The 264767-nt window shown below is 37.7% G+C and overlaps 1 protein-coding gene across 1 annotated transcript; it reads left to right on the plus strand.

The window, feature by feature from the left end:
• Window positions 1–82965: 82965 nt before the first annotated feature.
• LOC150109770 (uncharacterized) lies at window positions 82966–232536 on the plus strand. Its single transcript, XM_090409124.1, has 5 exons — window positions 82966–83085; window positions 166121–166256; window positions 184330–184475; window positions 199882–200017; window positions 230125–232536. The coding sequence occupies exons 1-5, from the start codon at window positions 83058–83060 to the stop codon at window positions 230360–230362; spliced, it is 684 nt and encodes a 227-aa protein (XP_090265250.1). The 5' UTR covers window positions 82966–83057; the 3' UTR covers window positions 230363–232536.
• The last annotated feature ends 32231 nt before the right edge of the window (window positions 232537–264767 follow it).

The raw sequence follows: 264767 nt of genomic DNA on the forward strand, positions 1-264767 counted from the left end.
AATACACACCCGCATGGAATGCATTAAGAGGCTGTTTTGAGTTGCTACGTCATACTCTAATTGGACTGAACGTATTTGCGAAAAACATTGGAAAAATTCGAAATTATTATTATTATTATTTTATTTTTTTGAGAAGGCGTACAAATCTCTCTCTCTCTCTCTCTCTCTCTCTCTCTGATCCGTTATTTCACTTACGTAGAAACGCACGTTTCTTACTTAATTTCAAGTAAGCAATGAAGTACTAAACTCTGGGAAGAGAAAGCAGCTTTATTTTTCAAACGCCTAATTATTTTCGAGAAGGTGCAATCTTCTTTTGTATACGCGGATGTCTGTGGTAGTCCTTATGGGTGTGGTTTCGAAGATGAGCACATCGATGTCCTTCATCACTTTTCAGGTTAAGTGGTTTACGGCAGAGTTTGGGCTTTAGAGACGACAGCTTCTTGTTATCACGTAACACTGTCGACCAATTCTGTTTCGATCCAGCTGTCCTCGATATCACTCGGCAATCGATCGATTTCACGAAGACTGCTTAATGATCACTTAATAACCGCCACTTGAAGAAGCGTCTTGAATTTATGTAAGGGCAACGGTGGTCCCAAAGGGATGTTGAAATGCATGTGCACGAGTGTCCATAGTATCAGAAATAAAGGAGGAGTTTTTAGCAGTGGCGAGCTCAACTTTGCAAACAAAATACTGGCGTCGTAAGGTCGCTTGTAGAGAATGATGTAGTTAGAAGGGAAGAATGTAATGGATGTTGTATTTTCAGAGAAGATAGAAGAAATAAGACAGGAGGGATAGCTGAAGAATTTCAACCAACAAAATAGAAGTTAAAGAAATATTGTAGATCTGATTCATCTGACGCTGTCTGGTGCGAGATAGAGGCCAATAGGACTAAAATATATTGTTGGTTGCTGTTATAGACCAGAAGAAATTGTGGACGACATGCATCAGCAGATTAACACGATGAGTTCAGGCCAAGCAATTATTGGGTGAATATGGATTGGTAGGAGGAAAGGGCACATTGCAAAAGGGAAATGGAATTTATTCAGTCACCAAAGGATAATTACTTAAAAGAGCACCTGATGGAAGGGGCCAAGGATTTGAGAGTGTTGGTAGCAACTTTATCTCCGATCGGGGAAAGTTCCTTTGCAGTTTTGTCCTGGGAGGTTGCTCAACATGTGGAAATTTCAATCGAGAAAGGGTTTATGTGAAACTACGAAGATGGCGATTGTAACATATTTAGGAGGCGACTTGGAGCAGTGCTATGGCATAAGATGCTACATGGAATGAATGTCATTAGTGTATGGGAAGCGGTCAAGGATTGTTTCAGCGAGGCAGTATCAGAGTGTATACCCAGGGTCAGGAGGATAAACCGACTAGGGATTAAGTGGATGACTAACAACATAACTCAGGAGCTGAAAAGCACAAGCAAGAAGGGCAACTAGTATGGTAAGGAAGGCTAAATCAGATTTCGAGAGAAAATTAGCTAAGCAGACCAAAGTAAATCCAAAAGAGTTTTTTCACTACGTAGCAAGTACGAGAAACAGTGATTATGGAAAGATAACTTTACTCAGTGCTGATGGTGGGAAGTGACAGAAGCAGAAGAAATGGGTTAGTCACTAAGTGATCACTTTGCAAGGGTGTATCATCCAGGTGATAAATTTGCAGTTACTGAGGTGACAGAGACTGATGTGGGCATTGAGGTGGATGAACTGAAGGTACTCAGCATATTGAAAAATATCACTGTGAATACAGCAGTGGGCCTCGTCGGTATTTCAGCTTGTGTGCTAGGAGAATGTGCAAGTGAACTGACAGTGCCTTAGATGAAGTTCTCTAATCTAAGTGTCAGCTCTAGCAAGGTTCCAAGGGAGTGGAAAGAGGGTGAAATAGCAAATTATAGACTAATTAGTATCTCGGGAGTGGTGGTTAAAGTATTGTAAAAGTAGTTTAAAAGTAAACTTTAGGAATGGTGGATAGGAATATGATACTTCATAGGGGACATCATGGTTTTGTAAAAGGTAGGTCCTGCCTGAGTAATTTATTCATATTTTATAATAAGGTGACAGCAGAATTGAATAGAGGAAATGGCTACACCATGATACTGTTGTGACTTTGAAAAGACATTTGACAGAATACCGAATGGAAAACTGTTACAAAATCTGGAGCAAATGGGAATGGATATGAAGTTGGTGGCATGGATAGGGGGCTAGTGGCTGATAGACAGACATCAGAGGGTGGAGCAGAATCAAGGCGAATCAAGGTTGAGAGTAGAGTGTCCCAGGGATCTGTACTAAAACCATTACTCTTTAATTTGTACACTATCTACCAATAATTGTCCGGACACATTAGCAATTTACAATTGATGCCAGCAGGCGAACCCTAATGTCGGGTATGTCTCCCTTTGGCTTTGACAACCTCCTGCACCCTTTGAGGGAGGCTTTCCACCAATATTCGGCAGGCATGAGGTGGAATTTGTCTCCATTCCTCCATCAAAGCAGCACTGAGTTCAGCGAGAGATGGAGAACGTGCTGCTCGAGAGCTCAATCGATGCTCCAATTCGTCTCACAGAAGTTCAATGGGGTTGAGGTCAGGACTCTGCGCAGGCCAGGGCAGTCATTTAACACCGATCTCTCAAACCATTTCATCACAGCTGCAGCTTTGTTGCATGGAGAACTGTCGTCTCGATAGTAACACAGATCCTTTCCACAAAAACTCCACGGTGTAGGCGGCACCAGATTATCAAGGTATTCTGGATAATCGCTGTCTTCATGGAACCATGGACAACGACCAATGGTCCCACTCTAAACCAGCTGAATGCCTGCCTCCACACACATTACTCCTCAGCCACCAAACTTTACTGTGGATTAAACACACTGTGGTAACAAACTGCCACGATGAAATACTGCTTCCTAGAGGCGTAGCTAGCGGGGGAGGGCGGTCCTCCCCGGGGCGGCACTTTGAACCTTTTTGAACTTTTGCAGTTAATTCTAAAATACAGCCTCGAAAACTCATTTCCAAATATTGTACTACTACTGCGAATTTTCCTCACAATTGCTGTAAGTGTTGCTAGTTGTGAGAGGAGTTTTTCTAAAGAAAATTGATTTAGAATTACCGACATTACTATGAAATAGACTTCGCCAATGTCATCGACGATTTTGCTAACAGAAAAGCAAGAAAAATAACATTTTAAACTGTTGAAATGAAAGTTTTACTTCAAAAATAAACAGTTTTAATTTATTTCCCTACACGTCGTTTTAACTTTTTCTAATAGTTTTGGTGTGTATTGAGAGGGGCGGCAAAAGCTCTAATTACACCGCTGCTGCTTCCTACTCATGCACACCGGTTTTTGTGTTATTAACAAACCTGGAATGTTCCATAACTTCAAGTAACAAGGTGCAGGACAATTAAAGTGGAGTGCCCATATAGATAATAATGATAATAATAATTCTTAGAAAACTCGGCGATAACGACATTAGCAGCAAAATGATATTAAATCCCGCTTCGTATTTAAATACAAAATACGATTTGCTAACTAAACGTCATAATCTGCACATTGCAGAAAGCACTTAATGCGGAGGTGGGTGACATCCAAACGATGTTTTTACGGGGATCGTATTAAGCGCAGGTTTCGTAATCATCGGAACGTTAAATGGTTGATCACATAGTCGTGTTACTAAAACTTTAATTAAATTAATTCCTTCGTTATAATAAATTATGGACACAACTGCCGTGTTAGGGTAATAACTTTAATGTGATATGAAGGAAAATAATTACTCCACGTTTCCACCTTCGTATCGCGGTCATCTGGAGCGTTTCCATATATACAAAGAAATAAGCGGCACTACAATCCATATGTTTAAAATAAAAAAATAATAAAATAAAATAAAAAAATAAAAAAACACGTCAAAGCCAGTCCTGTTATCGATTTGGTGAGAGACTACTGAGAGATAAATTAAATCAAAACATTGACCGACAAATGAAATAAGAGCTAAAATGATTACTTAGACTCATGAAGTGATGAATTGCTGGAGAACTTGCAGCAATTATTGGGCGGAATGAGTGCCATCAATATTTTTGGGATTTTTAGGCCATCGTTATTATTTAGATTTGAATAGATGATCAAAATTCCACAGTTTATCTTAAATTTACCTTTATACCAAGTTTTAGCACATTCCTTCCCATCATTTTCATGAAAAGAGCTTGATCAGAGAGGCTACATTTAATAAAATTGTTAAATTACACACACACACACACACACACACACACACACACACACACACACACACACACACACACACACACACACACACACACACACACACACACACACACACACACCAGGGACTCATCGAGGAAGGCCACATACTACACACATATCATACTTATTCTTGAATTCATTCACACTGCTTGCACTCACAACATCCAATGGCAATCCATTCCAATCACGCACCGCCCTCTGAGAGAAAAATCTGGCCCTTACACCCTTCTTGGCAGCATTTATTCTCAGCTTCCAGGGATGCCCTCTTGTCCTTTCCCCACCCCCAATAAATTGAAAAATTTCATGAGTTGAAATCCTGTATGCCCCTTTCAGAAGTTCCTAAGTCTCAATCATATCTTCCCTCTTTCTCCTGCTTGCTAGTGTCTGCAGTCTACAAATTCCTAGTCTGTCTTCATAATCAGTATTCCACAATCCTGATATCGTTTTTACCACTCTCCTTTGCACTCTGTCCAGAATATCAGAATCACAACGGAAGACAGGAGACAAGAACTGCACAAAATAGTCCAAGTGAGGTCTTGTCAAGGCCATGTAAAGAGGCAAAATGACATCCTTATCTTTACATGTCGAGATTTCAACGTTGCAATTACTTTTTGTGTTGCATTTTCAAAGTTTGCTGCATAGTTCTCAAACTTCACTTACTGTCTACTAACATTCCAAGATCCCTAGCCTCATCAGTTTCTTCTAGCCTAATCCCACCAATATAATACGACATTGGATATCTAATCATCACGCTGAAGTATTGTATTTGTAATACATTTGTATTACTAATACAAAGCTGTTAGTAGGTACGTGAAAATTAGCTTTATTATCTCCTATGAGTGGCATTTTAAAAAAATCCACTTAGTAATCAGACGATAAATTATTGGGGTAGGGATATCCTTTGTGGCGTGAATTCACTGGAGAGGAAATATTGGGATATCCTTTATGCGCGCTCATGCTCACCCAATCACTCATATCTGACTTTCCAGAAGGAAACAAATAAATCCGAACAAAGTCAATTCCAACCGATTTGAAATTCTTCCCTGTGAAATCTGCTTGTAATATTTTGCGATCCTAACTTCAAAATTCCAAGTCAAATCTAGGGGACCCATTTTCTTTATTCGTGAAACCTTCGCCCTCACTTGTAACTTCGTTATGTATTTCACTAGCAAATGCAATCATTTTAGAACAAACTAAACGGTTTGCAGAATAAAACGGATCTTTTTCTATGAAAATTCTTTTATCTCCGAAATCTTCTCAATCAACAATTCTATCACCGTCTGTCTTAGAACAAGTCGCTGCAGATCAGACACCTCAGATTATTGCCACAATCGAAATTTCATTCTGTTTGCTTTTCCTCTCCAGTGAATTCACGCCATCTTCTGTTCTTGCCAAACGGCGATGGGAATCGAACCGTGCACGTGCAATGACGTTACTAACGTGTCTGGGGACGGACTTTCTTGGCGGCACTGGAAACCGGAATGGTTTGGTAGTTCCCCCAGGGACAGCAGATCCTGGAGGAGAGGGAGGTGAATGACTGGCGAAAGCATTTCGAGACCCCTCGTAGCCCACACGTGATTTGAATGTATCGCAAACGCAGACGTGAATTTGGTGGCATCCGACCTTGATCCTTTCACCTGAACCTTGGATGCTTCGAAGGTCATCAGCGAATTCATCTACTGCAGTGACGTGCTGGTCGCAAGGTTTAGTTCTCTTCGGATTACACGTCTTCTCCAATCCAAGTGCGCCGTTCTGGTTCCAGTGGTGTTGACTGCATGAAGCAGCAGACAGGATTTATTTTTCTCCCATTTCGTTGCAGAAAGGAAGGTCAGAAGGGAGTAGCAGTGTGAGAAAGATGGGTTTACTGTTAAAACGTAATGAACTTAAATGAATAAAAATCATCGCGGATTCTTCGGGGCACTGAACAAGAGAGCTTAAATGTTTGCAAATTCAAAAGAGCATCAATGACGACAAAAAAAAGTTCAAAAGGCACTTGACTCCGTCGATCACGCCGTATTATTAAGAAAACTGCATGCTGTGTGAATTAGGGGATTACCGCAACCTTTGGTTCCGATCACATTTAGAAAATAGGCAGCACACGTTGAGCGAATCGGAACACACCAAAACTATTGAGGTCAACAAGTAATAAATCGCACAACAACATTCAGTTGGGCGAATTATCTTAATTCTAATCCTCATAAATGGATCTCCTCTGAAAAGGAACCCAATGAGCCATGCTGATTAATGATTAGGTAAAACCATCATCAGAATGAACATTCAGAAAACTGAAATCTTCGAGCTAAACAGTCCACATTTTTCAGATTTGCCCGTTGAATGCTATTCTATTAAAATTCGAACCTTTCTTCTGCTTTTATTAATTTTTTTTTATTTTCAGTTATTTTTCGCGTAGTCCTGAACTGTCGCCTAATAACGAACTTTTTCAAATCACTAAAGGGTCTTCAATCAGCAAGGAGGTGGTCTCACATCAAACGAAGAAATCCAACTTTCACCTGAGCCAGTCAGAAACATCCCCGTCCATGGGTTCTAATCGCTGACCTAATCGCTAGGCCAATCAGACCAGCAGGAAATCATGAAACCTCCTGACGGGTTATCATCAGGTGCTGTCTGATGACGGCAGTTCTCCCGAAACGTTTTACAAAATTTTCTGCCTTCGAATGAAGGGTGGGCATCTCGATAGTGTGAAGATATCACTTGCACTGCATCGGCCACCGAACGCATGAAATCAGACAAGCACGAAGCTGAACCGGACACCGATTTACGCATGCGTCGAATTTACTATCTCTAGATGCAAAAGGCATCAAACTAAAGATTTCTGAACACTTTTTTAAGGCACTGCGCATGCAACAAGTGACCTGAAACAGCTCATAATATCACAGAACTCAGTTGGGCATTGTCGTGGCAACGAACCTCGTCGTATGAGGGTGAAGAGATAGGTCGTTTGCATATTCGTTCCCGTGTGTGTGTGTGTCTGTGCATACGTGCGTGTTTATGCAAACGACCTATCTCTTCACCCTCATACGACGAGGTTCGTTGCCACGACAATGCCCAACTGAATTTTGTGATATTATGAGCTGCAGGAAAGTCGCGCGACAAAAGAGGTGACGATCTTTGCCGAAACAAAATTCTTAATTAATCAAAAACACGCGCGAGCAGTGGTGACAAGTGATAATTTCCGGTCTGAAATGGAAAACCATCTTCCGTTTTATGGTTTCTCATTTGCATAAGAGTGTTGTTCTTGTCTCTGAACTCGTGTGGCCTCCATTAGTCACCAGATCGCATCACCGAGTACGTGAGCAATTAAAAGAAGCTCTCGAGACGATGCAGCACACCAAATTAACTGCGGCTCGGTGGAGGACTTCGGTCGGGTGTTATCAGCATCCCTCTTGAACGATGATTACCTTTAAGGGCATTCCATCGCCACAGACGAAGTAAGTGTGTGTGTGGGGGGGGGGGGGATGAACGAGTTAATCAATACCGAAGACTGCTGAAAGCAGACGAGAAATCCACGTGACATAACCGTTAGGCTTAATCACCATTTCTCCTTCTTCTTCCTTTCACGCATTAAGCCCAGCGGTCTGTTACAGAATTATCCTTAGCTCTTCTAAGCCATATCTGTCCCGAGGATAAGGTAGCTCGTTCTATGCCTTCCGGTGTATCCTATGTCTGCCAAAGCGTGTGTTCACTGGTCCGGTTTGCCTGCTTGCGGGAGGAAAAACACCAGCTAAACTAGGGAGAAAAACCCTGCTGTCCACGCCCAAGACGGGCTAACTTGGCTATGGCTGAGAAAGATCCTTAAGCTCCTCACGTCGGCGACGGGAATCGAATCCAGGACACTCCTTTCCCAGGCATATGGTTGCGGAGTGCATAGCCACTCGGCTAACATCGCGGACTAATCACCATTTGTGTGACGAAATTATAAAAAAAAAAGATAAATTAAGAAAATAAACTGCTTTCTTCGTGTGCCAAGAAGAGATTTTTATTCACTTAAGATGGTGGTGGCTCTTAAAGGCCTTTTCTATTAAATGCTGTTTCGTCTGTTAGAAATTCAAACTGAAGTTCCGTCTGTAATCAGATACCAGTCAGTCCTTTACTGCATAATGATGGCTACATTGATGTCCTGAGTGGGGGGAGGCTTATGCGCGTGCGCGCGTGAGAGAGAGAGAAAGAGAGAGATAACTGATGACATGCCCATAAAAGTACAATGGTCGTGGTTCGATGCTATTTAACTTCGTTGTAACTCATTCGGAGTTGGATTTGCCTCGTTATGAAAAACCTAAGAAGACAAGGCGAGCATTTCTGATCATCACTTCAGCTTTTTTTAAAGTTCTCTCTCTCTCTCTCTCTCTCATTCACTTCTCAAGTGGAGGGAGTAAACGTTGCCACTATATATGACCGAAGTTTGTAAGGAATGTGATGATGGGGAGGATCCATTTCGGATGCAGCACGGTATGTCACTCGTTTCTGCGCTTGTAGAGTTAGCTGTAAGTGTGCAGTCGAGCCAAAGTGAAAGAAAAAGAAAGTATTTTCAGGAACTATTGGGATTGTTAGTCGATGGCATAATCAGAGTGCATGAGCACACATTATCAGATGCACTCTCGGTGCTCCCAGGAAAGTTCACGTAACTACGGCAACCTTCCGCAGTGCACTTCGTACTCTGTTATTTTATTCCATCCCTCATGCATCACCGTATGGGCGGCATCTTCCTTTTCGCGAGTCCTTGACGTGATCCCCACTTTGTAGTTCGTCTGCATTTTCGTGTCCACACGTAATTACCGATCAGGGAGCCATCAACCCCTTTTTTCCACGTGTCGTCGCATTAATTAGCGGGAGGGCGATATCGCACTAATTGGTTCTTCATAACGAGCTAATTATCCCTCTGAATGGAACAAACAATCGGTCCGTTGCATCTCATCTTTTCGCCGAAGATGCGGAGGCTGAAACGATCCTCAATGTAACCCAAGTTGCATTTCTGATCACGTAAAGGAGACATTTGAGATTCCGAAGAAACAAATTCTCTCTTCGGAAAAAGGTTACGAGGCCAAGAAATACATAAACGCAACAAGAAATGACACGCGCCAAATTACGCGGCTTAATCCTGCCGATTGTCCAGCAGATGTGACTTCAGGGACCCCCAAAAACGTTTGCGATAGCAGCATACAATAGACTACGTAATGAGCAGTGATTTACAGAGTTGCCATGGCAACGGAGTTGTATTTGCAGAAACAACGCAATGCACATTAGAAAGGTAGGATCGAATTGCTCATTCTTATGCAGTCGCTTCTTTTTCCCTACTGTCTGTCGGACGAACAGAAAAATAAAATAAAAAAATAAAAACTGGTTGTCATAACGACTGCAGTAATGAATGCAGATCACCGTTAAAGGTTTTCATTGTTTGTCATTTTCTTATTGCTCAGACACTGCAACACGTGTCCATCCCCTCTTTGCAGCTGCGCATCCTTTTAAAAACAGAACAGCACCCTTCTCTGCTTGGGCTACGTCAATTGATCTCCTCATTCTCAGTTTCTCGTATAAAACATAAAGATTCTGCTTTTTTATGTACCGAAAACTGGTTGAGATTTATTTCTTCAGAAATACAGAAAAGATTCCGGAACTTTCCGTTTCCTGACATAAAATTTCCTGACGAAGAATTTCATCCCCTAGCCTATGTTTATATCGAAGACATTCAGTTGCTCCAGGGGAGAATCCTTAAATTGTTATGTAAATTTCCTCCACATCTTTGAATAAGTGGACTCAACCTGCAACAAAGTGCAGTTTCTCATAATCACCACAAGAAATTATGACAGAAGAAAATGTAATGCTTGTAAGATTGAGGGTATCACCTTCCTCTGCGATTTTCGTCTTTAAGTGTTGACTTACAGTTCCGCTAATATCGTAGGTTTTCCAGTCAGTCATCAGCAAACAAACGTTGGTTTGAAAAATGAATTAACGAAAGGAGAAGAGACGGGCTCGCTCTTGTTGCGTCTTCTTTACAGCCTGATTGCAACCAAGCATTTCTAGGGATGCCACTGTGGGGCTGCAAGGTTGTTGAACTGTTATAATTTTGTTTCACCTTTGAGCTTAAAGTAAATGACAAATCGCCATTTTCCTAACTAAAAACGAGGTTCAGCATTTCTTCGAGTGTACAGAATAAGCTCCTGACTTGAATCGTGGTAGCTTATGGATGACTCTAAACCGAAGTAGAAGATTGCAAAATGAACCATCTACACACAGAATTATAATATAGAAAGAGTGGTTTACGATGGACATTTCTTATCTCTGCACTTTGCAAATACAATCGGTGGCCCCTCTCAATCCGTGGCTTGCACTCAATACTAGTCAGTACGTCTGCTTCTGTTAGCCAGTCTCACTAATTCCTACAACATATTAACCAAGGCAAAAAACTCTACTCCTTTGTCTCTGACACTCCTAGCATTCGTGTACAGACATAATAATCTACCTGCACGCTCTTTTGAATACACTTGTCTGTGGTCTGCATGACACGGTTTGACAACTTGCAGATCTCCATCCTTCTCTAATGCCTTACACATGTAGACATCGTTACACAAGCTCGATAGTTCCGAACTGGATGAACACAGAATCGTTCTCGCTTCATAATCATTTCCATAATAATAACCATCCCCGTCATCAACACAGTTACCTAACATTGCCACTCTTACACACTCCTCTTACATTCTTAATTTTCGCTGCAGGAAAACTCGAAGCTATAACCTGCTCATCAACGGCATGTCTTATGATAGAGTCGCCGTACCAAACAACGCCCTTCTTTTTTATAATCAACTTTAATTTCTAGATTTTTGTTACTACGCACTAACCTAGATGATTCCGTGCTTTGTTTTCCATTTCGCTGAATTTTTTCTTCTCCCTGCGTTCCTCTAAACGTCGATCGACTTTCTGTAGTTCCCTCGTCGTCTGTTTAATAATCTGTTTTGGCCTAGCGATCTCGGAGGTTAAATTATTTTCAACATCCTCTTTAATATCGTTCTCAGTGGAGAACATCTTCTTGTTCACTACGTCGCTGTCCTTGTTAGCATTTCTTTTATCTGAGTTTTTGGCGCCACTTTATAGCTCTATTGTTATATTAAACTGTTACAACACGGATATCATTATAAAAACACAAACATTATCTAAATTTCTAAGTAAAGCACACAATAAAACTGATAGAAATCGCCAATTTTACAAGAGCGCTAAATTTCACCGACCACTCACAACAACGTCGAACCAGACAAGACTAACAGCACTTAATCATGGCCCTCACTTCATATGCACGACCTTTACCCCAAAATAACCGTAACCGATACTCAAAGTTTTGGAGATAAAAACTTGCCACCTCCGTGTGAGACCGGCTAACTCGCTTTCAGTTGAATTAACAAACATAAAGATTTCTCTTGTCACGACGAGAATCGAACTCGGGCCTTTTCCAGTCGAAGAGCACAGCATACCGTCATTCTTCAAAGGAGGCTATATTTGAGATACGTGAAGCATGAATTGCAAACATGCTACACCATTTCTTAATAAACGTGGGATAATAAATTTGTTCTAAGAAGTTTTCTTGCAAGCTAATGTTAACGCAGCAATTTGTCCTAAAATAGAAATCGCGAACAACAGTCCTGGGAAGAAGGTTAATGCATGTTTGCGTGTGCTGGTGTGAACGTGCTTGCCTTCGTGTGTGTGTGTGTGATTTGACTTTATATAAACAGATATTTTTAAACCAATCGATACATTCTCGATAGCCAGATGAAAATAACACGAGACTTATTAACCAGGAATTCAACTAAAATGTAACTCAGAACATAAATTAGAATAATTTAAAGCAGGAGTTTTACACAGCGCAACTCTAGCGACGCACTCCAAATGCTCATTCTCTCCTTCGTCAGAGGCAAGCAGCAGAATACAACAGGCGCGCCGAAATCACTGCGAGACATTTTTCCACACGAAACACAAAAGACGAGCTCAACTCAGAACAATGCCAACGTACTTCGTTATGATCTTCGCAAACGGGAGGGAAAAGTACACTTCCTACTCTTTAAATCAGACGCTGCCACCACACTTCTGTGTATACTCCGTATCGGGTGTATGACGTAATACTACTCGAGGGGATAATTTCTAACGCAAAATCATGCACATTATTTAGCCCCAAATCAGACTCGTTATTGAACATTAAAAATAATAAAGAAATTCACAGTTTGTATCGTTCTGCCCTTAGAAACTGTTCCAACGAAACCTAAACGAAACGACGCGATAAAAAAAAAAATATATGACGGAGGTTCACCCATTTTGAGAAACGCACGTGGAAACACTTTCTAAACCTGAAATGAACTGCGGTTATTGTGTTTTTATTCGAGGGATACTCGTAGCCCTAAATTAGTTGCCCCTTCGTAGTTCGAACTGAATCAAACCAAATTACAACTTGATCCACAAGAACGACAACCGAACTACATGAAGATAAACTGCACTCATTGTGACCTGTTCTGTGTGTCAAATATTATGTTATACTGTATTTGTAGAAATAAATAATAAATAAAATATATATATATTGTATTTTATTCTCATTTTAGGTCTTTTTATTATTATTTTTTATTTATTTCTTCCTTACATCCATTTCCTTACATTGATTTACAGTCATTTGAGTGCAGCTTCACAAACTAACTGTGACGTCATTGTTAGACATAGATGGCGCGCTTGTGCACTTGATGAATACTACTGAAACGCCGTTCTTTTCAGTGGACTATTATAAACTGAACTGGACCCAGAAGGAAACAAAACTGTATTATGATGGCGGTACAGGTGTGTGCGCCCCTGGAAATGTCATCGCTTACGAATGCGCAGCAGAATAGCGGTGGCGACAAACACACACACACATTACGGAAATATTTAATGCCGGTTCAGAATTTCCAAGAAGTATTCGTTGTTGCTTTTGTAAACAGTCGGAATGGACTCCGTTACCGTGGACGGCATTTATCCGCTAGTTCGTAGGAGCATTTCAATAGCATTTGCGATGTTCGGCTTCTTCCTTTTCCCTCGAGATTGCTTCCCTAAGTGAAAAACGCTATTCGGTGTTGGATCGATGCCGCAGTCATCTTAAAAGCCCTCCGCTTGTTTCTGGCGTTTATTCTGTTTGTGTGTCCGATCCCAGAATGTTCCTTTTATTGAAAGAAATATCTCGGCGCCAAAGCGGCAAAGTTCATGAATTTTCAAGCACATCAATATGGTCACGCTGCTGCTCCCCCACCCCACTCCACGCACCCCCCCTGTCCAAAAGGCTCCGAGTGAATCAGATGCTGACTTCGCCATCCACAAATGGAAACAGCGAAATGAGATCTCGACAGCGATTTTGTTCTTCCTGCAAACGAACTCGCGAGCGTGAATATCTTATTGGCTTCCTTTCTTTTGCTTCTCTAACAAGAAAACGAATTTTGCATGAAAGAGTGTTCCGCTTATCCACGCACTTTTTGCTGATTCGAATGCAGGACTGGAAAGTAAAGTTCAATTTCACAAGAAACAAATAATTTGAACAGAATAAATCGTTAATTTTTAACATCGGCGAGAGGTTGTGAACCCCCCAGTACAGAACATTAGACAAGTACCCTTGGTCGGCTAAAGAATTTTTTAATAATGTTTATATCTCTCACGTAACATTTGCAAAGACTGCTCTAGAGACCAAAATTGAAACCTGAAGTGAACCGAAAACCCCTCCAGTGGTTCCCAGTGATGAAATTCACCTCCCACCAAAGAACGGCCACAACCGCAGCGGAGTCGCTAATTATTTGGCCAACCAAACGCAGTTAACTGGCAAACAGTTAATTGCGACTAGGATTACAGCCTCGACATAAATTATATCGACCTTTCACTAGAAATATCAAACATAAAGCTCATTGACAGTAATAGATTTAAGAATTATAATTATAAATACTATTAAGAATTATTTACCAGCTTTGACATCATCATTATTGCCTCGGGATTGGACAACTGAATGCACGGTCTTTGAAGTGTGTGTTTATGCACTTTCATGCACGGCTAACGCACATTCATGGCTGGAATACCACGTGCCACTCATGGCGTCATGGCTACTCCTGCATAACATTGCAGTCTCGCGCCCTGCTAATTCTTAGGTCATCGTTAATCATTAACAGTGGAATCGATAACATGAAATTCACCGTAAACTGATATTAATATCGATGGCAATAGGAGCGGAGAAGCGAACTCCTGCGTCTTCGGTTCGCCTTACCGTACACCGCTTATGATTACGAGATGAGAATTTGCTTTTGAATGGCATATTCCTTTCTGCGAATCTCTCTGACAGCAGTTTTCTATAAGGTGGTTTGTTTGCGCGAGAAAAAAAAAAGAAAAAAAGTCAGTGCTCCTCACGAGCTATTTCGTCGGCGTTACTGCGTCGACATCGATGCAGTCAACCACGGCTGATTTGCAGGTTGTAAAAAGCGGCTTCAATAAATTCGTGTCCCTCCCCGGTTCTGCTTCAAATAATGGAAATCTTTGCGATACCTGCAGGGCCCGCAGACTGTTGCCACGGACTTCATAACACCCTTAGAGACACCGCGCGTGCCAAACCTATCGATTGCAGGCGATGCGTCCGTCATCCCAAATGGGATTCTTCAGTTCATCTCCACTAACTCTTTAGCGTTTCTATTGACCCACGCGATCGAAAGCGAATGAACCTTTGGTGACACCGAAGCTGTTCTCCCCCCCCCCCCAGTCCTCCCCTCAGACATACAGGTTGCGAATGTGCTTCAGTAATGGAATCCAACAACAGCAACAAATAACAGAATAAACAAAACAAATCAACCGTATTCGCATCAACGCTACTTCGCCGAGATGTATCCTCGAATGCAAATCTGCAGAAGCGCTCAATGAATGTTTTCTCGTCTTTTTTATTTTTTTATTATTTTTTTAAGCTCCGACAGTATCGTAAGGTTACATTCCCGGAGGGAAACAAATATGCAAGTTTGGATAAAAGACGACACGCATTTCCCCCCTAACTTGCAATCGACTTCTATTTGAACACGTGACCATTCTATTTCCTTATATCCAGACGGTGGAGTACAAAAGCTTATTTAAAATTTTTGCATCTCCGGAGGAGTACCACGAGGCGTCAGAGCTTCCGTAACTTAGGCGGTATCGACTAGGCCTTTGGTGCGAACGATTTGCACAAAAAGAAAATTTATCGCGAATTTGAATTAAATGCGAATGAAAAAGTCTCAGACGGAGGTGGAAAGAGTTTTATTCTAAGTAAACCTCCCAGACAAGCGCGCTCTATTAACAGATTTCTTAGCCCGGGAGGCAAAGCGGGAGAGAAAGAAATATTCGCAGCCTATTACTCAAAAAAAGTTTACTTTTATAAGTAAGCAGTTAATTTTCATGAAAAACTGCTCTGATTTTTGTATTTAATGTGATACGAGTCTAATGCAACGCTGACCTCTCGCTGCAGAATTCTCGTGCTCTTTGATGGTCTCATATACTCTCAGTAAAAGTACGAACCACAAGAACTTACAATCGTTTGAAGCTATCCTCTGACGCAGAATTTTTGGAAGAAAAAAAATTTAGCATTTTTCTCCGAACAGTTGTATTAGCTATCGTAGCTCCATCGGTTTCAACTATGACCCTTCGTTGGTTTCAAAACTAAATTACTCCAAATATTAATACACTTCTTCCGACCGAATCTCTCGAAAATTTTAATACCTCAACTATGAGAATGGAAACTTTTTTTTTATTTTCTCCGCTTTAAAAATGTTGAAGTGGAGAAAATTTAATGCAGAGAATTTTTTATTTTTTTATTATCATAAAATTCTAATATCAAGTTAAAACAAAGAAAATCCGGTTGAATACCTTAAACGGTAATTTTATATAAAAGATTTAAGAATAACAATAAGGATGGATAATTAAAACTATATTTTAATTAAAAAAAAAGAAAAGAAACAGTCACCGTTGACAAGTAGATCTAAAAAAGAGGCAAATTACATTTATTTTAAAAACGTAAGATCTTATTTAGAAACCTCCCTGATTAAAAGCCACAAATGAATAAAAAATATAAAAAGTATGTGAATTGCATAATCTTAAAATTCATAAATAGCTTATCTCATTTCTTTTTCTTTCGGAATCTGTTGCTGCCAATACTCAAATCCCGCTGGTTTTACATGAGGATCCAACGATTCATTGTTTCCGTCGATCCATGCACATCAGCAGAGCGGCCATTCAGAGTGAAGTTAGCAATTTCCAGATTCATACTGCAAGTCATGTGGAATCGTAAAACAAGCAGAATGATTACTCACTTGAAGCTGGAGATTAACGAAAAAAAAAAAAAACTATTTGTTTTAATAGTGCTGCGAAACACTGGAAACTGCTACATCAAAGAAAAACAGATTTTACCATCCGAAAACATTTCTGACTCCGCAAAGAAAATGGCTTTTAATGACAGTTTCGCTTCGTTTCCTTTATCTTACCAGGTGATCGATCTGAAGAAAATGCGCCGATCTTGATCTGCAGTTAGGATGGTGTGAAAAAGGAAATTTTGCAGACTCCAATAATAATAATAGTAATAATAATAATAATAATAATAATAATAATATTAATAAAGATATGATTTTCTAGAACTTAATTTACCAAACAATAATGATTCGCTTTTTCTTTTCTTTTCTTTTCTTTTCATTTCTTTCTTCTTTTTTTTTTTAGGATTACTTACAACTTAGTCTTCCTTGTTCGATGAATTTGGATTAGAAGAATTTACAAAAAAAAAATAATAATAATAATAATAAAGAGAAAAATGCACTTTCAAATGACTAGATGTACTTAATCTATCGTTACTGCTGTGCAAAGTATTAATCCTTAAAGATTATCGAATTAATTGCATGTAAAACATTTTAAATTTCAAAACGAGCCATTTCTGGTCCGCTGTTTTGCAAAACTACCAGCAGGTTTATGTGGTGATGATTGCAATGCGAGTTGTTACCTTCGTGTCACGAGAAGCGTTCTTAATGGCTGAAAATACAATTAAGTAGAGTCCATGACATGGGAAAAAAAAAAAAAAAAAAAACGCGCTGCGCGTGACTATATCATACGGTTATTAATTAGAAATGAAATGCGCGCTTCGTCCGCTATGAATTCTTTCTTTCCAGCAAAGCAATTATTTCGAAATAAAACACGAAAACATTTGTTAATATATTGCGGTGGGAGTGCCTCGTGCTGTTTAATTAAGCAAAATGACTTTTCATTAAAAACCGGTGAGAGAAATACGAATTAAATCTTTGGAGATACTGTAATTTCACTTAATCAGATCATCAGCAAAGCTATTAATAAAACAAATCGAGATTTTTTTGTTTCCTTTCCCTTTCTTCTCTATCCCCCCCCCCCAAAAAAAAACCGTAGAAGCTTGTAAATGTCTGATTGTAAAGACCACGATAAGGGAATTATTACTTCGTCTAGAGAGAGTTGCTTCTTGAACAAATAAACTCTATTTGTGTGTGTGGGAGGGCTGAATCTATAGACAAATTAGGTGCGATGCTTTCCACTGAACTGTAGTTCTCTCATTCATTCATAGTTAGCATGAATCAAATTGCCTTCGCCCAAATGGAGAAGTCTGTGCTTATTTTTTTCCCCTCGAAAGATGGGAGACAAAGCGAATGACGTCACTATCTTCAGAGCAATAAGTCTTTTTAGTAAGCTGTTTCGAAGCATAAACTGAGTAAAAAAAAAATAACAAATAAGTGAATAATCCATAGATCTGATCATAGACGGTTGCCAAAAGTTGAATTCGCCCCTCATTGGTCCTTTAATTATGGCCCTCAGAATAGTTTTTTTTTTTTTCCCAGTCCGGTTGGTCAGGGAAAGTGGGAGAAATTCTTTACTCCCCCTACCCCGCTTTAGCCACGCAGATTTTTAAAACTGCGCTCGCAGTGAAACTCGTTTTTTCTTTATTTCCCAATTAATTATTCGTAAATGTTGTTCGCTAGTGTGTTCGGGAATGTTCAGCATTAAAATTGTAAAAAGGCTTAACGAAAATTAATCTTTTACGTCCTCATCAGAAATAAAAGCTTTCGCCTGCGTGTAAAACTACTTTTCCGCAGCGCACTCAAAGCGCATGCGATTGTTCAAAGGCGATTAAAACACTTATAATCCAAATGTATATGCTCTAAATATCGAGAAATACATTTGCGAAGGGAATTACTGCTGAGGGAAAAACAATCAAAATCATTAGCATGTCAACTGTGCTTATTATTACTTCTATTTTTCGTGAATATTTTAGCTATTTAAGAAGGATAAATACAATATTCATCCTTCTCTAAGTACAGAAAATGATTAAGAAAATAAAGTGCTTTTGCTACATGCGCACACAGAGGAGAGCATGTGTGCGCATGCGCGCGCGAAACTACCGGCGTGAGTTGTCCAAAGAACACAATCTTGGAACAAATCGCTTTGCTCAAGTACTGCACTGTCGTTATTCTAGGTGTCGCTAGTGACAACAGTTTTCAGCGCACCTTGATTTTGTCTCCTGTTTTTCGTGTCAATTTTACAAGGGAATTTGAAGTTAAAAACTGGAACTTTTAGTACGTCTCTACCTCATCGTTTCCGTCACTTCCGAAAATTCAATATTTGGAATAAAACTTTGACAGCGAACATGAAGCATTTACAGTATGCAGCAAAAAAATCTAAACAGGATAAAGACTATAAATATCTCTGGATCAAGGACAGTTATGAGAAAAGATGACACGTCGCATATATGCAGGATAAAGTGTGAAGACTTCCCAAAACTTTTAAAACAACGAAGGCATCCCTGATTACTTTATAATGAGATAATCTGGATAATGGGAACATGGATATTAGTGTAACTGCTTTCGAAAATTGTATAATTTGCAAAGACACAACACAATTAGAAGATTTTTACATTTCAGCGATGAGCCCTCTCGAAAAGTATTGCATTTAAACCTCAGAAGTAAAAGAGATAAAACGGAACATCAAGACTTAATATTAAATGACCTACATTATGATATTAGATATTTTAATATTAAAAGAAATACGGATAAAGAAGCATGAAGATAATCTTTACTATTTAGAAGGGTTTTAAAAAAATATTATCGCTGTAGGGATTATAGCAGATCTGGGGGATTAATGCGCTTTGCTCGAAGGCATTGAACTGTTATTAGCAGTACAAACATGGGAATAGCCGAGAATGTGAACATTTACTCAGAGAACTACAATTACTACATAATCGCTATTTACAGATCTCACTCTTTTACGCCTTTACACAAGAGCTGGACAGCATTCTGCATGACATCGATTATGATAATATTGTCATGATTGGTGACATAAATAGAAGTTTGCTAAGCGATAGCCGTCTTTCTTTCGAGTTCGTCGATTTATTAGCCATGTAAGGCTTTGAGCAACATGTAAATATCTCGACGAGGGATTTCGATGGCTGTGCTTCGTGCTTGGATCACGTGTTTGTAAGAACACAAAGTCCGACTAAAATCAAGACAGCAGTCTTGATTGCAGTCGGAACAGCGCGTCCCAAACTGTGCGCCGCGGTCCCCTTGGGGGGTGGGCGTAGGTTTTGTTGAGGGGGTCCCTGAAATAATGAAAACAAATTGAAAATGTTTTAAGACTAAGTAGATTTTTTTATCTATTTTAAAGAAATAATTTTTATTATTTCTTTTTTGTTATTTTTTATATTTTAATGGAAAATAAAATCACACATTGGTGCGGGTTCACAAATTTTGCTTAATGCGTATTTCGGCGCTTAATTAATATATTATTAAATCTATGCTTATTCATATAAGTTTCATTTCAAAGCAGAAATCTAAGAATGAATTGCAGTTTCAAATATTTCCCCTGATATTGACTTTTTGTGTAGCAGTATCGAAACACATCCACCACATTAAATTGTTATTAAACTTCTTTTATGTTTTAATTCTTTCTTTATTACTAATCGTTTTACGTCATGTGCTTGCACTGCAAATGTACAATAACAAGATATCTATCTATATAAAAATATGAGATAATGTGCCATGTCAAACGTGTATGTAAGATGCTAAAAATGTAATATTTGCATTTGATTTTTGCAAAATTCGCTGTGTATGTTTTGTATTGAATATAAATACAATAAATATTATAATAATATATGTCTATATTACGATTTTTTTTCGAGGGGTCCGTGAGATATTTTAATTTTTCCAAAGGGGGGTCCTGACATCCAGAAGTTTGGGAAGCACTGTCCTAGAATAAACCATAGTTTGCTAAAATATAAATTAAGCACTATACCCTGTAAACAAATACAATCTGAGACCAATGTTGACGATGCATGCTGCAAATTCATTAACATATTACATACTGAAATACAACACGCCTCTGTCATACTCCAAATCCACAAAAGTTATAACAATTTCGTTCAGGTAAAATGTGGTGTTCCCCAAGGTTCTGAGCTTGGGCCAGTACTATTTATAATTTACATCGACGACTTCTGCGACCTACAATTAGCAGGTAAAGTAAACACCTTTGCAGATGATACCGCATTGATTTTCACTGCAGATTCTGTTCATGAAATGCGAAACATGGTGAACACAGATTCGCAACTAGTGACAAATTGGTTTCATGTGAACGAACTCACTCTCAATGCTGGAGAAACAAACTTTATAATTTTTTAACTCAAAAACACACCTAATAGTAAAACCAATTTTTCCATCCATATATTCCTACATGATGGGAACTGCAAAAGTAACCAAAATTGTAACTGTATAGAAAACGTGAATTCTATAACCTACTTAGAATTAAAAATAGACAGCCACTTAAGCTGGAAATCGCACATTAGAGAAAGGATACAAACTGTTACACATTATGGAATACTAAACTGGGGGAGGTACATATCACACCACACTACTGCCACCATTAACCGCTTTACAAAGTAAATTAATACGCATTTTAACCCACATTAAATATAGAGAAGACACTACAGTGAACCCTAAATATACCGTATTAAATATCCTACCACCTCGACAAGTATATATTTAAGGATGCTACTTTTCCTGAAGACTGATAACCAGTGAGTAAGTATTAGAAAAGATGCTTCTGCAGAAAAGCGGGCTTAAAATATTTTATCCAAAAAACCACAAAAAGAAATAATCCACAAACACTAAATCTATTTGGCTATAAAAACCTTTAACGGCTTACCGCTCTTAGTACGAAAGGAAAACAACATGAACAGAAATCTGATTCGATAGCATCTGAATTTTTATAAGAATACTGAAAACTTGTTTAGAATAATTTTATAAAAAGTAATTAACCGATTTATACCAAGAAAAAATAAGCGACATAAAATATTCAAGTAATTACTGAACGGGATTGTTCTTTTTCCATGTGTGCGCGTGTGTGTGCGTGTGTGTGTGTGTGTACTATTATCATTTATTTGAATTACTGAACGGCATTGTTCTTATTCCGTTCTATCTGTACACACACACACACAAATTATTCTCTAAATATATTATTCTCTAATTATTCAATTAATATATTATTCAATTATTCTCTAAATATATTATCAATATTTTGTGTACTGTTTATGCTGTGCAATTGTTCCACTTCTTGTAACCCGGATGAGCTCATGCTCTTCGGTTATAGACAGGATGTCATTGTTCTTCAATTTTCTCATTCTGAAAGAAAATTTAAATGAATAAGGTGTAATATAATGATATGCAAATCATAATGTAACATAATAATGTAATGATAACTCATTAATGTAGATGTAAAAGTGACATAAAAGCAAGAATTGCGACGGGAGGAGATGCCTTTAATGGAAAATGGAATTTATTCAGAAGTAAAATGGATAGAAACCTAAAGAAAAGACTAATAAAATGTTATGTGTGGAGTGTTGCCCTCTATGCAGCTGAAACTTGGACATTGAAGAAAGAAGAAATTAAGATTTTGGAAAGCTTTGAGATGTGGATTTGGAGAAGGATGGAAAAAAATCAAATAGACAAATAAAATAACTAATGAAGAGGTCTGAAGAAAATAGAAGAAGAAAGAAGTCTTTTAAAGAGGATAAAAGAAGAAAGGGAAACTGGATCGGACATATTCTGAGAGGGAATGAAATCATCAAAGGAAAGCCATCGAACGAAAAATAGACGGAAAAAGACCCAGAGGAAGAGTAAGGAAAACAGTGCTGCTAGATGACATGCTCAATGGAGACACAACCTTGAAAGAGAAGGCTCAGAACAGAAGAGAGCGGAAGGAAAGTTTCTGCTACTAAAAGAAGAACCTGCTCAATTGCAGAATATTCAGGAAGAAGAACTCAAAAACGCATAAATGAAATAAAAATAGATTTTGCTTATTTACGCGCGTAATATCGCCAACTTCTAAGATACCGATAAATAGTTAGCTATCACCTCCGTAAAAGCTGGTCATGCGAAGACCACGTTAGATTACAGATAAGCTTACGGGATATGCACTTCACTTGCTCTGGCTGTTAGGGTCCACTTGGAGGGGTCAAAGTTCAACACCCGTTACAACAGCGATGAAGCGTTGGTAGGAGTAAAATTGTATTGACCCAAAAAACAGACACAAAGAAAGAAATTAGTCGTTCAGAATACTTAAATGAACGAATAAATGGCGAGTTCGATTTGAACATAAGATACGTCAAAAACCTAACTGCGAAACTGGTAAAGAATTTCACGAATTAAAAAAATTTTTTTTTCAAAAAACGTAATGAATATGAAGATTTTTTTTATTCACACGACGCCATAGCATTGGAGGAAATTCTTGAGACTACTGCGGGCAAAAAAGAGCAACTATAATAAACAGACTAATCTTGCCAAAGAAAGTGAATAATTTAGCTTACTTAAAATAATTTAAAATTTAAACAAGCAATAAAAGAAAGTAAAAATTAAACTGCAATCTGCAGACGGACGATAAAAACGATGGAAACACCGCGTAACAAATGAAAGATTTCGATTTATGCAATAATAATAATAATCGTTAGCCTAACTAACGATTATTATTGATTTCATTCAGATTCATCTGCCTGACAGTAAATTTAAAGCCCTCCAATTACAGAAGTCATTATTTTTGAAACGTCATTCGAAGGCAGACGCGTAACTTTTGACTTCTATAAAAATCATCGGCTTAAATAGAAGGCCAAACTGTTAATCAAAAATTGTACTACGCACTTGGAAATTCTTAAAAGTGGACATTTGTTAATAGAAAATTTCCCTATGGCAACCGATTCCAATATGTTAAAAATTTATAACTTACTTTAAAATAATAATAATAATAATAATAATAATAATAATAATAATAATAATAAAACTCATTTAAAACTCAGTATTTTACATTGCTTTACGACGAGGAAAAAGCTTTTAGCGATGTTGCAAACCACTGGAGGGCGCTTTCAACAGTAACAAGAATGCTGTAATGAGAACGGACATGTACGAGAATAGTTTCATGATCACGCACGGGCGTTAATGTGCTGATGTTCTGCAACTACTCTCGCGTGGGATTGATATTAAAAAAAGACAAACAAAAATATGGTCGAAGCAACACCAGTCCAGTGTTTTATGTCTGTTGAATGAGTTAATTTTGCGGATCAAAAAAAAAAAAAAAAAACCTAAATATTTCGCATCCGTACAGTACTTCTAAATATTACCTGGAACACTTTAAAAAAAAAAAAACCGTGATTTTTTTGTGTATGTCGAAATTAAATAAAAATATTCGAAGTGACATAAAATGACATCTTACAGATGACAATCAACTCTCCCCTTACCTTTCTTCTGTACAATCACTTAAGAAATTCTAAATATATCCACCGCACTGAAATAAGAACTCCGCCTCATCCACATCGAAAAGGAATTCGAGTAGAAATTGTGTCTCCATGGAAACGAAATAATCATGTTACTATTTTTTTCTCCTTCAGAGCAGGCAACAGTGACATCCGCGTTGGTTTTTTGCCCCCCTTTTCTTCTGCAAGACACGCTTCATTATGCAAACAGACAACGGAATGCGCGCATAATAAGATGGGTCTTCGGAAGACGACAAAAGTCACGTGCGACGTATTAAGTGCACTTTGGTGCCGCACTCGATTCGACCGAGGGAGCTGTGGATCGCGAATGTCATAACGGTCGTCGTTGTTTGATTTTCAAACTTTGATTAGTATATCCAACCCCCCCCTTTTTTTTTTAACGTTTCACTTATTCGCCTGGAAGACGGAGTCGCAAAGGTAATGTTCCTGTCAACCTCCTTTGGAAATGATGAGTGGCCTTTTTCTTCTTCTTGTGTGTATTCAGTCACCACCCAGCTGAGAAGGAGGAAATTTAGAAAAAAAAAAGTATTGAAAGTCAGATGAGGCGAAAGAGAACGAAAAGGATAATTAGCTTGTGTGTGTGTGTGTGCGTGCGTGAAAAGCAACTTTTGAATTTTATTTGGATCTCCTGAGAGAAATCAGGCCGACACCCTCCGCTGCTAGTTTTGTTGAATTAGTTTCAGCGCAGCCAAGATTTCGCTGACAAGGAAATGATGTCAAGGAATTCCAAGATTATAAAAATAAAGCGCGACTTCGCCTTACGACATCCTGGTTGCTGTTCGGAGATACTGTTACCGGGGGAAGATTTTCCGTGCTCTTAAGGAAAAGTTCGTAGCCAGAGGATACTATTTTCGGTGCAAAAACACAATTACGGACTCTGTGCGCACAGAACCGCTGCAGAGCTGAACACACCAACCGACACATGCGAGAACAAATTCGCCGATCCACTTTTATGTTTTTGTCGCTGGAAGCTGTTGTTTTCTCCCTTGGTATTTACACACCCGTTCGGGCTCTCCTTCGCAGCCATGATTTTTGTGTACGAGCTGTCAAAGCACTCGAGAATTTCCACGATCACTCAGGGCGTTTGATGCCCTTTCCTTCTCTGTCTTTGTGACCCCCAACATTTAAGATTTAGTTGCTTTTTCTTCCCATTTTTGATTCGTTATACGATCTTTTAAGTGAGGGTGAGCAAATGCCTGAAATTCCCCATTTATTCGAATGGAACCGAAGGTCAAACCTATAACAGGATACTCGCTAGAGGTCGTTCATGTAGTGCAAACTATATTCATCATTTTAGAATGCAATGCAGTGAATGTTGCCCAAATTAACTCCTTTTCCAGATGATGTAGGAGTTTTTAACGTTTGCCTCTTTGATAACTAAGAATATCTTCTTTCCATTCAACAGACTGTGGTGATCGCAGTGAGCATGGAAATTTCGTGAAAGTTGGAAATAATTTTCATCGACTGGTGTGAGACTACCCCCCCCCCCCGCCCACCCCTAAACTTATTGGAGACGTGAAGCGGCTTGGAAAAGTTCCATGTACTCGTATGGTCTCAATGACTATGTTTTCAAATTGTCTGGGAAAATAGCAATAAAAAAACCAGTACCGTCGACAGGGTGTAGCATAGAGGCAGCCTGCCTCACAGCGAGGCTTAATAAGTGCGCTCGTTCAGCCATATTGTGGTAGGCGCCGTCGCTACGCTAACAATTCCTCTTAGCGTAGCAGGTGAGAAAAGAAGTTTTTCGAAGCTTAAACCGATTAAAAATTATTTGCGAACAGCAGTGACCCAAGAAAGATTGGTTGGTCGAGCAACTATATCGATGGAGGCGGACAAAGTTTATAATTTTAAATTTAAAAGAGCTTAAAAACAGTTTCATTGTGCAGTATCCCCATAGAGCAAACATTTAATTAATATTATTATGTAATCGTTTTGCATTAAGGTTTCTTCTTGTAATAAAAACAAAATAGCGATTGGAGATTTTCTTATGTTTTTGTCTTATAATCCATCAGGGGCGATATTTAACTGTTTGCCTCAGGGCGCGATGTAATCTGGCGACGGACGGCCCTGAAAAAAACTCTTCGTCTATCAAGAGGATACTGTAATAGGTTTCGGTTCAAAACATTTCCGGAATGAAAGACATATTGGTGACGTCACGAATAAAACTTTATATTACGAAATCGTCGAAATAAAAATGGAGAGAGAATAAAACGAATAGCGAAGGAAGGTTTATTAATATCTGAGCAGATAAGCGTTCCTTATCTCAGAAGAGTACGAATTCTGACGTTTCTGTGATGTGACGAGCGGCATTCTGTGCGCTGCTGATCCTCGAGCGGGTGCCGTTGACTCTTTTAATTGAGTTTTGTTCGGAGAGAAGTGGGTCATTTGCCCAATTAATGTTTCATTAGCATTAATAAACCGCGCTGCCGACTTGTAATACAAATGCCGTTCGAGCGAATTTGGAGTCCCCTGATGAGTTAATTCAATTTGTCGCCAAAAGCTCTCTCGTGACCAAAATAGCAAACGCTGTTTCTCTTTTCGCCGTAACGCATGCTTAGCGGTGTCGACGACAGCAAATACAAACCTCTTTCGACCGCTCATAACCGAGCAAGCAAAACTGTTATCTAAAAAAAAAAATTTTTTTTTTTTTTTTTCCCAGATGAGACAAAAACGAAGGATGTCAACGCTGGAGAATCATATTGGGTAGGACAAGAATTTCGTTTTCTTTTGCGACACGACACCGCGATGTCGGGGTCACCTCGGTTTCATAAAACAGATGAACAATCTGAAAACAATTTTGAATGTGACTTCTCTGCGGCATTCCAAATGACATTCGCTTGTTGCGTCGGTGAAACAGTTCAACTTTGGACGATGGCTCCGTTATTGGGAACGAGCAAAAATGCGTTCAAGGCACGCAGCATTACGCGAAACCACACATTGTAAGGCGGTTGGACGTATTGACACATCCTTGCGGTCAGGAGCAACAACGATCATTTGACAACATACACAGGAGTGCGTAGGTGCAGTTACGGAAGGTCTGATTTGGTCCGTTTGGTCATACGATATGTACTTACCAGACGATTAACACCCTGTTCTGAGAACTTACTCCGCTCTTTCCTCAGCATCCGATTAGAAGCGCCTCTTCCTGCGCACTTATATTAGAAGCCCACATAAGAGGTACGCGAAGATGATGAGCAAAAAAGTATCACTAAAATAGCAAAATGTTACGGGGAGTGCGTAAAACGAAATGAGTTAACCCTTGCTCCTCTTGCAAGAGGAGCCACGCATGATAAAGGTGACCCGAAAACAAATATTCCAGACGCATGGAGTAATCTCTTTGAAATGTTGTCAGATGAGGTATGCAGCGACATACGAGTGATAGAAAGTATTCAAAAGGAACGCAATCAGCAATGCATATCAATAGTTTAAGGGACAGTATAGTATCCTTAGCTCAGTCGGTCGGTCTCCTCGAAGCCCTTTTGGTTGGAAAATATGGGTCTCAGACATCGTTGAAAGGAAATTTGAATAACCCCATTCTAAAATTATGATTACGAAACCCAGTCCAGGTTACTTTTGTTGTTACTTTTTTAGATTTGTTTTTGTTATTGTTACTTTATTGTTATTGTTTTGTTGTTGTTGTTGTTATTTTCTTTTATAGATGGACTTGATGCAGCGCAGTTATTGTGAAACTTGAAGGTGTAAAAGTTTCACAATAACTGCGCTGCATCAAGTCCATCTATAAAAGAAAAATAAAAACTGAATGTGAAAATTCACTCAAGTAACACTCAAGTAAGGAGGAATTTCCTTACTTGAGTGTTCCAGGAAAGACTTATGTAAACATGCTCGAGAACAGGTTAAGAGAAATGGTGGAAAGATGAATTGGGTCCATGCATACGTAAGTTGTCTTGACCGTTTATCTTCCGCTTTAAGACAAATAATGGGAATATAAACATCTCTATTTAAGTTTCGCAGATTTGGAAAAAAGCATATTCCATGAAGAAAGCCGTTCAAAATTAAAATGTGCAATTATTCTACAATTATATTAATTATTCTACAGTGTTTAATCAAATGATTTAAATGGGACATAAGCGGTACATTTAAATGGTACCATACTCATTTGGTACCGACGAGCCCTTTGGTTGAAAAGATCCACATTCATTCGAATCTCGTCTACAACGTGGAGAAACTTTATCAGGCCTTTTCAATCAAATGGTGACCTAGCAGGTCTCGTTACGGAGGTAGAGGACTTTTTTTTTATCCTGGAAACTCTGGTCTTTCGCCCCTCACCGGCCCCATGAACACACAGTTCTGCACACGTAGACTACTTATCACACGTTTCTCAAAGTGTGGTACGCGTACCCCCGCGGGTACGTGAAAGGTCTTCAGAGGGTACGTGGCAATTTTCGGCTATGCATCATTAACGCATGGAATCATTATTAAGAACAAAAGAATTAATTTAAACGTATATACTTCTCAATAAATTGTATGAATCCTCCTACTCAAATTGAAATAACTGCTTCATTTGAATAGTTTGCAAATTCGAGGGCGATCACTCGTGAATCTTCTTTCAGCTTTGTATATGAACGTACATTGCAAGCCTGCATTTCCCTGAATTGAACATTAATATTGAGTGGATAAGATACCCTTTCAATATCCACAAATCTATGGCAAAGGGTCTATCGCCAATAGAAGAACTTTTAGAACTAGCTTCTGATAGTTTCCTAAAAATAAATACAACGAGAACACGTTATTTTGGCTAAAAATACAGAAAGAATTTCCCGAGTTAACAGATGAAGCTCTAAGGTTCATTTTTCTATTTCCAAGTTTATATCCGTGCAAAGTTGGATTTTCCGCCTTCGTAGATATGAAGGCTAAGAAGTGGAACCGCGTTATAGATGTCGAACCGCATCTGAGATTGAAATGAACAATTATAGAGTTCAATTTTTGCTGAAATTTTATTTCACTCCTCTCATTGATGATAAATTATTTAAATTAAGTAAAAATTTACAGTATCTTTATAAATTTTGTTCTATTAAAAATAAATCATATTTTTTTGTTTACATACATCTACCTTCAAATAGGCATTTAAAATGAGATATTTATCTATTTATTATTATTTTGATCTTGGTAATAATGAAAATTTAAGAAGGGGGTATGCAGATATCTGAAGTTTGAGAAACACTGCAGTGTAGAGGAATGGCAAGTTGGCTGCAATAAACTACCTAAAGTCCCTAATCGGGGTACTCAATCCTTCTTGGACGGATGAAATGGATGGAAATGTAGCATTCTAATACAGCTTATATGGACAATATTTAAGTTGTAATTCAACAATTACAACCGAAGCGTGTCAAGCGGAGATAGTTCAATAAGATTCAGGCGCAAGAAAAAAGAAGAGAACACAATCTCACTCTTAATCATCATCATCATCGTGGATCGCATTATGAAGGAAAGTGGCAATGAATTTGATGAATTTTTTTGGACACATTCAACTCAGCTCTCTTCTTTCTATTATTATAGCCCTAAACAAATCACTTATAAGCGTTCAGGACTCTTCAACTGAGTAAGCACTGAAATCGGTTTTGTTTCAAAATCATCTGATATCAGTAAAAGACATGAAAATAAGTAGGAAACACATCAGCTGCATCTGGAATGCGGAACCTCTATAAGAAGGAAAATATTTCGGCTATACGAATAAACTTATATAGAATTAAAAAGAAATGAGTCAAACACGAATCTAGCTGTATGCAAGACTGTTTAAGTCAGTTTTAACATCGGAGAGATGAAAGAACAAAATAGATTAATCAGACTAGAGATAAATAACAGATATCAGAAAATTTGAATGGACATCAACGGTATTTATAATCGCATTAAAATGTAGCTGTTAAGGAAGAACATGAAATTGTTAGCAACAGTATGAACAGAGAGCTAAGCTAAGGGTTTAGTCGCTTATACAGAATTGGAAGGGGAAAATAAAACAGATGGCTGACGGCAGGGAAAAAGACCCATAGTGGAGTGCTGCAGTTAGAAAGACCCTGTAACACAGGAACACAAAATCTGATACTAATTTGTAGCAAAAAGTTTGACAGAATATCATAATTGGAAACCTAATGAGTTAGTGCCAGGAGTATCGTGTGCATCCCTTGAGTGTATAATATCAGGATTTTTATGATGATTATGATGAAAGGCGTGTCACCTCTTTAATCTATTTAGTGAAAGACCTTATTTTTATGTCATTTCCTGACGTAGGAAACGTCGGACATGTAGGCCAAGTATTGAAAATCCCAAGAACCCCATCGTAGCCAAGGGTGGCATTTTTCAGAACCCCGGTATGGAAGGTATAACATCGACTAATGAAAACCTCGCATGATAACTTTCTGTTTGGATTCAAACATTGATTCGAATCCACTAGTTTTCATGTCAGAGGTTTAATGGATGAAACACACTAGGAAAGGATTGCACTAGTGAAAGACGAAATAGTCTTCCACCATTTCGTATCAATTACTGAGACATCGTCAGGGAGTACAATCCGAGACTTGTAACACAAAACCAAGTGAAACATGTGGAAGAAAGATTAGAGTCCTAAATAGTGGATCGCCGTCTATGGGCACTGTCTGTGACCAAGGATGTAAATTAGGATCTCGAAGTATTAGTTTCTCATATTTCGGGAAGTTTAATGGAACCATTTTATTTAAATTAGGCTGATTTTTAAGGGAAGGGAGGCATCGGATTCTAAAAACAGTCTCTCTTTTCTAAATTTATTGTAATGGAGCAAAGTGGTTTCTCCAATCAGAAGCATGGTCTGTAAGGCTAGATTGACCATACTCACGACTGCAGATGTATTTTTTATGTTCTTCCATGCAGATTTTGGCTGATCTTCCTGTCTGTCCATAGTAGGTCAACTTACAGGAATAAGGAACTCTCTGAGCACCTGGAACTGAGAAGGGAGGGTTTGATCTTTAGCAGAGCTGATAAAGGTGGATGGGATCAAGTGGGACTTGAAAACCATGGAGCGATTGTATTTCTTTAAGATTCTGGCTATATTTCTGGTGTACCTCAGACATAGGGAACGGTGATAGCATTATTAAAATCATTCTGAAGTCAAAGTAAAAGATTGAAGTAAGAATTGATTATTTTTTGATAGTATGGAAAGTGTAATCATCGGATAAAAAGTGCGATGCACGTGATTGAACTCTGCTGCAAGGAAGATCTCATTGCAAGAACGATTTCGGCTCTATGGGTTAATGTTTTAACGAAACCATATTGTTGTCTTCTTCTTCCATGTCAGGAAGAAGAAGATATTGTTTAGGGGATGATGGAAAAGTTTGTTAATGCCTGTGTGAGCGGGTTTCCTGTAGAAAACCCACTCACACAGGAAAGAACAGGTTACCCTAAGGTAGGCGCCTGGCCAAATTGTCTTGAACGGCTGTATTATTATTAGTTTCCTTTTTCATTGTAAATTGGATTCTGGGATGAAGAGTATTGAGGTGACAAAGGAAAGAGTCTAATGTGCCGGCCATGAGACCAAATGGAAAACACATCGTAACCAGACAGACGGTTTGAGAAGGGCTGAGTCAAGAACTTGTTTTTCGAACTATTACATACAAAATTAGCAAAGAGAGCAGGGATACTCCATAGAATGACCCTCTATCTATCTGTTAATAATTTGTTTTTCCAAGAGAAATAACCGGAATGGATAACAAAGGAAAATAGATCAATGATATCAAGGGAAAAAAACTTATTTTAAACAGTAATAAGATGCCATTTAAGGGAATGTCAGCGAACAATGAGGTCATGGTAAAACTTACCAGAATATTTGTGCTGTTAACTGTTAGATTTTCGATAGAAAACTTTTAAAATAGCAAGAGTTTTTTTTTTTTTTTTAATGTATGAGGTGGTATGACCAGTAAAGGGTAGGGCAAGAGATTGTGCTAACTGTTTGGATAATTTGCAGTAGGGAGAATCAGCGATGTCCACTGTGGGTCTTAGGGGGAATTGGGTTTACGAATTTCAGGTAAGCTGTATATCCGGGAAGTACGGGCAACCGAAGGGTTTCAATGAGTTTTTTTTTGTGCCAGGAAGAAACTTTTTTGAGTAGGCTTTTTAATTTCTTGATCTGCGATTTTGTTTGACCAAAATCAAAATGTCTGCAGGTAGAGCTGTCTCTAAGAACGACATTCATTTTGAATTCACCGGCATTAAGGTAGCACTTCTCTTGTCAACCCTGCTGATGACTGTACTGTTTTCTTTGCTGAGCTGGCGGGAAGATAGATTTCTTCTAGGAGGCGAATATGTAGAAAGAACTGGCGATGCCAAGCCTAATCTTGTTAGCTCTCTCTCTCTCTCTCTCTCTCTCTCTCTCTCTAAGTTACGGATATCGGATTCGATGGTGGTCTAGTGCTGGTATTTGTTGCGGTGCAACGCAAAATTGTGACCTACGCTAACGGCAGCTTCGTTAACTTTTTTTGACGATAGGTTTCCTACTGTTACACCCTGATAATTTAAGAATGTGAAATTTTCAGTTATCATGATGTAACAAGAGAAGAAATAAAATCCCTGTATAGAAAACTAAGTAAGGAAGCTTGTTCCTAAGCAGATATCGTTAAGAATTTGAAAGTAACGAATACAAAAAAAAAAAAAATAAAAAGAAAGAAAAACATACTTGCATCCAAGTGAAAAATATAACTGAAATTGTTTGTTGAACTAAATAATAAAAAAAAAAAAAAGACGGGAAATTTATTACAGTTGTGATATGATAAAATAAGGTTAAGTAAAGCAAAACAGATTAGTCATAGGATTTTGTATGTGAGAGGCTAGTTTTTACACTTGAAATAAGAGATTAAAGATTCGTGTTAATTCTTAGAAAATTTTGGAAAGGGGATTAATTTAGTATAGATGACATAGAGGTTAGTTTAAACAAAAACTAAAGATCAAAGTCATAATTCCCGAATTGAGACTTCGTCACGTGTCAGTCGCATCCACACGGACCGCATGATGTTTTGGCAGAAAAACGCCACTCTAATTGGTCAGTTAAATCGACTCCAGTAAGGGGAGGAAGAAAAGAAATTGAATTAGGTGCCGGTAGGGATCATGGTATAAAAGGGTTGGGGAAACCCCCCCCCCAAGGCTTTTTTCCTCAGAGTTTTCTTCACGAGTCTTCGGATAGGTCTCACGCGGTTTCCCTGAGTGACGGGTTAGGAGTTTTCTCCATCGGACACAATAAGGAAACAAAGTGTGAGGGATTTCGATTCCGTCTTCCTATTGTAAGAAACGAGGGACGTCGTTTAGTTAAAAGGAGAGAAGATAATGCAAGTGTGTTTCATCATCCAGTGATCGTAACGAGAGAAAGAAAATTCTATAAAGGAGTCAGTACCCACGTGGTGAATTTCACAGCCATAGAATAGATGATCCTATGTATGTCCTTGATTGAAGAATGTAAGGTAAAGATTGTGAAAGCCCATCTTGGTGCCAAAAGAACTTAGGAGTGATAAGTTATAGAAGAGTTCATCCTAGGAAGGTAAAATATCGGAAAGAGGTAGAGACCAGTGTAGAAGACCTAAGTCAAAAGGTACTGTAGAATCTCCTGTCAATTCAAATCATATGTAACTGTAGTCATTGTTCAATTCTGAACAGTTGAAAGGATAAATGAGGATTATACTAGGACTTTAGTACATGTCAAACTGGAATAATAATGAGCTTGTTACTATTAATTAATGCGTATTCATGTGCCTAGAGATTTATGCATGTACATTGTATTTTAATTAAGAGAGTTTTAAAGGTCAAAAGTGTGTATTAGCTCAGCAAAAGGATAATTTTAATCCATATTGTCTCAGTGTTAGAGTAACTGATTAGATATGTCCTAGAAAATACAGAATTATAGTGTGATCAAACCAGTAAGGGGTTAGACAAAGGATCAACTAGTTCTAGGATTATACTTGTTTGTATGTAAAGAATCTGTTATGGCGATATGATCACAATTCTCTTGCAGGATCTTAACCTAATACTTGTGTTCAGCTAGTGAAAATTTGTATTATGTATTCTTAGTATTGAGTTGAGTTTTATTTGATAAGGAATGAATTGTACCATGTTTAAGAGTTCAATAAACTTTTGTTCAATGAAAATACAGTTGTCTGAGATTGCTGCTCAATGCACCACTTGTAACAACGTACAAACCTAATCACGCTGGGGAGGGATTTGTTAAGTTATGAGATAAAGGTCACGACTGCATATTAGTTTCATACTCAGACATATCTTGGTAATTGCTCCTTGTTTTTGAATTTTATATCTTAAACTAAATGCCCTGAAAGGTGCAGTATAAAATAAATATTTAGAGACACTAAGGGGAGAAGAAGCTTGAATATTCGTATTTGGGTGATATCTCGTATATAAATAAAATTTGGACAAAGACAAGTAGAGTTTCACATGTAAGGATCGTTGAAAGCCTAATAATCGTAAATTGGGACACAACACTACTGTATGGAGAGATTGAAGGGATTTAGAATCCATTAATGATATGTTTATTTTTGACTTTCAGTTTCCTTTTTTAATTAAAAGCAATTGAAATGAATAAGGAATTAAATTTTTAAAATCCTTTTCCAGTGCTGTCACTCCATTAAACTTCTAACGTGAGCTTCTCCCAGCACTTAACACACAAATCCACAAAGTCCCATCTAAGCTGAATCGCTTACCCGCCGCCCCTTGAAAGCACTTTTTGTGGTAATTCCGTTTCTGCTTACAAAGACTTTTGCTTTCTTGTATGTCACCCTGGGCTGGTTCCTCTTCCGAGTAAAAGAGTAACTTTCCCATTTAACCTTTGAACTCTATCAACATTCTCATCAATTTCATACGAATTCTATGGTTTCTTTTTAAAATCTTTTGCTTTTTACTTCTCTCTCTCTCTCTCTCTCTCTCTCTCTCTCTCTTCTCAAGGAGGTTACCACATTTACTCTTCGGTCGGAAAGATCTGGATTGGCATCATGTCAGTGGAATAATTTTAAGGATTTTTTATTTCCAGGAGAGTTAGCGTGTCTAATATGTTGGTGGCTGGTTTGTCCTCCACAGCCCGGATAGCAGGGCTAGTGAACATGCGCAACTGTAGAGAGACACAATATATTCACTGACTCCGAGACTCTATTTGCCTTCAGGTAATCATTTACAGCAAGAAAGTGAAAATAAAATTGATCTACGATTTTTTTTTCATTATCTTTCGAAACAACTTCGACTTTGCGCCTAAGAACTTCCTTCTTTCAATGGATAATCACATGGTCGATCCTGTGTTTTTCTTAAGGGATAAAACAGTCGCGAAGTTCAAATTCCAGTCAACTCAAGTGTCAACCTGAGGATTCATAAATGTGTTTTCTCTGACTCAAGAATGCATTGCCGATGGTTGCCTTACGTAAGAGGACTTCTGAAACCAATTAAGTTCTATGGCCTGCTCACCAGGGGAAAATGATTTCTACATTTTATAAGCGTACTTAATAGATCATTGCTCTTTCATGGTTGCTTGGCAACCGCTAACTATAGTTAGTGTACAGTAGCACACGTGAAAAAAAAAAGGGAAAATAAAATTGATCCACGATTTTTTTCATTATCTTTCTGATGCCTCGAAACAGTACGCTCTGATTATGATGAAATATCCTTTTTTGTTATTGTCAGTGAGGTCAGTGAAAATGTAGTCCACAGGGTGGTGGTGGATGTAAGAACTAGGGGAATGATGAAATAAGGGAATGATGTTAGCAGTTAGGTATGACCGTGGTCCTTGAACACACACACAGGCACGAGATTGCTCCATACAAGTTTTGCTCAGGGGGTTTGGGTTCCTTAGTTCTTTACGCAGATAAAGAAGTGTGACTAGTAACAGAGGACGATGGTGTGGAATATGTATTCGGATCACGGTCACCAGCTGATGTGGTAAACAAAGACAACTGGCAGGGCGGCCGATTTTTAGTTTTGGAGCTGTTGTGTTGTGTTGGAAACCTACAGAGAGCTATCTCCGTTAAAATACGTCGCATTTTCTGAGTGGGTGAAGATTTCTCTCATTCTAATTCACTCCATTAAAGCAGAACATCTCGATAAAACTGAGCTTTAATTACACGCGCCGAAATCTTTCTATCACAATTTTCTTCTTCAAAAGCGCACGTTGATTTACAGGCCGTCTCTCTCTCTCTCTCTCTCTCTCCCCCTCATTCTTCTCCGTCATCACGTTCTTATCTTTCTACTTCGACGCGCACTCAAGACAAAAACGCAATTCTCTTTCCTGATAAGTCTGCTACAGAGAGAGAGAGAGAGAGAGAGAGAGAGAGAGAGAGAGAAATGATGAGATGCACTCGCAACACAATCTCGAATTAATACAACCGCAGAAACATTTCCCGCTGATGCAGAAGGGGATCTTCTTTCCCATCAAAAAGTGACTGGATCCAACGCAACTACCCCGATTGCTCGCGTCGTATTTAAGACGCGACTGTGCGTGTGTGTGAGCGCGCGCCCGCGCCTTGATTTGTCTTATCAGAAACGAACATTTTGCTTCTTTTTTTTTTAAATGGGAACTTTCCAACCAATTACCGATCCTATCTGGACGAGATCACTTCCTTATTTGTTTTCCATTCAAATCGTCAAAGAGACGGCAAATTGGCACACAAAATCATTGCACCCTTCCAGGAAAAGAGAGCGCATAAGACACCAAGTGTTCTCCACCCCTCCCCCACTCCCGTCGAACTCTTCCATCAGTTGTAATGTCTCGACTGTGCTATTTGCATACCCAATAAAAGCTTCTCATGAATATTTTATTACGCCGATCACGTGCGCCGATTCATCCCCGTTCCTTGATGGAAACAACGAAGCCAAGAATGTAACAAGCATGCGCCAATCGCCAGAGGACGTGTCGCACATCGGACCACAAATTAGACTGGGGGTTTCTGAATTCCCGTCGGTGTGTCCTTAAAGGATTGTGTTGCTTTCTTCGCATCGATTCCCCCTTCGCTCGTCCGCCCCCACAGTACGCCGATATCCCATAGACAGTGGGGTTGATCTCGGCCCTGGGCTAGAGCGCAGCGATGACTGCTGATCACCAATCAAGAAAGACCTGCGACATCAGATGAGAAATGAAGTGCGACGGGATTTCCCTTGAACGATCTGCTTAAGCTGCAATTTCTAAAGATGATGATTTGCCATGTTAACAACTTGAGAGGGATCAGCGCCACCGTAAGCTCTGCTGCGGACATCTTTAATTAAGCCAAGAAAGCAAGCTTAATCTATCACAGGAGAAGCACACAAACAATGGGTGTCTCGGGGGTTTATTAACTGGACCCGTTTCCAGTTTAATGAAGTACAAATCCCTTAATGAATATGCTTCTGTCGCTACCAAACACCAGCCCGTTTTCATTCTGTCCACAGGGCTCGAGAATTCTGTGTGGAGCGAATGACGAAGAATTAACGACAGAAGCAACTCGTAGAAATCCTTTGCGTTGCAAGTGACCTGAAAAATAAATTAAATTTTTTAAAAAAGATCCTGCATTTCGAAGATAATTAATGGCAGATTTGAGAGATGTCATAAACCAGACAAACGATCCCAAATTACCAGAAAGCACCTCAGAACATCTTCAATATATTTTTTAATGATTTGCTTTTATTCGGGAGAAGAATATCAGACGAGAAATGCGAAGATGCCTCCGATATTCAATAGTCCTACTGGAGTTGTCTTTTTCGAGCAGTTGTCAGCTGAAGAAATAATAATTAAAAGAACGTTAAGTGGGATTTAAAAGCAAGCGTAATTACAATAAGAAGTTTGGGTCTGAAGAAATGAATTGCTGTTACGAAGTTTTACTGAATAGTACAATTAAAATTCGATGACCGAGATGTCAGATACATGGCAATCGGGTGTTCGTTTTTTTTCCCACGATTTTCTTTGATCCTTTTGCCGTTTAGAGAAATAAAGGAAGATTTCTTCAAGACAACAAGAAGAAATTCTTTTAACATTTTTTATTTGAAATTTCAGAATGTAAAAATTTCGGCTAACCGTTTACTGCTATTCTGTTGCCAAAGCGCATGTAAACAAGACAACCCTCCAGTTAAACAGCGAGGAAAATCCTCACGTGCATCTTATTCTGCATTTCTTCATCAAAACAAAACAACAAAAAATGTTTGCCGCGGATGGGAACGAAATCAGAAGTTCGACGGATGTCGCGTGTGGGTGGGCATTCGACAACTGAGCACAATCCGTGGGTGTTGTGTGTGTGGGAATGCACGCGGGCTCCCATCTTTCGTAGATCGACTCGAAGAGCAGATTTTTTTTTTTTTTTAACCGCTTTTCGCACGCCCGACGTTCTTCACGAATAAAAAAAGCGCCGTAAATACAAAGCGCTGCTCTTACTGGCCCAGTTTTTGTAAATTCCGACAAAAAAAAAAAAAAAAAAACTTTGTGGCGCGTGTGTGTGTGAGAACGAGGGAAGGGGTAGGAAGAGTGGAAATGAGCGAGAGGATGACGACGATAACCTGGTGCTCCGCTGTCAAATAAAAGAAATAACCGACTGGAGTTCCGGGCCACAAACTGCACTGTAGAAGGCGCCAAGCGGACTGTTTTGGACCACGTGAACTCGAGGCTATTACTGGTAATGCGAATCGCCACATCGCTTAGCCTCCAACCGCTCCGTAATGCGTCTATCACTCCTTTCGCTCAGTCAAGGACATTCGAACCACATTAACCGCTGGCCAGTTGCCATGACGACCACATTCAAATACTTCCAACGAAGAAAGGTTTTTGATTTCACGGCCGAAAAAACTCCGAACGACTCTTTTAGAGGTCATTAGAAGGGTTTCGAATTTCCCTTCGATGTGTGTGTCGTTATTGTAATGCGGCTTGAACATTAGATTCGGGCAGAGGGGGGGATGGAATGGAGGTGCACGCTGATCTAGCATCCACTTCCGTTCTCCCAGCTGTCCAGAAGTGAGTGATGATGGAAGAAGAAAAGATTTCTAAATCTGACTACTTGCCAGTAACCGGAAAGTAATGCACAGCCTCCCGCCACTGGCTATTAGCATTGCTATGGCTGTTACGATTGTTGGAGCTCCTCCCTCAGATCGAAGTTGAAAGGAATTTAGTGAGAGTCGAAGATAGAAGATATTTCGAGGAAAAAAAAATCAATAATAATAATAAAATGGCTGGGCAGTTTCACGCAGGATTTGTCTGGAAAGCCGCAAAGAAAATAACACGGTATCTGATCAGAGTAATGAAATATTCGCTACATGACGGTTTATTTATATATATGTTTTTTTTTTCCCTCTCGCGACTACGACACGCGTTTATGAAGGATTGTGACGCAGCTGACAACACAAAAGTGGGAGATTCAAATCCCACCGGAGGAGACGGTGCGTGGCAAATTGCAACAGAGTTCCGCAGATCTCCGCAATTAGCTGGAAACCATGAGGGGGAGGGGGACTAATTATTGCGAGTCGGTCTGCAGATGTCTAGGGGTTGTTTTACAGTCGACTCCATTAGAGTTCTGAGGTCATTTCCGTCCCTTAGTTGTCTGCCTTGTTCGGTCTCTGGTTCAGCGATGCCGCCTGAGACTTCGCACTCTCTTTCACGAGGGAGGAGGGAATGATTTCGACCGACACTCTTCACTGGAGTGCAGCTGCCGCATAAAGGTCATGGACATCGCAGTTTGCGAGTAATCAGTCGAATCGAATGGGAAAGTGTCCTCGTGATTTCGAAAGGTAAGGCTGAAGCTGTTGAGTCAATGTTGCCAGAAACATTTAAAAAAAAAAGGGTTAAATTTAGAAAAGCGTGGTGGTCCCCGATACACGAGAATCTTGGACTACAGTTTTCTGGTTGGCAGACCGGAAAATCAGCAATGGTTAAGTGGATTTCGGAAAGGAAAAATAATATTGTGAATATCTGCTAACGACGAAACGAAGATCTGTTTTTTATCACAATCATACTGTACGCCCACAGATGTGGACCCTTCGACGCTTCTGCGCATGTCAGAAGAAGGAGAATCCATTCCGATAATAGGGTAATCAATCCCTCTTGTGGGATGAGTTGTTTATTATTACACGTCGGAAAATTAATTTTTCTTTTATGATCAATTTAGGTTTTAAAGTGGTAACTATTTTGCTTGTATAACGGTTGGAAAATTTTATCTACTACAAAGCACGTGATTTCCCTTGTTGGTGACCAATTCGTACATCGCCTTATTTCTTTCTCCCCTTCAACACGAAATGACTCTTCTTGGCACCCAGCCAACTGAGGTTCTCGTATCTGTGGTCGAACAGTAAAGGAAATTGAATTTTAAATGAATACGTTGCCGGCCAGGTTGGTCGACAGGATAGCTTCTCATCTTGATGGGGAGGAGTGGAGAGGATCCAGAGGCGAGTGACTAAGATGATAGCAGGCCTATGGAATGAACCATATGAGAACAGGTTGAAGATTTGTGGGTTGCAGAAACTGGTTGATAGGCCGAGGAGGGGAGATATGATTGAGACATTCAAATTGCTAAAAGGATTCTATAGGATTAATTCAGAGGATATTTTTGAGATCAGGACTGGTGGTGGGAGAACTAGGGGACATCTATGGAAGTTGGGCAAGAGTGTGGTTAGCAGGGATGTTAGAGCTGGGTTCTTTACTTTTAGAGTGGTAAATGAGTGGAATAAGCTGCCTGAGTGTGTTGTGGGTGCTATGACAGTGAGCGAGTTCAAGGCAAGGTATGATAGATACTGTGAGAATGTCGTATAGTTGTGTGGACATGATGTTTAGGGCCTCCCTCGATGAGTCCAAGGACTCCCTGGAGTAGCCCGAAAATAATAATAATAATAATAATCTGTCCGACCAACAGGCGGTGGTGAATCCCGGTATAGACATGCTTGTTTACGAATGTTTAAATCAGTGGTTCTTAACTGGTGTTCCTCGACACTTGCGTTCCGCGAACTATTACAAGTGTTCCACCGGTGAAAGAAGTCACACGACCTGGTTCTGAGTGTAATTAATACATCGAGTTGTGAATTTTCGTTACAAGAAGAAGAACAATTAGTTTCCTTGTCAACGGATCGTACTCTAAAAATGAAATTCCTTGAAAGAACTCTTGAGGAATTTTGGATTTTTTTGTCCAAGCCGAACACCCCCCCCCCCCAAGGGCACTGAAAACTTTGTTACAGTTTTCAACATCATATTTGTGTGAGTTAGTAGTTTCTCACTACTAACCAGTCTGATCTGATCCTGTGGTTTCTTCTCTTTGAGAGGGTTGCAGATTAACCAATATAAAAAACGTGAAAGATTTACTAATATAGACAAAGAGATGAGGATGCTACATCACATATTAGACCTGATATTGCTGAAATCTTCGAAAGCCGACAAACTCAAGTATCGCATTAAAATAAGTTCCGAACTTTATATAGTTTCTATATTCGGCATGAAACTCTTTAAGTTTCTTATTCGGCTATGAAACAATGTGGGATGTAATATCCCTTAACTGAAATAAGTTTATATCGCCGAATTGAAGCCTTTGGCTCTTCATATAATTAGTAATTTATTAGGACACCTCTAGGCAATTCTCATAGAAGGGATGTAAGTTCTGTTCGCTACAAACTTGGTATTAACTTCTCCAAGTGGAGATTGGAAGTCAATCCCCTGAAAAGCTCAGCGGTTCTCTTCTCAAAAAGGCCAATGTCTCCTGCTGGAGATGTGTTACTATTCAATACTAAAATTCCCTGGCAGAAAGAAACAAATTACCTGGGTGTGATTCTCGACAAAAAGCTATCTTTCAACCAACATATCAAGTCTGCATGTGCAAAAGCATCTAAAGCCATAGCTCAGATCTACCCGCTAATTAATAGAAATAGCAAACTCAGCAACAGAATCAAATTGCAGCTATACCAGATGTCGATTCGTCCTATAATCACCTATGCCTCTCCAGCCTGGAGCCACACCTCTAATACTAACATTATTAAGATACAGCGAGTGCAGAACAAGTGCTTGAGAATGATTTTGAACGCCCCGTGGTATGTTAGAAACAGCCAACTCCACAGAGACACAAATATTCCCTATATTCTCTCTTATCTACAATCCTTAGCTTCCAAATTTTTTCTAAAGACGTCCACACATCCCAACGATTTGGTTCAACAAGCTGCAGCATACGAGCCAACGGACATATTTAAATATAGAAGACCAAAAACTATATTAGCCTCCTATAGCGTTACATAATCTCCATGCCCATTCAGGGCGAGCAAACTGCTCGTAAATTTTACCCTCACTGTAACCCGGACAGATAGCGGGGAATATGAAAAGCATCTTGCTTCACCCCTAAAGACATAGATGTCAATTGTCATTGGTATTAACTAGGTCTACCTACTCACTGATGGGACCCCAATGAGGGTGGAAACCGGTGGGGGTCGGATCTGGCTTTGAGAGGCCCCACTTGGAGGTAGGTTTTTGCCTGTCTCTGAGGGGGGCTACCGCTGAGATTATGGCTCTGCTCGGTGGTGGGGCGAGCCTGCTACTGGGTAGAGCCAATGCTGAGAAGTTCTTCTCGGTGACGGGGTGAGCCTGTCATCGAGTGGAACAACGCTGAGTTGGGCGATCTTTCGGGATCGTCTTATTTTTAGAGCCCGCTTCACCTATACATAAGGTTGAAACCGGTCTGGGTAGTGACCTTCTCTCGTAATGTAGAACAGCAATACAGCTCCTAGGAGCTAAGTTCACATTATGGGTAAATATCAAGAATAGTGATCGGAGCTTGCTCCACCCTAACTATGAGTTGCCTCAGTTTGCACTACCAAATGGGTCATTGCTGCACTATCCAGGTATTTGCTTACGCTTGGAATCGCCGAACTTTATATACTTTCTATATTCGGCACGAAACTCTTTGAGTTTCTTATTCGGCTAAGAAACAATATAGGATGTAATATCCCTTAACTTAAATAAGTTCATGTCGCCGAATTGAATCCTTTGGCTCTTCATATAATTAGTAACTAACTAATTTCCGTTTTATAAAAGGCAAGTTCATGCATATGTTTATTGTTAGTTTTATGACCCGAATGCTTTTGGTGCTCCCAAATTTTTCTTATAATCAGAAATAGCCGAGCCATGACGCTGATGTGAAACCGCCATCTTGTCCATTGATGATCTGAGTTGGTTTGAGAAAGTTCCGTATTCTGGCCCTAGAGCAGGGGACCCTGATTATCTGACTTTAGCAGCCTAAAAGTGCAACTGGCTTAGAATCTTTCATGGGTTGGATAAACATTGATGAAAAAAAATTAACCTTTTTTTGTCAATGTGAATTCCACCAGAAAATTAAAATGAAATAATTTTTGAAAGAAGAACGTAAAAAAAATCTGCGTTTATCCACGACTATGACTTCCCCAAATGAATGCGATACGCCATACGCCAGTTAATATCTTTAACTCCACATTTAAGGGAACGATAAGTCTTCTCCAAAATGCAATCTGAAAAAGACCTCGAACTAATGCCTCCAACTTAATAAAGATAAACCTTCTGTGTCCATACTCCATATGGAAACTCCATACAAACCTCCTGTGTCTATATGGAGTACTCCTTATACTTCGCAAAGTGTGCCTAACGAATACTTATTAACCAAGCACAGTTCCACCCTCAGTTTGACGCAACAATTAAATCATCTGTTACGTGGTTTTCCATGTTTTTACAACCAATCCAAATTGTTGTGTGCGCTTCCTGCTGCAACAAACCAAAAGAATTTCATATTTCACTGAGCACATCAAAGATTGTCGAATGCAAAATGGTAACCCACGTTCGCTTTATGTCTCATTTGATAAATGAGTTTGGGGTTGGGGGAAAGGGGGGCGTCAGATAATAAACGAGGTCGTTTGCTGTGCAAACGGGTTGATTATTAAAAGAAGTTGATAAATAGGACGAATCGTTAAGTTGTCGGGGTGTCAGTGTGAGATAAGGGAGATGCAAATGACGGAGTGTGGCGTAATGGTGTCCCCGTGCAAGGGGAACGGGGAGGGGTGCAGGATAAGTGGATGGCACGCAATCAGCGTTTGTGTACCGACGATTGCATCTCTCCTTTTTCCCATTTTAGTAGCTCGGTGCAGGGAGTCGATGGTTGATTAGCCTCCGCGAAAGCCAATTAAAATATGCGAATAACCGACCTAATTAGAGGACTCTTTTATCATATGGAAGCCCCCGAGGGGTTTCGCGAGTTGTGAGAAACCTCTGTTATTACTAATTACTGCAAAAACAGATCGATGTGTGTCTTCTGAGTAAGCCGTTCAACTTCGGTTGGTAGCAACGATGCAGTAGCCCTTCAGTGATGCCCCCCCGCCTTTCTCAACAAGGCATTGGGCAATACATGAAATTTATTTTCACTATAAATGCACACGAACATGACATGCGCGCAGTAATATCTGCTCAAATCCATGACGCTAAACAGTATTGGTTACGTATGGAAAATGCGCCAAACTGAAAAATATTCTGTAGAAACACTCTGGATTGATGGGCATATTTTATTCACCAGTTGTAATTTGTCTCCAAGTTAACTGCAAACAGTAAACAAGATGCAGCATTACGTAACGGCCCACCTTTCCGTTGTTCAGTTGGTATAGACGAAGCCCTTTGGTCGGAGAGACCTGGGTTCGATTCCCGTCGGTGACATGAGGAACCTTCATCTGGTCTCACACGGAGGTAGGGGTCTTTTCGCCTGGAAACTCGGGTTTTTCGTCCCCCAGAACACGCAAACCGGCCCCATGAACACATGGATTACAGTCATGAATACGTCCCAGCCATATGCCGGTCCCGAGCCGGATAAAATTGGGGGTGGGGGGGAAGCAATGGTGAACTATCCTGTAAAAATCTCACCAGGGATCCTTTGTGGGCAATGCCTACAAAGTCACCTACGGTCGGAAACGACTGAAAGGTCACCTCTCCGTCGGCATCAACATATTCTTAGATGTTCTCTCCGCCACACTGACCTCGTTACTTAAGTTCTGGAAGAGTCCTTTACAGCAAGGATATCGAGATGTCGCGGATGTTCGTATTATTAGCAGCGCGTGCTGGAGAAGACCCGCAAAAACTGATCCCTGTAGCCACGAGACGAAGCCAATTCAGTGAGTGAAGCCCACGGAATATCTTCTCGGTAATCTCCGATGAAGTAAACGCACAATTTTAATGCTTAATGCGTCTTCCGGTGCGTTTATTATGTCCATTACGATCTTTCCTGTAGAGAACAGAATCTGTACTCAAATTTATTGAGCAATTTCGATTTACGTTATCCGATATAATGCTGTCGCACATGTAGGGTGAAATTCCATTCACCTCTTTCCATTGTTGCCAGACTCGTAATTAAATCAGTCTAGTTACTTCATTGTCAGGCCTCGTACACAATTGGAGAAGTTTTAGGGTAACTTTAAGACGGTTTTTTCTCCACAGCAAAGCGATGAAGTCAGTTGTTGCTAATTCTCAGATAAGCAATGGTTTTAAGATAATCTTTGCTTCCACTTGCGAGCACAGTTTGGTTGCTGCTGGCGACATAAAAATGTGTCCCCAGAATTGCGCTCTGGTGGAGTGTCGCTAGCAGAAACTGCTCGACACACTGAACAAGCGCTCACGAATGTCACTAGGATACGACACTCACAGATGCGAAAGGACAGCGTCGTTCTCAGCCCTGTACATCGGCGCTTGTTTTGTAAGGTGCACGTGCTACGCTGATACACCGGATTAATTCTATATATCAGCAATGAATTTCTTTTAGGGGGTACGGTTTTCTTCTTCGCACTGCAAAAAAAACGAAAATTCCTTAAAAGAAAAAAAAAAAGTGTTTTAACTGGACTCAACTCGTTTGATTTTTTAGTTCGCTTTTTATTTTTTTCTTTAATATTATTTTTTCAAGTCTGTTTTTTAATGACTGATCGCGTTACCAACTGAAATATAATCCTGCTTTGTTAAGTCTCTCATTACTGGCTGTAATTGAAGGCGTTCTGAGAGATTCTGCCTTTTCGCCTAAGAAATGCATAAACTTAAAAATAGTATACAACCGAATTTAGGGGGAAAAAAACATTTCTGATCAGATCGATTCAAAACGAGAGCCTCATAAGAGAACCCACGTGGCTGAAAGGCAATAAGGGCTTCGTTAACGGACTGCTCGTGCAATCCCGCTGTTTTTACCCATTAAAAGAAGCAAAATTCATTGGAAAAGATGTTGCGCAGTGTCCTCAGAAGGGATATCGGATATCCGTTTGCTTTTCAAAATAGTACGAACGTATAATATTATTATTACTGATTCTTATAACATTACCACACCAAAACTGCCATCGGAACACACACAATTTCATTCGCTGTTGTTTTCGTGATATGATTTATATTATATTTATAAATGAGACAAACCTCCGCGATATTTCTTCCTAATATTTATTTGCCTGATCCCATTCAGCATCTCAAATCAGGTGCCGTTTCTGTTTCTATTTTTTTTATTCGCATTTAACTCCATAAAAGCCCGACTTCGATAATCCGATTTGTATTCGCTCTCTGTTGGTTCCTGGTGAGAGAAACGGATTGTTTTTCAGCAAATTAATTGTTAAATAATATTACGAATATATTAAATAATATAGTCGTCATACAAATCATCTAATGGTAGGACTAATCACGTGGTCTAAAATTTCTTCAAACCAGCCTTGGATTTCACAGGTGTCGACTGAGATGTTTAAAGCAAAAAATATGTGAAGATGGCAACCCGTTGTTTTTTATGGAGTTTTTAAATATCGGTTGCTTCTCCCATGCAAATGACCCCTTCCTGAGCACTTAAAAATCAATTTTTGTGCATTATTGATCCACATTGATTACCAAATAATATTTAAAGTGCGTCGCAGATCCTGTTCCCCCCCTTACGATAAACGTGCGAAACTTTTTCATATCAAAATATTAAATATCACAGAGATGGAAGTAAGTGGTATCGAGAATGCACGAATGAAGCGGCACAGAACCCGAGGAAACATTAAGAATATTATAAAGAACACATCTTCTATTTAAATACATAAAAATGAACAATTTAGAATTTCTTTTTCCTTTTTCTTTTAATGTCTATAAATATATAAATCTATAAATAATACATTAATTACGTAGACAGAGTAGTGAATATTTTTTTATTATATTTTTATTTAACTTTTTAAAACAATTTTATTTTCAACGCACTCCGAAATTCCCCAAACCTGGAACTTTGTTTTTATTCACTCCTCCGATAAGAAATAAATTGAGACCATCCCATGAAAAGGACGAGGTGGTTACAACCTGTCTTAGCCTGGGCGATGGAATTCATCTCTCAATTGAAGACAAAACTTTTATTCCTGCAGAAGATTTGAAGCCGCATCTTGTTGGAGGTCGTGCGTGTTAAAGTAATGCAGGAAACAATCCTAAAAGAAAAATAGCAGATCGCAATAATTTGAAGTTCATCGCTTTCATTTGTGCTGATCTTTCGACAAACTGTCGTCAGGAGAGGGAGAAGAAATGAAAGTGTGTTTATGTGCGTAGCACAACGTTATTTCTTCTGTAAGTATCAAGTTCGCTTTACTGATCTGCTTTTATTATATTTCAAACCTTTTGAGGTTTGTGTAATATGGTACGAGAGCTTCGTTTTAGATTAAGCTTTATTCAGTTAGCAGCACCATAAACAAAATGTTCACAATGTCCTGAATGACAACCATTATTTAAATATTCGTTTTAAAAATTCACACATATAGCAAAGTAATTAAATTTTAATAATATGTAGATATTTTGTCTTAAGTATCTTAAGACATCATCAGTACAATTGCTACAAACAATACAAGGAATTACATTCAAAGGAACTGTTTGTGCGCGAACTGTCTTAAGATACTTAAGACGAAATATCTACATCTTCTTCTGCAGCTTTTCCCACTTAAGTAGGGTCGCTGTTTGTGGTGAGTCTCCTCCACCACCTCCTTGTCTTGGGCTGTCACCACATCCAAGTTCTTCATCCTCAAATCCTCCTCCACCATCTCCCTCCATCTCTTCTTTGACCGCCCGCGCTTCCTCCTTCCCTTCACACCCATCTACATGACCTTTCTTCCTACATACTCTTCCTCCCTCCTCATCACATGACCAAACCATCTCAACCTTGCCTCCTGTATTTTTGCTCCTAAGTTCATAACTTTCACTGTTCCCCTGACATCTCAGACGATCCTTTCTGGTCACACCGCACATCAACCTAAGCATTCTCATCTCTGCTACCTCCATCCTGCTGATGTTATTTTTACCTCAGGGCCACAGTTTCCATAGCATATGTCATAACTGGTCTCACTACTGTCCTGTAGATTTTGCCTTTAAGATTGATCGGCACCCTCTTATCGCATAGCACTCCAGCCATCTCTCTCTCCAGTTCCTCCATGCTGCTTGTATCCTGCATTCCACTTCCTTTTCAGCCTCACCATCCTCTTTCATTGTTGAACCTAAGTATCTAAAGTCACTGACCTTCCTGATGATATTTCCTTCCGTCTCCTGGCTGCCATCCACTTTGCAACACATACTCTGTCTTACCTCTGCTCATTGTCATATCTCTCTCTTTCAGTACTTTCCCCCATCTTTCCAGTTTAGCTGCCACTTCTCTTGAATCTGCACGGAGCACGATGTCATCTGCATACAACATAGTCTAAGGCGCGTCTTCTCTCACCTCACCACCTCCATCACCATATTAAACAGGAAAATATATACATATTATTAAATAATTACTGTGGATTTTAATTAATTACGTTTAATTATATTTAATTACGCGTGTAATTAAATATAATTAATTAATTATATTTAATTAATTAATTTAATTTAAACGCGTGAATTTTTAGCCATGAATACTCCACAGATTTCACTACATAAAAATCACCACAGATTTCACTACATAATAGAAAACCATCACTTAGTTAATCCACCCGAAAGCAAAACAAAATTAGTGATCTTCTGACTGACCGCTTATACCTTTCTTATATTCAGTGGACGTAAATATAAATCGAATTTCGGCAAATTATAGCATTCCTACCCACTCGTGCATCGATGATTTAGGAAAACCATCCTGAATCACAGAAAAAAATGCTTTGTTCCTGGTAGATCTTCTTTCTCTTGAATTGTGCCTCGAATTCTTAATTTCAAAACTAACCTCGTGCTTTATAAATCGTGGAAGGCATCTCATGTCCTCTCTGTTTCTAACGATCTTTCGTTGTCCCTTCATCCACGGTTTTGCTGGCGATATTCCTCTTGTTCATTGCACCAACCTTTTCGTGCACGACATTCAAAGTTCCAACAATATTTCAAACACTTGCATTAAATACTCATCACGGACATCCTCCAAGAGCAAGAGGAGGAGAAAATAATTTAGGCAACTCCTGTACAGCGAAAACAGAGTTCTGTCATGTTTCTTAAAACAGAACATCGGAGATGATAACCTTCTTTGCTCCAATTAGCAATTACTTACAATCTAATCCAACGTCTCACCTAATTAGCGTCTCTCTCTCTCTTTTTCTCTATGTTTTTTTCCCTCGCTTTCCTTCCTCCCCTCTGCTGTTTTCAGTCAGTTCGTTGGAACCACCAACCATTTTAAAATTTTCCCGAAGATCTCAGCTTTCAAGATTTGCATTAATCTTTCTTTTTCTCGGTTAAACTTTCGAGGGACGCATGCCGCTAATACAATGAAGGTTTTCGTCAGCGGCACAACCGAAACGGTGGGTCAAATGCTAACAACAACAACAATAATTTTTCGTTGCTATTATCGGATAATTCTCACTGAACTTTCCTGTTTCCTCCTCTTCCCCTCCAGTGGGAATTCCGTAGCCTTACATTACGCTCTATCTATCTTAGGCTTGCCAGACGTCCCGTATTTTACGTCAAATTTTGCTGTCTCGTATTGTACTTATAGGGACAGTCTAATGTCCCGTATTTTAATGAAAAGATAAAATTATGTTAAGCAATTATAATTTTCAATGTTCTTTTCGAATAATCCAATTGAAACCGATTTGAAAGCCATAAAAACTGACCATTCCAGGAAATTAATTGCGTTTACAGTTTACGGCGGCGGGGGTCCCTTTCATTGGTCGCTTTTTATTTAGTACAAGTATTTTATTTATAATTCTGTACAGATGTATTGCATTTGCTTATTTTCAAACAGTTCTTATTTGAACATTGTGCGGTGCGATATCGGTACGTGCATATTATTTCAATAATTATTAAAAAATAATATCTCACCTTTTTCGAATGCGATATTTAGTTAATACATGTATAATTAAAGGTAAATTAATTTTCTTTATTAATTATACAAAGGTAAATTAACTTTTGTTTCTTTCCTTAAGTCAGTGTTTCCCAACGTGGGATGAAACCCCCCCCACAAGGGGGACAATTTGAATATTTTTTGGGAAATTAGAAAATGATGTTGCATTCGTTACCTCATCACCGATATACTCAAAAAACTGACCATTGTCGGCGATAAATTGTCGATGTTGCAACCCTGACTTTCCGTGAAAAAAAGCTGACATCACTAGTACAGCAGTCACCATAAATACAGTATCAAGCTTTCTGACGAGACAGAAACGAAATACCGAAATTCAACCAGTTTTGCAAAAAAAAAAAAATACTGTTGCCCTTCCCGTCGTCATATTTAGTTGAATGTGGCTTTAGTGCTGTAAATGACTTGCTACTGAAAAAAAAACCATCTGGATATCACAAACCATGGGGAATTGAGATTGAAAATGACTAAATTAGTACCTCAAATAAAAACTCTTTGCAGCAAACATCAAGCTCAAAGATCGCATTAACTTGGATTTTATTTTCCCGAGTTCAGTTCGATTTATTTAATAATATAAAATTTATATTCATTGAAGAAAGTCAAATTAAAAACTGTTTTACCTACGCTCCTTTTTTTATTTAAAGTACATATTTATATTATACATTTCCAGAACTTGGCTGACTATTATGCTAGAGGGAGGGGCATCAAAATCTTTCAGGCGTTGAGGTGGGGCATGATCCAAAAAACGTTGGGAAACACTGCCTTAAGTCCTTAACAATGCCAAAACGTTATGTTTTCAAAACAAAAATTTTGAAAACATAACGACGAAGTTGAATTGCAAAATCTGCAGTCGAACGTTTAGTATTGCACATGGGGGACGATCGGATATTGCACAACACATTAACACAAATTGAGCATTTCGAGTTCCAGTTCCAAAAGTATTGATACTTATTTTGTAAAACCAAATACCAGCAATGAAAGAAAGTTATTGCTGCCGAAATAACTACGGCATTTCATGGCATAAAGCATCACCATTCTTCGGGTTACCCATGTTCCGTATTTTTTTTCCAAAATCTTGCAGCCCTAATCTCTTTCTCTATCTTTCTTTCTTTTTTTTTTCCTGTATTGTTTTGAGCGTTTCTTGTTGTCTTCCAAGGTCTCACTCTGATGTGCTAATGCCATCATCGCACAGGCTTAAAAGATGAGCGGCATCGGTTTTGTTTACTATTTCGTTGACGTGCTACTGCGTCCTTTTTACTCGACCTTTCACCCCGTGATAATAACCTGGATAGAAATTTGCTGCTTAAAGTTCAGAAGTGTTTTCAAGTAAAGAAATTTTCTCGGAAATGTTACAACACCCACTTCATACAAGCAATGGCCTGCACCAGCAATTGACCTCTCATCCTTTCGTCACGTCACCGTCTTAGCCGAAACACACGAGTTCTTCGGATGAAAGCTAGTTTATGAAATCACACGAGGACGACTTCATCCGCTGAGATAAACGAATAAGGGCTGTAAATTTTTTTAGGACTTCTGTCACGCCTTTTATTAGTTTTACTTAATTAAATTTGGAGTACTTTTTCTTAAGAATGATAAAAAAATGTTTTCATGCCGCTAGTTCGCATTACTGACGAATGTGCCGATCCACAGCACGTGGCAGAGATGAGACAGTTCTTCTTGTTACTTCTTTTTAAGTCCAGTTCCTCATTAATAAAGTTCTCTTCCCACTCCCTTGTGTAAAAATATTATGCCAGAGAAACTGAAGGAAAAAGTTTAGTCGTAATTGCCCAACTCGCCTATGAAACATTGAGAGAGAGAGAGAGAGAGAGAGAGAGAGAGAGAGAGAGAGAGAGAGAAATGTTACTATTTTTAGACTATAAAACACCTCAATTCAAATACAGACTTCCGGCTTGATTTTTAAAGACTTGATGGTGACGCTCTTCTAGTTGGGTTGATCACTTAGCGCGTGTGTGTGTTTTTTTTTATGTTCTGATTCATAACAAGTTAAGCTGAAGAACTTACAGTTTCGGTTTCTATTTTTTGCAGCTCCGCAACTCCTGTAATAATTCGGTCTGTGCGCCATAAACAAATGATCACGATTCTACATATCAATAAAAAAAAAGAAAGAAACAAGAAAAAGGAAGAAAGAAAGAAAGAAAGAAAGATAGAAATAAAAGCCTTTTTTTAGAAATCACATATTTTTTAAATGGATTACGCGTGTGTGTGTTGGGGGGGGGAACTCGTGTACGTCATCAGTGCAAAAATCATTCGTAGAATAGTCGTTAAGAACGGAGTTAATTTCTTATAAAACTTGGAAGAAGTATTCAGTAAGTTTACCCACTGGACGAAGTGCTGCGCTATCCGACAAAATTAACTCTTATAAAAAAATAATAAAAACAGCATTTTGATCGTTGCCTTTTATTTCCCTGCTGTTTCTTATATATCCTGAAACAGAGTATTTTCTCCCTCCTATGGGTTTTAGTTTCAATGGAAAAAAGCGATACATTGAATGCGCATATACTTTTTTATTTTTATTTTATTTTTGACCGTCTGTATTTCTCAATTGGAAGCGAAGATTTCCGTACCATTTCACCCATTGCACGAAGAAGAGCAGAATAGAACAGCAGAAGTGTACATTCACTCAGGAATACGCCTGTAAGTAGAGCAGTCCAGAGGGGATGTTGCTTCTTGGCTGGAAAGATGGAGGTTCAATTCAGTGTAGAATACGAAAAATATTTCATAAAAATCTTTTCACTTAAAGATAATCACTCAGCGTTGAATGGAAGTCACGGCATTTGAAACGCAGGATTTTCACCTCGCAAACTGGCCAGAAGAACTCGCGCAGAAAGTCACGTCTTAAACGAAGAATGACCTCTCTCCCTATTATTAGTGGCTTCACACTTTTACTGAGGTTTTGGTTCGTTGCAGCGTGCGAGGTCACTCACGGAAAGTTGAGTGAGGGTCAAAACTTGATAACCAGGAATTGACCTCCGCAGTAAGCCTGTAAGGAAAGCAGAGAACCGATCAGAACTTCTTATCCAACATTCAATCCTCAATCTTTACTCCTCAATAAGATAAATCCTTCGCTTTGCTTGTCTCTCCCTTCTCTCCGCCAATGAATTGTTCGATGAACTGCTTCATCGGTTTGCTCTTGTTCGATTAATGGTTTGTTTCGTGAATCTCTTTCTGCGAACTGTTTTAGGTAAATTTCCCTTTTGTAATGCCATCAATACAAGATGGTGAATAGCAGCTATAAGTTATTCGTCATCTTGTATGGATCACGTTAAGAAGTAAGTGAAAATTAACCTGATATCAAAGCTAGAGATGTGAATATAATCTGTCTACTTTATGAAGATGCTGTTATAATCCTTGATAAGTCTAGCAGATTGGGAATTTGTAACTAAATTGAAAAATTGTCGTAACAAATTTAATTGAAACCACAACAAAAAAAAACGAGAATAGATTTTTCATACAAAAATGTCATTTTCATCATCAAATGAAGAATAAGTGATAGTAGTAGTAGTGCCAGTTGAATAAAATATGTATGGAATAAGAGAGAAATTATCATACCACCAAACCACATATACAAGGTATACAAGGCAGTACTCAAACCAGTTTTAACTTATAGATCTCAGAGCTGGTTTGGAAATACTCGTAAAACACTTACTTGATCAAAAACTAGAGGCCACAAGAGTCCCGAGAAAGATTACGGGATTGAACAGATGGTATCAATGGCAATATCGTATAAAAAATGAAGAACGTGTGAGCATAGTCAGCCTCAGTTGGTATGGGCTCTTATAGAGAATGGTAGAAGAAAGTCAGCAAAACAAATACTTGGTTGGGGATGAGGAAAACCAACATCTAGATAAATTGATGCACTTAGAAGAGCTGATTTCAAAATATTGGAAATCTGACGTACAACAGATTAATTTGAAAGAAAATCGACGAAGTTGGTTATAATGTCTGGTATTATACGTACTTCTTGAGGTCACTTGCCAAGGACGGTGATTCGCTGTGTAACGTGAAACCAACGCACTGCACGTTGCTTGTTAAGCAGCAAACGCGATTGCCGACCTAATCCACCGACTTTTTGTCCGGGTAGATCTTAAATGGCGAGTGTTTTCGTAGAGTTCAAGAAGGCATCTGAGAGAATCATCGGATTCAAAACAAACTCATCTTCAAATTTTGAAATATGTGCAGGTTGACAAGATTTTTTTAGACTTCCGTCCGGGACTAAACAACTTTGACAACTTAAAAAAAAAGAAAAAAAAAGAAATTTTCCCGCATAACACGTTTTATTTCGAACGATTAACGATTCTTATTCCATCAAACTTTTCATAATAAAAGATAATAAAATAATCAGCTACTCAACAAAAACCATTCCAAGATTTTACCTAATAATTATCCGCCGCCTGTATTTTCTTTAAGAATTTCCCTTTATCGACTGATTGAACTCTTCGCACGATTCAGCAATATTTGCATTTTGTGATTATCGTAGCCTTCAGAGTGTCGACCTTTAGTTAGTTTTTTTTTTTCTTCTAGGTATCCACGTATTCTTTATTACGGAAAATACGCCCTCTGTTGCTGCATTTGTTCCCGGTAAGCACAGACAGAATTCAATTATTAATTTTAAAGATTTGAAAGAAACGCGATTACTTTGAAAATGGGAAAAAATCTCGGCCCATTTCGCGTTTTATTCTCAAACCACTTTTGAATTTTTTTCAGCTGCTACAACTCTTTTATTATTATTATTCCTGATTTAACGCGATATTTCATCGAATAATTCGTTATCGCATAACGCTTCTTCGTCGAAATATTTTCTTGCAAAAATTAACCTTTTCTTCACGTCCTTCCACGTTTTCCAACGCGATCCATTCAAAATTCTGCAGCTGATTGAATTGCGTTGTCCATTTTCCCGAGTACGAAACGCAGCTGGAATAGAAACCCCAAAATTCTTTCACAAACGATTATTCTTGTGGACCACCATTACAAGAAGGTTTATTTATGAAAGATTCTGCAATGGGAGGAACAAACTCACTTTCTTGGTACATAAAAATTAAATCATCAGTTTCTTCTGAAATTTCCATTACTGTCCCTCGAGCCTTTGTATTGCTGGAAAGAATATTGGCCACTGGTTATGAGAAAGAAGCAGCCAAAGTTCAGCTTGTTCAGAAGAATTAAAAAAAAGAAAAGAAAAAAAAAGACATTTTTCGCAAGAAAGAAAATATGTCTTCCGTGTAACAAATAATTTCTTTCGAAATTATTTGTTGGCAGTAATGCAACCCCCTATCTCTTCCAACACCCAGTAGTCGATGATACTGAATTCCGGCATCTTGTTGCTTAGTGAATATTACCTGAATAAGGGAATCCCCGGACCAGGAACATTTTTCTCTTTTGTGACTTTTCTCCCTTTACGGTGATTCAGCCTAACGCGAAACAGACAGCAAAGGCAGGTTATTAAAACGTGCATATGATTGGTGCGGTATTAACAAAAGATCACGCAACCGAAAGATAAAAGCATAGCTGACAATTGAGTTGAAATGCTAACTCTCTTCAACCGAATTTCATATGTGAAACTATTATAACATTCATTATATATATATGTAGAAAGTATTTTTAACTTGGGTATAATTATGTTAAAGATACCAAGTAATTTTAAACTTGGTTTTACTCCATTTTTCCCAAGTGAGCAAACAGACATAATGTCAAGTTTGCGCCTGCAATTGATGCAAGACTAGCTGATCTCACAGGTAGTGCAAGACCAAGGCAACTCGTGGTAAAGGTAGGGCAACTGGTCTTGCATCAATTGCAGGCGCAAACTTGACATTATGTCTGTTTGCTCACTTGGGAAAAATGGAGTAAAACCAAGTTTAAAATTACTTGGTATCTTTAACATAATTATACCCAAGTTAAAAATACTTTCTACATTTAGATCTCCTCCTGAGATTTTTATTTAATAAGGTTAAAACACCTTATGGTAACTTGTTTTGGTAAAATACTGACAAGATCTGAATTACTAAATCTTGGTATTTCTAGCCTAGCTCCCACTGATGAGACCTCGGTAAAGGTCGAAACCGGTCTGGGTAGTGGCCCCTTGCCTTTAAATACAAAACATCATACATCCCCTTCTTGGAGATGTGTTTTGGCATTAAGGGTAAATATTAAGATTAGTGATCAGAGCTTGCTCCACCTTTACCACAAGTTGCCTTGGTCTTGCACTACCTGTGGGATCAGCTAGTCTTGCATCAATTGCAGGCGCAAACTTGACATTATGTCTGTTTGCTCACTTGGAAAAAATGGAGTAAAAACCAAGTTTAAAATTACTTGGTATCTTTAACATATATATATATATATATATATATATATATATATATATATATATATATATATATATATATATATTACTTAGTTATAACACTTTTTTTAATAAAAGTACTTGTTTTTATTGCCTCTGCACTATAGTGGCTGTTAGGGAGGGGTGTTGTTTACCACTGCAAGCCAGTTACTATCTCCCCACATGAACTTGTTTAAGCTTTTTTTCATGTGTGAAGTATATGCGAAACTTTTATTGGTAACAGAAAACAAAGCTCAGATGACAGTGAAAATATAAAATGAGTTTTGAAATGTATATAAAGTCAATATCAACAGTCCCTGATTAGGAACGCGTGATGAAAGGGACAGGAAGAATTGGAGCTTCTCTGGAGAGCATTCGAAGTAAATACAATTAACGACTGCTTTGAAATGAAACATATGAATAAGCAATATTTACTAATATTCATTAAGCGCCGAAATACGCAGGAAGCAAAGTTTGTGAACCAACACCAATGTGTGAATTTTTCCATTAAAATATAAAAAATAACAAAAAAGAAATAATAAATAATAAAAGTTAAATACGTTTCTTTTAAAATAAGAAAAATCTACGTAGTCTTAAACCATTTTAAATTTGTTCTCATTATTTCACGGCCCCTCTCAACAAAACCTGCGGCCCCCAAGGGGGCCTCGGCCCACAGTTTGGGAAGCGCTGATTTAGAGAACCCGGGATATTTTCCGGGCCATATACTGTAGCAGTTCACGGACGTCTGATTACCCGGATTTGCAATATGCTAAGTCGTTATCAATCTGTAAAACTTGCAAATGTTATAATGAGAAGAATGTGTCCCGGAAAACATCCCGGATTCTGTAAATAGTCTCGGATTTTGTAAATAGTCGACGTGAATTTTGATGGTGGCAACCATCAAAATGGTAGCTAATGGTAGCCACCCTCATGAATTTGGATTGTGGATACGGTAGATAAAAAATGGAAACAAACAGAAAAAAAATCAAGCCAATGTCTGATAATCATTATTTTATCAGATAATTTTGGTGGTTTTTAAATTTTGTAAAGATTAATCAGTTTTTACAAGAAAGGAACCATTCACTGTATTTACTCGAATATAACTCGCACTTTTTTTTTTTCAAATTAAAGTTAAAAAATCGTCGTGTGAGATATATGTGGAAATTTTTGGAAACTAAAGTTTTCAGGAAAAAATGAAAACTATTCGCTATCGCTACTTCCGGCCTCTAGGGCGGTTTCCTTATTTGGGGATACAACATAAGGTTTTGCTTGAGTCTATGCAGCATAGTTTCTGTGGGAGGGGGGCATGTGCTTGATTAATTAGTGCCGTTTTTATCCCAGTTGTCTCTAATTGCACTATTTGTTGAGAAATATGTTACACCTGCAGATGTCTCCGCACCTTATTCAGTGATACAATAAAGCTACTTGTTTTTCTTGTGTCTTCAGTATAGTGACGCTGTTGGGGAGGGCGTGTTGTTGACCGCTGCGAGCGAGTTACTATCGCCCCGACGTGAACGTGTTTAAACTTTTTTTCGTGTGCGAGATATATGGAAACTTTTTAATTTCTCTTTTCGTAAAGTAAAATCAGGGGTGCGAGTTATATTCGAGTATATTCGTAAAGCTGAGCATTTCTTTTTAAGATTTAGAAGACATTTTAAGAAAAGGACAAGATTTTAACCTTTCGACTGGGCGATGGGATCGTACAAATCAAGGACTTGGTGAATTTCGGGTTTCACAATTCAGATGTGGACAGTGGTCAACAACGACAGAGGAACCAAGGATGTCACAAATGTTAACAGGTAGCAACTTAAGGAAATAAGAAGGGGGGGGGCAAAAGGATCTACCGTCCAAAGGAAATTTCACAGCAGGCAGAAAATTATTATTATTATTATTTGACACCTCCAGAGAGTGCAAAGTCTCATCGAGGGAGGGCGCCTGCTATACAACTCTGTCTCCACCACTCAATCTACTAACTATGTCAACGCCATCTACCGCCGACCACCACTAGTATTTCCACAGACAACAGAAACATCCATGCCCATGGCACGATTCGAACCCGCTACATTTTGGCTGGAGAGCGGATATGCTAACCACTCGGCCAGTCAGGCTGGCAAATGCCTTTGAAATATGCTGTACATGCTGTTATCTTCGCGTGGCAGTAAGTTCCATACAAAACGTGAAGAATGGAAATGTCTCGATGGCAAGGAGAACGAGGAAGTACTTAACCATGAAATAAGAAAAACTCTCAGAAAACGAATGGCATTACGGGATTCTGAGATACTTTATACTCAAACATTAAACTCATATCGAAAAACATTTACAAGAAAGCTATAAAAAACAAAATGCGTACACAAACAAGCCCAAAACTTGGGTAACACAAAACATAAGTTTAGATGTATGAAGAAAGGATACTTTGTGGAAATAACTAAAGCTATAAGCAAGTAATTCAGCTTTAGAAGCAGAATACAAAACAACCTTACAAAACTGGATATCTAATTAAAGAGATGCGCAGATTGTAGTCCCAATGCCTTCGAAACACTAAAAAAAAAAAAAAAAAAAAACAGCTTTCTGAAAGAAACCTTTCCAACAGTAAGCAAACGACTTCGACCTGTACTTTGTAGGCTCATCCTTGAACTTACTTCAAGAAAAGATCCCCTTTCATAAAAACGGGACCTGCTATTGTTGTTTCCAACCATAGTAAACATATTCTGATCTGATCCTGTGGCTTCCTCTATTTGAGAGGGTTGCAGCTGATTACTAGGGAGATAGTGACGCAAGGTGGTTTCCCGTTGCCTTCCTTGCCATATTTCTATGACTGTAGCCTGTGTGTTCACGGGTTCGGTTTGCCTGCTTGCGGGATGAAAAACCCCAGATAAACTAGCGGAAAAACCCTGCTGTCCGGCTAATTTTTCTATGGCTGAGGAAGATCCTTCAGCTCCTCGCGTCTGCGACGGGAATCGAACCTAGGACACTCCTTCCCCAGGCATATGGTTGCGAAGCGCAAAGCCACTAGTCTAACCTCGCGGACAGTAAACACATTAAGTTACGATATTAATCAACAACAAGTCAAGTGGCGTAGCAACACCGGCTGCTGTGCGCAGACTTTAAAATAAGATCAAAGATCTTCCAAAGAACCTTTGGAAGCCATGAGAGGAAGACAATTAAGTGATTTCGCTTAAAAGAAGAGAGTGAGGAACCGTTTTAGGGAGAAGGTGTTAGAGAGTATTTCGGATGGACTAGAAAGTGTATAAGATCGGTGGAGACATAATTCAAAAGAAATTCTAAGCTGTACAATCGTGGTGCTTGGTGAGACATCTGCAAAGATTAGAGAGCAGAAGGAGGGTTGGTGGTGGAATGATAATGTACAAGAAGCAGTGACGGCTAAGAGGAAGGCAAAGCACAAGTGGGACGAGTCAAGAGTGGAAGAGGACAGAGAGGAGTACAGAGAGAAAAAGAGAGAGAAGCCAAAGAATTGTTGCACAGGCGAAGGCCATGGCATGTCAAGACCTTCATAATCAATTAGAAACAAAGGAAGGACAGAGAAAGATTTTTCGATTGGCAAAATGTAGAAATAAGGCATCAAACGACATCGTGCATGTGAGGCAGATCAAAGACTCTGGTGGAAAGGTATTAAAGGGGAATGTGGATATAAGAAACAGATGGAAAATTTATTTTGAAGGGCTTTTGAATGAAGAAAGTGCAAGGACTCACAGAGAAGATGGGGAGCGTTATGAGGGGATGGTGCAGAACATTAGTAGAGTGGAAGTGAAGGAGGCCATAAAGAGGATGAAGAATGGAAAATCGGTGGGCCCTGACAGGATCCCAGTGGAGCATGGAAGGCACTGTGTGGAAGAGGGAATTGACCTGCTGTGGGACCTGTTAATAAAAGTTTGTCAACAGGAAAATATACCCGAGGAATGGAGGGAAAGTACTTTTGTCCCCATTTAAGAGTAAAGGGGATGCACAAGACTGCAAGAATTACAGAGGAATAAAGTTGATGTCGCACACAATGAAAATCCTAGAGAGGATTCTTGATGGAAGACCGAGGAAGGAGGTTGAGATTGCAAAGGAGCAATTCGGCTTCATGCCTGGTCGATCGACAACAGATGCTATCTTTGGGTTACGGTAGGTGATGGAAAAGTTTCGAGAGAAGCAATGAGAGCTACATCTGGTTTTTATTGATCTGGAGAAAGCGTATGATAGAGTGCCAGCCAAGGCAAGACGTCTAGAGGTGTCTGAGGGAGAAGAAGGTATCGGAGAAATATATCAGGCTGGTGTAGGAGACGTACAGAAATGTGAAGACAAGAGTTCGAACCTGCCTGGGAGAGACAGAATGTTTTCCAGTGACAGTTGGCTTGCATCAAGGGTCAGCATTAAGTCCGTTCCTGTTTAATATTGTGATGGAGGTGGTGAGGTGAGAGAGAGAGAAAGAGAGAGAAAAGAGGTGCCTTGGACTATGTTTATGCAGATGATATCGTGCTGTGTGCAGAATCAAAAGAAGAAGTGGCAGCTAAACTGGAAAGTTGGAGGAAAGTACTGGAAGAGAGAGGTATGAGACTGAGCAGAAGTAAGACAGAGTATATGTGTTGCAAAGGGGAAGGCAGTCAGGAGACAGATCTGGAGCTGGAAGGAAATGTCATTAGGAAGGTCAGTGACTTTAGATACTTAGGTTCAACAAAAAGAGGATGGAGGAACTGGAGAAAGAGAGAGAGAGAAAGAGAGAGAGAGACAGAGAGAGAGAGAGAGAGAGAGAGAGAGAGTGGAGGAGGATGGAGTGCTATGCGATAAGAGGGTGCCGATCAATCTAAAGGCAAAATCTATAGGACAGTAGTGAGACCAGCTATGACGTATGCTATGGAAACTGTGGCCCTGAGGAAAAATAACATCAGCAGGATGGAGGTAGCGGAGATGAGAATGCTTAGGTGGATGTGCGGTGTGACCAGAAAGGATCGTCTGAGAAATGATTATGGAAGGGGAAAGGAGAAAGTTACGAACTTAGGAGCAAATATACAGGAGGCACGGTTGAGATGGTTTGGTCATGTGATGAAGAGGGAGGAAGAGTATGTGGGAAGAAAGGTCATGCAGATGGAAGATAGGTCATGCAGCTACCCTACGTAAGTGGGAAAAGCTGTAGAAGAAGAAGAAGAAGAAGAAGAAGAAGAAGAAGATTAAACAACAACAAGCTGTTAGTTTAGGTTCGATCATAGTAAAATTCATAAATAAAAGTTTTGAAAGTGAACAAATATCCAACATTAAAGACGTCAGCAATCGCACCCACATACAAACAAGAAGAAAGAAATCCATTCAGCAACTACTGACGCACTGCCACACTACCAGTTACCCACCAAATTATGGAGCGGATCGATTTTAACAAAGTTGCTGCAGATGCAGAAAAATTTGGTTTCATTCCTAAAACGCAGTGAAGTTTCTGGAAGCGTAAAGAAAACTTGTCTTCGAAGATTTCACAGATCTAATCAACGCTTAGATAAACACAAAATTGTCATGATTATCTTTATCAAACTGTTTATAGAATTTAATACTGAAAAAAATTAAACATTTATGGAAAAGCTATGTTGGAATAGGCGAGCTTCTGTACAGGTGGTTTCAGATTTAGGAAACAACAAATCGCACTCATGGGATCATTTCGCAGAAAGAACAGCTGCAGGAGTGCCACAGAGAGCTATTCTTTCTCCTTTCCTCATCAATATCCAAGCAGAAGCACTACGCAAGCAAACGACATCAATCTGTTTACCAGATGGCTCACCATAAACTTCATCCACCTAAACTCTGACAAGGAAAAGAAAAAATATCAAAACATCAGTCCAGCGGACCACTTGACAGCATGCACAGTACATAACAATCCAACATCCACCCTCCTACACACGAGACCAATTCATAGTTAAAATAACCATCACACAGGTTAAAACAATACGATTCCTTGGAATTTACCTTGAACTCAACAGTTGAAATGAACTCAACAGCCACATGAAACACCTACAAAGTAAACTCCGGGTAATAGACAAGCACACTATATAGACTGAAAATGTTTCTTGTACATACATAAAAGCATTTACGTACAAGACATAATGCGAAAAAGTGTTAAGATATACTTTAAAAACGTATGCCTATTGTGCAGACTATAGACAGATTAATATCATTACAGTATGAAATGATGAAGCTGATCTTTGAGAGCAGAGAGAGAGAGAGAGAGAGATGATGCCAACTTTATCTGCAGCGCAGTGACAGCACATATATATATAAGAGCTTTAAGAGGCTTTAAGATTACACCGTGAAAGTGAAATGCTCACAGCACATAACCAACCCTAGCTCAGGCTTCCAGCTCAGCGATGCATCATCAAATTCCTGTTTTTTTGTTGTTGTTTTTGTTGTTGTTGTTGTTGTTGTTGTTGTGTGTGGTCTTCAAGCTGAATACAGAGTTGCAGAAATATATATGCGAATTACTGACAGCAACAAATTAACACGCAATAACTAATCAATATCATCCCCAGATAAGCTTACATGCTTCATGTTCCATGCAACATTATACGTCATCCAGAAAATGAAACAAAGATATCACCCATTGTAAATAAATCATTCTAAATACGTAACATGCAAAATCTTACTACTACTACTACTAATAATAATAATCTCCCAAAGAATACGGCCTTCTCGTGGGAGGGCGGGCTTGCGCGCTTCAGTGATGTTGAGAGATATGCTGACGGTAGCATAGCTACCAGCAGGGCCACCTTAGTCAGATAGGTCTCAAGTGAGGAGCCAGACTAGACTAACAGTGTTCATATCCCCCATCTTAATGGTGAAAAGTAAGAAGAGATCCATACCGTATCAGTCGACGCCCGGGTCATCAAGGACTGCGTCAGATGTTGGGGATCCTGGTCATCAGTCGACAAGTGGGCTACAGCAGCGCTTCCCAAACTGTGTGCCGCGGCCCCCTTGGGGGCCGTAGGTTTTGTTCAGGGGGCCGTGAAATAATGAAAACAAATTTAGAATGTTTTAAGACTAAGTAGATTTTTTTTATTTTAAAAGAAACGTATTTAACTTTTATTATTTATTATTTCTTTTTTATTATTTTTTATATTTTAATGGAAAAATTCGCACATTGGTGTTGGTTCACAAACTTTGCTTCCTGCGTATTTCGGCGCTTAATGAATATTAGTAAATATTGCTTATTCATATGTTTAATTTCAAAGCAGTGGTTAATTGTGTTTACTTCGAATGCTCTCCAGGAAAGCTTCAAATCTCGCTGACCCTTTCATCACGCGTTCGTAATCAGGGACTGTTGATATTGACTTTATATACATTTCAAAACTCGTTTTATATTATCACTGTCATCCGAACTTTGTTTTCTGTTACCAATAAAAGTTTCGCATATACTTCACACATGAAAAAAAGCTTAAACAAGTTCATGTGGGGAGACAGTAACTCACTTCCAGTGGTAAACAACACCCCCTCCCTCACAGCCACTATACTGCAGAGGCAATAAAAACAAGTACTTTTATTATGCCAGTGAATAAGGTATGAGGAGTCTGTGTAATGTATTTCTCAACAAATAGTGCAATTACAGACAACTGGGATAAAAACCCACGAATTAATTAATCACATTTCAGCTCTTACAGAAACTATGCTGTATAGACTGAAACAAAACCATATGTTGCATGGGCAAACACGGTATCTAACTAAAAACTATTGTTATTAATTACATGTGTGTGAGCTCGATTTCCCAACGCAGCAATAAAATTCAACCGAACGTGTTAAAATTCGTAACAGTGTTAAAACTAAGTAATATATATATATATATATATATATATATATATAGTTAGCATTTCAACTCAATTGTCAGCTATGCATTTATCTTTCGGTTGGGCGATCTTTAGTTAATACCGCACCAATCATATGCACGTTTTAATAACCTGCCTTTGCTGTCTGTTTCGCGTTAGGTTTAATTACCGTAAAGGGAGAAAAGTCACAAAAGAGAAAAATGTTCCTGGTCCGGGGATTCCTTTATTCAGGTAATATTCACTAATTTCCTGTTATCAGTCTGTGGTGTGCCAGTATCGGTAATTGGTGATATTATTTGACCTGTTCTACGTTAAAAAATTTAACCCCAAGATGGAGAAGTGGCTGATAAAAAATAAAAAAAAAATTCTCGCGAACAATCAGAAGAAGCAGAAATAGACTCAAAAAAAAAAAAAAAGGACAGTATTTCATATTTTACCAGAACAGCCCGCATCATCTTCAGAACCAAACGGTAAGAGTCAAAAAATAATACATGCATTTGATTTTTGCAATATTCGCTGTGTATGTTTTGTATTGAATATAAATACAATAAATATTATAATAATATATCTCTCTATTACGATTTTTTTTCGAGGGGGGTCGTGAAATATTTTAATTTTTGTAAAGGGGGGCCCTGACATCCAGAAGTTTGGGAAGCACTGGGCTACAGGACCAGCTCTCCTTGCTGAACAACCAGGGCCGGAAGCTGAAAATCTACTGAAAGAAAGAAACGTAAAAAATGGACCGTAGAAGAAAACAGAGAAGTTATGAAATGTTTTTGCAGATCAACACCGGAAATACGGGGATTTAGAAAGCTATGCATTTAATTTGGAAACAAAAATTCCCAATATCTGCAATAACAGATTTATGTACCAAAAATTTTATATTCTGAAACAAAATCTTTACTGAACGTGAGCTGCAGGAGTTAGGAAATAAACCAACAACTCCAGTAACAACAAGTCACCAGAAGGTAGCGTATTCAACGTCGAAATTCAACTCAGTGAGCATCAAGCTGACAACTGTTGTTACTGGAGATAGGTATTTATTACATAACTCTTGCAGCTCAAGTTAAGTAAATATTTCGTTGCAGAAAAGAAAACTTTTGGAACATAAATCTTTGTTCTGTTATTGCAGATTCTGGGAATTTTTGTTTCCAAATCTTGTGCAGACGGCTTCTAAAACCCCATCATTCTGGTGTTCATCTGCGAAAACATTTTATAACTGCCCTGTTTACAAAGTTAAAATTGTTCCTCTTAGAAGCAAAAGCTGTGGTAAAGAAAATAGCAAGTAAAATAAAGTAAAACTCCGGTGCAAACCGCAAAAGAATATGAAGCAATTTGCGCTATGGAAAATCCATTTGGAACGTAAAGTCAATAAAGTTTGAGATGATCAGAACAACTTAAAGAGTTTTAAAGAAGGACGGCTGAAAAATAACAGAATCAAAAACAAACTCATAAATATGCATTTAATTTTACCAACAAAACGATTGCTGAATTTACCGAAGAGCTAAAACAAAGAATTACAGCGACTGCACAGAAAATTAAAAGATATGAAGCAAGAAAAAACCAATATGTGCAAACTATGAAATTTCGACAGAACCAACTTCTTTCAGTCTCTCCAGAGAAATCCAAATCCAAACAATCATTCATCAGAAAAACAAGAAAAACACTCGAATTTTGGAAGTCAGTCTGTGATAATTCTATTGAACACAATAAAGATGCCTCATGGATTAAGGAAACAGAATCAGAAATGAAACAAAAACAAATGCAGAACAAATGTCATTATCACTAAAGAAATAGTCAGCGCACAAGCTAGAAATTAAAAAAAAAAACTGGAGGGCACCCATTTTTTGGTTAAAGCATCTAACCAGTCTACATGATCGAATGGCAGAACAATTTAATTATTTGTTGCAGTCAGGCTAAGTGGAAGACTGGATGATATCTGGGCGCACTTTTCTCTCCATGAAAGATAAGGATAAGGGTGCAGACCCAAGTAACTCTCGTCCAACTATGCTTAAGCTGTTCACTGCGATCACAGCAGTTTCCGTATGCCACTGCTTATTAGATAATTGGATTTATCCGATTGAACAAAAAGACAATTAAAAAAAAATAATACAGAGGAACAAAAGACCAGATCCTTATTAATAAAATGATTCTCAGAAATTCAAAAAGATGAAAATCTAATTTAAACATGGCATGGATAGTTTACAAGAAAGCATTCGATTCCCTCCCACACTCCTGGATCCTAAAATCACTACAAATATTTGGAATTAGCAAAAACATACGTTCGTTTCTAGCTGCTGCTATGAAATCACAGAAAACAACTTTAATAGTGAATAATGAAAGATTCGGAGATATTAGGCATTTAAGGTGAAATTTTCGAAGGTGATTTCTTGTTACCACTACTCTTCAACCTTTCTTTGATACCTTTGTTTATGATTTTGAAGAAAACAAAATTTGATATGAAATTCCTAAATGTAATATTAAAATTTCCCACCTGTTGTATATGGAAAAAGTTGAAGTTATATGGAAAATGGGCCCAGCGAATAGACTCTTTACTGAACACAGTTCGTATTTTCAGTCAGGACATCAAAATGGAATTTGGTTTAGATAAATGTGCAATTCTATCTATTAAACGAGGAAAAATTAATGACACTAGCAATTTTAATTTTGATCAAGAGAAATATATAAAAGCAATTTCTGCTGACGAGCACTATAACTATCTAAGAATATTAGAAGCCAATGATATTCTCCACTCAAAAGTTAAACAACGGCAGCAGCAGAATACACCAAAAGAGTTAGAAATATTCTGAAAACAAAACTAAATGGATTAAACACAATTAGAGCAATGAATTCTTGGACTATACCAGTGATCCGATACGCAGCTGATGTAACAGATTGGACAAAAGAAGACCTGGAAAAACTGGACCTCAAAACTAGAAAATTATTGACTGTGCAACATGCATTACATCCACGAAGTGATGTTGACCGGTTGTACCTACTAAGAAGAATAAATGGAAGGGGTCTGTTGCAAGTGAGACAGATTGTGGAAGAAGAAGAAATTAGCTTTAAAAGTTACATAGACAATAGTTCTTAGCAAATGCTTCAAGCAGTTACACAACAGGGTCTTTTGAAAGCAAAAGGAAACAAATGCAATTACAAAAAGGAACAACAAAATAACCGATATGTGCGCTGGAAAAATAAATCTTTGCGTGGCCAATTTCTTAGAGATAGTGAGGACAAAATTGACGTGAACAAGACGTGGCAATAGCTACAATATGGATATAGTAAAAAATAAACAGAAGGATTTATTCTAGCAGCTCAAGAACAGGCATTACAAACTAATGCAATCAAAGCAAAAATTTTGAACATCAATAATAACAGCTAATGCAGATTATGCGATCAGAAAGATGAGACTGTAGATCATCTAATCGGTGCCTGCAGCAAGATAGTTCAAAATGAGTATAAATACCGCCATCATTAATTAGCCAAATATTTTATTGGCGTGTAAAAATATGGCTTTCCTACTTCTGATAACTGATGGCAGCATAAAATAGAGACAATATTGGAAAACGAAACAGCAAAAATTCTCTGTGACTTTCGAATATAAACTGATCGGCATTTGGAACACAATAGACCTGACATCACAATTATCAAACATCGACAGGTTTGGATTATCGATATCGCAGTACCCAGTGATAACAACATCAACAACAAAGAACTGGGAAAAATTACTAAATGGCGAGATCTGGCAATCGAAGTTGGCCGACTGTGGCTTAAACACACCAAAGTCATCCCAATAGTTATCGGTGCACTTGGCGCAATTTCAAAGAAGCTATCCAACTATATACGGGAATTAAAAACCAACGAAGTGACCCCGTATGACCTACAAAAAAAAAAAAAAAAAAAAAAAAAAACAGCATTACTTGGAACAGTCGATATTTTACGACGCTACCCGACATTTTTGGGTAGAATTGCTCTGTATCAAATTGTTGTTTAAATGATATCTTGTGTTGACTGTGTATCAATTTTGTGAATAAATAAATAAATAAATAATAACAACAATACGACTTACTGTTTACTTATCAAGAATGACTTAATATTTTGTACTGAATTGTTAGAACTAAGACAAATTTCAGAGTTCAACTCTTCATTCAAAAATCTACATCCATAAGAAAATATTTTTATGAGAACTGCAGCCTGTACGTCATTAGTTGGTCGCCGTAAGTAATTGCTGTCGTACAAACATACACGAATCATATTTTTAAATCTTGCATTAATTATAAATGTGTAGCGAAGAAAATGCGGTGTCGCTCATTTCATTTTATTACTCTTTTACATAACCAAATCCTGGCATTCAACCGTACTGAATTACGTAATTATTATTCAGAAACTTTCACTCAACCGACCCTAATCTCGACAGTTAGCTGATTCTGCCGTAACATTGCGCAAATGCTCTGCTTCTTTTACTCGTATTTTTCAACGGCAAAAAAATGAACTTCGTCAAAATAGTCTGGCGCAGAAAACTCCTGCTTATCTCTCTATCTTTCTATCGGATGGTTGTACTGATGGATTAGTTGTTTCGCAGGAGACGGTTTCAATCATTCTGAAGGTCACTTTTTTTTTCCCAAAGCGTTTCTCCTGGCTGTTCCTTTCGTTTTATCCCCTCCCCCTCCGATGTGGAACATTTCATCATTGTTGTCATGCGCAAATGGAATCGCTTCCGCATAATCAGTTTAATCTTCGCCGTCTCACAGAAGCCTTGACCTTCCTTCAAGGACATCGCGAGGACGAAACTCTTTCGCAGGATCTTTATTCTTATCGACATTTCCTTACCTTACTCTTCGTTCTACCTGCAGGCATTCGCGCACCTTCTCCTGCCTCGCGCTGCGATGACAAAACGCAGTCGTACATCATTTCGACTGCCAACATCTTCCTCCTCCTCCTCCTCCTCCGCGAAGTAAAAATTGCCGCTCGACCGGAAATCATTATGGGCTGCACCTGATGCGCAAAACAGTCGGCGTGCGAGGGATAAACGAAGTCTTTTGATGTTGCAAGACCGCCTGGAAGCTCCTGCGATATCCAGTAAGCTTCCATCTTGCATCGCAGTTTTCTGGGATTATGAAATTTATGAGTTTCAAATCCTTCTACGAACGTCTGCCGTTTCTGCTCTTCGTCCGTCCCCATTTGTCATTTAAGCCCATTAATTCCTCTTCCTGTGCGGCCTTTGGTGTCTGCCGTTTTCCAATCAGGACAAAATCGTGTCCTTACCGCGAAATCATAATTCAAACTCCTCGCATTACAAAGAAGGAAATGTGGGATTCATTAGTGGTTTCCCCTTTGTAAGAACATGATCATCAGTATTAATTAAAATTAACATTTTCTCAATCAATTATTATCATTTAAAATAAACATTTGTTATTTACTTTATCGTCGGCAGCAAAATCAATATTTCTACGTTGAAATGGCCGCATGATATAAGGCGGCACGAACAAAAATCCCTTCTTAAATCCATTATGAAGACAGCCTCCAAATATAAACAGATGCTTTTCAGACGAAAGGAGAAAAATATTTCCTCCGGAAAGATGGGTGAGTGGAGAGTGACGAACATCATCGAAACACGAAGTGATCCGATGATGTTCATTTCGCCCATTTCGTAAATAATGTGATACGAAAACCTCATCACTCAGAGCTGTCAACGATCCGTATGATCAGTGGAGGTGATATTCAGTGTAGTGATATTCAGTTCCGCTGTAGACATCGCTACATAGCGATGTCTACAGCGGAACCGTCGAAAGGTTTCGCACATTTTGTCTTTCAAATCTGCCAGGCGAAGAATGTTGTCCCGAAGCACACCATGCTTTTCAGGGGATTCTCTGTAGCCCCGGTTTTGAGTGTTTACATGAAAATACGTTTCACCACTCCACTGGGTGTTCCGAAACCAATCCCCTTCCACCTCCACGGGCCAGAAATATCAATGAAACGTTTCTCATTGCATGGTCTAAGCAAAGTTCTCCATAACGTTGTGTGTGGTAAATCTACTCGTTTTGCTACGGTACGTGCACTATGTGAATCTACATTATTCTTATTTGGTTGCTCAACAACAACGGTTGCAACATCTTCAGTCATTTACGGAATTTCAGATTTACGCCCCCCTCTTCCTGGTTGGCCTCTTCAGATTGACAAAACCACTCGTCGCACTGCATTTGGTGCCTTTTGGCGAAGTTTTAGGCTTCTGTACTCGAAAGGTGCTGCTGCAGCATTTTCCCCATTCCTACAGAAACAATTCACAAGCATGGCACGTTCAGGCCAAGCGAGACCCATCGCTAAGTCGAATCTGCCTCGCTCCTTACAAATTACAGTTCACGGTTTGCAAAATTCACTATCTTTGTTCGCTCACAGCGCCATATTTCTCTTTGAACTATTATTATTATTATTATTATTATTATTATTATTATTATTATTATTATTACTGTCAACATTTCTGCCTCAGCTGGTTAAGGTACTTGTCAAGTTTCAAGGTATTTCGTGTAATGGTTCTCTCATATTGAGACTCACGACAGACTGCTCTGAATAAAACTCTCCAATAAATTAACCGGACAGACGAGTACAGTAAAATGGTAATACAACATATTTTTAAAAGGTCTTTCGTACAGATCATAATTAACATCATCATAATTGCTATAATTAATGTATTTGAAATAATAATAATAATAATAATAATAATAATAATAATAATAATAATAATAATAATAATATGAAAATGTTGTTATTGAGGCTAGGTAGCGGTAATAAATGTTGCTTTTTGCTGACATCTTTTTCACTAATTGGCATTGTGGTTGCTATGCCAACCAGGTCTTTCCACATATGTTGGGCTATACAGAAACTTGATTTTCTGCGCAACCTTAATAACAAAAGAAAATAAAAATAATAATTACGATGAATGTTCCGATTCGATTCATTTCAAAAATTTACCTCATGAGGAAGTATTTTACGAATTCTTTCTTGTTTTGTAGGGAATTTGAGAAACCGTAAGGAGAGGCTTGTCGAATTATTTATGAGTTAATAACGCCACCTGGCCTAGAAATTTCGTTGCGACGACCAAGACAGACCGGTTTCTTCATGCCGTGCGTTGGCAATACCGAAAGGTGGTGACCTAAATATCGCTACTCGTGTGTTGCCGGGAAACGTGCGATTGGAGTCTTGCGTATTTGCAGTGGGTCAGTGAACCTCGATTACGGGAGTGACCGAGCGAACCTGGCAGGGTCTGAAATCAGCGGAGTGTGACAGACACTCCGGAAGTTCAGCCATAGTTAAGAAGAGTGATCGGCCACGTCAGATGGACGCCTCACGAGCTGCCGATAACCCGGAAGGCCGCAGCATTAGAAGATGCGAACACTGGGGTTCACAATTGCGTCATCTGGGCATTATAAGGTTACCGGCTTTGCCCCCTCTTTCCTCTAAGGCAGGCGTACCAAACTCAATTGGACCGCGGGCCATTTACTATAAAAGTGTATCTCAAGTGGGCCGCAAAAAATTTCGACCAAAAAAACCTTCACTAATTAGAATCGAAGGGAAGTGAAAGAATGAGTATAAATAAATTGGAAAATTAATAACAAAAATTTTATTTATTCTAAGTCATTACAAGACATATAAAATAATAGTATAATGATTATGAGAACTAAAAAAAAAGAAAGAATATTTTTATTATATTTATATTACGGGAATAAAGGGTGTTTAGCTGAATTTTTTTTTGTATTAATATTTACAATAGATGGCATTTAAACCAAATTAATTTTATTGTTGTTTTGCGTTTGAGTTAGTGGGTGCACTCACACACATCTATCTAAAAGCAATAGTTTTTAGTTAGATACTGTGTTTGCCGGTGCAACATATGGTTTTGCTTGAGTCTAAACAGCATGATTAATGTGGGATCAGACATGTGATTCATTAGTTAGTGCCGTGTTTTTCCCAGTTGTCTCTAATTGCACTAAAAAATATATTACACAGACAGCAAATAGTGGTACAATAAAACTTGTTTTCCTTGCACCTGCAATATAGTGGCAGTTGGGGAGGACATGTTGTTTACTGCGGGAAGCGAGTTACCGCCCCGACTTGAAAGTGTTTAAACTTTATTTTCGTGTGAGATGTATCTGCAAAACTTAAAAAAAATTTTTTTTTTCGTTAAGTAAAATCAGGGGTGTGCAAGTGATACGCGGGGGCGAGTTATATTCGAGTAAATACGGTATTCCTGTTTTTTTATGAAACGCAACCATCCTTTTATTCATCTTTCCTTGAGGCGTCGTGGGCCGCAAGAAATTGCTTTGGGGGCCGCATGTGGCCCTCGGGCCGCCAGTTTGACTACCCTGCTCTAAGGGGTGGCCGCTTGATAAAATGTCGTGTATATTAATGCTGAAGCGCGTATAATAGTGAGAGAACAGTTTCTTCTGGGTTTCGCATAGTTATTCCCCCCCTTGTTTGTATAAAGGTGTGATTAGCGAGGTATTTAAAAATTTCTGGTATATGGTCATCTTCAAAATTATATTTATTAAGTCTCGTATAATCAGGCCATTGTTATCTGGACGTTCAAAAACTACAGAAAACATTTCCCCTTTTCCGATATTGTTGGGGGTCAGAGGCAGTTCCAAAAGCAATGGCTTTAGAAGGTTAATCTAGCATCTCACTAATGATATGTCAGGTTTCTTTTACATCATTTTGTGCAGCGATCTTTAGAGTAGTTTCTCTTTTGTACTGTAAGGAGGTTCCTTGTTCTTTCGCATTCAGCTTCTAAAACCGCATTATTTGGATAATCCCTGCTTCGGTATCCCATTCTTCCTTCGTTATCTCAACTTATGCTTTGTGTTCTCGAATGACCATCTGCGTGCGTATTTTGAATACTTCTTTGTTGCTTTCTTATGTATTTTCTCCAGTGTATTTAATGTTTGAGTATAAAATATCTACGAAATTCGGTCGTGCTAGCTATGTGTTTCCATTTTCTCCGTCTGTATTTTTTCGGTTTTCTTTCATATTCAGGGCATTCGAAGGATTCTGTTCTTTGGTGCAGCCATAGATCGGTGAAGTAATGACCTATGAGTTCTGTGTTTTTTGTTTGCTGTCGCAAAGCTATTTGGTTGGTCCGTATGTTATATGATCTATGCAAGACATCTTAACAAGACTTACGACTATTTCTTTTCCAGTTTATGTGATGCCAAGTTATTCGTGGTTTATACTGGATAATAGGGTTAAGTATTGTTACGATTTATTTTTGAAATTATTAGATGATCTAAGCGAAAGAAACAAACAAGTTAAGGTCGTATTGAAAACAATGGTTAGCCGCATCAAAATAAAAAATTAACTAAGGCTGACTTCGTCCTGATTAATAATACGAAAATAGCAAATTCTGTTTTAGTCATAGCGATGCACAAAGTATAGAAGGTGCTTTATTTGATAATAAATTACTATTTAACTTATTACTATTATTACTATATCGTAGGGGAAAAATATTAAATTTTTTCCCTACGAAAAAGGAAATGAAAAATAATACGAATGTGATAACAGATGTTAAGAGAAATTAACATTTAGATACGCGAAAGAAAGTATTACAAAGGACACTGCACAGCAAAAAAAAAAAGCAGCAAATATTTACGAGAGGTAAATGCAAATAGGTAACATAACGAAACAGGTTGTCTATAACTCAGGGGAAAAAAACGTACAGGAAAAAGCATCAAAAATCGGAACGAACATATAGGAGAGTAATAAAAGAGAAAAAAAGTGGAACATTCAGAAAATGTTTACCTCCCGATACAACAGAAAAGAAATTAAATTATAAGCAAAAGAATGAAGCTAAAAGGAAAATTGGAACTTACATTGAGATAACCGAATTACGTAACCGCAAGAAACCAGGTTATACAGAACACATTTCTTGAGTTTTTCCTTAACGTAGTGGTTGGTAAAGTAGCAATGCTACTTTACTAGGAATTAATATTAATATTATTATTATTATTATTATAAGATCAATTATTTATCATCATTTATTATTATTATCATTATTATTATTATTATTATTATAAGATCAATAAAAAAAAGGAAAACAAAATCCAAATGCATATATGACATTTAAGTGCTGTAGTTACAGCGCGTAAATATACTAAAAAAAAAATAAAAACAGAATTAAACCTGTTGTAAATATGTAATCACAATATATAATCATAATTTTAATAATAAAAAAAGGATCGAATTTTTTTAAAAGAAAAACATGTAATCAAGTATATATCATATGTAATAATAATAATAAAAATAAAAATTATTATTATTATTATTATTATTATTCGATACCTTGGAATTTACCTCGATGCAGATATTAACTGGAATAGCCACACAAACCATCTACACAACAAACTTCGAACAATAAAGTGGCAAATTCTACAGGTTAAAAGACATAGTTTCCATACGCCTAAAAACACTAATATACAAAGCACTATGCCAAAATATACTAAGATACGCTATAACAACGTATGCTTTCTGTGCACCCTACAAATTAAATTGATTAATGTCGCTACAGTACGAAATGACAAAACTGATCTTTTGGGAACAAAGAGAAAATAACGACCTTATATACACTGCAATATCAGAACACAAAATACTGACAGCAAAACATTTATGTCACTATGCAGCTTTGCTAAAACATTATTTCGATGCCAACTACAGGACAGTTAGAAATACATACCGTATAACAAGACCTCAGACTACTAATTATATCACATATAAATACAATAATCACTACGGAAAGGCCACGCGAAACTTTTACATCCCAGACATGATAAACAAATTACCTTTTGAATACAGAAACCTTACAAACTACAACAGCCTGAAAAGAGCTCTAAGGAGATACTACGAACAAGAAACACGCACCCAAAATACCATACAAACTCAATGAAACAATATATTCGCTCAGGCTTCCAGTTCAGCGACGCATCAATACATTCCAAGTTATCGTGTGTGTGTGTGTGTGTGTGTGTGTGTGTGTGTGTGTGTGTGTGTGTGTGTGTGTGTGTGTGTGTGTGTGTGTGTGTGTGTGTGTGTGTGTGTGTGTGTGTGTGTATGACGTGCGCGAACTTCACAATCAACGGCTGCAGTGGAAATCAAACCTATTAAACTTACGTTTGATTTCGTAACTTCCCAACACAGCAAACAAACCAATAAATAATAACCAACTGGTGTCATCCTCAGATAAGCTTACAAATAAGCTTCGAGGATGAAAGCTGAGAAATTACATCTCATCCAAGATTTAAATTTAAAAAATAAATAAATAAATAAATAAATCAAAATTGTAAATATATATATAACTCATTGTTAAATGAATAAATGCTGTATTATTATTATTTTTTTATTTATTAATACATTATATAGGGAAAAAAAGAAAAGAAAGAAAAAATCTATCAATTTCATTGTTACAAAAAAAAAAACCCAGAATTAAACCTGTTGTAAATAGGTAATCTTATATTGAAACTACGGGATGCCTTAGTTTACAATATAAAAACGCCATATATAATGGCCGAAAAATCCCTACTGCCAGCGCCCAAGACTGGCTAACTTGGTTATGCCTGAGGAAGATCCTCAAATTCCTCACGTCTTCGATGGAAATCGAACCTGTGACATTCTTTCGCCAGACGTATGGCTGCGAAGCGCACAGCCACTATGCTAACCGCGCGGACGTACAAATACTAAGACATAACTTTAAAACTGCGTCTCTTACATTGTTCTCTGTTGGTGTGGTTTCAGAAATGTCGTTTATGATAAGATATTCTTTACATTTGTTGCTGATTTGAAAGATGAAATGCAGTTTAAGACTGAAACTGTTCAGAGCTTTCTTCAGAGTGGGATGTCTATCAGCACGCTCATATCAATTTTAATATCTCTCATTGTTTGTAAAGCTTCTTCCACTGCAATATTATTGCATTCAATAAGCTCTCCTCTTATCCGTTCTTACTTTTATTAGTTTTTGGTGATTTGTTCGTTGAAGAGTAAAATAACCAAACATTTAAGCAGTCGTTTATCTTTTGTAGTCTTCATTTTCGACCGATGATATAAAAGAATTCGAAGTAGGGCTTCCTGCGTTTTTATGTTCCCGTTACTCTTCTAGTTTTTCTTCGGGCCGCACTTTGTATGTTTAATAAGAAACTGTAGCTTGCCATAAGGATGGATGGCTTTTATTTTTCGACTTTTTCCGTTAATGTCCAAATGTTGCGTTCTTTCATAAGGGAACAAGCTATTAGACAATATAACAGTTCGTTGCCATAGTTGTATTCCAGAAAAACAGCGTTTTTTATATCCCAAGAGTCTGTTCAAGGTCGCCGCATGTTCAGTCGCGTGGACTTGGACTGAACCGCCTGCGTTAAACCAATCGCTTTCCGCTGCTAATTAGGAATGGTGTAACCGTCTGGAAACCTCACCTGCCTTCGATTTTTACGGCAGCAGTGGAAATTGTTTCCGGGCTGCTTTTTCGCGTGCATGCAAAGTGAAATATTTGCAGGGGTTTCTGTGCCGAGAAATGAATTGCTGCGGGTGAGCTGCAGAAATGATAAAATACCCTTTCGGCGTATTTGCAAGCAAGACGAAGAAGAAAACGTATTTTTCTTCCGCAAAGGACAGGGATCTGAAACACCCCCAGGCTAGACGTATTTTCCCTTCCACAAAAGAAAAATAGGGCTAGCCTGGGGGTGTTTCAGATCCCTGTCCTTAATCGCGCCGAAATCCTCTGAACAAATTCAATCACACTTTTATCAACTGCTTAAAAGTGTTTCCTGCTTCCCAATAAAGACTATCAAATAATCCGATATCGCGATGATAAATTATTTATTTATTTTTGAGTTAGCAGCGAGGAGACCGAAATGAAATAAACTAATTCAAATTTCATTTTAAAATTAAGTAACCAACAAATTTTCAAATAAAATGCAGCGTTTCATCTTTATTTTATGTTGCTTAGGATTACGTGGAATTACATTAGTCTCCGTCTACGAGACTAATGCGTGGGATGCGTGTTCATCGTTGGGTGTCCTTATGGCCGGTTTTCTAAGATGAAAAAAACAAAAAGAGAAAAAGGAAAGAAGCATTGCCAGGTCCTTAGAAGACTGACTAAATAACCTGTCGAAAATAATAATAATGAAAAGTGATGAAGGTTCTTCGAGTCCTAAAGTAGATCCGAATCCGACTCTTTCCAATCAAAGGGTATCGCCGATACCGATGGAGACTTACTTTGCGAAATGAAAGAAAGAACTTCTTCAGATTTAATCACGCTAATTTACTGTTTAAATTAAGGGGATAAAAATCCCTTATTATTTTACAGCCAGTTTCGCATACTGGCTGTAAAATAATAAGGGATTTTTATCCCGTTAATTTAATTAACTTCGCCAGAAAAAATAGCCGTTTGACTTTTTATCTTAGTTAAAATTTACTGTTTTTCATAATTCCACAGTAATTCTTTCTTTTAGCTCGCGATGGTTGGCTGCTTTTAGATGGCGACAAAAAAAGTCACGAGGCAAGTGCCGCTACATGTCCGAAAACCGGCTGTGTTTTAAGGCCAATTTGCGCGTTATGCAGGAGGGGACATTCAGCTTACGGACACTTTCTTTTAGTTGAAAAGCCCTTATAACAGTTCCCTTCTTACTACAACAAAAATGGAAGAATCGACTGCCCTGCGCAGTAGCAAGGGGGTTGCCGAGCCAGAAAGGACATTTTAATTTTTGTTTTGTGTACTTCTCAATAGTTCTAAAGATAATTTTGCGTGTGTACAAAGATGGATGCTCTTTCTTGATTCATAACGTTATTCCCCCCCCCCCCCCTTTGGTGAGACACCACCCGATTGAGAATCCCTTATAAACTATTAACCATTGCAGGTTTAGAACCGATATTCAAAACAGCATCCCAATCTCATCGGCATTTAAAATTAAAAATAATAATAAGTAAATCATCGTCATCATCAAATTCCTGTCATGTACCCTCAAGGGGTGTATAGGATATAATAGTACTACATGAAAAAAATCCTATCTACAATTTTCCTCCAAATCAATCTGTTACCTGTCAAGACTCCACCATTATCAGATCTTATATTTCTATCGTCTAAGGCACTTTGTACCGTATCAATCCACCTATATCTTGGTCTTCCTCTGGGTCGTTTTGCTGCCAACCTGGCAGAGAACACTTGTTTTGCTAATCTTTCCTCGCCCATTCTATTTAAGTGACCATACCACCTGAGATTAGCTCTGCTAACGCATTCCTGGATGCTGACAATGTCAAGTTCTTTCCTAATATCCTCATTTTTAATATGATATTGCCATTGATGCCATCTGTTCACGCCTATAATCTTTCTCAGGACTCTCATATTTGTGGTCTCTAGTCTTTGGTCAAGTGTTTTACTTCTGACCCAGCTCTCATATCCATAAGTTAAAACTGGTTTGAACACTGTCTTGTATACAGCTAATTTAGTGTTCCGACTAATTTCTCTCTTATTCCATATGAATTTATTCAATTGACTTCCTACCATACCAGCTTTGCTGATTCTGTTGTCTATTTCTATATTTAATTTACCATCTTCAGTAAAAATCGTGCCTAAGTAGCTGAAATGTTTTACTTGTTCCACAGGTCCTCCGTTCAAACCTCAGTTGACATTTTCAACAATTCTGCCTATTTTCATTGTTTTTGTCTTTTTATTGCTGACCTTCATACCATATCCATTACAACAGTTATCCAATTTAATCAGGGAATCTTGCAAACTTGTAGCGGATTTATTTAGAAATATAACATCGTCCGCATAAAAAGCAAAGAGCTGAGATAAATGCTGTCTTTAATTCATATTCGCGGTCAAAATTCTTACATTCTCTCTCTCTCTCTCTCTATCTTTCTCTATTCATAGCGACATCCTCAACACAGCGATGGGTCGAATTACTTATGTTATCCATCACGTTGCCGACATCACCGCTATGAAAGATGTGATCGAGTGTGTTTATAAGCAGTGGGAGCTGCTTTTAATTATCCGTCGGTCAGAAGACCTGACACTTACATTGTGGAACCTCTTTATTACTCGTCTCAGACAGTTTGTTGTGGGCAGCTGTGGTAAGAAACATGTACGAAACATACAGTGTTGTCATGGAAACCGTTTTTCATAGCAAAGCTAATGAAACTATGTCGTGCACAGCAGTAAAGGTACGCGCGAAGTGAAGCTGCATTTCAGAACAATACAAAGTTGTGTTTCTTTTTTTTTTTAACTTCCTTTCTGTCCCTCTATAAAGTATCGTCAAGGATGACGTAAGAGCAAATTAAAGCCAACGAAGCTTTCTAATTATGTAATGGAAGTGATCGCTACTGAAGCTATAATCAAACAGGATTGACTGTTCAGGAGGGGCAAGGGGGTTTAATCACTCGTATATTCAACTTTGCGGAACAGTTCCTTAGAAGAATAGGCCTCCGTTAAAGCGAATCGGGACTGTCGCAGTCGCAGAGTCAACTTTGTGGCCGCCCATTCAAGCCGGAGGCTTGTTCTCCGCATCTTTGGTTACGGTCCAACAGATGCGGTAATTTGCATAACGGAGTGGAACCCTCTTCTGGCATTTCGCCAAATCACGTGACGGTATCTCTTTGTCAGATGATTTGTGTGGCAAAAAACATTTCTGTGGACGGCTTTCAGAGTTGCGAACCGTGTAGAAATATGTCTTCGTCTTTAGGTGGCGCTGCTGCATCAGAATCGAAATTTATCAGAAGAAAACGAGCTCTTAATGTTTCATTAGCCTGAAGTGGTCGAGCCTTCAGGCTAATCCAACCTTTAACCTTTTGTTGGCTTCTTACCATGAATAAAAGATAATAAAAATAAAAAGAACCTTGGAACGAAGGCTTCACCTACTTACTGACTATACATATGCAGCTGTTCGACCAAGGGTTAAAAAAAAAAAAAAACATCTATGGGGCAACCCTGTGTGCATTTCATATCCCGCATGATCAAAACATCTGGATTTCTTTCCGAGGGTTTATGATGTGTCAACGGGTGTTGCCCTGAATCCGCTAATGCTGGGCAAACACAAATCGTGTCATCGAAGACCTCTCCCTTCAAGGAGCATTTCGTAATGTGCTAGCAGAAAAGCATTGCGAAGTTCTTCCTCAACACCTGTGAAGCAGCAGACAGAAAGGGTTTGTCATGATGGAAGGCGCATTCTGAGTAAAATGCATCGAATTTTGCAGTTTTCTTATATAAATTTTATTAAATATCTGCACTATATATGTATGTATTTATTTATTTATTTTTACGTTATGTTTTGTGATCTACACGTAAAAATTTCCTATCAAAATATAAAAAATTAAAAAAAAAAGTGTATCTTTAGCAATCCAGCTATATTTCATTCTTGAAATGAAAAGAAACCCGCTGGTATTTTCACATGAGCTGTTCTCTTTCATTTTGCGATTATGTTTCCCCGTTGGTCATCTGACATAACCTTAGTCGGTTATGTTCGGCGCATGTTAAAGTTTTTATCTCGATTCGAGCGGATGTGATTTGTACGCGTCGGGTTATTTGGAGGTTTGTTCCTGCTTTCATTTCTTCTTTGTTTTCCCGATATTAGTAATTACGAGCGGTGATAGTGTCCTCTGAATCTGCTTCACCCTATGACGCACGAGGACATCCGCCTGGGATTTTACGCCTTCACCTTATGTCGAAAGATCATTTCTATTTATTAGATTTTATGCATTTTATCGTATAACTGATTTTTTTGTCGTACTTTCCTAATCGGAAAGTGAGCCTTCTAATTAACTATTGTAGTCATCAAAAATTTTAATTTTTTGGCCGTTTCGATGAGAAGCCTCCAAAACGCATTAAGATTTTTTTCTATATTTAAGAAATGCTTTTTCTCAAAGCAACTTCAAGAAACTGTTAACTGTGCTTTGAAGGAGACTCCTAGATTCTGTCAAATTGTTCGCGTAAACGATCAAAACTTACTGGAATCTCAAATATTCCTCCATTTTGTGCTCTCTCTCTCTCTCTCTCTCTCTAGAAGGATCTACATTAAATTCACAAGGTGATTGTGGAGATGCATATTCTATTACATATATGCATAAAATACACAAAGGAAATAGAATATGCATCTCCACAGTCACCTTGCTCTTTATTTTATTTTTAAAAAAATTTTTCAGAAAATTAAAAACGGCTGATTTTAAGCGCTAAAAAGATACGAACGAACCAATCAAATAAAAATGTGATTGTGGTGAGAGGTACTTTTGATGGGTTGCCTATAAAGCAAAATTGGTTCCATTCTGTTATTTCGATCGGTTTAGATTGGACAGCCTTTTGAAGATTAAGAAATCCTTATTTTTTGTTGCATATTTGAGCGTCGAGTATATCCGCTTATCAAACCGATCTGCTTTAAATTTCCAGAGGGATGTGAAGTAAGGAAATTACACGTGGAGAGGAGAGTTTTTACACGCCACCAGTTACTATTAGTGTAAAAGTAGAATGAAACACAATTTTTTGTTTAGTTTCACACGAGTAATTTAGCAATGCAGGCAGTGTAATTTTGTATCGCTTGTGTTTGCGAAGAACAGGCGCACTGAAGTGCTTAGAAAATTTAATTTTGTACCCAATTTTACTTCGCTAGGTAATAAAATTAACTTACTCGCTGCTTAAATGTAATTTATTTTTCTAAAAGATGTGATCTGTTAATTTTAATAGCAACTCTATAGTGAGTCAGTTTTAATTTTAATGGTTACCGTCGTAAATACACCAGACATGAATAATCATTCATACTGGCCATCACTAAAATAATATTTTCATTTATTTATTTCACAAAATGGTTTATCAATCACTGCAAACAGATGTTTGTGCATTTACTCAACGAAATGGCTGCGCTGTCTTGCATCACAAAACAGTAATTTTCTGGAAATCCCCTAAATTTATGCAAAATCTTTTAAGTGTATAGTTTTTAAGACATTCGTTCATTTATTTTTACTTTTCTATTTGCTATTGTCACATGACAAACCTGTTATGATCATAAAAAACAAAACTGTCTTAATAAGTGGATGAAGGACATCTCCGTAAATGCGATCTTCATTTTCAAAAGGCCGTGCGAAATCTCCGTGAGAAACGACGTCATAATTACATCACTCACATTCTGAAGAGGCGTTACAAAACAAAGGCTTTGGATTTATGAATGCGAAACTTCCGCGTGCATTCAGAAAATACTCTACAAGCCACCTGTCAGTTGTACGCTCATCACAGTCAGTTATTTATAACTGGGTCAGTCACAGGAGGCTCATTTAAATGCTTTCAAACTCTGCGGTGAAAACGAGTCGCGAATATACCACTGACCGAGTTACCCATAACGTCCCTCGTTCCACTTATCGGACAGCCTCACATCGCGGAGTTTTCTAAAAATAACTGGAACTCGCCGTAGGCGGCGCTGCAACCTGAGAAAGTCCAGCTTCTACGCTGGCTGTTCTTACCTATCTTACTTTATACGCTGCTGACGGAGGTTTAGATCACATACGTCGTGGAACTCGGTGCCTTCGGTCTGACCCCGTTTTGTGTGCCGTGCGGACATATTGGAGTTAGTGTTTATCTATCATGAAGTTGGAAATTGTAACTCTGCTAGGTGAGTCTGTTGACTTGAAATATTGAACGTTTTTGCGTGTCGTCATAAACACATCCGTTTTTGCTTCGGCTTCGAGCAGCTTAAGCTTCTGCTAGTCAAGCTCGCGAATCTTTAAGGTTGAGTTTATTTCGCGTGATATTTCAATATCCGAAGGGAAAAAAAAAAGTGGTTTTAAATAATTGCAAAGCTTACGTTGTTTGGTTCCTTGAACGTAAGAAAGCTTGCGAGCTCATTAGTTTTGTAATCAGTTGTTTTCGGTGACGAGTCTCGTTTTAAGAATACTCGCTACGAAAATGAATTAAACTAATTGCTGTCATTTTAAACCACCAACTTTTAATTTAGAAAAAAATATATAGGAATATTAAGCTTGGTTTTATTTGTAATAAAACCAGGTTATTCGCGACAGGAAAACTGCAATGTACTGTGGCGATAACTTTTCGTTTATTTTTTGGGAAAATAAACAAAACCAGTTTTCCGTCATCATGAATGCGCCCTCTTTAATTTCGTCTCGAATGATTTTGCTTGTCCAAATATGCTATTGCGAAAGCATTAAATCAGTTATTTGCAGAAATGTATTGATGTGAGCATCGTTTCATTTAAACACGCTATCAATAACTAATGAGTTTGTTTTGAAAAATGAGATTAATTGTGAATTCCAGCAATATTGTAATAGTTCAATTTTGAACATATTCGTCGTTTATTAATTACCGGGAAAAGGTTTTGTTCACAACGAACATTTTCAGCTGATTTTACATTCATTCAAAATTTTATGTAGTAGAACCTCATTTTTCCAGGTAATGAAGAAAACGTATGCTATTTATTGGTAAATAATTTAGTTCAAATTGTCTGGAGCCCTTTTTAAAGAAAATACAGAATAGATTTCAATCATTAACATATGCAGGATAAATGTGAGAGAGAGAACGAGAACATTCTTTTATGCTTTTCTGATGAAAACGAAAATGCCATTTGAAATCGGGTCCCACAGATGTAAAAATGCCTGCTGTATTTTCTTTTCCCAAATTTTTACGCTTTCCGCATCGAATTATTTTCTAATGTAATTATTATGAGTTGGACATAGAAAATATTACATACGTACACACTTTGCCTCTGGATAACCACATGTGAACCAACGTTAAAATCCCTCCTAAGACCGCTTGCGGAGGCTTTTCATCCAAGGCCGAGTTAGCTCGTCTCATTCGGATTTTTCTGGTGGAAACTCTGGTTTTTCATCTCGCAAACAGGGCAGAAGCACGGAGTTAACAGATGGGCATACGTTGATCTCACTTTAGCCGGGATTATTCAAAACAAACCGACCCAAACGCTGTTCTCAGCAACGCATTTTAAAGATAGGTGCGTCTCCGATGTTGTATATCGTTGCCCTGGCCTAATCATGGCCAGGGCCACGATTTTTTACAAGATTAGCTGGCCGTTCGTATGTCTAACGGAGTAACAGCGTCTTTGAGAAATGTTATGATAATAAGATGTCATTTTTTGGGGGAAAAACAAAATCTGTATCTGCGTTTGAACACATGTTAAGCCTTCTCAAATTCTCAACAAAGAATATTCATCGTTGTTTGGAAAATGTCAGGGCACACAATCTGGATCTTGGAGCAATGGAATTTTTTTTACAGACACACAGGATGTCTTTGTCATCCTAACTTTGTTAGGATTTTCAATTCGCAGCAATATGAAGCTGTACTGTCAGTTAGATTCAAACCCTCAACTCCACTCAACATTATTCATATTCTAAGTTGTGCCTTCCAATACGATAACGCTTCGTTTGCTGAAGCATGATAAACAAGAGAACATCATCGGAAGATTGTGGTCTGTCTGCACAGAACTCCGACCTGATTCCAACAGAACAACAGCATGGCCACCACAATTCTCTTTGTTAGTGAAACGATTTTTCTATGATATACTGAAGCAGTTATTATCGCGAAAGGCGTTTTAATAGCGCCTTACTAATTTCTGTCAATGGAACGTTTTGTGTTCGATTTTTCACCCTGCCATCTGAGGATTCCAGAAGCAGAAGTTCTGGCGGAAATCGTTGACCACCTTGATACTTTCATATGTGTCAAGGCGGTCAACGTCACCGTCACGTGCACAGAGGAGAGAAACAGAATTGGGACATCATGTTACCTTGAGATTTGAACCCAAGACAGGGCAGGTTGGAGTGTGCAAGACCCTATCCACAGGGCCAGCCACGATATATCTGCTCGTTTGGATCTGTTTGTTTTGAATCAAAGCTCACGTGATTAAAAAAAATTCAATAAATGCTTTCAGTTATTTATTCATTAGCTCAGAGCTAGTTAGCCAAGTCGTTTCAAAAGGGATTTGTGGAAACTGAAATGAAAACATTTATGAAATTTTTTGTTTCTTTTCCCGATTTTATTTCAGAGGAATGTTTCATCCAGGCGTTTCCGTTCAGTCACAGAAAGTTACGTAACAGTAAGAAAAAAAAAAGAGCATATTACCTGATTAAAAAAAAGAAAGTGAATCAGGTAACTTTTCTAATTCAAGGAAGTGAAACCAGCGCAGACTGCCGCGCCCTCTGAAGTTTTGCTGCTAATGCAAACGATCGTACGTTTTTTGGATGGCGGTCAAGTCGCATGTCCGCAGACAAAAAAATGCGCTTTTTTGTGTCACCGTCACGTGCACAGAGGAGAGAAACAGAATTGGGACATTATTTATGTGCTTAAATTTTACAATTACGGGAAGGATGGAGACAACACCCTTCCTCGAAGTTCTGTTGACCACTTTCTGAACCAATTAAAGTGTCAATATGATAAATGATCGAGTTTTTTATTTTAATGTCACCTAAATGTGCCACAAACTCGCTTTCTGCCATTTAGGTCTCAGACTTCTGGGATCTGTCCAAAGGATTTAAGTTAACTTTTAAGGCTCTAGACAATCTTACTAACTTCTATGTATAATTTAAGTGATCGTCAAGTATTTTTCCCATGGAACTTGAGAGATGAAACTTGGTTCACACCCGAAATATGCAAGTTAATGCAGCGCCAAGAAATGGGTTGTAATGCAGTTAAAATAAATAAACGCTTTATTGGTCGTAAAGAGTTAATACTACTAGTCACCTACTAGTTCTGCCACTTAAAACTAGTAGCGTCATCTGGGTTTTGATGAGAATATACAACACAACAAGCGTTAATTTTCATCAATGAATTACGAAAAATACCGAATGTGTAGGAACCGTTATATAAGTACAACCGAAAAACGTGGAGCGTGGATACTGGCACCAGAGGCGTAGCTGGATCCCCGGGCGACAATTTGAACTTTTACAGTTAATTCTTCAATACAGCCTCGAGAACTCAGTTCCAAATATTAATACTACTGCGAATTTTCCTCATGATTGCTGTAAGTGTTGCTAGTTGTGAGAGGATTTTTTCTAAATAAAATTGATTAAGAATTACCTAGGTTATTATGAAGTAGACTTCGCCAATGTCATCGACGATTTTGCTAACAGAAAAGCAAGAAAAATAACATTTTAGAATGCTGAAATTAAAGTTTTATTCCAAAAATAAAGTGTTTTAATTTGTTTCCCTATACGTCGTTTTAACTTCTTGTAATATTTTTGGTGTGTATTGAGAGGGGGTGGCAAAAGCTCTAGTTACACTACTGGCTGGCACATGGTCAGTCATTATTAAGCGGGTGCGTCGAAATGGATTGCAGTTCAGAAGGAAACTACCCTTCAGTCCCAGGATATTTAGTTTAAAGCATTGAAAGCCAAGGAGAATGTACAAACCGTAGAATTAATTTCACGTTGAATTTCAAAGACGGATAGCGTGTATATTTTAGTTTAAGAAGGCGTAATAGATGCAGTTCCACATAAATACACGGTTGTGTTGTACTCTTATTAGATGCTCACTAAACAAAGCGGTTGTGATTTCTGTGAAATCCTTGAACATCATAGTACTGAAGGTTTGATACAGTAAAGCAAAGTAGCAACCTACTTCGCATTTAAACTGCGTCTGATTCGGTTTAAAATCCTTGTTGCATCGGCTTTTTCTTGTATTTTTTTTAAGATTTTGGTGGATGCGAAAAAATGTACCCTTTATTTCCACATACGTCTTATGAGGAAAAGATTATCCCTTCTGTATATTGCTTATCGAGTAAGTTTCACTGTACACGATAATCGCCAAGGACACCCTTTGATGGGTACCTTTGGAGCAACTGATATCTCCATAGGGCAATCACGAGAACGTCACGACATTTGTCTTAACTTGACACTTTCTCCCTGTCTGCTTTTTGCTCACAGATGCTAGTGCGTTATCGTCTTTCATCATCTCGTGCATGGGATTGATTATGTATTAAAATTTTTGGTTTCGGCAAACACCGTTCACATATGAAAATACACGTGTATTTTGATTAGCGAAACGTCCGACAAAAAGCTGATGTCTTTGAATGAATAAAACTGGCTGAATAAAACACTAGAAACAATAAAATGCGCGGATAATAGAAGTGGACTTCTGGCAGTAGCGCGTGATCACTCAGAGAAGTAACAGCAAAGATCTCCAGCAGATAGAAGGAAAGATTAATAAGAATGATAAAAGTAAAATACAGTTGTGTATCAAAGTAAAGATGAGATCAGAAATAAACTGCTGACAAGAATCGCCAGACGGTCTTCAAAGTAATCAATTATATCATCCGAAAGTTCATATTTTTAACATCATCCGGGACCCGAAACGATCTGGAATATGAAAGGATTATCTTTTGAAATAACCTTTAAAGAATGATCAATATCCCAGATCATGAAATATTGTATTTAGGCCAAGTAAAAGACTTTTTTTTTTTCAGTTGTAAGGAGTTATTTGTGAGTTTTGAAAGATATTATGGGCTATTGGAAAGCAAGGAGGGAGGAACTGGTGCTGTGCACTCAACAACCTACATTTCACGCTGCGCCGATCATTTTCATGTGATCCTGCAGCTGAAGGCTTATATACGTGCGGAAAAATAATCTTATTTTTCGTAGTTGTTACTTGCCATCTTTACGATTTTTCTTTCGGAGATTGTTAAATCTTTCTAAATTTGCCGTTATAGTGATTCTACTGCGTCGCCATTGCGGTTTCCTTTTGGGGTTTAATTCTCATTTTGTTGGTGGCATGTAGAGCGCTAAGATCTATTTCGTTCTCATTGTCCTCCCTCCCAAAATTAAAAAGAATATTCGTTATAACTTAGGTTAGATTAGGAACATTGGGATTAAAAAGCTGTAGTACGCGTATCTCATCTCCGAAATTGTGGTTGCCATAGTAGTTGAATGTTCATTGCATCGAACGCAAGATTTATTTATTTGTTTATTATATAGACATGTTGAATTTCATAACATTCTGTAATGAAGTTATTTTTTACTTACTATAACTATACATATCTGCATTTACGAGAAATGACTGCCACTATTCGGGTGGGTGTTGTGGTCGTTGTCTCGGAATGCATTTTGTTGATAGTATAATGGATTTGTGCAGTCAGAAGAATTAACACAAGTATTTGTATATTCTCAATGCAGACAAACTGAATACATCTTGCATTCATCTATAAAAAAAGGTGTATTAACTTGTGTAATATTTATATATACAGCGAGTGCGTCCTGATCGAAATTGATGTCAGGGCTTTGAAATGTTTGACAAGAGAAATGCAAGTCCATAATACATGCATCGAATGCGACGAAAACAACCTGTTTAGGGTTCTATGTGCCGAAATGGTTATGCATCTACTCTGATCGTGTGAGAGTGGATGCTTATTTGTATTGTTCAGGACAGGTAACACCTCCGTGTCTCTTAGGCGCTGTACTTCGGGAAATGATCGGTTGTCATAGTAACGCAAGAAAAGTAAGATCGAATTACTTTGTCAGATGTTCACCGTGTCTTACGAAAAAAACCAAAGTGAAAACATGCAAACGAGCGAACCACAGTCTACAATTTTGATTGAATTTTCGCAATAGGGATCGTCAATTGAATTTTTCACCACTCTCAATATGTCGCCTTAAATTCACTGTGCGTTTGAATATTTAAATTGAAGCCGCGAGTGACAAGAGTTGCATAGTTGTAGGCCCACTGGGAACGTTGACAGATGGCTTGTGAGATTGGAAGGCGGGGGTTAGGGTGCTTTTGTGTGTCTGTCTGTGCGCTTTGTGACAGCCTACATTTTACGCTGCAGTGGATGTTTTAAAATAACCTCATTTGCAGTGACAAACCTGAAACTTCGCGAACCGGAACCAAGGTGATCTGTCACGAGACCACTTCCGTCTCGTGGGAGACGCGTGCTTAAAACAATGGCGCGAAACGGTTGAGAGATTCAAGTAAAAGCCCCCCCCCCCCCCTCCGAGACTCCACAACTGCCATGTTCATACAGCAGAACTCTGTAGGAAAAGAGCTCGGAATGGACTATTATGATGCGTTTTAGCAAGTCAGAAATTCGCATTTGTTTCGCTAAATGCGCCAAGGAGAAAGATTTTTATTTTTCTAAGAACCCCCTCCTCCCAGAATTATGACGGCAGCTTTCCTCCTTTGCGTTGGAATTTTTATGGAAAAATGTAATCCTGCGGAATAGCAGAATCCTTGATCCTTTGCGATAGGATTGAATTATCTACCGATGATGTTATCTAAAGATGTTTTCGGTAGCTGATAAAACACTCCTCTTCAGAAACTAAACTCAAAAGTCCTTAAATATATATTTCATGCGATTAATTATATTAAGCAACGCTAGTAGTTTTTTACACAGTTTAATAAATCAATTTTACGCATGCCATCTTGTTTGTCCAATAAGGAACAGGATAAGTTAAATTTACTTAGGCCAGTACTGAGTGTTATCTACCATCAATTAGGAGTGACCCAGCAAAAATTTCCACATTGACTTGATTTCCTCATGTCGTCAGTATCAGAACTGCTGACAATTTCAACATTTCGAAGAAAAAATCATGAGGCGACGCTATGAAATAAATCTAATATCAGCCGTTAGTTGCTTTACACATGAAATATCAAGACAAAAATGCGTGGTCAGGATACAGATGTTTTATCGCATCCTTTCTCTTAATCCATGAGACAAGGTTCCGGCCTGCAGTATAACTTCCCTGGAACTCATTAATCCGCTAATACGATGGAACACGATTATGCTAAGTCTTAAAGGCATGCATAAATTGAAAGAATCTGGTTCGAAGAGAAAGCGTGGCTTAGGTTGCTCGACATTGGCGAGTTCGGGAAGCGAAAAGTTACCCAAGTTTCCGAAAAGATTTTTTCTTTCTCCTCTTGCATGCAGTGAAGGGACGTCGCTGTTTCATCTGCTTGATGAAAATTTTGAAATGCTTTACTCCCTCTGTCTCTTTCTCTCGAACTATACCTCGTATATTATCTATGAACAATCACCACCACTACCCTCCCATCGATAATGAATTAACCTCGATCCCCTTTGGTACCTTTTAGGTTTAAAAAAATTCAAGGCAGAGTAGGGAAAAAAAAAACTTCTTGCAAAAAAGGCATCCGTTTGGGAGGGCACCCCCTAATGAAGGACATAACTTGTTTCCAACCAAGGAGATAAGAACCTATCATTTGTAAATAAATGAGACGATGAACTGCATTATAACAGCTTGAGGTGCTCCATCTTCTTCCGCGTTTGTCTCTTCTTCGAAATCGCATCGTGCTAATTATTCTCAAAAAATCTTCGTCGACGAAAACATGTTTGTTGGTTCGAGACTGAACTCCCTCCTCTTTGTTTACAGTTCCGTACTACCAAGAATATTAAAAAAAAAAAAAAAAAAAGAGAGTCGTCTTATCTTTCAAGATCGCTCTGGGACAACAGAAGACACATCAAAGCAAGTTTATGCTTTCGTAGCCGGAAATTCACAGGAATTGGATTTTCAGGAACATTCATTCAACCGAGACGCGTCTGAATTAACTTTGTGTAAATGCATCACTCAGGCTGAAAATGTAACGCAGCGCTGAGAGAAGAACGAGAACAAATAGTAAACCAGAAAATTGAACTTGCTCAGTGCTTATTTACCCGTGCAATTTTGAATAGTGACGTAATGCGCATTTTGCTTCTTTTATTTTATTTTTTATTTCGGTATTTTTCATTAGTGGAAGTCTTAATCCAGATTATTTCAAGAAGAACAATGAGCGTACTTCTGATTAACAAAAGCACTGTGCTGGTTTCAGATTAAATAGGAATAGAGTTTTACTTTAAGACAAATGAGTATAACAAGCATCTATATTTAAGTTTTGTAAATACGGAAAGGGCATATGACACGGCCAAGAGGAAACCGGTTCGAAATCCTACAGTTAAAGTGCGTAAATGGGACTTTGTATATAAAAGTATATACAAATGATATCACTCGAACTGAGCAATTGAAATTGATGCACAGGCAAGATGGTTCGATGCACATCAGGTGTAAGACACTTTGCTCTTCCTCAATTCAAATTTTTCATCTGAATGGAGCACATTACGAAGAGAAGTGGCATCAAACCAGATGTCAAAATTTTAGAAAATAAAGTTGGGTGCTTGCTTAAGCATATCATGTTATACTACTAAATAATAAATCCATTTATATTTCATTAGGAATCCTTAACTAAACTTAATAGTTTAGTCATGAACTATTCAGCACATTAATGACATTCGAAAAGATATGAAGTGACATACATTTATTTGCTGATGATGATGCAAAGACAGGTAGGGTAATCAGGGATGCTGCTGATATGCAGTACTTGCAGAATGATTTGAATAGGCTGGGAGTTGTGGGCATGGGAAAATGGGAATCAGTTCAATGTGAGTAAATGTAAAGTCATTCACTTCGGCGTGATTAGATATCCAATGTCGTATTATATTGGTGGGATTAAGCTAGAAGAAACTGATGAGGCTAGGGATCTTGGAGTGTTAGTAGATAGCAAGTTCTGAGGCCGTAGAGCAAAGATTGCAATGCTGAAACGAACTTCGCATGTAAAGATAAGGATGTTATTTTGCCTCTTTACAAGGCCTTGATAAGCCCTCACTTGGACTATTGTGCGCAAGTCTGGTCTCCGTTGTGATTCTGATATATTGGAGAGAGTACAAAGGAGAGTGTTAAAAATTATATCAGGATTGTGGAATATGGATTATGAAGACAGATTGGGAATTTGTAGACTGCAGACGCTAGCAAATAAGAAAAAAAAAAGGGGGGGGTGATATCATTGAGACTTACAAACTTCTGAAAAGGTCATACAGTATTTCAGTTCATGGAATTTTTCAATTTATGGAAGGTGGGGGAAGGACAAGAGGGCATCCTTGAAAGCTGAGAATGAAGGCCGCCAAGAAGTTTGAGGGCTAGATTTTTCTCTCATAGGATGGTGCGTGATTGGAATGGATTGCCATTAGATGTTGTGAGTGCAAGCAGTGTGAATGAATTCAAGAATAAGTATGATAGCTGGTGTGTGTAGTATGTGGCCTCCCTCGATGAGGCCCTGACTCCCTAGAAGTCTTTCTTAATAATAATGATGGTGATGATTATAATAACTATTCAGTTAGAAATCCCGTGACAGTACGAAATGAAAAGGAGTAACGATAAAATAAATTTCAACTTAATCTGACAACTCGGTTTGAAATAAGCCCTTGATCGAAAACTAGACCCCACAGATCTGAGAGTTTGGGTAAAAATGGATTGAACAGTAGTAGTATTAATGGCAGAATCGTATGAATGTCTAAGCAAAGCTTATCTCAATTGGTATGGTCACTTAAACGATGGGAGAGGAATGATTAGCAAAATAAGAAGACTACCCAGGGAACGGCCAAGGTCCATGATGCAGTTTAGGAGTGCAAAGACCGAAATGGTGAATGTGACCGTAATTGAAAACCTGACAAATAACCGACTAATTGCCAGTCTGGTTGGCCGAATGGTTAGCATATCCGCTCTCCAGCCAAAAGGCTGCGGGTTCTAATCCCTCCGTGGGCATAGATGTTTGTAATTGTCTGTGAAAATACTAGTGGTGGCGCTGGGCGGTAGATGACGTTGGTGCAGTTGGTGGATTTATGAGTAGTGGAGACAGCTGTTGTAGAGTAGGTGCCCTCCCTCGATGAGTCTTTGGACTCCCTGAAGGCGTCAGTAATAATAAGAATTTGGAGCAGAATTGTAGATCGGAAACTAAAGTGTGGGCTTCATTATCTAGTGTTATATTATATTCCGAGAATGCACATTAAGAAACGAATTTTCAACTATCGAAGGGAGACCTGATATGAACTTAAATTCGTGCATCGATTTTCAGCAAATATTCGTCCGCAGTGCGCTCTTGAATACAAGGTGTTCAAATTGAATGGAAAACTCGTTCAAGTGATTGAAAGCTGATCGGTTTTTTTTTTTGTAAATTCTCAACTTTCTAGTCATATGTTATGTTTGGCTTTCCTGATCCATACTTTTCCCCCTTATGGATAAATATAAGAAATCCCATCCCTCCTGCGAAATATCACCGAAATCATGAAAAGAAAGCAATTTGGCTTAGAGCAATGACAGCAAAAGGACGATCTGTGACAAACGGGTTTCCGACTTCATTAATGTGCCGAGTCAATAAAGAAAAACTCTTTTGACCAAATATTCAAAATGACGAGTTTGGACCAAGATTTTGATATCTCACAACTTCATTCGTCTTAATATGCGACCTCTAACTTTATTTCGATGAGTAAGACAGAAATACTTTTCGCATTTGGATCGATTTTCAGTTAAAGATAATGAGATTCAGGAACACCGGGTTCGATTTTCGGATTTCCTTTAAAAAAGAAAACCCGTTTGATTTGGTGAGTTCTGCTGAAACACTGCGGAAACTCACGTGATTTACTCGCGCATTGACGAATAGTAATTCCTGTCACACCCGTCCTAACAAGGTCCAAGTTTTTTGTTCGGTTTCCTGTTTACCTGAAGAGCAGATGCGTAGCGTAGTTGTGACCACTGCGGGGTTATCAAGACACTTAACGCTGACTTACAGATTGCTCAGTCATTCGTGTCAGCTGGCGGACAAAGCGGAAAATAAAATGCTATTATGAAATTCCTCGCTGGCGTTTGCCAAGACGCAAACACTACGTTTAGAATGTACTCTCAGAGTAAGAAATCCATTTGTTACACTCCTGGGACTTCTCTAACAGTGTTCACATTAGCGGAAATAGTCGGTACTGTCGGAAAGGGTTTTAACGTAATCCGTTGTAGTCGGGCTGCTGGATAAGTAGGGCAGAGTCGATGGTAACAGCGGTAGAGTTTCACCCACGGATGAAGGAGGTAGTTCTGTCATGCACCTATGTTACTATTTTTTTAATAATCAATCCTCTCATTTCTGTAATAAAAAATCAAGAAATCCTGTTTTAAATACGCTTTCTTAGCAATTTGGAAGACATGGCCTGACATGTCCCCTTCGACCCAAAAAGATGCGAGTTGGATTCTCTTTGTAAAGAGAGGAAACTTGAGCCTTTTTTTAATTTAAGGTGATTTAGCTGATCATAGGAAAGCAGAAGAGTTTTTCATCCCCCCTACAGGAAAATCGACCAGAGAACGCACACAAAGTAAAAAAAAAGTACCATTGGTGGTCAGAAGGTGGAAATCTATGTAGATAACGGATAGTGCCGCTGTTTTTAAATGGAGTCAAGTAGTTGATACGGTGAAATTCAGTGCCCTACCACGATGAGTTTTTGCATTTCTTGGATAATAGTATGAGCAGCTCTCTGACCATATCTCTGTTCATATTTTTAAGATTCCGTTTCTCTGGTTCGGATTTTCAGCAATCCTGCAATAATTATACCAATGATAATGGAAAAATCGTCATCACTGAAAAAATATTTCTCATAGTTCTTCTTCATAAGAACTAACTTCTATGTATCGGTAATTTGTTCGTATCGTAAGAGGTCAGTGATCGATTCTGAACAGCAGAAAGTTGTTCATTCGATTCCACCAAATACGACATTAAAATATTTTATTTCTCGGTTGTGTGCAGTGATTTCGCTCATTCAGCAACCTGCTGGTGAATCTCTATCGTCTAGTTTCTGTGGCCCAGCATCGTACAGCGAAATAGGGCTTAATGTGTGTGTGTGTGTGTGTACATCTTTCCTGGCACCATAAGGAGTACCAGTTCAAGACAGTGATCATCCCCACAGCTTAATACTGGCACAATATTTAATAGACGAGACGTTCTTGCTCGATAATATTCTCGTGGCAGCTGCCATACCTAAACGCATTAATCTGCTTCGAAGAGTGCACGAGATGCATGACTTACAAAGCAGAGCAGCTCTTCCACGGAGTTCAGCACATCATGTTCTATTTTGGCACAAACCTGCTCTGATCTGCCCTAAACTTCTGGTTAGGAGAATCCACTGATGCATGATGGGAGAGAAGCAGCCTTTTCGTTACTCTCCTGTTCGTTTTGAATAGCTCTCTACTTTGCTATTTCGAGCCTTTTTTCCCTAGCTATCATACTCATTTTTTTTTTAAATAAAGTCTGCTGCAATTAACCTTGAATGTTGTTATTATGTAGCAATTGCCCAGTGATTACTTTGGCAGCCTATGATACCATCAAGAAATCAACTGTAAACCATGTACGATTTCTGGTATTGTGGTCAAATGAAATTGGTCCATCTACGGTACTAAAAAGTCGCATAAAAAAGTACTGTGCACTCCCTTTTCTACATGATTTGCCACTGGTGCTCAGTTATTAACACTAAGGATGTTCTCAATAATGTGTGCAAACATTAAAAGAATCGCACGTAAGTTGTAAGAATTAAGGAAAGAAGAGTTTGCAATTATTGCCAATTATCAGTGACTACATTGGCATAATTTGCGCATGCGTTCAATGATATACTAATTTGCGGTTTTAAAATCACAATGCGTCCTCACATTATGACGACAAATATGTTTGTCAATATAAAGAGGGAAATATTGACTGAAAAGTTTTCATTTTGTGTATTCTTTAAATTCGAGTTCAGATGGCATTGTCTTACCTTTTAAGTCTGTTGCTTTCAGAGCCTTATAATCCGTCACAAGTTTCATAGCATGTATTATTGACAGCATAATATTGATTTAAGATACATGTTACCGCATCGTAATGACGTTAATGTTGATACATGAATCGATCTGAGGTTGCGCCAATCTCAACTTTTGCATGGATATGAAAGCTCAACTTTAGCCTTTTATTCAGTGCTCTCTCGCTCCGTCTCTCTCTCTCTCTCTCTGTGTGTGTTCGCAGTCAATTTAGCTGCAACCATCGTCCAAATGGGGTCTCCACTATATATAACAGACCTGTTCCTATGCGTACTCTCTTGTTTACTACATTTTCACTTTAACCTAATTTCAATTGCCTCGGGCAGAGCAATTCTATTTTACTAACGTCTGACGTTTGAATAACTTGTAGTCAGCACCAACTTGGCTGCGGGACTATTTTCCTTATTAGCACTCGGCGAGAGCTTATTACATTTAGGTCGAAGTTTCGCCTGTTCACAGATTTCCCTAATTACTTGCTTTTCCTTATCTGTCTGATTTTCCTGCACACAGATGACTTAAAGAAACCACCCTTGAAATTCTCCCTACTAAGAATTTTATTGTAATATTCCTAAGTAGTAACATCGGAACAGAAAAGGTCTAAATCCAGTTACTGGGTCATTGAAAATGTGTGCGTGCGTGGGCGCGTACGCACACAGTGTCTCATTGGTTACCGTGTATTTTCATTAATCGTCCTGTTTATTCAAATTAGAAAATCCTATTTGAATATAACAGAAAAATATATCATGACATAAATTTGTTCGAATTATTGTATGCAACCTAGACAACATTTTTTTCTTTTATTTTCTTTGAATCATTTGTTTATAACTTTTCATCACTCAAAAAAATCATTTTATCCTTTTTAATCATTATACCGTCATCAGCCATTGTCAATCCACTTCTGGACGAAGGCCTTTTCAAGATGGCTCCAAAAGTGTCTCTCAATGCCTTTTTCTTCCCCTGCAAATCTGATAATTTCATCAATCCAGTGTGATTTCGGTCTGCATCGTGGTCGTTGATCCTCCTGTAGAATCGAATCCATTATTTCTTTTGACCATCGCTGATCCTGTGTTCGTGCAGTAGACTCAGCTCTGCTGCTTCAGATGTTCCCTCTTTCTATGATACCAGAGACTTCGGTTTGATTTCTTATCCACGTATTCCTTTTGTGATTCAGTCTTGTGATACCAATCATACTTTTTTCCATAATAATTGTCTCGGTCTTGATTTTTGAATTTCTTTTGCATTTAGTGTGTGTGTGTGAGTGATTTGGAACGCTATAATTTGCATTCTTATTTACCAAAGAAAACATCTTGTTTAATACTAACGCATTTATTATTTCTTTTATATATTATTATTATTATCTGAGACCTCCAGGGAGTCAAGGACTCATCAAGGGAGGTTATAAATCACCCAAACCAGCTGTCATACCTTCCCTTAAATTTATTCATACTAGATGCACTCACTACCCCAAAGGGCAAATTATTCCACTCACTCACTGCTCTCTGGGAAAAAAAAATAACCTAGCTCTTACCCCTTTCTTGACAGCAAATAAATTTAACTTCGATGGATGCCGCCGTGTTCTCTCCCCACCTATTAAATAACGAAAACGTTCACCAGACGCTGTTCTATAATACTTATTCAAAGGTTTATAGATCTACATCATATCATCCCACTTTCTCCTGTTAACCATAGTCTGTAATCCACATACTTGCAATCTGTCCTCATAATCTAAATCTCTTAATCCGAATATAATCTTTATCTCTTCTTTGCATCCTTTGCACAGCTTCTTTATCCCCTTGGAACTCGGGAGACCAAATATTCGCACAATAATCCAAGTGTGGCCTTATCAAGGCCTTATAAAGAGGCAAAACGACTTCCTTATCCTTACATGTCAAGGTTTGCTTCAACATACCAATTATCCATTGAATTGTATTTGAAACGTTTGCTATGTGACCTTTGAACTTCAAACTCCTATCTACCAATACGTCTTGATCCTTAGCCACATCAGTTTCTTGTAGCATAACCCCGCTAATATAATATGCCGCTGGAACTCTAATCATGCCAAAGTGCATAAATTTACACTTACTAACATTAAACTGGTGGCCATTTTCTTTTACCCAAATTTCCAGCCTATTCAAATCATTTTGTAAATGCTGTATTTCGGTAGCGTCCCTGCCTATTTTCACATTATCGGCAAACAACTGCACAACTCCTGTTTAGACTTTTTCTAATGTCATCATTAATGTATAGATTGAACAACAATGATCCAAGGACTGAACCCTGAGGTACACCTCTGGTCACCTTAAATATGGCAGATTCCCACCGTATAAGTGGTCATTCCACTTTTCAAGCGGAATGACCACTTATACGGTGATTTGATTAGATCATCTCTGGTACTACTGCACAAATTTCTAGGAAAGGAACGTTCAGAGGAAGAGGAAAGCTGTATCGGGTTAGTGATGACAGATTGTGGGAATGCAAATTCCAAATTTGGTAAATAAACAGACGAAGGGATGATTTTATTGTGGCATATAAATTAAGAGGAGCTACAAAAGACTGAGGGAGGAAAAGGTATAGGAACAAGAAGTCATTCTCGATAGTTATGGTGCCACGGAGTGAGGAACTGCTTTATTATGGAGAGAAAGTGGAATGCGAAACGCAGTAAGTGAACAAACATTGAATCAATTTAAAATGAATTATGCTAGATATTATCTCCGTTAGATTCCATTTTACTATTGCTTTCTTCGATAAGGCAAGACTGCAGGAACTAATGTATATCATAGTAATATTTCTACAATTTGAATTTGAATTCAGTTTGAGTTTTGTCCTGCAATAATTGTTCATTGCATTCACAAGTTAAAAATTACTTTTAAAAGATCCGCAAACTTGGGTTTTAAATCTCGCAATGCAAGAAAATCGACCGCATTAGAACTCACTATTTCAGGCAATAATATATAAAGTTAAGGACCACTAGGTGGCAGCAGTTCTCTCTCTTCAGGATGCGAAACAAAATCATTGATAGTCTTGTGACAACTATTGTAACTTGTTAAGGGTCGAGTTGACGTTCACAATTTTCAAAAGTTACTTAGGGCTAAATACCCTCCCCATCTTTGGGGAATAAAAGGCATTAGCAGATTTCTTTTTTATTTTAATATAATCACTTATTAAAAATGCAAACTTATTTAATACTGACCATTTACAAACATCTTGCATTCAATTACAGAAATCAGGGTACCATCCTAAACAGTTCGTGGAAAAACCTGATCCTCTCTCTAAATCCATCTGAACTACAGCTAGCCAGTAACATTACACGTTTACAACAAACACGCATGCGTAATAATGAATAAGAACAATAAGTCCTTTCAGTCTGTCACGCGAACGTGTAACCTTAGCTACTAGTTTGTTTACAACGTTTTTGTTCCTTTCAATTTGCATTTACTAGTATTTTTGTCTTTCCGTAAATGCCTTGAAAAAGCCAGACAGTTTTTGCTGGCGAAACTGGTAGGCTATAATGTAAGTTTGTAAATTGGTCAGTATTAAATAAAATTGTATTTTAATTATCAAACGACCAAATATGTTTAATTTAAACAGCATAATCATTTATCCTGAATTGCATTTTGCCTATTGTATCCGAAGAGAAAATTTAGGATTTTGGCATCTTCAAAAGCGTCTTTCGTTTTATTTTCAGATTGCATAGAGAGATATTTGTATAATAAAATTTTACAGCAGATCCCTGTGCACATCATGATATAATATTTACTATTATTATTATTAACACCTCCACAAAGTCTGTAGACTCATCACTAGAGGTTCGCTAACATTCCTGAAACTAAATAATAATCATCGTTTACACAATACCTGTCATGGTTTGCCCTTAACCGATTCACCGACTGAGCCCTCACAAATCACTGTCAACTCATTTACCACTTTCCAACAACAACAAAAAAGTCCCACGCCCTTGCTAACTAAACTTTTCTTAATGTTAAAGAATGGCCCCTAGTTCTCAAACTAGTCGTGTACCGAAAAATTGTACCAACCATACAAGAACCTTCAAGTAACATGTCTTTATCATATTCCACCTGTTCCTCCTATCAGCCAATTTCCGTTCCTCACAAATCTTCAATCCATCCTCACAAGAAGCATCACGCAGACCTACCAAACTCTCATTTGGTATCCTTTCTGTCTCTTCAGCATTTCCAAGGAACCCAGAGGAGACCAGATCTGTGCAAAATGGTCAAAAGACTGTATTGAGGCTTTATAAAGAGATATGTGATCTCTTTGCTTGCCGGTGTGTTTTCTTTAATAACCTAGTAATGCTATGAGATATCTTTAGGCACTTTTGCAACATGGCTTCTGAACTTTAACCCAGAGTCTGCTAGTACCCCCACGGCCCTAGTCTTCGTAATTAATCGCAGTTCAGTTCCACCAATGCAGTATACAGTTAGTAATATTTTCATCTCAATATTCATAACTTACATTTTGCCAGATTCAATTGATTATGCCATATAAGTACTGCTTAATCTTCAAATCATTCATATTAACTATTGCCCTCCCTAGATCATTAATCTATAAGTTAAATAACAGTAGCCAGAGTGCATAACTCATGACACACCTCTGGTCACACTCCTTCTCCTGGACTCAACTCCTCCCTAAACTATTATCTGATGTCTGTTCATCGCCCACCCTTTTTATCCACCTCTCCAGTTTCACATCTAAGCCCATTTTCTCCAATTTATATAAGAGTTCGGTGCAGCACCCTGTCAGATGCTTTTGCAAAATCTAGCAGTATCCTCTTGTAACCATTTTCCTTATCTAACTCGCCTGTTACATTATTGTTAAAAAAAAAAAAAGTGAGCTGATTACTGAAGGATGACTACACATCGCAAAACCATGCTTCTCGCATACAATATCCAATTCCTATCCACTCATTCCTGTTTGCCTTTAACCAACTTCTCCAATACCTTGACCACTACTCTTGAGATGCTGATCGGTCGATAAGGTGATACTTCTGTACTGGAGCCTCCTTTATGCAACGGAACTATTGTCCTCTCTTTCTACTTCCTTGGGACTCTACCAGAGCTGAAACTCAAATTAGGTATAATCTGGTGAAAGGCATCATCAGCTTTCTAGCACGTTCTCGTAATATGCGAGCTGATATCCTATCTACTCCCATAGCGTCATTCTCATCACGATTCTTTAATATTGTATACGCCTTACTCACAATTTCTGCAATATCTCCACCTGAATGATGCAGCTTTGCAAAGCGATCGCTCAGTAATTGAACTATTTCTTCTGCTTCACTCACTTCCCTGCCATCATCAAAATTACTCTACCGCAGTTCATTCTTCCTTTTTCTTGCAACATACTGGCAAGTCTCCAAAAGCTTTATAGAGTTAGTTTGCCTACTCCCAATAAGGGGATAAAAGATGTTTGCTGATTTATTTGGTTGCAGGTAGTTTGTCGACAGTTATCTTTGACAATTAATTTATTTAGAAACCTCTATTTTGTTTTCTGGAATATCCTTGGCATTTTAGGAATTCATTTCTGCAGTATTAATTTTTATTTATTTGTTACATTTCCACAGTACTAAACTGTGTTTCATAATATTGACTTATTTTTTTAGCGTTTTTGTACTCTTTCTCTAATTCTTGTACGGTGTGCTATCATTTCTGCAATTCATGGCTTATCTGATTTTCGATTGTGTTTTTTAATTGAATTACTTTAATAAATTTATAGAAGGGTTATCATTTTTCTAAGAGACAGCTTAAGTTATATTTCAATAATATGCAATCAGTTGTTGGCTAGATTCTTTTTTCTCTCTACTTTTTTTGGGTTTCATTTGCAAATTGGAAAGTGATCCTCGAATCGTTTCACAGAACTACTTGAATTTTGTTTCTACTTGAAGTGCTAGCCAATGCATGATCGTGACACAATACACTACCATCCAGTTCTCTTAGCAAGACGCTATTATTTTTTTGAGGCCATGCATTACCAAGGAAATCCAGATAATCTTGACAGAAGCAACTCATCCTCAAGGTTTATATTCACATTTCCCGGTATGAATTCAAATTCGTATTTTCAGGTTTTTTTTATGTTACTAACCTAATATTACTCCACATTTGCTATCTCTTCACTGATATTTTTCAAATTCGCTTATAGGCTGCAGATAAACATTCTCATTAACCGATATTTCAGTTAATATTAAGATATTCAGTTGATAGCTTAAATTGCCAGAATAATTTTATGCGTTCCATCTCATCTTGAATAATTCTTTTATTTATAGACTAATTACAATGGAAAGTACAACAAAATAAATAAATAAATAAAATAAAAATATTGAAAAAAAACTGAAATGTCCTCTTTGTTCCAGAAATATTTGCAACGTACAAGCAGCAAATGCTTTAGATTTCCAGATGCTCATATTTTTGTAATGAAATGGGCTCATGGAGAGCACCAACAATTTTCAGGTTTTAATTTATTTGCCTTATTTATCATAATCCATAGTTTCTGAAGTAAGTTCACTATGCAGCTTCGAATTTAGCTCTCTCGTTCAATATCTTCGAATTTCAGTTCCTCCATTTTTTCTGCCAGGCCAGCAATCTATTTTTGTTCGAAGTATCTTTACCGAACCATGTTTTTTCTTTTTTTTCTTGTTGTTCTTTCTGTTCCTTTATTATGCCATTAAATCTGAAATACAGATATTGTGTGTATTACAGATCTCTGGAATGCAAGATATTATCATCTAAGGAGAAAATCATGTCCGGAGACAAAATGATCAGGGGAGTACTTAACGTAAGTGTGATAAAATCGTGTTTCCCGGGAGCAAAATTTCACGACATTAGCCACGCCATCCGGATACAAATAGGTAAGTGGAAGAAAATGATTGCCTGGGTTGGTACAAATGATTTGAGAGTCGAGAAGGATTTTATGAGGGAGGATATAAAGGAGTTATTAGAAGAGGCAAAACTGAAAAGCAACAAGGTGAATATTGTAAGTCTCCTACCAAGCTATGATAGAGGCGAACTGAGGAGGATGGCATTGATAACCAACGAATCTATACTTAGATTGTGCAAAAGGAATGATGTACAATGCAGATGGACTACATCTAAATGGTTTTGGTTTTAGGTGTCTTGAAGGAGCTTTGTTTACTGAGCATGTTGAAGCGGAAATTCAGTGAAACTTGAGCAATTAGGGTGGAAGCAGGTGAGTCTGTGTAAAAGTGAAGGTACCCATGAAGCGAGTGAGTGCGAGTATGACTTGGCTAACGCAGATAATGTAGTTACAGGGACTAAATGTGAAGGGTTCAGTATTTGCAGGGAATATAGGATGGGGAGGGGTACTGACAAGGATAGCGGATGAATTGTAGTCAAGAAGAATAGGAGACAGGAAGAAGGGCGGCTGTTCATTCGAAGCAGTCTGGTGTGCGATTAAGGCCAATAAGACAATATACAGTTGGTTGTTGCTGTGGGCCAGGGAGTTCCACAGATGATCTGGAAGACATGCATTGGCAAATTAGTACGATGAGTACAGATCAGGTGATTATTATGGGAGGCTTTAACTATGAAGATAAAGACTGGAAGGAAGAAAGATCACACTGAAGAAAAAAATAGAATTGATACGCCTGCTGAGAGATAATCGTTTAAGGCAGCATGTGATGGAGGGGACTAGGGGTGGGAGAGTATTGGACCTGGTCATAGGATCAGAATAGCTATCCATAACCAAAGTGACAACATTGGCTCCAATTGGTGAAAGTGACCAATTGGAGACAATGAAAGCGGTTTTAACTTGGGAAATTGTAAAACATGAGGGATATTCTGCAAGAAGGGGTATTTATGGAACTACAAGGCAAGACATTATGACAAGCTTAGGAAGAAGCTTAAATCTGTACCATGGCATAATACACTGCAGGGTAAGGATGTTAGTAGTGCATGGAATTATAGTTAAGAGTCATCTAGAGCAGGATTTCCCAAACTGTGTTCCCCGGAAAGTGAATAAGTGTTCCAAGAAAAATTATCAAAATTAATATGAGCCTGGGATGGTTTTAAATGCTGTGACAAGTTCAAACATGTTTGAAAATCAGGCGGTCCTCATTTTGCGTGTGGACTGTGTTATTAAGGCCAGCGCGCGCTGGCTGACAGCTGCCCGCAGTTGTCGACACCTCCAAGCGCGAGTGAAGTACTGAGGTATCTATTCTAGGAAACTTGCGGTCACAAGCAAGGTCAATACGATGCGATGTCGCCCGGCACGCCTGTAGTGTGCGCTGTCACATTTTTGCAATGCGATACAGCCTGCTTCAGCGATAGCGTGCGCTCAGATTCTCATTGAATACGAGACCGATGATACTCGACTCTAACCAAGGTGTTCCGTTAAAATTTCAGGATTTGTGAAGTGTTCCGTGGTAGGAAAAATTTGGGGAAACACTGATCTAGAGAAAGCAATATTAAATTGTATATACCTAAGATAAGGAGGGCTAATCAGATAAGAGTTAAATGGATGAGTAACATCATTTAATACAAGCTGCAGAAGAAGAAAATTCTGTGGAAGGGTGTATAAAGAGAAAGATGACCAGTAAACTTATGAACAGTAAACGGTTCATCCAAGAAAGATGGCAAGGAAGGCAAAATCAGATTATGAGAAGAATCTAGCTAAGCAGGCCAAAGGAAATCCCAAAGAGTTCTTTCGTTATGTGGCAAGTAAGAGGAAGAATGACTATGGAAGATTAACTTTAATGTGTGATGATGGTCACGAGGAGACAGAAGCGGATAAACTAGTTGAGTTACTGGACCACTTGGCAAGGGTATATCATCCTAGTGAGGTTGGTTACTTTTTTATATACACGAGAGGTTGGTAGATCAACCTATGGTACATTAGTACCGTGGGTCGGGAAAGAAGATGCTTGTTCACATTGGATTTGAATGACTATATTGTAATCCTTAGGGAACACATCAAGGGGAAGACTGTTCCATAGTATAGCAGTTGCAGAGATGAAGGAGAGAAACTTGTTCTGTGGGTTTCAAGGTGCACCGTTTAGGGATGTTGAGCAGCAGCTGCACGTGTTTCAACGAACTTAGTACCAAGTGGGGGAATTGATTCTATTTCGGATGAACATTTGCCATGGAAATATTTGTAGAAAACACACATTGCAGAGACCGATCGCCTGTGCGAAAGTGGGGGGGGAGTGAGTTGGCAAGAGATGGGTCATTAATAAGTCTGATTGCTCTCCTTTGTATTGAGTCAAGCATTTTGAGGGAGCTTTTGGGATCCCACCCCATATGTGAGAACAGTATTCAATAGTTGGGCGGATATGTGATTTGTATAAGGTTAAAAACTGTTCAGGCGTGAACTAATAACGTCTTGAGCGAAAAAGAACTAGTTTTTCAGAAGTTGAGGATGCAATGGTTGTGACGTGTTTATGCCAGGAGAGGCTTGACGTCAGGGTAATTCCAAGAAGAGAAATCTCAGATTGTCTGGAAATGTGGGCGTTGTCAAAAATAGTACTGGGAGAAAATGGTTTTTTTATGAGAAAAGAAAGGGAGTAGTAAAATGTGCTGTCGTCTGCAAAACTGTGTATTGGGTTGGAGGTAAGAAGTAGGTCATTGATATATAGTAGAAAGAGGGTTGGTGAGAGGACAGAAACTTGAGGAACCCCGGCATTAGATGAATGGCGAGAGGTTAAGCAGCCACCCACCACCGCACATTGTGTGTCCAGACAGAAAGCTGGCAATCCAACTACAGAGGTTTTGAGATAGACCAGACTATGTCAGCTTGCTTAGTAAGCCCTTGTACCAGACCCGATCAAACGCCTTGGAGATATCAAGTCCCACTGCTCGGGATTCGCCAAACATCTCCATGGCATTTGTCCAGAGATGAGTGACATGTGAGCAGATCTCCTGTTGATCGGCAGTGACAGAATCCATACTGGCGGTCGTTTATTAGACGAGTAGCTTTAAGGTAGTGTAGGAGTTGGGAATTGATTAATGTTTTCATTACTTTAGACAGGACTGAGGTTGAGCGAGATGGGGCAGTAGTTGAATGGCAGTGACTTGTCGCCCTTCTTGAAATGGGTTCAACATAGGCCAATTTCCAGACTGTGGGATAGATACCAGTGGAGTAAGACTGTGTATATATGTGTATATACACACAAGCAACATAGGACAGGAGACAGTTCTGGTGCACAAACCTTCAGGACAGTTGGAGGAATGCCATCCGGGCCTCGAGACGTTTTTGTGAATAATTTGGACAGCATTTTGCTTATCTCTTTCTGGCAAAAGGATATGGTGGGTATTGTATGTTGGGCATCTGAAATGGTTGGGGGATATTTGCCATTGTCAATTATGCATGCATTGGAAGCAAAGTGCGAGGTCAGGAGACTGGCCTTTTCTGAGGTGATGATGCGATGGAACCATCTGGATATGATATGGGTGGGAACAGTGTTGGGCAGAAGTTACGACGGATTGCTTTGGCGAGAGACCAAAAGACTCGGCTGCCATTTGGACAGGATGCTGATTTCCTGCTTTTTGCTCTATCGAACTCTGTTTCAGAAGCATTAATTTTTTTTTTCATTTCTTTCGGCCTTGGGTATAAGCTCTAAAGAAGGACGGGGTTCTTGATTTAAGCCAGCAATGACATGTTTTGTTTTTAATTTGTACAGCCTTGGAGCATCTTTTGGAAAACCAGGGTTTAGTTAGGGAATGGCAGGTCAGAGCACTGTGGGAACGTATGATTCCATGCTAGTGAGGATTACTTTGGTTATGAGTTTGGTGCATGTGTTTGGGTTGGAAGGTCGGAAGCAATAGTCTAACCATGGGAATGAGGCACGGAAGTTGTGGAGGCTGTCCCACTTGATACTGTTATAATGCCAAACTACTTTTATATATATGGAAGTGGCTGTGTAAGCGTTGTATGGGGAGGAAATAAGCATTAGGTTGTGGTTAGAATTGCCTGGCGGGTTCTTTACATTCACTGTGTATATGGAAGGGTCTGGGGTATTTGGAGAGTGGTTTGAGTTATCAGATATTCTGGTTGGCATCTTAACTATTTGTGTAAGGTCATTAGTGATGGCGAATGTTTCGGCATCTCTGCCTCCAAGATCTGTACATACAGCTGGAAGAGGAAAGCCAGTTGGTGTTGTGGACATTAAAATCTCGTAGGAGAATGAGTTCGCTGTTGGGAAAGTGGGACTGGAGAAAGTAGATTTTTAAAGAGAAATTCCTGCTTTAACATATGTGACAGACACTAATGTGGGAACAGAGGTGATGAATTGGAAGTGCTTAGGATATTGCAGTATCTCAAAGTAAATACTCCTGTGAAATTAGATGGGATATCAGCTAGGATTTTGAGAGAATGTGCAAGGGAACTGTCAATGTCTTTTGACTATTTCTGTTTAATATTAATTTCAGCTCTGTTAGAGTCCCAAGGGAGTGGAAGAATGGCAAAATGATTCTTTGCATAAAGAATTGTGGAAAAAAGCGGTATATGGAGAGTCAGAATCAAGGTGATGATTCTGACTCTCCAATCAACTGGTGATGCGAAATTAGGTAGAGTAATAGTTAATCAAAGCGATGTTGGAGGGTTTGCAGGACGATTTAAATAGGCTGTCAGTATGAGCAAAGGATAATTATCAGTCTAAATGTGAAGAAATGTAAAGTTATGAATTATGAGATAAATAGATTACAACCTGTGTTCTACATTGCTGGAACTGTTCCCCAGGTAATAGATGAAGTTGGAGATTTAGAGTGGAAGGGGATGGAAGACCGAGAGCTAAAGTTTAGTGGATATATCGCTAAGGTTGCTAAAGTAGCCCATAAGATTACACGGCTATTGATGAACACATTAAGTAGTGAACACATCCCCTTTATAAGGCCTTCATACTCCCGCATCTCGATTACTGTGCTCAAGTCTGGTCACCTTGGTGTCTTGGGGATCAGGAAGCAGTGAAGAGGATTCAGAGGCGAGTGACCAAGATGGTGAGTGGCCTGTAAAATGTTACGTATGAGGACAGAATGAAAGTGTGTGGATTACAGAAGTTGGTTGTTTGGAGAAAAGAGGGACTATGATAGAAACATTTAAGTTGCTTAAAGGGTTTTATAGGATTCATGCAGAGGAAATATTTCATTATTTGGCTAAAGGGACTAAAACAAGGGGTTATAACTCGAAGTTGAGTAAAGGTGGGATTAGTAGGGGTGTGAGGACTTTTTTTGTTTGGAAAGTTGTGAATGAGTGGAATGGGTTGCCAAAGTCAGTAGGGAGTTCTTTAGATTCAAAGAGAGGGATGATAGTTTGGATCTTTCGTGATGAATCCTCGAACTGCATGGAGTTTCCCGTATTATAAATAATAATAATATATCCTGGGGGAAGTTGCTTGACACTATTTCAGTGCTGACTAACGATTGCATAGAAATAGGACAATGATTGGGTCTTTGTTTCTAGGCAAATTTACATGGAGTGCCTTTCCAATTTCGCATTGAGAGTTTCAAAACTGGCTTTCAGTCACCTGCACGATACAAATAACTGCTTTCATATTTATCAGAACACTTTATAACAGATCTAATATCATATCTTTATACATATCTTCCTATATTTTTACCGTGTACCACTATTTTATTAGACGGAGCTTAGGGCTAAAGCCAATCCTCTTTTCAAATACTCGCTGTGTTTACTGGTTCGATCGTTGTCGAGCAAAAGACAAGTTCGTTAGGCTGTTTTCCCATTTGATTTCTTCTTATTTCTCATGCATCAGAGGTTGCAGAACTTATAAATGTTAGATGTAAGAAGGAATTATGAAAGAAGGAATCGGTTCTCTTTGAAGAACTGGAGGTTGTAGTCTTTGGGAAAATACTTCTTAGGAAGGCTGTTGCTTAGAACAGACAGAAATAGGTTAAGTAGGTTAAGAATTGAAATGTAATAGATACTGGGCAAATGTCGTCATATTTTGTGGTAGAAAAGGGATACTGTTTCCAGTTCTGTTTGAATACAGCCATGGAAGTATCTAGAAAATGTGTAATGGGGAAGCAATCCTTTGCTAGGACAGAAACTGGAGGGAGTCTGCATCTCAAATGTGAGAGCAGTATTCTAAGAGTAGGAGCAGAAGTATTTAAGATTTGTAACAGCTAGATGATGGACATAACGTCTTTAGAGAAAAAAAGTCACATTTTTGGAGGCTAAATCTGCTGCAGAAGTTATTTATTCATGTCTGAGGTGAACATGGAATATCTGCATTACAGAAGTTCGGTATTGACTATTGAAATGCAAGTGATTCAAAAGCACTGCAAGGTTTGTCATATGAATAGGAAGAATGCCAAGTGCTGTCTTTAGCCAAACTATGGATAGGATTAGAAGATCGATGACAAAAAGTTATTCATGTATATGAGGAAGAATATTCATGTATATGAGGAAGAAGATAAATGCTCTAAGAGTCTTGTAAAACATCTAAATTAGTACGGAAATGTGAAGGAATAACACTGTCCGCCATTACACCCAGTGAACGACTCGAGAGAAAATTGGTGACTCAGTTGCAGAAGGCAGAGCGTAAGGCGGCATTTTGCTGAGATGTTCTCTGTGCTAGACTCTATCAAATTCCTTGGAAATATACAGGGTGGCCATACAGTAACTTTCCCTCTTTGGAGGCATCTGTAGCTAAAACCAATAAACGGAATGAGACCAAATTTTATTTTGAGACTTTTGAAGGCATGAAGAGATGATCTCCGCGAAAAAAAAAGATTTAGTTCCAAAAATCGCCGATAGGGAAAATTTTGGCACTGGCAAAGCCACAAACAAGCAGATAATTACATTAAAGGCAGATAAAATGGAATAATACCATCTCGACGGTGTAAGCGACAGCAGCGTCACTCATTCCAGCTGGATATGTGGTGCGTTACAATGATAATAATAATTAAACTAAAACAACTTGCGAGAGACAGACATTGATGTAGTGATTGAACTCGCAGGAAATGTTTTATTCATCAGAATCAGGGTCCCCTGGACCACATAATCGATTTTCAATGTGCTGACCTTTCTTGTGTACAACAAATTGCACCCAGTGTGCGACATGCTCTACAACTGATCGTAAGGAGTCGGATTGGATGTTCATAACAGCCCACATATCCAACTGGAATGAGTGACACGGCTGTCGCTTACACCGTCGAAATGTTATTCCACTTGATCTGCCTTGAATGTAATTATCCGCTTGTTTTGGGCTCTGCCAGTGCCAAAATTTCCCCCATCGGCGACTTTTGGTACTAAATCTTTTTTTCGCGGACATCTTCACATGCCTTCAAAAGTCTCTATATAAAATTTGGTCTCGTTCCGTTTATTGGTTTTAGCTACAGATGCCTCCATAGAGGGAAAGCTATTTTATGGCCACCCTGTAGATCTCAACAAGAAAGAACTTTGTAAATCTTTCCATGACTCGCGCTTAACGAGTATGAAGCTGCTCTCAGAGCATCAACACATCATCTTTAAGGGGATTGATGAATAATATTTCGTAATTAATGTAAACTATTTTTGGCAGAATTTAACTATTAAAAAGAATCACATCCATTTAAAATTAATTCATATCGAAGCCAGTAAAGATAATATGCATATATTTCAAAATAATCGGCTGTGCAATGTACTTAATATTCATCTCAACTGGTAATTTCTCTCTCTCAGAATATTTAAATACAGGCTCTTATATATTTATATAAGAGGATCAAAAAGATTTTTGCTCGATTTACTGTTCTACAATAGACATACCCGTTTCCTTTGTTTCTCGAACCCATTTATTTTTGCCATGATTTAGCAAGCACTGTCGATCGAAGATCGTTGCGTGTATCAGTTTGTTTATAAAGTACAGTATTTATATTTTTATGGGTTTATGTAAGAAGTTGGCCAATAGCATACAAATATTGCTCGTGACCATGACAACGAAGTCATAATATGCCGATCGTATTTCGCATCGTTTTGTGAAAATCTTTTTTCAAAGGTTTCCGAGATATTCTGAAGAATAAAGCAGAAATACACAACAGATTTGATTTGATTGAATTATTTGATTAATTTATCAAGGCGGCAAAGAAAATGATTGTTGGCAGTATTAAAAGAGGTGTTTTTCATTTTTGCCGAAAAAATGAACTTAATGGTCGAATTTTTATTTTTTTATTTCGAATATAATAATAGTAATAGTATGTTTGTGTACAAATAAAGTTATAATTTAAATTTGAAATATTGAACTAGTGTTCATTATTAGGTAACATAAACGAAATTCAATTATTTTTATAATAAATACTGAAATTACATTCATATCTCTAAAGTCGGACTTGGACATAAAGCAGTAGCTAACATTTTCAGTGTCGCTACTAAAACTGGAACCTGCTGTTGCCATGGTAGCATTACATCACTTCCTTCTGCTTGCTTAAATAAAACAGTCCAATACAGTAATGTTAAATTTTGCAATGATGAACACCGAAGTTAAGTGTTCGAGAATTGCATACAGAACGAATTTTATTGAATTATAAACTTTAATTTCATTTTATTCTCAACTGCACGACTTAAAATGCTTTCTTGTTTGATTTTTCATGTTATATGCTATTTTTATAAGGTGTTCATTAATATTTCAGCGACGTCGAATGCTGAAGATTTCATAATGTCACTCTAGACTGCTCCGACCTCCACATAGAATGGAGCTTGCGTAAAAGCTGGGTTTGAGGGAGGTGCGGTCAATTTGCAGCAGTGAACCTTTAGAGATTTCGGAAGAGCATGAAGTTCGAAATATTAGCATTCCACGGTATCAGGATTAAGTGAAACATAAACAACTGAAACTTAAAAACACAATAAAATAACGATAGATGACATTATCACAGCAAAATTTGGGACGCATCAGAATTTGGATGAAAGCATTCACGAAGGTTAGCTGCCATTTAGATTAAAGTTGGTCCCGCTCGGTACTAGAAATGTAATTAAAATGTTTTTTTTTTTTTAATACCATAACTAATGTCCATATACTTCTGTCACAGCAGAGTCTGTATATAGATATTCGATGGAATGAGGAAAATTCAAAAAAAAAAAAATAAAATAAAATAAATATGTATTAGGAATTTGACTTTTTTTTTTCTCCTTGGCATTTAAGCGAAGTTTTCACATTAAAGATATTTGTAATGTCTTTGTAAAGTAAAAATTTCTGTTGATAAATTGAAAACATATCCGAATTAAAATTATATTATCTGTGTAGTCTCTATTAAAATATCCTTTGTTAGCACTGCAATCGAACATTGCATTTGTACGTGGCGTGCTGTGTTTTATCAATATCAACCATGTCGTTAATATACTTGCATAGTTTTGGTGAGGGGGTTGGAGAGACGCATCAAAATATTGACCGAAAAACCTTTAACTGCCAGATAGTAATATTTATAGAAAGGTTTTTAAATATTTCTTTCTTCCCCCCCCCCTCAAGTCCAAGGTGTTAAATTGTTTTTAACACGTTCATTGCCGATCACGCGTTATCGCGTGGACGTCGCTAACAAAAAAAAAATTTGGCCGCCACACGAAATTCCAATTTTGTACCGAAGGGTGTACTTGCATAAGTTCCGTGGTCATTTTCGAAACTTTATATCGATATTTTTGGCTTTAAAAAACAAAGTCAATTATTAACATTTGAAATACTATTTTCTAGACATGTCAAGTGTTTATATGCAAATGGAAGGATATTGAACTGTTCGTGCGTGTAATAACATGGACTCCTGCGTGTTTATAGCTTGTGTCGTGTTTAAAGCTTTGAACATTAACCTAAAATTAATGTCTAAAGCTCGAGCTTTTGACATGAACTATCCTGAATAATTACCATGGTAATATTAAAGAAAAACATAATGGTAAGCATGTATTATTAAGGCAATCGCATTCGTCTCCATTTACTGTAATAAAATATTTTTAAAATTTATAGGAAATCCCTTATTATGCAATAGTTCTGCTTTGGGTTAAGTACTCGTACATCGGAAAAATACAAGTTACGATATGATTTGGCTAAAAACACTTTAGCATGTTTTAGTTGTATAAATTATTTTACGGATAATTTTTTTTTTTTTGCGACTGTAGCTAAACGTGATAATAAATCAGTATAATTTGTTATATAATTATTTTTAGTTAAATAACATAAATTAAACTGCCATATACGAAACTGATTTCATATTTCCCAGTTTCATTTTTTTATTATTTGTAAATGTTACACAATAAAATTTTATTGAAATTCTGGTCCGAGAGTATATTTTTAGTGACCAGCCGTTCCTCGATGGATTTATCTTAAGATTGCATTTGCCAATAGTGCTAAATCTTAATTCAAATTAGCTGCTGCCTTTTATTAATCTTAAATTTCGTCCTTTAGTGCTGTAATGGAATATAACATCGTACTTTTCAGTATTTGCATTCCGCATTTAAAAGAATGACTTGGTTTAATGGTCGTTTGAATGTGCATTAGACAATAAAGGTTGGCGTTAAAAATAACTTAACGGTATTACATCGCAAAAGTGCCGCGTGAGGGCATTGCTGTTGAACTGTTTAATTTTCGATTGTAATAATTTATCGCACCAATTTGGTTTAAGAATCTCTTTATTAGAGAATTATATTTCAAATGGCCGGTAAGTTTTCTCTGCGTAAGCGAAGTTTATAAAATTACTTTCTAATTTTCTTTAGTCATTCAATAAACATAAGATTTATAAAATAGATTTCGTTTCCTCTTTTGTTCTGTACTGTGAAATGAAATTTTGAACAACGTACGTTAAAGTTCATAAGCTGTTGATGTAATGTTTCTCGATCAATAGCTGCACGCGATATCGCTATTGGCAGGCAAATGAATTATGTTCTTCATGAAATATTTCGCCAATTATTCTTGCCATCATTTCTTGGCATTCTGGAAACTACATCATTAATATAAATGCATTATTTGCATACGGTAATATGAACTTAAAATGGCTGCATGCGTAAATAAACTAATTTCACGCTACCTAAGGAAAATTTATTTTACAGTTATCTCAACTTTGTTTAGAAATATAATCTCTCTCTCTCTCACACACACACACAGTTATTCAAATTGCATATATTATACGGCTTTTTAAATTTGTGCAAATATGCCTGGAGAAAATGCAGTTGAATGGAAATGTTTCTCCATTCAACTGCATTTAAAAAATTTAGCAATTAAAAAAACCTCTTGGATTTTCTTCAGCATAACAAATAGTTGTTATGCTGAAGAATCAAGTTTTATTATTACTATTACATTAACTCAATAACACAGCATAGCACATCCATAGAACTGAAAGGCGAGACTAGATCAATTATCTAGGAGAGTAAAGGGGAAACACAAGCACATATACACCTAAACACCGACAGTAAATAAACAATAATTCCATTGTTTCACAAAGCTCAATCTAGCTTCGATGACTGTGGGATTATAATGGCAAGTAAAATCCTCTTACCACAATTAATTTATATAACACAACACATTGCCTTAATCGAAATCATATCATCTATAGAACATCACCGTTCCTGTACTTGTCCCTTAAAAATTTATTCTTATTTTCCTGGAGAGAGAGAGAGGTTCATACCATTAAATATAAGAAGTATACATATATTCAGAGTTACGGAGAACCTCGCCTGCCTGCAACTTATCTATCATACTGAAGCTTAAACTCACACTCTTAGCATTCACAACACACTGAGGCACTACATTCCACTCACCCGCCACTCTCCACGTAATCAAAATCTATTTTTTTTCCCTATAAATAATATCCTCGAATTACTTTTAAAAATGAGGGTATCATTCCAGTATTTTTAGAGTGGTGTTTAATTCTCTCTTGATTCAAAGAATCTGGCAGACTTCTAAATAGTTTAAAGAAAAACGATCTACTGGACGATGATTTTGATTTCGAGAAAAAGGTAAAAAGTGCCATAATTCCTAGATATCCATGGTACGTTTTACCACTGGAGACCTAATTGCACAATAGGTATCTATCGATCAGTAGGGAAACAATGAAAACGTTAACATTGACCTAGTGCGACGGTTGTCGAAGGCCGGATCAATAGGGATCGACTGTTGCACGGAGCATTCGTAGGGATCCACAGTTGCCTAGAGATGTGCTTTGACATTGTCGTCACAATTGATATTTATTGCATCTACCTTCTTTCCATTGCTTACTTCCTTAATAGTATGAAAGTAAAATTTTCGATGAAGTTGTCTGATAACCAATATTGCCGCAATTGGGAGTGGAATCTGTTGCAGTTCAGAATGAGTTGGTAATGGTTGTCAAAATGGATTCCCATTAAAACGAATTTTAAGCGTCCTTTTCATCCATATGCTGTGTGAAATCAGGTTTTAAATGCCGCATCACAATCTTCGTGTTATTCGAACTGCATTATTCTAGCAATGCGTACATCACCCCCCCCCCCCCTCTTTTTCTATGGCTGCTGTTATGGAGAAGCGAGTTTCATTGATTGAAGTTATTGTGCAACCTAAATAATTTCCGTACATCGAATAAATGATCTTTTTTCTGTTTCGTATCCAAACTGGAGCATTCACGGATTGCCCGAGCTTTACAATTGCGTGAATTCACGGAAAGTGTTTTTTTGCTGCAAGGCGAAGTCCGATTTCTGCTTCTCTATGGAAGGCTGATTATTTCCTTCTTGGTGGCAGATTGACAGCAGCAAGGGAGGACAACGAGCCCAGGTCTTCCGCTCTAAATCAATCGCGAGAGAAGTCGTTAGCCTGACCTCTGAACGTGTCCACTGGCGTAGAAGAGGAGTCCTAATAGGCTGCACGCTACCTGCCGTGCATCGACAATTTGACACCACGCAGAGAATCGTGAGTGACGCATCAATTGTAACCGGCTTTCGGAGCACGTGTGAATGCAGCGTTCTAGTTTGTTTATTTATTTTGTTTGCTTTCTAACTTTTCAAATGAAGAGAAATGGCGAATTATAAACAGGAAATGACTTTTCCATCGACATATATCGCAGGCGGTAGTTTTGTGCATCACTCTGCTTTCTCACACCTTGGAAAACCGATTCTTTCTGCTAACATGTCCTGGATTTCCTGTCAGGCGTGCTTTTTCATTTTCGTGCGTTCATCACTTCACATCCTCGAAGTTGTAATTTCCGCTAGGAGACGCTGTTGTCACGATATAGTAATACTGTTATGTACGAAGAAGACAATTAATCAGTGCCTTGTTATCGCAGAGAAGCATCTCTTATTAGGGCGGAGCTGATTTGGCTTAGAGAGATATGAGCAATAGAGAATGAATGCCATCAGTTCTTTACAAGAGATGAGGAGGACCGTGAGTTAGATGAATGCAGTGGCAGTTTTTTCCTCTTCTAATTTCTAAGCATTTTATAATTGGAAATACTGGCTGTTTTAACTAATTGCCGAAAGGAGCATCCTACGAGATTATACAGCATACTTTAGATTCTAGGGGTTAAAATAGGGATAAACGGTTGGAGGTTTAAGTATTTTCTTATTAATTTCTGTGTCTATGATGTTGCTTTAACGGATCGTTACAACATCCCCATAATCGAGTTAGGAAATTTCTATTGATAGTGCTTCTGTTCGGTATTCTCTTTGCAGTCACGTAAACGGAGTGAGCAGGGTTTCGTTACGTGGTTGCCTCATTCGGCCTACCTACCATAAGGCCTACCATAAGGAGGAATGTAAACAGCGAATGCAGTCGCTTGATGCTAAAAGTGATTGGCTCATTCTGATTCAGAGAATGGACACTGCAGAGGAGTCACTCTAAGTGACTCTTGACCTCTTCCTCTGTAAGCCAAGAGGGACTGTAAGCAACTATAAGTGGTCGTAAGATCGACTAAGCCGAGCACCAGAGAGAGAGAGAGAGATTAAGAATCATTAGAAGAATCTTTAGGACTGCAATTTGACCTGATGTAATTGCGGTTCTGAATTGAATCTGCCAGTTTTATTGGATAGAATTCAACAACACACGGCTCTCTTTCTTCTTCTGTTTCTCTGCAAATTTCTACAAGTCACATCGTCCAATTAATATTTTGTAATATCCTGTAATATTTTTGTTTCTTGATCAGCTCCTATTTTTATGATCACGGGATTGTTTTAAGGTACACTATATTATTACCGACAGTTGATGAGAAAGAAGAAACTGTTATTCCAAAAGTAAGCAGTGCAAATAATGAAGACTATTTCGTTCATTGAATGTTGAAAAGCTTCTACATTGCTTTCAACAGATTTAATATAAGCGTTTTGTGTGTATGGTGGTGGTGGGGGGATTATCTTTGCCAGTTCCGATGTACAGTGACTATGAAAGCATTTCTACAAAATTCAAGCTGCAAAAATGAACATCCGTGTGCATGGAGTGAAAGAGAGATAATTAATTAGCCTGATTATTCTCTTTTGTTGAATCAAGGTAGCAGGGAACAACGCTTAGTGGAACCACTTCAGACTGACGCCAGTATTTAGTGATTAAATGAATTTGTGATTTGCATGATTGAGTTGTTCAGCGGTAATGTAATGCATGTAATATTAGTCCCTGAAGGTCCCATGATGAATTCAGGCTAATGTGACTAAATAAAGGTGGTGGTACGTGCTCCGCAGACACTTCTTGCAGGTTTGCTGGCTTTCAACTGAGTTCTTGAACCAAATTTGGAGTATAGTTTTTTGTTTGTTTGCTTCATACATTTTTAATGCGAGATCACTTTTTTAAAACTTGTGTATGAACGTTTCGAATGCAGTGCTGAAAAGAAATATGTAATTAGCATAAACACTAAAGTTGTTAGTAAAACAAATAAGAACTTTAATAAGCAAACAACCGCTTAAACTCCTTCGAAAGTGAGGTGTCTACTCATTCACAATTAAAATTGGCTAGCAATCTCCAAAATGATAATACGAAGATCTCCCTGCACACTTTCACAGTCGTGTTCAGGATCATCTGGAGATTGACTGCCTGTGCAAGTAAAAACAAGTCCGAATGTCTGAGATGTTCTTATTCTTTCTTATCGCTAACGTTGAAGTATTATTAATTTCTATGCCCATGATATTGCACTTCATCACGCCTCCTTTAAATTATTAGCACAGTAGATGACAATACCGGAACTCCTCAGTGTGTTCCAAGAGGCAGCACTGAAAAATCAGGGGATCGTCATGCTTGTCACACCGAAGCTATTGACCCCCTTTGTCAGCAAGTTGACGCTCAACTAAATTTGAACGGAATACAAGAAAAAGTTGCTCACTTTATGTGTTGTTCCATATATTTGCTTTATTTTGTATGCGATGGTCACGAGAAGGTTCTCATCACATCTAAGCCACTGTTATTCGTTTGTTAACATGAACTAATTCTCCAAACACAAGCTCAGGCGACTTGTAGTCGAGCCTTAAACAACATACATTAGAATCCCTGAATCGATTCTCCTTTCTTACGAATTCATTCTTCATTCTTATTGTTTCATAGGAAACTTAAGTAATAACCTTGGATCCATCTCAAACATTTCACAGAAAATAAGCTATACTACAAAAAAGGGGCGGAAAGTCCATTGCACGGTTCTGAGACTGACTTTTACTAAGTTTATCACAATTCTTAAATCTTCGTCCCTTTTTGTGCAAAGTCCATCTTCTCTCTCTCTCTTGCTGAAACCTATGTCAGAAGTTGTAAATAAAATTCAGGCTTCAAGTTAAGTCTGGTGTACTACACAAAGGTAGAATGCATAATTATCATATTGAAGAAAATGTTTGGAGATTGGAAAGCAGTTCCATTTACAGCATAACGTACATTGCATTTTCATTATTTAGTGCATAATATTTAAGTGGAAAATTGGAAAGAAGCCACAAACATCTTTTCCTGTTTCATTCGGGTTTTAATATAAAAGGTTGGACAGCACATACGAACGCGGTGGAACTCGGTAGTTGTCCTAATGACTGTGGGTGTTATAACAGTAAGGGAGGGAGTCCAGTTTTAATGTCACTTAAGATCACCAGTGGGGTTACAGAGTTGTTTGCTTTAGGAAAACACCGTTAATGACCATACGCTGCAGGCTCTTGAGTGCCCATTACTGTTGGTAGATGGTGCATTAGTGCTTATTGCCGGTAATTTCTCCTGACAGCGAACATGAAAGATTAAAATAGATATCCATCGTCTTCTCACTTTTGTGTGTGTTGTCGGTGAACTTGCATTATTTCGCCAAAAGATCATTGTGTACAGTTCCTCCGAGTAGACAGGTTTGCAACAATACTGACGTTCCCATCCCCTAAAAGCAGGCTTTAACACTGTCCTGCCCACCGGGTTAAAGCCTTGATTCGTTATTTTTAGTAACTGGGCTATACCGTACGCTTTCCTAAACTGGATCATTTATAATTCATATTGAGTTTGATCATCTTAATATCTTGTATCAGAGAAATTCCAGGAGGGGGACACGTTTTCTGATTTTAAAATCAGATTGCGCTTGGGAGAAAAGATTTTTTTCTCTCTTAAGGATGAATCTGGAATACTCTACATGACGAGGAACAAAATCTTACAATTTCAATTCTTACAGTTTAAATTCATTTGAAAATCTTTCATAAGATCCTAGCGTACTGAGACAGGGATTTAACACAGGTCTTTTCGTAAGGAGGGAGTGTCATTTTCTCGCTACTGAGTCTCCAGAGATATGCTTTTAATGTTTACTTTTTTGAAACTGTTTGTTTAGTTGTGGTCCAAGCAAATAAATTTTCTGCAATTGGATGTTTGAGAGAACGTGCAATGTTAGTTCAGGCATTTATCCAAGGTTTATACGTTTTTATCGTCATTAAATAATGGATACTGTTGAAATTTCGAGAGAAGCAACCCTCTCATACAAACACCTAGACATAATTTTTGTTTGTTTGTGGTCTCTCCGAGAAGGACCAACTATTTATTCAAAGCGATTTGATTTAGACAGTCCAGCTTCACAAAATCATTTATATAATTTTGTTTATTGTAATTTGAAATTTCGAATTGCAATTTGAAAATTGCATTCGAAAATTGCCTACGAAGTAATTATACTGCAAACAAACGTTCTTATTGAATTCTCCCTTTCAAAATACCTTTGGTCAGTAAGTAACACTCTTCTTCCAATAGCGCTGCTGTTATTATTCTTAAGCATTTCAATTAACTTTCTCCAAATTGGGTTGAAGATTGGCATAATTTTTAATGCCTGGAAAGAGTCACGAATCATAGAGAACATGGTGCTGGGATTAAATAATACCCCCCCCCCCTTAACAAAACTGTCTACTTAGAGTTATTTTAAACCTTTTTTCTTTTTGTGCCACTCATGAACGTGGTTCGTGACATCAGATTTTAACATTTCAGATCATAGACAATTTTTTTTCAACTAATCAATGACCTTTCGTCTGCAATCTTTTGGTGCTAAGCTGGCCTTTGCACCAAAAGGCTGCAAACGAAAGATCTTTGATTTAAACACACTTACGAACCATCACCCAGTAACAGCTAATTTTTAATAAACTAATTACACAAACTGCGTAATTAATTTACTAAAGTTGGAATTTTTTGTAGGAAAAAAGTTTTTTAAGGAAACAGCGGAAATGTGTACAAATTATTGTACTCGAGGCGTCCCTATTGTTGCTATGCAAAAGTGGAAGTGACCAAACGTTAATCCGCCTTTGACGTTTTACTGTGTAAGTCACTGAAATGGCGACAGTGTTACTTGTGACAGATCTATCGTCTAATACTACTCTTCATGCTACAATTACGCCTCGATTCCGAAACATCTTACAGCAGATGAATTGCTCATTAAAATCTGCGACTTCTCATATATTCGTTCAACTGCTTGAATAAACAGGAATTAAACTTAATCCAATTAAAATTAAAGAAGAAATTTTAAAAAAGTTTTACGCGTTAAGTGTTCTCTTTGAGACTGAAGATCTAAGATCAGGTTCTCAAAGCTCCGTAGGGAAAAAAATAAACATTTTGTAGCAGTATCGGCAAGGGAATTATTGAGTCAAGTCAAAGTTTGGTTTTCAGGTGAATGACAGATTATTTGCAGCGAGTTTTCTTTGGCATCTTGAGTTGCCATCGCACAACGATGAAATTGTTCTTTGGGTAACTTTCTAGTTGTCCCACGAGACTTCAGGATTAAGGTTCTTATTTTTAAACAAAAAACACAATCTCTAAGTCGTCATATCGAACCCACAAACGGTTGGATTTGGTTATACCATATCACTAAATATATTATTATGCAGTGGGGGGGGGTAGACTCCACTTCACAAACAACAGTAAGTATGCGAGACGACTGGGAAAGAAAAAATCTATTTTTTTCTTGACAGGATGGAGATTGTAGATGTCGGGAACGATTTTTGAGAAAGGCTGTTGCAGAAGGCCTAGCTAAAAGAGGAGGAGAAACTTTAAAGTTTGCAGACAGGTTAACTCTGGAATTCAATTGAGTATAACTGTGTAGATACTGTCGGAAGCAGAAAACTCTTCATATCCAGATTATTTAACATTCTATCGATGTCCTTTTGCCGAATGATGGAAGGAGGCATGCGGTGCACGCTTTCTTTACTACGTTCATCTGTGTAAGAGTTGAAGAAGAGTGTGCCAGGAGGCCAGTTGTTTTCTTTAGGTGTTATAACAGTGGTGCCATCTGGACAAAACGTGTGTAGGTGGAAGCAATGGACCAGAATGTACCACAGCCATTTGGATAGGAGACAAGTTTTCTGTTTCGGCCCTTCCAATGTCAATTTTGGATTTTTCAATGGTTATTTTATATTTGTTGCGTGCTTCAGTATAAGTATAAAATCGAAGTTTTCTTTATATGCTTAGTACATCTGTTGTATAATATTACTAAGAACGTGGGCAGGAATATCGAATGCGTTGTGGAATCAATTATTTGATGCTTCGGTTGAAATGTACTTTCAATTGAAGGTTAGTTAGGCCAGTCTTAAACAGAAAGAGGGAGGATTTTTCATACTACTTGGGTGTGTCATTCAGCGTAACAGGTAAACCGGCTAAAAGAAAGACGCAATGAACAGACAACACGCTGGTCTCGTAGTACCTCTCAGTTGGTTCTGCTGTAATATAGACCAAACCAAACTTCATGCCAGCGAGAATAACTTTCATAACTTGCCCAAAGAACGTATTTGCATCAGGAGAGCTAATACAGCAGTCCGACCATGGAAACAGAGTAGAAGTCCTGGAAATCGTTCCTTCTTTGTATCTATACAAAGCTATAGGTTGAAACTAATTGAAGAAAGGACTGTCAATGGAGAGGAAACTTTCCCAACATTATAGTCTGGGTTATCGAGAGGAGAGGCGACAATATGCCTGGAGGGAGAAGGTTAAGAAAAGATCGAATGTATTCGCAGGGTCGAAAGTGTTCATCGTATTAGGGTCGATATTTGGACAATTTACATTAATGATTGCTTATAGCAAACTTTCGCATCTCTTCCAATATGATCTGTGAAATCGGAACAGGTAAGCCAGTTGAACTAGGTGAACATTGTGGTCATCCAGATAGATGTCTGTATAAATGATTTACGTGATTACTTAAGTGAATTACTACTGCATTATAACGCATTTCAGCATATTTAACTGTTTAATCCGATTTATTTCAAAAACCTGCTTAAAAGAAGTTTATTTACTTAATGATGCTAAGATTCTTTGACATTAAAAATTGTTTTCCTCGACCTAAATCAGGACCGAAGAATCCAAGATTAGCGAAGAACCATTTAGTGGGGGTGGAGGGAAGAATTATTTCTTTATTTTTACAATCTTTAGTAAACATGCCCTAGATCCTTCTCATGGTATTTCTTCAAGTTACTCTAGCCTTTCATTAAGCGGGGAGATACTCTGACACCTTAGGATGAATCTCTCACCCAAAAAAACATTCACAAACATCCATATCTACGGATTAATTTCTGTAAGTTGTGAGGATCTGGCGTCAACTATCTTGAAATAATTGGTGTGGTGCAGACAAACTCTTCCTCCCAGATTTCGCTGTCATATTCAGAGAGAGAGAAAGCACAATTTGACTAATAGATGATCTACTGACTCGTTCATTTTATCCACATCAGTCCTATGTATGTTTGGTCTTTTATATTAGGCATTACTGATCAGCAATCAATCGTTATCTGCATAAAGCTTGACCTGAAACTCGTTGACAAGATTTCTTCCTTTTATTTATTTTTTTACTTTCTGGAACAGACCTCGCTTTATTTTTCAAGGATTCTAACCTCCAGTTGTAAAAGACTCTTCTATAGCACTGCGTGTGATTTTTAATGCATTAAATATCTCTTGTGATTGCTTGAAAAACGTAAGCAACTTGACAAAGCCTGAAATGCTTTGTCAAGTTGGTCTCGTATATCTCGAGATCATTTGTTTCAATTAGTGTTCGTTCCGTCGGTATCGCTATCCACAAATACTCTGTTGCTATGACTACCTCGTGTAATATAACGAAAGAGTTTCGATAAGCGGAAATGTGTCCACTAATCGAAATGAATTGGCAGGGCAATTGGTATCAAACGAGACCCATTGTCGACTACTGATCATGCTGACATATCAAATGGGGGGGGGGGGGAGAGCGAAGAGAGAATCGTTGCTCTAACTCAGCGATACGAAGATGATGTTACACATTTCGTTTCACGCAGCCAGACAGAATGGGGAGGGTTCAGTGCGCAAGGAGAGGAAACTGCTTGAAAGATGATTCGGTTTTCTGGCCTTTTTTCGATCTTTTATTTCCTCTGAATATTTGAAGATGTCACTCGTACTCTGGACCTATTTGTTATTTTCCTGCAACCATTTAGACGGATCTCTTCCTTTAAGTTATGAAAAATGCACGCCACTGCTACACCCGTACTTTTCGAACTGCATCCAAAGGTTCCGCATCAATAATTCGATAGTTCCTTCCTTTTCTTGGAGAGTTTTCTATCCATATCCTTTTAACTCGTTCAACCTCACGTACACACGATTCCGTCAGCCGTAACAGCACATCCACTCTCCCATATCCCCTTTAGCACTATGCCAGAAACTTGTGACGCAAACTCTCGTTTTACCTTTAGGTGCGCGACTAGCAATTAGTTTGTGCGTACAGTGGAGTTGCACAGACAAAGCACCTCTGATGACTTGGTTGCGTTGTATTGTTTCAGAGCTATTTCTATAGCTACAGTGCACTGTTGTTGTTGTTGTTAACGATATTGCAGTTACGTCGCGTTTGCTAGGCCAGATGCTGCTCACGATGCATTTCTGTCTTCCACTTCTTCATTCTTGTAAGGTAATCCAGCGTCATAACGTCGCTGTGATAAATATTATCGGAGGTCGTTCTGTGCGACCTATCGATCGCAAGCGAGAGAAAGAGACGCCTCGTAATTCAGGGCGGATGTTTTGTGTGACCAAAGAAGGTCATGCGTACGAAAACTTCCCCCCCCTTCGTGCATTATAAATGAATGTCACCAGAGGGCTGTCGTCGCTTGCAACTGCCTGTAATGCAAAGAAACGAAAGCACAAAGCCGAACAGGTGATCGATGTTGGGCAAAAGGACATTCTCGGAGCACCACTTCAACATTCGCAACTGTCTGCGGGAACCTTTCGCGCTGCCAGACATAATTCTGCTTTGTTGGCCTTGATTTATGTTTGGGGCTCTGTCTGTGATCCTAGAGGAGACAAATGTGGAATTATTTGTTGGGATGCATAATACCTGGAATGTCCAGAAGATACCTTCATTTATTCCGGGGTGAGATTGCTGAGGTTTTTATTTTCTTTTCCACGAAGTTTAAATTTTATCGATTTTGGAAACAGCTCCTCAAATTCATCTGTAAGATGAATACTTGCATCACAGACGACAGAGGTCAGCACTGTTGCCGTACTTAGATGACGCCCTTCCCACATTCCGGATATTTTATTTGTCAAAATAAATTTTACAGTCAAGTTGAAGGAACCGCAATGTGAAGTCCACTCTGTCTCACTTGCTAACTTCTATTCAGAACATTGAGAAGAGATCCTTTTCTCATCCATACGCTCAGCCTTCATTTTGGGTTCGCTATATAGTTGACGATGTTTGCTATCTGGCTCCGTAATGAAGACACATTACCCACTTTTTTTAATCTAAGATAAATAATCTACATCCACGAATTAAATTTTAGTGTGGAAATGGAAAAAGACAAATTGTCCTTTTTGGATATTCTACTCCTTCATACAACATCAGGTGAATTAATAAGTTCCGTTTATTGGAAGCTAACTTTCACTGGATGCTGCATTCAAGAATGGCTCACCATCCATCACAAAAGTCCGGAATTATAAAAACTTTATTGCGATGTGCTCATACTATTTGTTCTACACCTCATCTGTTACAGCTGAAACTCATAAGCATCAAATAATATATGAAAGTCAAAGGCTTCTCAGAAAGGACAGTTTTTGTTTTAATTCCTATGCTCTTAGCTCGTATAAAAGGGAAACAGTACATCGAGTTCCGATCCTATGCAATTGTGGCATCTCAGAACCCATTTCCATAGTTCTTAAGAAATACAATTTAGTGGCTCCTTTTCTTCCTGCCAACAAATTATCAGGATGGTTTCCATCTTCCAAAGATAAACACTCTCCTCTGGCTCTTCCTGGTGTTTATAAGGTACCTTGTGACTGTCATCGTTCTTACTTTGGACATTCTGTGCATTTAAAGACTGTGTTCTTATATTCTCTTTTCCACAGAAAAAAGAATGTAAGAACTGAAATATCTGGTCAGCACGGAATAGGTACAGACCACAACATTTTACGATCTGAAACACGCTTTCTTTATCGATGTCGGTATGAATTTTAAAGTTTGTTCAAAGAAAGTGCTGAGCTACTGCCTATCTATCTAAGATCTTTCTCTATTCTGTCTGTGTAAGAAAGTCTCTCATTCTCATCACACATCAATATTTTTTTAATAGCTAATGAATCATCAATATTGTAACATTTCCTCGTTTATACCATTGCGTTGTTTTACGTGTAGCATCGCACGGCTATTATTTTTTTAGAATCGTCTATTGTTCGTGTTCTGCTTTGTAATTTTATTTTCGCCACTTGCAGATGGCCAGTAATATTCAAGCTGAAAATGGCTTTAAATAAATAGTATTACTTATGCCTTGTGTTTTTCGTGGAAATTTAAGGAAACTTCTCATGCCACAAGTATCTCTTAAACAACACTTTCTATAACATGCTTTTTTTTAAAGCCAATATTCGTTTCATAGTCTTTGACCAATACCCACGTTCCACAAGACTGTTTCCGGCAGTCTCAGCTTTATGGGAAGGCTCACTAATTCACTTGTCCATTGCCTGTTAGGATACTTTCGCTTTTGTTATTCGAGATCGTATCTCCTTTTTAGTGTTTCAAGTTGCATCTTAAGTACATAAAGTTTCTAGCCTGTTCCGGGTCATGTCTGTTGATCTCTATTTGCTTTTTCATCCTCTTCTCTCTGAATGTCATTGTATTAGGTTTTTTTTTTTTCAATGTTCATTTTCAACCCATACTTCACTTCAGCACTCTTCCTTCTAGTTCCTCTTTATCTTCATAATGACTGTGCTATCTGCAAATCGTAAATTATTTATTTTTGTACCCTTATATTATCTTTTGTGACATCCACTGTTCTTTCCAAAACAAAATAAAAATTCGTGGGTATATTAGATCACTTTGTCTCGTGCTGCTTCTTGTCCGAAACGGTCGACAGTTTCTCACGACAACTTCTGCATTGTCACTGATGTTCTGCAATAGACGCATCAAATTTCTGTCCGTCTTCATAAAATTAGAGTGCAGCTCACTTCACTTTCTGATCTCTGCTGTCGAATGCTTTCTGAAAATCAACAAAGCATAAACATTTTCATACTTACGCGCAACTTTCTATGTAACATAATATTAATGTTAATAATAACATTAATTATATATTAATGTTAACATTAATATTTGATGTAAAGTATTTCTGTCTCTTCTAAATCTACTTGCTCATCTTCCAGATTTTTTTCCATTAGTTCCCTTAAGCACTTTTTTCTCGTCCGACTCGTCAGAGTTCTGTGGATTGCAGTCCATTTTGCTTCCTTTTTTTGTGAAGGAGTATTAGAATTGATCTTGTCCATCTGTCTCGTGCAATGCAACACAATAGGTATGATCACCTATTCGTCTATGATCACCTCACCAATGTTTCAGTATCTGCCCAGTGATCTCGTCATTCTCGGTGGTTTATGGTTCTTCAGTTGTATTACTGCCTTTGCAAATGCATCCCTCAGTATATTTGTTTATCTGTATGTACTCGGTGATATTCTCCTGAATTCGCCAATGAATCTCTTTTAGACTTCATCTCCCTGCGTCTTAAATAACTCTGAGCAGTATCTTGTCCATCTCTTTCCTATTTCTTCTGAGTTAATCAAGATGTCATCTTTTATAGTTCATTTCTTTGGGTTCTATTTCTTGATGATGTTTCTGATCATCTTGCATATATGCTTCTGTTTTTTTTTTTTACTTGCTTTTTTTTGTATTCGCCATCTCTCTCCAAACGATTTATGGCACTTAGTTGATTTTTTATTTGTCCGCTAATGCTTTTTAATAAGGTATTTTCTTCAGCATTAATGTTAGGTTTTGAAATAACTCGTGAAGAGATTCAGAAGAAAATTTTCTCTTTGATTTGTGTGATGATGAAAAGTGTCACTTAAATAGGCCATCTCTCATGTCCACCTCAGATGAATGTGCCATATTCTTTAATATTCATATTAAAGAAAATATTAATTCATTCATACGTGATGTCCATGAATGAAATGCAGGGATGTTCCTTCATGCTGGCAGTATATCTGTGTCCAGGTGTTACACTACACCTTTTACAGAAAAGCGATGCTGGAAATCATTTTTCAGATTGTCAAAAGCTGGGCGTTTTCGTTTCAAGAGTCATATAAATTGTGCCTTAGTCGGTGAAAAAAATGTTGTGACATGGGTTCAGATGATTGAATATGGTTGTATACTCCATTAATGGGCAACATGTTCCAGACAATCGTGCGCAGATCACACGCAGTCGGACAGAAATTCTTCGGGCAATAACAGGTGGATCGCATGGTGCTATTTGAATGTTTCCCTCCGCATTCAGGTTGTTCGGCAGTCAACGGAAATAAGGCGCTTACCTTGGAGTGTTCTAAATATTATGAACACTCATAGATAAGTGATATTTACACCGATCGATTCGGATTCGTGTTGGAAATAGCCTCCAGTAATCCTTCAACGGTTATTACCTAACATTCACACACGAACTGCAGATCTGTGCATTCTTGACTGAAATATGTTCACACCCACTTTCATTAATGATGCAAACGTTTGATATTCTAAAACGAATGAGTGACTTGCCTGCCAGTTTTATTAGTGGCATCGAGCAGCAACATCGTTTGATGTTGCTGCTCCAAATTTCAAAGCTTGCTTCCTCGATCCTGGATTTAAGTGTTCACATTTTATTTAACGAATATAAAGATTTTTTATATGAAACAGCTTAAAAAACAATAGATTTATTAAACATTGCTATCTCCAGTGTGGCTTTTTTGATGGGAAAACTTCCTACCCTTTTGATATACTGCTGTACAAACTGAGACTGTTTCTGGTAACAGTTCAGCACTGAGCCTGATACGAGTCGCTTAAGACTTCGCTAAATTTAAGCGGTCTCTTCGGAATAATGTCTTAGGCACAAAGGAACATCAAAAGATGTCACTGGGCTTATTATAATCCTGCCGTGGAATAGGTGAATGGAATAGTATAACATCATCAGGTGTTCATAGATTTCTTCTTTTTTTCCTAAGAAGGCTAGTGATGGATCGATATACATCTTTCGCCATCTTGGTGTCATCTTATCTGTCCACAGATAAATCTCACTATGAGGGAATGGTACAGATCAGGTGACACAACTACATTTCCTGAAACGTTATGTCATGCTACGCTTTGTTTTTCGAAAATCCCTTACTCTACCCTCCCACATAATGTCAGACCAAATTATTATTTTTACCTTTAAAATTTTCAGAAATTTATTTAGCTTCAGCAATTGTGAAGTTAATCTTCCCTAATTTTCTTTATAATTAGCAATTGTTTTTTTAATTGTTCTGAATAAGATAAATATATCGTATTTGTGACGTCTGTATTAGAACTGCTTTTATACCACGAATCCACTATTTTTGCTCAGAACCCACTAAGTAAGGTCTGATGCAGTCCATAGTAACTAGTAGTTGGTACGTTTTACGGTAAATCTTGTTTTTTTTCTTCTTAATTAAAGTTGTCCCGTAATATTCTCTTGGAGGTTCACTTAATTATGCATGATAATTATAATTACTTTTATTTAGAAGGCGAATGAATATTGCAATAGCTAAAAAAAAGTATACGTATGTGGAGCTGATATGGTGGATCTATTTTTAATTGCAACAAAGCTATGAGCCCATTGTTGTTATGCAAATTTTCTGTGTACGTTCTCGCCAGTTTAAAAAAATGTTCACTAAAAGAGAACACGCCATTTGCCTGTTTTGAATGCAAGATATCCTCTGTTATATAATGTGTGTTGGAAGTATTCAATTCTCTTCTTTGCCGTCATCTTAATCTTTATTTGTGAAAATATACAATCCACATATTTTGCCAAACAGGAGAAAAGTTCTGATGTCACCTAATAGTGCCGTGTTGTATGGAATATAGACAACACGGCACATCAAGTTACCTACCCGATAAGTTGATGTGATATCAGTATCCGGATGTTTTGCAAATTAAGTCATTTAGTGACTTCAAATTAAAAAAAAAAGAGTATTATGCATCTTTTATTCTCTCTCGCTCTTTCGTTTTTTCCCACTGTACCCTCGGTGGGGAAGAAGCGAGTCTCGTTTTTCTGCTTGAAATCGAGGCAGCTATTGAAACACATCCAGAATGATGTTTATGGAAATGTCCTCGTGTCTCGTTCTATGCATATCATGGCTTTCAAGTATCAGCTTTGATCTGTTTTAACCTCACAACTTACTTTGGTATAGCTTCACTCTTACAAAGTTTTTTTTTCCGTCATTCATGGGTGTAATCATAAAACTATTCTTGACTTATCGATGTTCAGTGTCTTATACCTGGGTGTTAGAAGGATGGTAAGTGATAATATCCTTGCATTCTTCCATAAATTATTTCTTTCACCATCCTTGAACACCACTACGGTTTTTTTTTTCGTTCCAAGCAGGGATTACTGTCATGCTCAACTGATTTCGATCATTCTGTTCACAATAGTTCGAAAAATGGTTCTTACGAATAGCATTCTTCGCAATGTTATTGTTGAAATCTGATCTCCCCCCCCCCCCATGCTCCATGTAAATTTAAGAAAGCCGTCCACGCAAGGTGCTCCTGCCTTAACCTTCTACGATGGTTTTCTTTGTAGATTCACTCTTTTTATAAAGAAACGCAGCCGTCTACTTCAGGAGTCGCGTCAAGCAGAACTTTTAAGTTATTTGACATCTAATGACACCCTATTATTACCCAGCTTCGGCACGCTGAACGACCTATCGATCAGTTAAGAAAAAATTAGCTAACCCTTCGCAAATTATCGTTAAGGACCTCTGGCGGAGGACTTCCCTTTCGTTATTATCGACGCAAAAGTGGCCGCGGAAGTTGTGATTTATCCGCGCCAAGTTCGAAGATTGGTTGACCCAGAAGAAAAAGAATAATTACTTCTTGTATGAAGTCAACCTAAACGAATTTTCTCTTGTCTCTTTTTTTTTTTTTGCTTCCAATCCATTCCTCCATCTCATGGTTGATTAGTTTCCTATAGTTGGTCAATAAATCCGTTTTGAAGTTACTTTCCCAGCAGCTGTCTTTTAATTATTATCTGCACCACTTCATTTCCCTGATTCCGGGTGTTAGGGGTTCCCAGATAAATGTCTTTCCCTGCCCGAATGACCGAGTGGATAGCGTCTCCGCTCTCTCACAACAGACTGTAGATTCGAATCCCGCCATGGACACAGGTGTTCGAATGTCTTTTGGCAGTTAATGATTTTCGTTACCGGTGGAGGATCGCTGTCCTGCTTTTCCTCCTCATGCCACTGTACGAGTAATTCAACTTGTACAGCGGAGGATATCTCATAATAAGCTCCGCTGATAGTATTACTCTGCGTATGACTGCTTTAGTCACGAGTCTTTAACTGGGAAACGAGAGGCTACTGTAGAGTAGCCTCAGTTGGAAATTGCTTGTTAGCCAAGCGCGTTTAGATGGCTTTGGAAGACATGGAAATTACCAAGTGCAAGGACAGGATAATGCAGCGGGTGGCTTAAACTGCGACACGCTGCCAACCGTAGATGCCAGTGTTTACGGAGCTACAGGTAGGAGTCCTTCATTGAGCCAAACGATTTCTTTACTCGGCAATCCCAGGTAGTTTATGATGAATTGCCTGCCATAAGTGATCTAGTGCTTACAGCATTCGCGCTTCCCCAGTACAAACTCTAACAAGCACATTTCTATGATTCCAACTCGCTGTTCACAGTGTGCTGCTGCAGGGGATGAAGCTCGAGCGACATGTGATGCCATAAACCGAAATGAAAAGCGTCCATGATGTGGCAATATCTATCAACCCTCGCTGTGAAACATTTCGAAGCATGGGAATGATGAATGTTTCCACATCACGGAAGCTTTTTTTACGGTTTATGGCATCACAACATGTCGCTCGAGTTTCATCCGTTGTAACGACACGCTGTGAACTTGAACACCTTCCGTCGTGATGGCGCAGGAAACGAGGTTTTCGAATATTTGGGTTGTCTGTTAATCATCACACAAACTTTTCCGTAGTCATGGTGGTTGTGAATGATGCTGCGCACACTCACCGAGACGTTAAGTTCTTATGACATGACTTTACTGCATTTCTGCTCCGATGAAGGTTTTGCGCCACAGACATTGCAGTAGACGTGCTTAGCATCGGATCGCTGTTCTTTTATGCGTGTATCCTGCAAGTCAGCAAAGGCATTACGTCAGGCACAAATCCATTTTCTTACATGGGATTTGCTCTGTACACTAAATGTAAATCGCATAAATTGCGATGATATTCTGCAGGTCTTGATGGAAATATCAGATATGGGCTGCTATTTTCATCAAGGCCAGTTTCAATTGTTCTGTTATCATGCAAATTATGATGCGACTGTGGGAATTCCAAGTTATGCCATCTTGTGGTTCTTTATTTATTTTTTTTAAATGAACGATTGGGAGTAGTGGTATGGGTGAGTTAGATCTTCTGAAAACTAGAGAACAAACAGCGCACTTTTTTCAAGTCATTTAAGGGCTCGTGAACCGAGTGAAGAAAGTCATTGTTAGCTCAAGGAGTTCAATAACGTCCATGGTTGGATTCGAACCCAAACCTAGAGGTTGGAAAAACGGCGACCCGAAAAAACTGCTCAATCCACTTCGCTGAACATCCTCGTATAATACAGTGGATACGACGCCGATTGACCTCCCCATAATCTACGGTAAGACCAAGAACCCTTAATGGAGTTTATACACGTGAACCTACCTAGATAAATAATAAATGAAATGATTGCACTTTGATCGCTAATTAACCGAAATGCTTTTAATCTACGGAACTACTAAACTATAAACAAATAAAAACTGAGAAATAAATAATGGCTGATTTCATCTGTTTCACAGTAATTTCTGAGAGATAGAATATCTTACGAACAAACAAAACAAAAGTAGCATTTTGCGAAGACTTTAGCATGCTTTGATTCGGTGGCAAACAACACTATTTTTCGATTCACATTACAGTATATATTAATGCAAAAAAAAATCACATGAGATTGGCAAGACTAAGCTTAGGATTGCACAGGACCTTAATCTTATACAAAAGCCAAAATAAAAATAAATAAATGTGATCTTGGAAATATGACTCTTTTCAATGTCATCCGTCGAAGTAACGCAACCTTTTCCGTGTTACGCAGAGGTAGATGTCAGCACGATAGCCACGAATCGCTGGTTTCATACAAAAAAGTGATGGAATTTTTGACTCTCCATGAATAAAATGACGCGAAGAGAGAAATCTTATCAGAAGTTGCGGAGAACAGGGTTATTTTTTGTCCAGGTGAAATTTCACAACGAAAGAAAATCGTAAATCTTCTATTATGAATCCATAGCAGATTTTCTTTCTTTCTTCCCCACGATTTGGTTTTTTAGGCCCGAGATTTACTTTTACTACGGAGTCTTAATAAATCTTTAGTTTGTTCAAGTACTTAATGAAATCCATTTTGTAATTCATTTGTAGAAATTTAGGGGATGTGAGAACTCGACTCCCTACCCCCAGTGGTTTGCAATTCCTCATTATGAAGAAGTAACTGCTTTTCTTTCTAAATAATTGGCCTGAAGTTCGATTCTCGTAGCGAGAGGAGGAATCTTTGAGTTTTCTTCACCTGAAGTTGAGTTAACCGATCCCATGCGAAGGGAGCAGGGGCTCCCCCCCCCTGGAAACTCGATTTTTCATCCCGCATACAAGTAAATCTGTCAAAAGAGCACAAAAGTACCAGTGATACGATACTGTTGATATGATTGGTAGTGATGTGGTTGAGCGTTACGTAGGGAAGACTGTGAATTGAGTGTAGCCAATAGAGGGCCCTTCCACGATGAGTCCTTAGACTCGTTGGCGGTCTCGCGTAAAAGTAGCAATAAAATATTGTTATTTTATCACCGTTCTTTTTTCAGATATTTCTCCAGAATCCGCTCATTGTGATTTGGCCCAACAATAATGATTCAAACTTTCGTCTTTTTACTTATTAATTATATTTTTATTATTTAAGTCAGGGCTGATTTCGCTCGTGAAAATAAAATAATTTGAATCGAATGCGTATTAGATATTTTAATTCTATCACTAATCGATAATCTCGATGTTGGTAATTTTATTTGGTGTTTTTACATCATTATATACCCACGTGTTTTTCAAATATTAGATGTGTCAAAGAAGAGTTCTTACACCGTTTTGTTCCAATGCACATACTCCGGGTACTCACGAGGAAGAACGTGAGCGCGCGATTAGTGTTTTGTCGAGGTTGTGTCGCTTCTGCTCATCAAATTACTAGATACGCATTGTGATGCGACCTCGGATAATTTTTTTTCTAATGCGGCCCTCAGATTACCTAAGGTTGGATAGCTCTGATTTAAGTATACATATGGCGAAAATAAGTATTATTGTTTGAATACTTTATATTGTCTTTGAACTTGCTCTTTTTGTAATCTTTTATAGAAAGAGATAAGCAAAGCTTTTGTTTTCTTCCACATGCGACTTCATCTAGTTAAGGGATTTCATCTTTCCTCATGTTTTTTTTGTTTTTCTTTCAACGTATTTGCATTCCTTTCCTATCCTTTACAATTTTCATTCTAATTTTAAATCTTTTAATATTTTCATTTCTAAATTTTACAAGTTTTATCACACCGCATCATTTATTCACGAATGTATTCTTATCTTTTAATTCAGTATCCTATCTTACTATTTTGCCCATCACTCTCATCATATTCGTTCATCACCATCTGCAATTTCCACTCCAAAATTTCAAAAATATGTTATTGCCAAAAGTACAACGAAAACAACTGCGTACTTTACACTGCCGTATATGATCACATTAATTTTTTTTAATTAACAAATGGAGTTGCATTCACAATACACATTCTGATCTAGGGTGTTCCATAATATAAAAGTTTTGCTTTTTTTTTAATGTTGCCCCACCCACGAAAGCTATTTGTAAACCTACAGTACATTTTGTACCGTGGGTGGACTAAGAATATTTTTCTATCTTTTAATCAATTTTATACAATTTTTCGTACTTTTAATTTATTTTTAAATAGTCTGGAAACCCTGCTCTAGAGACCAAAGATAGAACTTTCTTCAAACCATTTAAGACGTGCAATAAGCGGGGTTATTGCAGGTCTTACCCCTGTTGATCACATTCATCTTCCACCTAAGGCAATCGCAAAGATCCATTCAAGTCCACAGCCTGTTGGTTGAAGAGCGGATAAGCTAACCACTCGACCAACCAGGCCGACAATCTCTGTATTATTAATATTACAGTAGCCCTCCTTATCCGCGGGGGGGTACGTTCCAAGACACTCCGCGAATAGTTCCGAACCCTCTATATACTACGTATTTTCCTATACATACATATCTATAATAAACTTTAATTTATAAATTAGGCACAGTAAAAGATTAACAATAATAATAAAATATAACAATTACCGCAATAAAAGTTATCCAAATGGAATCTTTGCAACCTCAGCATGCGTTTTTTTTTAAAATTATTTTATGAAGTCGTGAACTTTCACCTTTTCACTAAAAAGAAAGCACTTTATGGCTTCTCTTTGACATATCCGAATTGTCAGCATCACTACTTTAGCGCTTTGGGGCCATTATTAAGGGTTATTTGAACACAAGCACTACGATACCGTGACAGTCGATCTGATAACCGCGAACCCTTCAGAACGGCGCGCAATTTAAAACGGGAATTGTTGATTTCTGGAATTTTCCATTTAATATTTTCGGACCGGGGTTGACCGCGGATAAGGGGTAGGGACTACGGTAATCTTTTTATATTATTGCATAAATTTTTGAGAGCTGTTTTAATCTCATTTAGAATGAGAGTCAGCACAAATGAAATGCGATTACGACGATGATACTTTGGAATTCCCGAACCGCCCAGTAGATTAATTTCGGCGCGTGCAGTGTAAAATTTCCCTCAGTCTTACGTACGCATACGAATAGTGCTAACTTTGTATATATTTAAAAATAACTAATTTACAGTGAAGATATAATATTTCATTGTGAGCATTCTCACATCGGTAGAAAACATTTCTTCTTTTTTTCTCTCTCTCTCTCTTACAATAAATTTTGAACCCTTTTATGATAACTAAAATATTACCTGTAAATGCGGGATCCTGCCGGACGTCTTAGGCGATCACCTAGCTCGTCTACCTTTTACACTAACTCTGGGCACGCGCGCACACACGGTCTGGAATTGATTCGGATGTAGACTAGTCAGTTCCTCATCCGAATAGGTTGGAGAGCACCGATTTAGCGCATAAGGGAACTTAATTCTCCGCATGCAGTCTGTGAGTATTTCCTGAGTGGGAGGAGCGTCGACAAGTTCTTCACTCTGTAGATTTTCTCAACATTTGACTACCATTAAAGTTATCATAACGAATCAGTCACTACTGTTAAAATATAATCTTCCATAAAAACTAAGAGGCAGTTCAAAACATATGCAATAAAAGTTGCATTTGATATTTTTTTGAAATGTCTGTTTATAACTAGCAAAACAAAATTCCATGTACAATTTCCATACGAAAATTGCACGTAAAAAATTTTCACGCCACTTTATTCTGGGTGCGAGATGAATTTTAACGCTCGGTGTGAGTTTACTTCCCCGCTTATTGGAAGCCTAAAATTTTTAGAAAAAGTTTCTGGTTTGGTCTTTGGAGCAGGGTTTCCGGACGAGATAAAAAATAATAGAAAATACAAAAATTATAAAACTAATTAAAACAAAATAGAATAATACTTAGTCAGTTTGTGGCACTAATGTACCATAGCTTACAACGTTTGGTGGGTGGCAGTCATATAAATAAAAAAATCCAGTGTTTTAATACTAACATTACTGAAGTGCGCACACTGTTATTTATAGACATCCAAATATTCATCAACGAACCTCCACTAGCATCCTACATGGCTACGGCCTTAAACTTTCCAAAGTACATCAAGAAGGCTGCACTTTAGTAATAAGAGCATATTCGTTTCTAATATCCGATGCGAAAGGTTATCAGACCTACAATCTCCTTTACATGATATGTTTTGATTCTACACATGCTAATCACTGAAGCTTTTATTTAATACCGTGTTGAGCCTCCTTTAGCCCAAATTACAGCACACTGTAGCTTGGCATAGATTTCACAAGGTGCTGGAATGCATCTACATCAATAACATACCAGAGAGTCGCCATACAGTCATTTAACTGGCTCAGATTTCAATGAAGAGGGCTTTGCTCCAGGATCTGCTTTTCTAACATGCCCCATACATTTTCGATGAGAGATCCAATCCGGGCTTTGTGGTTGCCAGGGAAGATGATAGAAGTTGCTGTCACGCTCTCTGAACCACTGCTGAACACTTTGTTCGATGGAACAAGAATTGTTCAGCAGTGCTCCATGAAACAACCGTCACCCGCTGGATAAAAACATTGCAGGATGGACTTATCGGCAACAATGTTCAGCTATTCCTGGGGGGGGGGGGGAGACACCCTATCTTGCAGCAAATATCGCGGGACTCGTTCCGTACCAACAGAAGATGCCCCACACTGACACCACCTCCAGAACCTTGTTCTGTTTACAAGGCCATCCAGATTCATTGCTTCATGGGGCTCCTACCAAAGTCTCTTCCCACCGTCGGTACAGAACAAGATGTACCGTGACTCATCGGACCACATGATTGTTTTTCTTCAGTTTTCCAGTGTTGGTCACGGTGTTCAGGACACCACTTCAGACGAATTTTCTTGTAGAAATCAATAATTTCCATAGAGGCATGCGACTGCCAGTACCGATCCTCTTCAGTTCCCTGCGCATAGTTGGGTGAGATATGGGTCGAAAACAGCCCTCGCTAAATGCATCGGTCAATTGCTCCACATGAAGCTGTTTGTCCGTAAAACTTCTCCGACGAGGCGCACTCTTTCCTGACAGACTATCTTAGGAAGACAGTTACGCCTCTTAGACAAGCAATGTGGGTTATTTTTCCACTGCTTTAACACCCGTGATATCTCACCTTTTGAGAAACCAGTCAACTTTGCTATTTTCAAAATGGTAGCTTCAGCCATACGCGCACCCACAATAAGACTTTATCGAACTCCGTAAGATTCTTCGTGTTTCCCATTGAGATCAACACTGCTGACGATTACTGACCAGCAGCATTCTTAAATATTTGTCTAGAACATGCGGTGACGCACGAGACCAAGTATTTTTCTTAATACGTTCAGAGATTTTCTTTCGTTCACCAACCTACCTGCGTAAGGGACGTTTAAGTACATCTGCATAAAGGTTTCTAATTCAGTGGCTGGTATGTGTAGATTTTTTTGTTTCATTCTGTTGCGTGAAAGCAACAATTTATTTACTACCTTTACATTTCTCCGCTCTGACCTATTTTCCTGTTATATCTGAACGTTGATCATATAGAGTCCAGTTAGTCATAGTGAAATAATTTTCTTTGGAGATTTCTGTCCATAATTTACACCGCATTCCCGCTTTCCTGGTGTCAGTGACGAAGCTGCAAGAGAAACAAAACTGCTTGCTATTAGTAATGATCTAACAAGTCGTTCACCAACCTACCACATAATCCTCATCATTCTCCACAATGGACATCCGAAACTTTTTTTTTTTTTTTTAACTGGCTCAACCTCCAGATAACACCGTTGATATTAGCTCTCTTCTTAGTAGCCGAAGCATAAACTTGTCCATGTTTCTTTTTCTTCAGATCGTGCTCTTCCATTTAGTCTCACCCTTATATTTCAATACACTACATCGCCAACTGGGATAACCTTTGGGATTTCTGCACTTCTTTTTCATGGTCTGATCATTGTTTCTACTTTCCTGATCCAAGTACTTGCCTCAATCAGATAAATAAAATTACTGGAAAATGAGCACCTTTATTCGTCATTCCGCTCAACACCTCGACTCATATCCAATATCAGCTCACCAAATGTCCAAATTCGAAACAAAAATTCAACTAATCCAAATCAGACTTTATATTGGCTAAATGAACTTAAGGGACGCGCATCTGAAACGGCAGTCAAGCGTTCTGATTTCTCTCGAAGGCTGTTGAGGAAAACGTCTGCTTTCCACATTTCCACTCATTCCTCTCTCCCTGATGGGAAAAATGACATCTTCGAAACATAAGTTTGGCGCCCGTCTTTTCTTCTACAACTCTTGTTAACATGATCAAGACAAATCTTCTCGCACCATTCCCGCAACTGCTCCTTCTCTTTCTTCCTATCATGAAAGAACCGGAGCAGCCACTGGACAAAGATCTGCACAGTCCAAATCAAAGCATTTCGAAGCAGCTTCCCATCTTTCATTCTGTCCACTTTTGTTCTTTGGTACAACCTTTTCCCGATGGTTACAATCCCTGGATTTTCAAGATATTTGTTAACAGACCTTTTCCTTAACCAATTGCCTACACATTGTATTATTGATCTTCACATCTCTCGTCGTGGGGTTAACATATTAAAAATTCTTTTTCGGTGTCTAAAATTTGGTTTTTAATTATTTATTTTTCACAACAGGTCTTTTTTCGTGTTACCATAAAATGAGTAACCAGATGAGCTCCGATGGCTGCTTAACTATTCTTTAGTTCACGGTCCCAAGCGTGCGACGGTTCAGAGATCCAAGTTCAGATTCTCCCCTCGTTAAGAGAAGGAAATCCGAAGGCGTCGGAGTGGGTTAATTAGGCTCGTTCTGCATGTAAGTGCTTCGTGCTACTGCTCTTAATTACTTCACATGCAGTTTTTCAGAATTGCTAGAAACAGTCTCATCTTCACGTTTCCAGGTCTTCTGTCTTTCATGTTTCTTTTTCATCTTTGGATGACTTAATCGAGTCTTCGAGACGAAAGAAGTTTGGAGCTGCTCTTGAAAGTTGCAAATAGCTTGTGAGGAATGTGAAGGATCGTAATCGTCTCATGGTAAAGCTTTCGCTTAGTTTACTGGTTCTTCACAAGCCTAAACGTATCTTGACATACCAGGAAACAAAGCAAATCTGAACTTTTTTCAATCATACTTTATTCACTCAAAGTTCTTTGTTTTTACTCTGTCCGTGCCAATAATACGTCTGGCTACGTGGGTAGATTATAGCAAATCATAACCAGTCGTAACACCTAATATTGCGTCCACTCCCTGCATGTATCTGCACCGTCCGTTATCAAAGCGATCTTTCAACTAGAAGATTAGTGTGCGGCATCCAGAGAATGAAAGGCACACACACACACGCGAAGATTAATTGCAGCTTTAGAATTTTGTCCACTTACTCTCAAGTGATAGATTGCATCTGCGCATTTCTTTTTTCTTTCTTTCTTTCTTTCATCCTTTTTTTTTATTATGATGCGAACTGCTCGAACAAAGTGTTCTTTAGCAAACTATTTCTTTCTATGGAATGCCACATCATCGCGGGATTAAACACCAATAACCACGCTTTCTATTCGTCGTGGTGTGTGTGGGTTTGGGATAATAGAATTCTCGGCGTTCTGTTTGTTCATAATTTCATCAGTTTTTCCCTCCTTCCCTTTTACACGGGGGATCATCTGTGGACGATCGTTGCAGAGCGTGAAGGAATGGTCCGCTGCTCTATAAAAATAGGTTATTTGCTGCCTCATAACAATCCTGTGCAGCATAAAGCACGCGATGTTCTCTGAGTATAACGCACTTGCCATGATGCACATTGTATTAGAGGAGCAGTTTCGATCATGTACTGTTCATGCCCTATTTCTTCAATATTGTTTGTAGTTTCTTCAGTCTATTTCTCCTTTAAATATTTGTTATTCGATTTGTGGATTGTTTTCCTTTAAGTGTTTTAGTTCCATGCGGTTTATGTTGTTCAATTCATTTCTTTCTAGATTACCATTAGATGGCAGTCACTGTCCTACTTATAACAGCCATAATATCGAGTGAGTTTTTTCTTAATTGTTTTTTATCGTCTTTTATATAGCTTATTTTATAGCGATTGATGTGTGGCGTCTATCGGGAATTCAGGTCCAACATCAGATGCTTACACTTTTTATTTCTGCATCAATGTGGGCTATTGTGAATGCAGGTTTGAACGTAATTTCATTTCTAAGCTGTCTACTTCAGTTTTTCACCCGTCCTGAATATAATTAATCCTCTTTGGTCACTATATTTTTACTTGAAGATTTTTTGAAGTTGATGATGATATCATTTTCTAAAGTGCTTTATAATGTGTAAAACTGGTCTCCAAATTGTTAATTAAGAAAAAAGTGAATTAAACAATTTATTTTCAACTTTTTTCATGTAACTCCCACTCACGAAATATCGTAAACATACTACATTAGAACAGTGGTTGGGCTAAGGATTATTATTTTTTTTTCTAAATTAATGTTTGTATTTTTATTCATTTTTTACCTGGTTCGGACACCCTGCTGTAGAGACTAAATATGGAACTGTAACAGTGGCATCTACCACCTAAACTAACCACATTTTGTTTCTTTAATTGATATGCACGAGCCTTTAGTCCAGCCCACAGTTCAGTATTTCTTACTGACTTTTATTTTCATAAATCAACAAATGCACTTGCAGCTTTTATGTATTGGACATTTTTAGTAACAGTTCCCATTACCTTGGCTATAAAGAAATTTTATGGGCTGTCATAAACTCTTTCATTATTGTTACGAAGAAGACCCCGTTCTTCGCACCTAGGGAACTAACACGCTCTTTACGAAATTGTTTTAATAAATGCATTCATCGAACGTATAGGAGGAGGAGAAAACTATTAGCTTACTGTTACTAGAAATGATTTAAAAACACTGATGTCAAATTAACAGCTTGCTTGAATTATGTTACGCTTTCCACGATCACATATTCAGCGAGAAAACAGTTTCAGGCATGAAAGAAATGCTGTTAATTTACGCACCATGTATGGAAAAAATGTTTGAAGAACGGAACATTCATTTGATGGGTATGGGCTGGTTTCATACGTGAAAAGTTTCAGTAATTAGTAACAACCATGTACAAAGAGGATCCTTCGTCCTTAAAAAGTCTCAACGAACAACACTTTGTTTAAACAGACGACCTAGATTCGAATCTGGTCTAAGCACATCGAAGATTTCGAAGTATTTTAAGCAGAACGAGTTATTCGGTCTTATATAATGAGGAGATCAGATTTTTCTCTCCGAAATCGGTAATTTTAACCCAGCGAAACTTGATTGATTGGCTAGAGAACCATGCAACTGACAGACATAATAATGGCCGAGTAGCTCCTTCCTAATTGCTGTTTAGCAGTATTAAGCACTTGTAGATAGACTCTACGGACACGTGTGATGGACTATGACGAAAGAGGATGAAAAAAAAACACACTTTGAAATGTTACAGAAGGGTATTGAAAATGTATTTCTACGATGTGAGAAAGAGTATTATTATGATGTAAGGTACAAGTGAAAATATAATTGAATAAGAAAACAGATGTGATTAACGGTGACATCTCACGACGAGAGCTGCGATAATTTCTTTGACAGATGCTTGGAAGTCGTGGTAGAATCGGAGGAAGAACAGGAGTTGGTTGAAATGTCTAAATAATTAGAATACGACATATTTCGAAATGTATGACGACAGAAACTGGTCGCAAGTGTCATCCGTGCGCTTCTCCCTCTCTTATAAAAGACTGGGAAAAATAAGAATAAACACAATTACATCTCCAGTTGCAGTATAAATAAACCGAGCTGAAGAACACTCACGTAATTGACAATGTTACATCGCTTCGATGTAATCGTAAGAATACGAATAACCACCTAAAAACGGTGGTTAATCATATTCTTACGATTTTTTTATTTTTTCTTTCTTTTGTATTAGAAAATACAAGCAAATATCACATTTTTAATTTGGAAGGGTAGTAAATTAATACGGTGTGTAATCCAAACCTTTTGGGAATTTGCAAATAGTCTTACACTAGGAAGTGTTCCACAAATTCAAATCCCTGACTCTCGACTGTTCATGCAGAAAATTCGCTGTCGAAAGTACGAAAACATTACTAGAATTCTGATTCATGAACACCTACCAGTCAGTTTTTCACGGATCTTCATCTTCTTGCTTTTCAAAAAAAAAACAAAAAAAACTTTTCAACATAAATGACATTTTCGGGAAACGTCTGTGCTATTCCAGACTAATAAAATTACGTGCAAGACTGACTGTTCAGATGCCTTGTAATAAGGAACAAACTAGTTGTCGCTGTGCCATTTATGTGGTGTCCTCATTCCAAATTACGTAGCAACCGTTTTAAAACGTGCATTTCGTTTGAAAATTGAAGACAAAATAACCGAAATCAGTTTCTTAATTCTCCTTCCCTAAGTTTCCTGCTAATCTAGGACATCCCATTCGACTGATGATTATTTTCGCTATTAACAACGGACGCCAGTCTTTCATCGGAACAGGTAGCCCTCTAGGGTAGGCTCCAAAACTAGTTTCTGGAGCTCACTTTCAGTTGCATCCTAGGAAACAAATGATAAATGTTTAAGTAGAGCTCATCAACGTTTCGGCTTTAATCTTGCATATAAAAAAAGACGGTTTGGTAAAAGTTGTATAACGGAAGAATGACTTGCAAGAGCCAAGACTGAGTGGTGTGGAAAGATCAGATAGGGAGGCGAGATTTACGACTGAGTTCAGGTTTTCTCAGGTGTAAACTTTATTCAAGCCTTCAGTCGGTACTTTTTTTTGGGGGGGGGGGAAGAAATCATTTCCACTATTAGTGGTTTTCATTATTCATGTCTGAGATTCTGCGATGGATACTTACAAGCATAGATTGTAGCAGAAACAAACTCGTTTTCTTACTGCAGCTTTTCACATAATTACAATGCGCTTATTTTTCCTAGCTGTGAGTTTGACAGTATTTTACGTCATCGCGGGTCGTAAAATGCAGCGCCAAAGCGATGAGCACTTTTTCGTTTCCATTTAATGGATATAAAGGGAGAATTTCTGGATTAAGTGTCACACGCTTTTTTCAATCTTTCTTGCTTTGTCTTCCGTCTCGCGTTTCTCACCTTCCTCTTATTGCACATCACTCTTGATTGACGAGAATCCAGGCCATTTGGTGTGCTTAACCGACTCGTTCTCGAAACAGTTTCTATGGTAACTGATGCCAGTCTTAAAGGATGGTCGAGACTCCAAAAGGCCAGCGTCTCGTTCTCCACCTTGTTTGTGCTTGTTTGCTCCACCGAGCTCTGTTTTCTTGTTTTCCGGATGTCCACTCGTTCCGCTGTCACTCTCTTTAATGGGTTCAATTAGTCGAACAGACTCCGTGTTTACAGTGGGGCGGAAGGCTCTACTCCTCAGCAGAGCCGTGATGATCCACCGATTCTTTTTTAGTGTTGCGAGCTTTCGAACTTCTCGCGCAATCCCAAAAATGAAAACAGCTGACGTGCTCGCGGCGATCGCAATTAATTACTAAGTATATATTAATTGCTTAAAGTTTTAAGAAATGTTTTAGTTACGAGAAATGGCGTTGATTAACTAATTGCTGAAACAAATTCCTTTCAGAGGTGCCAAGCAGATGAGTCACGATGCTGAACTGCGGAGAAGGACATCATATATATTTCATTGTATATCAAAAACTCCACAATTTCATGCTCCTTGGTTAGAAGAATGCATCTATTAAATTAGAAAAAATAATATTAAAACTTTAGGCCTTGATGGTACGAGCCAGTTGTGCTCAACGATTCAAGTTTTTCACCTAAGAAAAGTTTGCTAGCCTACAGCACATTAGTATTAATACTGGGTATGGGCAAAAAAGGATAGATATATCTAGAAATCACGCTCTGAACATCGGAAATTTTTAATTCACTACAAGCCTAGGATGGTAATCTCATACAGGATGACGAAATTCATCTATAGACTGAAGACGCTTACAACCACTTCATAACCAACAGCCTGTGGGTATATATCCACAGGCTCTTGGTTATGAAGCAGACACTTCACCATGCAGTTAATTCAGTTACTTCCACCTCATGGAAGTAAGTCTATAGTCATCCCCTTTCCGGAAGAGAAAAACATCCGTGGATTCATTATCCTCTCCTTTTTAAAATAGAAGAAATTCGTTACCACTTTGACTTTGGAGTCTCTTTTTAAGTAAACAGCAACTACTATAAAATTGATTGCATATCCTACCTCTGGACATTGGGCCTTGGAACGGTTTGTAGAAATTTCCGTATTTCGGTCTGAATCCAGCAAAACGCATATTCAGCAAAATTCATTCTGCCGACTTCTGCAATGGGCTTACTACACTCGTGTCCAAAATCTAAGGAAGAACAATATTTATGAAGTTTGTAGAAATTTGCATTGCTGACGATTTCGATTAGAAAGCAAGTCATTCAAATGTTCGAATGTGCCCAAAGGGATCACGTGGTAGCACCTAACAGGATAAAAGGCAAAAGGCTGCTCTAAGCGAACTTTGTTTGTAGGAAGCTCGTTTTGTGAAGCAATAAAGTTGCAAATTATACATGATAAAGAATTATTGGCAAGTTAAAGAAGGCCGCAGAATTACTGATATTGTCAGAGTTTTTGAACCTCGCATAGCGTTGTGGCGTTGAGATCGCCTAAGAGATCGCCCTCGATCTTCCATTTATCATAAAGACAAATGTTTGATTAAAAATCAAAACGTAATCGATGCACCACGGCAGGTGAGTTTGCAAGTCCGCTCTAGTCAAGCACAGGCATAAGGATGTGTCAACAAACTGTAGCAAGACGTCCGTGACAAATATGCCTGAAGAGCTGTAGTCTGCGTCCATTTATCCACAGCTTATTATAGAGCGTGTTTTCAGTGGTGTGGTATCCAATGGGCTAATGTACTCTTTACAGATGAGAATTGTTTCGCTCTTTCTCCCATTCTAGATGACACTTGATCTGGCATGAAAGTGGTACTGCTTACCACCACAAGAATGTTCTCAAAAGGGATGATTGTAGAGCCTCTGCTACTAATGGCTCACGCAAAAAGTTATGGGTTTTTTACCGAACCGGTTACCAGTTGGAAGGGATCAATCGTTCGATGCTCTTGGCACACACTCTCTCTCTCTCGACGAGTCTTTGGACTCCCTGGAGGTGTCACGTAATAATAATATGGTGGTACTAGGGTCATCGTGTGGAGATATTATGCTTAATGGCTGTAAGTGTTGGAAAAAGGGAATATGACTGGTAAACGATATTACAACGTCTTCAATGTTATGTTCGATTGTTCCGTGGTGCTGTAGATGAATTCATTTTTATGGAAGACAATGCTGCTCCACATCGCACACAAACAGTGGAGATACTCCTGGAGACTGAGGATATTAATTGAATAAAGAGGCCAGCACACTCTCCAGATCTCAATCCCATGGAACATGTTTGAGATGCAACAGGGAGACGCATTGCTGCTCAAAATTTCCCTCCAGGAAACAAATAAGCCCTTATCCTGATTCATATGGTTCTAAGCATCGAACAAAGTTGTGAGAGCTGCATCGCTGTTCGGGGTGGACATGTCCCATACTACAATGTCTCTCCGCATAGTTTTCTACAAGCACTACATTAATTCCTTAAATGCATTCTTAGAAAATTTGTAGCTTTTGCAAAAAATGTATTGCAATTTAATTTATACGAAATTTATAACACATGCTTGGTGTAATATAATTTATTAGTATACTGGCAATGAATTTATGTCCACATTTGGCTATAATCATGAAAATGTTTTCATATACGGATAAAAATGTTTCTTTTGTTTTTGGACACCAGTGTAGTTTCTCTGGATGTTCATTGCCTAACAGAGTGGACACTTTTTTCCTTCTCTCATTAGGTTTCCCGACCAATGGAGTGCATCCTCAGGATCTTTTCTTTCAGATGTCCCTCTCTCTTCGAGTGGCCTTCAAATTCTTTCTATAGTTTAGTTGATGACACAGCACTTTATTTTTGCACATTTCACAACGCGTTAGTACGATTTCATTCCAGATTTCAAGAATTAATACCTAAAAGCCAATCTTCAGGGTAGTGAAGGCAATCTTGCCAAAACGCGATCCTCTTCTTTTCCAAGATTATTTTCACTTAATTATTTTTTTATATTCGAATTTTCATTTTCGAATTACAACTTCAAAATGTTCAAACATATCTGCTATAACTTTCAGCAACGCTCATTCATATTACAAAATTAAATGAGTAAACTGTGCAGACCCACCACATAAACAGAGCAAACAACACACATTGCAGGATCTTTTTTGAAGTCTTAATCCAGGAAAAGCTCGATAAGCATGAGATAAAATATATTCCACTAAAATGTGCATCGAACAAGAGCCTGCTCGTAATCTAATTCGTCACAATGGAATCAGTTTTAATTTATATCCTTATTCTGTGAGAACTATCAATGCTATTAACCCGCTCATGCATTAGAGCCTCATATGAGGACACATAACATAAAAATGATGTCCTCAGATGAGGACATCATTTTTAACATATACAGGGCACAAATTTAGCAAAATTAATGAATTCATGGTAATAATGTAAGATTAAATGGTACTGTATCATCATAATTTTTTTTATAAATGAATATAAAAATTCATGCATGAGAGGGTTAAGGAAGTTAACGTACTGGCCACGTTTATAGAAGGCTTTGCTTCTTAGCTTATAGCCTACCTCCATTATTAATACAGGAAGGCTATTAAAGATTTTTTTTTTGAATAAATGTTTGTATTATTATTTTGTGCTTTGGATATTAAATATTTCACGATAACTTTTCTGCAGAAGTCTTTCTGTTTACATACTGATTATCAGATTTATTATTGCCATCACAGATTTCTGTTTTATGTTTTCGTAAAATTTTTTCAAACGGATTTTGAAAACTACTAGAAAACGACCGGTGACTGCTTAATTCGGCACTCTGCTATATGAATTTTAATTGCACTTTGCTCTAACGAAGGAGAGATTCCAACCCGATGCACAGCATTAAATTCTCTCTTTAGGATATTTACGTATTGCACAGGGCAAAGCATCGCAACGCCAATATAATCTTGAGAATAACGGCTCTCTCAATGCAAATCAATATTTATGTCGCCAATTAAGATAACATTATCACAATTGATGTCATGCAAAATGCTGTCCAGTTCTTGTGTGTAGTCGAGAAGGATATGAGTGTGAGGCCTATAAGTAGTCATTATATAGCAACTGCAATTCTCTAAGTAAATGTTAATTCGCGGCTGTTTTTAACTTTGTGCTGATAAATATCTAGCAAAGGGCATTAATTGTCCTGCCGTGACATCCTTTTAAATCTAAATTGTTCTAAATGATAAACTAAGCTGTTTCTGTAATTCATGTTTAGTTAAAATTAATTCATGTTATGTTAAAATATCGACATTATAATAGAAGTTTATCAATATCAGCAGTGTGTTTCCCTTTTGCTTCTATCTCATACGGAAGTGGTAGAGATTTTCTTTCTCGAAAGTCGAGTTATTATTTTTAATTTAATTCTTTTTAAACAATAAAATACCAACAGTTAACAGACAATAATACCCCATAACTGTTTCGGCACTAATTCTGGGAAAGAACTATTTTATTTTATTTCATTAATTTTATTTTTTTGGTTTAAATACAACACTTTTAAACCAGACAAATTACTGGAAAGCATAAAAACATTTTTTACTTCTGATTAGCCTTGGTAATTATACAATTACCAAGAGAAATTTCACAAAATTGCTGTTCTTAGTATCATTCATTACGCAGCCAAGATTCCTTACAAAATTTCGAGCTATTCCCAGTTTATCCACACGTGTGCGAATCGTGTATTTCTGTCTCCTAAACAATTAGTAGTCTTTTGTACGTCCCACTACGCGTACAACCATCCCTGTGCAATGCTTGAATCAGCGCTACCTTTGAATGCTGTTCTCGTTTAAGTCGATGCACTAATAAGATCGTCCCTAAAAATTCCTCTCCTTCATGTGGAGGGCACCTGTTCGTGGTGGAGGGTACCTCCTAGTGATGGCACTGGCCCTTTTCATTATTCCTGTTTTTCTTTGCTTTTCTTCCCGTATTCTTTACTCTACTTCTGAGTTTGTTTCGCTATCCTTTCTTCCAGACCACCATCCCTAGGATCCAAGGCAGTGTTTGCCGTGCGGTGCAATCCGTGGACATTCGGAAAGGGGGAGGGGATCCTAGTAGTTTTGCAAGATCCATCCAGGATCGCCCGCCTTGCCGAAGCAAGACGGGCTGTCCTGGATATCCCAGCCAGGATCAGTCGGCTAGTGGGCTTGCCTGCAAAGATCAACGGTGTTGCAGTAAATCTCTCACCCCATGGTCCGAGGTCGGGATCCTAGGCTTGTTGTAGTACCGGTATAGCGTCCGGGGTAGCCCTGGCATTCCACTCTTGAGCGCAGACATTGCTTGCCAGGCAGTGGGCGTCCATGTGTGGCTTCATAGTGGGTGGGGAGCTCTGACGCCGAACCAAAAACTTCTTGAGCATGAATCCTTCATCCTCAAATGTTTTAGGGACCCTAACAAACTCCGAACCAAGTACTGATATCATAGATACAGCATATGGAAACAGAAATAAGAAACAAAAGAGAGATGATGCTAACATAAGTGTACCAACATTTTTAATCATTCATGCTACAAGTGAAAAACCAATAGGGAAAATGTCACCCTTTATTCAAAAAGGTTTAGAAGGACTGATAGGACCTCCCAAAACTGTTAAAAAAATGCGTTCTGATGATGTCCTTGTGGAAACATTCCGAGAAACTGAGAGCAGCAACAACAATGGATGGAATACAAATCACAGTAACACCTCATAAAACACTTAACACCTATAGAGGAGTGATATCAGAATGGGATCTCCTCGCTGTTCCTGATGAGATATGTTCAGAACTTAAAGATCAAGGAGTGACAGGTGTGAGAAGCATCCTGATACGTAGGGATGGTCGCCTAGTTCCAAGAACATCATCCTTACTTTTGATAACCTAAGTCTCCAACATCCGTAAAAGCAGGGTATCTTAGCTGTCCTGTTAGAATGTACATCCCTAACTCGCTGATATTCTTTAAATGTCAAAGATATGGACATGCCCAAACTGTCTGTCGTGGTTCTACTACCTGTGCTCGATGTGGTAGTAAAGAGCATGATAACAAATCTTGCTGTGCAAAAAAAGCTAAATGTGTCAACTCTCAGGGAGATCATCCAGCGTACTTTCGTGCATGTCAAAAATGGAAAGATGAAAAAGAAATACAAAGCATGAAAATAGAGCAAAACATAACATACCAGGATGCAAAAGAAAGCTAACCACTATCACACCTGCTCTGAGATCCAATTATGCTGAGAAGGTAACATTAAGAAAGTGATAGTAGCAACTGAAGCTTGTATGTCTGTTCTACCCTGATAATTTCACCATACCTGCACCTTATGATTACAAGTACTTCTCTGTTGAGCACATCAATCACATGACCTATGGCCTTACTTCAGAGCAACTCCAAAAATTATCCTACTCGATGGAAACCCAAGTCAAAAAAATTATATCACTTAAAGATAAACTTAAAGATATCACTTAAAGATAAACCACCAGATACTCCCACAGAAAAAAAATGCATACTTCAGTACCCAGTGAAAGTAAACGAAACTTACCAACTGACCTTAACACATCAGACGTTTTGAATACTCCACCAGAGGAAGAGATGGACACTGGCCGTCCATACTTCCCCAAAACAATTGATTAAATATAAATATGATAAAGGTAAGCCCTTAACCTCCCGAAAACCAGACAAGTCTATAGGAAATTTGTACAATGGAACTGTCGTGGATTTTGCCAGAATATTGACGATATCAAGATTTTGTTACCGAAACACAAACCTTTTTGTTTCTGTCTACAGGAAACTTACTTAAGACCCAGTGAGGACCGTACCTATAGGAATTTCACTGTTGTACGCAAGGATAGAGCTGGAGGTGGTCCTGATCATGGAGGAGGAGCTATTCTAATGGCAGTTATTCCTTTCCATCAGGTCCTACTTAATACTTCTCTGGAAGCAGTAGCGATTAGCTTCTCCTTGGGATTTCTTATTACAGTATGTTCAATTTATTTACCACCAAGTGCAGAGTTAAATGAAATTGATCGAGATAACCTTATCTCGCAACTACCTGAACCCATAGGATGACTTTAATGGTCACAATACTCTATGGGGTAATGCCAACTAATAAACGAGATCGAATCATTGAAAGAATTCTTCATAATAATAACCTTTCCCTTTTAAATAATAAAGTTAATACTTTCTTTCATATGCCTACCCGTTCATATTCTGCAATTGATCTTATAATCTGCTCCTCTTCCACTGCTCAAGTGGGACGTTGAAGAGAACATAGATGGAAGTGATCACTTTCCTGTTCTTTGTACAATGTCTTCACAGGAACCATGTTCACCCACAAGGATACCTATATGGAAAATTGACTAGGCTGACTGGAACACTTTCTCTCATCTTTCAAATTTTAATGCTGATGCTATCAGTCAAACACCTATCAATGAAGCGGTAAAATATGAGTGCATTGTCCAGGCAGCAACAACTCCCATCCCCAAAACATCTCGGTTTCCACTCTATCCAAAGCCTTGGTAGAACACAGATAGCCAAAAAAATATCAACACAGTGCATGGGATATATTTCGTGGATATTCCACCACATCAAACCTTATAGCAGGGGTTTCCAACCCTATGCCCGCCGGCACCATGGCGCCCGTCGACCAATTTGTGTGTGCCCACCGCTGTTCGACCGTGTGCCGTATAGTTTGAAATAATCACGCAACAATTCATGGCATGCTGTATGACGCATGCGTTAATGACACATGACGAGTATTAAACGCATACAATGTAAAGTAGACGCGCATTCGAAGTTGTTCATTCCAGTTTAAGAACTTGAATATCATCATATTCTCCTAATTATGAAGCACTAGCCAATGAAATGCAATGCTAAAGATCACACTAACTTACATATATATTTAAATTTTTATATAATGTAAACTTTTAAGTAATAAAACATTTGATTATAATGTAAACTTTATGTATTCATTTAACAAACGAATTCAAAAAAATTGCTTAAAAAAGTAGATGGTGCCCGTTGCCCTATCGGTATTTTAGAATGTGCTCTAGGAAACAAAGGTTGGGAACCCCTGCCTTATAGCTTTCAAGCGTGCTCGAGCCAAAGCACAATATGTGAGGCGTCAGAGTCATAAACAATCATGGATCCAATTTACTACACCAATTAATCAAATGACTAGTCCAAAAATTGTATGGGATAAAATCCGGAAAATGAAAGGCAGATATAGAACACATTATTTGTCTACCTTAGACCATAATGGAAGTGTTATTGCTGATCTCAAAGCAGACACTCTGGGAGAAACTTTTGCCAGAGTCTCAGCAATAGCTTCATATCCTCCTGAATTTTTAATTTTGAAAGAACAGCAAGAGAAACAAAGGCTAAATGTTTCTACCAATGTTCTTGAGCCATACAATCAACCATTTATTAAGGAGGAACTAAAATGAGCTCTCCTACAATCTCACCCTGGTGCAGTAGGACCTGATGACATCCATTATGAAATGATAAAACATCCACCATCATCTTCTATGGATCTCCTTCTCTTACTATACAATAGAATACTTGCAGAGGAAGAGTTTTCAAATTCTTGGCATAAGTCATTGTCATTTCGGATAGCAATTGTCATTGCTATCCGAAAACCAGGAAAAGATCCAACACAAGCAAATAATTATCGACCCATTGCTCTGACCAGCTGTCTTTGTATTTAGAAAATACAAAGAAAGCTGTCTGGTATTTAGAAAGCAATAATCTCTCCAATACACAATGTAGGTTCCGTAGACATCGTTCAACTTTAGACCATTTGGTTAGTTTAGAAACTTGTATAAAAGATTCATTTCTGAAGCAACACCTTATTTCAGTTTTTTTTTACATGGAAAAAGCTTATGACACAGTCTGGAGATATGGCATATTAAAAGACCTCTGTAACCTGGGTCTTAAAGGACACTTTCCTGTATTTATTAAAAACTTTCTTTCCAGACGAATTTTCCAAGTCAGAGCGGAAAGTACGCTATCTCGATCATATCAATAACAGGGTGTTCCCCAAGGCTCTGTCTTAAGTGTGACACCTTTCGCTGTTAAAATTAACTCAATCACCGAACTGTTTCTTCCCACTGTAAACAATACTCTATATCTTGATTACTTCACAATTTACCGCCATTCCCGTAATGTCTTTCAATTGACAGCTTCAGCAAGCAATTGATCATGTTTCTCTGTGGGCTCTTAGTAATCGGTTTAAGGTTTTCAATAGAAAAAAGTGTCTGTGTACACTTCTGTCGAAAACGCACTCTTCACCCAGATCCCGAATTAAGAATGGGACGCACTGTTATTCCAGTAGCTACAGAAGCCAAATTCTTGGGACTGATCTTTGACAGTAAACTTACATTTCTAGTACACATTTGTCAACTAACAGAAAAGTACAAGAGAGCGTTGAACCTTCGCACTGTATCACTACTGAGTGGGGTGCTGATCAAGCTTCATTGCTCCATCTTTATCGTGCACTTATACTTTCAAAGCTGGATTATGGGGCTCAAGTCTATGGTTCTGCGATGGTTGGATTCCATCCATCATCAGGGTATACGGATAGCTACTGGTGCCTTTCGCACATCACCCACTCACAGTCTTTATGTTGAAGCAAATGAACCTGCTCTATTACTTCGACGGAAACAGTTCTCTTAATTATGCCCGAAAGAGTCTCTCCCAGATCATCCTACATGGACTGGTCTCTTTTCTCTGCACTGGGAAGCTCAATACCACACACTTCAAACTGCCATACGTCCTTTTGGTATGCGTATTAAAGAGACTATGCAAGCTCTTGGTATAAATGTTGACAACATTGCCTACGCTAAACATAACAGCATCCCTCCATGGCAGGTTTGCACACCTCATGCAACCTCTCACTTTGTCAGCTACAAAAATCTTATACGCCATCATCTGTCTACCTCCAATTGTTTAATGCATACAGAGCAGCACACTCTGATTTCTTGCCCATCTATACTGATGGTTCAAGAACTAATACCTCTGTTGGCTGTGCTACTGTGTTTACTGACATTATCTCCAACCAGTTCCCACCTGATTGCAGTAATTATACAGGAGCGTTACATGCCATTCAGCTTGCACTTTTTCATATAAAAGCAAACTGCTTTCAAAAGTGTATAATTTATACACACTCGTTGAGCTCTTCACAGACTATCTCCTCCTATTCATAATCCACCTCCAGTACTTTATGAGGTGTTACGCCTGTTTCACAAAATAAATCCTTAATTTTAATGTTCAGTTGTGCTGGATTCCCAGCCACATTGGAATTAAGGGAAATGAGGCTGCAGATGCAGCTGTATAAATCAGCTCAAACGTTCTGCACGCACTATTTGACAGTACCATATACAGACAGTTCATACAATCAAAGCTAATTGCTTTGATTGTATAAACTGTAAATCATAGCAGGAAGTATTAACAAACAAATTTTATGACATTAAACCTGAAATTAAGTATTGGAATTCTAGTCAACGAATAAAGAGAAGAGAGGAAGTTGTTCTCACCTAGGCTCCGCATAGGTCACAGTCATCTTACACATTCTTATTTACTGAGAGCTAATGACTCTCCCATGTGTGAAAAATGCAATACACACCTCAGTATTTATCATATACTAGTAGAGTGTCAGCACTTTACACGAGAGAGGAATGAAACTTTTGCCTACCTGGCCAGACCATATACACTCAGGCAGATGCTGACAGACTTGGGCAGATTGCATGATGTTTTTAATTATTTACGAAGAATTAATTTATAAAACACATTTGACTGTAATTTTGTTTATATGTAAATACTGTACTGCTTCACTTAACTTTTGTACGTATATATTACAAAATATGTAAAGTTTTGTGATGTATAGGTGCAGGAGTTCAGTACTAATGTAAATATTATTCATTAGGTTAATTTCTGACCAATCATGTATTTCTGTAGCCTTGTGTTACCTTGTTGTAATTTTGTTAATAGGTAAATACAACACTGCTAAACTTCATTTTTATGCATACATATTGTATAATAATTCCTCTTTAGCTCTATGTATTGCTGTAATAACATTTGTTGTAATCTTATTGTAGCAATCTCATATGTAGATACTGCATTCCTTGGCTTGGTGTTGTACATGCGTTTTGTTTATTAACTTGTATTGTTGTCTAATTATGTACTGCCTTAAATGCTCCAGTTATTTTGTTTATATGTAGATACTGCATTGCCCAGCTTAACTTTTGTGCATACATATTATTTACTGATTTTTTTGACTAAATATGTATTGCTATAGGACACCTTGGTTACTAGTGTAACCTTCTTGTAATTTTGTTTATATGTAGATAAAATATTGCCAAATTTTATTTATATGCATGCATGTTGTATAATAATCCCTTTTTGCCTATTTATGTATGTCTGTAAATACATCTGTAATTTCTACTATATGATATTGCACTCCTTGGCTTGTACACGCATTTTGTTTATTTAACTTGTATTATTGACAATTTTTATACTACTACTATAACCTTTAACCTTGTCTGTTGCTGTACCTTCTTCAGCAATTCTGTTTCTAAGTAGATGCTGCTTTGTGGAACCTAATTTTTGTAGAGGCATATTGTTTACAATTTTCTTTAACTGCTTATGTATAGTGGTAACCTTAGTATGGCACAGTATGACATTTGTAGTTTTTGTGCCAAATAAACTATAAACCAAACCTAAAAATTCATAATGCCGTTCAGAATTTTTAATCTCCTCGTCAATGAGCGAGCTTAAGAATAACAATGTTCACTCGCAGAATTACATAATTTCCAAACTAGCACATTAACAACAATAGACGGAAGCTTGCGTCAGTTGCTAGGCAACAACTTCAGCACGAGTAGCGCAGTAACTGTTGATTTGTTTATGCTAACAGAACTTAGAAATGCAAGAAATGCATTTTTATGAATGCTATTAAACATAAAATTTACGACAAATGTACTATCTGCAACAAAATTCAATGCAAGATTATATTTTTGTAAGACTTCGGAACACTAAATGGTTTAAGAGATGAAAGAGGCACAACAACGTTGTTTGGTTTGCAAGATATTCAGCTACTACTCATCTGAAAAAGTAAACCACGATAATGTTTGCATGTTTGTCTTTTGAGAATATAACGAGGTTATTTAAATAATGCAAGTTGTTCTTAAAGTATTTTAAACTTTGCTCTTCTGTGTCCTGCGTCACGAAACCATCTCTCGAAATATTTATAATTAAATTTCTCGGGAAGGGTCTCAGTTCAGTTCTTAATATTTTGTTTGTCCGATGCTCGAGCCTCATTTGAAATTCTTTTTGAAGTGTCCACTTTACCGTTAAAGCTTTGTTTGCATCGATACAAACTAAGTAAAAAATTTATTCAAACGTTTTGTTATAACCGAGTTTTAGCTGAAACTCTGAAAACTTCGGGTAAAATTAGATTCAACAGCATTTGTTTATGTCGTTTCAGATATTTGTTCACCCTTTTTTTGTTTGTGAAGTGAATGGCACTACATTATGCAAATCGTTACTAAATATTTCAGTGAGTCGAGTGTTATTTTGTTTTTGAAATTACCCGTGAACAATTTTTGCATATTCTTTTCTTGATAAAGGGAAAAAAATGCGACGTCTGAAATGATAAAACTGGTCGGTGAGCACCTTGATATTTTAAGGATTTTTTTCAGTTTTAAGAAATCTAATTGTGGCGAAGTTTTGAAATCGGAAGATACTAATTTGGCTGCAAATGATTAAAGCTAAAAAACAAATTTGCGATGAGAAAAAGTGCGCTATGAAATGATGTTTATCTTTCCATTCGAAGAAGTGCCCATCGTTTTTGGCTGCGTTTAGAACCACACCACATTCTATCTTGGAAGGAGGGGCGGGAAGAGTTTGTATTGGATTCGATTAGTTTTCTGCCTTTTTATTTTTAGTCTCGTGGATATTCAGATTTAGTTTAGTTTCTACGTGAGTGGATCATTAATTGCCAACGTGGTTGTCCAAATGGACGGCATAATCCTCCACGTGACAATCCATTCTCATTCCACTGGACATGCAAGTTTTGTCATTAGGAAGCAGACTAATATCGCCATGAGTAAGACCACACAACTGTTTATTGAAAATCTGAGGAATTTCGTGAAAGGTCCCAGTCTGCTAGTACACTGACTTCAGTCTTGCATGAGTTTACCTAAAAAAAAAAAAAAAAGTAGATTTATCATATTATCTTGCAAACCCTGCGATTCATCAGATCCTGTTACTGTTCTTTCCCTGATCATCTGCACAGGTGCATAAGTCCAGTCCACACAAAATTGTTTATCATATCGCAGTAATTGAGCAGGTAATAACAGAACCCGACTGGCGAATGGCCTCAAATAAAAAAGAGAATGATACAATGATAAACGAAGCTGTAAACCCACACGAGAGGGTAAATTTGGCTGAATGCGAAGGAATTTGTTGGATCGCATGCGAGGTTTGCGTATTAGGTGAAAATGACTTCATTTCCCCACAAAATCATCTACGGTCACGCAGTGTCCAACTTCACTCGAGCAAGGAATGTTAAAGCGAATATCAGTCGACGTTCAAAGTTCTGCAGGCGCAATTCCTTCAGCGTTATCTGAAATGGGTAGAAATGCAGAATCTTCCATAGAATTTTCCAGAGACAATTGAATAAGGCGCATTCAGGCGTCTTGATGCAGCACGTACACTGCAGGAACCAAAGCTGTAATTCGTGGCCTGCTCAACAACGGCAGTAGCAACTTATTTTGCTTGTTTTGAACTGATTGCTTTTCGACCTCTGCCAGGACTAAGTCTCAACGATTCCGTTTCTTCAAAACGACTAATCATTCGTCGCAGAGCACACGGAGATAGTGGACTTCGTCGACATTTGTTCAGGCAAAGAAATTCTTGGTGTTCAGCAACAGATGAATGGACAAATCCCGGGCCCATCTTTTTAAATCCTCGTGGTATCAGCGGGGTTGCGTGATATGTAAATGCCATTAATTATTATTAAGAGACCTCCAGGGAGTCGGACTCATCGAGGGGAGGCCACATATTACACACACCAGCTATCATACTTATTCTTGAATTCATTCACACTGCTTCCACTCACAACATCGAATGGCAATCCATTCCACTCACATACCACCCTATGAGAGAAAAATCTAGCCCTCACTCCCTTCTTAGCGGCATTAATTCTTAGCTTCCAAGGATGCCCTCTTGTTCTTTCCTCACCCGCCATCCCCTTCCAAAAGTTTGTAAGTCTCAATCATATCTTCCCTCTTTTTCCTGTTTCCTGGTGTCTGCAGTGTACAAATTCTCAATCTGTCTTCATACTCAGTATTCCACAATCCTGATAAAATTTTTAACACTTTCCTTTGTACTCTCTCCAATATACCAGAATAACAACGGAGACCAGACCTCACTTGGACAGTCCAAGTGAGGTCTTATCAAGGCCTTTTAAAGAGGGAAAATAACATCCTTTACATGTGAACTTCGTTTCAGCATTGTAATTATCTTTTGAGTTGTATTTGCAATCTTTACAATCGTACCACAGTTAGAAATTTAGTTTTTTGGTTGAAATTGATATACGATAAAAATTCCAGATTTTTAACATGTTGTCTCTATAATTCAAGACTAGTTCAAGCTATCAATCTGACGTTTGTTTTAAAGAAAATGGAAGTCGAATCATGGTTCGAGATTTTAGTTTTTAAAAGAATTCTTATTTTAATCATAAATTGCTCTTAATAATTTTGATTAAAATTTATTAATTTACAGATAAAAATAGTATTGGTGCCTGTTGATGGTTATAATGCGGTTGTGTGTGGATAGATAATTTAATTTTTTTTTCAATATTCACACATAATATTTATTTTGCACACTTATCTGCATACAGGTGTATAAACTTACTGCTAACATTTTTTAAAGTAATAATAATTTTTTGCATACAAGTATATGCCCATATACATTTACAATACATATGCATTGTATGCAAAAATATTGTTATATTAATTAAATTATTATTAAAATATATTTCTGTACAGTGCAAAGAGTACAAAGATTCAGTACAAAATACAGAATACTTGTATATTTGCATTCATAAAAATTTATTTTTAAACTAGATAAATATTTATCCAATCGTATTTACATATCGTTTGCCACAAATATGCGTACAATTCACTGCAATACTCATTTCAATAGTAGTAGTGGTAATAATGGAATAATTTTATATAAATATACATAATTTTTCTGCATTTTGTTATTTGAATTTTCTTTCAATATTTTTATGCATTCTATATTTAATACAGTTAGTTTTAATAATTTTTATTATTATTTTATTTCTCTGCAAAAATTCAGCATAAAAGTTATTGAGTATTTTCTTTTTTGATATACTTGTTGGTTTGTTTGGATGACATTTCTATAGTTCAGGCGTTTACTATTCTGTCTTCCTCATAGCTTCTGCAGAGGTTATCTGAAAAAGATAATAGATGGTGGTGGTTTCGGGGTTTTGTTTCAGTACTCGTCGCGAGTCAGGTGTAGATTTAACTGTTTATATGTATGTGCTTGGAAGCGTGTGTATGTATATAAACGCTTTTTTTCCGGTCAACGTGTAAGGCATCCTACTCAAGATGCCCATGGACTACAACTGCATGAGCACAGTTAACCTTTTCGAGGGAGGTTGGAATTGGATATGGCTCGTTTGTATTCTTCAAATGGCGTTATGAGTGTGCGTGTAATTTCTCTCTAATTTTCAGTGTCGCTGTAATATTTATATAGCGCCTCGTCGAATGGACTATTGTTCCACCAGGAATGTGTGGCAGTATTGAAAAATTCAGGATAAGTTGAATTTCTATGCCTTGTTTCTTCCCGGTTTTAATTAATTTTTAAGATTCTCATAGTTTCTATTTCCAGTAACTTTCAACGTGTGAAGATCGGAGATTATCGTTCCTCAGCTAATAACATAACTATAGAGAATAAACCATGTTTGCTGTACAGATCTTCGGAGATATCGTCGTGAGAGTTTTGGGGATGTGGATAAAGACGTGAAAAGTTAAAGTCGCAGCAAACGCAGTTAATTATTTTCTCATAAAGAACTTTGCAGAAAGGGGGGTTAACTTTGGGATTATCAGTGTAACAGAATCAGCGTTATAAGAGAACCAATGCGTTGGAATTAACGCAGGATTACAATGTTAATCTTGCGTTAATCTCAGCTCAGGATCAACCTTAATCGCACCATTGTGACTAGTCAGATTATCGACAGAAATGAAAATAGTTTGTTTATAATACACGAGTCTTTCTTTTTTTTTTGCAGGAGATGTTAGTAAAATGGCAGTAAAGATTTTATTTCATTTTTTTTTTTCTGATAGAAACATGTAAGGCTTAGTTTGCTTGTTGACACAACTCACAACAGTTATCAATAGTTATCGTTTTTTCAATAAAGTAGTAATTTTTTGATATTCCTTGAGTTTCCTGATAGTTTATGATGACAGCAGTGTCTACTAATCCCATTAATGAGAGCTACCTGCAAAATTATAGAAAACTGCAATTATATCAAACGATCACGCAAATAATTCATCAAGTCTTTGCTAGCCTCCCCCACTGGGTGTTGAAGGAAATCGAAGAAAGATGCTGGCGTCCTAGCAGTTCATGAAATGATAGCAATGAAGCGTAAAGCGTATAAACGTTTGTGTTTGCACTTTTTTCCCATTAACATTTGATTATATTTCCATTAACTAATCCACGTTAATGGAATGTGCACTTAATTCTAGAGAAATATTCCGAGAAGTATTGAAAATGGTACATTCTTAGTCTCAGCGGTTGCCCTATTGGTCGGATATTCACAGCAGTAATTTGCCTGCATTCTCCGATTCGACCTTCCAAAGTCAGCGGTTAGTTGATGGGGGACGAAGATAAACATTTGAGTGAAGGGATGAGCACGAATGAAAAAGTGTTTTTGCTCCTACTCAAGACTCCAACATTGCATCGTAACCATAAGAAAAGAATGGCTACATAATGTGCAGGTTACAGGATTCTTTGGCTATCATGTTATACACGCAACCGCTAAATGAAGAGGAGGAGGAAGGTAAAGAAAGCTAATTTAACCACTCGATGTTCTTCTGTTATTCCGCAAAGAAAATCCCACGGGACTCTTGCCATCACCAGAAGCGTTTTATTTTCTTTCCTTTCTATCAGCTTGTTATTCTATTCTCCCTCGGACTAGTCTGCGGTAGCTAGCATCCGACACCACACCTGCGTATACTTCATTTTGGCGTCCTTCGCATGTTACGGCATTTCTTCCCTGATAAACCGGAAAACTCACTGGACTTTAAGTGAACAAAATAAACAATTATGATTATTTAACTAAAATCAGTTTTCTCTTACAACTGAATCGCTCTCATCCAAGACAGTCGTATTTTCCATTCCATAAAGACGACCTCTTGCCATCTCCTTAACCCGACCTTGAAAATGCGAACTGAATTCAACTGCGCATGCAATTTAAAAGTTACTACTTGACCCGTCTCATCGCTGAAATGTTCAAGAACCGTTTGCACCGTACCTCAGCGTAAATACTTAAATAGATCACCAAATAAATAAATGAAACACTACTCGGATTTCTTCCGTTCTTGCATCTCTAAGAAAGCTTCTCGGAAAAAAGATCTCCATTCCAAGAATTATTACTTACTGTCTTGGTGAGCTTACTGGGAAGTGATAATTAATCCTTCCATCTCTCCGTAAATATAACGGTTCTTATTCTGAGAATTTTTTTCTTTGATACTAAAGACATTTTTAGAAAACAAATTTTTCAGCGAAGACTGCACTTAGCTTAGTACACACACACACACACACGAAACTAAGTAGACTTGCTTTCTGGAGTTTGAAGATGTTCTAGTAGTTAATCTTCTGTTGGCGAGATATTGCAACTATCGTGTTTTCCTCAGCATACGTGTCTTTTTGTTGTTTATATTTGTCAAAGATCTTGAAGGCATGGAATCTTCCAATCATTGAAATCATTAATTATATAATTATGTTTGAAAGCGGTTTCAATCTACCGAGATAATTCCTCTTAGAGAAGAAGCTCATTCCGTGAAAAGCCTTTTTCTTCGTATATGAAATTAACTATGGCGCATTGCAGGTGATGTATAAGTGAGCATTTTAAACTTGGATTTAACCGCACAAAAGAATTTTTTCAGCAAAAGGCGGACCAACATGCAAAGAGTCGATGACAGTCCACAACATTCTTTGCTGCGAATGTTTTTTTTTCTAATATCATCCTCCACTAAAGGTTCCAAAACCTATAGAAGAAGATCCGTGCGTGACGAAGTGGAGAAGAAAGGAACCTATCGATGTGCTTCTTGACTAAAAGGTCATAATCCTTGCAAAAAAAAAAAAAAAAAGCGTACAAGGAAAGAGGCTCTTCTGAAGAACATAAAAAAAAGCGGATGAGAATTTGGTTCACAAGATAGACATTTTTTTAATGGAAACGAGATGTGAAGGATCTCTGATCGAAACCATTCGTATTAGTTATTCTTCTTGACGCGGAGCCTTGGCAAAGTTGCTTCCGCTGAGCTATTTTATTTGCTTGCCAGCTATATTTCTTGCTTTCGACATCGATTTGAACAATGAATCCATTACGAGTCGTCTCTACTTGGCTATAAAGATCCCGATCACATTATAATAAGACCTTTTTGAAATATGCCTGACACCTGTTTAAAATATCGCGTTTGCATTTAAATATGTAACAGTAATTTTCTTTGAACATTATAATGTTCGACGTAACCTTTTTAATGCCTGCATTTTTGCATAATTTATATTTCGAATTACTCCATGTCTGATATGGAGACGGAGGCTAAGCAAGCGAAATTACCGAGTTAAAGTACCTTTCTAAGATCGCATTTTCTGAGAATTATATACTCTCATTAATATTTAGCAGTATCTTGGCAAACGCTTAAAACCAATTATGTAAATTATTGGTACGATGATATAAAATGCAAGACTGTTTCTCTTTTATTAATACGTAAGCGATTTAATTAATCGAAATATCCAAATGAATAAAATGTCAGTGAAATCATGAATTATCAATGAATGAGTGGAGTAAAGGAGTAAGTTTTCATTTGAAAAAAGTGTAGGAATTTTAAATATATTGGAGAATGTATTCAGCATTCAACTCCTCTCTGCGACGTTTCACCAGTCACATTTCTGTCCTTAGCATACAACGGATGATACGAATATAGTATTACCAGTAATGCGATCAACTCTTTTTCCACCCAGTTGCCCCCGTCGTACAGCGAGTGCGATTCGATTTAACTAATCGAGGCTTTTTTTATCATCTGCATGTGAGTGGAAACAGAACAAAGATGGACAAAAGCCACGTGTTTTTGTCTGTTCAGAAACGTCACTGCAGGTTTCTAAGACAGAAAGCATCCTAAGTGCCCTTTGATCTGCACACGCACACACTCGTTAGACACCTTGACATCGTCTAGAACAGGGATAACCGTCGTTGTTGAGAAAGCTCATTCGTGCATGGTGCTAATCCGGCTCTTGTGGAGGAACCTTATTAAAGCCCGAACTAATGCGCATCAGGGCGTGTGCGTGGCCTAATGAACACTGATAAAGAGCAATGCCTTCATCCATCAGGCGCGAGGGAGCGTCCTCCAACTGCGCAACGAGCCAATTAATGGTGGTCACGTGGTACAGACGTTCGTGCGAGACACACACGAAACCGCCTCGCTGTCAAATATCACATTTCACACTGTCGTTAAGCTGTCGACATTCAGAAACATTTTTCGACTGTCTACGAGCACATTAGGGAAATTTTCTGAATATTGTCAGAAAACAAAACTGTTTCCCTTTAAAAGTTGTAAAGTGGCGACATCTAGCGTAGTGTCGTTTTACTTTTTTATACTGCCCCCCCCCCCCTAAAAAAATCTCCACAGTAGTATTTTGGAAGAAAGGACCCTCCGTTTCTTATCTTTACTAATACATGTATATTTAAAATAAATACCGCACTGTCTTAGTTAATTTATCCAATAGTAAAATTGCTTCAAATCAGCAAAAATAAGTAATAAAAATAAATAACTCATGACAGTAGATAATCCGTCAAGTTTAACGATGGCGTCATTTGGATGCGCTAACAAAGTCCAACTGTTTATCAGATCCACCGATTTCTTTCCCGGCTTCTAACATTGATAGGTAATTCATGTGGCACTGCAAGTCCGAATTTTGCACTTTGTACTTTAAAAAGGCTTTGAACAAAACTGAAGCCAAATTAGCTCCTTTCATTTGGAGATGAAGCAATGTTTACCTCCCGAAAACGGACATTTCTCACACGCAAAACAGGAAAACTAGCTACGAACTTGGTAGGATACGAGGCTAGGGCGTTGTCTTAGTGGCTTTAAATGTAATTCCAAACAACCCAACCCATAACAAAATGAAAGATAAGCCCAGTGCTGTTTCAGGTGATCTCGAATATACTTTCAAGTTTACCTTTTGAGATCATTTCATTTTTTAATTATCCAAAGAAGATATTCTTACTTAGTTTAGACTCTGCAGTTTAAATTCGAAATGAACAAGCATCGAAGAAAAATAGAGAGAGAGCAGCAGTATAACGTACATTGCTGAGGAAAAGGGTATCCAAGTAGGAGACAGAAATTTAATAGTTTTACTGATGCTAATTTTTTGGAAAAATTTCGAACTTTGTTTTCCATACTTGAGAGTAAGTAGGAAAATTTTTATTCGTTTTTAAAATCCATGTATATAATATATATCTGTTTAATACAATATATAACTGCTGTATTTTATGTGGGTATATACAATCAATTATCAAGAGTATTTTCCATTGCTGAAAGTCTATTTTCCCCTTCTTTTTCGTCGATTTTGTGCTTCACGAATAGCTGTAATATCGTCGTTTTTTTTTTTTTTTTTTAATTGTGTAATCGAATTCCAGTGCAGCACGGAATGAATGGCCTGTGTGTGTGTGTGTGTGTGTTAGGAAGTTGAGGTTATCTGCTGTGTTGATACACGGACAGTCGTTAGCCTCTCTGGCAGAATGAAGTAGTGACCAGTTGTTTCTTAAATATCTGAAGATAAAGAAATTAAGAAAGAGATGACGCATGTGATTCATTTCTGTTAAGTGCCTTTTAATTCCTCACAAGCCCAAACAGCACTGTTCGATTCACGTGGAGTTTTCACTAAGACGGGCGAGTTAATCCACGGGTGGAAATCGGATTGTTTCATGATTGGGAGATGGTTTCTGCAGTCGATTATTTCGGTGAGTATTCCAGGATTATTCCCCCCCCCCGCACACTTAAGTATCGCGGAACGATTGGAGTTCCCGTTTTCCTCTCTTCGGGTTATCAGATCTTCCAAACTTGATAATTAGCCGTTCGAGTAATTTCTCCTCCTACTTAAGGAGATCGGAAATTTTCACTCGCTCACCGATGCGTCGACAAACCGAATCGATATTTGTGGTGAAGGAATGCCGCCAGGTGAGCAAGATTAATTCAGTTACGACGACGTCGTCTTATTGCATCAAAACGATGTTTGTCTCGTGCATCCACTCCAAAAATAGCGTGCGTGCTAGACGCTGTCATCGTACAAGAAAACGCACTTCGCAACAAACATGCAGATTCCGACAGAACTCGACAACATCAAGAAGTTATTTTTCTGATGCGACGTGCACGTTCGATGCGATGAATTCGCTTTGCCGTTGAATGGACACACACAGATTTCGCTGTTCCCTAATTTTTTTTCTCACCATCTTTCTCCATTAATTTGGCTGATGAAATATACACGGAATAGCCATTTATTAGGTCAACGGGTTCGATACCTCTTAGTAGGACAAACAATATGCTTGTGGCCGGTTTCAGGAAAAGGCTTTCCACTGCTTTACTTTACCTGTTGTGTGCATCGAAAAAAGAAAAGAACGTTTCGTTCAGCAATAAAATAGCATCCACTGTATCACACGATTTCATATCTAAGTTTGAGAAGTGCGATTCGATGAATCGGCACACCCTCAGTTCTTGCAATCTGCACCGCATCAGCCTTACTTTTGTATTTCTGACAGCAGGAGTGCGCTGCAATCAGGATCTTCTCCACAATCTATTCTGTCGTAAGCTTCTTTACATGATCGGATAGAAAGTTTGTGTATTTGAGCGCATGGTTGCTTTGTCTTAATTTTGTGGTTGCTCCTGTGTTGAGTTTGTCGCAGTTTTACTTCATTTACAGGGAGGACGAAGTCCTAATAGAATGGCCAACCACTTTTCATAAACGGCAAAACCGTTCGTTATGGTATTTATTCGTTCTTTTCAGCCATGGTGTGCGTCGTCTATGGGCAGCAGTGTCAGCAGGAGGAACTGCAGAAATGCATGAACGATCTACAAGTGCTCACGAAGAAGGAAGATTTAGCATTTGCTCACACCGAAGAAGAACTGAATCGAGTGTGCAAGTAAGTGTTTGACGAATTTTCTTCATCTTTCTGAACGATTAAATAGCTCTTCAACCTGCACATTCCTGTTTGCGAAAGATTACTTTTTAATTTTCCTTTCCTAATTATTCATTAAAAAGTATGCGGATCCAAATTGTTTATCTCAAGAAAATATGTCAAATCAATGTTCTCTCCCTTTTCTTATTTTTACTTATTTTACCTTTCCTTCGTTTATTTTTATTTAATATTATTTTTTTTTTTGGCTGTACTAATGACGCGTTCCAGTCAGAAGAGAGACCGGGTTCAGACCTTTCCTCCACCTGAAGGGTGAGAGGAACTTTAGGCTTCTCTCTTGAACTACTGGTTTTAAATTGGTAGAATTTTTCTTATCACGAAACAATCCGGATTCAGTTCATGTGAGCTGCCCCACAGCTTTACATCACTATTTAAACGGTATTAACGTTAGAAGAACGGCAGACATGAAATATATAAATCCATACAGAACAAAAGAAAAAAAATATTATTTTCTCAGACTTTTTCAAAAATATTCGTTCTCTCGCTTCTAAAAGCATTTGTGGGGAACTCGTTACTACTTTGCAGCCACAAATTCATCGCCTGTCACATCAAATTTGATTAAAACAAAAATAAAACTTAAACGAATTCAAATAATCCAAACATATTTGCTGCATAACAGAATGATATTCCAAACTACCCTATTTCCACCATAAAGTTAGTACTTTCTCAAATATTTCCTGACTTGATAGCGCCTGTTAGAATTTCTTAGTTCTTGTGAAAGAGAACACGCGATTTTTTCATGGAAATGAGACTCGTTGAGACCAGTTTAGAAGATATATTCATGGGAATATATCTTCTAAACTGGTTTCCACTCGTCCTTTGACGGGTGGAAACCAAACACATTTAAATACTTCGGTTAGATCGGTGGAACTTTTAGAAGAAAACACTAAAATAAAACCAAAATGCGATCTTTCTTGATTGTATCTTTTGCAGCGTCCAATCTGGAAACTACACATAACTAGTGTGGTGCATTAACTTTCAAATGAACACCGCGGCAACCTCGCACTTTTCTAGTGCAAATGCTTATTTCCTTTTCCTGCTTGTGGAAGTCATCTAAACGTTGAGTTTCTCATTCCAGAGAAACGGCGTTTTACCCTCTTGGTCAGAGAACCAAAGAAGTAAACCGGCGATCGAAGCGTTGAACTAGATCATCCGTGTGTGTGTGTGCACACGTGCGCGTGGCCGCACTTATCACCAACTAGGAGCATTTCCAATTGCAGCAAACGTATGTTTTCGATGGAGCACGCAAATTTTACTACAAGTGCAACAGGATTTGATACAGTACGAGACCTGACCCGACCGCTCTGCATGACTGACTTTTGTCGTCCATGTTTGAACTGCTCGATCACCAACTGATCGTCACGAAAAGTTTTCCACATCTACACCAGAGCCTGCTAATAAATGTTACTCCCCCCAACCCAAAAAACTAAACAGTATGTTTGCAACGAGTGTGTTTATGTTTTTTTTGTTGAAAAACAAATATCCTCAACGATGCGATGAACAAGTGGTGCACTGACTATTTCTATTTACTAAAAATATGAATTTCGTATTAATTTTTTCTGATTTATGAGAAAGATGAATGTGAGCGAGTCGAGTCAGCCATCAGTTTGATTAAGAGAATATTAGAAGGTGCAGTGCTAGAATCAACTGAGTCTGTAACAACAGAAGCCTGAGGCAAGGAAGTAGGACTATTGTTTGCCGACGAACAAGTGAAAATTGCTCAAGATCAGGATGACATTGATTTTATGAAGAGGAACTTGTTGATGTTTACAGCAAGGGCGGTTTGAAAGTTAATTTCACTAAGACAAAATATTCAGTGGTTAATAGGAAGGTAGATATTTAGATGTTCTAGTCGGTAAAGTCAAGCCAGTATATCATTATAGACTACTTAGGATCTGTTATTCTCAATTCGGGAATATGTCAGAAAGATGTAGATGATCGTGTCAACCAAGTGCGTAGTGATATTAAGCAACTGAATGGTGTGTTGTGGAGTCGATACATTCGACAGGAAACCAAGAAGATGACACGCAACATGATAGTAGAGTGTTCTAATATGAGGGGAGGGGTGGACATCGAATATGAGGGCCATAGAGATGGATGGCTTACGATGAAGTTAGTGTGTATCTTGTCTTCAGAGAGTTCGGAATGAGACCATGATGGAGAGATCGAGCTTTTTTTATTTTGGCACGTTCAACGGAAGAGAGACGGCCTCGACTTACGTGGAGAAGAGCTGTGGATGCAATGCGAGCGAGAGAGTAGAAAGAAAGCTTTTTTGGGATGACCATTCGAAATGGAGAAGAGGATTACAAGGCACCGACATACAGTGGAAACACCTTTTAAAAGTGAAATGATTGCAATACAAGTTTTAAGTTCAAATCCTCTGTAGCAATAATCTTCTTGATTCGGAAAGGCTCATTTAGAACACAAAAACCATTTATAAGGACTAGGATTCTCTTTCTTACAAAATACTCGCTCACTCACACACAATCTGACAACTTTAGAGTTGGAATTAATCATCTGGCAGTAGTTAAGTTTATGGGAGCTAAGGTTTTAGCTGTTCAAGAGTGTGGGGTGTAATTCATAAAAAAAATTATTTTGCAACATAATTAGAAACTAAACTTAGTTGTCATCAAAGAAAGATTTTAAACAATAGCTCTTCGTTCATTCTTTTATTTCCCCTTTCTCTTTCCCTCTTCGCACATCCCACAAGAGTTTAAGATCGTCTTGAAAGTAGTTCTAAACGAAATGAAGGATGACCTGTCCCATGTGCTGTGGTCCGTAATTAAACATGCAGTAAATGAAGCTTATCTTGAAAGGTTTAGAAATCGCACGTGGCTGCTCGTCTTGAGTAATAGTTACAGAAGACAAGATATCAGGTGTGTGCCTATCTTCTATACGTTATAAATTACTTTTCTCAGCTCGCTTCACAACGCGAATAGTGAGCCAGGCACAAACCTAATCAGCGAAAGGTATTATTCTCTCCTTTTCACATTGCAGATTGGCTTAATCAATTCCCATCTTAGCATGTCGACTATACCACAGAGACACATTTACAGGGGCATGATTTCCATTGCCACGAAGTGTGCTTCTGTACATTAAAAAAAAAGGAAATAAGGTTTAGTTCTTAGAGCTGCCTCCCAATAATTTTTGGTATTTACACTCAACTAATTTAAAACATTCTCTCTTTTGATTTTCACAACTGCAAATTGTTTTTCTTTCTTTCTTTTTTTTTTAGTTTTCGATAATTAAAGTTCTATAAAATGGTTGCAGATGACGGAATGGTTTGGATTTTTTTTTTTTGTAAGTTTCTTTCTTGTGTTAGGAGGAAGGCACATCTGTAAATTGTTTGTTTCTCCAGGGCATCGGATATTATTTCCTCTCTCTCGGCTGCTGTTATTGCTATCATCATTCTGAACTTGCTCGTGTTCAAAGAGCCGCCTGTAATGCACTTTTAATTTTTTTTTTTTATGATAATCGCACACTCGAAAGATTGCGATCAATAAGAAATAAAACAAGATTAATAAAACAAAGTCTTTGATTATTGTGATAATAATAATGGAACTTTTGGTATCTGCGAAATCTTTTGGTGGATCGGTTTTTCTGGAAGATAAACTCGTTTCTTTAAATGAGCGATTCGTTCCGTTCAGCAGATTTCTTTTTCTTTTTAGTAGTGCGCCTTTATTTTTATTGATCGTTAACGCCATTCGTACTTTTTGTACTTTTTTCTATTCTCCCTTGTAATGAAGCCCTTCATTGCTTCTTGTTTTCGTTCTGCTGATCTCGGTTGCCTCATTTAAACTTCATATTTGAGATTTAGATAAGAAAACATTATGATTTCAGCTAGCAGCAAGTCGCTCCTCTTGTCTGGCTTTATGACCGACCACTTCAGCTAATATCCATATATTTGAATTTAGACTGCGTACGAACCCATTGGAGTGGGATACAACCATTTTCCCAGCACCTCTCCCACTATTTTATCATGCCAAAACGAGCTTGCTGCTAACAGATGTGCGGAGGTCATCTGTGGTCCAATCGTAGAGAATAGGAGGCCGATTACGAACGACTAAGGCTGCTGGTATATAAAACAAATTGTGGTTTCCTGCCCAACTGAACGTTGTGAATATCAAGAAAGGAAAGTACAAACAGCGCTCTGTGTATTTGCATTTCGTTTTAAAAAGATGTAATCTCTATGGAAATTACTCTGATATCAAACTTAAGTTTGGGAAAAACAAGTCATTTCCAAACTCTAACGGGACTGGACTACCATCTTGATAGCAGAGGTAAGAGGAAAGGTTTGTATTTAGATTCGTATTGTGAGTGAAGTTAAATCCACTTCTGTTTGAGTATGTTTTGTATGCAAAATTTCCACACACATACACACGGTAATCTTTCTACTTTGTGTTCTGCATACTAAATGATGTTACTTTCTTTACTTCACTTTACTTATTCCGAGGTAGTTATAATATAATACATGTTATAATATATATTAAAAATAGGTTAATCTTAACGCTCTATTTCATGGAGATAACTGGTCAAATTTTAAATTAACTGTATTCAGTAAAATGCAACTTTAGAGAACTTCTTCACGATGGTCTCCTCTCATTTCGCAAACCTTTATGCCTCTTTCCCAGCTAGTTAAAAGCTTATTTCTGTAATGGAAAGCACATAAGCTGGTTAATTTAAATACAATTGTTTTTTCCCAGAAAAGTAAGGAATTATTTATCTTTCTTTCTATTTAAGACAATGCATTGATAACGATATTCACACATGAAGAGATAAACTAGTAACGCCTGTAGTTGCCTCAGCATCCAAGAGCTGTTTTGCTCTCTCTGTCCTGAATAATTGTTCATTCTGTTCAAGTGCTTCTAATTTGCTTTAATAACAGACTGCACAAAACAAGCAAAACCTTTGGAGATAAACGAGTTTCGTGAGCAGTTGATTTCCCCAAATCATAACAAAAGTGATTTTAATCTCCAATTAAAATAAATAAATAAAACACGAACCATTTATGAATTAATTGGTTTAATGTATTGTATCATTCGTTCTTTTTTATCATTTTAAGATGTACTAATATGTACGAATGATTAATAAATCACTATCCTATTAACAAAACTTGATTTATAATTAATGACCGATTAATACCAAATCTGCATTTTGTGTTTACTTAATTTATATACTAATAAACGTTTTCAATTATTAAAATTAAAGGCGATAATTTTAATAAAGAATATTATAAACTTGCATCTTAAATACCCCACTCCCCGCAAGTTTATATATTTTTTAAAAAACCAAATTCTTCTGGTTTTGCTCTTCAGAAATATTAAAAGTGTGCTTGGATGTTTCTCTGGTCTACGAAAAGTATAAGAATCTTATTTCATTTCTTTGCTGGGTTAGAACTGTGCAAGTCACGTTTTGGGGTAATGTTTTCATCATTCATCAAACACTTTTTCCCTCGTTGTATTCAAATAACGATATATCGCTGTTAATTATTAGAAATAATTTTGTTTGCAAATAAAACATTCCCACAGTACACATTTCTTTTTTCTAATCAAGGCAAAATCAGAGATAAAAAGAAGAAAAAGTAGTATTGCACTTACTTCCTCACTGGAGTTCATAGAAATATCATCTCCTATGCCACAGATTCTCCCCGATCTACCTGTGTATTAGCGTCCAACACAATCTATAATTACAATCTTTTTGAATCCCACCCTGACACGAGTGTTTCTGAATTCCTTTAAGAGGTACTAGGTTTTCATCGAGTACCTCTTAAAGGTACTTGATACGAGAAAGTACTCGGTGAGAGGATCATCCTGCATATATTAGAGGTTAAAATGACTTACAAAACTTCCTTTTTGTCTAGAGCAGGATTCCGGATCATTTAAAACCACTGACCTCAGTGAGGTTTTACAACCTTCTGAATGGGATGCACGTAAAAAAAAAACTATCGGTCCTATTTTCCTCACCATTTGAAGTACACCTATTACCAATCCTTTTTAAAATGCTTTTATTTTATTTATTTTTTTTGACATTCATCAAGTTATTTGCTGCTTCGGTTAAAAAAGGCGTGTGTAGTAATGAAAAAGAACACCAATTTGCAGTTGCCAGAATCCAGGCGAGGTTCTCTTATTAACATTCTTATTAATATCCCCTTATTTTATATTTTTTCTTTCCCGTCTCATAATTAATTGTTGTCTACAATCACAATCTTTTTGAATCCCACCGTGGCATAGGTGTTTCTGAATACCTTTAAGAGGTACTCAGAAACTTTTCATCGAGTACCTCTTAAAGGTATTCGATGAGAGAAGGTATATTTATAAATGCAACAAAGATGCTGATGTAATGCACATACCTTCGGAAAATTTGGAATAGAATCTGCTTTATTGAGTCACATTTCGAATGCGATCTGTTCTTGAAGTCAGCTTTTATCTAAAGTCTGCACACGTTTCTTGTGCTTCTGGGATTGCTTATTCATTTCAGAACTTCCATTCAGAATCTTATACTTCTTCCCCCAGAAAGGGGAAAATAATAGTCGCAAATACAGAACTTCTCCAATTCCTGTGCTGCGTCCGCTATGCATGCTTATTCTCTTGTTGTGTTCACAAAGGGTTTTACGGTTCAGTTAATTAAATTTTCCGCATCGCATCCGGTGATGAACGTCTGCCTTTGCCCGAACTCTGAAGTCTGTTCCTCTTACAAATTGCTGGCCGTCAATCTAACCCTTTGGGAACTAGAATACTAGAAGTTTCAAAATTGAAGGACTGCTTGTCTGAATATCATAAATATCCAGCATACAGTGTTCGTTAGGGAATGCCATCTGTAACGTGCTCTTCACTAACATTCTGTGGTGGAATGCGAAGTCCGTAGTTTGGGGCTGCAGGAAACATCGAGTATGCACCTGGAGGTATACATGCCGTCAGGCGACACAGAGGTGAGTAGTTCCCGCTACTGGTGGTCAGCCGAGATTTCATTCCCCTCCTCTTCCCTACACAATTCTACATACTCGATTTCCAGCTGTGCTCATATTTTTAGAATTGAATTCGCCCAAACTGATCACATTAGTGTTACTTATAGCCATGATAACGGTTTAGTTAGTTGCGTAAATACCTGTAACCATGACAACGGTTGCACAACCTCCTATTCTAAGAACATGGAAAGTATTGATTTTTTTTTTTTTTTGCATCTCTTCGAAAGTTTTAAGATAAACATCAACTGAAGACCGAAATGGTTGTTCCATTTTTGTCTTCAGTTATTTTTTAACTGCAGTTTGGAGAATACCCCGACGTAATCTTTCCTGATTTGAAAAGCATGAAAAGAGCACTCGAGGAGTAATTTGTATGCTGCAGGAAGAAAAGAATTCGCAAAATATTTTGAACGTGTTTCGCGATTTTAAGTGCTTAATGTTTTGCATAATTGTATGCCATGAATGCAGACAGACAAGAGGAATTTAACCCACAAGAGCAGGTCTTCCAATTTCTTTTTTTTTTTTTTTTTTTCAAGGCAACCCTTGAGGATATCAACAAAGGAAGCTTAATCCAGTAAGCTTGAATATAACGAAGTTTGCAAGCTAAGAAGAAGAACCTAATATTCAGAATATATGCTAATTATTTTCGTCTTCTGCATAACCTGCGTAGAATTTGGGGAGATAGCAATCACTATCTGAATCAGAACAGTGAGGAAAATTAGTCAAACGGAATATATGGCAGCTTTATAATCACGGAAACAAAAACATTTCCACCAAAACACTGATAGTAATTTGATATCAGAGAGCGTACAGTTATTTATTTCTATACTTGAAATGCGTACAAGAAACTAAACTCTTGTACGAGTTGAGTTTCCTTGGACCAAACAAAGTAAAAACAAACTTATTAGATAATTTCTGGCCTACCAAACACAAAATTTCAGAAAAAGCCTGCTTTTTAATCAATAACTCTGAACTTTTCTATTCTCTGTCAATGAAATTCTATTTATTTTGGCCCGTCTGCCTGATTGAAATTATTTAATCATACGGGGGAATATGAAATTAGACGATTTTTTCCTAGCGTTGAATTAAATTTTTACTAAGACTCTGCATGTTTACGTTCATGCGATTAATGTCGCAATCATGTTTCTTTCAATTCGACAATAAATTGCATTTGAGTTATTCCCATTGTCGTATTTAATAACAAATTATTACAATCGCTTCGAGGTTTTGTTAGCGCTAGTGTCGCTGCGGGGAAATTCAAAGTTACAACTCCGTGATAACGACTTATGTCTACGAAAGAGAACGAATCGTATTACACCACGTTGGCCATGCCTTGACTAGTTTTGGCGGCAGTGTAGTGGTTGGTTGTAGCTGGAGCAATACATTACATAACTGTTATCATAACGTGCGTTATTGAGTTTTTCATCATTATTTTTTTGTAATTAACATTGTCAATCTCGACACAATGAGCTTAAGTAAAAAGCGTAAAAAAGATTCGGAACATCGAGCATTTAACTCTGAGTGGACAAACAAATATTTTTGTACGTTGTTTAAAGACAAAATTGTGTGCATTGTTTGCCCGGAATCTATCGCTGTGCCGAAAGAGTACAATCTGAGACGTCATTTTCAATCGAAACATCCTAACCTTGGCAAGTTGGATGCAAGTGAAAAGCAAATAAAAGCAGTAAAGTTATTGAAAGTCCTTAGCGGTGAGCAACAAGCCTTAAAAAAAAGTAACATCTGCAAATGAATTTGCCACAAAGGTAAGTTTAAAATATCGCAAGAAATAGTTTGTGCTGGCAAGTCATTTACTGAGGGAGAGTTCATAAAATAAAAATAAAAAAGTGTCTGATTGCCGTTTCCGAATTGTGTTCTGATAAGAAAATTAAATTTGAAAATATTAGTTTGTCCCGTATGACTGTTCAGCGCAGCGTGGCTGATATTGCCGAGTATTCTCCCTTGATGAGTCTTTGGACTCCCTGGAGGTGTCACATAATAATAATAACCTATTATTATTATTTTTCTGAAAGTTTGTTTGTCACAAAAATCGGCTAGTGAATTTGTCTATTATTCTCTTGCTATGGATGAAAGTACTGACGTGCAAGGTACTGCACAGCTTTTAATAAATGTAAGAGGCGTTAATAAGAATTTTGAGGTGAGAGAGGAGCTTGCTGGTTTGTGTTCAATGAAAGGAACAACAACAGGAAAGGAGATCTCAGAAAATGTAACGATGTGTGTAACCGAAAAACTATCACTAAATTTCAAGAATTTAGTAGCAGTTTGCACTGATGGTGCCCCATCTATGTGGGAAAAAATGTTGGTGCTTTAACATTTATTGAACAGTATGCAGGTAAACCATTGACAAAATTTCACTGCCTAATTCATGCAGGTGTTTTGTGCAACACCTTCATAGGTTTGCAGTTTGATCATGTGATTAAAGTAGTATTTGCTCTGATCAACTATATTCGAGCTCGGGGTTTGAAACACAGAATGTTTCAGGCAGTTTGTAGATAAATGATACCCAGTACGGGGATCTACCATACCACACTGAATGTACGTTGGTTGAGCCGCGGTAGTTTTTTTTCACGCTTTGTGGCTCTAAAAAATGAACTAGTTGAATTTTTGGAATCACAAGAAGATATGGAAAAATTCCCAGAAATAATGGATGAAGAATGGAATCAAGATTTATTTTTCTTGTGTGACATTTTGGGTCACTTGAATGACCTTAACTTACAGCTTCAAGGAAAAATAAGTTTGTTTTACAGTTATTGTCTCTTATTCAAATATAGAAAATCTTATAGAAAAGCATTCAAAATGAAATCAAGTTTGTTTGAAAATCAACTTGTTGAGGGGGATATGTCACATTTCTTAACTTGTCGACAGAATATTCCATCAGAATATCATTCAATGGTGGGTGGAAAATATAAGAAGCACATATCACTTCTAAGTGAGGAGTTTCAGAAAGGAATGCCATTGAGTAATGAAGACGAAGTCCGCATAAAAGTGATTGGGGATCCATTTTCTGTCGAAGCAGGAAATCTACCTGTCGAACTCCGGATGGAAGTTATTGATCTCCGGTGTTCTGAAAACTATCGGGTCAAGCATAGAGAGAATACTTTACAAGAGTTTTATTCTATTCTGGATCAAGATAAATTTAAAAGTTTGTTGGATACTGTCTACCAGGTATTTTGTATGTTTGGAAGCACATATACTTTGTGAACAAACATTTTCGGTCATGAACAAAACTAAACGGCGTTCATCTTTAAGTGATATCAATTTAGAGGCCATATTAAGAATGGCCACTTCAAACATGACACTTTGATAAAATAGTGGCAAAAAGAAATGCAATGTGTCACATTGTGACATTCAGAATGTCGCAGTGTGACATTCAGTCACTGATATTTCACTGGGAACAAGTGTGATATTCTCAGTGAAATTACTAGTCAACTTTATGTTTATGTTTAAGTGGTTTTTATTGAGAAATTTTGCAGCTATATGTTTGTAAATAATTTTGATTATAATTTTAATTGTAACTCTCAAAAAATTTAAATATGCATATTAATTAGTATTTACTGTAGACCTAACAAATTTACTTAAGTTTAGCTGCAGTGAACTAGTCTAAGCTTCAAGGTCCGAAGTGATCTGGCCCTTGGTCAGGTAGTCCAAGTTGAGTTTGGCCCTCAAAGACAATAAAGTTATGCAGGTCTGATATAGATGATGAATAAGAGAAAAGATAATGTACATCCTTGTCTTACTCCTAATTTAATCATCAAATCATCTTGTATTCCCGTCAATTCTAACTGTTTACTTACAACTTAAATACAGACTATGGATTGCTTTGTATAATTTTCCATTCACCACATAAAACTGTAATGTTTTAAGGCTTTTCTAAGGGCACCTTATCGTTTGCCTTTTCCAGATACTAGTTATATTCTCATGATTTCTCAACTATTTATTGTAAAGTGAAAATCTGATTTCGGCTATTTGGCTTGAATACAGCATGTTCTTCTCCAAGTTTCTCTTTTGCAATTTTGCTCGCCTCTTTTCCAATATGCTATTAGCAGGAAAAAGATCCAAAGTAAGACCAAGATATAGGTGGATTGATACCTTAAAAGTGCCTTAGAAGATAGAAATATAAGATCTGAGAATGTTGCAGTCTTGAGGCATAAATCTTAGCTGAAACACTCAGTAGAGAAATACCTCAGTTTTTGATTTCAATATTCATTCATTTTTTTTCTTTTGTTTTGCCTCATTAACTAAGTCTGTTCATAGTGTACTTTTGCAATCCTTACCGATCATGTTACCTTCCTTGCTTGTTCTTTGTGCTCCTCATGCAGCTGATCATACCAATGATCTTATGCTATCTTTGTAATGCTTTTTTCCAGATTGCATGCTTGACCTCTTCATTCATCCATTTCATATCTGCCTTATTTAACCTTCTCTTGGAATGCATTTGGGCACTGATTTTGCTAGATACTTCATGAATATCCAACTTCAATTTCTTAAATACCACATATTGGACCCCCAAGAAATCATTCCTTGGTCACTCTATGCCAGAAGGAAATTTAGCAGATAATAGTCATTTTCTGAGATGACCAATTCTAAGATCCTTGAATCCACATATTCCCTACCTTCCTAAGATATCTGTCCATCCAAATCTTCAGAAATTTCTTCTTTTAACTCAAGGATGATATTTTTTTTTTTTTTGTTCCAATCTATATTACTATAATTAAATCACTCCTAATCATTGTCCTTCTCTTGTTTGCTCAGCTAATTTATTTACACATTGCACTGTCACTGCTCTACACATTACCAAGTCTATAGCAACATCTAACTAAATATCCAACATCCAATTACCTCAACCAAACTGCCTGAAACCACTGTCATTATTCTCTCTTGAATTGGTATAACTCATTTGCTGTTATCAATAGCACTCCACCTCCCTTTTTGCCTTTTGTGTCTTGATCAAAAAAAAAAAGGATGCTCCTCGATCTCATTGATAGAGTTGGATAAAGATGACATTCTGTCAGGATTCATCTTCATCCAATTATGTCTCTTATTCCAACAATTTTTGAGTGAATGAACTCAGTAAATGCAAAAATTTCATTCTCCTAATTTCTGATATTCTGTCATTTGTAAATATAATAGCATTTCTGGATTTATAACAAATCCTGTCACAACTTCTCAGATGTGACTCCTCCACACTTCTCCCCACAGCCATTCTTCTCACTCTCATTACTATCTCGCAACTGTCTACAGACCCAAATGCTCACTTTCTATTTCTCAAGACATCCCACTTCTTTCCTGTCTGCTGTTTCCAGCATCTACCCTTTTCACGATGTGCCTCTCTATCCATCTTCTCTTCTTATACATTGTTTTCCTGTCTGTCTTCCCTCTTACACACACTGACTCTTCTCCCATTTCCTGTCTTGCGTTCCTGTTCTCTTATTCTTCTTACTTATTCTACTCATCTTACCTGTTCTAATAAAATATTCTAAAGCAGAATCTCAAATCAAAAGGAAGAATTTGTTTTAAGTAGGAATTTTTAAATATCTTATGTCTTTTGTTTGTTGTTTCCTGCCCATAAAAGGTTGTTAAGGACTATTTTTTCCAAATCAAAGTTCACCAGCTGCATATGGTTTACAAGGATTGAGGTAGTTTTGGTTTTTATTGTTTGTCATAAAAGACAAAAATTCATGGTACATAGATTTTTCAGACATATCAATACAGCTATTTATTTACTTTTATTTAATTCTATTTAATCTTATATTCTGTATATATTGTAATTCTCGTGGAAAGGCTTAGACGTTGGTTATACATTTTTTACTAAATGATTTAAGGAAATTACAACATCAACTAGGATATACATTAAAATAAATTTTAATATACTTCAATATTTCGGCAACGTCACGTTGCCATTTTCAAGAACCTTAACAACAAGACACGTGCACGCAGGCACAACAAACAGTAAGTGAGGAAGAAGCAGGGAGCTATTATTTCTCCTAAAGTCCTAATGGTGCCCCCTAGAGGGCAATGTTGGTATTCTTGGGCGATTGCGCTGAAGGTCTTCTGATGTAGGTTTCCCAAATTTGAGGAAGTCTCATGCAGCCAAATTTGTTGAGGTTTGGATTGTTTCTCATTATTTTCTTATTGAGGCTGATTTAATGAAAAGCCTTTCATATTTGTATTTACTATGGTGTATTATCTTGGCTTTCTTCCACCGTATTCTATGGCAGCTATCCAGTGCATGATCAGCAAGACCAGAGGGGCAGTATTGGTGAAACCGGATGTAGTCCTTGTGTTCTGAGATTCTGATATTGGCTGTCCTGCCTGTTTGGCCAAAGTAAGACAGCTTACAGCTGCAAGGGACCTGGTATACACCAGGTAGGTTTGGGGGGGGGGGAAGAGGTTCATCCTTGGTAGAGCGGATAAGGTATGCCAATTTTATATGGTCTGTAACAAGAAGTTAAGTCATGTTTTTTTTTAGGATTTTGTAATTTTTTCCAAGGTGCCTTGAATATAGGGTATGGTGATGGATTTAGAGTAATCCTTTGTGAAGGGGGGGTTGTGGTTTACTGGTTTCAATATTTTTTTTTTTGGGGGGGGGGTAGCCATTGGCTGAGAAAGTGTTGAGAATGTGGTTTAGTTCTGTGGTTAGGAAATTGTCATTTGAACAGATAAGTTTGGCCCTGTTCTGTAGTATCTTAATGACTCCATATTGTTGCTAGGAGGGATGGTGGGATTGTTGGTGAATGTATCTGCCTGTATGGGTGGGTTTTCTATAGACTGAGAAAACCAAGGTTCCATCAGGCTGGCGGGTGACTAGTGTGTCTAAGAAAGGAAGGCAGTTGTTTTTTTCTTCTTCCAGGGTGAGTTTAATTCTGGGGTGTTGGTTGTTTAAGTGTGTTAGGAAGGAGAGGAGTGCATCGGAGCCATGTGGCCAAATAGCGAATACATCATCTACATAGCGAAGCCAAACGGTTGGTTTTTGTGGGGCAGAGTTTAAGGCTTTCTCTTCAAAAGTCTCCATATAAAAGTTGGCCATGGGTGAGGAGAGTGGAGAACCCGTGGCTGTCCCCTCTATTTGTTTGTAGAATTTTCCTTTCCAAACAAAATAACCTGAGTTCATTGTGAACTGAAATAGGACTGTAATATCGGGAGGAAATTTAGCTTGGATTAACTCTAAAGATTCTTTGAGTATGACATTTGTAAATAAGGAGGAGACATCAAAACTGACCATTATGTCAATCTGTTTGAGTGTAAGGTTTTCTATGCTGGCTTTGAAGTGGGCTGAATTTTTTATGTGTGAAGATGTGTTGCCAGTATAGTGTGAGAAAGCTTTGGCCAAATATTTAGCTAGTTTGCATGTGGGGGAATCAATGCCATCCACTATGGGACGTAATGTCACATTTTCCTTATGTATTTTTGGGAGTCCATAAATACAGGGGGGGGGTTATAGAGTTAAATGGTTTTATTTTGTTAGTGATTTCCACAGTCCAAGAAGTGACCTTAAGGAGCCTGTGAAGTTTCCTAATTTGTGAGTTGGTGGGATTGTACTCGATAGGGAGGTAAGTAGCCCTATCTAACAATAGAGCTTTCAGCTTAGGTGATTATTATTTTCTTGTTTTTCTTTAATTCCAGTAGATATTTTATTTCCTTACTGGACATGTTGGCTTTTGGTGGTTTAGCTTTGGTCAGAACACAAGCTACATCCAGTCGAATATCGTTGGCGACGTCGTTTGGAAGGTGTCGTATCCCACGTTCAATTCTTATCATAATATCTTCAACAGGTATTCCTCTGGGCGCAATGGCGAAGTTGTGGCCACGTGCGAGGGCGTCGAGTGCTTCAGGTTTTACACTAAATGACGAAAGGTTGACTAGCGTTTCGGTAGGAAGTTGTGGTTCCGAGTTCTTTTTCAAATTTTTTGATGTGTCGATCTCGTACTTTTTTAAATTCTTCCTCCACTGAAGTGCACGAGATGTCGTATAGAATAGACCAAATTTCGTGGCTTAAGGTGCTTGAAAGTGGCTTGAAAGGTCATTTTCGAGTGCCTGTATAGCTAAGTTAGCATCATTCAGGAACCGGCGAGTAGTGGCAATTTGTTCTCTGAGTAAGGCTTGGCTGGCACCGTTATAAATACGAAGCCTTTTGCGAAGAAAAACGGTGCTTGAATTTCACACAGTTAGGAATTACCTGGTTATCCCGGCAGCGTTTTAGGAAGGCGAGACGATTCGTTTGTCTTGATAGCTTTAACTTCGTTTTACCGTAATGGCGTGCTTTACGTGCGATATCATCTCCGTTGATTATCGTAATTCTCGTGGAAAGGTTTACACGTTGGTTATGCATTTTTTACTAAATGATTTAAAGAAATTACAACGTCAACTAGGATATACATTAAAAAATTCAAGCACCGTTTCTCTTCGCAAAAGGCTCTTCGTATTTATAACCGTGCCATCTAAGCCTTACTCAAAGAACAAATTGCTACCACTCGCCAGTTCCTGAATGATGCTAACTTTGCTATACAGGCACTCGAAGATGACCTTTCAAGCATCTTAAGCCACGAAATTTGGTCTATTTTATACGATATCTCGTGCACTGCAGCGGAGAAAGAATTTAAAAAAGTACGAGATCGACACATCAAAAAATTTAAAAAAGAACTCGGAACCACAACTTCTTCCTACCGAAATGCTAGTCAACCTTTCGTCATTTAGTGTAAAACCTGAAGCACTCGACGCCCTCGCACGTGGCCACGACTTCGCCATTGCGCCCAGAAGAATACCCGTTGAAGATATAAGAATTGGACGTGGGATACGACACCTTCCAAACGACGTCGCCAACGATATTCGACTGGATGTAGCTTGTGTTCTGACCAAAGCTAAACCACCAAAAGCCAACATGTCCAGTAAGGAAATAAAATATCTACTGGAATTAAAGAAAAACAAGAAAATAATAATCACCAAAGCTGATAAAGGGAACGCCATCGTATTGCTTAACCAAAAGGATTACACAGGTAAGCTGAAAGCTCTATTGTTAGATAGGGCTACTTACCTCCCTATCGAGTACAATCCCACCAACTCACAAATTAGGAAACTTCACAGGCTCCTTAAGGTCACTTCTTGGACTGTGGAAATCACTAACAAAATAAAACCATTTAACTCTATAACCCCCCCCCCCCTGTATTTATGGACAACCAAAAATACATACGGAAAATGTGACATTACGTCCCATAGTGGATGACATTGATTCCCCCACATGCAAACTAGCTAAACATTTGGCCAAAGCTCTCTCACTATACTGGCACCACACCTTCACATATTTAAAAAAAAAAAAAAAAAAAAAAAACTCAACCCACTTCAAAGCCAGCATAGAAAACCTTACACTCAAACACACTGACATAATGGTCAGTTTTGATGTCTTCTCCTTATTTACAAATGTCCCACTCAAAGAACTTTGGAGGTAATCCAAGCTAAATTTCCTCCTGCTATTACAGCCCCATTTCAGTTCACAATGACCTCAGGTTATTTTGTTTGGCAAGGAAAATTCTACAAACAAATAGGGGACAGCCATGGGTTTGCCACTCCCCACCCTTGGCCAACTTCAATATGGAGACTTTTGAAGAGAAAGCCTTAAACTCTGCCCCACAAAAACTAACCATTTGGCTTTGCTATTTGGCCACATGGCTCCGATGCACTTTTCTCCTTCCTAAGACACTTAAACAACCAACACCCCCAGAATCAAATTCACCCTGGAAGAAGAAAAAAAAAACTGCCTTCTTTTCTTAGACACTCTAGTCACCCACCAGCCTGATGCAACCTTGGTTTTCTCAGTCTATAGAAAACCCACCCCTACAGGCAGATACATTCACCAACAATCCCACCATCCCTCCTCGCAACAATATGGAGTCATTAAGATACTACAGAACAGGGCCAAATTTATCTGTTCAAATGACAATTCCCTAACCACATTCTCAACACTTTCTCAGCCAATGGCTACCCCCCAAAATAATATTGAAACCAGTAAACCAACCCCCCCTTCACAAAGGATTACTCTAAATCCATCACCATACCCTATATTCAAGGCACCTTGGAAAAAATTACAAAAATCCTTAAAAAAAAACATGACTTAACTTCTTGTTACAGACCATATAAAATTGGCATACCTTATCCACTCTACTAAGGATGAACCTCCGCCCCCCCCCAGACCTACCTGGTGTATACCAGGTCCCTTGCAGCTGTAAGCTGTCTTACTTTGGCCAAACAGGGAGGACAGCCAATATCAGAATCTCAGAACACAAGGACTACATCTGGTTTCGCCAATACAGGCACTCTTGTCTTGCTGACCATGCGCTGGATACCTGCCATAGAATATGGTGGAAGAAAACCAAGATAATACACCATAGTAAATACTAATATGAAAGGCTTTTCATGGAATCAGCCTCAGCCCTAAGAAACAATCCAAACCTCAACAAATTTGGCTGCATGAGACTTGCTCAAATTTGGGAAAACTACATCAGAAGACCTTCAGTGCAATCGCCCAAGAATACCAACATTGCCTGCTAGGGGGCACCATTAGGACTTTAGGAGAAATAATAGCTCCCTGCTTCTTCCTCACTTACTGCTTGTTGTGCCTGCATGCACGTGTCTTGTTAAGGTTCTTGAAAATGGCAATGTGACGTTGCCGAAATATTGAAGTATATTAAAATTTATTTTAATGTACATCCTAGTTGATGTTATAATTTCCTTAAATCATTTAGTAAAAAAAAATAAAATAAAAATGTAAAAAATGTATATATTGTAATACATACAGAATAGCAAATAATATTGTTCCTCCCATGTGGGTTCCAAGGGAAACTTCCCGCTGCTCCCTTTTACTGGACCACTTATTGTTAACTATTCTTATTGCTTTACTTAGAGGCTGTGCTTTTTTAAAATATCAGTCTGCTATTTGTCTGTTTGCATTTAATATATTTCCTTGCATGGAATTTACCTTTGGTTTTTATTCTTAAAATCAGAACTCAGGAGGAGCAATGGTAGCTAATCTATATTGTTCTTTTTCAGTCACCTTCAGATAGCAATGTCATGTGTTAATAATTATACCAGGAGATGTTTTGATAAACCCAAGCAAGAAGCCTATAACATTCTCACTAGTGGAGCTCAAGAACTTTTGAAGGATCTCTGCAGACATGGTTCAGAATTCAGGGAACGTAAGTTAGATCAATTGCAGTTATCTTCTCATACTTATAAATAAAATTTTTTATTTAAAATGTTTATTTTATTCATAATGTTTATTTAAAATTGTTTCCTCCTCAGTGTAACTATTTATTTCAAAAGACCTAGCTGAAATTATATAAAAAGGATGAGAGGAAAAAAAAAATTATTTATTATTATTATCTGAAACCTTCAGGCAGTGTTGCCTTTTAGACCATGGCAAGTGAGCCATCTGCTATGGCCCCTCATATCACAAACAAAAAAATATTCAATAAGAGGCATTAAAAATGAAATATTCAGAATCAATCTTATTGGTAATAAGTATTATGCAATAAATATAATCATTTATGAATTATCTATGTCTATTTTATTACTCATTCAAACATCATTGGCCCATCAAGAGAATGCTCATACATCCCTAATAATAATTAAATTAGTCATCTTTGATATTTTGCTGACTTGCAGTCATATGAAAACAAGGAGTTTACACATTTTTCAATTTTTGCTGTTTTGAAGATATGAGGGCCGAACATATTTTATTTAACAGTTCACTACCTTGATTTGTAACTGAAATATTTAGACATGTGGCATATGTTTGGATGAGAGCCTCTGTGGCTCAGTTGGTATAGGTGAAGCACTTTGGTCAGAAAGACCTGGGTTTGATTCCAGTCTATGATGTGAGGAACCTTCAGCTGCTGTCTTTCGACTAAAGGTGAGTTAGCCAAAATCATACTGTGTGGAGCGGGTTTTTTCACCCAGAAACTCGCATTTTTCATCCCTCAGAACAGGCAAACCAACTCTGTGAACACACACGGATTACAGTCATGAATACTTATGACAATATGTGGAAGAGATAGGGTCCTCGCTACATGTCGTTATGCCAGTAGTTAATCATGAGTCATATCATGGTAGTCAACCTCCTAGATAGATGACCCATGAATGGAATATGTTTAGATCAGTGACATCGCATGTGAAACTGCAATGGCTGGATGTTGATATAGTATGGGAAGTGGTAAAGGAGTGTTTGAGGGAAATAATGGCAAACTGCATACCTAGAGTCAGGAGAATAAATCAGGTGGGAGTTAAATGGATGGATATCATCAAGCTGGAGATGAAAAAAAAAAGCGAAGGGAATGCTTCAAGGAGAAAGCTGACCAGTAACCAGTATGATAAGAAAGGCAAAAAACAGAGTATGAAAGGAAGTTAGCAATATAGGCTAAAGATAATCCCAAACAGTTCTTTGATATGATCTAAATAAAAGAATGTTTATGGCAGAATGATTTTAGTGAATGCCGATGGTAGGGAGGTAACTGAATCAGTCAAAATAGAGTAGAATTACCAAGTGAACACTTTGCAAGAGTAGATCATCCAGGTAGAGATATTTCAGTAACAAGAGAGGCAAAGTGTTATATGGGCACTGAGGTAAATGAATGGAGGTGCCTTGGGTATTACAGAACCTTGATATGAATACAGCTGTGGGACTAGATGGTATACTAGCTTGAGTTTTACATGAAGCTGCTGGGGCATTGTAAGTTCCTTTGACCATATTGTTTAATCTAAGTCTCAGCTGTGGGTTAGTCCTAAGGGAGTGGAAAGAGGAGAAAATAGTTACATTGCATAAGGAGGCTCCAAGACTAATGTTAACAAATTACCGACTGATCAGCATATCAGGAGTTATTGTCCAAGGATTGGAGAGGTTGGTCAAGAGCAAAATACAGGAATGGATAGATGGAAATTGGATACTGTATTGGAGGCAATATGGTTTTGTGAAGGGTAGATCATTCCTCAGTAACTTGCTCACATTTATAATACAGTAACAATTGAGTTGGATAAAGGTAATGGGTTTACTGTGATACTGCTGGACTTTGCAAAAGCTTTTGACAGGATACCACATGGAATTCTAATCAGTAAATTGTAGGTCATGGAGATGGATATAGGGTTGGTGAGGTAGATAAGAGGGTAGTTGATGGAGAGATATCAGGGAGTAGTTTATTCAGGAGTAGAGTCCAAAAGAAGGCCTGTGACTGGTGGCAGGGTTCTGGTCTAGGACTACTACTGTTTAATTTGTACATTAATAATATAGGAAAGGATCTGAGAGTAACTGCTTAGTAGTTTGTCAATGATGCAAAATTTTGTAAAGCAATAGTTAATACAAATGATGTTAAAATTTTGCAGGATGATTTTGATAGACTGGCAGTCTGGGCAAAGGAGAATGGATGTCAGTTTAATGTGGCAAAGTGCAAGGTTATGCTTTTTGGAGTGAAAAGATTACCAACTGTATATCACATTGGTGGAACTGTACTCCAAGAAATTGAAGCCAGAGATTTAGGAGTGTGAGTGGATAGGGAGTTAAAGTTGGTCACTTAGCAAAAGTGGCTGAAACAGCTCATCAGATCACTTGGTTACTGAAGAATACTTTGACGAACAGAGAAAATCAGGTTATTTTTTCTTTTTATAGAGCTGTGATAAGACCCCATCTTGACTACTGCATGTAGATCTGGACACCAGGGTTTCTTGGTGATAAGGAAGAGGTGGAGAGGATCCAGAGATGAATGATCAAAATGGCTGTAGGTCTATGGAATAAACTTCCTATGAGAACAGGGTGAAGATTTGTGGGTTACAGCAACTGGTTGATAAGAGGAAAAGGGGTGATATGATTGAGATCTACAAATTACTGAAGGATTTTTGCAAGATTAATTCAGATGAAATTTTCAGAACAGATCTGTTGGTGGGAAAACTAAGGGTAATCCTTAGAAACTAAGTAAGAGTGTAGTTAGCAAGGATGTTAGAAATAGTGTTTGCTTGGAGAGTGGTGAATGAGTGGAATAGGTTGCCAGCATCTGTTGTGGGTGCCATGACTGTGAATGAGTTCAAAGAAACTATGATAGATACTGCACAAATGTTGGGTAGTGTTGATATGATGTTTAGGGTCATCCTTGATGAGTCTACAGACTCCTTGGAGTAGCCCATAACAATAAAATGGGCATCCATTCATCCACTTTCCCCAGGCCCTATGAATGGTAGGAGAGGGCCTGCTTCTATTGACTCAATCGCCCAAGCCAAGAATATATTATTATTATCTACAAGGTCACCAGGGTGCCAAGGATGTATTAAGGGAGGCTATACATCATCCAAACCAGCTGTCGTTCTCTTAAACTTATATTAGATGTAAGCACCACTTCATGAGGCAAACTGTTCCATTTACTCACTGCTCTAAGAGAGAAAAATCTAGCTTGTATCCCTTTCTTAACTCAAATGAAACTAACTTCCATGGATGTCCCTGTGTTCTCTCCCTACCATCCATATAATGAAAAATTTCATCAGACAATATCCTATACCACCCATTCATAAGTTTATAGATTTCTATAATATCATCCTTTTTTCTTCTGTTAACCAGTCCTTATAATCTACATTCCATAATCCCAGTAACTTTTTTACACCCTTTTGTGCACTGTAGTGCACAAGTTTGGCTTTGTAAAGAGGCAAAATGACATCCTTATCTTTACATGTCAAGGTTCATTTCAGCATCACAATTCTACTATGAGTATTTGTAATTTTTGCTATATGACCTGTGAACTTCAAATTCCTATCCACCATAATGCCAGATTCTTACTGTCCTGTGTCTTGTAGCATTACCCCGCTAATATAATATGCTGTTGGAAATCTCACCATGCCAAAGTGCATAATGTTACACTTGTTTTTGATCAAGTCAAGAGTTTATATTCCAAACTCATATTCTGCAGTTTATGCAACAGCCTTTCATTTGATATCCAATCAAACAGCTTAGCAAAATCCACAGCATCATTGTGTATCCATTCCCTTTATTTAGTTCAGCCATAATATTGTTATGCTCTTTACTGAATATAGCTTGTCTATCAACCTACTTCTGTATGCAGGTTTTTATAAACTTCTCTAAAATCTTCACCATCGCTCCAGAGATATTGATAGGTCAATAGTTAGACATCAGGTTTTGCACCATTATTGTGCAATGGAACTACCTTACATTCTTTCCATTTCTGTGGTACCTTCCCGAGTTGAGGCTCAGTTATACACACTTATCCATGTGAATAACTGACACACACACAGTGTGTGTGTATATATTCCAAACTCATATTCTGCAGTTTATGCAGGCATAAACTACAGAATATGAGTTTGATATGACAAGGGAAATGAAACGGGAATTGCAGGAGGTAAATAGATTATGGAAGACATATAAAGAGAGATGGAGAACAGTTGAATTGCATAAGAAATATAGGGATCAGGCTAGGCAAGTGACTAGTATTGTAAGGAGAGAGAAATTAGAATATGAGAAGAGACTGGCACTGCAATCCAAGGAGTTTTTTTGCTGTGTGTTGAGTAGGAGGAAAATTGATGGTGGACAGTTTTTTTTTTTGAATGGAGATGGGAATCAGGTGACCAAAGCAGATGACATAGTTGAGCTATTTAATGAATAATTTAATTATTATAGTGTTTCATCTTGGCACACAGGCTTTATTCTTAGAAGAATAATGAGTGATAAATTTCCCTCAAGAATTCCATTCCCTTACTTGGAAAGTTTTCTCTTCCTAATTCATACTTTTGTAGTTAAAATCTTCAAAAAGGTCTTTTTTTTTTTTTGTTTTGCACTTGCCATGCTCAACTGTCTAAACATCTGCTTCCTGGCTTATAGCAACAACCCCCACTAAATATCCTGTCCTGCTCCTCCTCTTACACACATCATCTGCTCTCAAAACCATTAGTGCCATTGTGTTTCATATCCTCCATGCCAAGAGGACACAACTCATCACTTACCATAAGCAATACTCCATCACCACCACCACGTTTTGCTCTTCCTATCCTACTGAAGAATGCTATATCCTACTACTTCTATTCCTGTCAGTATATGATCTTCCATCAACCATGTCTCACTGATCCCCAAAACGACCTTTGATCAGGCTGATGCTATGAGTGCCACTAGTTCATCTCCTTTATTCTGGTTACTCCTGGCATTAGTATAAAGAAACATCAGTGCATTGTCAGTGTTTCTATACCTATCATTATTACCTCCAGACTCCACTAGATTCTGAATTGCACTTGTGTTTTCCCATCTCCAAGTGACTATTCTCACAAGAAGCCATCTCTGTGACATCCATCCTGAAAATTTTAGTTTCCCAGCATCAGCACTCTTACATTGTTAAGAGAACAATGTTATCTCCAGATGCCTACGTCCTTCCTCATTCAAATGCAAGCATTCTCTTGCATACAGTTCTTTTTTGTTCTTGAATGCACTCTAAGCATCTATATAATCCAAGTATCTCTTGCAACACATTCTGGCTATCATATCATTCATCATTGATTCTTCTCTCCTCAGCTAGCTGAGTATCACACCCACCATCCTCCCCATCTGTCTTCTGTCAAACAACCTCAAGCATGAATCTCATATCTGTTGCCACTTAATTCACACTGCCTCTCAAGTCATTCATACCCACCATCACAATCATCTCTTTCTCTCCTCCCCTATAACATCTCTCCTTGTTTTCCCAATTACTTGCCTTCCTATTGTCTCTCCACCCCTGTTTCCTGCACTGTCATGCTTTCTTTTAGTTCCCTATGTTCCCCTGGTTTTCCTATTCTCTCTGTTTCTATCATTCCCATAACTCACTCCAAATCTCAATTGCATCACATTCCTTCTTTCCAGTTTCCTAATCTCTTCTTTCATACTTCTTAACTCATTTCCCATAATTCCATTTCTTTTTTTGGTGCATCTCTCTCTAAGCTACATTTCTCACTCAACATTCATCCTCCCAATCAACACTCACAACATCATCTTCCAAATCTACTACACTACCTAATTTTATATTCTTATTCACATGCTGATCATCTTCCTCACCGTTGATCATGCTACTTATCTGTCTCATTTAACATTCATTTGTTCCCAACATAATGCTCCTGATGTCCATTATGCTAATTTCTATATTACCAAGTTCTTTTAGGCAGACGAGCATTTTCTAGTCTCTCTCACCTGACACATTCCTATATGCCAGGATGTGAACATGCCACAAGCACTGCATATCACAAAATCCTGTAGTATGCTGTGTATGATACATCCTCTGCAGTGATTATCCTACTACCATTTTCACCAACCAATATCATCCTTCCATAAGAATGATTCTCATAACACACATGAGCTGATTACCAAGCTGAAGATGTGGCTGGGTTCACATTAAGATTCTGAAATATTTTAAGCAGCTGCAATTCATCCACTTCTAATGTGGACAACTTTGTTAGGTGCTGAGTAATCAGAACTTGATAAAGTTATCCTTCCCATTATTCTTGGGATTTCCTTTGGTATATATTCAGCTAATTTCATCTCATAATATGATTTTGTCTTACTAACCTTAATGGTCCTCCTTGCTTATACTTTGTACTGCTCATGAGATTACTGATGAACATTTTTATATATCCTCCAACATTATCTGTTTCTGAAACTCCTACTTAACGATGCTATTCATGCATCTAACACCTGCCTAATTCATATACCTGACAGTAGGTATACGGTCTGTGATAATTTTCTTGAAACACTCTTTGACCATCTCTTGTGTGCTATCATCATCCTTTCTTGAAGTTTTTATTATTATTATTATTATTGGTAACTTTCATGGAGTCAACAAACTCATTGTAGGAGGCCCACTCAACCAGAAACATTACTATCGCAACACACTCCAACAAGGCACTCCACTCACCGACAGCTCTCCATGTAAAAAAAAAAAAAAAAAAAAAAAAAAAAAAAAAAATCTGCTCCTTACACTCTTCTTCACCACATATTTATACAACTTCCATGGATGGCTTCTTATTCTTCTCATCTTAACATCCACTCTTTTTATAATTTTCGTGATACAACATTGGTTCAAATTGTTTATTAAGCTTGTCCCAAGCACCTCCTCTATAGTTCCACACATACTTCCTTTCATAACTGAAATTTCCATATGTGTGTGTTTCAATCTTCCATATAAGAACTGCACTTCTGGTGCTCTTACTAGATCTGGTCCTCTCGAAACCCTAGCCCTCTTCTTCACATGTCTTAGGTGATATATAAATTTCATTCCTGCCAGTATCTCCATAGTTCATTGTCAAATTCTGATATGTACCCTAGAGGTGGTGCATAGGATACTATGATAGTACTATGATTATATTTACATTACTGCAAACATACTGTTAACATTTTTCCTCTAAATTAGCAATTTTTCAGTACTCCAATACTGTCAGATCTTTTTAGTCTTACAACATACTTCTAAATCCACTTAGATTATGATCTTCCTCTGAATAATTTTTCTGTCATTCTGGCATTAAATCTGTTTAGCTAACATTTCTTCTCCCTTGGTTAGAAAATAAATTATGCTTGCCAAGAAAATTTATTCTTTATTCTTTTTTAATGACTTTCTGCAACTATATCTGATCCAGAGTATTTTAATAATAAGATAATACTTTTTGTTACTTCTATATAAGAAATAGATGACTTCTGTATTAATTCAACCATTGATATCTTCCTGGGTCTGCTTTGTATTATGGGATGCTAAGGTAATTGATGTGAAGTCATCAGCCTCTATATTCAAGTAATCCACTTGTAAAGCTCATTCATGTGCAAACTTTGTTTGCTTATACTTGGATAGAGTATTAAACAAGAATATAAGTATAATTTACCATATTTTTCTGTGTATAAGATGATACTTTTTTCTAAAATTTTTAAACCAAAAACTGGGGGTCGTCTTATACATGGGGGTAACCAGTTGAGAGCCCCGCTTTCGCTGTGGTGAAACTCTGGTACCTTGTCTCTGCAAACAGGCTTCCAATAACTAGCCTTCGTTAACTTTGTCGATTAAGTCATGAACAGCTGATTCTGAATAAACCAATCGGAACTCTGAAAGCATTCATATATCTGCAACTCATTGGCAGGGTAAGTTAATGCATTAACAATATTTTGAGCACTAACCCATAAAAATGTCTGAAAATAAAAAAAAAAATGATTGTCATATTCTTCAAAATTCAAGTTAAAAGTCATCAGTTACATAAAAGATCATGGAAATAAGGCTTCAGAGAGACATTTTGGACTTCCTTCCATTGAGTATATGATTAGACAGTGGAGAAAACAGGAAGAACAACTACTCAAGATGCCAAAAAAAGAAGAGGCCTTAAGAGGAAAACCAGCAAAATTGTCAAACTTGGCAGAGGCTTAAGACTTGGATTATGGAGCAGCACCAGAGTGGGATATGTGTGTCAGCCAAGCTTATTCAATATGCCGCAGAAAAGTTTGCAAGAGAAATGAACATTGTTGATTTCACAGGAAAGGCAAAATGGTGCTTCAACTTCATGAGGAGAGAAGGGTTGACCATGAGAACACAAACCAAGTTAACCCAGAAGATGCCACCAGTTTATGAGGATAAAATACAACAGCTTTACTCCTTTGTCATAAAACTTTGGAAAAAATATATTTTTGAACCAAGTCAGATTGCAAACATAGATGAGGTGCCTCTCAATTTTCATGTGCTTTCCAGTACAACTGTTGATATGAAAGGGGGCAAAACAGTGGCAATCAAAACAAGTGGTCATGAAAAGACACACTATACTGCTGTCCATTTATGCTGTGCAGATGGTACAAAGCTCCTATGGTCATTTGTAAGAGGAAAACGTATCCTAAAGAGAGCATACCGCCTAGCGTTCTTGTCCAAGTTCATGAGAATGTCTGGACGAATGAAGAGATCATGGCTATTCGGTTTGCAAAGATTTGGTCCAGAAGACCTGGAGGGCTCTCAAAGAGGCCAGCTCTGCTCATGTTTGATCAGTTCTGAGCACATTTAACAGAAAAGACAAAAAAAAAAAGGGTTGCAGTGGATTTGCAAACACAGCTAGCAGTAATTCCTGGTGGACTTACAGGTCAGCTACAGCCAATAGATATTTCTATCAACAAGCCCTTCAAAGCTCTGCTGGAAGAAGAATGGAATAAATGGATGCAAAAAGCAGGTAATAACTTGACACTGACAGGAAGAGTGAAAAAAACAACTGTTACTGAGGTATGCAAATTGTACTAAACTCATGGAATGGAGTCAAGCAAAAGTGGTAAGAAATGTGGAATCAGCAATGCACTGATGGAAATGAGGATGATCTCATATATATACAGGGTGTCCCAAAATTCACGCAAGATTTAAATTTGGCATCATTTGTGCGGCAAAGTGTTGCCAATGAGAAAAAAAAGACAGCGTGACAGCTGACAGTTCAGGATTATTAAAAATGGAGCGCTACACGAAAGTACAATACATTTTCATTGTTGAGCAATATTTTAAAAATAATGAAGGTTTGACAGCTAGAGTTCGTAGTTTTCGTACAAAATATGGTCGGAATAGTGATTTAACTTCATCAACTGCGAAAAGATTAATTAAAAAATTCAACGAAACTGGATCAATTAGTGATCGTATACACTCTGGCCGTCCTTCAACAAGTCGGTCAACAGAAAACATTGAAGCAGTTCGTGAGAGCGTTGCTGAGAGTCCAGGAACATCAATTTGGCACCGTGGTCTTGAATTGGGCATTTTGAAGCTCTCTACAGCATATTCTCATGAAAGATTTGCATCTTTATGCTTACAAAGTTCAACTGACTCAAGAACTGAAGCCTACTGACCACACACAGCAAAAAGAGTTCGTTGAATGGATTATGGAACAACAAGTGGATGCCTATTTTTCGAACAAAATCATCTTCAGCGATGAGGCTCATTTTCATCTTGATGGCTTCGTTAATCGACAAAATTGTCGCATTTGGGGTTCAGAAAATCCATGAGTGATTGTTGAGAAACAAATGTATCCACAACATGTCACTGTTTGGTGCGGATTTTGGGCTGGAGGCATCATCAGTCCATTCTTCTTCGAAAATGCAGCTGGTAAGGCAATAACAGTTAATGGTGCTCGCTATTGCGACATGATCCAGTTTTTTGTGCCTCAATTGCATTTGGAATTGGATTTGGATGACGTGGTTTCAACAAGACGGTGCCACATACCATTCAGTCCAAGAAACAATTCAATTACTGCATGAGTCATTTCCTGGTCGTGTAATTTCCTGTTTTGGTGATCAGAATTGGCCGCCCAGATCATGTGACTTAACGGCGTTGGACTTTTTTCTTTGGGGTTTTTTGAAGTCTAAAGTTTATGCCAACAAGCCCACGACCATCCACACCTTGAAGGAGGAAATTGAGCTCTGTATCAATGAAATTCAGCCACATTTATGCAAAACGGTCATGGAAAATTTCGACAAAAGGGTGTGTATGTGCCAGCAAAGCCGTGGAGGCCATTTACCTGATAGGTTATTCTATGAATAACCCTATACTGTATGCTTTATGAATCAATAAGAAATTACAATTTTTAATTAAAAACCTGTGTTTTCTATCAAAATTACTTCTTGCGTGAATATTGGGACACCCTGTGTGTGTGTGTGTGTGTACGTATATACGTACGTATGTATATATGGAAATGCTTTAATGACTGTTACCGAGAGATAAAAATGGCTAAGGATTTTTTTTTCTGTTTTTATTCATTTTTGTATTTTTCATTCATTTATCTGATCTGAAAACTTTCTTCTAGATACCAAACACAGAACTTTTTTTAAGGCATTTAGACGTTTGACGAAATCGTACCAGCCGGGTGCGAACATAAAGGACGTCAGCGAATCTATTCGAGTGCAAAAACAGAGGGTGAAAGAGATGATAATGGTGGCAGAAACAAATGATTTGAAAGAAGACAAAATGGAAATGATAGAGGATGTGAGGGAATTACTTGAGGTAGCAAAAGAGAAGAGTGAGGGAGTTAGGATGGTGAGTATTTTACCACGGTATGACAGTGAAGTGTTTAGAAGGAGGGGGGCCATAATTGCCAATGACTTTATGCGTGGGTTATGCATGGAGAGTGGTGTGGAATTTGTGGATGTGTGGAGTGAGTTTAATGGGTGAAAGGATTTATATAAAATGGATAGGTTACAATTGAATGGAGTTGGTGTATGGAGACTTGAAAAAGTGTTCATGAAGGATGTGGAAGTGGATGTACAGACTCAGGAAACTAGATTGATCAAGGGGGTGGAGTAGATATGCAGACTTTAGGGAGGCAGTTGAGTGTATGAATGAGTATAATATGCCCGAGCGAGTATGAAGGACAACAAATCAGAATGGGATAGTCAGTATAAGGCATCAAAGTAGGGATGAGACTAATGGGCTTCTGCAATTCATGAACACTAATGCCAGGAGTATTAGGAACAAGAAGGAAGAGTTTTTAGCCTTGGTGGGCACTTCCAGGCCACAGGTTGTTGGTATTAGTGAAACATGGCTGACAGAAGACGATAAAGCTAGTGGGATTGAATGCGACGGAATAAAAAGGGGGGGGGAGTGTTACTACTGATAGCTGAGTTGCAGCCAAGGAGTATAGAAGTTGAACTGCAGGATAGAGAAAAGAGCACATTTGAAGCTGTTTGGTGTGAGATAGAATCTAGCAGAACAAAATATACAATTGGGTGCTGCTATAGACCAGGTGATGGAATAGATGGTGGGGGATAGTATGCATAGACAAATAGAAGAAATGAGTGGAAGGAGGGTAATTATTATGGGTGATTTCAATTATGGTAACATTGACTGGAAAGAGGAGAGGGCACATGGGAGGAAGGAATTGGATTTTATGCGGTTTGCGGCAGCATGTAGTGTAAAATACCATGGGGAAGAGAGTGCTTGACCTAGTAATTGCATCTGAGAATGTGGCTGTAACGAACATGACCATGTTGCCACCAATTGGTGAGAGTGACCAAAAAGTCATGACTTGGGAGGTGGCTAAAGGAGTGGAATTTACAATTAAGACAGGGTACACGTGGAATTACCGGGCTGGTAAGTATGACAAACTTAGGTGTGTGCTTGGCTCAGTGCCATGGCATGTAAAACTGCAAGGGCTGGATGTTGATAGTGCATGGGAGGTGGTTAAGGAGTGTTTGCAGAAGGCAATGGTTGACTGTATACCAAGAGTCCGAATAATAAATCAAGTAGGGGTTAAATGGATGAATAACACTATTAAGCTTGAGCTGCAAAAAAAGAAACAATTGTGGAGGGAATTTAAGGAGAAAGGTGACCAGCAGGTGCAGGAACAGTATAAAGCTCATGCCAGGATGGTAACAAGGGTGGTAAGAAAAGCAAAAGCAGATTATGATAGAAAATTGGCCATGCGAGCTAAAGAGAATCCCAAACAGTTTTTTCAATATGTTGCAAGTAAAAGGAAAAATGTTCATGGCAGAATGATCTTAAAAAATGCTGAGGGTAGGGAGGTAACCGAATCAGTCGATATAGTGGAATTACTGAGTGAACACTTTGCAAGAGTATATCATCCAGGTAGTGACATTGCAGGAATGGAAGAACCAACAGCTTATACTGGAATTGTGTTGAATGAAGTAGAGGTAACTAGTCTATTACAGAACCTCAATATCAATACATCTGTGGGATTGGATGGTATACCAGCTCGTGTCGTACGTGAAGCAGCTAAAGAATTGTCAGTGCCCTTAACCATTTTGTTTAATTTGAGCCTCGGGTCTGGGTCAGTCCCAAGGGGGTGGAAAGAGGGGGAAATAGTTCCGTTGCATAAAGGTGGTTCCAAGGCTGCTGTTAAAAATTACCAGCCAATCAGCATAACAGGAATCATTATCAAGATCTTGGAGAAAATAGTAAAGAGGAAAATACAAGATTGGATAGAAGAAAATGGGATACTGTATCGGGGACAGCATGGTTTTGTGAAGGGTAGGTCATGCCTCAGTAACTTGCTCACGTATTATAACACAGTGACGGCTGAATTGGATAAGGGTAATGGGTTTACAGTGATTCTACTGGACCTTGCTAAGGCCTTTGACAGGATACCACATGGAATTCTAATCAGTAAATTGCAGCATATGGGGATGGATATAGGGTTGGTGAGATGGATAGGAGGGTGGTTCACAGAGAGATATCAGAGAGTGGTTTATTTAGGAGTAGAGTCCACAAGACGGCATGTGACTAGTGGTGTGCCACAAGGATCTGTTCTTGAACCACTGCTGTTTAATTTGTTCATTAATGATATAGGAAAGGATCTGAGAGGAACAGTTCATTTGTTTGATGATGATGCAAAGTTGGGTAGGGCAATAGTGAATGCAGATGATGTCAAAATTTTGCAAGATGATTTGGATAGATTGGAGGTCTGGGCTAAGGAGAATGGATGTCAATTCAATGTGGCAAAATGTAAGGTTATACATTTTGGGGTGAAAAGATTAGCAGCAGTTTACTATGTTGGTGGAACTGTACTCTAGGAAATTGAGTCATGAGATTTAGGAATGTTGGTGGATAAGGAGTTGAAGTTTAGGGGGAACATTGCAAAATTGGCCAAATCAGCTCATCATATCACTTGGTTGCTGAAGAATACGTTGACAAGCAGAGACAAGCAGGTTATTGTTCCTCTGTATCAAGCCTTGATAATACCCCATCTCGACTACTGTGCCCAGATTTGGTCACCTAGATTTCTTCTTGATGGGAAGGAGGTTGAGAGGATCCAGAGGTGAGTGACCAAGATGATGGCAGGTCTGTGGAATGAACCTTATGAGAACAGGTTAAAGATTTGTGGGTTGCGAAAATTGGTTGATAGGCGGAGGAGGGGAGATATGATTGAGACATTCCAATTACTGAAGGGTTTCTGTAAAATTAATTCAGAAGATGTTTTTGAGAACAGGGCTGGTTGTAGGAGGACTAGGGGCCATCCATGGAAACTGGCAAAAGTGTGGTTAATAAAGGTGTTAGAGCTGGGTTCTTTACTTTTAGAGTGGTGAATGAGTGGAATGGGCTGCCAGAGTCTGTGGTGGATGCTGTGACAGTGAATGAGTTTAAGGCAAGGTATGATAGATACTGTATGAACGTCGAATAGTTCTGATGAATACGATTTGGGGCCTCCCTCAATGAGTCTAATGACTCCCTGGAGTTGCCCGTAATAATAATTTCAGGCTTCCATTAATCAAGGTAGTCTGATGCTGGGCAAAGACATTAATCTACCACCTAAAGATAGTCACAAGCACCCATGCTCACAGTTGGATTTTAACCTGCAGCATGTTGCTAGGAGACTGGATGTACTAGCCATGTAGAAGCTAGGCCCACAGAGTTTAATGCAAAGGTTAAAAAAAATGCTTGCAAACCATTTCATAAATTCATGCATAAGCAGATACAGAAATTATAGCTATTAGTATTTAGGCATTTGGGCCTAGTGGTGTGTGTGCACATACACACAAATCTGTGTTTTTAAATATATGAGACATAATTTGATGACATTTAAATAAATCGCATTCTTTTTCAAAAAATATTTTTTTCTTAAAATCTTAATACACAAATTCAAGAGTAGTGTATCCGGTTTCATGCATTCTACAGTGTTAATTATGGATTAAAATGAATTTGTGATTTATTCAAATACCAACATATAACCTGTCATCAAATGGTGTCTTATTATACATTAATAATAACAAAAAAAAACATGTGGGAGATGATTTTGGAAGAGATCATTATGTTTTCTAACTTACACTTAAGCCAGTGCATCACAATGCAGCATGATAAATACAGAATCAACCTTCCTTCATATATAAATTAAAGATGCCAAAAAATTGTATTCTTGGTTTCATCTTCAAGTGATACCAAGGTAATGTAGAAGTCATATTTACATACAATTAGTCAAAAGGTGTCGCACCTTATTACTAAAATACTCATGCAAACTTTGTTTGCTTACACTTGGATAGAGAATGAAACCAAGAATATAATTTCTTGGCATCTTTAATTTATAGTATAAACAAGTGAAGAAAAACTCAACATCTATCTCTAATCCAGAGTATTTTAATAATAAGGTGTGATACCTTTTGAGGCCTGCTGGGTCTGGCTACCACTGAGACCTCAGTAAATGTCGGAACCAGTCTGGGTAGTGGCCCTTCTCATAATGCATATTATTATACATGTCCATAAGAATATGTGCATTGCATTGTCGGATACTAAGGCAATTGATGTGAAGTCATTAGCCTCTATCTATATACAAGTAGCACAGTTGTGAAGTGACTTCACTTTGATAAAGGATTAAACCAAGAATATAATTTCTTGGCATCTTTAATTTATAGTATAGCCAAGTGAAAAATTTCAAAAACCTTTCTTTCTATTACAGCATTAAGAACAAAAAGTGCATTCAAAATTTACTGCAGAGATTCATAATATTTTGAAACGGTGATATTCACTATATAACATCCCTTTGCACTCTGTATGAAATAAATATTTGATTTTCAATAATAATAAAATAAGAATTGTAGAACAGAAATAGTTATATTAAGTCATTTCATTCAAAACATTTTTTCTTCTCTTTCAGAATATCTCAAGCATGCTCCATGTTACAAGACATTGTCAGATAGTTACAAACATTGTTCAGATAGTTTTCTCAAAGAACCTAATGCTGTTAAAAATCCAAATTTAAGCTTAGATGAACAACTGCAGATATCATGTTGGTAAGTTATTTCAACCTCAGAAGACCTATCAAGAGTGATTATGGTTGTCTACTCATATCACTTAAAAAAATACAGTACTAGACCACATTCATGTTTTTGAGGGGAAAACTGAAGCGCTTTGAGAAAAACCATTTATAAATAACAGTTGAAATATATGTATAGTCGAACTCTGCTGTGAAACAGTCGAAACAGATAATCATCTTCCTGAATTCTTGTCCTTAAATGCTATGACTTGTGCTTCCTCACATTCATGCCCCCCTTGCATTTCCTTCTCTTCCCCCCCAGATGGAGAGTAGCACTAATTATGATAGATTTGTGGATCAAACTTCAGTTTCTGAGATAAATAAACTTAAAGAAATTGTATCCTATATTTGAACTTCATATCATGGTTGTTTTAGGGATATGTATATGTACAAGGGGGTGCTTAAGGGTCAAAGCTGTATAACTGAGAGGAGACCTCCACATAGCCTTTAAAGGAATGCAGAGAACCGACCAGGGCTTCTGACCTAATGTCCAATCCTCACCTTCTCGTGGTGCACCCTGTTGGGTATCTACTTTGATACTGAACGAACGAGGATGGGCTGGCAATTTGGGATTTAGCTGACCGAATTGTATTCTTATTGGTTAAACCAAAATAAAAAAACGATGGTACAACATGACAAAATTTCATGCCGGCTGGGGCGTCGCCCGGTTAAAAAAGGCCCCCGTTGTTTTCGCCAGGGAACCAGGGCGAACAGCGAAAAGTCAGCTACTGGAACAAATCTGAAAACAAACCCCAACTCAACATCACCAGAGTTAAAGATCGGTACTATCAACGTAAGAAGCCTGAATGGCAAAGAAATGGAGCTAGCTGAGGAATTAGATAAGTACCAGATCGACATAATAGGAGTGACTGAAACAAAAAAGACCAAAACTGGTGAGATATTTCTGAGCAATAAATACAAAATGTTATATTCAGGCAATGACAATCAAGGAAAAGGAGCAGCCATAATATTCAACACAAAATACGAGGCTAATCTTCTTGAATGGCAGTCAGTCTCAAGTAGAGTAATGTGGGCAAATATCAGAATGGGGAACTGGATAATGAGACTTATTTGTGCCTATGGTCCCACAGAAGGTTCTACTAGGGTAGAAGTGGAGGAATTTTTTGACGCTTTAGAAAAAGCAACTGACACAATGGAAAAAGGAACAGTTGGTCCTTGTTGGGGATCTAAATAGCAGAGTAGGAAATGATTGTGAGACATACAAAAATATTTTGGGAAAATTTGGAGAAAAGAGCAAAGCTAATAATAATGGCAAATATCTGTTGGATTTCTGCTCAGGACATGGATTGGTTATTACTAACACCATGTTCCAACATAAAAATGTGCACAAATTCACATGGAGAGAAGAGGCTAGGAATAAGAAAAGTCTCATTGACTATGTTATTGTTGATAGTGATGTTTTCTCCCTGGTGCAGGACACCAGAGTGTACAGAGGATTTGAAATTGGAAGTGATCACCATTTAGTCTTGAGCAGGATAAAATTGAATTTCATATTGAAAATAATAACATGTAAGAAAGTTTTAAAGCGAATAAAAGTTGAGTAGCTCTCAGATGTGAACTGTAGACTAAAATACAGAAAGATTATTGAAAAGAAAATGAAAGAGTTTGAGAACAGGAATCAAACCTTGGAGATTCAGTGGCAAACTCTGAAGAAAACATTGATTCTAATTATTAAAAAAAAAAAAAAAAAAAAAATTGATTGATTGATTCTGCCAGAGAGGCATGTTGTGAGGTTGTGTGCAAGGATAAAAAAAATCAGAACTCCCTGGTGGACACAGGAAGTTAAAGAGGCAGTGAAGGAAAAGAAGAAAGCATATTAAAAGTTACTGCCAAATAAGTCAGCTTTGTCTCTTATGGAATACAGAGACAAATGTAAAAAAGCTAAACAGTGTGTAAAACTAGCTAAACAAAAGTCATGGGAGGACTTTGGCAAGAATATAGAAAATAAATATCAAGAAGGTGGCAAAATATTCTGGAGGTTGTTGAAGAAACTTAAGAATGGAGGAAAGAGTGCCGTAAAAGGAGTTAGAGATGATAAAGGTGATGAAAACAGGAGAAAAAGATATCCTTGAAGTATGGAGTAATTAGTTTGAAAAACTGCTAAACGAAACAAGCAGTGATGACAGCACAGTGATAAAAAAAAAAAAAAAAAAAAACACTGACCAGGCATGCAGTCAGGAATACATATCCATACTTGAAATAGAAAAAGCCATCAAAGGCTTGAAATGTGGAAAGGCAGCAGGAGTAGATGATATTCGACCAGAAATGCTGAAGTATGGTGGTATAAAAGTCTTACAGTGGCTGCACTGCATAGTTCAGAAAGCCTGGACAGAGGGACGAATTCCCGATGATTGGAGTAGAGCTCTCATAGTACCCATATATAAAAAGGGAAATAAAACTGCATGTGAGAATTAGAGTTATTTCCCTACTGAGTGTTCCTGGCAAGATCTATGCAAGTATACTTGAGAAACGGTTGAGAAGAATTGTGAAAGAAAAGCTTGGTGAAGAACAAGCTGGATTCAGGCCAAACAGAGGCTGTCAGGATCAGATCTTCACTTTACGACAAATAGTCGAGAAAGCATGGGAATATAACAAAGATCTGTATTTAAGCTTTGTCAATTTGGAAAAGGCATATGATAAGGTGCTGAGAGAGAAGCTATTCAATACGCTGCAGTTATATGGTGTCAATGGGGCATTATATCAAGCAATACTTATTCTTTATTTGAGTTGTGAGTTAGCAGTTAGAATTGAAGGAAGTACAGGAAGATGGTTTAATGTTAAATCTGGTGTGAGACAAGGATGTACATTATCCCCTCTGTTATTCGTTATCTATATGGATCACATTATGAAGGAAAGTGGTATTAAACCTGATATCAAAATTGGAGATGTTAATGTCAGCTCTTTGCTTTATGCGGATGATGTTATACTTCTAAATAAATCCGCTACAAGTCTGCAAGATTCTCTGACTAAATTGAATAGCTGTTGTAATAGATATGGTATGAAGGTCAGCAATAAAAAGACAAAGACAATGATAATAGGCAGAATCATTGAAAATGTCAACTGTGTTGTGAATGGAGAACCTGTGGAACAAGTAAAACATTTCAACTACTTAGGCATGATTTTTACTGAAGATGGTAAATTAAATATAGAAATAGACAACAGAATCAGCAAAGCTGGTATGGTGGGAAGTGAATTGAATAAATTCATATGGAATAAGAGAGAAATTAGTCGGAACACTAAATTAGCTGTATATATACAAGACAGTTTTCAAACCAGTCTTAACTTATGGATCTGAGAGCTGGGTCTAAAGTAAAACACTTGACCAAAGACTAGATACTGCAGATATGAGAGTCCTGAGAAAGATTATAGGCGTGAACAGATGGCATCAATGGCTATATCATATTAAAAATGAGGATATTAGGAAAGAACTTGACATTGTTAGCATCCAGGAATGCATTAGCAGAGCTAATCTCAGGTGGTATGGTCACTTAAATAGAATGGGAAAGGAAAGATTAGCAAAACAAGTGTTCTCTGCCAGGTTGGCAGGAAAACGACCCAGAGGAAGACCAAGATGTAGGTGGATTGATACGGTACAAAGTGCCTTAGACGATAGAAATATGAGATCTGATAATGTTGGAGTCTTGACAAGTAACAGACTGATTTGGAGGAAAATTGTAGATAGGAAGTTAGTAATGATATAATTTTTTCATGTAGTACTGTCATATCCTGTACACCCCTTGAGGGTACATGGCAGGAATTTGATGATGTATATGTACAAGTTTTGCAAAAGATACCTTACTCTTCACTGCTGTGAGCTGTGTGTTTGGAAATTATGTAATCTGTCTATTCCAACATTTTGTGATTAAGAAAAAAAAAAAAAAAAAGCATAATTATACTTGCACCTTACACTTCATGTGACTACTTGGATTAGAGTATGCAGATTTGGTCTTGTGAGTGCTTTGAGAGAATAAAGAAGCTGTGGTAAGGCTACAAAGAAGAGTTACAAATATGAGATTTGGATTATGGGATAATATAGATTATGAGGAAAGATTAAGAGCACATGAATTGCAGATGCTGGTGGACAGGAGCAAGAGAAATGACATAAAAGTCTATAAACTGCTTAGAGGGTGTTATATGATATTTGTATAAAACATTGATGAAATGTTTTAATATATTAAAGGTAAGGAGAGGACAAGGGTCATCTTTAGAAGTTCAATTTGTGTGCAGTTAAGAGAAGGATGAGATCTAGCATTTTCTCTCACAAAACTGTGATTGAGCAGAACAGTTTGCTTGTCAAGTGTGTATCAAGTGAGAATGCTTTTCAGAGAAGTTATGACAGCTAGCATGTTCTTGACACTCTTGAGGTCTGATAATAATAATACTGTCAGTCCCTTACAGGAAAACTCAGTTTATTGTTTGTCTTACTTTTTCTTAAAGTAGTGTTGTATTGGTATTTGATCTTTTTCTCTTATAAGTATCTCAAGAAAATCTGGAATATTCTGGAAGATGCATTTTTTTTTTGCTAATCTAATGTTTATCTGAAGTCTTAATTTTTAAGTTGCTTAGCCTATTTCTGTGTGAATATGAATCAATACACCTTAATTAAAAAAAAAAAAAAGAAAACTAAATCTTGTTGATTTTTCTCATGGATTAAGTTGAAGTATACATCATTACTGTCATTTGGTTTTCTAAGCTATCTGCAGGAATCAGCTGTCTGTTGTTGGTGTGTGTGTGTGGGGGGAGAGAAATGGCTGGAGGTGCACTGGTAATATTTTAGAGATCTTTGAGCTGACAGTTCTGTTTAGATTTGGTTGTTTAATGAAAACCTCTTGAGCAAAGTTCTAGTTAGATATAAAAGATGAGTGCCTTTTGAAACAGTTCTACTATGGAATGTCTCCAGAGCATAATCGGAAAGGCTTGCTTTCCTTTCATCGAGTGAAGAGATATGTTTTGTTCCTTTTTCTTTGATTTCCAATGTACATCCAGTTTCACTTGTGTACAATAGATTGCATGTATATTTAATTTTGTATACATCAAGATGCATGAGAAGGGGATATCCTTGAAGTACTAAACAGATCTTTTAATTTTATAGGCGTCTAAAGGTTTCTTTGACAATATATTTTCATAAATTTTAACTTATTTTTTCTGATTAAATTGAGTATTGATATAGCATTGCTGTAACTGTTTTACCTCTGGCATGCTTACTTTCAGACAGAATTTTTTCTGTTATCTTTATACAGGGTGTCCCAAAATTCACAGAAGTAATTTTGATAGAAAACACAGGTTTTTAATAAAAATTGTAATTTCTTATTGATTCCTAAAGTATACAGTATAGGGTTATGCATGGAATAGCATATCGGGTAAATGGCCTCCATGGCTTTGCTGGCACATACGCACCCTTTTGTCGAAATTTTCCATGACTGTTTTGCATAAATGTGGCTGAATTTCGTTGATACAGCGCTCAATTTCCTCCTTCAAGGCGTGGGTGGTCATGGGCTTGTTGGCATAAACCTTAGACTTCAAAAAACCCCCCAAAAAAAAGTCCAACGGCGTTAAGTCACATGATCTGGGCGGCCAATTCTGTTCACCAAAACAGGAAATTACACAACCAGGAAATGACTCATGCAGTAATTGAATTGTTTCTTGATGAAACCACATTTCACCACATCCATATCTTGCAATTTAGGCACAAAAAACTGGATTATCATGATAGCGAGCACCATTAACTGTTATTGCCTTACCAGCCGCATTTTCGAAGAAGAATGGACCGATGATGCCTCCAGCCCAAAATCCGCACCAAACAGTGACATGTTGTGGATGCATTTGTTTCTCAACAATCACTCTTGGATTTTCTGGACCCCAAATGCGACAATTTTGTCGATTAACGAAGCCATCAAGATGAAAATGAGCCTCATTGCTGAAGATGATTTTGTTCGAAAAATAAGCAACCACTTGTTGTTATTCCATAATCCATTCAATGAACTCTCTTCGCTGTGTGTGGTCAGTAGGCTTCAGTTCTTGAGTCAGTTGAACTTTGTAAGCATAAAGATGTAAATCTTTCGTGAGAATACGCTGTCGAGAGCTTCTCGAAATGCCCAATTCAAGACCACGGTGCCGAATTGATGTTCCTGGACTCTCGGCAACTCTCACGAACTGCTTCGATGTTTTCTGTTGACCGACTTGTTGAAGGATGGCCAGAGTGTATAAGATCACTAATTGATCCAGTTTCCTTGAATTTTTTAATTAATCTTTTCACAGTTGAAGTTAAATCACAATTCCGACCATATTTTGTACAAAAATTGTGAACTGTAGCTGCCAAACCTTCATTATTTTTAAAATATTACTCAACAATGAAAATGCATTGTTCTTTCGTGTAGCACTCCATTTTTAATAACCCTGAACTGTTAGCTGTCACGCTGTCTTTTTTTTCTCGTTGGCAACACTCTACTGCACAAATGGCGCTAAATTTAAAGCTTGCGTGTCACAGATATACAGGGTGTCACAAAATTTAAATTTTGTGACACCCTGTATATCTGTTTTTCTCAAAGACTGAATAATAAAATGCAAACAATGCACAAAGAACAACAGACAACCAAATATAAAGGTGAGTTTCAAATTTATCCAGGAACAGTAAGGAGTTTTGTTCCTATTGTTGAACTGTTTGTTTTTAGATATCCAAGGACGAGGAGAAGTTGGGGATTTGGCTTCCTCGGACCAAATTAAAATAATAAATTTTGAAAGCTAGATCTTTTGGTTTTAGAATAGCACACTCTAAAGCTATTTGAATGCTTCCATATAAAAGTTCATGATGCAGGTGGGGTGGAGACATTGGAGAGCCCATGGCTGTAACTTCTTTTTGAAGATGCTACCTTTAAAAAGAAAGTTTGAATGGAGTATTGGAAAAGAATGCCATACTCTCAGATGGCAGTTTCTTCTGTAATAGAAAATTGTCATTGATCAGATGTTCATAAAAAGGAAAGCGATGTCAAAGCTGACTAGTAGATCCATCTTGGCTATCAAGAACATAGGCAGTACAAATGTTGAAAATGTGATTGTGAGTAAAAGACAGAAAGAACAAAAGCAAACATGATGGCAACAATAGAAAAGAGCATGATTGACAGAGGAAAAAAGTGAGTGTGGCTGATGAATAAGAGCAAGCATGAATGCATGAACAGAAGTATATTGCATGAATATAGGATATGAATTTTATCACCCAGTGGTGAACCATTGCTGACTGCTGGAGGCATGAAGTGGCTTGAAGTTTCATGTTTATCCCTAGAGCAGAAGATGCCAGACTATGTAAAAAGAAAAATAAAATAGAAAATAGAAAAATGAATTAAAATAGGAAAAAATTCTTTAGCCCATTCACAGTACTGATGTATAGATTTTCAAACTTTCATGGGTGGGAGACAAAATATGCATGACTGTGAGAGTGATTGCATTAATGAAAAGAGCATGACTGATGGAGCAAAAGTCAGAGAAATTGTGGGAATGAAAGAATATGAATGGAAGAGTAATATCAAGTGTGATTGCGAATATGAAAAAAAGCATTACTGCTGGAATGCAAGACTTGGAGAATGAGGTGATGCAAAACAAAATGAGGGTATGCAAAATGAGGTTAGACATTTGGTGGATATGAACAGAAGGCTGTGAAAGAACAGAATGAAAGACATTGGAGAAAGAGGGAGTATGATCAAGGTGATATGCTTTGTAAATGAGAAGTATGTATATGAAGGAGTTGAACAAATGGTTTGAATGGGCAGAATGCTAGTTGAGGTGGGTATAAAACTATTGAGTATAGTGAAAGACAACAGTGTGTGGAAAAAGATGTATTGCCAGGTTTGTTTTCTTTTGGGCCCATACATGAGAGGTTGGTTGGTCAATGTATAGTATGTTAATGTTGTGTATAGGAAGAGAAGATCTCATAAAGGAGAAACTTGTTTGCATTAGATTTATAGGTCTATACATGATTTTTTTGGGGAAGTGCATAGGAGGAGAGGCTGTTTCAGAGTAAAGGAAAAGCCAGAATGAAGGAGGAGAAAGCAAAACTGTCTGTAAGTATAAAGTTGGATTGTGAAGGAGTTTTGGGTGACAGGTGCACATATTTCACTGGATTTTATAGAGAGTGAGAAAAAGAGGGGGAGAGTGTTATTATTGAGGCTACTTCTGATGAATGTTTACCATGAAAATATTTATTATTATCATCATAAACAGACCTCCATGGAGAAATTACAAGAGAATGATTGTGAGAGGTCCTATTCTCGCAGCTTATCATACCTCGACTTAAATTCATTCACTGTCCCTTCACTCATCCCACTCCCAGGCAATGTATTCCAATCACCCATCACACTCCATGCAAAAAATCTACTTCTCACCTCCTTGCTCACACCCACCTTATACAGCTTCCAGGGATGACTTCTCATTCTCCCTTTCTATAGATATTCTATGAAAACTCTCATTCATGCTAATCTGGTAATTACCACCTTATCAACTTATACATCCCATTCATGTCTCCCCTCTTCCTTCTATCCACTAGACTCTGTAATTTGCATTCTCTCAACATATTCCACATTTCAGAGACCAGAAACACCAACGCAGTCGATAGTTTCTGAACCCTCTTCAACCTCTCATCATCCTTTTGAAAACCTGGTGATCAAATTTGTGCGCAGCAATCCATATGCAGCCTGATCAAATTCTTGTACAGTGGAATCAAAACATCCTCATCTAAATGTCAGTGTTCTTCTGCATCATTCCCATACTCAGCTGTGTCATCCTCACAACGTTAGCAGAATGGCCATGAAATTTCAAGTCTCCTTTCCTTTAGTGTTACATGGTGCATTCGTTTTAAACAAATTATGAACTCAACAACCGTGTTATAAATAATTGTTTGAATTTCCCGATGTTTCGACCTTCATATTAAGATCATCATCTGGAGCATACCCATATACAGAGACAAGCTAAATTACATTTCACACAGTATGCTGAAGAGACATTGATCAATGGTTGTTCTGCTGGCCTGACCTCTAGTGAAAATAAAATTACAATAAATAAATGAAATTAAATAAATTAACTACATCAAAGCTATATTCTATTTAAGACAATGTCAGAGAAACATTCTTTCATATAGATAGCATTGTTAAAGTAAAAATTATGTCCTAATTTAACATGACAATTGTTATGATAAATTAAAGGGATATCAGACAAAATAAACATAATACTACAAAAATACAACCTTAAAGCCACCTTTAAACCTCCTGCAAAATTAAAGAACTTACTCAACTCATCCAAAGATCCACTCCTTCTGCTGGCCCACCTTGAAGTATACTATATTCGTTGCACCTGTAATTTGCCCTATATAGGGGAAACGGGATGCACAATTCCTATCAGAAAAAAAGGAACATAAATGACACATTAAATATAACTTTGGTCAAGCTGGTCTTTCTGATCATGCCTTGAATACTTTACCTAGAATTGACTAGAAAAGCACCTGTTATTGACATCACACCAAAACATGGTATGAACATAAATTTAAGTAGTCCTGTGAGATTCTTATTAACCACCATAATCTTAACAATAATGATGGTCTAAAAATCCCAATCATATGGAGGGCACATATTCTACCCACTTAACCTTTCTCCCTAAAAGAGTTGATTATAAATAGGACTATAGGTAATCCAGGATCCTAAATCTAATATAAGAATTGTAATGTTAAATTAGGACATCATTTTTACTGTAACTAAACTATCTTGAAAGAATGTTTCGCTGATGTTGTCTTAAATAGAATATAGCTATGATGTAATTAATTTATTTCATTTATTTATTGTAATTTTATTTTCACTAGAGGTTAGACACATAAAATAACCATTGATCAGATCATTGTCTCTTCAGCATACTGTGAAATGTAATTTAGCTTGTCTCTCTCTCTGTGTGTGTGTGTGTGTGTGTGTGTGTGTGTGTGTGTGTATACTCCTGATAATGACCTTAATATGAAGGTTGAAATGTCTGGAAATTAAAATAATTATTCATAACACAGTTGTAGAGTCCATAATTTGTGTAAAATGAAATTTCAAGTCTCTATTTTCACCATAAAACCACCCTAAATCCTTCATCTCCTCCAAAACATCCTCACCAATCCTATATACTCTGCATCCCATCTTTGATTCCCAAATTTTAAAACCTTACACCTTGTAACATTAAACTAATATCCCCACACACTTACTCATTCAGACTGTCTATTTAGTCTTGGACAGCTACAATATCTGCTGTACTTCCCCAACTTTGCATCATCTGCAAACAAATGTATATCACCATTTAAGCCTTTCCAATGTCACTACATAAAAATTAAACAATAATAGCCCCAACACAGACCCCTGGTTCCACTGTTAACTTTCTTCTTCTGGGATATTACTCTTACATACACAACCTATTGATACCTATCAGACAGCCAATCTCCAGTCCAATCGCTAATCTACTATCCAACCCCATTTGTTCCAATTTAAATACTAGTTTGTATTTTGCAATCTATTAAATGCTTTTACAAAATCGAAATATACTACTGTATATGCACCCCCCCCCCTTTGTGCAATGTATTCATCACCTTGTTCTAATTATTATTATTTTACAGCATCTCCATGGATTCTGGAGACTCAAAATATGAGTTGTAGAGGCCATAATTACAACCATCATACACACAAATCCTATCATATCTCTCCTTAAATTCATTCACCATTAGGAAACTCACAACCAATTCTGGCAATCCATTCCACTTATCACTCCACACAAAACATCTGATATGCACATCCCTACTAACCACACTCTTACGCAACTTCCATGCATGGCCCATAGTTCTCTGACTATTTGTCATATATTGAAAAATTTCACTTGCATCAATTTTATAAAACCCCTTTAATATCTTAAAATTTCTATCTTGTATCATCTTTTCTGCTTATCAACTAAACTTTGTAACCTTCAACCCATCCTCAGAGGGTGTATTCCACAGACCTATCGCCATATTGGTCGCTCATCTCTGAATCCTCTCTACCACCTCCTAGTCCCCAAGAAACCCAGGTGACCAAATCTGTGTGCAGTAGTCAAGATGAGGCCAAATCATACCATATAAAGAGGGATAATAAACTTCCTCATCTTGTGTATATTTCAACATTCAAGTAATTTGTTGAGCTATTTTACCAACTTTTGCAACATGCCAATATGATACACCATGTGCAACCTTTTCAATCCGAAGTGCATAAACTTACATTTTATAACATTAATTTGATAATCATTATCCTTTGTCCACAATGCCAATTTATTTAAATCATCCTGCAGGATATCTACATCACTTTTATCAACTGTTGCCCTTGCATCATCAGCCATCAACTGAATCCTTCTTCTTAGTGTTTGCCCCACTTTAAGGCAGCATTTGCAGTGCACTGCTTCCTCCATCTTGCACTGTTTTGAGGAATTCTACTGTTGCCATTTGCTGAGTGCATGTCATTAGTTAGGCAATCAAGCCAACGTGTCTTTGGTAATCCTCTTGGTCACTGAACTGTCGACATTAAGCCTCATTGCTGATTTTGCCATAGTCTTCATTACTATGTAGCATGTGGCCATGCCATTTTAGGCATGATTCTTGCATCTTTTCTGTTATTAGTGCAACAATGCTAAGGATCTTGCGTATGTTGGTGTTTGGTATTCATTCGAGCCTAGTGATGTCAAGTGTCTATCTCAGCATTCTCATTTCCATGGTATGGAGGATTTGCTCATGTTTCTTTGTTGTTGGCCAGCATTCTACTCTGTACGTGGCTACTAGTCTAATGAGTGTTCTATAGATCTTTGATTTTAAGTATAGCAGAATGGTCTTATCACAAAGAATTCTGATGACTTGTTGCCACTTCATCCAGGCAGCATTGGCTTGGGCTTCAGCATATGTTATATTGCCATCTGAGCTAATTCTGGACACTAGGTATTTGTACTGGTGCATTTGTTTAGCTCCATGCCATCTATTATAAGCATGTCATCAGTTTGGTCACCTCCTTGCATATATTCTGTCTTCTTGGTGACAAGTCTTATTTAAGCAGGTTTTCCATTTCTGCACCAGATGTTGGTACCTTAGGACTGGTTGAGCCTTCCTAATGAGGGATTAAGTATTTTATGACTGTAAATCTGTGTATATTTAGGGGCTGGTTTGCCTGTTCTGAAGGATGAAAAACTCTAGCTCTGTATAAGACTGGCTAACTCACCTTTAGTTGAAAGAGACCAGATAAAGGTTCCTAATGTCATGGTCAGGAATCGAACCCATGTCTTTCCAACCAAAGGGCTTCATCTATATACCAGCTGAGCTATGGAGGCTCATTTGGCAATGTAGTGCTAAGTATTATGTCATCAGCATATAATAGTGTCTAGGGATGTGGCTTCTGATCCTTGGTTACAGTGTCCATACAAAGGATGAAGAGAAGGGGTGTGAGAGGGCAGATCCTTGAACTCCTAGCTTTATTGGGAAGAAGTCAGTTTTCTGCTGCGTAACGTATTGTGCTGGTGATGTTTTGATATAGCATTTTCATGTATTGCACATAGGCTTTGGGTACATCATATTATGTACCCAAAGCCTATGTGCAATATACAATATATAGGCTTTGGATACATAGGCAATGTGTTCTCCATCTCATCCAGATGAGATGGTAGTCCAAGAAACGATGTGCTTCTTCTTTTCTAGATGTTTCTCCATTAAGAGCCGATTATCATGGATCGCATCTGTTTTTCCACAATTTTTAATGATTCCACACTGATATGGTGAGATTTTGATGATGGCTCTAAAGCGAGCATTGAGTTTCTGTTCGAAAATCTTCATTCTATGGCAAAGCATTTGAATTGTTCTGTAGTTTGAGCTGTCACCATGTCCCCTTGCCTTACCAGATGGGAATTGTTATAATGGTTAGCCAGATCGATGGTATTTCATTTATGATCTTGTTAACCAGTCACCATGTCAGCCATTGTGCTCCTCGTACTCAAAGTAGTTTCCAGATTTTAGCTGGTATGTAATCTGGGATGGTGGCCTTGTTGTTTTTCATTTGATTGCCTGCAGTATGTACATCAGTGCTGATAAGGGGCACAGGTCTGAGGACTGCTGTGGCTGTTTGCAATGGTGGGTGTGGGAACTTTTCATTACCGATCTTATCAAAGTAGTTTTGCCAACAATGTAATATATCTTTCGGTGCCTGCAGCATCTTTCCATTTTCATCTTTGATGTTAATAAAGTGGCCTAGGTCTTGTATTGAACATCGCTGCACCCGGGAAAGGTGATATATTTGCTTCTCACCTTCTGATGTGTCCAAATGATCATGTAATAACTGTTGGTAATGCTTGGCTTTGGCAGAGGCAGCCTTTGCTTTTGTTATTATTATTATTATTATGCAGGCCTCCATAGAGTCAAAAGACTCATCATAGGAGGCCTTTCTTAGGAAACACAAAGTTTATCATACCACTCATTGACCGTTCTTGCTCTAACCACTCTCTCAGGCAATGCATTCCAGTTGTTATAGATTTTATGTTTGTGTCTTTCATAATCATCAGTTTCTTGTCATTAGGCCAGGTCTTATAGGCTTTCTTTATCAATTTCATAGTTTGTTGCACTTCAGGGTTCCACCACCAGGTGTGCTTGTCAATGAAACATTGACCAGGTTTCATGATTCCTAGTGCAGCTGCAGTGCTGATCTTAATATGTTCAGCTAAAGTGTTCCAGATGTCATTTGTTGTTTAGTTGAAGTCTGTAGTCAGTGCTTCTTCTAGTGAAGTCCAGCTGGGTTTCATCTTCCATTAATTTTCACCATTTTCTATAATTTGTCTTTATGGTTGGTTTTATACAATGCTGGTGTAGACGGATCCATGTATCTAGTACTAATAAATGTTGTTGGGTAGTTACATTGTCTGATGGGGTGACTTTTATGTGAGTTATCCATTTTGAATCATGCTGATGAACCAACCAATAATCAGTGTGTTTGGCTCAGCCTCCACTAAACAGATTTGCAGCTGCAAAGTCATGAGCTTTGGTACATTCTAGGATATTAATACCTTCCTCATTTTGTATGCTGTATCCTTGTCCACCATTATGCCCTTCACATGTTCAAAGCCATCACTTGTGCAGCCAGTGTGTTCATTTCCTATATCACTAATCTACAAATTAAAGAGTAGTGGTATTATTATAGAGTCTTGTGGCACTCTACTAATCACTCTCATTCTTCTAGATTCCACTCTCTAGCATCTGTTTTTCAGCCATCCTTTATCTCCATGCTATCAGCTTCATATTCTTTCCTATTTGCTCCAAGTTTTGTAGTAGTTTTTCATGCAGTACTCCATCATATATCTTTGCAATACCCAGCAGTATCATGGTGTACCCATTTCCCCATATCTAATTCTGTTGTCAATCTATTATATAACATTAATAAATTAATAAAGCAGGACCTACCATTTACAAAGACATGATGCCCATCATAGAGTATTGGATTCCTATCTACCCACTCACCACTGGATTTTACCTTTAACCACTACTCCTGAGATATTAATTGATCTATAATTTGCTACTGCTGTCTTGGAGCCACCTTTATGTAATGGAACTATCTAATCCTCATTTCACTCCCTTGAAACCTTGCATTTTTTTCTAGTCAAATATCAACTACAGGTTCCTTTCCACATTTTAGGTTTCTGATAGCCTTTTTTTTACCTCTAGTATTGACATAAACTCCTGATTGCATTTCACTTGACTTTCTACCACTGTTCTTTGCTTATTGTTTTATATAAGTGCCTGTAGTGCAGATGTATAGAATTGGAAAAACAAAAGAACATTGTGTACTTCAATTGGAAAAGATCTGAGTTCAATTCTTGTCATGATGTGAGGAATCTTTATATGGACTTTTTCAATTGAAGGTGAATTAGCTGATTTATGTGGCAGTAGGGTTTTTTCTCGTAGAAACTTGAATTTTTCATCCTCTGTACAGACAAATTGGCCATGAGAACATATGCTATTTACACACAAAAAATACTGTTGTTGGTTGGTAGATGACATTGGTGATAGAAGTGTAATTGGAGAATTAAGTATTAGGGGAGATAGTTAGATGTATGTAGTGGAGTAGAGTCAAACAGTAGCACACTCGGAATTTAATCTTGGGGGGGGGGGGGGAGTTGAGTAGACGATTTGAGAATACACACTACGCATCGCATACGACCTATGAGTGAGCAACTGCAATGATCGCTAATTCATAAGTAGTATAGAAACAGAAGACACGACACAACATAAATTTAAAAAAATGAATTTTAATTAGGAAAAGATTTTTGGAAAATTTTCTAGTGTTTTTTTTTCCCTTTTTCTTTGTGTGCCACTGGAGTCGAGCGTCTTTCTATGATGAGTCCTTGGACTCCTTGGAGATCTCACATCATAATAATATGTTAGCAATTTTATCTTCAGCTTTTATATTGCCTTTATCACATCTAATTCCATTCATAGTACTGTTTCCTCCTTGTTGTGAAGGTGCTTAGCCTCCAAAATATTTTGCCACCTCCCTGGTGATTTTCTGCCTTTTGTGTAGCTACTTTTTTTATGAAGTTTAGTTCTCTTACAATTTTGGTTCTTATTTTCAAACTTTCATTTTTTTTTTTTTTTTATTGAATAATATTTGTAAGTCAAGTGTACAAGTTAGCATTAAATGCTGGTTGATTTTAATTTTTTAAAACTTTTCTTATACATATATTGTAACTGGTATTTACTCGGATTGTAAACATTTAAAATCATACCTTTACTGACTAGGAACACTGAGATAAAGTAAGATAAAAACTTTAATAAAAACACAACTAGTTTCGTCGGAATGCCGACTTCTTCAGGTGTACAAATTATCACAAGCTCCCTCTCCAGTCATGTCCTTTTCTCTGCCAACTCTAATTTAGAAGAGTGTCAACACCAGATAGACGGGAATCGTACTACTAATATCCATAAATGCGCTGATGAACTAGAAAAACGCATCTTAGAATCAAAAGAAATAGTTCTATACCCCTCACACATGAATGGCAATTTAAGTTATAGCTTAGCTGACTCACACAGCACAGTAATTCAATTCTGGCGCTCCCGAGATAGTTCCCACTCACTAACGCCTCACGCTAGACCTGCCACGTGGATGCCAGTTCAGATTTGACTGTTGTTATTCCTAACTTTTTTTATGAGAAGTCCATGTTTTATCTTGCCGTTTTCCAGTTTGTGATAATTTGTATGCCTGAAGAAGTCGGCATTCCGATGAAACTAGTTGTGTTTTAAAGTTTTTATCTTGCTTTATCTTGGTGTTCCTAGTCAGTAAAATTATGATTTTTTATATATGTATATACATACAGGAGCCTGTGTAGCCCAGTGGATGTGGCGTTTGCACACCACCGCGCTAGGCCGCACGAAGGAAGTCTTGGTTTCGAGTCTAGTCGGCGACTAGAGGAAATTTTTCTAAGCCTTTTTTCGACCGGTTCCCGAGTTAGTCGATCTCTGGCACGGGCAAGCAGGTTTTTCCTCCCGGAAACTCGGGTTTTTCCTCCCGGAAACTCAAGAAAATCGACCGTAGAACCCACATTATTTCAGACATTAAAAATATATTGTGTTAGGGTTAGAGACCACGAGATGGCGGCACATTTGAGCCGTCTCTCTTCACTGTGTACCGCTTAATTAGTGATAGCCTTGGGCCATCTGTCTCTGATTGGGTACCAGTGGAGATTGAATTGCCCACTCAGTCTCCAAAAGTTAGATAGGGCTAAATGGCCTCGCCTACTCCCGTATATACGGGAATAAAAAGGCGTTAGCTGATTTTTTTTTTTTTTTTTTTTTTAATACATACATACATACTAGAGTGGTCTGAAAAGTTCTTGGTCTAACAATGAAAAAACGAATTTATAATTTCAAAATTATTTTTAGTTTTCAACATAATCTCCCTTAAGACTAATACATTTATTCCAGCAATGCTCCAGCACCATTATCCCATCCCTGTAGTGGTTCTCAGAATCTGCATACCTCTCTACAGCTGCAAACACCTCGTGATTTGAAGAAAAATGGTGACCAGCTAGGAAGAGTTTGTTTTGGGAAGAGATAGAAGTCAAAGGGAGCCAAATCTGGGGAATAGGGTGGATTCCAACAATTCATAGGACAGATCCCTTAATTTTCACATTGTCGAAACACCTTTGTGGGCAGGTGCATTGTCCTGATGAAAGATGACTTTTTTCTTCTACAAACCGGGTCTTTTCTCATGAATTTTTTTGTCTAGTCTGGTTAAAAGATTGGAATAATATTCCCCACTTATTTTCTTACCCTTTTCAAGATAATTAATAAACAAAATGCCTTTAGCATCCCTAAACACCAATGACCTTTCCTGCTGATGGAACTGACTTTGTCTTCTTTGGCACTGAACAGCTGGCTTCTGTCCACTGTTTGGATAATGGTGAATCCTAGTCTCATCCATAGTAATACATCGATGCACAAAATCAGTTTTAGTCTTGTTAAAACACTCCAAGCACTGTTCAGAAATTTTCGTGCGAGTGCGTTTTTGATATGCTGTGAGCAAGCGTGGCATCCATCTTGCGCAAAGTTTTTTCATGTGCAATTCTTCATGCAAAATATATCCTACACGTTCTTTTGAAATGCCTATAGTCTCGGCAGTTTCATGCACTTTAACTGGCCGGTCATCCAATACCATATTGTGCGCTTGATCAATGTGTTATTACACTTTTTTGGATGTCCTTCACGTGGATCATCATCTTCAAGGCTGGTGCGGCCATGTTTAATCTCGGCAGCCCATTTCTTAATTGTTGAAAATGAAGGGGACGAGTGCCCATGAACTTTTCTGAACTTCGAATGAATTTCTTTTGACGTTAAACCTTCTTTTACAAAGAATTTTATAACCGCACGATACTCATCAAGCTTATCCATTCCAAGGGATACAGACAACACTTTTGCTTCAGACAGCTGTATAAAACAAACTACTTCGCAGAATGACATGCAATTTCACACGGATACTTATGACAGATGTCTCAACTTAGAAAAAAAATCTTGCCGACAATGTCAACATGTATGGTCGAGGCCGAGAGCTTTTCAGACCACCCTCGTACATCATTCAGGTAGAGATAATGCAGTAATAGGGATGATATCAAAACAAAGATAAGTCGTATAAAATATTAGCGAATCATGATGAGAATGAGGTTGTGGGATTAGATGGGCTATCAGTTTGCATACTATGAGAACATGCTAGAAAACTGATGATGCCTTTCACCAGATTATTTAATTTGAGTTTCAGCTCTGTCTATCAGAGCTTAAAGTCAAACCACTTTTGCTTCCATAAATTTTTCCCCTATAAACTTGATAGAATGACCTGTAATTTCACATGAACGCTTATGACAGATGTATCAACTTAGGAAAAAAAAAAGCATGCCGATAGCATTGCCATCTATGGTTGAGGCCAAGAACTTTTCAGACCACCCTCGTATGTGTGTGTGTATATATATATATAATATTCAAGATACCAAGTAATTTTATATAAACTTGGTTTTCAATCCTATTTCCCAACTAAGCAAACAGACAAGTAGGACAAGTTTGCACCTGCACGTAGTGCAAGTCTTAAGCAACTCGTGGTAATGTAGTACCAGTCTAAGGTAACTCATGGTAAAGGTGGATTAAGATCCGATCACTTTCCTTAGTATTTTTCCCCTAATGTAAAGCACATCCCCTTGCAGAGATGTATGATCACTATCCATACCAGTTTCGACCTTTATTCAGGTCTTGTTAGTGGGAGCCAGACCTGAAAATGCTAAGGTTGAAGTAATGCAGAACTTATGAATTTTACCTAAACAAGTTGCCACAAGGTGCTTTGACCTTATTAAATAAAATCTCAGGATGAGAGATAGACGTAGAAAGTTTTTTAACTTGGGTATATTATGTATTTAAGATGCAAAGTAATTTTATATAAACTTGGTTTTTAATTCTGTTTCCCAAGTAAGCTAACAGACAAGTAGTGGAAGTTTGCACCTGACCATTGCCTTTAATGCATACCATCATATATCTCTGCAAGGGAATGTGCTTTACATTAGGGGAAAAATACTAAGGAAAGTGATTGGAGCTTAATCCACCTTTACCATGAGTTACCTCAGACTGGCACTACGTGCAGGTGCAAACTTGACCTACTAGTCTGTTTGCTTATTTGGGAAACAGGATTAAAAAGTAAGTTTATATAAAATCACTTTTGTGATAAAAATACATAATATACCCAAGTTAAAAAAACTTTCTACATATATATTTAAAACTAATTGGCAAACACTTCTAGTTTTAAACCCTGTATACTCTTGTAACACCTGATATAGCATAAAGATGTCATAAGAGAATCAATAAGACCTTTCCTTTTTCCCCCCTTGCATCATTTCTCAATATGAATTTGTGCATATTTTTATGTTAAAACATGGTGTTAACCATCTTTTAACATAAGAGTGCTTCATGTCCTGAATAGAACAGAGTAATAACAGTTGTGATATATGGAGGTTTTGATAATCTGTGAAGTGCAAGATACAACAAGAGGAGTGCTCGGTTGGAGGCTTACACTGTCTAGTTATTAGAGGAGTGTTTATTGGAAATTAAGTGAGATGGAGTGAATGAGACGATTGTGATGGTGGATTCAAATAACTTCAGAGGCAGTGTGAATTGGGCATCAAGAGATCCGAGGTTCATGCTTGAGGTTGTACAACAGAGAGGGACAATAATAGTGTGTTACCCAGTTATTATTACTATTACATAGCATCTCCAGGGAGTCCAAAGACTCATCGAGGGAGGGCACCTACTCTACAACTCTCCGTCTTCCCCACTCAATCTACCAACTACAGCGAACCGCATCATCTACAGCAGCATTTCCCAAACTATGTTCCACAGAACACTGGTGTTCTGCAGAAAGTTAATGTGTTCCTTGAAAAATTATAAAAATTAATATGAACCTGGAATGGTTTTAAATACTGCGACAAATTCAAACATGTTTGCAAATCAGGTGCTCCTCTCTTTGCATGTGGATTGTGCTTAAGGTCAGCATGTGCTGGCTTTGACTCAGCCGTACACGGTTGTTGACAACTCCAAGTGCGAGTGAAGTCGGGAGGTATCTATTCTAGGAAATGTGCAGTCACAAGTAAGGTCAATGTGATGTGATGCGGCCCGACACGCTTGTAGTGTACGATGTTGCATTTTTGCGATGCCAACTGCTACGGCGATAGTGTACGCTTAGCTTTACATTGAATACGAGTCCGATGATGCTCAACTCTAACCAAGGTGTTCCATGAAAATTTCAGGATTTGTGAAGTGTTCCGTCATAGGAAAAGTTTGAGAAACCCTGATCTACACCAATGCCATCTACTGCCCACCACTATCACCACTAGTATTTTCAGAGACAATCGCAAACATCCATGCCCATGGTGGGATTCGAACCCACAGCCTTTTGGCTGGAGAGTGGATATGCTAATCACTCAGCCAACCAGGTCAGCCATTATGTGGGTGCTTGGAATGCATTTGAAGACAGAAAGGAACTGTAAGAATTAGATGACTTTCATTTGAATAAGGAAAGACATAGGCATCAGGAAAGAATCTTGTTCTCTGAACAAGTGAGACCAGGGCAGGGAAACTAGAATTATCAGAGGATGGGAATGGTAGCTCAGGGAAGTGAGAACAAATCGTGTGATGCAGATTCTAGATCCAGTGAAGTCTGGAAAGAATAATGATGGGTAACACATTGATGATTCTTTTTTTTTTACTAATGCTAAGAGTATCAAGAATAAAGGAGATGGCACTAATAGCCTCAGCCTGTCCTAAGGGTCAGATTATTGAGATCAGTGAGATATGGTTGATGGAAGATGACATACTGATAAGAATAGAAGTAGCAGGGTATAGCATATTTCAGCAGAATAGGAAAAGCAAAGTAAGTTGCAACATCTAACTGGTAATAAGGAACGAGTTGTGTCCTCTCAGAGTGAATGATTTCAAGGGCAATCCCAAGCTTTTGTGAGACATATAGGGTGAGGTGGACTGCACAGAATGTTCAGTGGTATGTTGCTATAAGCCAGGGAATATAAATGGGTGAAGAGCAGGAGATGTTTAGGCAGTTAAGCATGGTGAGTGCAAAAAAAAAAAATTGTTATGGGAGCTTTTAACTACAGTAGTATAAACTGAGAAGAGGAAACTGCACAAAGTTGTAGTAGTAAGGAAATGTAATTACTGAAATTAATCAGGGACAAACATGTAGTAGAAAGAACATGCGGTTCAAGAGTTTTGAATTTTGTCATAGCATCATAACATCTGATTGTAACTAAGATGGCATCTTTGCCACTGGTTGGAGAGTGTGACCATGTAACTTTGACTTGGAGAATGAAAACACATGCAAGAGTATCAAAGAGAAGGGAATGTATGTGGAATTATAAGTCAGGTGGTTATAATCATCTTAGAAATTGGATTGGGGCCATTTCATGAATGGAGGAATTGGAATGGTGATATATCATCAGTATTTGAGAACTGGCAAAGACATATTTATTATCAGCAATGGCAAGTTTTATACTTTGAGCAAAAAAGAGAACACAATTTGGTGCAAAATGGATGCAAACAAAATAATAGCAGGAACTGCAGGTGAATAAGAGATTTTAGAAGAGATATAAGAGGGGATGGAGAGCAGATGCATGAAGAATATAATACTCAGGCCAGGAGAGTGACTAGTATGGTAAGGAAGGTGAAACTAGAATTTGAGAAGAGATTGGCCCTCAAGATCCAAAGAAAATGTTAAAGAATACTTTCATTATGTGGCCAGTAGGAGGAGGAATGATTATTGGAGAATGGCATTGTCACACAAAGATGGTAGTATTGTGACTGATGCATAAGACTCGGTGGAATTGTTCAGTTAACACCTTTTTAAGATATTTTGTCCTGGAGGATTAGGTTTTACTAGATGGATTTGGCAAGTTCAAGGTTTTGAAGTGCAAGAGAATATTTTTCAAATACTGAGTAATCTGGGTGTCAATAAAGTAATAGGACTGGATGGGGGTTTACCATGGGTTTTCAGAGAATGCACTAAAGAACTGACAGGTCTATTGACCTGGTTCTTCAATGAATGTTAGGACACAGGAAAGATGCCCAAGGAGTGGAGGAGGGTAAGATAGTGTTATTACATAAGGGCAATAGTAGAATAAAAATGCCAAACTATAGACCAGTCTTTAGTTCATCAGTAGTTAAGTTTTTGGAGAAATTAGTGAGATTGTATATTGCACTAGGTAGATGAAAGAACTCCCCAGTGTCAACTCTGTAACTAGCTCTCAGCAGTTAAGTCTTCTATCTACCAAATTCTGTAGTCCACATTCCCTCAGCCTATCTTCATAACTTTAGACAGTTCTGATACCATCTTTGTTATCTGTTTCTGCACTCTTTCCATGGTTAATTTATCCCCTTCAAATCCTGCAGACCAAATTTGGGCATAACAGTCCAAGTGTGGTCTGATAAGGGCTTTATAAAGTGGAATGACAACTCTTATCTCTGCAGGTTAGTATCCTTCTCTGTATTGCAGTCCTCTGAGAATGTCTTTCACCACTTTGCAATATGGCTCCTAAACTTCAAGTTTCTATCAATCATCTCTTTAAGGTCTCTTGTCTCCTTCACTTCCTTTAGTACAGTTACTCCAACAGAGTATAAAGCCTCCCATCAAAAGATCCCAAACTTCAACCCTTACATTTACTTGCATTAAACTGATATCCTCATTTATTTGCACTTCTGTCCAACTTATTGAAATCCTCCTGAAGAGTTACCTCATCAGCATTATTACTAATAACCTTAGCCAAGCTTCACATTATCTGCAAACAACTGAATACCCTCTGTATTCCTTGCAATCCATTGAGACAATGTCATTGATATAATGCCTCCTTATGCCACTTCCTGATACACAACTCTCTGCTATCTATCAAAGTCAATATGCAACTAATTTCTCATATAAACCCTCGTGATGTAACTTAAATATCAGCTATCATGTAGCACCCTCTGAGGAACTGTATGCAAGAGACAACTTACTTGGAGGTAAGTTGTCTCTTGAGAAAGGCTGTAGATATCTGGAGAGAATGCTGTTCTCTGAACAATGCAGGGAAAGTAAAATTATCAGAGAAATTTCTGGTAGCAGGGGTACCTCTTGTGAGAATAGATGCTTGGGAGAAGGGGGGGGATACATCAGGTAATGCTGAATCCAGTGGAGTCTGGAGGGATAATGATAGGTATAGAAACAGTGACAGTGCCCTTGATTCTTTTACTAATGCCAGGAGTACCTTGAATAACAGAGATGAATTGATGGCACTGATAGCATCAGCCTGTCCAAAGATTATTGGGATCTCTGAGACATAGTTGATGGAAGATGATATTCTGACAGGAATAGAAGTAGGAGCGTGTAGCATTTTTTGACAGGATAAGAAGGGAAAACATGGTGATGGAGTACTGTTAATGATAAGTGACTTATGTCCTCTCAGAGTGGAAGATTTGGAGGGCAATGGCACTAATTGTTTTGAAAGCATATGGTGTTAAGTAGAGATGGGCAAGACAGGATATTTAGTGGGGTGTTCATACAAGCCAGGGAGTATAGAGGATGAAGAGAAGGAGATGTTTAGGCAGTTGAGGTCGACAAGTGTAAGAAGAATGATTGTTATGGGAGATTTTAACTACAGCAGTATAAATTGGGAAGAAGAAACTGCATGCAGTAATAACAGAATGAAATTTCTGGAATTCTTGAGGGATAAATGTCTTAGGCAACATGCAGTAGAAGGAACACAGGGTTCAAGAGTTTTAGATTTGGTCATAGCATGAGAAGAGCTGATTATAACTAAGGTGGCATCTCTGTCCCAGTTGAAGAGAGTGAACGTGTGGTTTTGACTTGGAAGTCTTAGATATCGACTTGGGGCAGTTCCACTGAGAGAGAAATTAGAAGAACAAGATATCATTAATGCTTGGGAACTAGTGAAGGAATATTTATTAGCAGCAATAGCAAGCTGTATACTGTGATTGAAGAAGATAACACAATTTGGTGTAGAATGGATGACAAGCAACATCAAACAGGAACTGCAGGTAAAAAAGAAGTTATGGAAGAGATGTAAGGAAGGTGGTGGCATGGAGCAGATGCATGAAGAAACATAAGACTCAGGCCAGGAGAATGACTAGTATGGTAAGAAAATCCTAAGGAATTTTTTTTTGCTGTGACAAGTAGGAGGAGAATTGATTGTGGAAGTATGTCACTGTTCGATAAAAATAGGAATAGTGACTGCTGCAAAGGACATAGTGGAGTTGTTAAATGAACACTTAATGGGGTATTTCATCCTGGAGAAGTGGGATTTAATATTAGAGGGGTAGGGAAGGTTTGAGGTTTAGAGGTGCAAGAAGAGAGTGCGTTTCAAAAACTGAGTTCTCTGGATGTCATCAATAAAGCATGGACTGAATGGAATTTTGCAACAGGTTTTGAAAAATGTGCTAAAGAACTGACAGCTCTGTTGGCCTGCATTTTCAATGAATCTCTGGCCATGGGAAAGGAACTCGATGAATGGAAGGAGGGTAAGATAGCATCACTGCATAAGGGTGGTAGCAGACTGGAAGTGTCAAACTATAGATCAGTTTGTATTTTATCAGTAGTTATTAAGATCTTGGAGAAATTAGTGAGGGATCATATACAGCATCAGGAAAATAAGGGTAATGTTATTTATGAGAATCAGTGTGGATTTGTGAAGGGGTGCGCTTCTTTTAGTAATCTGACTGCCTTTATAAAGTGACAAGAACAGTTGATGAGGGAAACACATATGGCTGCCATTTTTTTGGACCCACCTTACTAAGGCATTTGACAGGGTACATGATAAGCTGATATTTAAGTTGTAGTACATGGGTTTAGATATCAGGTTAGTGAACAGGATTCAGGATTGGCTATCTCATAAGTATCAGAGAATTGTGTATGCAAGAGCAGTATCAAGGGGGCAGAAGGTTACAAGTGAGGTCCAACAGGGCTCAGTACTGGGACGTGTATTTTTTAACCTTTACATCAATGACATTGTCAGTGGAATGCAGGGGGGTGATATTGTTGTTTGCAGATGATGTGGAGCTGGGAAGGGTTATTAGTAATAGTGCAGATGTAGCAGTCCTGCAAGAGGATTTGAATAAACTGGACAGATGGGCAAATAAATGGGGATATCAATTTCATGCAGGTAAATGTCAAGTCTTGAAGTTTGGGAAATACTGATGAGAGGCTGCATACTCTGTTGGAGGAACTGTACTGGAGGAAGTAGGGAAGGAAAGGGATCTGGGAGTGATAACTGATAGAGGCCTGAATTTCAGGAAATTGCTGCAATAATTAGGACACTGACCAGCAGAGATAGAAGAGTTGTGGTTCCATTGTAGAAAGTCCTGATCATCCACATGGATTATTGTTCTTATATTTAGTCACCAGGACTTGAAGGGAATAAATTAATCTTAGACATTGTACATTCCTGATATCATTTTTGTTATCTGTCTTGGAATACTGTCTAAGATTAATTTATCCCCTTCAAGTCCTAGTGACCAAATTAGTAGTTATGAGTATATACTATGAAGCCATGCAGACTGCAGAATTTCATCATTAGAAGGAGAAGAGGTAATTTTAAACTTATGAAAGATATTTAGAGTTGAATGGGGAATTCTGGGGAAAAATGTACACTGGGGAATTCTTTTGTATGCTAGATGAAAAGGACGGGGCAAGAACAAGGGATCATCACTGGAAGTTACAAATGGAGGTGGTAAGACTTCCATTTGTAACTGGATCTGATGCATTTAGGATCCATTGCAGAGTGGTGAAGGTGACTTAGAGGATTGCTGCAATACTGAGAAGGACACTGACTAACAGTGATAAAAGAGTTATGACTCTAAAGCTCTGATCAGATGATCACTCCTGGACTATTGTTCTCAGGTTTGGTCCCCAGGATTTGAAGAGAATAACTTAATCCTGGAATTAAGTTATTCTCCTGCAGACTGCAGACCAGGGTTGGATAACTAAAATGATAACAGGACTGTACAATGTTAGTCATGAGGATAGACTGAGGGAATGTGGATTGCAGAGTTTCATTAATAGAAGAAAGGTTTAAATATCTCAATCCTATCATTGATAGGATTGAGATATTTAAAAGATCTTGAGGAAAAGAGGCCATCACTGGAAGTTGCAAAAGGAATTATGAACAAGAGGGTTGACAGTGGTTCCTTTACAGTTGAGGGTAGTTGAATCATGGAATTCATTGCTGATAAAGCAATCAGAGCACAGATGGTGAATGAGTTCAAGGTGTGGTATAATAGACTGTTGCCTAGGTTGGGCCTACCACAATAGATTTTGCGACTCATAATGATAACAATAATAATAAGCCATTTACCATCATCATTAATTATTATTATTTGGGCATCCATGGAGTCAAAAGACTCATCGTGGGAGGTTCATAGGAAACACAGTCTATCATGCCACTCATTGACCATTCTTCCTCTAATCACTCTCTCAGGCAATGCATTCCAAGGTTCAGTCACCCTCCATGCACAACCACTCCTCGTCCTCTTGCTCACAGCTTCCTTTCTTAACTTCCAGGGATGGCCCCTTGTCATCGCTCCTTCCTGCCATTCTATGAAGTGAAATAACTCCCCAATGTCTACCCTGTAACTGCCTCTCAACACTTTAAAAGTCTCGATCACATCACCTCTCCTTCTATCTACCAAACTCTGCAGTCCATATTCCCTCAGTCGATCCTCATAACTGACATTGTACAGGCCTGAAACCATCTTTGTTATCTGCCTCTGTACCCTTTCCACAGTTAATTATCCCCTTCAAATCCTGCAGACCAAATTTGAGATTAATAGTCTAAGTGTAGTCTGATGAGGGTCTTATACAATGGAATGATAACTCTTTTATCTCTGCAGATCAGCATCCTTCTCAGTGTTGCAGCAATCCTCTGGGTTTCCTTCACCACATTTGCAATATGCTCCCTGAATTTGTTTTCTATCAATCATCACCCCCAGATCTCTTGTCTTCCTTCAGTATAGCTTCTCCAATTGAATATGCATCCTCAAATCAATGGATCCCAAACTTCAAGACGACATTTTCTTGCATTAAACCGACACCCCCATTCATTTGGCTATCTGTCTAGTTTATTCAAATCCTCTTGCAGGGCTGCCACATCTGTACTATTGCCGATAACCCTTCCCAGCTTCACATCATCTGCAAACAACTGAATACCCCCTTGTAATCTATTGACAATGCATTTATGATATAAAGGTTAAACAATACAGGTCCAAGTACTGAGCCCCGTGGAACCCCGCTTGTACCCTTCTGCTTCCTTGATATTGCCCCACCATACACTACTCTGTGATACCTATCAGACAGCCATTCCTGAATCTATTTGACTAACCTGACATTTAAATCCATGTGCTGCAACTTAAATATCGGCTTATGTGGCACCCTGTCAAATACTTTTGCAAAATCCAAAAAAATGGCAGTATATGCCTTTCCCTCATCAACTGCTCTTGTCACTTTATCATAAAAGGTAATCATGTTACTAAAGCAATCCTTAAAAAAAATCTATGCTGGTTCTCACAGATAACATTACCCTTATCTGCCCAATGCTATATATAGTCCCTCACTAATTTCTCCAAGACCTTAACAACCACTCATGAAACACAAACTGGCCTATAATTAGACACTTCAAGCCTGCTACCATCCTTGTACAGTAGCACTATCATACCTTGCTTCCATTCCTTCGGTACCTTTCCCACAGCTAGACTTTTATTGAAGAGCCAGGTCATCAGAGCTGTCTATTCTTTAGCACATTCTCTCAAAATCTGTGGTGAAATATCATCCAGTCCCACAGCTTTACTGATATCCAGCATACTCAGTATTTGGAACACACTCTCCTCTTGTACCTCACCCTGAACCTTCCCTATCCCTCTAGTATCAACCTTCTTCTGCAGGATGAAATACTCCAATAGAGTGTTCATTGAACAACTCCACTATGTCCTCTGCATCAGTCACTCTATTCCCATTTTTATCCTGCAGTGTCATTCTTCCACAATCATTTCTTCTCCTACTGGTCATATGACTAAAAAATTTCCTAAGGTTTTCTTTGAATCTTAGTGCCAATCTCTTCTCATATTCCAGTTTTGCCTTCCTCACCATACTAGTTAACTATCCTGGCCTGCGTCTTATATTCTTCTCTTCTATCATTCCCAAAACTCTCTTACTCTGATTTGCCTTGCATTCATATCTTCCATTCTCCTAATTTCATCTTGTTCACAAGACATTCCACCTCCTCTCTGCAAGTTTAGTCACTTTTACTTGCTATTCATTCTCCCAATCAAGACCATCTCTGAAACTTCAGTCATTGAAGCATTTCACACTCCCGACTCTTATTTTCTCATTCATGTTTTGCTTGTCTTTCTCTCCTATCATACATTACTCTCTCATTTCCTGTCCCTGATGCAACTAAGTTGGTTATTCAAATATTTAATTCACTAAATTCCTCCCATTGCCTACATTTTGTGCATATACACAATTCCCCTTATCTCACCCGCCACATGTCAAATTCCCGGGACGCATACATGCCGCAAGCACTGCATGCCACAAAGTCCTTTATTATGTTATGTATAATAGAGTTCTTAAATGGCAGAGTATTTGTTGACATGCCATTTGTGATTGCAGCTGCGGCCTCCATCATTTCTTACTGCTAAGGAACTACTAAACTAGATGCTATATATATATAATATATATATATATATATATATATATATATATATATATATATATAAATGCTAAATACATAATGATTCAATAGATACAAATAAGTTTCATTGTCCAATTCCCTATTTTGAAGTAAGTCTCCATAACTTTTTTAAATTGGCTGTCAATCAAGATGTTTGTCTCATGTTTGGTATTTAATGCCCTCACTGTTGCTTGAATTGAACATCCTATATTTACTGTTTAGCAGGAGCTTACCTCTAATAATAATAACTACAGTCTCCTTTATCTCAGTAACACAAATTATTCCAACATAGTATTTCTTTTGTCTTCTGCTAGTCAATTTCTTTCCTTCCAATATCCCCTTATAACGATGCTTCCTACCTGCAATTCTTTTGACATTTTGCCAGACGAATTGAAGGTGATATGATTTTGCCAGAGAACTAGGGCAAAAACAGCTGTGACTTGGGAAGATTTTTGCATGCAATGGGCAACATTTCAGCCAACATGAAATTTCATCTTGTTGTATCATCATGTTTGGTTGACTTGGTGAAAAATTGCTAGCCCATTCTTGTTCCTTTGGTACCCAGTGATACCAATTAAGTGGACACCTCATGTGAAGATGAGATTGGATGTTAGGTTAGAAGTCACTGTTGGCTTCTTGCGTTCCTTAACCACACAATTGGCCAAGACATCTATGGATATCAAGGTTATCATGGATGCAAAGTGCATATTAAAATTGTAATACCTTATATGATGGATACGAAACTTATGAGGATCTGTGTTTCATCCATAATGACCGGTTAGGTGGTTAAAGGCTATGTGGCAGTATCCTTCCATTAATCTGACTTTTTCTTATGCAATCCCTATGCCTTATTATATATTGCCTCAAAAGCAAGCTGAGTAGTTTAGAACATTAGAAATAGAATAACAATTAAAAATTCAGAAATTTTAGCATTATTTTCATTTCAAAATAGGATTTTCTTAAGAAACATTTTATTGGGTTTTCAACATTAGAATGAAAACCATTTACATTTATCACCTGAAGATTTTTACATACATTTATTTGCATAATGGTTTGATACATAAGCTATTGGTTGGTGTGTGTGGAGTGTTATCTGCTTGACCAAATAGAAAAAAAAATATTAAAAAAAATTAAATGTAATTTGCTGTGGTTTGATAATTGAGTGAGATTATGCATCATGTAATGATTCAGTATTTATTTGTATATCCTTTAAACAGTATTTTTCCATCAAATTTATTTTTCCCTTTTTCTTTTTTCTAGTCTGTTCAATGGATACAAACATTGCACCAAAACTGCCGTTCTTGCCAAATGCAGTGCTGAGGCAGCAGAATTGGGTGAGCAGATTGTGGAAAAAGCAGGAGGACCTATGATATCCCGCTGTGCTGAATATCAACATGATTCAGTTCATTGTAACTCATCAGGCCATGTAATGGTGCAATTCCTATTGCTAGTGCTATTACTATTGGGGCAATATCTGTTGAGAGGAATCCGATTCTGATACCTGTTAGTGCCAACAGAACTTGCTTTCTCATCTATAGTTGAAAACTGCAGACACTTCAATCCATCCAGAGTGAAATATTGTTATACTCTCCTGCTGGAGGGTAACAATGGAACTGAGCACTTCATCATTTAGACAGATTTTAATAAGGCAAGTGCTTCCAGACAAGTCTTAGGATCTGAGTGTATAGGTGGATCTACTTTATATATAAGTGGTACCACTCCATTCCAGTTTATACTTTTTGTTTTCTTGTTTATCTTTTTAAATTCTATTGAATCTGTTAATTTTGACTAGTTTATTTCTCAACTTGAGACTTCAGTGGTCTTCCCAGTTTGTAACAAAAACTATTCCAGTTGCTGAGTTGAATATTAAGGGTAATATACCATCATTTTGATCTGGTACTTCATCCCAGAACATCTCATTCCCAACTTAAGAGTATCATACTGGCTCCAAGTGGATGGTTAATGTCTTGTTGTTTGTTAGTTTCTCTGGAGAACCATTTACTCTTGATAGTCAAGCTGTGCAACTCTGTATGAATTTTAAAACCTTAAACTCGCATGACATCAAGAAGATCATGAAAAGGATTAGTCCCAAATCCTTCATTTTCTCTTTATTATGCCTTAGTCTTGTTGCTGTAGTGACACATGTTTAAACTATCATAACAGCATACTCTAAGACTCAAGAACTTATCAGCTAACACTTTTTGTAAAAGTGAAATATCAACTTTGTTACATCCACATCTTTATTGGTGCAAGTAGTCTGAATATAAGAAAGGCTAACTTCCTTCTCCTAGGATATAATGCCTGGGTGCAATTCTAACATATAACATAATACATTGCAATCTGAGATTGGCAACATTCTGTAATCTTTCTTCATGCATTTTAGCATATTTACAGCAATTCTCTTTTCAAGTTTTTGTTTCTTCAGGAAAATGTAATTTTTCCTCTACAACAACAGATAAGCAAAGATTTTAAAACATGTAACTTACAGATAATATATAAAATTCAAGGATGATGGGAAATGGCTGTAATGTTAATTTTAAATTTACCACTAACTAATTATTTCTGAAACAAAATATTTCATGTGGCTCCTGATATCTGATACTACTATTAGATAATTTGCTATTTCCTTATAGTATTTAAAAATTGCTTACATTAGTACTTAAGGCAAGCAGATATATTAAGATGTTACACCACTTTATTTTAATATTAAAATTCTTAAATTAAAAAAGTATTGTAGTATGCATAAATGCATTTAATTTTTTTTTATTTACTAAAATATATTTATAATCTTCATTATGTAATACAATTTTTTTTCTCAAAAATCAATGGGGACCAAAAACTTAAATAGGGGGGACCAAAAACTTAAATAGAGGGACCATTGAATGTGTTAAATATGCCTTTAACAATACCTTGTGACCTGGGTTATTTTGGGGAATGTGCCAGGGATAATTCAGTTTCTGCAACTTTACAGTGTGGCATACGATTGCATTCAAATATCTCAGCTGCATCTATTTTAGAAATTTACCATTCCTTAACTTTGTATTTCTAAAACTCAATAATTAAATGCCTTGTCATACATTTGATTTTAAATTCATATTCAGTTACATTAAATATTTTATAATAACAAGTGGAAAATTTCTGTTCATATATTATCATGTGCTATCAGCCATCTGAAGACTACAATTGAGCTGATTGGCACAGTCAGATTGCTGAATGAAATTAGGCAATTTGAAGCATAACAGCTGACAGAATTTTAATTCTGTCAGTATTCAGGTTCATTCTTTTTCTCAAAAGCGGAGTTGTTGACTGTCTTCAATATTAAGAAATAAGCAGTTGGCATTCCAGTCTCAATGTATGATGAAATAGTTGCATATAATATAAGCTATCTGAAAAAAGAGAATAGCTGTTCCTCTTAGGAGGTGGTTTTGAGATTCAAATAAAGTGGCTATATAATTTTGATAGTGTTCTGTATTCTGTTGCATTGGCAGTGCAACAACTACAAATATTCAGAACATGTCTATTGCTTCAGAAGAATGTTTTTGTGACTCTGAATGCCTTGGAACAATGTTACTGTATTAATACTTAGCTTGTTTTTGTTTCCTTTGTAATCAAATACAAGAAGAAAATTTGTATTTTGTTATCATTGAATGTAACTGTTTGTTTCCTATTAAAATAAAAACAAACTGACTGTTTTATTTCTCATAGTAGAAGTGGTGTTTGCACTCTTCACTGCTAAACCGTCCCAAGATAGACCTTGAGTTCAAGTCACTGACTACAGGAACTTTAATTAAAAATTTTGCGTTGGATATGTGGCGGATGAGAGAAGGAGGAGTGTGTATATGTGCAAGACGTAGGCAATGGAGGAACTTAGTGACTTTGATATTATGATAACCAGCCTCGTTGCAGCAAGGCTGGAGAATCTCAAGAGACGAGTAGTGTGGTAGAAGGTGAGAATAATGAGCGAAATATGAATGAAAAATAAAGACTGGGGAGTGTGGATGGCTTGAATGATTATGAAGTTTTTGGAGATGGTAGTGATTTGGAGGATGAATGGCGAGATAGCTTGTAGAGAGAGAGAGAGATAGATGAGCTGAAAGAGGAGGTGGAATATCTCAGAAATGAGATGAACTGTATGAAAGATGAGATTAGGCAAATGGAAGAGATGAATGCAAGATGAAGGGGAGAGAGAGAGAGAAAAAGTTAGTTAATGAATGATAAAAGAGGAGAGAATAGAAACAGAAGAGAGAGAAAGAGAGAGGTATGTGGAATGATAGAAGAGGAGAGAATGGATACAGTCAGAAAGAAAGAATGAAAAGAATGTGAGGGAGTGCTAGAACCAGTGCTAATGCCAGGACAGCAAGTAATAGGGGAACACAGTGAAAGAGTTAGAGGAGAGAGTGAGGGATGCAGGTGAGCAATCAAAGAACAGAGTGGTAAGAGCTGTGATGTATTTGGACTCGAGCAAGATAGGATGCCCGAGGAGTGTACCTGAAGTAACGATAGAAAGTGTGGCTATGGCAATTATGTGGGGTGAAAAGGTGGATGAGATGATTATGATGGTGGGCACAAAAGACTTGAGAGGCAATGTAAATCAGGTGGCTAGAGATGTGAGATTTTTGCTTGAGGTTGTACAAAAGAAAATGCAGAGAGGAAAGATTGTGTGTGTTGCCCAGGTATGATAGTGACGAGCTGAGCAGAAGAGCAGTAATAATGAATAGTAGAATAGCCAGAATATGACAGAAGAGAGGATTCGAATATGTGGATGCTTGGAGGGCATTTGAGAACAAAAAGGAACTGTATGCGAGAGACGGCTTGCATTTGAATGAGGAAGGATGTAGGCATCTAGAAAGATGGCTATTTTCTGAACGAGTTGGTGTGTCAATGCCGGGAAACTAGAATTCCCAGGGTGGATGATAGCAGGAGTGGCCTCTTGGAGAAAGGGGGACAACATCAAGTAACACAGAGTCTGGAGGGGATAATGATAGATATAGAAGCAATGACATTTTTATACTAATGCCAGGAGTATCTGGAATAAAGATGATGAATTGGTGGCTAGCATCAGCTTGCCCAAAGATTATTGGGATATCTGAGATGTGGTTGATGGAAGATATAATAACAGGAACAGAAGTAGCAGGGTACAGCATATTTTGACAGGATAGAAAGGGAAAATGTGTTGTGTTGGAGTACTGCTTATAAGTGATGACGTGTCCTCTAAGAGTGGATGCTTTGGACGGCAGTGACACTAATGGTTTTGAAAGCATATGGTGTGAGGTAGAGGGGGAAAGACAGGATATTTAGTGGGGTGTTGCAACAAACCAAGAAGGACAGAGGGTGGAGAGCAGGAGATGTTTAGACAGTTGAGCATGAAAGTGGAAGAAGAATGCTTGTTATGGGAGATTTTAACTACAGTAGTATGAGCTGGGAAGAAAATTCATGTTGTCATAAGGGAATGGAATTTCTAGAATTCTTGAGGGACAAATGTCTTAGGAAACATGTAATAGAGGGAACAAGAGATTCAAGGGTTTTGGATTTGATCATAGCATCAGAAGAGCTGGTAATAGCTGAGATGACATCTTCCTCCCCTTCCAAGTTGGAGAGAGTGACCACATATTTTCCCTTTTCTTTGATACTCCTATTGCAGGAGTATCGAAGAAAGGGGAATGTATGTGAAATTATAAGGCGGTTGATTATAATAGTCTTAGATATTAACTTGGGGTGGTTCCATGGAGGGTGGAATTGGAAGGCAGGAATATCATTAGTGCTTGGGAAAATGTGATGGAATATTTCTCGGCAGCAACAGTAAGCTGTATTCCACGAGTGAAGAAGAGAACACAATTTGGTGTAAAATGGATGATAAACAATATCAAACAGGAACTGCAAGTGAAAAAGAGATTATGGAAGAGACATATGGAGAGCAGATGCATGAAGAATATGGTGAGGAAGGCAAAACTAGAATATGAGAAGAGATTGGCATTAAGATTCAAAAAAAATCCTAGGAAAGTTTTTAGCTGTATATGGCTAGTAGGAGGAGAAATGATTGTGGAAGAATGACATTGTAGGATAAAAATGGGAACAGAGTGACTGATGCAGTGGACACTGGAGTTGTTCAGTGAACACTTTATTGGAGTATTTCATCCTGGAGAAGTAAGTTTTAATACTAGAGGAATAGGGCAGGTTCGAGGTTTAGAAGTGCAGGAGGACACTGTGTTCCAAATACTGAGTGCTCCAGATGGCAGTAAAATTGTGGGATTGGTTGGTATTTCAGCATGGGTTTTGAGAGAATGTGCTAAAGAACTGACAGCTCCATTGACCTGGCTTTTCAATGAAAGTCTGGTTATGGGAAAGGAACCCAAGGAATGGAAGGAAGGTAAGATAGTGCCATTGCATAAGGGCAGTAGTAGTAAACTGGAAGTGTCTAATTATAGGCTGGTTTGTGTGCCATCAGCAGTTAAGGTCTTGGAGAAATTAACGTGGGACCATATACACCATTGGGCAGATGAGGGTAATGTTATGTGAGAATCAACACGGATTTGTTAAGAGGCACTCTTGCTTTATTAATATGATTGCTTTTTATAATGACAAGCAATTGATGAGTGAAAAGCATATACTGCCATTTTCTTTGATTTTGCAAAGGCATTTAACATGATGCACATGATAAGTTTATATTTAAGGTGCAGCACATGGGTTTAGGTGTTGGGTTAGTCAACTGGATTCAGGATTGGCTCTCTCATATGTATGGTGGGGCAATATCAAGGAGGCAGAAGGTTACAAATGGGGTTCCACAGGGCTCAGTACTGGGACATGTATTGTTTAACCTTTATGTCAATGACTGTCATTGGATTGCAAGGGGATATTCAGTTGTTTGTAGATGTGAAGCTGAGAAGGGATATCAGTAATAGTACAGATGTGGCAGCCCTGCAAGAGGATTTGAATAAACTAGATAGATGGCCAAATGACTGGGGGTATCGGTTAATGCAGCAAAATGTGGTCTTGAAGTTTTCGGTACATCAATAGGAGACTGCATACTCAATTGGAAGAGCTGTACTGGAAGAAGTAGCAGAGACAAGAGATCTGTTGGTGATGATTGATAGAAAACTGAAATTCAGGGAGCATATATTGCTCCCTGAATTTCAATCAGAAATTCAGAGGATTGCTGTAATAATGTGGATGGTGACCTGAAGAGATAAAAAGAGTTATCATTCCATTGCATAAGACCCTGATCAGAGCACACTTCAATTATTGTTTTCAAATTTGGTCCCTAGGATCTGAAGGAAATAAATTAAGTGTGAAAGGGTAGAGATGAGGATAACAAAGATGGTTTCAGGACTGTACAGTGTTAGTTCTGAGGAAATGTGGACTTCAGAGTTTGATGGATAGAAAAAGGAGAGGTGATATGATAGAGACTTTTAAGCTATTTTGAGGCCGTTATAGGGTGGACACTGGGGAGTTCTTTCACTTGGTTAAAGAACTTCATTTTGTAACCACCATTCCTGGCGGTTACAAAAGGAAGCTGTGAGCAAGAGGGTGAGGAGCGGTTTCTTTGCATGGAGGGTGGTTGAACCATGGAATGCATTGCCTGATAGAGTGGTGAGAGCAAGAATGGTCAAGGAGTGGTTGCGGGGAGGGACCTCTGCGATCAGTCTCTTGACTCCATGGAGTCCTGAATAATAATGTTAAAAAAATTATTTTTTTTAACAAAGCATGTACTACTAAGTTTTGGTTTGTTTATTTGGAATAGTCATTAGTTTAATACTGGGGAGGTGGGAGGGTAAGTAAATGGTGAATGAGTTTTTAAAAGTGAAAGAAAAACCTTGGATGGTAGTGTTGACATCTGCCTGAGTGCACCACTAAACAAATGAGACAGGTGTTTATTTCTAACTTTTGCTTTATTTATTAATGCAGTTTCTAACTAGACAGTATGCAAAACATTTGGTTGGTTGCTCAAGCATGAAATGTTTTAAGATCGGATATCCTATGAGTAATGTCTTTTATCAAAATGAGAAAAAAAAAACAAGTGGAATTTATTCTACTTTGTTTGCTCTGTGATGTATGCAGTTAATTGTTTTTGAAAGTTCTCCAGTGTAATGTCCACAATATCCTCATAGGTATTCAACAGAAGTGGAATAAAGTAAGCCTATTCTATTAAACACATTCCCATTACACTGGGCACTATTGGATGTATTTATTTTACAAAACAAGAAGCCATTGCTGGAAACTGTATAAAGAGGGTGTGAGCAGAGTAGTATGGAGAAGGTTCTTTACACGGAGAGTGGTTGGTAAGTTGAATGCATTGCCTGAGTGCGTTGTGAATATAGACACATTGAATCAGTTTTAAAGCATGGTTGAATGAGCACTGCGTGCAGTAGTGTCTGACTTATGTTTTCAAAAGTGAGTCGGAGAAAAATTGAAAGAGTGGTCCTTGGAGATCTGAACAGCAGAGTAGGAAATGAATCCACTAAAAATGTAGGAACATTTTGTGAAAATTTGGAGAAAAGGGTAGAGCTAATAATGGCAAGTATTTACTGGACAAGAACTAGTCATTAAAGCATCATGTAAAGATGAGCACAAGTTTACATGGAGAGAAAACACCAGAAATAAAAGCCTCATTGGCTACATCACTGTTGATAGTGATATCTTCATGAGCATTCAGGATACAAAGTGTACAGAGGACTTGAAATTAGAAGTGACCATTATTAAACAGGATAAAAATGGAGATCAAATTGAAAAGAACTGTATGTAAGAAAGTTTTAAAAAGAATTAAAGTTGAGCAGCTTTTAGAAAAAAATTATACTTAAACATACAACATTATTGAAGAAAATATGAAACAAACTGAAAACAAGAACTAAACCTTGGAGTCTCAGTAGCAGACTCTGAAGAAGACACTGATTGATCACGTGAGGGAGCTATGTGATGAAATTGTTTGCATTGATAGATAAGAACATGGTGGACAAAGGAAGTTAAAGAAGCAGTCCTGGAAAAGAAGGCATACCAATAGTTCCTAGAAAATAAGTCGGCAGATGCTATAAAAGAATACAGAGAAAAATATAAGAGAGCTAAGCTGTGTGTAAAAGTAGCTAAACAAAAGTCAGTTTTGTCATTTTCCTGTAAGAATACAGGAAGATGACAAAATATTTTAGGAAATGTTGAAATATATTTGAAATGGAGGAAAGAGTACTGTAAAAAGGAATCAAAGATGATAAGGGTGACATGAAGCCTGAAGATAAGTATATCCTAGATGTCTGGAGTAATTACTTTAAATGAACCAAGCAGTGACAGAAGAAAAAGCCATCAAAAACTTAAAATGTGGAAAGGCTTAAGTATGGTATGGAGGTATAAAAGTTTTGCAGTGGCTAGCCTGTGTAGCTCAATGGAAGTAGCGCTTGCACTCTACAGCGCTTGGCCGCACAACGAAAGACGTTTGAATCATATCGCCGACTAGAAGAACTTATTCTAAGCCTTTTCTCTACTGGTTCCAGAGTTAGTCGATCTCTGGCACGGAGTAGCGGGTTTTTCCTCCCAGAAACTCAGGATTTTCGTCCCGTAAACTCAAGAAAATCGGCGGTAGAACCCAGACTATTTCAGACATTAAAAATATTGTGTTAGGATTAGGGACCACCAAACGGTGGCACTTACTAGCCGCCGCCTTCACTGCGTGTCGATTAATTAGTGATAGCATCGGGCCAGCTATCTCTGATTGGCTACCAGTGGAGATTGAACTGCCCACTTAGCTCCAAAAGTTTGATAGGGCTAAAATAACGGCCTCGGCTACTCCCTATACGGGAACAGAAAGGTGTTAGCTGATTTTTTTTTTTTTTTTTTTTACACTGGATAATTCAGAGGGCCTGGTGAGAAGGTCAAATTTCCAGTGATTGGAGGAGAGCTCTCATAGTACCCATCTTTAAAAAAGGGAATAAAACTAAATGCGAGAATTACTGAGGAATTTCTCCACCAATTGTCCAGGAAAGATTTATGCAAGCATACTTGAAAAGAGTTGAAAAAGATTATTATTATTATTATTCGTGACAACTCCAAGGAGTCCGAAGACTCATCGCGGCATGACATGATACCCACTATATAACTCTCCGTCTCCACTACTATACCGAAACACTACTACCAATCATCTACATTAACGCCATCCCACCACCACCACAGCTACTATTATTTTTTATTTGTAAATTGCGTGTGTTCTGAAGGGCCGATTTGTCTGTATGCGGGATGAAAAACCCGAGTTTCCGGGAGATAAACCCTGCTACCTCCGTATGAGATTGGCTAACTCACCTTCAAATGAAAAAGTCCATATAAAGATTCCTCCAATCTCGACGGGAATCGAACTTAGGCCTTTTCTAATCGAAGAGGGCGACGTACTGTCGTTCTAATCGCGCTACAGAGGCACTAAAAGAGAAAATTGAAAAAGAACAAGCTGGGTTGAGGACAAATACAGGTTGTCAAGATTAGATTTCTACTTAAAAACAAATAGTTGAGAAATCATGGGAATATGACAAGGATCTGTACTTAAGTTTTGTATATCTGGAAAAGGCGTACAACAAGTGCCCAGAGAAAAGCTTTTCAAAACACTACAATTATATAGGGTGAATGGAACATTATAAAGAGCAATACCTAGTCTTTATTTGTGTTGTAAGTCAGCAGTTAAAATTGAAGGAAATACAGGAAGATGGTTTGATGTAAAATCAGGAGTAAGACAAGGATGCACACTATCTTCACTTTTGTTCATCATCTACCATCTATATGGATCACATTATGAACGAAAGCAGCAGCATTAAGCCTGATTGGAGATGCCAAACTTAGCTCTTTGCTTTATGCAGATGATGTTGTACTCTTAAACACATCTAGTTCAAGTCTCCAGGATTCTCTAACTACGAGGGTGGTCTGAAACGTTCTCAGCCTCGACCAGAGATGGTAAGACTATCGGCAAGATGATTTGTTTTTCTAAGTTCGTACATCTGTCAGCATCCATGTGAAATTGCAAGTCATTCTATCAAAAGTGTTGATAGAATGACTTGTCTTTCTATCAACAAGCAAAAGTGTTGTCTGTATCCCTTGGAATGGATAAGCTTGAGTATCGTGCGGTTATAAAATTCTTTGTAAAAGAAGGTTTAACGTCAAAAGAAATTCATTCGAAGTTCAGAAAAGTTCATGGGCACTCGTCCCCTTCATTTTCGACAATTAAGAAATTGGCTGCCGAGTTTAAACGTGGCCGTACCAGCCTTGAAGGTGATCCACGTGAAGGAAGTTCAAAATGTATAACTACACCGGAAATCATTGATCAAGTGCACGATATGGTATTGGATGACCGGCGAGTGAAAGTGTGTCTAATTGCTGAGACTATAGGCATTTCAAAAGAACGTGTAGGATATATTTTGATGAAGAATTGCATATGAAAAGCTTTGGGCAAGATGGGTGCCGCTCTTGCTCACGGCAGATCAAAAACACACTCGCATGAAAATCTCTGAATAGTGCTTGGAGCATTTTTAACAAGAATAAAACTGATTTTGTGCATCGACTTATTGCTATGGATGAGACCTGGATTCACCATTACACACCAGAATCCAGACAGCAGTCAAAACAGTGGATAGAAGCCTGTTGTTCAGCACCAAAGAAGACAGTCGGTTTTCCATCAGTAGGAAAGGTCATGGCAACGGTATTTTGGGATGCTTTATTTATGAATTATCTTGAAAAGGGTAAAACAATAACTGGGGAATATTATTCCGATCTTTTAACCAGACTAGATGAAAAAATGCATGAGAAAAGACCTAGTTTGCAGAAGAAAAAAATCATCTTTCATCAAGACAATGCACCTGCCCACAAAAGTGTTTTGGCAATGGGAAAATTACGGGATCTGCACTATGAATTGTTGGAACAACCACCCTATTCCCCGGATTTGGTTCCCTTTGACTTCTATCTCTTCCCAAAAGTAAAACTCTTCCTCGCTGGTCAGAGTTTTCCTTCTAATCAAGAGGTGATTGCAGCTGTAGAGGGGTATTTTGCAGATCTTACTGAGAACCTCTACAGGGACGGGTAATTGCACTGGATCATCGCTGGAATAAATGTATTAATATTAAGGGAAATTATGCTGAAAAATAAAAATAATTTTGAAATTGTAAATTCTTTTTTTCATTGTTAGGCCGAAAACTTTTCAGACCACCCTCTTAAATTCAATGACAGTTGTAAAAATTTGGAATGAAAATCAGCAATAAAAAGACCAAAACTATGAAAATAAGCAGGAACATATAATAATACTTCAGCTGCATTCTGAATGAAGTTCCTATAGATAAAGTAAAATGTTTTTGCTATATTGGCATAGTGTTTAGGGAAGCAGGTTAAATCTGAAAATATACAACAGAATAAGCAAAGCTGGTATTGCGTATTTAGCCAGCTGAATAAATTTATATGGAATAAGAGAGAAATTGGTCAAAAAAAAAAAAAAAAATTAGCAGTATACAAGATACTCTTCAAACCAGTTTTAGGTTATGGATCTGAGAGTAGGGTTAGAAATAAAGCACTTGATCAAAGACTAGAGACCACAGATATGAGATTTCTGAGAAAAATTAGGAGAGTGAACTGATGACATCAATGGCAGAATTATATTAAAAATGAGGATATTAGAAAAAAACTCGAAATTATTAGTATTAACGAATGTGTATGCAGAGCTAGTCTATGATTGTATGGCTAATTAGAGGAAAGGTTAGCACAACAGGTGTTTGATGCCAAGATGGCAGGAAAGAGACTCAGAGGAAGACCAAGGTCTAGTTAGATTGATTCATTCAGAAGTGCCTTAGAAGCACAAATTGCACTCCCATATTACTAGATATGACAGTATGGGAGTGCTCACAAATAATAGATCGATTTGCAAGAAAATTAATAATAATAAAAATAATGTCAACTTAATGATGTGTTACTGTCATAGTAACCAGAACACCCCATGGGAATACATATCAGGAAATTGATGTATTATTAGGAAACATGAAATAAAACTTGGTAGTTTAAATATATTATATTCTGAATATTTTAATTAGGGTATCTGTGTGTGTAGCCCTGTAGATTTTTTCTTCTTAAAAGATTTGATTTATTGATAGTTCAAGCTTACTATCAGTAAATGCTTGAAGGGTGGAGACTGGCTGCCTAATAGTCTTAAAAAGTTCCCTTGTTTACACCCTCCTTATACAGCTTTCAGGGATGGCCTTTTGTTCTCCCACCATTTTATGAAAAAGCTCTTCAACACTGATCCTATAACAATCCCTTACCAACGTGTCCATCTCTATCATCCCTCCTCCTATCTCTGTGAATTGCACGTTGTCAATCTTTCCTCATATTTAGCATTCCAGAGATTAGAAATGACCTTCGTCAATCGCCTCTGAACCTTCGCCAACATCTCTTTGTCCTTTTGAAAACCAGGTGACCATATCTGTGCACGGTAGTCTATATGTGGCCTAATCAAGGCCTTATATGGAATCTCCTTGGAACAAGAATCTCCTTATTTCTACAAGTCACTGCCCTCTACATCATTCATAAAATTCCCTGTGTTGTCTTCACAATTTTGGCAACGTGTCCTCTAAATTTTAGATCCTTATCCACTATCACCCGAAGATCTCTCCACCTCCAGTAATATGTCCCACCAAGCATAAATACTACATCCCATGTTTGTTTTCCAAATTTTAAGATCTTACATTTTGAACAGCGACTGGTATCCCCACTCCCATTCACTAAATCTTTTTCTTGTATGGCCAGAACATCTGCTCTACTCCTCAGAGTTCATCCCAACTATGCATCATATGCAAACAACTGAATATCCTCATCCAAATCTACCCCAATATCATTAACATGCAGGTTAAACAGCAATGACCCCAAAACAGACCCCGATGCACACCACTAGTGACTTTCCTCTTCCAGGATATTGCTTCCCTATACACGATATGCTGATACCTATCAGATAACCAATGTCCAATTCAAAACACTAGTCTAATATCCAACTCCATATGCTCTAGTTTGACTATCAACTCATCATGCAGTAATCTATCAAAAGTCAGCATAATCTAAGTATACCATTGGGTATCCACCCCTTTGTCCAATGAAGCCGTCACCTTATTGTAATTAGTAAGTAGATTAGTGAAACATGATCTCCCTTTAGCAAATCCATGCTGTTCTTCAAAGATAATATCCCTGTTGTCAACCGAATTCTGGATCCTGGTTCTCACCAGCATCTCCAACACTTTAACCACGACAACTGACACACAGATAGGCCTGTAATTTGATGCGTGATTTCTGTCACCTCCCTTCTGAAGTGGCACAATCTTGTCTTCTTTCCACTCTTTTGGAACTTGACCCAATGTACGAATCATAATAAACAAATATGCAAGACAGATGCCAACTACCTGGCACATTCCTTCAAAATACGTGGTGATAAATTATCAAGTCTCACAGCCTTATTAACATCAAGTTTGCTCAATTCCCCATATACCCCTTGCTCACTTACAGTCAGTCTCTCCTCATCATCAATTGCTCTCAAATTCTCCACAATGTCGCATTCACAAGAATCAAAGACCATTATGAACGCCCATTAAATATCTCAACTATATCCTCTGCAGCAGTTGTTCTTATACCATTTTCTCCAATCAGTGTTATCCTTACATAATTATTATTATTATTATTTTCTGGCTACATATCAAAAGAACTTCCTAGGATTCTTTTTGGCTTCATTAGATAACTGATGCTCATACTTCACTTTTGCTACCCTTAAAACCAAGTCGCCCTCCTTGTCTGTTATTTGTGATCCTCATGGAATTGATTATTACCACTCTTATTATTATTATTATTATTATTATTATTACGCACACCTCCAGGCAGTGGTGTAACTAGAGCTTTTGCCTCCCGGGGTGGTCTTTGAGTTTGCCACCCTTCTCTACATAAAGTCAAAATGATGTATAGGGAAATAAATTAAAACACTATGTTTATTTTTGAAGTAAAACTTTAATTCCAACATTCTAAAATGTTATATTTCTTGCTTTTCTGTTAGCAAAATCATCGATGACATTGGCGAAGTCTATTTCATAGTAATGTAGGTAATTTTTAATCAATTTTATTTAGAAAAATTCCTCTAACAACTAGCAACACTTACAGCAATTGTGAGGATATTTCGCAGTAGTATTACAATATTTGGAAATGAATTCTCGAGACTGTATTTTAGAATTAACTGTAAAAGTTCAAAAAGGTTCAAAGTGCTACCCGGGCGGACCGGCTCCTCCTCCCCCCTCTAGCTACACCACTGCCTCCAGGGAGTCCAAGGACTCATCGAGGGAGGGCACCTACTCTACAACTCTCCGTCTCCACCAACTACAATGATCGGCAACTACCATCATCTATATCAACGCCATCTACCGTCCACTACCACCACCACCACCACTAGTATTTTCGCAGACAATCACAAACATCCCTGCCAATGGCAGGATTCAAATCCACAGCCTTTTGTCTAGAGAGTGGATACGCTAACCACTCGGCCAACCAGGCCAGCAGGGTTATATTGTCTCCATAATGCTCTTTCCTCTGTATCACATGCTTAATGTCTTCATTTATCAATTTCACCCCTAGCTTATTTATCTTTCGAAAAATTCATGCCAGTGACCCAATACAGAAATGGGAGCAGCACAAGAAGAAGATGCCAACAGCAGCTCCCAGGTGACCACCTTCCAAATACTATCTGGACCCAGGTTTGCTTAACTTCAGTGATCAGACGAACGCTGGTGCTTTCCCACCAATTTGGCTGCCGAGTTACCAAAGGTAGATTTCACATATTTCAACACGCCAACCTGTATCTTTTATAGTGTCAAAAGTATTATGAATTTTCTCAGAAACAAGAAGCTAATTTAACTGTGAGATGGTTGGATAGGATGTCCCAAGAGCATATTTGTGAGCATTGTGCATAAATGTTTATCCATGAGAAATATAAACACTTAGAGTTAAATGTGATGCTAGAGATATTAGGCATTGAAAGTGATATGTGAAATGAATCGCACTGCAAAATGAAGAGCTCCTGGATAAAAATTCATGCTGAAATGGGTAAAATGTCTGATTTACTAGCATCTACTGGAACAGGAGAGCGCTCAGATTTAACAATGAGGCACTTGAATGCATTTATATTCACCAATGTCATGTGGAAGATCCCAATGAAAAAAATAAAAAATAAAAAAACCTTGCCAAAATGTTTCTTCCACTTCACCAACATTTGGGACATAAATATGAATACCAAAATAAATTATATGTACCACGAGACATTAAAACCTGACCTGTTTTTTTACTGAACCCAAATTGTTCCCAAAATTGCAACAACAAAAACTATGCCCATCTCAACTATCAGTATTACACACTATATGACTCATTTCTGCCCAAATGAGTGGCAGATATTCTTTTGTGTAGCTGATATTACTTGCCAGAAGAACAAATCTTAATCTTCTCTCTTTTGACCTTCTCTGGATCAAGAGTTTTATTTTTTTTTGTCTGACATTTATTCTTTAAGCTTGGTTACCTCAGTTCAACTACACTAACTGCACAAACATTTGAAGTTATCTTCCTTTTTCCTTGCAGGCCATAAAGTCCACATCAAATAGCTCTTTTTTTCCCCTTCGCAATTCTACTAACCAAGCTGAGAAAAGCTTAAATATTTCTTGTAAGCAATGGCTTAAAGTAAATTATTCAGAAAAAGAGACAATCGTTTTCCCTCACCTGACACTAGATGTTTTCTTTTCCAGGTACACTGTTGTTACCAAGAAGAGAAGTAACCTCATCAGCTACTCTGTTGTGGTTACTCCTCCTCTTTGGCAACTCAGAGAATAATCACATACAAACTTCATCTCTAGTGGATTGTCCTTATTCAGCCATTCTCGACCTTACATCCTTTGACATTATAGCAAAACCAAGTTGGAGACCAATAGGACTTTTACTCTTCGTTTCCATCATCAGAATACTGTTTCTGTTCTACGGATCTGAACACTTGCTGTGATTGTGCTAGAGAAATCAAGTATGTCAGTCTTCCCTCCACATTCCATTGAACAGCCAATCCATGGCTTTCCGAGAAGTGCATGAAGCAGTCCAACAAAATAACAAAAATCACATCTCAAGTAAGTAGCTAAAGTTACTGAACAAACACTAGAACATTTAGACAAAAACTTTTAACTTCATTCTCAGCCTACAATAAAGCTTGCGATAATTGCAAAACAACCGCTAAGGAAACCAAATCTGACTTTGAGAGGGCTAAATCCAGAAAACTCTCTTCTTGCCCAAATGCACTTCTGTCCTCTGGATCATCTAGTAAAGGATGTTGAGTACAATTTTTTGTCAATCTGTACTTCCACATGTTACAATAAAACCTAACAACAATGCTGGCATTTTTCATATCTTCATGATCTTCTGCATAAATGGCTATGGTAAATTCCTTCTACTATAAGTTACAAGAAACAATGTACCTCATTATCTGTGCTTTCTGTGAGTAAGACACCAGATGAATCTTAAAAAAGGTGAATCCAGGATACTGAATTTTTATCTGGTTCTGACAGTATTCCCAAAATTGTACTAAATGGAAGTGGAACGAAAATATGTGTTTTTCATCTCTGTACCCTATTATATCAGATGACAACCATCCCACAGCATAGGGGTAAGCACATACATTCTGCTCATCACAAAAATTGGGATAAATATTCTTTTCCATTAATAATAAATATTAAGGTCATCAATGGGTAAGTTAACTTCACCTGGAACTACCTGTAAAGATTCCATCGCTAAAATTTCAGAGCAGATATTTTTGTCTATATCACTCACTTCTGAAGATGTGCTATGGAAAGGTTGGAAAAAAAAAAAAAACTGTGTTTACATTGCATATTTCAAGAAATTTGATAGCATAGAGCAGGGATCGCCAAACTTCTTTGACCGTCGACTCCTTCAAGAGTTTCCTGATGTTTTATCGACCCCCTCTATTTTACTATTACGTAATTATAATAGGACAAGGCAAAAAAGACGCTTATGTGAGTTTTTAGATTGTTTATTTTATAGTTACAGTGTTTATTGTATGTATAATATAGTATATATTATTATATTACTACTACTATTACTAGTGATATTAATATACTGGTATTAATAAACTACTGGTTTTATTAATATCACTGGTATCACTACCAGCGCTGCTCAACTCTTCAACATAGAGAAGTTTAGTTCGTGAATGAATAACGATTGAATTATAATAGGTATGTTGATGAATTTTAAAACATTAACGCTCACTTGTATGTCGATGCGCAAAAAATAAGGGATCGAATACATGTAAGTATAAGTAAATAAGAACCGCGCCGGCCGGGCGGGAACTACTTCATCCATTTATTGGTAAATACGTCATTTTGACCTACTTGATTGACCTTCGTAACTATTTTCATGACCTTGCTCCATCTTACAGGTCCTATTCATGTCACTGTTCCCACGATTCACTCTTAATTGCATTGTCATTCAGGATGGAGGTAATCCAAATTAACCGAATTAAATATTACCCGTACAATGATGTCTTATATTTTTCTATCGACCCCTGAGCCCGAATCGACCCCTAACAATGTTATATCGACCACTTAGGCGACCACTGGCATAGAGGCTGTATGCGAAGGTTTCTGTGGTTTATCAGTTCATAAGAAAGATTCCGGTAATTGAACCACATGTTTATTACAATAAATAACAATACAAAACAATATGACCTTCAGACATCTTAGCAAGTTTGGATATAATCAACCTGTTTACAAATGTTCCTAGAAATGAAACAGTGAATCTCCTTGAAGACCTTTTTCCTCCGGACATCGTAGAACTTTATAAACATTGCATAAAAAGTACTTTTTCCATGTATCAAAGAAAATTTTGGGTACAAAAAGAAGGACCGGCTATGCCCCCCCCCCTCTCCTCGGCTTTAGCTAACATCTATAAGGAACATTTTTAAAATAATGTTTTAAACAATTATCATAAAAAAACCGAAAATCGGGCTACGCTATGTAGATGATATTTTCATCATATGGCCAGGAACAACAGAGGAACTAATTACTTTCAAAGATTACCTGAATAATATACACAATAACATAAAATTAATTCAGAAGAACATAAAAAAACTTCCCTTTCTTGATATCCTAATAGAAATCAATGAAATATAATAAATTATCCTTCTCCATCTATAGAAAACCCACCAACACAGGAAGATTTCTTAATGCGGCCTCACACCACCACCCGTCGCAAAAGATAGGTTTAATTAAAACCTTGAGGGACAGAGCTTATAATATTTCAAGCACAGTAAATCAAAGAAATGAAGACCTTTAACATTTAACACAGATCCTGAAAAAAAAATGGTTATGAACCGAAGAATATCAAAAAAAAATCCTGAACACACCTTCTACAATCATCTCACAAAAGCAAGATTTCAACAATCACGCTTCCATACATCAAGAATGTTACAGACAAAATGGCCAAGTTACTAAACAAACATAACATCAAAGTGGCTTTTCTACCGTTGGAAAAAATTTCAAGATCTCTACATCCCCCAAAACCTCCACATCATCCTTTAAAAAAACCAGGTGTATATAATATTCATTGTTCCTGTCGCATCTGCTACATAGGACAGACGGGAAGATCAGGGGAAATTTGGATGAACGAACACCAAAAAGACGTGCAAAGAAGAGAAAACAAATCAGGCTTAGCATACCATACAACTTCCACCGGCGATAATGTACTCTGGAAAAAAAAAAACAAACAAACATACATTGAAAAATATTGTTTCATAAGGGAATTTAAAGAAGCTACAAACATGCTTAGAATTCCAATGCAATGCAAGAAAAACCAGGGCCTAATTCTGCACCAAGTTTGGTCAGCATTGATAAAAAAATATACCCAAGTCAGGCCTTGGACAATGTGAACGTGAACATCAGAACGTGACAGCATCCAGCATTGTTCAAACTTAGCATTGCACTGAATCTATATTCGGATATTCAATTTAATGAATAGTTAGACAACTGCACAGAATGAACCGCACCTCTTCAGGGGTCAAAGGTAACTTTGACCCCTGAAGATGTGCGGTAAATTAATACTGAAACTGTATTAATTTATATTTTCTTCAGAATTTAACATGCACCTTACATTTTGGCATATACTGATATATGCCAATATATCAGGGGGATAAAATTGCTTGTAAATTACCAGAAACGTTAGTAATTTAAGAATCCTTTTATTTGTCCATAGTGTTGTAATGTATTTACCGTGCATAGTCCAGTCCATTGTTTAAACTTTGCTAAATTTGTATAAATACTTGTATATTACTGAGAGAAAGCTGATCTTACTGATAGCCAGGAGCAAAACACGTACTCCAAAGTACAAGTGCACTGTGGAAGGAGAGCACGCGATCCCCCCCCCCCCCCACCACCACTAAAGAGAATGCTAGGGGAGATTATGGCGCTAGGTACTGGGAGATGTAAAGTGATGTGAGCAAAGACTTTCGCTTTTCCTTTTTTGTGGTAATCGATGTACCGACTGGATATCTTTTGATTCTATGGGAGCACCAATTTTTGGCTTAGTTGAATTACCGTGTCATTTAAACATTCCATAGCAATTTCTAGAAGACCATCGATGAAGAGATCATTTTTATACTGCTGTTGGGTTAAGAGTTCGTAGTGTTGCTTTAAAGAGTTTAGTTCTTGTCGTAGTTCCGTTGTCTCTTTAATTAAATTATGCTGTCTTTCCGTTAGCTCTTTAACACAGATTTTAATTTCTCTATCGGACTGTAATACGTCTTCTACGAGCTATTATTAAATTTAATAAATCCTTCAAATTGGCTGAATTTTTCGGTAATTTGTACCGTATAGTTTTCAAATAGTTCTCCAACAAAATTGATTAAACAGTCTTTAAGTTTTGTAATCTATTTTCCGGTAAGACATTCAAAGGTGGCTCACCTGGGTTTCCGTTGTTGTTTTCTTTGTTTCTCATTCCCTCTGCAGTTGACTGCCCCGTTAGCTGTTTAAGCTGTTTACCGCATGCGGTTTGTTTGCTGCATTCGCTGTTTCCTCCTGCCGATGAAGGCGACATTCCTTTGTTTTCTTTACAATGTGGGCACTTCCACTCAACACACTTCGAGTTCGATTTCCGTTGCCAACTGGCCTCAGACAGTCCCGAACATAGAAATGCATGTTTCTTTGGCAGTTCCTGCATGGTTTTCTTCCCCCGTTAAGTCTTCTTGGCATTTGTAACACTTCATATTTCCAGTTTTGACGATCCTGCTGTCTATAATAATAATAATAATAATACCCCCTCCCCCGAAGGAACACGGCCTTTTCGTGGGGGTGGGGCTTGCGTGCTTCAGTGATGTTGAGAGCTATTCTGGCTGTAGCACAGCAGCGAGCAGGGCCACCCTTGTCAGACAGGTCTCAACTGAGGAGCCAGACTAACAGTGTTCCATCCCCCATCCTAATGGTGAAAAGGAAGAAGAGATCCATACGGATCAATCGACGCACGGGTCACCAAGGACTACGTCAGATGTTGGGGGATCCTGGACATCAGGCGACAAGTGAGCTACAGGACCCAGTTTTCCATGCTGGACAATCAGGGCAGGAAGCTGAAAAGTGACTGGAAGAAGCCAAACGTAAAAAATGGACTGTAGAATAAAACAGAAGTAGTGAAATGTTTTTACAGATCAACACCAGAAAAACGAGGTTTCAGAAAGCGTATGCACTTAATTTGGAAACAAAAATTCCCAGAATCTGCAATAACAGAACAAAGATTTATGAAACAAAATAATTTCATTTTCCATAACAAAATATTTACTGAATTTGAGCTGCAAGAGTTACGTAATAAATCAACAACTCCAGTAACAGCAAATCATCAGAAGGTGGCCATATCAAACTTTCGAATTTGACTCAGTATACATCAAGCTGAGGACATACCTCAGAATGTTTAGACACAAGTGCAGGGTAAAACGAAGTCAGGGATATTGGAACATATGAACTCCAAATTGAAAGCTTTACAACAATCTAAGCTAAAACAGCTCCTCTTAGACGCAAATGCTGTAATTGAAATCATCACAACCAACAGTATAAAAGAAACAAATCAGCTCCTATACAGCACAGCCTATATCATTTCAGTGAAGCTTGGTTGCAAACCGAAAAAGCAAAAGCCGAGGATGAAAAAATCTGCACCATAAAGAACTGGAGTGCACCTGGCAAAGACGAACTACATGGATTTTGGTTAAAACATCTAACCAGTCTACGTGACCGAATGGCAGAACAATTTAATTTTTTGTTGCAGTCAGGCTCAGAGGAAGACTGGATGATATCTGGGAGCACTTTTCTCTTCATGAAAGATAAGGAAAAGGGTGCAGACCCAAGTAACTATCGTCCAATAACTTGCCTACCAACTATGCTTTAAGCTGTTCACTGCGATCATAGCAAATTCCATATACCAGTACATATCAGATTTATCCGATTGAACAAAAAGGCAATTTTCAAAAATCTAGAGGAACAAAAGACCAGATCCTTATTAACAAAATGATTCTCAGAAACTCAAAAAGACGAAAACCTAACTTAAACATGGCATGGATAGACTACAAGAAAGCATTCGATTAACTCCCACACTCCTGGATCCTAAAATTACTAAATATTTGCTTCCATGAAATCATGGAAAACAACATTAATAGTGAATAATGAACGATTTGGAGATATCACCATTAAACGTGGAATTTTCCAAGGTGATTTCTTGTCACCATTGCTCTTCAACATTTCTTTGATACCTTTATCTATGATTCTGAACAAAACAAAACTTGGTTATGAAATTCATAAATGTAATATTATAATTTCCCATCTTTTGAATATGGATGACTTGAAGTTATATGGAAAATCGGCTCAGCAAATAGATTCCTTATTGAACACAGTTCGTATTTTCAGTGAGGACATCAAAATGGAATTTGGTTTAGATAAATGCGCAATTTTATCTATTAAACGAGGACAACTTAATGACACTAGCAGTTTTAATTTTGATCAAGAGAAATATATATAAAAGCAATTTCTGCTGACGAACACTATAAATATCTAGGAATATTAGAAGCCAATGATATTCTCCACTGGAAAGTTAAACAACATGCAGCATCCGAATGCACCAAAAGAGATTGAAATATTCTGAAAACAAAACTAAGTGGATTAAGCACAATTAGAGCAATGAATTCTTGGGTTATACCTGTGATCCGATAAACAGCTGGCATAATACATTGGACAAAAGAAGATCTGGACAAACTGGACCGCAAAACTAGAAAACTAATGACTATGCATGTCATTAGTTTTCTATCATGCATTACATCCATGTGATGCGCACGGGGTCTGCTGCAAGTGAGACAGACTGTGGAAGAAGAAGAAGGAATTAGTTTAAGAAGTTACGTCGACAATAGCTCTGAGCCAATGCTTCAAGCAATACACAAGGGGGGCTTTCTAAAAGCAACAGGAAACAAATCCGATTACAAAAAGGAACAACAAAATAACCGATATGTCCGCTGGAAAAATAAATCCTTGCATGCCAATTTCTTTGCGTTACTGAGGACAAAATTGATGTGACCAAGACATGGCAATGGCTACAACACGGATACATTAATAAAGAAACAGAAGGATTTATTCTAGCAGCTCAAGAACAAGCATTACAAGCTAATGCAATCAAAGCAAAAATTTTGCACATCAATAATAACAGCAAATGCAGATTATGCGATCAGAAAGATGAGACTGTAGAACATCTAATCAGTGCCTGCAGCAAAATAGCTCAAACTGACTATAAATACCGCCATGATCAAATGGCCAAAATAGTTCATTGGCATGTATGCAAAAAATATGGCTTTCCTACTTCTGATAACTGGTGGAAGCATAAAATAGTGACTGTATTGGAAAACGAAACAGCAAAAATTTTCTGGGACTTTACAATACAAACTGATCGGCATTTGGAACACAATATACCTGACATCACAATTATCGAACATCGACAGGTTTGGATTATTGATATCGCAGAGCCCAGTGATAACAACATCAATAACAAAGAACTGGAAAAAAATTACTAGATATCGAGATTTGACAATCGAAGTTGGCAGACTGTGGCTTAAACACACCAAAGTCATCCCAATAGTTATCGGTGCACTTGGTGTAACTATAAAGAAGCTATCCAACTATTTACAGCAATTAAAAATCAAGGAAGTGATCCCAAATGACATACAAAAAACAGCATTTCTTGGAACAGTCCATATTTTACGACGCTACCTGACGGACTATTCTTAGATTTTGAGTAGAATCTGAATTGTTCTGAATCACCAGTCAAATTATTGTATATATGATATCTTGTTTTGACTGTGTATCAATTATGTGAATAAAATAATAATAATAATAATATCATCTTCATATTAAATTTTAATACGTAGGCTGTTCAATAAGTTGCAAGACTATATTTATACAGAAAACAGATTACCTTTAATCGTCATCATTTACATGATCTTTTTCGAAGTAATTACCGTGAGACGCGATGCATTTGTCCCAACGTTGCGTCCATTTCTTAAACACGTGAGAGTTTTTTGAGAGTTCTTTCAAAATCGCCTCTGCAGCTTTTACACATGCTTTGTTGCTTTCGAAATGGCGGCCTCTTAGTGGTTTCTTGAGCTGAGGAAACAGCCAGAAATCGCACTTTGCGAGATCAGGACTGTATGGAGGGAGTGGTAGGATATCTGTGTTGTTCTTTTGCAAAACGTCCACTACACAACCAGCAATATGTGGCCTTACATTATCGTGGTGCAATAAGAAGCCATTCTTCAGCAATGGACGCTTCCTTTTGACGTGTTTGATGATAATCGCTGCTGTGTTGATCATTGTCTCTGTGATGGACGCTGAAGGTCTTCCCTCACGTTCAAGATCTTACACATTTTGCCTTCCTTCCTTAAAAGTTTTATGCCAGCGAAAAACACTTGCCTTCGACGTTGCTTCATCGTGGAAAGCTTCGCGTATCATGTTAAAAGTGTCCGATGCCAATTTTTGCAAACGCACACAAAATTTAATTGCATAACGCTGTTCCAAGGACGCTTCCATTTCGAAGACCGGTCGTGTCTCACAGGCACGCCAAAACAAGCTTGAGTTTAGTCACGTGACACTCTGGCACATCAGTCCGTATACGCCATCTATCAACCTCTTTTGTTAATACAGACAGCAACATTTCTTTATTCCGCAGAAATTAATATTGTGATGAGTGGTTTCGCCAGAGTAAAATTAGTCTTATTACTTATTGAACAGCCCACGTATATTATTATGCCATCTGTCGACTCCCTTCATTTTCCTCAGAGCTCTCATATCTTAGGTCTTCAGTCTTTGATCAAGTAATTTTTTTCTTAACGCTGCTGCCAGATCCATTGTCCAAAATTGGTTTCAATCTTCTATATGGCTGCTTTAGTGTTTCGACTAATTGCTACCTCATAACCATGGCCAGATTAAGACCCATAGAGGCCCTAAGCACTTAAAAGATTTTCGTGCCCCATATATATGTAATTCAAAATATAAACAATAATAAACCATAAAATAAATTTTATTTTTTAAAATGAAACAAAACATATAGTAAGATGGAAAATAATGTTTAGTTTTATATACTTAAACTTTATTTAGATTTGAAAAGTTTTCTCCTACTTTTTTTAATTGCAAAGTTTTTGATCAGATCCTCAAAATTCATCTTACATAACACATCTTAAATTCATTTCGTGAAGTGCACAATTGGTCAGCTAATGATCCATACAGATTTGCACATCTTTTTAAGTTGACATCCTCATTCTGTAGAACTTGGCTTACTCTTTGAAAATTTTGCAAAATCTCATCCCAAAAATTCAACATAAAAACGAATTCTAGCTCTTGCATCTTATTTGCAATATTATCTTCTTCCCTTCTAGTGTCTCCATTTTGTGTCTGGTCTTCGGCTATACAGTCTAACGCTTCTAAAATTTAAAGGAAAGATTTCACAATTGCTGCTGTTCAGTAGTAGGCTGGGCACTTCTGACCAGATCAAGATCAAGATAAGATAAGGAATCGTGACGTGATTGGTTGATAACAAGATGACGTCTTTGTGTGTGACGTCATGATTTTCGAATGTTTGGAATTTCCTTCTGGGCATATGTGTCAATAGCTTCAGTTCACGAGTTTTGGTTCGCATATGGAATTATAGGTGATGCTAGAGATAAGGATTCGTGTCGTGATTGGTGGTGCACTTCTGACCAGATCAAGATCAAGATAAGATAAGGAAACGTGTCGTGGGTGTGTGTTGTTTTCAGATGTAGATAAGTGACGTCATTTGTTATTGTCCATAAGTGACGTAATTTGTTAGTTGTAAATAAGTGACGTTATTGTTTTGAATGGAAAAGGAAGATATTATAAGTGGATAAGGATTCGTGTCGTGATTAGTTGGATACTATGAACAAAATAGGGATAGCGTGAATGGGGAGAAGCGGCGTCAGTGTCTTGAATGTGTATTGTTATGAGTTGTAGATAAGTAAATGGTTTGCATATGGCATTATTGGTGATGGATAGTGATAAGAAATTTTGGAATGTTTGGAATTTCGCTAGGGCCTCCCTTCTGTCAGGGACAGCACGTGGTGTGTTGGGTTCCCGTATAGTACTGTGGGTGTTTTTTGTGATAAGAATAGTGATGTTATGTGTTTGGAAATTTCTGGGGAACATATGTCTTTCTGTGTTTTGGTTTTCCTATGGAATTGTGGGAGCTGTTTTTGAGATAAGATATCTTGAAATTTTCCCAGGGTGACACACATCCGTCATTATCATCATGTTTTGTCTTTGGTTGTCTAGAGATGGCTGTACTAATTTTTCAATACAGTTTGCGACATTTCTTTCCTGTTAAAGGTGGGAATTCTTAGAGTAGAGTCGTGATGGCGGCAGTGATTAAGCTTTCCTGAATAATTTAATTTAATTATATGCTGGTGTCCCTCAAACGCGCACTTTTTCCCCCATAGCTCATACATATTTTATTCAATATTCATATTCTAAAGACTATGGGAATTCTTAGAGTATAGTAGAGTCGATATGGCGGCAGCGTTTAGGATTTTCTGAATAATTTAATTATATGCTGGTGTCCCTCATTTCCTGTTAAAGGGTGGGGAACTCTTAGAGTGGAGTCGTGATAGCGGCAGTGTTTAGGCCTTTCTGAATAATTTAATTACATGCTGGTGTCCCTCAAACACGCACGCACGCACGCACGCACACACACACACACACACACACACACACACACACACACACATTAGACATGAAAAGTCGCTAATGTATCCATATTTATACTCTAATATGTACCCTATGATTATTCTTATGAAAAAAAAACTATTCAGTATTAGAATTACGCTTACCAAAACATACGTGCAGTGATTATTGAAATTATAATTATCAATTGTGATGCTTAAGTTAAAAAATAAAAAAAATTAACTTAAATTTCTTTCCATGATGGGAACATCTTGGTACTATCTAGGTTTTCTGAATATTCCAAATTGTTGATTTTTAACATATATTCACACCACAGAACACACAAGTCTGAAAATACAGTTGACTTTTTCATTACAGGTTACTGGGGCTAACATATATTCACACCACAAAACACACAAAACATAGGAGTTGATAGATATTTCTGTAAATAATTACAAAAGCTAGTTGATTACTTAATTTAGATTACTATCCAATTAGATTACTATCTGTATTAATTCCTTCCCACAGTTGCTCATGCTATGTTTTCCCATGCTTTGTGGGAAAGTCTATGCACCGTTTTGTTTAGGGTGAGTGTTATTCCTGTTTCGAATTCCAAGTGCTGGTAGAGTATGGAATTCTGACAAGGGAAATGATTTTTTTTTTAAATTGATTGGTTATTTTCTCTATTTTACTTTTAAAATTCAGTTTAACTACATATTCTAACAGAAGTACTAATAAAAATTAATAAATATATAAAATGTATGTGAATTTATTTTCCAACACTGTAGATTTCTCATTAAGTCTTATCTTAAAGATATCTCTCTTATCCGGTTGCCAAATTGTTGTATGCAGGTGAAGAATGTGGGAAATTATTGCTGTAGTAAATTAATGCTTGCATTTATTTTTTTTAAACCAATATGACTATTAATTTTACCTTCGATTGCTTGTGCTCATAACCTATTTCTGTAACTGGAATTTCTTTATTTCATTTATTTTTTTAGCATTAGTAATTTTAAGTAACGGATAAACAAGGTATTCAACTCTTCACAGCATTTTCGTTTAGAAACTTCTTTTGCTAGCACAACAAATAAATAGTTATTTCTTATTATTTCAAATGAATATTAGCTCTGTAATATATACTTTGTTAATTTCTATGTTACCTTTTATTTGACTGTAATATTATTAACAAAGTATATTTACTGAATCTAACATACAGAAATTAAATAAAGTGAAAAAGACAGTATTTATTTATTTTTTCTTATTATTCTGATTTAACATTTGCACTGATGTTCATAGTGTATGATTTTCCTTTGGTGCTTACATGTAATTCATGTGATTTTTCTCCATGTGACATTTCAAAACAAGTTGAACTATGGTTTTTACATAGTTCAACTATGTAAAAATTTTTGATACATGTTGATTCACTTGTTGCCTGCATGCTACGATACCTTTTTATTTTTTGTCACTTTTCAGGTGAAACATTCTCCACTAACATTCTGAATATTAATTTAATACCCATTTCCTTTTGCTTCCAAGAGTTGACACAGTTTCATTGAGTGGATTTAAAAAATAAAAATAAAAGAAAGTCTCTGGTTAGTTTGTGGCATGAAATTATACGAGGAGAAAAAAAATGTTATGGTCTTACTTAAATTTGTATAACATATCAACGACACCTAATTTGTTCATTTAAATTTACAAATTTTATTTGAATGAAATATTATTTACAAATTGTATTTACCGAATATAACATACAGAAAATAAATAAAGTGAAAAATACAATCTATTTTTTTGTTCCTTAATCTTCTTATTGTTAAATTTGCACTGTTGTTTAAAGCTTCTTCCCATGCTTGTGGAATTGCCATCATGTGGTTTTTAACAATGTGACTCTCATCTGAAAGTTAATTTTCATCTGGCGATCGTTGGGAATTTATTACTGCAGTAAAATTAAGGGTTACATATTTATTTTTTGAAACCAATACATATACTTCTGAGAATTATTAAAAGCACAGAATCTTTCGTTATGTTTAAGCATATTATGTTTTCACATTTTGGACATCCGATTTCATTTAAATCAAGAACAGGCCTCCCTATTAACCTCGTTAATGTTTTTCATTTTTCTCTTCCTTTGGCGAATTATATTTGATAATTGCATGTTGATTCTATCATCCAATTTCTTAGTTTGTCTAGAGGTAGTGAACCAATTTCCCACTTCAGCTGATGGTTATATTTTATTAACCAAGAATTCTATTTTTTAACTCTTTCAGGTAATTCTTTCCAACTACAAGGTGATTTTGTCAATGCATATCTTACAATAATTCCATCAGAAATACAAATTTCTTTTGGAAATAAATTCAAAAGAAAATGTACATCGATTATACCAATGATAACCGAAAATTCGTATTTTTCACCCACCGTAGATTTTGCATATTCATTTTCCTTCATTCTTCTTGTTACATTACTTCATTTGGCACCACAAATAAATAGTTATTTATTATAATTATTATTATTATTATTATTTCACTGATTATTAGCTCTGATCTTATATTTTATGTTAACTTTCTGTTACAAAATTCTGAACAATTAGAACTTTTCACAAAGAAACTTTCAAAGAATTTTGTGGCTCACCCATTATTTTTACATTACCGAACACAAAACAGCAGCTGCAGTGGATGAACAATTACCTTAAATCCAAAGTCACTCGATCCTATGGTTTTTTCTTATAGTATTGTTTACCCTTACTATGCCCTACCCTGACCGTTCCATTAAAAATGAACCTTTTGCGCAGATGATTCAACGACATGTTTTCGCATGCTGCTGGATATACTGTTGGTGTGTTTTTATCATACTTTGTGTGGGGAAGGTAAAATTTGTATTTTTGTTATCAGGAGAGTACAAATATTTTTTCTATATCAAACTTTAAGAGTTGAAGTCACGTTTTTGGGTTAATTATCTGCTGTCTCTCTGTATAACAACCAATTCTAGCAGTTCGGATTTTCGATTATGTGAACGAACTGTTTTCAGATAACTCAAACAATGTTCAATAGGTAGCATTAGACAATTTCTAAAATAATCAATCACATGGATATCAGTTTTCAACACTTTTTTCCTCCTCCAAAGTTATCAGTATCAGTTGGAGGTGACATCACTAAAAGCTATCCACAAATGATGAGCTTGCTCATCTCCACTAGTCTGAGCAGACATCGTCTGAAGGAGGGGGGGATGGTGGAGTTAGGGGGTGGAGTGGGGAGCATTGCAGGGAAGATCTCTGTCACCCTTTTTTTTCAGCCTGGGTGAGGCTGAAAAAAAGGTATAGGTCAACCACACTGTAGAGAAGAAATTAACCGCCTCTCGACAGCAGTCAACAGCACTTCAGCCTACCCAATTTAGTGAATGAGCTGCACAGGGCACATATATAGCAAACTTTTTTTTTTCTAAAATTTTTTGCTGCATCCCCTTATAATGCCCAGACATGTTAGCAGCGTTGTCATAAGACTGACCCTTACATTTTGAAAAGTTTAGCTGACAAACTTTATGTAAGTACTGCAACACCTGCTTTGTCATTTCCTCACTGGTATGGCTTTTCATTTCCAGAAAGGGTAAAAACTGTTCAATAGCCTGTCCATCTTTTAAGTGACTAAGAACAACACTTAACTGGTCGATATGTTTCAGATCTGGTGTTGAATCAACTGACAAACTAAAATAACCAGAAGATTTTATTTCATCAACAATAAGCACGTGGACCTTTTGAGCCATCAGTTGAATGAGTTTCTCACAGGTGACTTTGGACAGATAAGAAGGATTTCCTTTGCCACAATTTCCATATTTCGCAATGATACCTGCTAAAAATGGATCAAGCAAGATGAGCTCAAGCAGCCCTAAAAAGTTCCCATTTTTCAATGATCCAAATCTTTCTTCTGTTCCTCAAAAAGTCAAGCACGTTCACTAACACACAAATAACAGCTATGACCACCTCAGGAACATGTTCCCAGTAATCACACTCTTCCCGAATTTGTTTTTCCAACTGTTGTCCCAACCCTACACCTTGTCTGCGAGTTAAGTATGTTAGCAAAGGGTCTCGGTGAGTAGCGTTTTTTTTTCATGTTGATCAATTACAATAGTATTTTGCCAGTCACTGAACCCTTCTCTTGTAACAAAATGTGAGAAATTTTTAGGAGCAAACAGTTTACAAACAAAACAATAAAGGATCCTATTGATGGTGAATACGATAACCACTCTCTCTTGTATTCCTCACTATTGGCTTTTGTCCCAACAAAACGTTTCTGTGAACAGTATCTTACTGGTTTGCCACTACTGACATGTCGGTAAGACTTGTCAAATGGCCCATTGTAGTGTTGACGGTCACTGGGTCCACAAGCAGTCCAATAAGCCATATTATCGGCAGAGAAATCAAGCCACAACCCTGGATCTTTTGCTATATTTACTTCATCTTTTGCAGACTGAATCGTTTCACCACCACGGCCTACTAAACTTTCATTTTCAGCAATTATTTCCACCTCAGAATGTTTTGTAAAGCAACTTGCATCAACATTTGCAGTAGAGATATCAAGAGAATTTACGGACAACGTGAGGCCAGTAGTGAGACATGTGCTAGATGATCCTGCTTGTGACACCTTGATGATTCCAATCTCATCATATTTTGATTTTGAAATGATCAAAGTGGTATTTGTGTCCACTTCTGATGACGGAGATTGGCTCTGATCAGGAATTGGTATATAATGTTGTGGAACTGGTGTGAAGAAATCAGTCAGCTTTGCAGTCTTAGAATCTAATTCCAAAGTCTCCTCTTGTTTCTTTTTTGATAGTTTTCGCTTTTGTGCACCACTTAACTGAACACATTTGATCTTGGTTCTTGGGATCTGTTAAATACAAAATTAAAAAGATTATTTTGTTGAATATTAGGTGGCAATCAACGCAGTTACACATATCACAGGCAAAATCATATGAGCAATTTAATTTTCTGCTTACAGCTGAATCTTGTGCTTTCGTGCTTTAATTAACTCCTATTTTACCACAGTCGCACTTCTGCAACAGCTATGCCTTTTATCGGAGGTGCGTTTCTGAGACAACCAGGTGATTTGTTTTATATTTATTTCTGGAACCTTTTATAAGATATAATTTATTAAAACAAGACCTAAAACAGACAGGGAAATAAAAAAATAAAATGGTTACGTTAAGTATACAAAATTATCTCATTTGACGCAATGGTAGTGCCAGAAAGCGTCGTGAGCAATAATACGGTGTAAACGAACCATCATGCACGTGGTTGAAGTTTTATTAGACCTTCTACACGTCATTATTTATTGAAACAAAGTAGGTAACAGTAAGAAAAGATTACAACAATGAAAAACTAATTAAAAGTTAATTTAAATTAAATTCGTCATCTAACTAAAGCAGAAATTCTGTGGTGCCCCCCCCCCGCCTTTTCCATGATGTCTTAACCACGTGCTTATTTTGCTTAATGGTTAATCCAGCCCTGCTCATAACATATAAATTTATTTGTATATGACTCCCTGTTGCCAGGTTTCTAGTTTTGTTGTCTATATTCATATTTAATTTTTCATCTTCGTACTTCTCACTAAAATATTTGCTTAAATTACAGTCGAAATATTTCAATTATTTTATCGATGAAAGTGATGTTTTCAACGGTCTTCACATTTATGTTGTCTTTCTTATTGCTGCTTTTCATGCCAAATTTGTTGCAGTAGTTATTCAGATCAGCTAAGGAATCTTGTAGACTTTTCCTGGATTTACTCGTATATTAGAAGTATAACCTCATGATAATGAGCTGAGGTGAATATTTCCTGTTTTGATGTCATTTTAATGCTACTCACTTTCATCATGCGATCCATGTAGATGATGAATAACAGTGGAGATAATGTGCAGCCTTGTTTTACATCTGATTTAACATCAAACCATCATTGCTTTGCATTATGTCCTATTTATGCAATGTGTTGTGTCATTCTGAAAAGCTTTTCTCTTGGCACCTTTTCGCATGCCTTTTCTAGATCGTACTTTACATATTCTCGTTATATTCCTACGATTTCTTAACTATCTTAAGAAGAAAATATGATCCTCGCAACCTTGAATCCATTGTTAGATCTTAATTGAGGAATTTTCATTAAAATGTATTTCATTCAAGAATAAAATAACAGCTAAGAGAGCCTTGTACTAGAGTAAGGAAACAAATTGTAAAAAGAGAGCATAAATGAATAACTGTAATGTGAAGTACAAAGGAAAAATGAATTTTGTTTGTATAAATAGAAATTCTGTTTTTGTAACTTGTGGCGATCAAAATGATCGCTACAAGTTACAAAAACGCTATTTGAAATGATTACACTGGATATACATTTCATATATTCTATGTGAAATGTATATCCAGTGTAAACAAAAGTCCAAGGGTCGCATACTAGCCACTCAGTTTAGCATAATACCTGAGGCGAAGGTTTATGCGGAAGGCGAATTGAGCTTGCGTTCGCCGAAAAGAGCGCTCCTCGAGGAGAAGAGTTTTGACAAAACAGCTTAAGAGCACTAGGGAAAGTGCCATGTGAAGATCTCTGAAGCGTAAAAGAGGGCGCAACGGAGATAGAATAAAGAAGGATTCGCGTGAGTTTCAAGCTCTCTCGAGTTTTGTTCCTGTTCTCGCTTGGACCTGAGGTTGCTGACCAATAGAAGAAAGTGCTACGATGTCAGACGGCGAGCTTTTCCCCGTGAATGCTTGATGGGTATCGGACGGGCAGTATGCCAGAGATGTCGGCATCCACTGTTTCGGGCCCTCGATAGAGGTCCTACCGGAATGAGGCACCGGAAAGTTCTTTCCCAAAGGCGGGAACGCTGACCGTAGTGACCTGCAAAGGATCGAGACCAACGCTAGCATCGCTAAGTCCAGAGAAAGGCCTTATCGGATGAACAGCATGACCTCCATGTGGATGCAAACTAATGGAAGTGCAGAGTCTTTTAAAAGAAAAGAAGACAGAGAAGGCAGAGATGGTAATCAGACACAGTGATGGTAACGTACAGAACTTTCTTACTTATTTTCCCATAGTATTAGAAGGAAGGGCGAATCAGTTTCTAGTGGAAAGGAGATTATGAACAGATACTTAGGGAACTCTGAATGACTAATATGCTTAGTAATTTGTTGGGGTTTTCAGGACTGGTTGTCTGAAAACTCATTCTCATGTGTGTGTGTGTGTGTGTGTGTGTGACCAAACTAATGTATGGAGCTAGAAATGTGGATAGAATCTGATTTGAACTTTTGTATTGTTAATATTATGTGTATCATTGATTAACATAGAGGATGGAGTTGTTGATTATTTATTAGAATGTTCATTTGTATTCGCCAATTTGATTTAGTGTTTAAAGGATTAAACTCTTGTGTGTATTTGAATCTAATTGTAAGTACTCTAAGATCCTAATAAACATGTTTTGTTATGTAAAGCTGAGTGTTGTCTGAGCATGAGACCAACTTACCACTCATAAAATCTGAACCCATGCGTAAGAAATAAGAAAGGGGAATTTAGAACGTTAGAGTCACGACTGCAAGCTAAGAATTCGACAGACGCTGTAGAACTTTAGTAAGATAAAATAGGAGTTAAAATTCTGGGAAGGTCTCTCTGAACAAGGATTCTTCTGTCCTAGGACTCTGACTGGCGCAGCTTTAAGAAACAAATTTTTCAGTGTCTGAAAAGGAGACGGCCCCAGAAAGAAGGTCTAGAGAATTCACTCTTAGTTGGTGGCTAATTTTCACTTTCATAGGGAAAATTACAAAAGGATGATTCGAAGTTTAAGGTTAGAAAATTCTGGAGGGGATAGATCACAGTATAGGGAAGGAAATTACGTTAAGGAAAGTTTTAGAGAAAACAACGGTGTAACACGCCATCTTGTTCTTGAAGAGGCCAAGAAAACCTACATGAAACAATCGTAGGGAAATACTTCTGTAATTCTCGCATTCAGCTTTATTTCCCTTTTTACAAATAGGAACTATGAGAGTTCTGCTCCAATCATCTGGAATTCAACCTCCTGTCCACGTCCTCTGAAGTATGTAGTGAGTAACCACTGCAAAACTTTTATACATCCATACTTGAGCATTTCTGGTCGAATATCACCTGCTTCAGCTACCTTTCCACGTTTAAATTCTTTGCATTCTTCTTCAAAATTTTCTTACAGCGATCTTTAATTGCTTATTTTATTTAATAGTCTTCAAAGAAATAACTTCAAGCATCTACAATATGTTTATTTTCAGTTTTTATATCACCTTTGTCATTTTCGATTTCTTTTACTGGACTTTTTATTCCATTTTTGAGCTTCTTCAATAGCTTCTGGAATATTTTGCCAGCATCCTGATATTTATCTTTTATATACTTACCAAAGTCTTCCTACGTCGTTGTTTTAAACACTTCTTTGTTATATTTTTTCTTTGTATTCTCTCAGAGCACATGTTGACTTACTTTGCTAGGATCTTTCGGCAGGTTATTTGCGAGAACTCCCTCTTCAGTTTTCTGATCCACCCTGAGTTTATAATTTTCTATATTTGCATAACACTTCGCCTCATACATTTGAGGCAGAATAAATCAACGTTTTCTTCAGGATATGCCACTGAATCTCCAATGTTTTGTTCTTCTTTTGTTT

This window comes from Typopeltis vanoorti, chromosome 1 (genome assembly GCF_054136105.1).
Source record: "Typopeltis vanoorti isolate ZY-2024b chromosome 1, IOZ_Tvanoo_1.0, whole genome shotgun sequence".
Lineage (NCBI taxonomy): Eukaryota > Metazoa > Arthropoda > Arachnida > Uropygi > Thelyphonidae > Typopeltis > Typopeltis vanoorti.

Excerpts from the sequence above, each read along its gene's own strand:
- LOC150109770 (XM_090409124.1), top strand. The coding sequence starts at position 83,058 with ATGAAGTTGGAAATTGTAACTCTGCTAG. Across the intron at positions 166,257-184,329 it reads GAACTGAATCGAGTGTGCAA|TCACCTTCAGATAGCAATGT; the intron begins GTAAGTGTTTGA and ends GTTCTTTTTCAG. Across the intron at positions 184,476-199,881 it reads TGGTTCAGAATTCAGGGAAC|AATATCTCAAGCATGCTCCA; the intron begins GTAAGTTAGATC and ends CTTCTCTTTCAG.